Below are 219,302 nucleotides of genomic sequence, written 5' to 3' on the forward strand. Positions count from 1 at the left end.
GCATATCTCTCTATCAGTGTTATAAAGGGTGAACAATGTATGAGTTTACCCTGTACAAGCTTTATACAGGGTAAAACGGATTTATTTGGGGTTTGGACCCCATTGGGAGTTGAGCATCTGAATGTTAAAGAAAGGAACACTTCTTAAGCTGCTTTCAATTAAGTCTGCAGCTTTGGGTCACGTGGTTCAGGCCCCGGGTCTGTGTTGGAGCAGGCTGGTGTGTCTGGCTCAACAAGACAGGGTGCTGGAGTCCCAAGCTGGCAGGGAAAGCAGGGGCAGAAGTCTTGGCACATGAGTTGGCAGCCCCAAGGGGGTTTCTGTGATCCAACCTGTCAAGTAACATTGTTTGTGTTTTGTTTTTGTTTTTTACCATTAAATTTCCTAGCTTTTTGAACAGGGAAAGATATGTTGCTGGTGGGAGTTAGTAGAAATTTAGGCAGTTGTACGTGTCATGTCCTGTAACTTGCACACTGAGCCAATTAGCCTTCCCCTCCCATCAGCTGGGTCCCACCAGCCCTGGTTTGGCCCCACCTCAGAAGCCAGGTCCCTGAGCTATTCACTGTGTTCCCTACTTCAACCTGGCTCCCTCCCCCAATACTGTACCCAGGGCCCTCCACTGTAATCATCTCCATGGTGTCCTCACTCCCTGGTATACAAATATTTCTATTGCTGTTACTTCCCCCCTCCCATAACCCAACTCACAAGCAGTTCCTGGAGCGAAGAGCAGCTATGTTACAGTGGAGTGGTGTTCCTGGTCATGTATCACAATGGTTGGCAGGTGAAGTTTGTCACATAGCCAGCGAGAGAAATCACAAACAGGGTTTCTGTTCCAAAGTACAGTTTTATGCTTGAGAGAGAGATCCTTTGACCCCTGTCCAATAGCTGCACCCCAGCTCAGAGAAACAGTGAGGTGTTTTGAACCAAACTACCATAACCCTTTGAAACTTTGTAGGTGAGCCAAAGTCCCACTATGTTTTGTGTTCGTAATTCTTTGTCTTAAAGATCATCTTAGGTTCAACCTAAACTGACCCTAGTGCTTTGTGTTAAACTAATACAGGTTGAACCTTTCTAGTTCGGTACCCTCAGGACCTGACCAGTGCCGAACCACAGAATTTGCCAAACCACAGGAAGTTAATACTATAGCGAGGGGGTCTCTTTAAATTTTTATCTCACCAAGGCAAATAAACAGAACAAAACTTGCAATGCCACCTAGCCAAGGCTTACCGATTCTCTTCATAGCAAAGTGTTAGTGTTGTTGCACAATGTTACTGTATTGGCACAAGAAAATAAGTATATAAAGTGTAAAAAACATAAAATAATATGAAAAAGAAATAGATGATAATACACGTAAATCTATAATTTACTCATCTAAAATGATGCCTGAATTCCACTTCCAAAGTGATGTGACAAGAACTGCTAACATTCGAGTTACATCTGGCGTCTCTGCTGTAGGTATACCCAGGGTAGATGAAGTGGAGACAACATGATTTTCGACTGTAGAATGCTGCTTACCACTCCTCTTCACTACCTTTAACCAATCTTCCAGCTTGGCTTGTCTCATGTATTTTGGTTTTTCTTTAATGAGTTTTTCTCTTATCATGTAGAGAGACATGATTTCTTGCTCAGAAATTAAATGTCTTTGCTCCAGTCCTTCTATTACATTTGTTGCCAACTGAATGCATTTGTCGATAGAAATTTTTTCTTCGACATCCTCATCACCATCACTGTGTTCTTCGTTATCTTTGTTTTTTCCCTGCTGTACCATTTGCACAATTTCTTCAACTGTCATTTGACTAGCAATTGGTGCATCTTTGTCAGCTTCCACCCAGTCTAGTAAATTTTCCTCTGCCAAATCCTTGGCTAGCTCAAGCACTACAGGGTGGGACATACCACTGGCATACTCCATTAACTCACTAACAGTTTTTTGGTTTTCAGACACTTGAAATCCAGTGAACTCAGACTCGTCATTGACATCAGGACTGTCCTAAAACATTAGGGCTGGCCACAATTTGTGCCATCCATTCTTCAGAGTAGATGGAGTTACTCTTTCCCAGTCTCTAGCTAGTGTCCAAATCATATCCTTGAGGTTAAATTCTTTCCTAAATGTTCTCAAACTCTTCCCATCATTAAGCAGTACTAGCAATTGGTGCATAAACTTGGACCTGTACATACCCTTCAGGGATCACAAGGCTGAATCAGCGAGGTACAGTTTGGGGGTAAATACAGTCCCACCACATTATCTTTGAGCAATGGGCTCTTGCCTCCGGTACAAAATATTTCTCAAACCACTTGAGACATAGATTAATCGTTATCCATCCCTTTTTCTTGCCACAGTATATTACTGGGAATATTTTCACCTCTTTGAATGCCCTTGGGTTTACACATTTTCCAGTAACCATGAGCTTGCATTTGTGCATGCCTGCTGTGTTGCTACAACCAAGGACAGTTACCCTGTCCTTCGACTACTTCGTACCAGATGGTGGCCCCTCCGCATCAGAAGCCAACCTTTTTTTAGGCATACAACACCAGTAGAGAGCAGTTTCATCGGCATTCTATACCTGCTCTGGGAATAACGTCTCATTTGCAAGTAACTCTGCAAATTTGTCAATGTACTTAGCGGCAGCTTCCATATCTGCACTTCTTTTTTCACTGCACACACCATGTAGATGAATGCCATCCCTGTTTTTAAATTTCTGAATCCATCCTTGCAAATAGTCACACTCATGCTGCAGGTTAAGTTCTTTGTGGAATATTTTTGTTTGTGCCACCATCATCTCACCTGAAATTCTAACACCTTCGTTCTACAAAGCTTGAACCAATGTATAAGCGTACTATCTAAATCACTGTTTTTCCCCTCCTTCAATGTCTTATGAACACTCATACTTCTTTTTACTGTCACGTTCGGCAAAAAACTTAAGGATTTGATTCTTTTGCTTCTTCAAATCATACACTGTAAATGACCCTACATTGTAAAACTCTCACAAGGCACGTACCGATGTGCCCTTTTCCAATTTCTGCAGCACTTCCACCTTTTGCTGTGTGGATATTGACACATGCTTACGCTTAGCAGCATTACCAACACTTCCACTGCTTGCTGGACATATTTAGGGGTAAATCAGAGCTAAATAACAGCACAGAACACTGACAGCCAGGACTGGCGGGACTTCGCTGGACCATGGGAATCTTGGCCCCACCCATGATAAGCGCACATTCGGCTAACTAAAACCATGCTGGACCACGGATGTTGCCGGACTAGAGAAGTTCAACCTGTAGTCAGGAAAAGGTCTGTAACCAATCAGTAGGATTGTACTTAATCATCCACTTTGATTTTACTCTGACTTAGCTGACTTAGTCCCAATACCCCAAAAGGGACCACTTGTAATTAATATGGGGAAAATGTTTTCTGTGATTAATAAAACAATAATCTATCAGAAGATGCTTTTAGATTATCAATCATAGAAACCAGATACCAATCTGCCTGAAGCGTCAGGTGATCAGACTGAGGCCGCAGGACCAATAGGGGAGGAGATGAAGGAGCACACCAAGTAACTAAGTTTTAAAGCTTTATTAATAAAATAACAGCGGTGAGCGCTGGGGGCTCCCCACATCATTCGGGGAAGAAAGAAAGCATTAGTGCCCACGCCCTAACCACTTTCATACTCTCACATGCACAACCCAAGGCTGGCCAAGCCTGGGTGTAATGTCATAAGAAAATGGGGAAGGGTGGACGAGAGTTCTGTCCTGTACACAGGCCGTCCAGGGTCCGCTGTTTGATCTCAAATTTGCTTCAGCTCTCAGGAAGGTTTTAAGTCCTGGGGTCTTTTGGGGGTGTTTCGTTCAGGGACCTCTGTCCCCCGTGCTCATTGTACCAGTCCAAACCGGCTTTCTGTGGCTTCCTCAGCTTTTCCAAAACACACCAGCTTCAGGGACACACTTCTGTTATTTTCCCACTCACTGGCCTTCGCTGTCTCACTGGCTTTTGCAGCCCCTGCAGTTCTATTCAGCTGAATCCTCCTTTCTCACAGCTGGACTGGGTTGGAATCCAGGCTCCTGTCTTTCTTGGCAGGCAGCCGAGAGTTGGTTGTGTGCTGTGGCCTTGGGCTGGAGTCAGCATCTTATCTTCGAACCTATCTGGAGTGTCGAATTTACCTGTTCCTTTCTCCCTTCCTCCCCCTTCGGCCTCTAGCAACCTGCAAAGAAATCTTTCACTCCACACTCACACCTTCAACCCCTCCCAAGATCCTTTCCAATGCGTATAAAAGTATTAGCAATTTACAATGCTGGTGCTTACCCAGGGGACCCCCTGGGTAATTTTACCGTGACAATAGGCCCTGGGAATTGGTGGGGGTGGATGTAATATGGCCATTACCAACAACAAACAAGGGATACCAGTAAATCTTGGCAGTCACGGATTATCTTACAAAATGGGTGGCATAAGTCAGCACATGAAGTGGCAAAGAAAATCGATAAAATTATAAATTGATTTGGATATCTATAGTGGATACTGACAAATCTTGGTTCTGGATTCAGTAATGAGGTAATGATTTATTTTTGAGATTTTTTTCACTATTTCTTCAACCACACTATTGGATCATGGATATTTGACACTGACTATGGGCTTCATTGTCTTCATTATTATATATATTTTTTTACTTTAAATTGTTGCTGACAGGTTTTTCTGTCTACTTATTCACCAATTTTTTTTATAACAAACTGATTGCAAACCTATTTTTCCATGTAGTCATTCTAAAAGATAGAATAGGAAACCACAGTAATTACACGTAAAATCAGTTAAATAGGAAGGAATATGTTCCTTCTCCAGAAAATAGGAGAAGGAACATACATGCAGACATTTCCAAAGGAAACTTTATGGCATTTTTTTTCTTTCACTTTAACCTGGCCCTTTGTGGGGAAAAATGGGGGTATAACATAGCTTCATCAGCTCATATCTCCCACAAACCAATGGACTGGATGAAAACACCAACAAATCCATCAAATTTTAGAGGGGAAAATTTCAATACTAAACACAAGTAGCATGCACCAGACCATAAGCTACATATTGGTAATACCTCTTCAAGGTCAATTTATTACATTGCAAGTCTTTTTATTGTATTACATGTGAAATGAAAAATAATCGAAGCCATGCACTGTGATGTTCTCCTCCTTAGACCTTCTTGATTCCATATAATCTATCTCAATCAAGACATCGTGTTTACTATTTATTTTCACAAACTAATCAATCACCATTTCTTACAGAGCACTGCAGAAGTTGGTTGATACCACTGGGAGTAATTGGGATGAATTTTTTGATAACCTTTTATTTTCTTTGAAATCTAAACAGCAGATGAGAACAAAAATGTCACGCTTTCAACTGTAGTATGGCTTTGAAGCAACATTCCGTACAAGGGCTCAGAATTATACAGTAAGTGTATTTAAGTACCATCAGTACTTAAGTACTAAGTAGTAGCGCAAACGGTGCTATATAGAGGAATGAGTAAATATGGTAAGCATGTACTGAAATTGGGAAATACAGCTGTAGCCAATTAGTTCATTTTATCATTTATTTATCATTGTAATGTGGTGTTCTGGCCCATTCATATGCTATTTCATACATAATAAATGCTAAATAGATTTAAGTTACTAGGCCATAGGTTTAAGCATGCTTGACATGAGTGGGTGATTTAGAATAACGCTACATCAGTAAGGTCTTGAGATTACTGCAAAAGATGTGCCAAAAGGTAATGTTATGAAAAAATAGATTTAAATAAACTGCAAGCTATTGTCCAAGATCACGAGACCCCTGATTGTATCATCATGAAAAGTCCTGTTCTGACTGCAGGGTATATGTTATGCATAGATGCTAATGAGAATAAGAGGAACAAAGACCAACCTATGAAAAATGAGGCACCCCAATATTCCTGGGGTGTGGAAGTACAGATAAGGAAAAGAGGGTTTTCCTTAGGATAGCTTTGAGGATGTGAGTATGACTAAATTCGTAGTCATTGCATGCATTTTTGTAGGATTTACATATGCATGGGTAATTGTAACTTTACTTATTGCTTTAATAAAACTTGTAGTACAGATAAAACTTGTGAGTATGTCTGTAGTCAATATCCTTGGACTTTGTGCGTTTCTAAAGTCTCCAAATTTGAGAAAAGCACCAGAGATAATGTTCACTTTGAGCTTGAAACTGTAGCAACAGGAGCTGAAGCCATGATAGTGTAATACAAAATTACTAAATTAAATTTAAATAAAAAAAGAACTCTACACAGTGTAATCTAGATTGCATGGTTTGCCTAATTGACAAGTATAACTGCATTTTTCTTTTTTTCAAAGAACACAGACTGGAATGCAAAATGATGTATTATTTCTTCTTTACAGTGCATCAGGTCATTTGGGTTATTGCAGTAAGATGTTTTCCATTGTTATATTTTGGGATTGTATCCACTAATGTAGTACTACATAATAGGATTCAAATACAGCTATGATATAATTTCCTGTATTTTGTGGGTTTTCAATAAATTTAATAGATTCAAATGAAAATGGAACTTCAATGTAAGGCTTGAAGTGCTGAAGATTGCAGTTTAAAAAATAAAATGCTAGTCTGAAGAATTTGTTGTTATATTGGTAATGTATATTTAAAAAATACACCAAGAAATTCACAATATGATTTTCTCTTGTGTATTAGTGAGATATTACACCTGAGAGTATCCGCATGCAGTGTTTTGAAAAATCATTATAAAATTGTTGAAATGATCAGATTACCAATAACACACGTATATATTTTAAATTTGCACATAACATTCATGGAATCAAAAGAATTGTTAATAATTGAGCCCTTCTGTGGTGAGACAAGAGATGTGAAAGAACCTTCCTGAGGAATTGGAGGTGATTTTTAGGTACTTATTTTCAGTTTACAGGTAGTGTTAGTGTGAAACTATTTTCAATAAATATGATATAACAACAATGAAGACAATATGATCCTGACAGCTACAAATAAAAATGGAAACAACACATTCTTGTACTTACTCTGTTTAGTACTGGACATTGACTGAACTTGTAGGATTTGAGCATGGACTAACTACTTCATTGAATGTGGACCCAAAATACTAGCCTTTAGCATGAGTGTGAAGGTGGTGTTAGCAACACATGACATAGCAAATCAAATGATGTATAGCATAAGACTCTATACCATAATATGAAACTGAGTGTGTGTGTGATATATATACTATGAGCATGAAGTAATTGCAACCATTCATTAAATAGAAAAATAAAGGATTACTAAACATCTAGAGTACCTGTATGAAAAAAATGAAACCCACTTATAAAGTTGGCTACTTATATGCCTTATACATTTCAGATCGTTCATCTACTGCAAAACTGGAAAATCCATAATGGGACTCTGGAAAATAAAAATTGGGGAACACAGGAGACAAGCAGTTGGACACAACAGTGGGCCACCTCATTCTAAAATTATTCAGTGTCAAATTTTGATTATTTCTTAATGATGTGTTATTATGATGTGTTTTCTAATTAAAAGTATTAGTTTGCAGAAACATATTTAGAGCATAAAGACATCAGTACTATGGAAACCACACAAGAGACTCTAACTATGTATAGAAGAAAAATCACCATTCTTTTAATTAAAGAGTCAGGTAATAACCTTGTTTACAAGTACCTAGTGAGACCAGAGTATATGGGAAGATAACAGGAAGAGTGGAATAATGTCATATCACAAAGTTATCAGTAGGTTATGTCACAGGTTTGGTTCTCTAAGGGTCTCTCTGCATGTCTTTGATTAGTGAAAAATGGGGAGTGCATAGATGGTTGACATTGAAAGAGCAATGAAATCTAATTGGATATAGTTATATCCACCAGCAGTCAACTAAAAGTTTGAGATAAATAGACAAGGGTACCAAATATAATTTAAAATATGACCCCCCAAAAAGAAAAATATTTGCAAATCAGTAACTTAATACTTGATATAATTGACATTCATGAATAAATCAAGATTTCTATTTAGAGTTTTGGTCATAAGGTAATCATCATTTGATTACATTATATTGATTTTACAGAGAGCATGAAGGAGTACTGCACCTTGTCATATGCAAAAATGAAAATTGCATAGTTAACACCATGTTCGAACAGATAAGTAAACAGAATACTGTATGATTGTTTATAGCACATGAACAAAAGTCATGGCCCAAGACCCAGCCAGGTCTAACCTGATGGAATAACTTTGCTAAGGATCAGGATTGTTGTAATAATTCCACGTTAGTAAATATTTCCAGTGTTGCTGACTAACTTTGACTAATGATTATATGTTCAAGGAATATTATTTTTTAATTTTTTGAATTAATTGAAATTATATTTAGCATAATTAGTTCTGTGTCATCATTTTTTCATCTATTACTTATCAAAGGTACAGTTTGAGTCTTGTAAGAGGTGAGCATATGTGCCCTACCTTCCAGAGGGAACCAGTGAAAACATCCTAAGTGATAAGAAAGAGTATGACTGCAGAAAGTGTGTATAGTTGGGATGTTTCCAAAAAATGTATATAGTATGATTATTTTCTTATGGTAAATATTTTGATTTTCTTGGAATTATACTGTTGGAATACAAATGTGTAATAGAGAAGTTCAATTTTAATGTTCATTTGAGTAAAGGAAAATATATGTTAATCACTGTTTCTAAAAATGGGTTTAGATGCTTGATTTTGAAATAATGTTGAAATGTAAAGTAAGCTATTCTTGTTTATATATCTTGTTATAAGAAGTTGTCAACATTTGAAAAATACCTAGATAGTAGCAAATTGTGACAAGGCAGCAACCATCTATCACAATTTGCTACCCCTGGATCAGAGGATGGGAACAGTGGGAGGTGACAAATTGTGGCATGGCAGCAAAACCAAACCACCCATAGATGTCAGTAACTACTACCAGTAGCAAAGTGTGATGACAGCAGTTTTTGACATTACACCAGGCGGGGTCCCTGCTGAGCTGGGCTGAGCTGAGCCATGCTGGGGTGGGGTCTGTTCTAAATTGTGCTGAGCCAGGCTGGATGATGGGGAGGTCCAGTCTTTGCTGTGCTGAGCCAGGTGGGGTGTGTGTGTGCTGAATTGTACTGAGCTGTGTTGGGTGGGGGCCTAGGCTTGGCTGTGCTGAGCCATGCTGGGTTGGGGTCCAAGCTGGGCTGTGCTGAGCCAGGCCGCGGGCCTGTGGTCAGCTCTACTGAGCCAGGATGTGGGCGGGCTGGAGCTGTACTGAGCCATGCTGCGTGGTACAACGTTGTACTAAGCTGGGATGTGCATGGGATACATTCTGGGCTGGACAGGGTTGAGGAGGGGTATGTGCTGAGGGGGATCCATGCTGGACGATGCCGGGTTGTGGTCTGAGTTTGGCTGTGCTGGGGTCTGTCCTGACCCATGCTGGGGGTGGGGTGCTGAGCAGAGCTGGGCAAGGGCTGAGCTGGGCTGGAGTCCAGCCTCTGCTGTGCTGAGCTGAGGAGGATGTATGTGTGTGTCCAGGCTGGACTGTACTGAGCCATGCTGGGTGGGGGCTGGGCTGAGACTGGCAGTGGTCTGTGTTGAGCTGTGCTGGGTGGGGGGGTTGTGGTGGGCTGAGCTGGGTGGGGGATTTGTGTTGGGATCTGTGCTGGCTGGGGGGTTGTGGTGGGCTGAGCTGGGATCTGAGTAGGGATCCGTGTTGTTCTGAGCTGTGTTGGGATCTGTGCTGAGTGGGGAGTTGTGGTGGGCTGAGCTGGGTGGGGGATCTATGTTGGGATCCGTGCTGAATGGGGGGTTTGTGGTGGGCTGAGCTGGGTGGGGGATCTATGTTGGGATCTGTGCTGGGTGGGGGGTTTGTGGTGGGCTGAGCTGGGTGGGGGATCTATGTTGGGATCTGTGCTGGGTGGGGGGTTTGTGGTGGGCTGAGCTGGGTGGGGGATCTGTGCTGGGATCCATGCTGGATGGGGGGTTGTGGTGGGCTGAGCTGGGATCTGAGTAGGGATCCATGTTGTTCTGAGCTGTGTTGGGATCTGTGCTGGGTGGGGGTTGTGGTGGGCGATCTGTTTTGGGATCTGTGCTGGGTGGGGGATCTGTGTTGGGATCTGTGCTGGTGGAGGGTTGTGGTGGGCAGGGCTGGGCTGGGCATGGGTGCATCCCACGCTGTGCTGAGCGGGGCTGGACAGAGTGCTGTCTGTGCTGGGCAGAGTCAGGTGGGAGGCTGCGCTGGGGGCCGAGCTGGAGGTCCATGCTGAGCTCAGCCAAGGTAGGCAGGGGTAAGAGGGCGGGTCTGTCCCATGCTGTGCTGAGCCGGGCTGGTTGGCAGCGAGGGCTATGCAGCGATGGGCTGGAGGCTAGTAGGGTCTGTGCTGGGTTGTGCTAAGGGCTGGGCTGACCCGAGCAGGGCTCCGTGCTGCGCCAGGCTCTCACTATATTCAGCCAAGCTGAGCAAGGGTATGTGTTGTACTGCGCCATGCAGGGTGGGGATGTGGGCGGGGCGGGAGTCCGTGTTGTGACGGGCCGGGAGACCTCCGAGCTGTCAGGGGCTGTCCCCGGCGCTCGCTCCTTGGGCATGGCCGGGTACCGCTAGGGGGCGCTGGCCACCCCCTCCACCCCCCGGGGTTGGGCCTCTGCTGCGGGGAGAGCGGCGGCCGGGCCGCGCATGCGCCGTGCGCGGAGCCAGGCGGCGGTGGCAGCGATGGCTCCGCAGTGACGGTTTGGCTCTAACGGTTGCTATTGACATTGCGGCGCGCAGCGGATCCTGCCGAGGGCCCAGCGGGGGAAACCATCGGCCCCGCGCAGGAGGCCGCCGTAGCGGCGCGGTGATGCGGCGGTGCTGAGGCCCGGTGCATCCGCCCCCTCCCCCGCTGTTGGATCGGGAGCCGCGGCCCGGGCCGCCGCCGCCGCCCTGCGCTGGGCTCGCGGTTCCTCCCCGCCCCGCCCCCCCATGCGGGGCCCCTGCTAAGCCGCAGGCGGGACGGGTGAGGGCGTGTGGCCGACAGGAGCAGGCCCGGCGGGCGGGCGGCCCGGCATGGCCCGCAGCCTGGAATAGCGCCGCCGCCGGGCCCGCTACAGGCGGAGGAGGAGCCTCGCGGCCGCCGGACAAGCCAGGCCCCGGCCCCGTGACACTGCCGGAGAGGGCCGGGCGGGCCCTGCGGGGCGACGAGCGAGCCCGGCGCAGCGCGGCCCTTGGCCCCGCCCAGCCCGCGCCGGGGAGCGCCGCGGCCTCGGCCCCCGGCTCTGGCTGCCGCTCGGCTCCAGGGGCCCCGGACCCCCGCTGACTCTCGGCCGGCGCGGACTAGCCGCCGCCCTTTCTTCTCACCCCGGAGCCGAGGGCGTTGGAGCGGCTGCGATGAACCCGGTGAATGCCACTGCTCTCTACGTGTCAGCGAGCCGCCTGGTGCTCAACTACGACCCCGGCGACCCCCAGGCCTTCTCTGAGGTCACCAAGCTCCTGCCTTACTTCCGACAGTCCCTCTCCTGCTGTGTTTGCGGTGAGGAGCTTTCTATTGTTCGCTGCACAATGAATTCGGGGCCTTGTGCACCTTTGGGAACCAACAGCGCTGAAGCCTGATTATTTTTACACCCACTTAAATGGGAAATAACACAAATCTTACCGTTGTTTAACGCCTTTCCAGGAGAGTGGGGCACATCTATAAGGTGTAACACCTTTTAGGAATCTGTATAGCTTTCAATGAAGTTAGATTTTTTCCCCCCACTCCTATTGCATATTTTCCAACAACTCCAAAATTGCTCACCTTGTGCCTCAACAAATTGGAGAAATGTACAAAACATTCCAAGAATGAGTGTGCTGAGAACAAAATCCCTCTAATTTTTGAGATCTGATAAGATAGCCAATAAAGGATTTACCATGAAAGTTTCCAACTCCACTGGAAAACATGCAGATATAGAAACCTTACTAATTGAGTCCAAATTTTTTAAGTATAGCTTTGTGCAAAAAGAAGCATTCAGTACCTCAGATTATTGTATATAGTAACTTGTAACCTTTGTGTCCTGTTACAGAGAAGCTGAATTAGAACCAAAATGTTTTGGCAACAGGCATGGGAATCAAAACATTTACACGTGGGTGTACTGTATTTCCCTATCTACTTGGTTTGCAAAGCAATAGATGTGGCAGTGCAGTTCATGCAGTGGCTAAGTGCACTGAGTGAGGGGATAGGATGCTGTTGGTGGAAATAGAGCTGTTGGCATTCTTGTTTGGCTAGATTGGGAGCATGTACAAGTTGTTGTGGGTTTGTATTGCTAGCTGGGAATGGAGAGTACAGTTCTCAGCTGCCTTAAAAACTAGTTGCTCTTGATTGTCTTTAAAAGATTTCTGGAAAGTGTGTGGTACTGGTCAAAAACGAAAACAGAACATTGGGATGCATAAAGACACTAATACAGAAAGCATGCTATTATAAAATCAAAGTATACACCTCTCCTGAAATACTGTGGGTCAAGTTATGGTCAGTCTACCTCACAACGGATATAGCTGAAAAAGAGAACACTCAGCAGTGAGTGATAAGAATGATTAGAAGTAGTGGGAAAACTTCCATTGATAGAACAGGAAAAAAAATTGGGACAGTTTTTTAGAAAGCAGATGAACAAGGTGGGGATGTGACAAAAGATACACAAAACACAATGGCATAAAGAAAGCAGACCAGGAAGTTTTATTCTCCTTTTCTCATAATGGAAGAACAAAGGGACAGTCAGTTAAATTAAGAGGCAGCAAATTTAAAACTGACAAAAAATTTCACATAACAAATAATTACCCCATATAGTTCATTGCCATAAGATATCGTTGTGGCCAAGAGCTTAACAGGATTCAAAAAAGGATTGGACATTCATATGGATAACACAGACATATAGCATTACAACAGTAAGGATTAAAATAGACAAAAAAAAATTCGGAAGGGATATAATCCCTCATGCTTTTGGACAGAAATCTAACTCTCACAGATGGGGTTTAGAATAAAATGCTTCATGCAGATAGGTTATTCCATAACTTCCTGCTGTGTGATTTCTTTAAAACATGAGATACTGGCTGTTATTGGAGACATGATACTGGTCTGATTCAGTATGTCAGTTCCTGTGTTTCATTTTATGTTGCTGATTCAGACCTTTATCCTGCAAAGTCGTCTTATGCTTAACTTTATTACCATGAATAGTTCCACTGAGCTACTCCTGGTAGTAAAGGTAAGCACATGAATGGCTAATTCAGTTTGATTTCAGTGAGACTACTCAGGATCAGGACCTTAGCTGTTAAGTCTTCTCAGTTAGTCTCAGATGCTGCTTCCTATATAGGAGCTGCTGGTTGTTCCCGGGAGGGTATGTCTACAATACAGCACAGTTACAGTGCCATAGTGTAGACATTTTGTATATCAACAGAAGGGATTTTTGGTCAATGTGCAGTTAAGCCAGCTCACTGAGAGGTGGTAGTTAGGTTGACAGAAGAATTCTTCTGTTGATCTAGCTGCATCTATAGAGAGGGTTCGGTCAAGCTAACTACATTGCACGTGGCATGAAACATTTCACAGCCCTGAGTAGTATAGCTAGGTCAAACTAATGTTTATAAGTAGACTAGGCCTTAAAATCATATAAATTAGAGGTTAGGTCAGATTTACTACCATCCCTACCCCTGCTTTCAACGCGAAGGTAGGATTGTTTCTTATAGTACAGATACTGCTCCCATCTGACTCAATGTTCTACTTAACCCGAGTCACTAACATAATATGAGTCTTCTCCAGCCCCTCCGCCCGATCGTTTGACTCTGTTCTCTACCTCATTGGTTCTCAACCAGGGGTCTGGGTCCCCTGGGGGGCCGTGAGCAAATTTCAGGGGGTCTGCCAAGTAGGGCTGTAATTAGACTTGCTGGGGCCCAGGGCAGAAATCCAAAGCCGCACTGCATGGGGCTGAAGCCTGGGGCCCAAACCCCGCAACCCGAGGCTGAAGCCAAAGCCTAAGCAACTTAGCTTGGCGGGGCCCCCTGTGGGTGGTGTCCTGGATAATTGCCCTGCTTGCTACCCTCCTAATGCCAGCCCTGGCTTTTATATGCAGAAAAACTGTTGTTGTGGCACAGGTGGGCTGTGAAGTTTTTATAGCATGCTGGGGGGGGCCTCAGAAAGAAAAAGGTTGAGAATCCCTGCTCTACCCCTTGACCTCCCTTAATCCTTCTATCGTCTTTCCTTGCTCATGCTTAATCTCTTTCATCAGGCCCCTTTACTTTTGTCTTCCCATATGCTATTTCTCTTATTTTAAAAAATCCTTCCCTTAATACCTCCTCCTGTCTTTAACTACTGTCCCATCTCCCTCCTGCCCTTCTTAACCAAGCTGCTTCATTTATTTTCATTGCCTTGACTTTCTCTCTGCTAACTTTCTCCTTGGCCCTCTGTAGTCTTGTTTTCATGCTCCACTGAGATTGCTCTTTCTTCGGTCATCAGTGGTGAAGTTCAGGAGCTGTCTTTTCTTTTCCATCTTCTTCCTCCTTGCCTTTTCTGTCTCTTTCACTGTGGTAGACCAGTCCATCCTTTTCTGTTTGCTTTCCTCCATAGATTTGTGCTGTTTTTGCTGCTTTCTTGATGTGTAGGGATGGCCTGAATTCTCGCAATTGCTCCCTGCTCTTCCCACCAAAAAAACCTTATTCTTTTTGTTTTTTATTTTTTAATTTAGAAATATCAGGAATGTCAAGTATGATTTTTCCCTGGTTTTTTTTCTGGAAGACCTCAGAGTGTTTCATGGATGTGGATTGTAAGCTCTCATTTCCTTATTGAAGAAGTAGAGGCAGGGACAGTTAATGAATCTTTAACAAAGGTGTACTTTCTCCAAAATGTTAGTCATTGAAGTTAAATAGGTATTAAAGATGACCTAAAAATAACTTTATAATTGGATTTGTTCCCTTTTTAGGCAATTTTAATGATTTTTAAAGTTTTTATTGGCTTTTTAAATTAGAAATATCAGGAGAGTAAGCCTGGGATGAGAAATAATGAGAAAATATGAGGGCTGTGTTTGAGCTCTTGACTCTAATTAAATGGGCAATGGATGTTGGATCTTTAACAAATGCTTCCTTTATCCAAAATGTTAGTGATTGCAGTTAAACAGGCATTAACAAAAACCAGAGAATTTTAAGCAGTCTGCCTTGTCTACATGCAGAAATTGTTGAACCAGTTTCATTAAAATTAATTTTAAAACCTCATTTAATTTAGTTAAACCTGTGCAAACTCCTGTATGGGCTCTGATGCAGGTTTAAAACTGACTTATGTAGAAATTAACTTATTCCTGATCTTCTGCTCCAGGCACCCTCTCTCCTTTTAAGCCTTCCTCTAAACCCACATTGTTCCACAATCCTTCATTCAACTATTAAAAACAAATTGATCATTTCATTTTAAAAAAATGTAGCTACTAAAATAAGAAATTAGTATGATTCATACTTTATCTCCCAATCTGTTTTGTGGAGTCCATGCTTTTTGTCTGCTTCCTTATCTCCAGTCCCTCTTTTTGCCTCTGTGTTGTTGTTTTTAGATTCTGTGATGAAGTGGAGCTCTGTTCACTTAAGTGGGATTTCAGATGGATCCAATGTCCCCCTGCACAGAATGTGTTGCCAGATTACTGCCTTGTTCATAAAGTCTTAAACGTCAGAATTTATTTTACTGTGTCAGTAAAGTGGTGCACACATTTTGGATGCAGCATACAAAATAAAGAACAGTATATTGTATAGTCTAGTAGTTTTAAAAGTCCCAAGTGATAGGACTTCCCACACTTCCCTGAGGAGATTATTCCACAGCTTAATATATCTCACCATCAGGAGACTTTTCTTGAAATGTAACCTAAGTTTCACCTTTTAAAATTTTGTTCTGTTATGCCTAATTAATCTTCTGATACCACCCTAAAGATATCTCATTTAACATTCTAGGTTCTTCCAAAACAGAAATCTGTAAAAGGGCAAGCATATACAGTGGCTGAAATCAGTTTTGAGGTATAGTAATTCCTTAAAGCAGAAGAAATCTCACATTCTCTTGATAATACTTTTAAAACTGTCTTAGGGCTTGTCTGCAGACTGGTCTATGGAGGTGCGAATTGCAGAGAGCTCTGAAACACCCTGTGTAGACCCTGCTGGCACAACTAAAAGGTATTTAGTGTGCACTAGGTATTGCACACTATACCTTTTAGTTTGTGCCAGCAGGTTCCACACAGGGCGGAGTGCTACATGTTAGAGGGCTGTGTACACCAGTCTTGGCAGAAGTTAGTTGTGGCATGACAATTAAAACTCTAACACAGGCCTGGTTTATTAGGAAAATTTCCAGTGCTGTAAATTTATTGATGAACTTACACCTAATGTAGATATGCTGCACCAATGTAAGTTACTAGAGTAAACTCTGCATCAGTGCATGGCCTCTACACTGTGGGTTTGCTACAGTGTAATTGTACTGATGAAGTTACACTGATGCACATCTGGAGTGTAGACATGACCATACAGTGATATTTACTTTTACAGTGCTGTACGTGTGCGTGATGCTTTTACAGACAAATGCAAGAAGACTCTTCTCCAAAGAGCTGATAATGTAGAAACAAAACACTCTAGGGTTTCTGTGAGGCATTGGTGCATTCCTTAGATGTGTTTGGGGCATAAAAATTAAGCTTACTAATGCACACCCTCAGGTCATCTTGCTGTTAAAGTATGGTTTGTTAATATTACAATTCATTTTAAAAACAAAGTTTTGTAAACATTTATGCAACATATTCTTCCACTATGGAAAAAGTAGTTCCTATTTGAAGGGAAAGGTTATAAGTGCTTTTTCTACTGCTTTAATATATTTTTTTCTCACCTTGTTTCTAGATTCCCTAGATAATTTGGACCCCTTCAGGGCTTGTTCAGAAGTTCAGCTGACTTTTCAGCATCAGCTTGTCACTAACAGACAATTGATAACTCTTACTCTTACAAACACTAAATTTGGAAAGCTGGAACTTTCCCGGTTAAACTTTTATACTAGAAAATGAGTTAGCTTAATGTGGCCACAGACTGCCACAGAAATACTAGCTTAGCACTTTGCAGGGAGAGGCAGTTCTAAAGGTGCACCGTTTGTGGTGTACACTAGATATGGTGGTGGAAGAGTGTTTTGCTTGTTGATGAGGAAATAGAGGGTATATATTGGTAGGTGGCTTAACTGTTTCCTTGCTTTTCTGGGAGGTTTTTTGGTCAGGTGTGTATAGCAACTTTAATGGCATCGCTGAGCATTAATTAAATAATGTATGAACAAATGAAAGAATGCGGTGGAATAGATGAAACAGTCTTTGCTGTTCTATGACACTTACCTACTATATTATGTAGCTATTTTATATCACTGTCTGTTTTAGAATTACCCAGAAAAACTGTCACTGTAGTGCCCTAGAGTATTTGTACTTGTGGGGATCATTATAGGGGGAAAAGTCATTTCATGCAGTGTTTGTCTAAGTCAGTGGCTTTCAACCGTTCCAGACTATTATACCCCTTTCAGGAGTCTGATTTGTCTTGCATATCTCAAGTTTCACCTCACTTTAAAAGTACTTGCTTACAAAATAAGACATAAACATACAAAAGTGTCACAGCGTACTATTACTGAAAAATTGCTTACTTATTTTTACCACATATTTATGAAATAAATAAGTTGGAATATAAATATTGTAGTTACATTTCAGTGTATAGTATATAGAGTAATATAAACATGTCATTGTATGAAATTGTAGTTTGTATTGACTGCTGGTGATTTTTATGTTGCCTGTTGTAAAACTAGGCAAATATCTAGATGAGGTGATGTACCCCCTGGAAGACCTCTGTATATCCCCAGGTGTATGCAAGACCAGTGGTTCTCAACCAGGGGTAAAGTGGATTAAGCTGTGTGTTGAAACTTTTACACATTAGCTAGAATCCCAGATGATGTAGGGCTTAGGGATTATTTCACTAGGACTCAGGCAGCATCTCCATGTTAGTCTGGTACAGGGAATTGCTTTTTTGTGCATTTTTCTCTTGTTTCAGCATCCAGGGCTGAAGCTATCTTTTGGAGGGCAATTCTGCCATCCTTGTTTAGTTAGAACAGCTCAGTTCACCTTTCTAGGTGTACTGCTCACTAAACTCCCACATGTAAAAATATGCAAAGGATATCTTAGAGGAAAGGTTACGTATCACTAACTGGAGTCCTTCAAGAATTGCTTGGAGTTCTGTGTTAACTCACTGAGGTCTAATTTTTAACTGAAAGGATGAAGGCAGTTGGGGCCATACAACCCTTATACGTGCTCGCTTCGGCAGCACATATACTCATAACCTCTGCTCTGAACTGTCAGGGTTGTGAAAAGATGTTTGTGTGGCTTCCAAATAGGTGTTACTTTCTAGAAAGTTCTAAGGCTCTCAGGTGCCTGGAAATGGAAGAGGGAGGTGTCCCACACGTAGGAATAGGCAGAAGCAACACACGCAAAGAACTCCAGTTACTCATGCATAACTTCAATTAGGTGAATACAAATATTGGGCTCTCCCTTATAGTTGTGGATGATTCCTCACAGAATAAAGACAATCCCTATTAAATAAAGGTGGTTAAGTGGAGTTCTAGAACTCTGCATTGAATAGCATTCTTCCTAGGTCAAGTGGAATGAAGGCTGAGTAGTTGATGAACCAGATCCCAGTGTTTCCTTTCGCATTTCAAAAGCAGCCTGGATTGGTTCAGAGCTTGACAAATACTTTTCATTGACATACGTTTTTCTTTTTTTCCCTTCCATCTTCACTGATGGAAAATAGTGTTGTCTGGTTATCAAATACTGGCAGTTTTAAACACATTTAACCATTCCTGCCCTTGAAAATGTACATGAGGAAATATCAAAATACACCTCTTTCAAAGTTTGTGAATAATGTGACGACTTTGGGCAGGTAGACCATCACCAGTGGGATGAACAGGATACCTACACATGGCCCTCCATTGCAATTGCCCTTCCTCCATTCCCCTGATGATCACCAACATAATTTATAAAAATCCCCCCAATGTAGAAATAAGGGAATGTTTAAGTAGTTTTTTTTAAAAGGAGAAAGTTATGATATTGGAAAATGTACATATAGTTGCTATATGTGGGGGTACCTGGGAAAGAGGTGGCAGAGGGGAGATGGGAGAGTTAACTTTTGTAGGGTTTAGCCCCTTTCCAGAGGAACTCTTTTCCATAGAAGACCTTTTGCAGGAATTTTAGCTAAGGTTAGCCCTAGTCATGAAGTATCAGCTCCTGGGCTTTACACCTGGGAAAACTCCTTGTTTGGGGTTGCTTGCTGTATATCGCATAAGTCTTGACTACACAAGAAAGTTATACCAGTTTAGCTTAAATTGGTTCTAAACGAAAAAGTTCTTCCTTTGGCTCAGGATAAGTTGAAAGGTAATCTGGAGGGAGGATTGACCATGCTTTTTCCAGCTAATATAAAATTAAGCATTTCTGCTGAAAAACTGTCTACAACTGGCTGAGGTCTGGTATGGAATTAAAATGAACCTAATATTGATTTGTAGGTTACCCTCTTTCACCCCAGAGATCCTTACCGGGGTTCTCAGGTTCCTCCTTGGGATGCTGAAGACACTGAGGCTGACCATGTTGGCTGACATTCATATCCACACAAGATAATTCTTCTTTTGGATTGACTCAGGAATTAATGCCTGCCATAATAAATGTGTAGCTGTTGTAGGTGGTTGCTGCCTTAATCCATAACTGGCCACATTTTGGTTCCTGTATCTGAGATGAGACTGAAGTTTCATAATGCAGGATTATACCATTGTAATGGACTCACCATTACATTCTACAGTTTGAGATTGAAGTATTTCTGTCCCATGGTAGAGATGGGAACGGAAGAATCTATTTTGAGGAAAGGATTCTTTTTTTTCTAAACAGCTAGAGCATAAACAATTATTTAAATCATACTTGGCCAGATACAGCAAAAGACTTCAGCCACCGTTTTTCTAGTAGTCTCCTTACTTGGTTCATCAGTAAAACCAGAGTAACCTGTGAGTGCAAAGCCAGTTGGGGGTTATCGTATTGATTATCATGGACAGAAGATGAAGCCCCCCACCATTGTAAACCATCAACAACCATCAATCATATTACCCTTTTTAAGATCTATGAAATCTAACCAATTCCATGAGTCTCCTCTGGCAGGTCACCAAAACAGATCATAATCTTCCATCTCCTCTGACTGTGTCATAGCACAGCATAACTTTTCTGGGTAGTGAACTGCCTAGCTAAGCCATGATGTCAACACCTTACAAGTTCTTGGCAATGAATTAATCTTTAAACCCCTCACCTCTAGATTTCATTCTGCACCGTCTTCTTTGTCTATGAGTTCCTGGACATTTTAACCTTCTAGTAATACTGAACTCCATCTCTCTTCTCTCATGCATTTTAGGAGAGAAGTTTATTTATTGTTGTAATATTGTGGAGATAGTTATTTAATTTTGATGGAATCAGAACCCTTTTTGTTTTATGCAGTTTCAGAGTACCCAGATAATGTGGTGCAAACATTGAATGCCTTAGGAGTCCTTTTAAAATATTTAAATCTCAAAAAGTATTTACTTTATAAAACATTCAGAACATGTTCTAGCTATCAGTAGGATAACCATAAACATTCATTGAATGCATTAACTACATATAGTGCTTTGAAATCCATAACAAAAATAAATTAATGTTGCTAATTACAACAAATGTATGAATTTTCAGAGGTTTGATTATACATAAAGAATGAAGGGGTAAACTGCTCTTGAGCAAAAGGGTGACAGACAAGTCAACTCCAGATCAAGAAAGTATTTAATGACTTAAGTCAAAAACCGTTTGAATTTTCAAAATAAATTTCTCTTTTGTTATCAGAGTAAATCTGGCAAATTTTAAACTAATTTTGCCAACCCAAAAATTAGATGTTAAATCAATATTGAATGGCTTTCTAAAACCTAGAGCATGTGAGCTTGTTTGAGGAATCACTGGGTGAAATTCTGTGGTCTGTATTACAAAAGAGGGCAGGTTAGATGACCATAATGATCCCTTCTGGCTTTAAAATCTATGAAAAAAGTTAAAGGAGTGAAAAATTAGGCTTTATATAGTGGCAGCTGATTGCAGTCTTAACTACAGGGACAGATTTACTTTGTTGGCAACAGAGAATATTTCTGCAAAGTATGAAGAGAACCAAATTGTACTTCTGTGATTGTAGTTTGTGACCCAGTGCTGTTCCCACATGGGGTACGAAAACACCAGAATTTTTATACCCCTAAAAAGGAGACAAGCCAGAGACTTCATGAAGTCCATTAGGAACTTTGGTATTGCTAATCAATTTTATTTGGAAGGTGCTCAAATATTGGGTTGTTTTATTATCAAATCTTGAGATAGATTGATATCAGTGGAGGTTTTTTTTGCCATTGACTTCAATGGGAGCAGGCTAGGTTTTGTATTTGAATGACCATATTTCCTGTTTGTTTGCAGCTTAGAAATAACATAGATCCTTCTATAGGTAATAGATATTTCTCTAGATCAAGCTGCATATGTTCGTTATTTTGGAGTGTGGTATGTGTCCTGTCTCTCCAGGTTTGTGAGTAATTGCTCCTCTATAGCTAATGCTTTCATAGGGTCACAGAGTCTGGTCTGTGCCCCAGCCTGTAACCCATCTCCTGGGAGTGACCCCTTTAGTGTGCCAGGCCCCAAGGACCCACATGGTTCCACAGGGGCAAGCATGAGGCCTCCAAGATTCCAAGACTGGACTGTCGGTGTCAGCAATCCCTGTCTCTCTCAATGATTCCCTGCAGAGAATCCAGCCAAGCCAAACCTCTAGCAGGAGGCTTATACTGTGCCCCTTCAGGGCATGTCTACACTTAAAATTCTGCATTGGCGCCATGTAGCGCTTTAATGAAGACACTCTAAGCAGATGGGGGAGAGCTCTCCCATTGGCTTGGTTAATCCACCTCTCTGAGAGGTGGTAGCTATGGCTCTGGGAGAAGCGCCAACATAGCGCTGTCTACGCTGAGTGTTAGGTTACTATAACTACGTCACTCAAGGGTGTGAATTTTTCACATCCTTGAGCAATGTAGTTATACTAATATAGGTCTGTAGCCCAGATCTCAGTGGGTATTTACAGCAACACAGGCAGCCTTTTCAAAACAACATAACCATTTATTAGTCCCTTGGCACACAGGGTCTGAAAGTCCTTAGGTCAGCACAGAGAAATGAAGGTTAAAGCATAATCCGTTCTGGTTAACCCAGAGCTCCAGCCAAGCTGTAGTGAACCACATATTCAGGCTGTCTCTCTGTTTGACCTCTTCAGTTACCAGTGAGACAGCTCCCAGCTTCCTCCAGAAACCAGCACTTTATCCCTCCACTTCACACTTTCCGTTCCTTTGTTTTCGAGCTGGAATCTTTGCTCAGCTTCCCTGCTGAGAGGTAAGGGAAATTCATCTCCCTCTGGGTCGTTGGCTGCAAGGTGTCAATGTCCTGGTGATTGGGTTTCCCATTGTCTGCTCAGATTTTCCATTTATATGGGGTTGGTATTGGCCAGTCCTTTTTAATGATGCATTCAGGCTCAGATGCACACACCTGTAGCTCTTAGCTTGTCCTGAGAGCAAACTAGACCTCTTTTCCCCCACTGGGTAGCCATGCAAAATATAGGGGAAATTGAGGCACACATAAACCCCCATTAGAACACCACAGAAATTTCCCACTTACAAATGCATGCAAGTTTTTATGATTGTCTCTCTGAGAGAAGATGCTGCGAAAGTTTTGAATAAACTGGATAAGAGCTTTTCAAGAATGAAATTCTTGAAACAGCGCCTATTCAAACTTTTTTATAATGTGATTATCTAGTCTGACGTCCTCTATAACATAGGCCATAGAACTTCCCCAGAATAATTCCTAGAGCAGATCTTGTAGAAAAACATGCAATCTCAATTTTAAAAATTCTCAGTGATGGAGAATCCACCACAACCCTTGGTAAATTGTTCCTGTGGTTAATTACTCTCACTGTTAAAAGTTTACGTCGTCTTTCCAGTCTGAATTTATCTAGCTTCAACTTCCAGCTATTGGATCATGTTATATTTCTCTGATAGATTGAGGAGCCCATTATTAAATATTTGTTCCTGTGACGATTTGCCACTTACCTCTCCTCTCATGAGTACCTTCTGTCTGTTGGGTGTGAACCTGCACGGTCTCTCTGCTCCCAGCACCCCCTGTCGGCTGTTAAGCTAGTCAGGTGGGTCGTCAGTGACTCAGCCCTCCGGCTAAGTCACGCATAGTCTAACGCATGAATGAACAAAACCTCTTCTGGGGTGAAAGGTCCAACAGGGCCTGTCCCTGGCCCTTGTTATTGTCTTTAACCCTGTCTCTGGGCTCAGTTTTCAGCCCCTTCCTGTCTAGCTTTCAGTCTGTCCCTGCCTTGTTATAGAGCAGTGCCCCCAGGGCCTTCTCCCTGGAGACTCTGAGTCCTGCCCTTCACTTGGGCCTTTAAACAACACTTCTCCCAGGAACCCTACAAATAGCAGCCACATGCTGCTTCCTTTAATTTTGTTGCTGCTGCTGTTCCTTAGGCCACTTCCCACATAGCCCCTTTCTCTTCATACCCTCATGGCCATTCCTCCGCCTAGGAACATGTCGCCCCTTCCTGGGTGCCATGTGGAGCCAGGTAGGGAGCCTGCCAGCCCCACACCAACCGGACTATAAACCGGACTTTCTATGAAGAGTAGAAATGCCGGTTTATAAAGCTTTCTGGTTGGTACAGGGCCAGATAACACAGCTTTTATTGTATATTGTTGGGTCATAGTTAGGTTGTGATCTGCTGTAACTCCCAGCTCCTTTTCTGCAGTACTCCTTCGTAGGCAGTCTTTTTCCTTTTTGTATTTGCGCAATTGATTATTCCTTTCTAAGTATAGTACTTTGCATTTGTCCTTACTGAATTTCGGCCTGTGTAATTCAGACCATTTCTCTAGTTTGTCAAGATCATGAAGAATTCTAATCCTGTCCTCCAAAGTGCTTTCAGTCCCTCCAAGCTTGGTATCATCTGCAAACTTTATAAGAATACTTGCTGAATCATTATCCAAATCATTTATGAAGATACTGAATAGAACCAGACCCAGGACAGATCCCTGCAGGACCCCACTTGATATGTCCTTCCAGCTTCATTATGAACTAGTGATAATTGCTCTCTGAGTACGGTTTTTGAGCCAACTCTGCACCCACCTAATAGTAGGTTAATTTAGGTAATATTTTATTAGTTTGTTTAGGCTAAGGACATGTGAGACAGTACCAAAAGCCTTACTAAAGTCGAGATGTGTGACATCTACTACTTCATCCGCTATCCACATGACTTGTTACCTTGTTAAAGAAAGATATTAGGTTTTTTGACATAATTTGTTCTTGACAAATCCATGTTGACTATTACTTATGACCTTATCTTCTAGTTGCTTGCAAATTGCTGGTGTGATTATTTGCTCTGTTATCTTACAATTCTCTGGGTTGTCCTTATTTCCTTTTTTTAGATAAGTATTATATTTGCCCTTTTCCAGTTCTCTGGTGTCTCTCCTGTCCTCCACAAGTTCTCAAAGGTAATTGCTAATGGCTCAGAGATCTCTTCTGCTAGTTCCTCAAATATTCTAGGATGTATTTTATCAGGCCTTGCTGACTTGAAGACATCTAACTTATCTGTCATTTTTAACTTGTTCTTTTTTCTATTTTAGCCTCAGATCCTACCACATTTACACTGATGTTTGCTATGTTAGTCGTCCAATCGCTATTAACTTCTTTGGTGAAAACTGAAACAGTTTGGTCAATGTTGCATTTTATGTCATTGTCTTTCCCTCCTCATTTAGTAATGGGCCTATCCTGTCCCTGGTCTTCCTCTTGCTTCAAATGTATTTATAAAATGCTTTCTTTTTACCTTTTAAATACCTGGCTAGTTTAATCTCGTTTTGTGTCTTGGTCTTTCTAATTTTGTTCCTATGTGCTTATGTTGGGTTTTTTTAATATTCATACTTTGTAAATTTGCCTAGTTTCCTCCTCTTGTATGAATTTCTTTTTGAGCTTCACGTAATTGAAGATCTGGTTAAGCCATAGTGACCTTGTCCCATATTTCCTATCTTTCCTATGCATTGGTATAGTTTGCTCTTCTGTCCTTATTAATGTCTCTTTAAAAAAGAATTGACAACTCTCCTGAACTCTTTTTTCCCTTAGACTTGCTTCCCAATTCTGAATTTGCGGAAGTTTGGCTTCTTGATGTCCATTGCCTTTATTCTGCAGTTTTCCCTCCTACCATTCCTTAGAATCATGAACTTTATCATTTCATGATCACTTTCACCCAGGCTGCCTTCCCTCTTCAGCTTCTCAACTATTTCCTCCCTATTTGTCAGAACCAAATCCAAAATAGCCTCATTGCTTTCTCCACCTTCTGTAGTAAAAAGTTGTCTCCAGTGTATTCGAAGGACATGTTTGATGATCTGTGCCACAGTCTGTTATTTTTCCAGCAGATGTCTGGGTAGTTTAAATCCACAGTCACCAGCAAGTCCTGTGTTTTGGATGATTTTGTTGTTTTAAAAAAAAAAAAAATCTCACAGCTGCCTCTTCCTGATTATGTAGTTCATAGACCACTACCATGACATCACCCTTGTGTGTTACCCCTTTTATCCTTACCCAGAGTCTTTCAATAGGTCTGCTTCCCACTTCTATCTTTACCTCAGTGTAAATGTATACATCTTTGATATACAAGACAACGCCATCTCCTTGGAACAATCTGTGTTGGTGTCTTCAGAGCTCCTCAATGTCAACACTAACCGTAGCCATCAGATGCCAGGCTCCTGTTTGGTTCCAGAAGAAATCCCCTTGAATTGGAGAAAAGGGCTAGCTGCATCTTGAGATCTGCCTTATTCTTCTCAGAACCAAGTTGGAACCAGCCACCAATCTTTCTCCATCAGGCCTTGTGGGTCATTGTCATCGTTATCAGAGTTGGAGATTGAGGACCAGACTTGTGTTCTCCCAACCCAAAAATCTCCCTTACATTCTGATCTCCCATGCCCATTAGCTCTATCCCTAATAAATGGAACCATGGACCTGCTTGGCAATGTGGGGTCCTCTGTCTTAGCATGACAGAGACCCATCCCAGACCACCTCAGAGAACCAGGTCATCCCTACCAGTCCGAGCCTTCTGACCACCAGATGAGTATCTAGGAAAGCTATTTTATTTATGATGATCCCCTGCTCTCTCTGCTCCTCATAATGTCTCCTCCAGGTACGGCAGTGGCCCAGAACCCAGCATCCCCATCTGACAGCTTCAAGGCATTCCAGGAACTTTTGGCCAGTGTAACTGAGACCCTCAGTGCAGAGCTGACAGAAGTGCAGGAAAAGTTTTATAAACTATTCCGCATGCTCTTTTTCCCATAGCAAGGGAGCCTAGCCATGCCAATAAATGAGGGTATCCTTGAATGAATCAAGGACCTGTGGTTCACCGCAATTTCCTTCCCCCCAACAAAGAAAGGGGAATACTGATACTGTCAAGTGTTTCAGACGTTGTTTAAATTGTGGAGGCTTTTTTCTGCAGGAAAAACTACTGCACCAGTGTTCTGGAAACGAGCGTGGTCCTATTAGTACTAATACCTGGTATTCTAAAAGTGGACTTGATTCAAATGGGTGGTCAGGCCGCCATGTTTTATATAAACAAGTAAAGTGGTTTTGCATTGTACTTGCAGTCAGTCAGCCCTGAAGGTTTGGCAGTGACTTGGCCACAAACTTTCCTGCTTTCATACCTGGCAGGGTAGGGAAAAAAATACCTCAGTTGGTTTATGCAAGGTCCTCACAAGTAGACCTTTGATCTGTTATTGATCTATCAAATCTTTCTCCAATGGGCGATGCCAGCAATTTATTTATTTGCTACCAACCTGAGTAGGTATCTGCCAACCATCAGCTCTTCACGCTGAAAAAATACCAAGTTAGTAAGGAATGCCTTCTCCATACATGTTGATGACTCCTGTAGCTTCTATTCACGGGTATTTCTGATTGCAAAATTTCTGTTTTAACTCAGTAGCACAAACTCCCTTCCTCCTTAGAGCGTTTTTTCCCCTCTCCCCCCAGGTTGTCCCTTACTTGAGTTAGCTGAGTTCTTGAGATTTTGATTGGTTTAAGCATCGTATTTCAGGAGGTATTCTTATTCCTCCTGTATGTGCGTTTTTAAATGTCTCAAATTGTCTAATATATTTAAAAAACAACCTGTTGTGCATTGGCCTTATTTATTACTGCCTATAGTAGTATTTTTGTCTTGCTTGTTTTATTTTGAAACCTCATGTGAGGTACTTGGTCTCCAGGACTGACACAGAGGAGAACATACTCTCATCCATAAAGTTATCTTTAACTCTGCTTCTCTGAAGAGGTAATGCAGAACTGGTAGTTGCCAGTGTGTATTCCCTAATTGTGTGGAGAAAAGTTTGAGGTGTTGCAGGGTGGATTTGATTTAAATCATGATTTAAATCACTAGTCAGAAAGACTTGATTTAATCACGGATTTCTACATAAAAGTGCATTCTTGTTGGTTGTTATAATCTTAATACATATTCTTCACAACTCAGAGATAGATGTAGGTTTCATTTTTAGACGGTACATACTATACATTTAAGTGATTTATTTTGAAAACTTTTCAGAGTAGTTTTACAGCTATATCAGAAAATGAATGATTTTTTGGTTATTTCATTTACCAGAGGTAATTGAAGCAGATATTTATGAAGTCATTGGGAGGTGAACTATCTCCAATTCAATAGGTTAATCATTAATATTTGGAGGATTTTCTTGCCATGTTGTATTAGGAGGAGAACGTCACCAGGCAGACACACAAATTGTTTTATTCAACTTGAACAACAATGTTATGTATTCTGGATTTTTTTCTTCAACAGCAAACATAGTATTTTAACAAAACAAGCATATGAATTTTTGAATTTAGTTAAACATTCAAGTTTTTTAAAATCAGGTTTGTTTTTGTTAAAATTGTTTTTAACCAATATAGTTAAATTAAATATTTTTGTTTTGTTTTTAAAAATTAAATCGACTATGTCAGCCAGGTCAACATAAGAATCTTGAAATATTTGGTTCTGCATCTAACCCAGTTGTCTTCACCTTCATTTTCTTGTTTGTTCATAATCTCGAAAAGAAAAACAAGCTTTCCTGCTTTTTCAGGTCCCAAACGATTTCTCAATTTGGAATGAATTAGTCCAAAGGAAGAAAATATTCTTTCTACAACGGCAGAAGAAGCTACTGCTGTTAAAAGTGAGATCATCACTTCAACAGTCTCTGAATCCAAGTGCTTAAGTGACTTCCACCACTTCACTGGTGTGACTTTCTTTAAAACATCAGCAAACATATATTTCTTGAATGGTTCACCCTTAACTCTGAAGTTTATTATAGTTGGCGTTATGGAGGGATGATTGTTGGTTGTCCATGTCATAGCCAACTCCTCTTCTTCAGCAGTTAAGGTTTGACCCTGGTACCGAGTATTGAGAATCTTTGCAAGAAAAAGAGCTGGACATCGTGCTTGTCCCATTCGTTTTTTTAATGCTTGTGATTTAACTCTGTCATTGCATATTTCTCTTTTTAAGATCTCACTCAGTTCGTTCCAGATTTCAACAGTGTCAGCAATAAAACAGGTATTTCCCTGCATTTTGGTCAAGGCTACAGAAATAGGCTTCAGGGTACTCAGCATGTGTTCAACATTTCTCTTAAGCCCAATGTTGAGAATTTTGGCTGTGATGGTGCCATCTTTTTTTTCACAATTTTGTTCACAAACTGTCATCAGATTAGGCCAGTTCTTGATACAGTGCTTAAAACAGTCCACTACTGAGTTCCATCACACATCTTATGGGAGAGTTAGCTTGGTTCCTCCCACTTTTTTCAGAGCAGCTGCAGAGCAGTGGTTGTTACGGAAGTATTTTGCAATTTTCAACAACATTAGCCTTTATTACTGGAACACTGAAGTCTTTGGCTAGAAGGTGCATCAAATGAGCACTGCAACCATATGTTGTTAGCTTGGGACACTCTTCACTCTCTTCTAAATAATTTCTTCTCATCTTGGATACATTTGCAGCATTGTCTGTGACCAAGCTGCATAGCAGATGTTTGAATTTTTTTTCCACAGTTTGTTATAGTTTTTACTGCTACTTCTTGTAAGTATTCTGCTGTGTGTGCATTTCCTGATACATCAATTGTTTCTGTAAGGAAGACATTCCTTTCTTCTGTTGTCACATGAGCACATACAACAGGATCATTGTGGACGTTGCTCCACACATCAATACTCGGGTTAACAATTTCACCCTCTAGATCAGAGGTGGGCAAACTGTGACCCGCAGGACCCTCCTGCCTGGCCCCTGAGCTCCTGGCCTGGGAGGCTAGCTCGCAGCCCCTTCCCTGCTGTTCCTGCTCCCCCACAGCCTCAGCTCACTGCACCACCGGCACAATGCTCTGGGCGGCGGGGCTGCAGACCCATGGCCTGACCCGGTGCTCTGTGCTGCGTGGTGGTGTGGCTGGCTCCAGCCGGGCGGTGTGGCTGTAGCGCGACCAGTGCTCCAGGCAGCGCAGTAAAGGGGCAGGGAGCGAGGGCGGGGGGGTTGGATAGAGGGCAAGGGAGTTCGGAGTGGTGGTCAAGGGGTGTGGATGGGGTCAGGGAGGTCAGAGGGCAGGGAACAGGGGGGTTGAATGGGGCAGGGGTCCCAGGGGGGCAGTCAGGAAGGAGAGGAGGGGTTGGATGAGGTGGCGGGGGGGCAATCGGCGCAGGGGTTCCGGGGGCGGTCAGGGAGAATGGGTGGTTGGATGGGGCAAGGGTCCCGGGAGGGCAGTCAGGAATGAGAGGAGGCGTTGGATGGGGTGGCGGGGGGCAGTCGGGTGGGGGGTATGGGGGCGGTCAGGAGACAGGGAGGGGTAGATGGGGCAGGGTCCTGGGGACAGTGAACGAGGGGGTTGGATGGGGCTGGAGTCCCCAGGGGGCCGACGGGGGGGGGGGGGGGGTATCTGATAGGGGTTGGGGGCCAGGCCATGCGTGCCTGTTTGGGGAGGCACAGCCTTCCCTAACCGGCTCTCCATACAATTTCAGAAACCCGATGTGGCCCTCAGGCCAAAAAGTTTGCCCGCCTCTTCTCCAGACCTTTTGCACACTACTCAATTTCTCTTTCATACACTTTATCCAGCAATTTGCTCTTTATCCAGCAATAACTGCTCTGTTGGGTGAACTGTATCTTGGTCTTAATGACTGAGCTATGTTAATGAAGTGTGGGTTCTCAATCATATGGAAAGGAGAGTTCGTTGCATAAACAAACTGGGCAATTTTTTCATCAATTACCTCTTCTTGTAATCTGCTGGTTCTTATCACAAACTTATCTGTGGTTGTTTCTGGATGATGGAGTTTTTTTTTCTTTTTGCTACAGGTGATATACTGTGGCCATGTGACAAACATGATGTGACTGACACAATATCATTGGCAGATAACTCTGAAACTATAGAAAATGATGGTGATCTTGAAGGTGGATAGTCTTCTGAATCCTGTATATTGAGGATGGAGTCTCCTAAACAAAATAAGTCAATGCAAATATTTAATTATTATTACCATACTGCTCATTTAGTATTACTCATTGTATTCACCGACACCCAGTACTTCTTTAAAGTTGAAATTGTAAAAGGAAGATCTGCTTATTTCAGCTATTTATTTTTTATCACAACTGTATCTAAAATGATAGTACAGTACCATAGAGTAACAACTATAGTTTTTGCTTAAACATGAGAATTCAAGAATAGTCCAGAAGGAAGACAGGCAGTCCTTAAGCAAGAAGTATGAAATAAAAATGTTTACCAACCTGAAAATCCTGCATGTTCAGACATGTTCCTTTCACCATCTTCAAGGCAGCTTCCTCCTGAGAAGAAATACTTCTCATGATGATGTTTCGTTTGGGTAACCAGGCCTTGCATTTCTTTGTTGCACTGTTTGCATTTTGCACGCATGCCCGTCTTACCCACAGGTAGAGGAACTTCATTAAAATATTCCCAAACTGGGTCTCTTTTATGGCCTGCTGCCATTACAGGGTTTTCCTTCTAGTGAGAGAATGGTATGGTAGATCTCAAATCAATGAAGGCTACACTGAGAGAGACCTCAAGACTTCTGGAATATGCTACTCAAACAGTTTCACTTTTGTTTCTACTGCCTTTCCCTCCCTTCTCACATTTATCTCCAGACTTCTTCTCCTTGTCCAGATCTATTCCGCCCCCAACAATCTTCTATTCATTGAACTTTTTGAAACTTTGCACTTCTAGAGAGAGGTAAGGGATTGACTCTGTGTACACAAATTTGCAAAGGGACAATAGGGTTGAGGTCTGTTATTTCTCACCTCTCTATATATTATTTATTTATTTTAAAGTATTTTTGCTGTTAACAAGCATGTTATCTCAGGAGGCACAAATCCACAGTTTGAGAACTGCAAATCTAAGCATCTCTGATAGTATCTTCTAGACTGAGCACTGAGTCCCATTGGGTGGATAGAAAGATTAACCTAAGTAATCTGTACAGAAGGCCCTAGAACCCCATAAAATTGGGTCCCTAATCCATGAACTATTGGAACTTATTTACAAAACTTTTCTTAAATGTTACATTAATATATTTTTATGCTATAGAATTAGAATTTATAATCCCTATTCCATGATGAGATATCTTTGAGCTATAATGTATCTTAATTAAAACTGTCTTTAGATAGGTTTTTTCCTCAACAAGCATGTTATCCAAAAAAATCTGATTTAAATTTAAAAAATCCAATTTTTTTATTTGATTTTTTTTAAAAAAAAAAATCATTGATTTTTATCCACCTTGGATTTAGGTCAGGTATTAGGAAAAACTTTCTAACTCTAAGGGTAGTTAAGTACTGAAAGAGGTTACCAAGAGAGGTTGTGAAATCTCCATCCCTGGAGGTTTTTAAGAACAGGTTATACAAACACCCCTCAGGGATGGTCTAGTGTACTTGGTCCTGCCTCAGCGTGGGGGGATGGACTAGAGACCTCTCGAGGTCCCTTCCAGTCCTACGTTTCTATGATTCTGTGTTTACAAAGTAATTGTATCATCTGACTCCCTATAGTGCATTGTGTACTGCTGCTTGTTTTACATTTATTAACAAAGTAAGGCCCCGATCCTGTTTTGTGTAGTAGACCAACCAATGCTCTCATGTAGCGCCGCAGTGAAGTGTATGGAGCTCTCCATGGGTGCAGCACTATATCTGCATGCTGCCTGATGGAGGATTGAGGCTACAAACTTGTACCTTTTTTATATAACCTGAACTTTTCATTCTGTAGAATGTGCATGTGCCATGTGGGCTGCAAATACATCAAGTAGGCAGCATGTTGGACAATTCTGACTTGAGTAATTTACAGGTCTTTAAACTCATATACATACTTTCTGAGATGTGTTTAACTGAGAGGAAAGTCATCATTTGGTAAAAGAAAATATATCTATTAAAATTCTTTTTTTCTTTAAGTGGAACTGGTGTGTAGACAGATTCTTCAGTTCTGCTTAACATTTCACAGTGGTTGACCTTTTGAAGTAGAAACTTCAAGGTTAGTTCAATATAGTTTTTAATTCAAATGGGGTACATGTGATGTTTCAGTGTTGTTGTGGCTTTCCTTAAGGATTTAATAGAGTATTAATAATTATCTTTGACAAGTCTGAAATGTTATCATTAGGAGGGTTCATCAATAGCCTGCTGATGGTTCAGCTCTGTTTCTCATCCACACATAGCTTGTGGAAAGTGACATGGTGTCAGTGCTAAGGAGGCCAATTCAATTAAGGTGGAAGTGGCCTATTCTCAACAGTTGACAAGAAGGTGTGAGTATCAGCAGAGGGAAAATTACTTTTTGTAGTGACCCATCCACTCCCAGTCTTCATTAATTAATTTGCAAACTGGACACCATCAAATTAGGCTTGAATAAACACTGGGAGTGGATGGGTCACTACAAAAAGTAATTTTCCCTTTGCTGAGACTCACACCTTCTTGTCAACTGTTGAGAATAGGCCACTTCCACCTTAACTGAATTGACCTCATTAGTACTGACCCCCCACTTGGTAAGGCAACTCCCATCTTTTCATATGCTGTAATATATATACTGCTTAGTGTATATTTTCACTCCATGCATCTGATGAAGTGGGTTTTAGCCCACGAAAGCTTATGCCCAAATACATTTGTTAGTCTCTAAGGTGCCCAAAGGACTCCTCGTTGTTTTTACAGGTATGTCAGGGGCCTTAGAATGCTATGTCCCTTTCCAGCCATGGTTCACAAAGGAACTTCTCTTGGGAGCAGCTGCCTAACAATAGCTCTATAGCCCTTGATGCTTATTCTACTTCAATTAATTACATTTTCATTGATTTTGTTTGTCTGAGTCCTGTGGTTTGGATGATTTTGTTACTCTTTTTCTGGGTTAGGTAGTCTATAGTAGACCCCTACCATGATATCACCCTTGTTTTTTACCTCTTTTGTCTTTACCCAGAGACTTTCAACAAATTTTTCTCCTGTTTCCATCTCAGCCCCAGTGCAAGAGTATACATCTTTGATATACAAGGCAACACTGTGACACTGCACCCCATAGTCTTCACAGTGATATTATGATAGGATTATGGCAAAATTATGATGCATTTTGTACAAGATAAGTCATGCGAAGTGGAGTTTGGGAAAAGTTATGGTTTGCTGAATATGATTATTCTATTTGTATGCATGTATCATTTTTGCATCTAAAGTTATAAATACTGATTATGTATCTATACTTCAAATATAGTTACACTTAGGTAACACCCACTAGACAAGATGCTTTCAATCTAAACAGCTGGTTGTAAAGGGCCTATTCAGGTTAATGGGCCATTAGAAAGAACAATAGGCCTTAGGAGAAGCTTATCTCTAAGGCTGCCTGTCTGTCATGGATTCCGTGACCTCCATGACTTCTGCAACAGTCGTTGTGGCTGGCTCCAGGCTACCCCTGGGCTGGTTGCCGCTGGGGCGATCCTGGGCTACCGCGACCTCTCTCCCCGCAGCAGCAGTAGTTTGGGTGTGCAAGGGGGCTCAGAGCTGGGGCAGAGGGTTGGGGTGCAGGCTGGTGCTTACCTTGGTGGGGACTCCCCAGAAGCGGCTGGCATGTCCCTGCAGCTCCTAGGCACAGGGAGTGGGGGCTCTGCGCGCTGACCCTGCTTGCCTCGGTTCCCGGCCAATGAGAGCTGAGGAGCGTGGGCAGTGTGCGGAGCTCCCCTGGCCTTCCCTCCTGCTAAGAGCTGCAGGGACATACTAGCCACTTCTGGGGAGCCACGTGGAGCTGGGTAGGGAGCCTGCCAACCCTCTCCACCCCCCAGCACCAGCGGGGGTCCCAGGCCGTGTGCCACAGCCTGCCCCTCCCAGCGCCCCAGCCCAAGTTTTAGTTAGGGGTGTATAGAACAAGTCATGGACAGATCACAGTCCATGAATTTTTGTTTACTGCCCATGAGCTGTCCATGACTTTTACTAAAAATACCCGTGACTAAAACGTAGCCTGGTGAGCCTTCCTGAGAACGCTACAGACAGCCTGTGAGTGATGGCTGCTGTTACTCTACAAGAACGTGTGACCAGGCCACGTGATGCTGGACTCCATCTTGGGATGTCAGTATTTTTCCACAGACTGGTCTGGGAACCAAGCTTTGGAACAAAGGGTTCCCGCCACATGCAAAAGCTATAAAAGGCAGGGAATGTCGTCTTCTGTGATTCTTCACTCCCTGCACAAGACGACTCCGGGAAACACTGGAGGAACAAATACTGAACTGTGGGAAGTGCTGGACCCAGGCTAAAGGGATTTCTAGCCTGTGTATGAAACACCTGGGGATTCCAGGCTGCAAAGCCAAGTGTAGTTTGTGCCTTAAGAATCTACGAGTCTGCCTGTACCATCAGTTAGGGTGAGAGACTGGATATGAATAGCAGATTATCTAGTATATTAATCTTAGGTTGCATTTTTGTTTATTTGCTAGGTAATCTGCTTTAATCTGTTTGCTAGCACTTATGATCACTTAAAAGCTATCGTTTGTAGTTAACTTTGGTTTGTTCTAATCTAAACCAGCTTTGACTGGAGTGCTTGGGAGAAATCTCTGCTTGGTTACCACAAGTATACATTGCTCTCTTCACATTGAGGGAGAGGCAGACCAGGCATTATACCTATATTTGGCCAGGGCAGGATGGTACTGCTCCAGGGTCCCAGACTAGGAACCTGGTGGTTAGAGAGCCGTGTGTAACTGCAGTTGGGTGTATCCCTACCTGTATGAATGCTGGTGAAAGTGCAGGCTGAAGGGCTTTGCAGCTTGTCACAACAGTACAGTGTGAGAGGGAACCCAGGCTGGTGGGCTAGGGGGCTCAGTGTTACCCCACTTCCAGGTGGCACCCCTGGGGGAACCTGTCACAGTGGCGTAGTTGTACAGGATCATATGCACAGCTTGTTGCTCTGAGTGAGATTTGCACTTTATACACTGGTGGCGATTTTAAGTGAGATTTAAGTGTGGTGGCTGGAGAACAGTCAGAAGTTACCAGTTTGTCATTTTCTGTTTTCTTATTTTGGGCAAGGGAAGTCGGGACAGAAAGGCAGGAAAATGGGTGAGTGAAACTAGTAAGAAGTTGGAGCTGTGCAGATTGCAGGTAGAAGAGAAGGAAAAAGGACACATGAGACTTATGGAATTAAAACAGCTGGAAATTGAGACCGAGAATACCAGACAAGAAGCTGCACACCAAAGAGCCATGGAAACGGAGGATGCTAAGCAAAAAGCTGCACACCAGAGAATTTTGGAGCTGAAACAAAATGAGGCTGACAAAGAAATGGAGATCCAGAAATTAGCCATGGAGGAAAAAGAAAAAGAGAAGAAGCACCAACAGGACTTTACAGAGAACCAGAACCCCCCCACACCAGTGAGTCCCACCTCTCCAAAAATCCACAAATGGGAATGGTTATGTTCTGCATAGACGGAAACGGGATATTGCTGAATATTGTATCACCTTCAAGAGGCTGTGTGTATTTCATGAGATTCGTGAGGACCAAAATATGCACACTTCAGTTGCAAAGTTGTCTGGGATTGCTCTGGATATATTCAATAAGATACCAATTAGAGATGCTTCAGATTATGGTAAATTCAAGGAAATGGTTTTAAAACAGTTTCAGATTACACCTGAAACATGTAGAGTAAAATGTAGAAGCCTTGAGAGGGGTGCTGGGATGAGTAATGTGGCCTGTGTAAACCATATGAAAGATTTGATGGAAAAGTGGGTAAAGGGAAAAACTGTTACAGGTTTTGAAGGAATGGGTGATTTTGTTGCTCAGGAACATTCCCTGACTATATGTAGAGATGATGTGAAACCGTGTTTATGGGATAAAAAGGTGAAAACTGTTGCACTGTCTACTCTAGCTGATCAATTTGAGCAAACTCAAGTATCTTTTGCAAACAAACCACAGAAAGAGGAGTTTAAACCTGGTGGGAAACAGAGTTCCCATTACCCTCCTGGGAAGAAGGAGGGTGGAGGGGAGTCTGGGTGCTCACTTCCCCAAATCCATTCCTCAAGTCCTCATCCCAAATCTCTTGCAAAAACAGAGGAGCCCAGAAGTGCTATCACTGTAATTCCACTGAGCACCTGAGGAATAAATGCCCTGTGCTGGGTGGTAACAGGCTGCAAGCAACTCATGGAAATGCTGCTATCCTGAGCACAGAGTTACCTCAGGCAATTGCCACTTTTCATACAGATTTCAGAGTAGCAGCCGTGTTAGTCTGTATCCGCAAAAAGAAAAGGAGGACTTGTGGCACCTTAAAGACTAACAAATTTATTTGAGCATAAGCTTCCGTGAGCTACAGCTCACTTCATCGGATGCATTCAATGATGAATGCATCCGATGAAGTGAGCTGTAGCTCACGGAAGCTTATGCTCAAATAAATTTGTTAGTCTTTAAGGTGCCACAAGTCCTCCTTTTCTTTTTATCATACAGAGTTTGTTAAAAGTAGCCTCTGTCCAGCCAGGCATCAAGCACATAAAGGCTGTCAGGATTAATGGCAGAGAACACCTGGGGTGGAAAGTCACTGGGCAGAAATTTCTGTGGTTAGGAGGAAAATTGTGCAGGAAAGTTACTGCCAGGGCAGATGGCAGAGCTTTTATTAATGGGAGGTTACAAAATCCTTGTGCCTTTGGCTAAAGTGCATATAGAACCTGAGGATTTGGAAGCTGTATTGGCTGTGGTAAACGATAACCCGATTGGTTTGTTGCTGGGCAATGATTTCTTCAATGTAGCTTGGGATGTCAAGGAGAAATTTTATGCTGGAACTTCAGAGGTAAAGAGCGAAGTCTCCGGAACTGCTGGAGGAATGGGAGAGTGTCTCTCTAATTCCTCTGCAGCAGTGGAAAACTGTATGCTTCCATGGGTGGGTGTGGTTGAGGCCAGCTCCTGCACCTGGTAACAAAAGGCAGGGTCTCTTTCGGGGGGAACCTGTCACAAACGCCTCTCCTTTTTCCCCCCCCGCCTGTCCTTCCTGAGCAAGATGTTCCCTTCTGTAGCAATATTCCAGTCATGTGTATTATCCCGCCAAGTCTCTGTGATGCCAGCTATGTCATAGTTGTGATTATTCACTAGTATTTATAGTTCTTCCTATTTATTTCTCATATTTTTTGCATTAGTATACAGATATCTAAGATACTTATTTGATTTCCACACTGCTCCCTCTTGTTTCTCCTTTGTCCTTGCTATAATTGCCACATGCTCCCTTCAGATTCAGACCCTTCACCCATGTCTTCATGTTTTTGACTTACCTGTGAGCTTTTGTCTCCTGACCCCGTTGAATTTAGCTTAAAGCCTTCTTCACTAGCTTAGCCAGGGTGGAACAAGGAAATGGGAATAGAAGATTGTTGCAATACCAGTATCTCCTTTCATTCACTGAGAGAAGAGGCAACAGGAACTATGTTAAGAACTTCCGTCTTCTGCTAAAGAGGTTTCCAGGATTCCCAGCATAACTGGATGGCACCATTGCCACAGTTCTCTCTTCCCTATTGGGAGGGTGAACTCTGGGTAAATAGAAGTTTTGTCATTTCATAAAAAGTTACTTTCAAGGGCCATATTGCCTCCTTAAGAGGAGAAGAATACTCAACTTTTTTTGACATTGTCTGAAGGTGTAGGAATTTTTCAATTCTGGTAATTTTGTGGAGGTATCCATGGGGACATTTAGGTCAGATTTGTGTATTTTCAGTAGATATTGCTGCTATGTTTTCCAAAAGAGCTTGTTTGGAGGCCTAGCTTACCAGCACAAGTGTGCAGTACATTTATTTGCCCTATAGGGTAATTTGTCTGTCTGATCAGTAAACACACTTTTGAAGTCCAGAGGCCAACTGAGATGGACTTTTGTATTGATGCAGTACTTGGGGTTCATGAAGTATTATCTATAACAGTCAGGCTGCAGACACCTCAAAGGGAAATCAGAAATTTAACACCTTAAAAATGAGCAGTTGATTTAACTGATTGCGTACTGTGTTGTTGTACTATAAAACTATGTTGAGTAACATCTTTTTTGAAAGCTTCTGATGTTCTGAACTTGATGGTCATTATGAGATGTATGCAGACTATGGTTATTAATTTATGTATTTGTGTATATAGAAAACTATGCTCATAATCTATGGGGCAGCTTCCGCTGTATCTCACAGTAGAGTGGTGAAGCAGTCAGATAGGGAGGGGCACCTTCCAAACCAGTTGTTTTCACAAAACCAACTTAAAGTACCCATATATTGTCCAGCTCAGGAAAAGAAAATGATGGACCATTAGAGTTAATGGGGAGACATTGAGACATCCTGGCTAGAATTTACCTCACTCTGAATAATTATGAGTTATCATGCCAGGTGAGAGAGAGAGAGTTTAAAAAAAAGGGGGGGGGGTGCTGGGGGGGCATCCTTTTTAAAAGGAAGCTTGAAACTGAAGTTGTCATCCAGAAACTGAGGGACAGCCTCTAGGAGGGAAGCTGTCCATGAATGTGGGATCCCCCATATAGCTAGGGGTATGCTGAGAAATTGTTGAAAGGCAATAAATAACTTTATCTTCAGGTACCTATGCAGGGAGAAGGTATCTGATAGTAGAGGGCTCCATAATCTAGCAGACAGAAACATAACAAGATCCAATGGCTGGAAGTTGAAGCCAGACAAATTCAAACTGCAATATTTTCCAGTCTGTGTCCTTGTGGTTCTTCCCTGAACTCTTTCTGTTCTTCTTTGAGTGGTTGCAGATGTATTCCATTCGTGTGCGGGCACCCAGCACACACAAGCCAGAGAACTTTGCCTAGGAGTACCTGTAGAGGTGGCACTTAACATAAGAACGGCCATACTGGGTCAGACCAAAGGTCCATCCAGCCCAGTATCCTGTCTTCCAACGGTGGCCAATGCCAGGTGCCCCAGAGGGAATGAACAGAACAGATAATCATCAAGTGATCCATCCCTGTCACCCATCCCCAGCTTCTGACAAACAGAGGCTAGGGACACCATCCCTGCCTATCCTGGATAATAGCCATTGATGGACATGTCTTCCATGAATTTATCGAGTTCTTTTTTGAACCCTGTTTTAGATTTGGCCTTCACAACATCCTCTGGCAAAGAGTTCCACAGGTTGGCTGTGTGTTGTGTGAAGAAATACTTCCTTTTGTTTTAAACCTGCTGCCTATTAAATTCATTTGGTGACCCCCTAGTTCTTGAGTAGTTTTGAATCATCCACAAATTTGGCACCTTACAGTTTATCCCTTTTTCCAGATCATTTATGAATATGTTTAATTGTACTGGTCCCAGTACAGACTCTTGGGGGATGCCACTATTTACCTCTCTCCATTCTGAAAACTGACCTTTTATTCCTACCCTTTGTTTCCTATCTTTTAACCAGTTTCTGATCCATGAGGGGACCTTCCCTTTTATCCCATGACAGCTTACTTTGCTTAAGAGCCCTTGGTGATGGATCTTGCCAAAGGCTTTCTGAAAATCTAAGTACACTGTATCGACTGAATCTCTCTTGTCCACATTCTAGTTGACCCCCTCAAAAAATTCTAATAGTTTGGAGAGGCATGATTTCCCTTTATAAAAATCATGTTGACTCTTCCACAACAAATTATCTTCCTTATACCCCCTTCATGTTTTCATTTGTCAGTGCTACTTCCCTCTGTACTGTTTCCATTTTGACTTCCCTAATTTTAACCTTTGATTTTCAATTTCTGTTTTAACCCTTCCCACTTTGTACAGATGTAGCTCTCTTGGTTAGTGCATTAGGGACATTGCATCGTGTGTCACCATATTGAGATGAATGTGGTGTTTAAGGGGCAATGCTGATATTGTTTTGCTTGACACTGTTTTCTAAAGGCTGGGTTAATGGGCATCAGCAGATCAGATTATGTTGAAATTTTTCTCTGCAATATAGAAAAGTTTTAAACACAACATTGTTTTAGAACTGTGAGTACAGCAATTGTAATGAGTCTAAAATCTCAGTTCATACTGTTTGCATACCTATGATTTTTCTCATGACCTCGTTCATCACTGAACACTCTACAGGCAATTCATACCGCTGTAAATAGGAAGTCCCTCTTATGTTACCCTGACAGCCTATGCCAGTTGGTCTGCTCTAATAACCTTCTTTTCTTTTTCCTCTTAGGAAATTTGCTACAGGATCCTATTGCTCCCACCAACTCCACATGTCAGCATTATGTCTGCAAAACTTGTAAAGGCAAGAAGATGATGATGAAACCATCATGTAGTTGGTGCAAAGACTATGAACAGTTTGAGGAAAATAAACAGCTGAGCATTCTAGTGAACTGCTACAAAAAGCTGTGTGAATACATAACACAGACTCCATTGGCACGAGATATAATACAAGCAGTTGACTGTTCTGCAGATCTTTTGGCTTTGCTCAAAGATGGATCACCACTCCGTGAAGACACAGAAAAAACTTCTGATGCAGCCATGCCTTTGTGTTTGACACATTCTCCATTACCTTCAACCTCAGAACATGCTAATGATCCTCAAGCTAGTTTTTCTTCAATGCCTGAAAGCACACATAATATTGATATTAGAGGTTCTGTTATCAATGGGTTGCCCAATTGTAATGGGCTTTCAGTGGATAAACTTGGAGTAAATATTCCTTCCCCTGAACATGCAAATACAATTGATGTGTGTAGTACTGGAGAGTACATAAAAACTGAGGATATCTCTAGCAGTCTTCAGCCTGTGTGTGACACAGTTTCTACTAGTGACTTGTGTACATCAGGCCTTGACATCTGCAGTTTCAACGAAGATATAAAACCTGGCTCACTATTGCTTAGTGTTGAGGAAGTTCTCCGAAGCTTAGAAACTGTTTCAAGCACTGAAGTCTGTAGTTCTGATTTGCAGCCCAGCTTGGAAGCCACCGTATCCAATGGTCCTTTCCTGCAGCTTTCTCCCCCACCTCTTAGCCATAATGTTTTCATGTCCACAGGTGCTTCTCCTCATGGGATCTCATGCACAGCAGCAACACCTAAGGTAGTTAAGTTAAACCGAAAGCGATCTCGATCAGAAAGTGACAGCGAAAAGGTTCAGCCACTACCCATTTCCAGCATCATCTGTGGCCCAACGTTGGGAGCATCAGCTCCAGTAACAGTGAAACAGGAAAATAAGATGTCTTTGCAGCCTGTAGCAACTGTACCCAATGGAGGCAGTACTCCTAAAATAAGTAAAACTGTACTCCTGCCTAATAAAAGCATGAAAAAGAATCTAGAACATGCCCCCAAGAAATCTCACCCGAAAGCCAAACCAGGAATACTGAAAACAAAAGACAAAGCAAAGGAAAAGGTTGCTAGCAGCAATGTTATGCCAGGAAGTCCGACAAAAACTGCATACAAAAAGCCACAAGAAAAGAAAGGGTGTAAATGTGGTCGCGCCACCCAAAATCCAAGTGTTCTTACATGCCGTGGCCAACGCTGCCCTTGCTACTCTAACCGTAAAGCCTGCTTAGACTGTATATGCCGTGGCTGCCAAAACTCATATATGGCTAATGGGGAGAAGAAGCTGGAAGCATTTGCAGTGCCAGAAAAGGCCTTGGAACAGACTAGGCTTACTTTGGGCATTAATGTGACAAGCATTGTGCGCAGTGCCAGCACAAGTACCAGTGTAATTAATATGACAGCATCACCAGTAACTACATTTTTAGCTGCCAGTACACACGATGATAAAAGTTTGGATGAAGCTATAGACATGAGATATGACTGTTAAATCATTTTTTTGTCTCTTCCCTGCCCTTAGTAGGGGAACTGCTACAGTTTTAAGGCAGCTATGGTTCTGTTTAACTTGCCGAAGCTCCTGCCTATAGATCACTTGTATCAAGTGTTTTTCATTGCTATGTTATGTGTGTTAGTGTCTGGGAAATAGTTTGCAGATAATGGAGGAGTTACCCTAAAACTGTCTTTAGATCTCACAGCACCTCATAGTTTGAGATCAGATGCTGATGTAAATGGTTTTAATACAAGATGACCTTTGGCAAGGAACATATTAACCTCATTGTACCAGTTAATGCTTTGTACTCAATTAAAGCTTCCGATTAAATGTAAGGAAGTGGTATCTAGTCAGTCCATCAAAGTTGTGCTAGTTTATGATGTGTGAAAATAACTACCAATTACACTGCCATAGGAGTCAGTGTTGCTAGCAAATCACATCCCATTCCTGTTGAAAGTACAGTATTAGCTGAGGAATGTAGTCTTTTAATGACACTTCTTTTTTGATCATGAGTGTTGGTTATCTAGAGCATGGAACAGTTACAAATCAATTTCATGGAAAGAGAAGTTGTCCCTCATTGAAATTGGCTAAGAAGTAACTGCAATTAGCTGGAGTCAATTGTAAGGTGGCTTTCCCTCCAGATCCTGCTCAAGTCTCTCTGTAATCACTTCATTCACTTTTTCTAAAAAGCGTGCAGGTAGGTGTGTGTCTGGTATATTTTATGCCCTGTGGCACTAACTTCATTCATCTTTGGCATGTTGCTGTTCACTTCATCCTGAGAGGGGGAACAACTAATAAACAAAGAAGGGCCAAACACCACATATGTAAACTGATTGATTTCAGTGGGAGTTGTTGCATGTAGTATCTGAGAAGAATTTGACCCTAGGTTACAAATATAAAAAATAAATCTGGGCTGGGTTAAAATCTTTGTCCATTGGTTCCCCCCTCCCGCGCCCCCCCAAAATCGTGGTTTATACAGCCTTTACCCACCATTGGTTTCTCTTTTCTTCACTTAAAGATATAAATGAGGTTAACCCTGTATTGTGATGCACTTGGGATCTATTTACCCTAGGAATATGGCCCATTGTTACTTGCTTCCCCTCAGTCAGGAAAGAGAACGGATGGGTAAACAGGATCAAGTTATTCTCAGTACTCATTAGGTAAAGTATGCTACACAGCTTATTCCACCAAGTGTTCAGCTCACTCTTCTACATTCGATATGCCCAACTGGTTGGTTTCCAGTTAATCCCTGAAAATAAGGAAATAGTTCAAAGAAGGCTTTTTGCATTTTGCACAACATTACAGCAGTTTTAAGATTTTTTTTATGCCATTCCAAAGAAGTCAGACTTCCTCATGATGCAGAGATATCTCATCTTTAAATGGTACAGCACAAATAAAAGATGGTATGACTAGTATACAAAGCATTATCCTTCTAATTTAAAAGACAGTTGCTATTATAACAGCATGTCTAAAGAGAAACAGTGCTAAAATTTTTCAAATTCCATTTTTGGCAGCCATATTCTTATTAATTAAATGAAATCTCCAGTGAATTATGACATAATGTTGGATATATTTTGATTGTGCACAAAGCATGTACAATGATGGTTACCTGTCTAAGAAATAAGCAAAAACTTTTTGGACACAAATCAAATGACACCACCTTTTGTTTTTGTAGTGTACTTCGGTGTCATTTTCTGTGAATGTGGTCAGATAATTTTTTTCGTTTTGTTTTGTATTCCCCCCCCGTCTTTTTTGTGGGGTCGGGTAGGGTGGGGTGTTAAAGCCATAGGATGAAAAATGTGATGTATGTGTCCAGTCTGTACTATTTTGTTTTTGTTTTGCAAGAAGAGTTGAAAAATATTTTTGATAACGAGAGTAAATGGTGGAAAATGCTTCTTAGTATTCTTGTCTTTATTTGCCAATCCAAGTACCTGAATTCTCTGTTTTTTAACCCTCATGAGGTTTAATGATGTCCTATTAAAACATATTTAGTTAAATTTGTATGTGATTTTGTGTGTTGACCAAGAGGATCCTACTATTTTCTACTTTGGTGGTTTGACTTTGACCTACTCATGTAAATCTGTGTTTATTATTCCACTACATGTAAGTAAAGTAATCAAGTGACAAACAGATTTTAGTGGAGTTTGAGTAACATGGGTAGTAGCTTCTGAACACTTCCGCAAAGCTGTTAAGTTTTGCTGAGATTGTTGTTAGTACATTTATTTGTACTCTAAACTATATACTTCAGTACACATTCCTCAATGTAGGAGTAGTTTGGAATTATTTATTTTTTACTGTTTCATTAAGTGAAGTTCCAGTTGTTGGCGATTTAGGTGAAGTGTTTTTTGGAACCATTGATAGGAGACCCCTGATCATTAATGTAACATTGCTAAATGGTAAATTCAGGTTGTTTTAAAACCAAGTTTCCTTTTATGCTACCACGTTCTTGAAATGTGTATTAAAATGTAAATTGATTAATAAATGTTAGTTTTCTAATTCTATTTTGTAACTGCTGAGGGCATCAGTGTGGCATGTATGAATGCTTTTTAATTTTCAGAAGAAAATTATTTGTTTCTTCATAATTTAAAATTAGCTTTTGTTTCTTTTCATTTTCTGCCTCCCCTGTATGTTGAGGAGTAAATTAAGCAGTGGAAAAGGATTATGAGTTTGGAGGCGAGAACTTCAGTGAAATAATTGCATTGGTCCTGTCTCTTTAGGACCATTTAAAGCAACCTAAATACTAGTTTAAATGGTCTTTACCTTCATGCTGGCTGTTTTTTGCCTGTCTACACTAGTGAGTACCACAATTGCTATTACAAGCGGCGCTGCCCCCATGGAGTGGTGCAATAATGGGAAACCTTGAAGGCTGTGCTAGTGTAAATAAGACCACTTGGGGCTACCCTGCATTTGGTAAGTGTGTGCTCTTTCTCTCTCGCCTCAGAGTTTCTGCAGTAATGCATTACTCTTGCAAACTTTCTTCAAATTCTCTAATTTTAGAACTGCATCAGCAACAAAATGTAGCTGGTGAAGGATCACTATCTTCAAAGATATTTCTGATGTAAGCTGCTTCTTAGCTGAGAGCATGCTGCACAAATTGGAAGATCAAAAACTTTTTTTCAAAAATTGGATCAGTAACTTGTCTGTCCTTTTCTGGGATGTGTAATATTTCTCTTGGAAAGGTGCAGTTCATGTGATACAAAATGAATGTGGTGTTCACATCCATACCATCTGAATACAAGAGAGAATCCTTTGTCAAGGAATAGACACATTAAAACATTTTCCATGCATCAAACTACTATTTATATATAAACAAATTTGTCAAAGTTGCAAGTGCATCTAGTTTGGCTAGACTTTCAATTTATTATTTTTACGGTAACAAAAGTATGCTTCATGTACACTTCAAAAGTATGTTTAAAGAAACCTAAAGAAAAAAGACCGCAGTGGTCTTACATTTATCTAATTGTAGAAAGGCACCAAGAGGGAGAGAGACAAATAGGGTAGATGAAGTAATAAGTTGATATGCACACTTGCAGTTTGGGCATTTGCAGGTCATGAAATTCTGTTACGTATAAATAACTTCTGAGTGTTTTTTCACCTTGTAGCTGATATGGCAAAAGTGAGTTTTAAGAGGGATTAAAATGAGGCAAGGATGGCGGCTTGATAAGTGGACATTGTGAATATGTTCCACGCTGGAAGGACAGTGTGTGGAAAAGAATGTGTGGGATTAGGAGAAAGAAACTAAGATAGATGTTGAACTGAGCTTGAATTGCAGGGGGAAGAAGGGGCTGGGTCTCATTATTTTTAGGGACTACCCAGATTTTGATTTATTCAAAGAGTTGGGGGGGGGGATTTGGCCGCCTTCTCCCTTTGTGGCCAGCAGCAGGGTCAGGAGCTACTGGGAGAACAGCAGCAGCAGGTGCTGCCACCCCATGGTAGGGGGAGCTGGAGTGCAATAAGGGAAGAGTCCACAATCACAACTGGTCCTCTTATCCAGACTTGGTACTTCACTGATGTATCCCAGGCTCCGACACCCCACTCTGGAGAAGCCCCTGCATCCTGGCAAGAAGTGATAGGTGCTGTCTAGTGCCTTGGCCAGCTGCTTGACAGAGATCAGTTCCCACCGTTCCTCCAGCAACGGGGCTGAGGGGAAGAGAAGGGAAAGGGGGTGAGAAATTGGGCGAGCTGGTGCCAGAGGGGTGGTTGTAGACTGGTTGAATTGGGAGGAGAGGGGACCTGGCATCCACAAGGGGGAAATTGGACAGAGAACTGGTAGTTGCAGGTAGAAGGGGTGCTGTGGTAGGTGCACAAGTGGAAGTTACATGAGGGGAGCAGGCAGGGCAGAGGGCAGTGGGTAATGGGTAGGGGAGTTGGGGGTGTTAGAGGTAGGGGCAGAAGGTGGGGGATTATGCAGTAAGGATAGGCAGGGAGAGGGCTGGAGAGGAGGAGGGTCAGTAAGTGGCAGTTAACAGGTAAAGGAAAAGGGGGCAGTTTAGGGTAGGGAGGCATTGGGGCAGAGAGGAGAAGGCAGTCTCAGTGCAGCTGAGTTCGGCTTTGCAGCATCAAAGTGCTAGCACAGGAGTCTGCCATGGGATACTCTGGCACCTCAGTCCTGCTGGCTCCAGGGCCATCCGTATTCATTAAGGGCCCCATTCATTATGGCCAACCCCTACTTTTCCCCCCAGAATTTGATCATTGGTGTTGAGGCTGATGACATTTTGACATTTGTGGATCAGTCAATGGTGGGGCAATGCCCCGGCAGACTGAGTCACGGATACAGATCAGGTTTCAAATGAGCAAGGTCCCTAAACATGTGAATGAGAAGTTTGACCTTGATGACCAGGGTAATGGGAAGAGTTGCAGGCTTAAAAGATGTGGGCAATGTGATCTGAATGACATTGAGGGAAAGGATTTTTGGACAACACGAGGGGAACGTGATCAATAATCCCCATGCTATGACCCCTCAGTAGAATGAATTACTTTTAATTTGAAAAACAAACCAATGCAAAGTAAAACAGCAAAGGTAAAACCATGCTAGCACAAGTGATCTCCACGCTACCTCTTTGATGAATTTCAGAACCTTTGCTATTAAGTCTCTAATTCCTGCAATCATCATCTAATTATACATAAAAAGCAGGTTAAAATACATACAGATTAAATTGCAAGCATTGTTTAAATGTATAGTTCTTAAAGTAGTTTGTTCTTTATTGAAGCTCACTTTGATTGCATGGATTTAAGATACTGTGATTTTAAAAACAGCATACTTTTCAAGTTGCCTGTACAAGTGGTACCCTTGGTATCGAGCAAGCATTGGAGACTGACATCTACAATGCTTGCAGTGAGCCTACCACCATGGTACCACTGACTCCAGCTATGATGACCTCAGCTATGACATTGGTACCAGCGTCCTTTCCAGCACAGTAGGAGTTCCTGTACTTGAGGGACATCTTGGTGTTGGAAGAGCCAGAGTCCCCCTTATCAGGTACCAAGCATCTTTTGGTACTGAAACCTCAGTCTCTGAGTAGCCATTCCATGTCACAGGACTTTCCTCCAATCTCCTTGGCTGCCCTCATGTGGAGGAAGAGGACTGCCAATCAGTCTCCTCGATTTCTGAGGTGTTCTTCTACATACCCCTTTGGGACTCCGCCTTTGTGCAGGAAGGACTTTGCACGTCATCAACGATGGTGGAACCAACCTTGTATGCCACCCTTGCTTCCTTATGGACCCCACAGTGGCCATATTGGGACCCATTGGCTGCCTATCAACAGCAATTTAACAGACCACCAGTACCATCCCTCAAAGAGACCGGGGTTTCACATTCTTCCTCTACCCATCCATGACAGGAGGAGACATTTCAAGAGCAGGAGGCTAGGGCATATGAGGAAGTCATTTCTGAGACTCCCATTTCATCATCACCAGACGAAGCAGTTATTTCTTCCACGGCCAACAACTTCAGGCAGTTTCAGAACCTTATTAGAAGGCTACCTGACATCCTACAGATCCCTCTGGAGGAGGTCAAAAATCTGCGGCACAAGTTGCTAGATATTTTGAAGTCAGCAACACTCTCCAGAGTGTTGCTATCTATTAATGAGGATCTCCTGGATCCAGCTAAGACGGTATGGTAGATGCCAGTCACTGTTCCACCAATGTGCAAAAGGGCAAATAAGTGTTACATGCTCCTTAAGGATTCTGACTTTTTATTTTCCTGTCCCCCACCTAACTCCATAGTCGTGAATGAACAGGGTAGGCAGCACATTTTGAGAACTACTCCCTATGACAAGGACCAAAAGCCACTGAATGTCTTTGGATGAAAATGTTACTAGTTCGGAACTGTGCAATTCCAGATCATGATCAGGCTGTCATAGCCAAATATAAATTGTTGATCCCAAGTCTACACTACCACTTAGTTCCCCATATCTTATGTCTGTGAATAAGCACCCCCCCACACACACACACCGCCATAGCAACATATGTTTCACCAACCTAAGTACTGGTGTGGACAGTGCTGTGCCCACCGACATAGCTACCACCTCTTGTGGAGGTGGATTTATTATGCCAACGGGAGAGCTTTCTCCCATCAGCATAGAGCATCTTCACCAATGGTGCGGCTGCACTGATGTTGGGCTTCTAGTGTAGACTAGTTGTAATTGCAATAATCTCATGGCTTTTATGGAACAGCAGCCACACAACTGCAGGAAGCAATTCCAATACATAGTTGCGGAGGGTCAGCTATTGGCCAGAACATCTCTCCAGACATCCCTAACAGCTGTGGACACTGCTTCCAGATCCATCTCCCTGGTGGTAGCTGTGCTCTGGACATCTTGGCTTCAACTTTCAGGGTTTCTGAGAGAGAGATTCAGAACACTGTAGAGGACTTCCCCTTTGGTCTAAGCTTTTCTCAGAGACCATGAATGACTCCCTTCACACCCTGAAGGACTCCAGGGCTACCTTACGTTCCTTGGGCATTTACACACCTGTGAACAAGAAATGTTTCAGCAGGTCACAGACTGCCCAGAGATCACACCTTGCTCAGTTCTTGGAGTACCACAGACGTGCAGAAACCCCTGCAGAGAGAGACCAGTTTCAAAGGAAGAGAGCCACTCAACCACCCTCCATGACCACCCCTAAACAGCAGTTTTGATAGGTTGGTTGAGGCTGTGAATCCTCCGACTCCTCTGACTTTACAATTGCATCCTTTAGCCTATCTCCCACCCTTTGGGGACTGCCTTGTCCATTTCCACCAGGCTTGAGAGCAGATCACCATGGACCAATGGGTCTTAAAGGTCATAACATCGGACTATACCATCCAGTTTATGTCACTCCCTCCCTTCCACCCTTGTCTCTCTTCAGGCACTCCTCTCACGAGCTTCTACTAAGAGAAGAGATGGACTCTCTCTTCCTTGTAAGAGCAATAGAACTGGTTCCTTCCTCTTACAGGGATGGGGTTCTACTCAAAATACCTCCTAGTGCCAAAGGAGGATGGAAGTTGGAGGGTGATTTTTAGATCTAAGAGAGCTGAACAAGTTTGTGAAGCCTCAAAAGTTCAAGATGGTGACTCTAGCAATGATAATTCCTTCACTAGAGGAAAGGGATTGGTTTTCATCCCTCAATCTACATGACTCCTATTTCTATAATATTATACATGCATCACACAGGAAATACTAGTTCACCATAGGCCAAGATCTTTTCCAGTGACGAGTGCTTTTCTTTGGTCTATCTTGGCCCAAAGAGTGTTTTCAAAGGTGCTAGGAGTAGTGGCGGCTTACCAGCTGCAGGAAGTTATTCCTGTCCTTTCCACAGTTCAGCTGTTCCTTTTGAGACAATATTATCAACCTAGAAGACCCTAGCTCTCTTCCAAGAGTTGGGCATACAGCTGAATGTAAAGAAATCCACACTTGTACTAGTACAAAGGATATGGGTTATAACTGTGTATTTGGACACAGTGACACCCAGAGCATGTGTCCCTTTAGACATATTTGTGACCCCATGAGGACTGGTTGGAACAATTCAGGGAAGCCCTTGGACCACAATAAAGAACTGTCCTCAACTTCTTGGCCATACGGCAGCTTGCACTTTTGTGACCAGTCATGCAAGGTTACACTTTTGCTGTTCCCAAGGTTGGTTGAAAACTGCCTATTCTCTGACCAGGGACACCTGGGACAGGTAGGTGGGAGTCCCCTTGCACATAAAGAACTCTCTCAACTGGTGGAAGGAGCAATTCCATGTCTGTGTGGGTGTCCCTTTCTGTCACCCAACCCCATCAGTGACTCTAACAACTGCCACATCCCTTTTAGGGTAGAGAGCCCACTTCAACACCCTGACAGTTCAGGTCAGGTCAGATGGACAGCTCATGAAACCAGTCTTCACATCAACCTGTTGGAGCTCAGGGCAATAAGGAACGCTTGCCTCAATTTCTTGCCTCTCATCAGGGACAAGATGATTAGCATCATGATGGATGACGTCCTGCATGTTTTACATCAACAAGCAGGGAGGAGCAAGATCCCCCTCCTTGTGCACCAAAGCAATGAAACTCTGGAACTGGTGTATAGCCCCCCACATCCAGATTTCAGCAGTCTACTTCCCAGGCATCTGGAACACCACTGCCAATGCCCTCAGCAGACACTTCGTCCACAACTGACATTCAAGTCCTCCAAAACATATTCCAGAGATTGATCTTTTTGCCACCTCTGAGAACAGCAAGACCCCTCTCTTCTGTTCAATGGGAGCCTGGGTCACTGCTCCCTTGGAGATGCTTTCCTTCTACTGTGGAAGAGTCTGTTCTATGCCTTTCCTCCAATGCCCATAATTCGAAGAGCAATGAAAAAGCAAAGTAGAGCCGCTGCAGGGCTCTACTGTGTGCCACTTAGCATGAAGTAAAAAATCTTGCCTCTCAGTCTCACCGGTGTCCTGTTCTTTGTTGGGTCATGCATGGCTACTCTGTTCCTTTCATGTTTCTGATAATCATAGAATCATAGAATATCAGGGTTGGAAGGGACCTCAGGGGTCATCTAGTCCGACCCCCTGCTCAAAGCAGGACCAATCCCCAATTTTTGCCGCAGATCACTAAATGGCCTCCCTCAAGGATTGAACTCACAACGCTGGGTTTAGCAGGCCAATGCTCAAACCACTGAGCTATCCCTCCCCCCGAATGAAGCCCGTTAGTCGCTCGTGCGCAAGCGGAGCCTGACGGCAACTGGGCAGAAAAGGGCGTTTCATCAGCCACAAGCTACGGGTCTCTCGCCTCCGGAGCGCTCTGCCGCCACTGCGGAAGAAGCGGGCGGAGAAACCCTGCCAGGGCCCCGAGTCTCACACGTGGCAGATGTGTTGCCAGCATCATGGGGTTCTTCTTGGAGGCAGGAGGTGGTTACTATGCTTATACAAATAGAAGGGAAAATAGTGGCCAGCCTAGTGGATTTGGGATGTGCCTAGCTATGGCTGCAGGAAACGTGGTGGGATTTGAGTGCCTTTGCCTCTGCAGAGAGGACTTCTGCATGATAGCTCCCCTGTGAGTGGGAAATTGGGCTGACTCATTGACCAGACCCATTTTTGTGCAGTGAAACTGGGTTTCTCCTGAGGGCACCTAGGAGAATCAGCCAGGTGCATGGCTTCAAAAAAGGAGATTCTGGAAATGCCATGTGGGTCTTGGGGAGCTGAAAGGGTTGCACAGAGAGAAGGCAACAAACAGCATGTCCTGGACATGGTTCTCTGCCAGGCTGGTACATACTTTCCCAATGTGCACCTGAAAGTCCCCTCACCCTTTTTGCAAGTTTTGAGCCTGCTGGGAAATGCTTGCTGCCTTCTTGAGGCATGTGATGATGTCCCACCTGCTCATAAGGGTGGTGGGAATGGCTCTCTGAGCTCACAAAGGAACCCTGGGAAAAGCCACACCCAGGAAGGTTGGAGGTGAAATTTGTTCTTGCTCCATTGGTTATCTGCATTATGGTAGCAACCAAGGGACCCCCATTTAGGGATCAAGGCTCTTCTGCGCTAGGCTAAGTCAATCCCCCAAGAATTGTGCAGTTGTGGACTCTACATGGCATATGGACTGTGCTTTCAGAACAGCTTGGAAAGGTGGCTGCTTACTGAGGGTTGTCTGACTTCAGCTTTGTTAAACTCCCATACTTGTGAACATGTTTTCACAAGTTGTCAAGGTTCCTCCCCCACTCTGAACTCTAGGGTACAGATGTGGGGACCTGCATGAAAACCTCCTAAGCTTACTTTTACCAGCTTAGGTTAAAACTTCCCCAAGGTACAAATTAATTTTACCCTTTGCCCTTGGAATTTCCACTGCCACCACCAAACTTTAACTGGGTTTACTGGGAAACGTAGTTTGGACACGTCTTTTCCCCCCAAAATCCTCCCAACCCTTGCACCCCACTTCCTGGGGAAGGTTTGGTAAAAATCCTCACCAATTTGCATAGGTGACCACAGACCCAAACCCTTGGATCTTAGAACAATGAAAAAGCATTCAGTTTTCTTACAAGAAGACTTTTAATAGAAGTAAAGGAATCACCTCTGTAAAATCAGGATGGTAGATACCTTACAGGGTAATTAGATTCAAAACATAGAGAATCCCTCTAGGCAAAACCTTTAAGTTACAAAAAAGACACACAGACAGGGATAGTCATTCTATTCAGCACAGTTCTTTTCTCAGCCATTTAAAGAAATCATAATCTAACACATACCTAGCTAGATTACTTACTAAAAGTTCTAAGACTCCATTCCTGTTCTGTCCCCAGCAAAAGCAGCATACAGACAGACACAGACCCTTTGTTTCTCTCCCTCCTCCCAGCTTTTGAAAGTATCTTGTCTCCTCATTGGTCATTTTGGTCAGGTGCCAGCGAGGTTACCTTTAGTTTCTTAACCCTTTACAGGTGAGAGGATTTTTCCTCTGGCCAGGAGGGATTTTAAAGGGGTTTACCCTTCCCTTCATATTTATGACACAAGTGCACTGGTAATACTTCAAATGTTGATCCTTCTTCACTTTACCTTCTATGAAAGGCAGGCTATTTTAGAGGGGATATTAGATTTTTTTCTGTTGTTTGAGCCTCAATGTTGCAAGTCAAGTAAGCTTTGTAATTTTTTTCTTGCCTTGTAATTTTTTCAGTAAGTTGGAGAGAGAAACTCCAAACACTACTATCTATGTGTTGTTGGGAAAGCCCAAAGCAGCTGTTGAAGGAATTCCGCATCTTCGGACTTAGGTTTTCATGTAGCAATATTTCACATTAAATGAAATATTAAGTGAAGCAGATGAAAGTTCAGCCGCTAGCTACTGTGCATTTTCTAGGAAAGACTGGTGCTTGACTGATGAAAAAGTTCTACACCAGCTTCCCTGTTGGCACTTGATAAATGTTAACAACAGCCCATTGTTTTGTTTCATTAGTGTTTTAAAACATTATTTCAATTTAAAATGTGTCTTCCCCTTCAACCAGAGGAAGGGGAAAACATGACAGAAGCAGTAAGCTGAAAATTAACTAGTGCATGTCTTCCCATCACTAAAGAGACATTGAGTCTAATGGTTGGAAACACAGGGCTGGGAACTGGGAATTTTAATCTAGGTCCTGATACTGATGTAAGCAGGGTCTGAATGAGTTCTCCCCTGACAGCTAGTGGAGGAGGGGAAAAGGCTTCAGGACCACACTGTATTTACCTGAACACACCCACGCTGCCTAGTTATCCAGCAGACAGAGCTGTGTTGCCAAAGTGATCAACTTTGGCTGGTGTTGGGTTACAAATCACTTTAGTGCTGAATGCAGGGGTAATGAAATGTTATCCTTACTGTCTGAGTAAAGGGCAGCTGAACTGTGCTTAGCTGGTCCTGATGGAGGGAGTCACCCTCGGATGCCACATCCCTGTGAAGGATAAGAGGGGGTGGGGACAGGTGTCCCTGCCGGGAGGTGGGGCTCTACCTAAGAGTCCTAAGCATGGTTTAACCTGCCCCTCCCCACTGTTCAAAGATAGAGCTAATTAAGGCTCCATTAGGAGTGTTTTGTTTTGTTAAGTGATCACTAGACCAGAAATCACTTGTTGTGGGACAGCATTTCTGGACAGCCTGCTTCAGCAATGAAGTTCCCCAACTACGAGCTGAGTGGCACCTCAGCATCTGTGAAAGCAAACCCCAAAAACAACAACAATATGTGTTGGTGGTGAGAGTGAAACTAACTAGCCAACTGCTGCTTGCAATGGTACTCTTGGTGGCCATGCTAGCTTTCAGTTTATTCATATAGTGCTGTAATTTCTGTGTGTTCAGCATTCATTGCTTTGGCCCTGTGGAAGGTAACAGAGCAAAGGAGCAGGAAACTTTAGAAACCAAAAGTAAACGGAAAAATGTGTGAGATTGAAATGGCTAGAGGAAGTGAATTCAGGGCTGGTAACTTGCATGCACGTGTCATTTGTAGGTTTGCAGGTGAGCCATTCATGAAATTAGTGCTTATTTCTGGTTCCCTACTTGTTTTCAGTCAGGGAACAGGGTGAAATTGGCTAATTGCTTGGAAAGTAGAGCTCTGAAAATCCATGGATATCCACAGCCCATTTTTGTGGATTGTGGATGGAGACGGACCCAAATTTTAACCTCAAGAGACCGACCTGCAGAGGTTACAGTAGAGAAGCAGAAGGTGACAGAATGCAGCAGAGTGGCTGGCAGGAAGCCAGCGGAGTGGAACAGTGGCCAATGGGCCGGCCGGCAGGTGGGGCAGCTGGCGGGCGGCTGGCAGGGCGGCCCATGGAGCAATGGATGGCTGGCGAGGTGGCAACACCCCAGAGCAAGTGCTTAGATGGTGGATTAAGCAAGGTGCTTTCTCTCTCTCTCCCTCCCTCTCCCCCGGGCGGGAGGTGAACTCACACAGATGCACCTCTGAATTCTGGGTCTTCACTGACCAAGGACAAGCACTGTGAGTGGAATGTGGTGAGGGAGCAGAGAGGGACACAGTAAAGGAACTTTTGGTTGTAGAACTCAAGAACCTGAGGTGAAAGACACTGTCCAGCGTTCTCTGGGGTGGGTGTTTTGCTCATGGTTTTGTGTTTATGAATCCTGCTAGCGGCATTTTCCCGAATTAATATCAGGTGACGTCCCTCCTTTCATTAAGTTTCTTTTCTACACTCAGACTCTGTGCTTGCGAGGGGGGAAGTATTGCCTCTTACAGGCGCCCACAGATAGTGTGTAATTTTCCCAGGTTACTAGGTGGGGGCTTGAGCCAGTTCTGTGTTGTATTGTTGAAAGGGAACCTCTTAATATTGAACCCGGCCCTGGTTGCTGCTGACTCCACCTGGCAGAAGAATTACATTAATTTCATTGAGGGCCTTGACCAAGTTATTTAACCTGTCTGCTGCTGTTTCCCCTTCTGTAAAGTGGAGACAACTGCATAGGGAGGTTCTGAGGATTAGCTGCTGCTTGTGAAGGGGTGTAAATGCAAAAAACACTACAGAAAAGCCAAATATTACTATAATTAGGTGTGATCATGGGACTTGAAGAAAAAATAATCACTACTGTTTCCTTAGCTGAAATCTACCAGAAATAGAAATTAAGATCCATGTTTATCTGTATACTGTCCACGGATGTTTCCCCTACCCATGTAATAATTTGAGAATCAGTAGTACTGTGCATTACAAGCTTCTCTCACTCAAGGTACAAAATCTTAATAGCAGTGGCAATTAAATTTAATTAAATTAATTAAATTAAATAAATAAATTAATTAAATTAAATAAAAATTAAATTCATAAATTTTTGAACAGCTCAGACAGTGCATGTCAGTATATCACTGTTTATTATAGAGGTGAAAGTCATGACTCCATAGTGAAGGCTGAGTGGAATTTTGTACTTAAAGCAAGGATTCAATTTTGTGTGTGTAAAAAGTGTGTAAGCAAAGAGTTTGAATGAGCTCTCCCTTGACATCTAGTGATGAGCTGTTGAAGAGGACTACAGGAGTTGATCTCACTTGCATGGGCACACCCACCCTGCCTAGGTGCTCAGCATGAAGGGATTGCTTGCCCAAATGGCCACCTTGGCTGGTGTTGGATTCCCAGTCTCCTTGTTATAGGGGAGGAGTAATAAAGGGTTGTCATCCTTGTAGTGTGCATCCAGGATAGCAGAACTGTACTTGGCATTTCCTGATTGAGGGACTCACCCTCAACTAAACAGTACTCGCTAGACAGGGGACCTGGGTTCCAAAGCCCAGTGAGTTGAGAGAGGGTGGGGACAGGTACTGGTGGTTTGGGCTTTACCTAAGGGCCCCAGACACCATTTGACCCATCCTCTCTCCACTGTGTAATAGAGCTAATTTAGATTCAACTGAGAGTCTTGTTACATACCACGGAGCTGCAATTACTAATACCCAGGTCTAAGGGCATTCTACACTACGAAATTAGGTTGATTTTATAGAAGTCTATCTTTAGCAACTGATTTTATACAGTCAATCATGCATGTCCCCACTAAGCGCATTAGGTTGGTGGAGTGCATCCTCAAAACCGTGGCTAGCATCGACTCACAGAGTGGTGCACTGTTGGTAGCTATCCCATAGTCCCTGCTGTCCATTGGAATTCTGGGTTAAGCTCCCAATGCCTGATGGGGCAAAAACATTGTCATGGGTGGTTTTGGGTACATATCATTAGTCTCCCCTTCTCCCTCCCTCCTTGGAAGCAAGGGCAAACAATCGTTTCACGCCTTTTTTCCTGGGTTATCCATGCAGACGTCATAGCACAGCAAGTATGGAGCCCGCTCAGCTGTACACTGCTTTTGTGAGCATTGCAAACACCTCACACATTATCCTGTAGTATGTGCAGAGCCTAGCTAGGAGCCGCCAGCATAAGGAAGATTGTGAGGAGGACATGGACAGACATTCCTGAAAGCATGGGATGTAGCAATTGGGATATCATTGGGGCATGTTGATACAGTGGAACACCAATTCTGGGCCTGGCAAACAAGCACAGACTGGTAGGACCGCATAGTGTTGCAGGTATGGGATGATTCCCAGTTGCTGCAAAACTTTCGCATGTGTAAGGCCACTTTCATGGAACTTTGTGAGTTGCTTTCCCCTGCCCTGAAGCGCAGGAATAACAAGTTGAGACCTGCCTTGACAGTTGAGAAGCGAGTGGCGATAGCCCTGTGGAAGCTTGCGATGCCTGACTGCTACTGGTCAGTCGGGAATCAATTTGGAGTGGGCAAATCTACCACGGGGGCTGCTGTGATCCAGTAGCAAGGGCAATCAATACCCTTCAGCTAAGAAGGGTAGTGGTTCTGGGAAATGTGCAGGGCATAGTGGATGGCTTTGCTGCAATGGGGTTCCCTAACTATGGTGGGGCGATAGACGGAATCTATCTATCTCTATCTTAGCACCAGACTACCTTGCCAAAGAGTACATAAACAGCAAAGGGTACTTGTCAATGGTGTTGCAAGCACTGGTGGATCACAAGGGCCGTTTCACCAACATCAGCGTGGGATGGTCGGGAAAGGTGCATGATGCTCGCATCTTTCGGAATGCCGGGCTGTTCAGAAAGCATCGGAGAGGCTTTGAAAAACAATTTCATGACTGACCAGGCTACGGTGTGACAGTTGTATGTGTTTGTGCTTGATGCAAAGCTGCCCCCTTTGGTGAATGTACTTCCTTGTAAGTCAATCTCCCTCCCACCTTCGACCACAGCTGGCACAGGAAATAAAATCCCTATTGTTCTGAAGCCATTCACTGTTTATTTATTAAAAAAAACCTTGAGATCACTGGCAATGCTGACTAGTAAAAGGAGGCCTGGGTGTCAAAAGTGTTTCATAACAGAGTGGGGTGGGGGAGGAGGGAAGGACAAGGCCACTTTGCTTATTGTAGCCACACTACAAATCAAAGCTGTTTGAATGACAGCCTTCTGTTGCTTGGGCCATCCCCTGGAGTTGAGTGGCAGGGTGCCCGGAGACTCCCCACCCTGTATTCTTGGGCATCTGGGTGAGGAGGATATGGAACTTGGCGAGGAGGGCAGGCGGTTCAACAGTGGCTGCAGCAGGAGTCTGTAGTCTAGTTGCCTTTCCTGCAGCTCCACCAGACGCCTCATCATGTCCGTTTGCTCCCCCATTAGCCTCAGCATCTCCTCCTGCATGTTATGATCACGGTCACTGTATGCTTTCCTGGCCTCTGCCACTGAATGCCTCCATGCATTCAGCTGTGCCCTATCAGTGCGGGAGGACTGCATGAGCTCTGAAAACATATCATCAGGAGTGTGTTTTTTTCGCCTTCTGATCTGTGGTAACCTCACGGACGGAGTTGATGTGGGGAGCATAGAAACATTTGCAGCTGCAGGGGGAAAAAAAGGAAGAGTTCACTTTACAGAAGATATATTTCTGAGAACAAAAGGGAGACTTTTCACAGTGAATCAAACAATTCACAGTAGACAGCACATGTGTTTTAGGTACAAGGTCGCATTTTGTCTTTTATATTGAGCGCCTGCCAGTATGGTGACACATCACACACAGCTGGGCAACAGAATTCAGTTTGTAGGCAGCCATGGTAAGCAAAAGGGTATGCGGGGTTGGCTTCTTGCGTGTTCATAACATGTGGGAATGGTTTCGAACTGCAGTGCCCTCCTTTCCCATACCAACCAATGCTGGTTGTGTTTGCCATTTAAAAGGAAGGGCTGCGTTTAAAAAGAGGGGCTGCGGTTGCCATTTAAAAGGGCGGCTGCGGCTTTGGGGTGGATGTGCCGCACACCCCTGCCTCCAGCATGGCTATTCTCCAGGATGATCCCTTTTAGCCAAGTGCAAACAGCCCAGTATTTCCAGGGTCTAATGTGTCAGGGATCACCAAACAGAGGGGATTACAGTTCCTTTACAAAACTTCCCCTATTTCAACCAGGTGACCATGAATGATATCACTCTCCTGAGGCTGACACAGAAAGATAAAGACCAAATGTTGCATGAATGTGACCAAAACCCAGGACCATTCGCTGCTGTGCTTTGTGCTGCAATGATTCCAGACCACTTGCTACTGGCTTGGCGCGGTAAAGTGTCCTACAGTGGAGGACGAAATAAAACAGCCCTCCCCAGAAACCTTCTGCAAAGGCTTTCAAAGTACCTCCAGGAGAGCTTCATGGAGATGTCCCTGGAGGAGTCCTGCTCCATCCCCAGACACATAAACAGACTTTTCCATTAAAGCTGTACTGGCTGCAAATGCATCCCAATCGTTCAGGGCAAATCCAACATTAAACACAATTGCTTTTAACCCCTGAAGTGCTGTTACCAATGTGCACTCACCAGAGGTGCCTTCTCCGTCATCAGGGTCCAGGAACAATAGGCCCTGGCAGAGTATTGGCTCCAAGGTGAGGAAAAGGTCCTGGCTGCTGGGGAGAACAGCTTCTCCACTTGTCTGCTGTGCATTCTCTTCCTCAGCCACCAAAATCTTTGTCCGTGTTGCGTGAGGCTGCCACCTTGCAGGTGAGGCTGAAATCACTGAGAGCTGTGTTAAGTGGAGGGTCCTGAAGACGTCTTGGCAAGTGGCCAGCAGGGTGACTGGGGGAGAGTGCCAGAGCAGAGCGCCACAGAGAGGGGTGGCAAGTGAGTGCCTGAGCAACGGAGTGAGTAAGGTGCCGCCTTACCCCTCCCCCCCCCCATCCAGGGTGGGAGGTGAATTCTGCAGATACACCTCTGAACACTGGTCTGCACTGTCCAAGGACAGCAACTGTGAGTAGGGTGCCTAGGAGGGATGGTCACATTAAAGGGACTTTTGGGTTGCTGGACTTAAGAACCTAATAGGAAGAGGCCACTGCCCAACTTACTTGGTGGTGGGTCTTTTGCTCATGGTTTATTTTTATAAACCCTGTTTGTGGTGTTTTCCCCAAATTAATCCTGTGTTATTTCCCTCCTTTTATTAATTTTTTTTTTTCTATGCTCAGACTCTGTGCTTGTGAGAGGGGAAGTATTGCCTCTTAGAGGTGCCCAGGGGGTGGTGTGTAATTGTCCCAGATCACTGAATGGTGGCTCAAGTTGGTTTTGTGTCATATTGTTGAAAAGGAACCCCTAGATACTGAACGTGGCCCTTGTTACTGCCAACTCTGAGTGGCAGAAGGGTTACAATTGCAATGTGTATATCCTCCCCCAGAATTACAGGATTTACTTTTGTGGCATCAAATGAATTTTCAGAGAACTGACAAATAAGCCATTTATTAGTATGAGTTGAAAGACCCCTTTTTAATTAAGAAATTTAGCACCCTGTGCCAGATCTCTCTTTTGTCCCTGATAATCTCCGCACAGGCATTATCTGCACAGAAATTGGCAGAGAGGTAAATTCCGTGTAGCTCTTGTGCAAAGGGCTGTTTTTGAAAACAGATATTCAGGATTAACCATAATTTTTTTCTGTTTTTCTTCACAGCTGAAAGTTTCTCCTTCAGCCATCTCCTTTTGTTAGTGTCTGTGATCCCAAATTATTGATTTTTAAGGACACTAGATTTTTAAAAATATTTCCCCCCTCATGTTACAGGGCAGAGTTAAGACTGTTTGGGTGCCTTTACGGTGTAGGCCCATTCCTTAATAGGGTTGGATTTATTTTTAAATTCAAATTTTCTCCAAATTTCAAGTTTACAACATTTATTTTGGGCTAATTATAACATCCCTTTACTTTAACTTAGCAGAGTATGTACTTAACCTGAACTCCATTTAATGCATTTGTTTGTCTGGGAATTCCCTTAAAAAAAAAGTCTTACATAAATGGTAAAAAAAGGAACAGAAAGAGAATGGTTCCATTTATTATCTTTAAGGCTGAGTGTGTGTCATGGAAGTCACGGATTCCGTGATCTGCCTGACTTTTGCAGTGGCCAGTGCGACTGGCTCAGGGGCTGCCCCTACGCCAGTCACACCAGCCGCTGCTAGGGTAGACTCGGGCCAACCCCTCTCACCCTACCAGCAGCAGAGTTTGGGTGTGGGAGGGGGTGGGGGAGGGGCACAAGATGGAGGTGGGCTTTGAGCAGTGCTTATCTAGGGGGCTCCCCAGAAGCGGCAACATATCCCCTTGCTCAGCTCCTAGGCAGAGGCGTGGCCAGGCAGCTCTGTGTGCTGCCTCTGCCTGCAGGCACTGCCCCTGCAGATCCCATTGACCGCAGTTCTCGGACACTGGGAGCTGCGAAGCCGCCGCTCTGGGCGGAGCAGCACTCAGAGCTGCCTGGCCTTGCTTCCCACTAGGAGCTGAGTGAAGGGGATGTCGCTGATTTCAGGGAGACCCCCAGGGAAGCATTGACCAGAGCCCACCTCACCCTGTCCTGTGCTCCAACCCCCTGCCCCCTCCCACACCCAAACTTTGCTGCAGCTGGAGAGGGGGACATGCGGAGCCAGGGAGGGAGACTGCCAGTCCTGTCAACCTTCCCCCCCCCCCTCCCAGCAGGGTACCTAGGCGATGCGCTGCCGTCTGCACCCCCTCCAGCACCTGGGCTGCCCTTCCCCAGTGCCCACAGCACCCCTGGGCAGTCCTCCCCCCCCTGCAAGATTTAGTCAGGGGTATATAGTAAAAGTCACGGACAGGTCATGGGCTGTGAATTTTTGTTTACTGCCTGTGACCTGTCCATGACTTTTATTAAAAATACCCATGACTAAAACGTAGCCTTAATTATCATCAAATAGTTCCAAGTGATTTGAAGATATGCAGTATCAATCTTTTCTAACTTACCAGGGCTTCATTGGAACACTGTGGCTGCTTCATGCTGCTGTGGACCAGTTCAAAGCACCCAGGGCATTCTGGCATTAGCTGACAGCAGCTTTGTATCATCTCAGCAGCACAAAGCAGCCAGAGTGTACACCCCAGTATTCCCCTCCCATCTGTGCTTCACATGCTCCCCCTACCCACACCTAGTTTTCCATCCTGCCCTATCCCTTTTGCGCAGATTTTCCTTCTTCCTTACCTCCCAACGTTCCTCTGTGTACACACAGCCTCATTTCTCTCTCCCTCCTTTTGCCCTGTTGAATAGGTCTGGTAAAAGAGGCAATTTTTGAAAATAACTATTCAGGATTAAGGCTAAGTTTTTTTTTTAACCATAATTCTGCATAACTGAGATTTTTTTCTTCAGCAGTGATTGGTGTATCAAATCTTCTTACCTGGAAAGACTGTCAAGCAGTGCTTAATTTGTGCCAGGGCTAAGCCCGGCAGTTCATGGCCCTGTCACCTCTGGGCTTCCCATGTCAGTTTTGAAAATAAAAAAAATTGCTTGAGCCCCAGCTCGTAACTGCTTGAGCCCTGGCATCTCTTTCATTACAAGTTAAGCACAGCTCTCAAGAAGTTTCCCTCTTCTCAAATGGCCACCATTCCCCATTGCTCCCAATGGGACTGAGGCCACAGGCTGTCCTTAGCAGAGATGGCTACTGTCTTCTGTTTGTCCCAGTAGGAATGAAGGCAAATTGTCCGTAGGAAATATGGTGTCCCTATGCTATCAGGAGGTAGAGAGGAGCCGATGAACGAAGATGATGGTAATCTTTGGTAAGGGGAGATGTGGCCTCAGTCCCATGAGAAGATACGTTACTAATAAATTCATGATTGTTGCACAGTATCGCTAGAGGGCAGAGTTAAGGTTGTTTAGGTACCTTTACTGTACATTTCCATACCTTAACATGTTTGGATATTTTGAGGTTATCCTTAACTCTGAATTTCTTCAGGTTGTAATGCATGCTCTGGGGATCATTAGCACAGCTCTGCAATGGTTTAACCTAAATTACTCATGTACACTCAATCTTATTATTATTTATTTATTAATTAATTATAGGCATTGCAGTAGTACCTAAAGGCCTGGGCCTCATTGAGCTAGACACTTGAAGGGCAGTGACAGATTTTGCCATATGTCTGTAGTTTACAATATAAGTCTAAGATTATAGATGACACTTGAATAAAACAGATGGGGGGAGCATTAGGAAATGGAGATAATTTATGTCAGCATGAGAAGCAGCACTCCATAGCACATCACTCCCTAATCATTGTTGAGTTTTTTATAGGCATCACAGCAGAGAAGAGTTTCAAGGAGGACAGTACAGTAGCATTGTCGGTATTTGCAGGGAGTTGCTCCTATCCATGAGAGAAAGTGCAAAGATAGGTGCTAAACCTGAATTCTGTCTTCATGTGGGTTTTTTTGTCTGAGGACATTGCCCTGTACAGTGAGTAAAATATGCTTAACAAATAAGTGTTTGAAGAGCTTACAGTGTAAAGCACAAGAGGGCACCTTAATTTGTGTGTTGTGTTTGGGGATATTTTCTGTTTCCAGAATGAACAGGACATTTTGACACTTTAAAAAAGAGAGAACTTAGTAGATGAGGCTTGATGGAACTCTTTAGATGTTCGTTTCAGCTGAGTTAATTTGTCAGCCTGGTAAAGTTAAGGGGTACAGAATAACTAATACAGAAATGACTGCCTTGAATTAATCTGGTAATGACTACTGTGCAAGTTGCATGCAGTTTTATTATGTTTAAGCATTAGATGTTAGACCATTATTGCACATGGAGACTTCACAGAATTTGTATGGCAAGACAAGAAGGAAACAAAGTGCAGTCACCATATTTAATGAGCATGCACAATAACAATTTGCAAAAAGCCTTTTTATAGAAATTACCTTCTTGCAGTTACACATATGAAGAAAAAAAGGATCTTGAATTACAGTGTATAAAATAAAGCACTTTGCTTCAAGGAAGGATTTTTAAAAAAATCCCTAAGTGTCTAAGAACCGACCACTCGCCACTTAAATATTGACAGATACTAGTTACATGTCTTCCATTTTTCTATGATGAAAGGTCTGAGATAACCAGTTTGTCCAACTTGTCTCCAGTTTCAGGGGGAGTTAAAAGTTCGTCTGTTTCATAGTCCTCTTCAAATGATCTGCAATGAGAGAACAATGATACTGTCAAAAAATGTTTCTACATGTTTACTTTGGTTGTAAAAATCTAATGTTTTCAGATACAAAAGTATCTGAACTTTTACGCTGCATTTTAATTGCTATCTGCAGTTCTATTACTTAAACTTTTACAGTTGATACTGTTGATTTTTGCAATCCCACCCACCAAGAGATCAAAATTGTAAAATAAAGATGCAATAGCACAGAGGGATGTTTGGGGAAGACTTAAATATGAACCCATTTTTCTTGTTAAAATCAAGTGATGTCCTTTAAATTGCAGCACAGGAAAATTGTGACTATGGTTCTCCTGTGTGTGTCTCTACACAGAGCACTGCTGTCAGTTATGTGCCTGTGGTCAGAGAATCTTATTTTTTTAGTGGTAATAGTTGGGGACATGTGCCTGACATTCCACTCCTTTTCACCCTGGAGCCAAGTTTAGGAATAATCTCACCCTCTCTAGCAGTCCCCAGCTCCTCTCTCTGCTGAAGCAGTGAGGAACCCCTCCTCCGTGTGAAGATTTCTATTTTGTGAAATAGAGTTTAGTTTTAGGATTTTTATTCAATTAAAAACACTTCTGTTCTAATGTAGTTACTTTTTCAGTGCTCCCATTCTGGTTTCAACAGGTGTGCTCCTCTTAGCACGGATGGTGATAGGGTTCACCTGCCTTCAGGTTATAGGGAAATTTATCTGGCCGTGTAAGACTATCTGGCCAGGCTGCGGACCCTTCTTATGGAGGAAGTCTTGGCTTTGACTCGCTCAGAAACTCCCCCGAGCCTCAGGAGAGTCTTGGCTTAAGTGATGCTTTGAGGCCCACTAAAATGCTGAGATCTGAGACAATTCTCTCAACCAATCACACCATCATGTCCCATTCTCAAACAGTTGGAAGCCTCAGCATCCAGCTCCTAGTATTAGAGCTCAGTGGCTCTGAAAAGTCCCTTAGCTCTAAAAGGAGGCACTATGGTAGACCTGCTTTATGGTCCAGCTGGTCGATATCACGGTTAGCAGGGGGAGCGCCATCAGACCTTCCTAGTCCTACCCATAAGGAGACTCCTTTGGGTCCTTGGAGGTTCTGCCTGAAGTTTCTGCATCCTCTTTAAAACAGCCCAGGGTGCCATGCAGTGTAAATTCTCCCCATGATCGTGGATCTCTTCAGTGACAGAAGCAATCCCTGACACCAAGGAAATTTTAGAACAGAGATCTTTTGGCAGCAACCACATGGCTGCCTGCGTGTTGTTCCACACTGTGTATAGCACCACCAGATAGTGCCTTCGTGTCAAGCTTGATGGCATGGAACTAAGAGGATGGCATTCAGCACTTCCTACGCTGATCACCCCATTAGTAACTCAGCCAGCACAGGAACCCCATGGGAGTCACATGCACCTGTCAGCCTCTCACAGCTACCAGACTGCCCCATGTGCCTTCACTGGGGTTACTGGTCCTATCTCACACTTGGCTGAATTGTCTGCAAAGGATAGGAAAAAGAGTAAGATCTCCAAGGGGAACATCCAAAAACACAACAAGGGAAAGCGCCTGCTAAGTACTTTGGCCTTCCTTTCTGGATTCCCCAGTTTCCCCTGCACTTGCTGGGAGAGGGATGAAGGGGATGGAAAAACTTCAATCCCTGCCCTTCTCCGAGCTCACAAAAGCCTAGCCTCTTTTCCTTCCCTTGCATGTTTTGGGAGATAATCATCAGGAGGGCAACATGCTAGGCTGCCCTCCCAAAAATGTCTCCTAAGCTCTGCTGTCTGAGAAATTCAAAAGATCAGAGCTGTCCTTCCAGTATGTGAGGGCTCACTGGAGCCTGCCTTGGTTGTGTCTTTCCCTCAGGAGCCAGATGCTTTGTATCAGGGACCTAGGGAGGGACTCAATCTCTTCTGCCAGCTCCCCTTCTGAGTTCCAAGGTAGGTAGCGTCCACTTCCTCTTCATCTGCCTGGCAGAATCAAGAAACCTTGATGCCATAGGGCTGTCTGCTCTGGATGAAAGTCCTATCATTCACAGTTCATTTCAGAAGCTAAAATGTTTAAGGAAGGGCTAGCAACACTCACTCAAGGCATTCTTTGAAATCTGGCATGCTGAGGTGAGAGCTCTCGCCTTTGCTGCTTCCCTGGGTGGACTGGGCTGGCTATGCCATTCTGGAATTTCTGCTGAAGCCCAGGCCAAGGCTCTGGCTGGCCCCTGTAAGGGGTCTGACCTTTTTAATTCACAAGCAGATGAGGTATTCGAGGAGCTGATTGTGGCGCACACAACAACTTAGGCTGCTTGCTCTAGGCCCATCATCTACTGAGAAACAGCCCCGCTTCATGTTGGCCCTCAGCCATCCTCTGAGTGAGATGTGGATTGAGATAGGAAGTCGAGTCATCCGGGAAATAACGTAGATCTCAGCAGAGTTCTTCCTCCAGTTTAGCTGCTTTGACCTCTGGAGGAAAGCCTCAAACAGCAACACTGGAAGCTACGCCGTCTCAAACCGTGTGTGCCGCCATTTCCAAGCATGGCAGGCTCTCTTCTTGGTCCAGTGGGTTATAGTGATTTCCAAACTGTTCTATGCTCTGCAGTTCGGGGCCAAGACAAAACCCAATCTCCCTTCTACCTCCCCTTTTTCAGGGATCTTTCTTAGGGAGATTGGTGAAAGGGGAGGTTTGACTTTACCAGAACTACCTGTGCAGCTGTCTAAACCCCAAGAAAAATGCTGGCCCACACCCCACTCCGGATCTCTACAAATGAAACATAATCACAAAAGTGTAAAATTGTGCATGGAGTCCCTAAGGGATGTATTTTTCACTCTAAACCATTGGGCCTGGTTCACAGCACTTACCCTGTGAGATACACACTGCCACATCTTGACCAGGCAGAAGCACAGGAAGTACCTCAAGTTCATACTGGACAGCAACCATCCCCGTACAAGATGCTGTCCCCGGGGTTCAAGTTATTATTATTATTTAGCATTTAGGAGCCCCAGTCATGGACCAGGAGCCCCAGTGTGCGAGACGCTGTAAAAACACAGAGCACAAAGACAGTCCCTGCCCCAAAGAGCTTACAAGCTAACAACATGGCAGTGGTTATAGCTCGCTTGCTTTATCCTTGCCTACACATCTCACTGCGCCTCATCTTCAGAGGAGGCAATGCACACCCTCCAACAGACATCTGACCTCCTCTTCCAAACTCTGGTTGAGAATCAGCAAAGAGAAATCTACTCTCTAGTCTATGTATGTCTTAACGCTGATAGAATGGCTGGCACCTTTTGGGAGCTGGTTTCTGTCTCTCAAAAGACAGGAGGATAGTCCTTAGTCCAGGGATGGGCAAACTACGGCCTGCAGGCCACATCTGGCCCACCAGCCATTTTAATCCGGCCCTCAAGCTCCAGCTGGGGAGCGGGGTCTGGGGCTTGCCCTGCTCTGGCGCTCCAGCCAGGGAGCTGGGTTGGGGGCTGCTCTGTGCGGCTCCCAGAAGCAGCAGCATGGTCCCCCTCCTCTGGCTCCACTCTGCATGATGCCCCCGCCCCAAGTACTGCCCTTGCAGCTCCCATTGGCCAGGACTGTGGCCAATGGGAGCTGAAGGGGCAGCACCTGTGGCCAGGGCAGTGTGCAGAGATGCCTGGCCACACCTCTGTGTAGGAGCCAGAGGGAGGATGTGCTGCTGCTTCCAGGAGCTGCTTGAGGTAAGCACTGCCCAGAGCCTGCACCCCAAACCTCTCATCCCCAGCCCCCTCCTGCACCCTGAACTCCTCATTTCTGGCCCCACCTGGAGCCTGCACCCCATGCCAGAGCCCTCTCCTGCACCCCAACCCCAATTTCGTCAGCATTCATGGTCTGCCATACAATTTCTATACCCAGATGTGGCCCTCAGGCCAAAAAGTTTGCCCACCCCTGCCTTAGTCAGTGTTTCTTGCTACGTAGAAAGAACTGGCCAAGGAATGCCCTTTCTCAGGGGTCTGGGGTTAATAGCAACATGTTCTTTTGTCACGCCTTAAACAAAGCTCAGGAGGAGACCCTGTCAGAGTTAATGGGATCATGTGTATAACCAGTCTGAGATTCTCTGGGCATGCTAGTGTGACCTCCACTAGACATCTGTGGAGTGTGACTTTACTTGAGGTCTGCAGGGCAACTACATGGAGCTAGGTCTCTACTTTTAGTCACTACTTTCTAGAGCAGTGGTTCCCAAACTAGGGATGCTGCTTGTTCAGGGAAAGCCCCTGGCGGGCCAGGCTGGTTTGTTTACCTGCTGCGTCCGCAGGTTCAGCTGATCGCAGCTCCCACTGGCTGTGGTTCGCCGCCCTCAGCCAACGGGAGCCGCAGGAAGCGGCGCGGAACGTGCTGGCCGCCGCTTCCCACAGCCCTGGAGCGGTGAACCGAAGCCACTGGGAGCTGCGATCGGCCAAACCTACAGATGCGGCAGGTAAACAAACCGGCCCGGCCCGCCAGGGGCTTTCCCTGAACAAGCGGCGCCCCTAGTTTGGGAACCCCTGTTCTAGAGTGAGCTGAGTTTGGGCAATTTGATGTTCTAAACATTTATATAACACAGTTCCTCACCCATCCTGCTTTTGGAAAGCATTACCGGCTAGTCTGCTACAGTGGGGCTCCATGGAGGCATTCTCATGAAGGAAAAAAAGGGGGCAGGTTACTTTTTACCACTTCTATTCTCCAAATGTTGGGCAGCTACATCTTCTATCTACAGCAGAGGTGGGTAAACTACGGCCCGCGGGCCACATCCGGCCTGGCCCAGGAGGCTAGCCCCAGGCCCCTCCCCCTCAGCACACTGCGCTGCCAGTACAATGCTCTGGGCGGCCGGGCAGCGCAGCTGTAGCGCCGCCAGCCACCGGTGCTCCAGGCAGTGAGGTAAGGGGGCCGGGGGGGTTGGATAGAGGGCAAGGGAGTTTGAGGGTGGGGGCGGGAGTGTGAATAGGGTTCAGGGCAGTCAGAGGGCAGGGGTCCCGGGGGGCAGTCAGGGGACAGGGAGAAGGGGTGGTTGGATGGGGCAGTCAGGAATGAGGGGGGGGTTGGATGGGACAGCAGGGGCCAGTCAGGCGTGGGGGGTCTGGGGGTGGTCAGGGACAGGGAGCAGGGGATGGTGGATGGGGCAAGAGTCCTGGGGGGGGGGGGGGCATCAGGGAACAGGGGGGTTGGATGGGGCAGGAGTCCTGGGGGAGCCATCAGAGGGCGAGAAGCGGGGGTTGTATGGGGGCTGGACTATGCCTGGCTGTTTGCAGGGAGACAGCCTCCCCTAACCAGCACTCCATACAATTTTGGAAACCCGATATGGCCCTCTGGCCAAGAAGTTTGCCTGCCCCTGATCTACAGCATTGGTTTGAGCTGAGATCACATTAGTAAGGATGACCTTTCAGAGCCTAGAAATAATGGAGTAGGTGATATATGGTAGTGTGCCCCACCCTGCCAATGACTGCATGAGTTGGTCTCTGTTCTGATGATTCAGTGACAGATAGCAATATTTCACCTCAAGGGTACTAGTTCCAGTTGCAGGAGCTGTTAGGACAGATGGCTGGATCTAGGAGTAACCACTCTCATAGATGTCTAAGACTGAATTCTCTAGCAGTCTAAGCAGAATTTCCCTCCAGTTGACGAAGAACTTGACCTGGCTTGACTCTGGAATCAATCCCTTTGTTCTGGTGTTGAGGGGATATGAAAGCAGCCATAAAACAAACAAAAAATCACCTCACAACCACCTTACACACACAACAAATGGAAAAATGAGGAAGCTGATAGCAGTGAATGTAAATCAGAAAGTAGGAATTGTAGAAAATTGATAAGGGAAGCAAAAGGACACTATGGAGAGCAGAGTTCAGGACAAAAAGTATTTCAAGTATATAAGGAACAAAATTGGTCCATTACTAGATGAAAATGGTAGAATTGTCACTAAAAATGTAGAAAAGACTGAAGTGTTCAATAAATATTTCTGTTCTATATTTGGGAAAAAAACTGATGATGAAATACTTACCAAGTCCAAAAGTAACTCAATAGGATGTTAAACAGCGGTTATTAAAGATAGCTATTTTTAAATTAGCAGGTCCATACAACTTGCATAAAGAGTTTTAAAGAGCTGTCCAATGCACACTTGGCATTATTATATTGCTTTTCAATACATCTTGGAACACTGGAGAAGTTCCAGAGGACTGGAAGAAAGCTAATGTACCATAATTTAAAAAGGGTAGATGGGATGACCCAGATAATGATAGGCCTGTCAGCATGATCTGTACCTGGGCAAGATGCTGACTTGGTATCACGTGACAATTTGATTAAAAAATTAGATGGCTATAAAATGAATAGGGCACACATTAAATGGATTAAAAACTGGCTAACTGACAGGTCTCGAAATGTAATCATAAAAGAAGAATCATCATCGAGCATGTGTGTTTCTAGTGGAGTCCCACAGGGATTGGTTCTTGGCCCTATACTATTTAATATTTTTTATCAATGACCTGGAAGAAAACACAATCATCACTGATAAAGTCGGCAGATGAGAGACAGATGGTGGGAGTGGTAAATAATGAAAAGGACAGGTCACTGATACAGAACGAGCTGGATTATTTGGAAAACTTCTGGTCTATAAGGTTCCATTGTTGAAGGTGATCACAGTATCCAGGAAGTTGATGCTAGTGTGGGAGTGCTCCAGAGAGTTTAATGGATGGCTGGTGGTTGCTGAAGTTGTGGTAGAAATCTATGAGGGAGTTTAAGCCATGTGTCAAGAGGATGAAAATATCATCTAAGTATCACAGGTATATCACTGATTTTGTGGTGCATTTGTCCAGAAATTCTTCCTCAAGGTGGCCAAGGAAGAGTTAGGCATAATTGGGGAGCCATCCTAGTACCCATGGCTATTCCCATGGTTTGGACAAAGTATTTGTTGTTGAGTGTTAAATTGTTATGGGTGAGGATGAAATGGATGAGTATACAATGTATTTGAGGTGGATATCTGAGTGCTGTCCATTGTCTTGTCGATATTTGAGGCAAGCAGCTATGCCATCGTGGTGAAGCATGTTGGTGTACAGGGAAGTGACATCCATGGTGGGAAGGATAATGATCTGAAAGAGTTATTAATGTTGCAGAGTTTCTGGATAAAGTCAGTTGTCCTAGAGGAAGCTGGCCCTGTGTGTGGTGAGTGATTTGAGGATGATTTCTCTAAGACCTGATATTCTTTCAATAAGTGTGCCATGGCCAGATATAAGTCTGCCTAGGTTTCCTTGTTTGTATATCTTGGGAAGCATGTAGCAGGTCCCTGGGGTGGGTTCTTCGGGGATGCGGTTGTAGTGTTTCCCTTGAAGTTGTTTGCAGAAGGATTTGATGATATCCTTACATTTCTGGGTGTGAGGTCTTCTTTGAATTCTTTACAGTAAGCAGTGTTGGCGAGTTTTCAGTTGGCCTCATTAATGTAGTTGTCACAGCTAAGCACTATGATGGCACCCACTTTGTTTGTTTGATCACTATCTGGTGGTTAGGTATCAGGAACTGTATAGCTGTCCTCTCGGCAGTGGAGCGCTTGTGGTGGATGTGGTGATTAAGGATTTCACAGTCAATATTTTCCCCCAAAGCAATCAATGCAATGATCAAGTCTGTGATTTCATCCACTGTGGGGTCTCCAGTCATATGGTTCTTTTTTCTTATGACAGACAGTGATAGTTGTGGGGGGTGATGTTATTATTGTGAAAATTCTTTGTCCTCATCCTTAAAGGAAAACTGCACAACACCTTCAAAAGATGAGCCTGGGAGCTTAAATTCATAACTTTGCTAGACACTAAAAATCATGGTCTTAATAAAGACACTGGATTTATGGTTTATTATAACAGTCTGTAACCCACTAACCCCCCTTTTTGTCCTATGACTACAGAGGTGTTAATTGGCTACTTCACCTTGAATGGGTCTCTTACAACAGTGGTTCTCAACCAGCGGCACATGGAGGTCTTCTGTGGGGATGGGTACATCAACTAATCCAGATATTTGCCTAGTTTTACAACAGGCTACATAAAAAGTGAAGTCAGTACAAACTAAAATTTCATACAGTGACTTGTTTATATACTATATGCTGAAATGTAGTACACTATTTATATTCCAATTGATCTTTTTTATAATTATATATTAAAAGGAGAGAGTAAGCCATTTTTCAGTAAGTGTGCTGTGACACTTTTGTATTCTTATGTCTGATTTTGCAAGCAAGTAGTTTGTAGGTGAGCTAAAACTTGGGGGTACGCAAGACAAATCAGACTCCTGAAAGAGATACAGTAGCCTGGAAAGGTTGAGAGCCAATGTCTTATAATATATATTAACTATGTATGCTAAACAATCTGTTCCACCTTGTATTTAGCTGTGACACTTGAGAGTACATTTCCCAGGCCTGAAGAAGAGCTCTTTGGAAGCTCAAAAGCTTGTCTCTTTCACCTACAGAAGTTGGTCCAATAAAATATATTCCCTCACCCACCCTGTCACTCATCTAGACTGACATTCCAATTTTGACAATCATCCTGCTGGTTTTGATTATGCCCTTTAGATCACAACTGCCATCTTCTAGTAATACTCCAAGGTCCCATGTTCTATCTGCCTTGCATTTCTATACTAGCACTGTAATACATATATACTCTTATTCTAAAACAAACAATGAAGATTATCTACATTTTTTTACCTTCTAGCATTTGCTGTAAGTATCTGCCTGTTGATCTGAAGTAGACAAATGCTCCCCTTCTCTCCCTCTGTGCCTAGTTTAAGGCAGTTTTTTTATATAAAAAATGTGTGGGATTACTGCATGTAAGATAGCTGCACCAATGTCAACACCTACCCTTCTTGTAGCTGCTCATTTCCAGATTCTTCAGCAACAAGAAGCTCGTACTCCTCTGCAGCGTATCTGTCCCAGTCAGAGGGCTCCGGTCCATCATTTTCAACATCCTAAACACATCAGAAAAGCAAATTAAATAGAATGTCCTTACTGATCTACAAACTTGTTTTGCAAAAGCTTCTCACCTATCTACAACCATGTGCATTTCTGCAACACTTACTGTTGGGGTTTGAAAATGCCTTAAGGAAAACAACTCAATCCAAGATTAGTCTCTTAAAGAAAAAACGTTTAAATTACGGCCTGGTCAAGTTCTTTAAACAAAGGCCCGAGTAAGCAAATATGTTTTCCATTAGGCTTTACAACTCGGACACAGGTGGAATACTTTGCCAATCATCTTGAATAATGACATTCCAAAAATGTCAAGCAAGAATAACTGCAAATCTGAACTGCTCTGGCAGGACATACTGTAAGAGCAAGGGAAATCTGCCAGGTGGCTGGTTCTCAGACAATTGCAGGACACCCCTTTGAATTGCACCCACAACCAAGCATGCAGGTTTTGCAGAGCTTGGTGCACAGGGGCAATATGCTCAGAGAACTCCTTTCCATGTATGAGTTGGGTCATGCCTTTCACCCCAGCTGAGCTTTTCAAGAAACATACAATGCTAGCCCCAAGTAGCAATGCAGCAGTGGGCCCTGGAAGTAACAAAGTCCTGGGTCACTATGGCACAATTCCTCTCCCTCCTGGGTATGCACGGCCTTCAGATGTTGTGCGAGCTGCTGTGCAAACACACAACAAGAGACAACACAGATGGGAAAGAATTCAGACAGTCTTACAGGTAAGGACGTGCCCAAAACAGACACTTGCATTAGATTAGAGGAAGGCTCAGCTCTATCATAGTTAAGGTTAGAAAGCCCTTTCTGTTTATAGGACAACTCTAAGTGACCTAAACTCTGCACAGCTACTTGGCTTGCCTTGACAGTTGGAGTGCACCTAGGGTGTATGTGATGGGGTTATTACTAGGACTGTCAAACAATTAAAAAAAAAATTGCAATTAATTAGAAGATTAAAAAAATTAGTTGCAAATAATCACAGTTTTAATCGCACTGTTACAATATTAGAATACCAATTTAAATGTATTTATAAATATTTTTGGATGTTTTGTTTTTGATTATAACAATACAACGTGTACAGTGCTCACTTTATATTTTTTATTACAAATATTTGCATTGTAAAAAAGTAAACAAAAGAAATAGTATTTTTCAATTCACAACATACAAGTACTGTAGTGCAATCTCTTTATGGTGAAAGTGCAACTTACAAATGTAGAATTAATATTTTTGTTACATAACTACACAAAAAGAAAAGAATGTAAAACTTTAGAGCCTACAAGTCCGCTCAGTCCTATTTCTTGTTCAGTCAATCGCTAAGACAAACAAGTTTGTTTATATTTATGGGAGGGAATCCTGCCTGCTTCTTATTTACAATGTCACCTGAAAGTGAGAGGAGGTGTTCACATGGCACTGTTGTACTAAGTGTACAGGACTCACTTGATAGTATTCTGTTGTTGTAATTGAGATCAATATATTTGAAAAAGTAGAAAAACATCCAAAAACATCTATAATTTAAAGTGCTATTCTATTATTATTTAAGACTGATTAATCATGACTATTTTTAAAATCTAGTTCATTAGTTTTCCGTTAATCGCTTGAGTTAACAGCGATTAATTGACAAACCTAGTTTTTATGGATCCAAATTTAGGGTTATTTGACCAATGGGTTACTGAGCTACAAGACTCCCTCCTATCTCCCCTCCAAAAACATTTTTTCTTAAGGTTGACATGATGATCTACACCAAGCCACTGTAAATCGAAACCCAACCTGGGGCAGAAATCTGAAAATGAACTGTGTAGGCATCTTGCTACAATCTGCCTGTCAAAGGGTTGGGTTTTTTTTTATTTTGGGGAAATGTAACCTGAGTATAGCAGAAAATTCAGAAGGTGCTGATACTGAGCATTCTTAAAAGACAAGTGGACAGCGGAGACAATGAATGCAGGGAAGGGCAGGGCTACCTGCTCGCCTGTCAGCCCAGCAAACCAATTCTCTCCCAGCAATGGGCAGGGCAAACGCTTGGAACCTGGCCCTTATACCCAAACCCTGTACATCAGTGGTCTCCAAACTTTTTATGCCCAAGATCACTTTTTGAATTTAAGGGCAACCCAGGATCTACCCTGCCCTTCGAGGCCCTGCCCCTTCCCCAACGCCCTGCCCCACTCATTCCATTTTCCCCTCTCTCTCTTGGTCACTCTTCCCCAACCCTCAGTCACTTTCACCACGCTTGGGCAGGGGGTTGGGAGGTGGTAAGGGGTGCAAGCTCTGGGAGGGTGTTTGGGTGCAGGAGGGGGCTTGGCTGCAGCACAAGAGGGGGTCCTGGCTCTGGGAACAGGGGCAGGGTGTTGGGGTGCGGGGAGGGGGCTTGGCTAGGGTACATCGGGGGTATGGAGTGCTGGTTCTGGGGGGCCAGGGGGTTGTGGTGCAGGGTGCTGGCTCTGGGAGGGAAGGTCAGGGCTGGGGCAGGGGCTTGGGGTGCTGGCTCTGGAAGGGTGCTCAGGGCTAAGGGTGCGGCCTCTGGCTGGGCAGTACTTACCCCAGGCGGCGCAGTGAGGTTAAGGCAGGAACTTAACCTTACATGCTGCTCCCTGCCTGCCTTGGCCCCACTCTGCTCCTGGAAGGGGCCAATGCACCTCTGCAGCCCCTGAAAGAGGGGCATGTGGCTCTGCATACTACCCCTTTCTCAGGCATCACCCACAACGTTCCCACTAGCCACAGTTCCCCACCAATGGGAGCTGTGGGGGCGGTGCTTGCAGGCAGAAGCAGCATGCGGAGACCCCTGCCCCTCCCCCCGGGGCCATGCTGGCTGCTTTCGGGAGCAGCGTGGGGCCGCAGCAGGGAGCCTGCCTTAGCAGCAGCCCCGCTACACCACCGGAGATTGCAACTGACTGGGAGAGGCCGAGGATCAACCAGCTGATCGCGATTGACAGTTGGTGACCACTGCTGTACATGAATGAGCTACATTTGTCTCTGTTGCCAGAGAATGGGTGCGGTGGATGAAGCTGCATCGAACATGTCTGTCTTCAAGGCCCTAGAGCAGCAGTTCCCAGCCTACTGCTGAGGTCAGGGGTCGGCAAACTTTTTGGGCCTAGGGCCACATCGGGTACAGAAATTGTATGGAGGGCCAGGTAGGGAAGGCTGGGGGAGGCTATGCCTCCCCAAACAGCGAGGCGTGGCCTGGCCCCTGCCCCCATCCAGCCCACTGGAACCCCCCACCATCCAACACCCCCCCACCCCCGCTCTCTGTCCCCTGACCATCCCCCCAGGTCGCCTGTCCCTGATCCAATGCCCCCTACCCCCCACCCCCTGACCACCCCGAGGACCCCTGCCCCTATCCAATCTCCTCTGCTCCCCACCCCCTTGGGCCCCCCCATCCAACCCTCCCTGCTCTCCCTGCCCCACATTACCTGTGGGGTGAGGGAAAGTGGGGGCTCAGTCCTTTCTCCATGTGTTTCTCCTGCTCGTTTGGCTGCTCTCCCTGGCAGTCGCGTAGGGCTCACTCCCTGTCAGGGCTTGGCTGCTGGGGGTAGAGGGGGGCCCTGGCTTGCTCTGCCCCGTCCCCTCCCGCCTGCCCGGAACCGCCCCTGACTGACCGCCATGGAGCACCAGGTCTGGCAGCGCTATAGCCGTGCCGCCCAGCCGGAGCTGCAACCACGCTGCCCAGGCACTGGGGGAACTGTGACTGGGAGGGAGGGGAGGGGCCAGGGGCTAGCCTCCGCCCCGCTCACCACGCTGCAGGGCTGGCTCCTCTGCAAGCCTGTCCTGACCCCGCTCCCTGGCAGGAGCTCAGGGGCCAGAAGGAAGGGTCCTGCGGGCCGAATGTGGTCCGTAGTTTGCCCCCCTCTGGCTTAGGGGATACACTGCCAGATGGGAATGTGAATTGGTCCTGTGAGCCAGACCCAGCCCATGGCTGGATACTATTGTGCTTGTTCATGCCCACATAGCACTTGTTTCAGTTCTCCACCCCACCCCTTATCTGCTGCTTTTCTCTACAACAAGCCAAACTTCACTGTCTCTAAAAATAGTTTTGGGGCAGCAACGTTTGGAGACCCTGCTTTATACCTTCTGAATTGCAAAGGGATCCCGCTGTTCATTGTCCAGGTACTTTTCTAAGTTAAAGAAGGTGTTGTAGAATACGTGAGCCATTCTGCATCTCTTCAAGTCTCGCAGTGTCACCCTTCCTGCAGAAAGAGCACGCGTTATTTTAGTAGCACATTCTTAATTAGTGAGTGGTAGGACCCATTTAGCACAGGTCTTTTCTAATTTAGGATAATACCACTAGGGTGTGTGTTTTTTCATGCTGCCAATGCCCATTTATTAGCCAAGCAAATAGATCTGTGTCTAGCTTGTACCAAGGATGAGGAGGCAGCTCATCTGGCTTCCGTGGTTGTTTTGCATTCTGCTTCCTATATGCAGATTTCACACAGCATTCATGCCTGTCTAAAAGAGCACATCTTGGACTGTGTTCTTACGTTACTCAATAGCCAGACAGGTGCTATGTAATAAACGGTTAGTACTACAGTCCTCGTACTGCATGACACACTGGCCATTGTAGAGCATGCCAGCATGTGCAGCAACTTAATTTCATTGGTCCTAATATGGTTTTATGATTAGAGGTATCTGGGTTCTTCCAGTAGAATTATTGCCTCAGGCTGTTGTAAGATTGGGCTATTTTTGCGTTTCCTGTGGGCGCTTATCAGATAGTGTCGGTAATGGGTAGTACTTGAATCATATTTATTGGCAAGCTATTGCTGTAAACAGCTCCTTACCAGGCCTATATTTTCCATTTACTGACTTTTGCAATTCCAGGATAATTTGCTGAAGTTCAGATGGTGCTTTGTAGTCTGGTTTTTGTGCTATGGCTTCCTACAGGTTCTACCTTCACCAATTTTTGCTCATACAGATACTCATGAAACTCATCCCAACCAAAAACAATGCCCAGCATTGCTTTTTCAATCTAAGCACAGTTCTGCTGTGTTTCAGTCAGTGCTTTAGAAACACGTGTTGCTGGGCAATCATCTTGCAGAAGGACATTATCCAGTCCCCTTAATGTATGTGGCTTCTGCACTGCTGTTTGGTGTAAGGTTCTTTTCTTTGGCATGGTCCAAAATGTTACACATTGTTCCTCTCATTGTGTTGATTAAAATCAGGAGATCATCATGGTTACCTCATCCAGATCCCTGCATTGCAGGACAAGCTGCTGAGGGAAACCTGAACAGAAGCTACTTCAACTGTAAAGATGATTTGAAGGTGTAGTTTTGCAGTGAACCTCTCAATACAGGCTATACTTTGATCTCCATCTTAACCTACAACAAAGCTTTTTAATTCACCCTCCATCCCGCCGTTAAGCAAGACTGAATCTAAATAATATTTGAAATATATATTACAACCACCAGATAATCCATCATTTAATTGGATGTGGGGGGGGGAGGGGAATTCTCCATTACTTGAAATCTTTAAATGAAGATTAAATGCCTCTTTCTAAAAGAGAGAACATCCAGCTGAGCTAGAGTCCAGGAGCCTGGTGACATGTCATGGCCCATGCAATGCAGGAAGTCAGATTTGATGATCATAATGTTCCCTTCAGGCCATAAAACCTATGAACTCAAGAATTTACACCAGGTCTTGGATTGTAGTGCTGTACCTAAACTTTCTCTTGGGGTGTGTTTTTGCTCATCACCCAGGCCTACAGTAGCACAAGTCATCCATGAGGTCAGCAAGTTAACCCATTTGCTAATGGGTTAATGGAGATTGGTAGGGAGCTAGTGAAGGCCAGTTCACCACCTACAGCGCTTAGCAAATGGGTTAAACTGCTTCTGTTGAACTCATGGCTGACTTTTCCATGCCTCCCAGAGAGAGGTTTTGCACACAGGCAATTTGTGAGACTTTTTAGGTAGGCTAAGGAAAAGGAGAGATTACTCACCTCATACAGTAACTGGAATTGTTTGAGATGTTTTGTCTCTATGGGTGCTCCATGTTAGATGGCTGCAGACCAGTTTGCCTTTTATTGGAAACTTTTCTTCAGCTGTGTCTGCAGGTCTAGACCAAGGGTCTATAGGGTGGGGCAGACCTGCTGCCGGTCAAGTTCCTTCTCAACAATGATGTACAAAGTACTCTGAGGTGGAGGGGAAAGAAGGCGGGTAATGGAGCACCCAGAGAAGGACGTATCTTGAAGAACTCCAGTTACTGTACAAAGTTAGTTACCTCCCCTTCTTTGTGTTTTTGCTCCTATGGGTGCTCCACGTTAGGTGACTCCGAAGCAGTATCTTGATTACGGAGAAGAGTGCTGAGGAGATGAGTTCAGAGAACAGCCTCACCTAAGACTGTATTTGAGCTGGAGATATGAATGACATGGAAAAGTGTGCACAGAAGACCAAGTGGCAGCTTTACAAATGTCTGTAATGGGTATATTTTTTAAGCAGTACTACTGAAATGGATTTAGCTCTGGTGGAATGGGCCAGTGCCCTAGGATGAGGGTGCACACCAGAAGCCTTGTAACATGCTAGGATGCATCCTGAGACCCATTTTAGATAGTCAGTGTGTATGGAGAGAGAAAATCCCTTCATTCTTTTGTCTGTCTCTCAGAGATGGGGGCTTGAAATTGGTCCTTCTGGTCCTGTGGCAGATGGTCAATAAATTATGCAAATTTGGTGTAATTGGTGTAATAGTACTTTGTCAACAAGGCGCGATAGTTGGTGACACTGAACTGTCTTGCAGCCAAGAAATAGCTCTTGCTGCCAAGAAGATCAATGCACTTGAGCTCTTTATCATGAGAAGCTGATCTTGCCTGGTGGTGTCCGCTCCTTTCATTGACCAGATGTCAACCACAAGAAATGGGTGGTGGGGTAAGAAGAAAGGATGTTCAGAGCCCTTGGCCGGAACATAGTATTTTTTGTGAGCCCTGTTGCACCTGGGTGGGATGGTGACAGGTGTCACCAGGCCATAACATGTGGCAGACAAGAGGGTGTCATGAATAGACAGCATTAGTGTGCCTCGAGATGTGGTGTGGAGAGTATCCACCAGAGAGTGTTAGAGCTCTTGTATCTCTTCCAGGGTAATCTATAGTCTTGGCCACCCGCTTCATCACATCCTGGAACAATCTAAAATAATCCACATAGGATGGTGGAGGGGGCATAACTGCTTCATACAGAAATGATGAGGATTATTTGTTGGAAGGAGGTACTTCCTCCTCTGCTCTTAACTCCTGGTCCTCCTCGAAGTCTCCCTGAGGATGTTTGGGATGCTTCATAGCGAAGGGGCTCCCTAGGTACTGAAGGCTGCTCCTGCTCATGGGTCCTTGTATCTTAGGGCATGCTGTCAAACTGGAGAAGGCCCAAGGATTCCAGAAAGCCCATTGTGGTTGGGGTATGGAAAGGGAGTGGGACTCCAAGCATGCTCCTGCAAAGGCTGGCGGGGCTAGTTTCCAGAACATCATCACCAGGGTACACTGCCAGGGAGGGACGCTGGAAAGAGAAGGTGGCTGAATCTTGGATGGAGATGTCCTATTCTGAAGATGTACCAACCCCCCAGTCCAATAGACAGGCTAGGGATGTCGGTACCGGCATCTGAGTAGGTGCTGGTATCCGAGTCAGTACCAGTGGCCGAGCTTTTGTGGGAGGATGCACCGATACTGACTGGTAGGTTGTACAGGCGGATAGATTAATACTGACAGAGACATCCTCCCCATACCTCTTAGCCCTGGTCTACACTACGAGTTTAGGTCGAATTTAGCAGCGTTAGATCGATCTAACCCTGCACCCGTCCACACGACGAAGCCATTTTTGTTGACTTAGAGGGCTCTTAAAATCTATTTCTGTGCTCCTCCCCGACGAGGGGATTAGCGCTGAAATCAACATCGCCGGGTCGAATTTGGGGTAGTGTGGACGCAATTCGACGGTATTGGCCTCCGGGAGCTATCCCAGAGTGCTCCATTGTGACTGCTCTGGACAGCACTTTGAACTCAGATGCACTAGCCAGGTACACAGGAAAAGCATCAGGAACTTTTTAATTTCATTTCCTGTTTGGCCAGCATGGCGAACACAGCAGCACAGGTGACCATGCAGTCCCCCCAGAATCATAGAGCGTAGAATGTTTCTACGCTCCCCCTATCATCTCCATCCCTGAGGTTATCACAGATTAGAAGGTGAAAAAACGCACTCGCGATGACATGTTTTCTGAGCTCATGCAGTCTTCCTGCACTGATAGGGCACAGCTTAATGCATGGAGGCATTCAGTGGCAGAAGCCAGGAAAGAATTGCTGTGTTTGCTTAACAGCAAAAGTATCATAGATTCATAGTTACTAAGGTCAGAAGGGACCATCATGATCATCTAGTCTGACCTCCTGCACAACGCAGGCCACAGAATCTCACCTACCCACTCCTGCGAAAAACCTCTCACCTATGTCTGAGCTATTGAAGTCCTCAAATCATGGTTTAAAGACTTCAAGGAGCAGAGAATCCTCCAGCAAGTGACCCATGCCCCATGCTACAGAGGAAGGCGAAAAACCTCCAGGGCCTCTTCCAATCTGCCCTGGAGGAAAATTCCTTCCTGACCCCAAATATGGCGATCAGCTAAACCCTGAGCATATGGGCAAGATTCACCAGCCAGATACTCAGGAAAGAATTTTCTGTAGTAACTCAGATCCTACCCCATCTAACATCCCATCACAGGCCATTTGGCCTATTTACCATGAATATTTAAAGATCAATTAATTACCAAAATCATATTATCCCATCATACCATCTCCTCCATAAACTTATCGAGTTTAATCTTAAAGCCAGATAGGTATTTTGCCCCCACTGCTTCCCTTGGAAGGCTATTCCAAAACTTCACTCCTCTGATGGTTAGAAACCTTCGTCTAATTTCATGCCTCGCTAGTGATCCTGCCTGAGCCAGGTCACTGTGTCACATGCACTCCACGCTGTGGCAGCCTTGGGCGGGGGCATGACCACTTTGTGAACAGGAAGGTTGTAGTGTAGTGGTTGTCACATTCACCTAACATGTGAAAGGTCCCTGGTTCGAAACAGGTCACTGTTCCTTTTTCTGACTCCCTTCCTGCATTTTTAGTCTTAAAACAGACCACACTGTGAAATTTTACTTTGAATTATATCAATTATGAGTTAAATAATATGGAAGCTCTCTCTAAGTTATAGTCCCGGGTTCCTTACCCTTTCAGCTGCTCTGATAAATTCACATTTTTGTTAGGGGCGGGAGAAAATTTTCATGAAGCCTTTTATAGGGACTAAATGCTATCTAGGACTCTGAAATAATCTTAACGTGGCCCATAGAGTGCAATCCTTCGTTCTGGATTTGTCATTCCACAAGTTGAACTGCTCCTTACTATTGTCCAGGCTTCAAGAGCCATGGGAGCAAGGGGTAGGCTGGGGTAGGTGTGATCGCGTGGTGCTGCCGGCTGGGAGAGCAGCCTGAGGCAGAAGCCTCCAGCTCGCATGATATTCCAGGCAGGACTCAATCTCCATGAGATGAAACTTAAAGAAGAGAATGACCTGGAGTCACTCCCATTCGGTGCTCTAAGAGGAGAATAGCCATGTCTGTCCAGGCACCCCGATCAACCTCACCGAGGTCTGCCAGGAGCACCCAGAGACGTTCAACAGCTATCAGTCCTACTGCACTGTCTGCTGCGAAGGCAAGGAGCTGCTGCTGTGTAGCAATGCAGTACCACGTCTGCCAGCAGCACCCAGGAGACGTATGGTGACAGTGAGCTGAGCGGGCTCCATGCTTGCTGTGATATGGCAAGCATGGCAGCGAGCTGAGCGGGGCCGGCGGCCAGGACCCCGGCTGGCAGGAGCCGGCGGCCGGAGCCCCAGACCAGCAGTGGCCTGAGCTGCTCAGCCCGCTGCTGGTCTGGGGCTCCGTCTGCCAGCCCCACTCAGCCCGCTGCCTGTCTGGGGTTCTGATCATCCAGGCAGGCAGCGGGCTGAGCGGGGTTGGAGGACGGGACCCCGGAAAAAAGGCGCGAAATGATTGTCTGCCGTTGCTTTCACGGAGGGAGGGAGGGGGCCTGACGACATGTACCCAAAACCACCCGCAACAAAGTTTTTGCCCCAACAGGCATTGGGAGCTTAACCCAGAATTCCAATGGGCAGCGGAGACTGCAGGAACTGTGGGATAGCTACCCACAGTGCACTGCTCTGTATGGCAACGCTAGCCATGGTAGTGAGGACGCACTCCTCACCTTGGTACCACTTGACTCACCAGGGCACTCCGCCGACTTAATGCGCTTAGTGTGGACATACGCAATCAACTGTATAAAATCAAATTCTAGAAATCGACATCTATAAAATCAACCTAATTTCATAGTGTAGATATACCCAATTAGTAGAGGGGATTCATGCTCCTCTGTCACACAGACGTCTTTGTGAGACGAAAGAGGATAGAACCGGTGATCCAGGGCAGTAGTCCTTGAGTCAAGTGGTACCAGAGACCACATGGATGTGTGGTCCACATGCTCCTTATGGCTATTTCCCACAGAGGATGCCAAAGTTGGGGCCAGTGCTTTGAGGAGTCCCTGTGTTCGGAGGGCTCTAAAGCTACAGAGGCCAGTGCTGAGTGGGGTTGCTTGCCAAGAGACTTCTCGGTATGTGAGGTGCTTGGTAGACCTTTCTGATGGAGCCAGAAGAAGCAGAAGCCGTAGCAGTACCCGGAGGGGGATGTGAGATCTTCTTAGTACCTGGTCTCTGGGGTGAATTTCCCTGTGCTTAGACTGGTTATCAGGAGACTGAGATCTCTTCTGCTTAGAATGTCTGGAGGCTTCAGAAGTTGTCCCTTGGTCTTTGATCGCTGGAACTGAAGTTGTCACCGGAGCACTGAGAGGCTGAGGCCTATGTATGGGGGGAATCAGACCCCATGGTCTCAGGGAACACTCCATAAGGAACAGTTTAAGTCTGTCCTCCTTCAGCTTCTTTGATCTGCTCTTTAATCTGAAGCAAACCTTACAGTTTGACGGGACATGGAACTCTCTGAGGCAGTAGAGGCAGCTGGAACGCCTTTGCTGAGGGGGAAAGACCTGTGAAAGGTCTGGAAGGGTTTGAAGCCCAGGGTTCTGGGCACAACCTGCAGAAGGGAGGCTATGGGCAAAAAGGCCGAGGGTAGCATAGGCCCTACCACTGCCAATGAAGAAAAGGAAGGGGTGGAGCCCAAGGCAGTTCCAGGCAGTGCCATGTCTGAGTGGTGACAGAGTGAGACTGTGCAGGCAGTGTGCACCACATGCAGAGCTCGTAGCTCAGCTCTGCACAGGCCCTTTGTGTGGGTGAGGATAGTGCCAGAAGAGCCTGTGGGTGGGGGATGGCACTAGTGCTGCATAGTAGCCCAGAATGGCTCCACAGGTGCCCTCCAGCCTGGCTGGGGCGATCCCCTCTCTGTAGAGCCAGGTGCACAGGTCCTGCCCAGAACCTGGCCTTTGGCAGGAGCTGTAGACACTCAACCACCAGGCCTGACTCATTTAGTACAAAGCTTATGAAATGTCAGCATTGCCCTTCTACCTCTCCTACGTAATGGACTATTTCATTGCAGGGTTAATGGGCTGCCATACTACTCTAGCAGTGTCAGAGAAGAATTTCTGTTGGGCAAAGTGTTTTTTTTCTTCTCTCTATTATGTGTTTGCCCTAATCTATGATACGTGGAATGGTATGACATAAGCAGGCTGTAGCCTATCTCCTCCTTGTTATAAATCAGAAATTAAAATAGTAGCGGCGTTAATCTAGCAAGAATTAGTCACCATAAACCCCTTACTTCTTGGGGCTTGATTGTTACTACTTGTGCACGGATGTGCAAGCAACCTCCTCCTCCCCCATGTCCAACCACTTAGCACGGACATGGGCCACGTAAGCGTAGTGGAGAGAGAACCCAAATGAGCTCTTAAAATAAAAACAGAGTGAGCATAGGTGGGAACTTGGCCTCACTAAACACCTCCAACAGGCTGGGGTTTACAGCAGCTCTTACCATCCCCATCTGGCTTCACCAGGTCGAGCATTTGGCACAGTAAGTCATGGAATGGCAATGGCTCAATGCCCATCGCTTCCATCCTCTCACACTGTTCCTCGTAAAAATACTCCAGTTCATACATAGACAGCACACCATCTCCATCAGAATCCAGGCAGCGGAACCAGTATTCGATACTAAGGAAGAAGAAGAGAATTAGTCTTTTCATGTTGGCAGCAGTGCAGAAACCAGGAATATTATCTTATCCACCAGAGATCGGAGCAGTGCAAGGTCCTCTGGTCCTGTACCACATCCACCATGACTGACAGCTAGAATTGCAGAGTAAAAGCAGAGTCTGACAATACCCTCAATTACTCAAGGGTAGGAATTTCCCTATTCTACAACTGGCCTTCAGTGCTGATGATGGGAGGGGGCTGGAGCAGCTTCTAGGGGTTTGGGCAGCACTAACCAAGCACCAGTTAAAGTAACCTCTCTGTATAAGTCAGCTAGAGGCAGATCCTGCTGCTTCTGCCCTGAGCACTACAGGGGTCAGTTTACTCAGTAGCTTTGCTGTCTGCACAATGGAGGGGAAGCACAGTAACTGGTATTAATGAATGTACTTGGGCCTATGTTTCCCAGCAAAGGCCCAGTATTCTGTGTTTGCTGTGTCCTGGGGTATGGGAACTGCGCCCTCGTCGAAGGTGGGGTTGCCCAAACAGGCTAATTGGCTGCAGTTATCCCTACACTTAGGCTATTGAGTATCTCTGGGAAACCCCTGGCAGGAGCTAAAGCAGGCCTGGGATGTCTAAAATAGTTCCCTGTGCTCTTTTATGCAAAAGGCAAAGCTCTCAAATAACTGCTGTGGCTTTAGCTATGGCCAGGCCAGGGGCAGGACTGATGGGACTCCAGTTTTCATTCTCCCTCGCCAGTCACTGTCCTAAACAACTCAAGTGATTCTGTGTGAGTGGCAGGCCATTGGAGAGGGGAATGCAAGGAGAGGCTGCGTAGTATTCTCCCACACCCACTAGTTCACACATCTGCTAAGTAAATGGAATCAATGGACCACTGGATTGCAATTTTTGTCATGCTCCCCCCAGCCATTCACCACAGTACGTAATCCCAGTTCTGAAAGGCATGTCCCATACCCTCATTGATTCTATAACTGAGTCAGTACTAGGCAAGTATCTGGCAGGAGGGCAGTGGAGTGGCGGCAGTCAGGGGAACTGTTCTGTTCTAGCAGCATCCTACTGAGTCTCCCTCTTTGTTACCACCTCCTTCCCAGTCACCCAAGTCACTGATCTATACTAACAGTGCACAGATCACTGCAGGAAACACCACTCTGATAAGCAGCATCCCTACAAAATCAACATACTTCAGAACCCCAAAAGTCAGGGTCCTCTGCTCAGGGGAAAATCACTGAGACAGCAACAATGTTCCTTAGATTAGGGCAGGTCTTTAACACCACGTTGACAATGTTCGCATAACAATCTGGGATGGAGCTATGCCCCATTCTCAGCCTGTGCTTTCCTGCCACCACCTCTTCCCTGGGGTGTGGCAAGAACAGGAGCAGCACTCGATCCCGCGAAAGAGGCAGATGCATTATTGGACGAGGGTGTCTGGAACACACTGGTTGCCAAAGCCCTCAAGCTCATTCACTTCACAGCCAGAGGGATGGATTGTGGTTGGCAGCCCCCTGGGAGGGCAAAGTGGCCTCCTGCCAGGCACTGCTGCCACCAGCTGGATGCTGACCTGGCAGCAGAAGGCTGGCATCCAGAGCAAGCTGTGATCGTTATACGACATCAGGAGGGGGCTCTAGTGAGAGGGGCTTTCCTGGGGTGATACAGGCATGTAGGGGCTTGACAGTCATGTGGGGGAGCAAAATGGTTTGCTGTTGCCCAGGTCCTCCACCCCATCCTGCGCAGCGGCCTCCATGCCAGAGAGAGCTCTGCCTGCCTCCCTGCAACTTGGGGGCTCCCTGATGGCTGGAGGCCCCATGCCTGCTGGCAGCGTTTGCACATAGTCCTCCATGCAAGCAAGGTGAGGAAGGGCCCTGGTGACAAAGGTGAAACAGGAGGCACTGAATGGGGCAGCTGGGGTTAAACCCACAGCCACTTGGGCCTAAACCTTGCCGGGGGTGGGGCGGGCCCTTCGGTAGGCAGTTGGGAGCATCCACTGCTGTTATGGCTCAGATAGCGGCCTTCCCTTACCCTTGGAGGGGTGCTAGGACATAAGTCATGCTGAGGCCAGCAGCAGGGCCTGCCTGCTGGTGGTGGTGATGGCATGGAGCAAACAAATGAAAGCTTCTCCCACCTCCTCAGCCCTGCTCCCTGCATGTATCCTTAGGCAAACATGGGACAAGGGACAGAGTGGGGTGTGATGGGAAGTTTTGTGACCACCGATAAAATCCAGGGGCTAGAGAAAAGGTTACTTTAAAAGCAAAGTTTGTTTATCTGGTTTTCCATTGGCAAAGGCAAGTTATCTGTGTAGGGTGATCCAGTAAGTCAATGCCTCACCTCCCACTGCAAGCCAGGCTCATCCTGGTTCACAGGCCTTTGCACTAACTAGCAGGTCCCAGTCTCCTGTAATCCCATGAGCTTTCTGCATGTGTCTCTCCACACCCTTCCTAGAAGTCCTACCTTGTAGGGCTCCTTTTGTCTTCCTCAGCAATGAGGAGCCACACGAAATCTGCATAGCTCAGCCGTCCCTCCTTCTGTGCTTCGTTGCCTCTGAAAGACCCAAAGCACCTTCTAAATTATAACATGAACACACAGCCAAAAGCACACTCAAAACACCTTCTGGGGAGCGAGTTGGGAATTTTCATACACCTGGAAAACACCCATGCTTGTTCTTTTAGGCCAGAAGGAGTGTGTTAGTATTGGTCGGCCCCTCCCATACTGAACTTGCTCAGGAAGGAGAAGTGCTCCTGAAAGCAGATACCGCATTCGCAGCCCTACTGTCACTGCAAAGATGAAGTTGCTTTTGAAGTACTCCCCACCCCCACAGACAGTGAGGAGCTTTTATTTTAAAGGAGCTTTTGCAATTGTGCCCTCCAGCTGCCTGACACTGTCACTGCTGTAGGACTAGGACACACATACATACATGAAGTGTACGCACCTGTCCCCTCTCCTGTGGCCCACAGCGATGCATTTGGGAACTGTGCTAATTTGACAGGGTTTTATTTATTTTTAAAATCACCCACCGGTCCCTCTCTTCCTTTTCAGACTGGCCCTAGCCTGTGATGGAAACGCTAGCACCTTGCCCCCTCAGTGGGATGGGGAATGTATGAGAATACCTTGCATTTCTACTTAAGGCTGACAGGATTCCTGTTCTAGTTTTTGCTTCCTTCCAGTTCTCCATTTAATTCTCCAGCCAGAGTGCTATACCTTACCTCACCACTGCTCCACTGAATATCCTCTCAATAATCCTGGTTGATAAAGCTGGAAATGAAGAAAATGAAGCATCAATACATAGGCACAGTTAGCCTCATGGTCTATCAGAGCTCTGTGTGTGTGTGGTCAATCTGTATGAAGTCATTATCCCACAGCTAAAAGGACAGGCAACGAACACGGCCTGCATGGCCATTTTAGTACAGCCCAAACTTTAATAGCTTTGCAAACAGTAGCAATTAACCTTCCAAGTCTCTTTCACTCTCTGTCACTTCCTGTGCCTAGCCTGGCAACAAAACTATTGTCCCCCTAGAATGTGGCAGCTCCAGATTATCCAGCTATAAGACCTTGGAAACATGTCCTATTAGTGCTAATAGTGCCACTGGGACTTGTCCCATGATCAAGGGCTGCCAGAGTGGGGTGAGCACTTGTGGCATGAGGGCACAAAGGATAGCTCAGCATGTTTAGCTCAACAAAAGAAACTCAGCGTCTTTACCACTATTGTGGAACATTGAAACCCTGCACCCCCATAACGAGAGCTGTGTGAATACTGGTGTTTTTGGTTTGCTGGCAATGCTGAATAATTGGAAAAATATTTCATTTTGGATGGAAATTTTCAGAGAATCGAAAAGTCTGAGCTGGGTCAAAACACACTATGCAGCCATTTCTAAAACATGTCAATTTTTGTCAGTTCAATGAAACACTTCAGTGAACTCAACATAAATTTGCAAATAGGGTTGGGTCACCTGAAACTACATTCTTCCCCCAGCAAATTCATTATTTGCTGAAAAAAAGATCACCGAGCTCCAGGCACAGCCATGCCAGGGACTGGCTGTCTCTCCCCACTGTCCTGCCACAATTTAACAGTAGCGGCTGTCGGGATTTACCAGGTTACTGTGATTATTTTTACACTTACTGCAGAACACTTTCTAGCACATAGTGAAGTACTTGCCTAAATAACTGGCCCTCACCTACAGCTCTCACAGTATGCCAGCACAGTCCATTAGGGGCAGTAGTATCCTATATTCACGTGGGGTGGCTTCAGAACATGCAGAAGACTGCTGAAGGTCTAGCACCACTTAGACAGCCCAGCTGTCTCTTGGCTACTGCCATAAGGTGGCAGGGCCTGAAAAGCAGGCTGGTTGCAGAGAGGAGTGCAGGCTGCAGCCTATGGGTAGCTGGTATAAGCGCTTTGGGGAGGCTAAGAAATGCTGGAGTTGGCACACCTCCCTTTGGAGGCACGCTGGCCCGTTGTCAGAAGCTCCCGAGAAGTATGTGTGTGGGACTTAGATTTTCAGAAAACCTTTGACAAGGTCCCTCACCAAAGGCTCTTAAGCAAAGTATGCTATCATGGGCTAAAAGGGAAGTTCCTTTCATGGATCAGTAACTGGTTAAAAGATAGGAAACAAAGGGTAGAAATAAATGGTCAGTTTTCAGAATGGAGAGAGGTAAATAGTGGTGTCCCCCAGAGGTCTGTACTGGGACAATTCCTATTCAACATATTCATATATGATCTCGAAAAAGGGGTAAACAGTGAGGTGGCAAATTTTTCAGACGATACAAAACTACTCAAGATAGTTAACTCCCAAGCAGACTGTGAAGACCTACAAAAGAATCTCACAAAACTGGGTGACTGGGCAACAGAATGGCAGATGAAATTCAATGTTGATAAATGCAAAATAATTCCCACTGGAAAACATAATCCCAACTACACATATAAAAATGATGGGGTCTAAATTAGCTGTTACCACTCAAGAAAGAGATCTTGGAATCATAGTGGATAGTTCTCTGAAAACATCCACTCAACATGCAGCTAGAGTCAAAAAAGCAAACAGAACGCTGGGAATGATTAAGAAAGGGATAGATAATGAACAGAAAATATCATATTGCCTCTATATAACTCCATCTTGCATACTGCATGCAGATGTGGTCGCCCCATCTCAAAAACGATATATTGGAATTGGAAAAGGTTCTGAAAAGGGCAACAAAAATGATTAGGTAGGACTGGGACTTTTCAGCTTGGAAAAGAGATGTCTAAGGTGAGATATGATAAAGGTCAATAAAATAATGACTGGTGTGGAGAAAGTAAATAAGGAAGAACTAGGGGCCACCAAATGAAATTAATAGGCAGCAGGTTTAAAACAAACAAAAGGAAGTATTTTTTCACACAACGCACAGTCAACTTGTGGAACTCTTGCCAGAGGATGTTGTGAAGGCCAAGACCATAACAGGGTTAAAAAAAGAACTAGATAAGTTCATGGAGGATAAGGCCAACAATGGCTATTAGCCAGGATGGGCAGGGATGGTGTGCCTAGCCACTTGATGATTACTGTTCATTCCCTCTGGGGAACCTGGCATTGGCCATTGTTGGAAGACAGGATATTAGGCAAGATGGATATCTGGTCTGACCCAGTATGGCCGTTCTTATGTTCTTAATGAGCCAGGGGAGGCAGGGAGTGCTCCCACCAGTCCTAGTTAAATTACAGGCTTCACAGCCTTACACACTGAAAAGCTGTAGTAGTGGAGAAGGGGAAGTGCAGGCCGGACAAGGCCCCTCGGTCACAAAACCAGATGGGATTCCTCCTCTGGAGCCACAAAGCCCATAACAGTCTTTCCCCTCTTCCAGCCAAGAGAGAACGTGCCTCAGTGCACCTTCCCAGAATAGGCCTGGACCCCAGGCAGGCACCTGGGCTAGCATTGGAGACAGCTCAGGGAAAGGAGCCAAGGAGTGAGGCTAGAGGTCACTGGCTGAATGAATAAGGGAGGTGGGCGACTAGTGCACTACTGGAAGGGTCAAAAGCTGAGGATTAAATGCATTTAAAATGTGAATGTGCGGCGAGGTAAAGAAAGGGTTGGGCAGGATTTGGAGGGGATGGGTTATGTACACAGATATTTAAACTGGCTCCTTCTGCTGGGGCCATAGGCTACACAGCTTCCCACTGGGAGATGCCTTCGGCATGGGAACTAAGGCCCACTCCTGGCTCCACATCGCTGGGGGAGAAGGCTCCTCCCACCCCTAGACTGAGTGCTTGGCTCCTGAATCTTGTGTTCAGCCTGAGCTTTCTTACGGGCGCCTTTCCTTTGGGTCTACTTGTAAGCTGGTGTTGTTTCCACAAGCGGAGAGGCAAGACGGGGCACCTGTTGCTTTGTCCAGAACACTGCCCCCACACTTTAGTGCTCCCGCTGGGTATATGGAAGATGTGTGGGTTGCAGCTGGTGCTATTGTTGGGTTTATGGAGGACCACCAAGGAGACTGGGATCCTGAGCTTGCATAAGAAAATGTAGCAGCTCCCACGCCAACTGCCCCCACTCCTGCAGCTGGGACATGGCTGAGTTGCCCTCACCCCAGGGACCTCCATAAGCTCTTGGGAACCTCTTTCCAGGTACAAAGCTTCTTCAGGGCCTTTTCCAACTCCCCACTCTCAACTATCACTTGAGTCTCTCACCTCACGCTCCACAGCAAAGTATAGAATCAGCTTCTTGTCCCCCTTGCTATTTTCTAAGCTGTACCTCCTCTGCTGAACAGTATTGTCCACCTGTGGCCAGAGGGCAGTTGAGCTGGAGGCAGCCAGTCGATGGCTGCAAGGGGATTTAGCATCATTACAGATCCCATTATGTAGAAGCCCTTATTGTCTATTGCAGCTCCCCTTCCCCCAGCCCTAAAAATGACTCTGTCAATTAGCACTAAGTGAAGTCCAGCACTGCCCCCAGTTACATTGCTGTGGCACCAAATTTTCCATTTAAAATATAACTTCCCAGCAAGGCAAGGCTTACCTTTTCCCGCAACTTTTACAGTTTTCTGTTACCACCATCCTCAGCACATGTCCCAGCCTGGGGGATCAACTCACCTTGATCATTGTATCTAGCCAGATCCTTCTGGCTGATGTAGAGGTCATGGTCAGTGTCCAGCTCCCAGAATTTACAGTAGATGACATAGAAGTGCTCATAGGAGAAGTAGTCTGTGATTTGGTTTATGTCATCCTCTTCCTCCAAGAGAGCAAGAGTCTGAAATGGCACAAGTTGGATGGAAAGTTAATTCTAGACTAGATAGGGAGATGCTTCAGCAATTGTCTGGGTACCAAGGCGCTGGCACGGAGGCGAATTACACATTGTGAACTAATCCGCCTCTGAAATGTAACCCTTTTCCATTTGCCAACTGTCATATGCAAATACGTTCATCATTTATCAAGGGAATGAGCAAGGAGGCACAGTGAATGACAGATACCCTTTTTCAGAAATGGATCTCCTGGCATGTGAGTACGGATGTCTGCATAAACAATGCTCATCCCCAGAGCATCCTATAAACACCACCACTTTCACGTGAGAATTCAGGAATAATGAACAGAAGCAGGGCAGGGAAGAGGGGACACCAAACAGCCATCTAGAATTGGCCCCAATGTCTGCATAGGCCGCCTTCGATCAGCCTGTGACACTCAGTGACATTCACCACCATAAGGTCTCAAATCTCAGTAGGAACTGGGGCACATCCCGTGTCAAAAAACAATGCACTCTGGAGCAACGTCATCCTGGTATAGTACACTTTTGTTCCCCATCCCATTCCTGTCTCTCTTCCTTCCCTTCTCACCAATCACCTTTCTCCCTCTCCTCTCAAGGCTTTGTGGTCTCAGCACCTCCCAACATTTGCATGTTGGGATCACACCAGGGCTTTACCAATTTAGCTTCCTAGCTTCCCATCCCTGGTTTCAGTGCCAGTAAGAGGCAAGATGGCCACTTCAGTCTGATAAAGTATGGCCTTAAAGAAAATGAAAAGGCCAGGGGATCTAGGGACTGCTTTTCTCTTTCTTTCTTGCCACCCCTATACCCCTTGGAGCTTAAGAGTTTTAGATTCTCTAAAATGGAGTCTGAGAATCTGGGGGAGTCAGGAGTTTGTGTTTCTAGACAGTTTCTTGACACAGTAGACAGTTGGCCTGGGAGGCCTCCTCAGCTTCAGAGTCAAATGCAAGTTACTCCAAGCTCAGCACACAGGCCATTTCAGAAATCCAGAGTTATTCCCTTTATTCAGAGGAACCCAACTGAGTTGCACGTTACTTAGACAAAGGACTCTAAAAGCTGGGAGCAGTCTCTCTCCTGCCATGGCCTCCCTAGTCCGTGCATTTCCACCATCCCTCTCCCTCAGTCATTCGATGCCTCCCAGACTTCTGAGGAGTCTTTTGAACAGTTAAACTTTTGATTGTGCCCCACCTAAGAGTAATTCATCCTGCCCCTTCCCTGCTGCCCAGGACCATGGACACCATGTGCATGGAAGGAAAAGTTATTTACCTTGTACAAGTTTCAGAGTGTTAGTCTGTATCAGCAAAAAGAACAAGGAGTACTTGTTTGTTAGTCTCTAAGGTGTCACAAGTACTCCTCGTTCTTTTTACCTTGTACAGTCACTGGAGCTCTTCAGGATGTTTCTCCCTATGGGGCTCCACTTTAGGTGCGCATGTGCCCCATGTGTCTTCAACCAGACGTTTGGAAGCAGTGCCTGTTTAGTCCACACATGTGTCCTAGCAAACCTGGTGCCTAAAACTGAGGGTACATAGGCCATGTCAGACAAACCGCCTTCAGCTCCTTCTCTGCCACAAAGGCAAAGACTCCAAGGCAGAGAAGAAGGAGGGTGGTTAATGGAGGAACTATACCATTATATACCCCTATACCCTGTACTGTATAGGGAAAGTAACCTTTCCTTCTTCTTCGAGTAGTGACCCTCTGGGTGCACCATTTCAGGTGACTTCCTGCTACAGGAAGTGGGTGCTTCGGACCCCGGTCTCAGACTGTAGGAAGAATAGCAGTACCAAAAGTAGTGTTTGCTCTATCGGTGTTCGCTAGTGTGCAATGTTTCAGAAAGGTGTGAACTGAAACACACAAAGCAGCTTTGAAGATTTTTGCATTGGGAACTTTCTTCAACAGAGCTACATTCGTAGATTGGGCTATAACACAAGGAGGAGGCTGAATATTAGCGGCCTCAAGGAAGAGGGCATGCAACCAGAAAGCCACTTGGTGAGTCTTTGGGTTGGGATAGGGTTGGGATAGGGGCCCCTTTAACTTTGTGTGCAAAAGAGACAAACAATTTGGGGAAGGCCCTAGGGGGTTTAGTTCTGTCCAAGTAGAAAACCAACACTCTCCCGACAACCAAGGTGAGAGGGGAGGCTTCTTCTCAAGTCTGGTGAGGTTTAGAGTAAAAAAATGGAAATTGAATGTCCTGATTGATTTGAAAGTCTGAGGTTACCTTGGGCAAAAACCAAAGGTGTGGTCAGAGAGATACTTTCTTCCTCTAAAAATGGTATGGGGGGTTCAGCTATCAGAACCCCTAACTTGCCAATCCCTCTAGCTGAGGTGACAGCAACTAAAATGCAGTCTGCATGGACAAGAGAAGCAGGAAACATTTAGCCAGTAGCTCACAGGGAGATGGCTTCATCAGCAAATTGAGGATGAGATTCAGGTCCCATCCTGGGGCAGATTGCCTGATATGTGGGAAGAGATTCAATAAACGTTTAATGAATCAATATGTGGTGGGGTGAGCAAACACCGAAAACCCCTCAACAGGGAAATGGATGCTGTGATAGCTGCTAAATTGACTTTAACAGAACTCAGAGGCAGTTCTTCAGGACTAAAAGGTAAACCAGAATGTGAGCTGGGGAAAATCAATATGGGACAGACCCTGTTGGGTACACCACTGGTGGAATCTCTCCCATTTCTGTTGGTATGTTTTCCTCATGGATGCTTTTCTACATGCAGTAACACCTCTTGCACCTCTTTCAAACAGTCCATCTGGGGAGACAGCTAGCAGTCAAGCCCTGAGATGCAGTGCTCCAAGGTTGGGGTGAAGAACCTTCCTTGAGTCCTGGATCAGTAGGTCTGGTACACAGCACCTGGTAACCGTAGAGCAGGACAAGAGGAGGGGCGAACCAAGTATGAGAATCATATTTGTCATGGCCAAGCCTGTGCAATTAGAATGACTCTGGCTTTAGCCTGATTGATTTTGTTCAGGCCTCTGAGAAGCAATAGCATCAGGGGATAGAAATAGAGGATGGATTTCTTCTCCAACAAAAAATGAGGAAGGCATGTCCCAGAGAATGACAATCCAGACCTCCTCTTAAGCAGAATGTCCAGCATTTTCTGTTGGTGACAGTAGCAAAGACATCTACTTCCAGAGCCCTCCAGCGAAGGAATATCTCCTTGAGAATCGCTGAGCTCCCACTCAAGATCCTGGCAGAAGTGCCTGCTAAGGTTGCCGGCTAAGGTGTTCTAGGGACCTGGTAAGTATGTGGCTGAGATGAAGATCTGATGGAACAGGCAACAGTCCCACAGCTTCAGTGCTTCTGCACAAAGGGAGGGAGACCTCACTCCTCCCTGGTTATATATATAGGACATGCTGGCCTGGCTGTCCATCCTGACTCTGGTGGATTGGTCTTTGATCATAGTCATTCGGACCACTCTGAGCTCCAGCAGGCTGGTGTGGAGAATCGATTCTTGAGCAGCCCATTTGCCTCGAATGGTTTGACTTTGAAGATAAGCTCCCCACCCTGCTAGAGATATGTCTGTTTCTATTGTTGCAGAGTGAAGGGGATTCCTGTACACATTTGTCAAGGTCTTTCCACCAATTGAGTTAGTTCAGAACCTCTCAAGAAGCTGACACTAACTTGCCCAGACTGTGTTTGTTGGGAGTGTAAATGGTTTTCAAGCTAGCTTGGTAGCAGCAAAGATTTGACCTGGCATGTAGTGTCAGAAAGGTGCAGGCAGCCATAACCCAAGCCTTGTAAACAAATCCTGGTCATTGTCTCCGGGTTCATTTGAGCCTGAGAAATTAGGCTTGTCAGTGTGATAAATCTGTCTACAGGTAGGTAATCTCTGGACATTGTGGTGTCCAAGGTGGCTCCTATATTCGCTGTTCAATGAATTGGTGTCAAAGTGGACATTTCTCTGTTGAGCTGAAGTCCCAGCACATCAAATGGGCTTATGGTCTTTGTGACTGCAGAGTGAACTTGACTGTAAGAGTGGCCCTTGAGGAGCCACCTGCTGAGCTGGGGGAAGATGACCATTATGACTGTGCTGCCACCACTGCCTGAACCTTCATAAAGACCCCGGGGGCAGCAGAGAGTCCAAAGGGGAGCACTCAGTATGGAAAGTGAATGGCAGGAATTGCTTGTGAGCCAGGCGTATCACAATAAGAAAGTACACATCCTAGAAGCTGAGGGCTGCAAATCAGTCCTCCAGATCTAAAGATGGTTTTATTGCTGCCAGTGTCACCATCCTGAGTTTCTGTCCCCGGGTGAAATTCTTCAACACTCTGAGACCAAAGATTGGTCTCTACCTGCCCTTCTTTTTGGGAACCAGAGAATACTTGAAGTAGAACTCCTTTCCTCTGCTGGCTCGAATGGCTCCTATGTGAAGAAGGGATTGAACTTCTTGTCTCAGAAGACATTTATGAGATGGGTCCCTGAAAAGGGAGGGGAAAGGGAGAAGGAATGGAGATGAAATTGATGGGAGTAGCCCGAGATTACAAACTCCAACACCATCTGTTCCCAAGATCTTTGAAAATGGAAGAGACGATTCCCAAAGGTTGCGCAGGGGGAGGTTAGAACATTATAGCCATAGATCTGAGGGATAGGGTGGTTCCCAACCCATGACCAAGACACTGAAATGGATGCTTGCCTGCTAAGCAGGACTATGGTGTTATCACGGCAGAGGTTAAGCTCTTCTCTTTTGAAACCTAGTTTTTTTCTCAGGTGGTTCTGATGGTCAACGGTACACCAGGAACTGAACGGGATGAGACCTCTGTACTCAGATTCATAGACTTTAAGATCAGAAAGAACCATCATGATCATCTGGTCTGATCTCCTGCAAATTGCAGGCCACAGAACCTCACCCCCACTCCTGTGATAGACCCCCGAATCTCTGAGTGAGTTACTGAAGTTCTCAAATCATGATTTAAAGACTTCAAGTTACAGAGAATCCACCATTTACACTAGTTTAAATCTGCAAGTGGCCCATTCCCCATGCTGCAGAGGAAGGTGAACCCTCCCCCACCCCCGATCTCTGCCAATCTGACCCAGGGGAAAATTCCTTCCTGATCCCAAATATTGCAATCAGTTAGACCCTGAGCATGTGGGCAAGACCCACCAGCCAGACACCTGGGAAAGAATTCACACTAGTAACTCAGAGTCCTCCCCATCTAGTGTCCGATCTCTGGCCACTGGTGATATTTGCTGCTAGCAATTGCAGATCGGCTACATGCCATTGTAGGCAGTCTTATCATACGATTCCCTGCATAAACTTATCAAGTTCAGTTTTGAAGCCAGTTAGGTTTTTTCCCCCCACTGCTCCCCTTGGAAGGCTGTTCCAGAACTTCACTCCTTTGATGGTTAGAAACGTTTACCTAATTTCAAGCCTAAACTTGTTGATGGTCAGTTTATATCCATTTGTTCTTCTGTCCACATTAATGCTTAATCTAAATAACTCCTCTCCCTCCCTGATATTTATCCCTCTGCTGTATTTATAGAGAGCAATCATATCTCCCCTCCGCCTTCTTTTGGTTAGACTCCTCTCCTAAGGAAAGTTTTCCATTCCTCGGATCATCCTAGTAACCTTCTCCGCACCTGTTCCAGTTTGAATTCATCTTTCTTGAGCATGGGAGACCAGAACTGCACACAACAGCATTACAGGTAAGGTCTCACCAGTGCCTTGCATAATGGTACTAACATTTCCCTGCCTCTACTGGAAATACCTCACCTGATGTATCCTAGGACTGCATTGGCTTTTTTCACAGCTGGATCATATTGGTGGCTCATAGTCATCATGTGATCAATCAATACACTCAGGTCTTTCTCCTCCTCTGTCACTTCCAACTGATACGTCCCCAGATTATAGCAAAAATTCTTGTTGTTAGTCCCTAAATGTATGACCTTGCACTTTGCACTATTAAATTTCATCCCATTTCTATTACTCCAGTTTACAAGGTTGTCCAGATCTTCTTGTATGATATTCCAGTCCCGCTCCATCTTGGTAATACTTCCCAACTTTGTGTCATCCACAAATTTTATTAGCACACTCCCATTTTTTGTGCCAAGATCAGTTAAAAAAAAAAAAAGTTAAATAAGATTGGTCCCAAGACCAATCTCTGAGGAACTCAACTAGTAACCTCCCTCCAACCTGACAGTTCACCTTTCAGTATGACCCATTGTAGTCTCCCCTTTAACCAGTTCCTTATCCCCTTTCAAATCTCATATTAATCCCCATCTTCTCCAATTTAACTAACAATATCCCATGTAGAACTGTATCAAATGCCTTACTGAAAGCCAGGTAGATTAGATCTACTGCATTTCCTTTGTCTAAAAAATCTCAAAGAAGGAGATTAGTTGGTCTGGCACGATCTACCTTTTGTAAAACCATGTTGTATTTTATCCCAATTATCATTAACCTTTATGTCCTTAACTACTTTCTCTTTCAAAATTTGTTCTAAGACCTTGCATACAACTGAGGTCAAACTAACAAGCCTGTAGTTTCTCGGTTCACTTTTTTTCCTTTTCTTAAAAATAGGAACTTTATTAGCAATTCTCCTGTCATAGGATACGACCCCCAAGTTTACAGATTCATTAAAAATCCTTGCTATTGGACTTGCAATTTCATGTGCCAGTTCCTTTAATATTCTTGGATGGAAATTATCTGGGCCCACTTATTTCGTCCCACTAGGCTGTTTGAGTTTGACTTCCACCTCAGATGTGGTAACTTCTACCTCCATATCCTCATTCCCATTAGCCACCCTGCCAGTACCCCTAAGCTCTTCATTAGCCTTATTATTAAGAATTTAGGCAAAGTATTTGTTTAGGTGTTGGGCCATGCCTAGATTATCTTTAATTTCCACTCCTCAGTGCTTAGCGGTCCCACTTCTTTGCTTGTTTTCTTTTTATTTATATGGCTATAGAACCTTTTACTATTGGTTTTAATTCCCTTTGCAAGGTCCAATTCTGCATGGCTTTTGGAAGTTCTCACTTTATCCTTATACTTTCTGACCTCCAAGAGGTAATTTTCTTTGCTGATCCCTCTCATCTTCCATTCCTTGTAGGCTTTCTGCTTTCTCTTAATCACCTGAGATGTTTGCTCATCCATTTTGGTTGGCAATCCCTCCCTATGATTTTTCCCCTTGCTTGGGATGCAGGCTTCAGATTGTTTCTGCAACTTTGACTTAAAGTAATTCCAAGCCTCCTCCACATTCACAGCCTTAAGTTCTTCAGTCCAGTCCACTTCCCTAACTAATTCCCTTCATTTTTTTAAGTTAGCTCTTTTGAAATCAAGGACCCTTTTTGCAGATCTAGTTTTGTTTAGCCTGCCATTTAGTTTAAACTGAATTAGCTCACAATCACTTGAACCATGGTTGTCCCTTACAATCAGTTCTTCTATGAGGTCCTCAGTACTCACCAATACCAAATCTAAAATGACATCACTACTTGTTGGTTCAGTGACTATTTGATGAAGAACTCTGTTAGCTACCACATGCAGGAAAATGTAGGCCCTACTATTATTTAGCAGCACTTGTCCTCCAATCTATATCTGGGAAGTTAAAGTCTCCTGTAATCACACAATCTCCAGTAGTATTTATTTCATTAAAAACATTAAAGAGGTTTCTATCCATATCCAAATTGGATCCTGGGGGTCTGTAGCACACCCCAAGCACTAGCTTTCTTTCCTAAAGTGATTTTGGCCCAAACAGACTCTGTCTCATCCATTCCATAACTTCTAATTTCTTTACAGTCTACCTCATCATTAAAGCTGTGACCTGCTGAATTTTTTTTTATTTGCATGATGTATATACTGACAGAGCAGAGGGTAGCTCTTGAATCCTTCAAAGAATGTAAGGACTTGTCAGCTGACTTGGTGAACAGGTTCAAATGATATAATGGGAGATACTCAGTGGTGCTCTGGACCTCTCTCAGGATCCCTGATGATTACAATCAAAATGCATGGTGCATAACAATCGCTGTAGATATAGAGTGAGCCATCATGTCAGCTGCACCAGGAAGGCTTGCAATGATGTCCTAGCTAGCAATTGTATCTCTGTGATTGCTCTCACTGTTCTTAAGGTAGCTGGTCAACGAAGGCATTTCTCTTCCCAAAATTGGTGTAATTATGTTTCATGAATTGATAACTCTAAATTGTAACAAATAGATGTAGATGAATAACTTTTGCCGCTGAACAAGTGTAATTGTCATTGATCATTAACATGTGAAGTGGATCTAAAGGGGTGTTGCCTGTTCCCCTTGTTCACAGCACCGCTAGTGAGTTCAGGGCTGGGTGCATGAACATGAACTCAGAACCCTTAGCAGGAACATAATACTTCTTGTCTGCCCTGGTGGGGATATAGTAGCAAATTGTTTTAGGCAATGGAGGAGGCAGCATGGAGAATGTCTCTTAGTGTCCGTTAGGTCTCATGGATCTCTTCCAAAGGGATTTAGAGGGAATATCAGGAATTCTTTTAATGAGTTCCTGGAATTGCTTGAAGTCATCCGCATACACAGAGGAAGAGGCATGACAGCCTCCTCAGGTGAGGAGAAAGAGCTGTTGGTCTGAAACCTAAACTTCTTAATCAACCTTCTTCTCCCCTTCTCCTCAGAGGATTCCTCCTGAGGAGAGGACTGAAGTGGAGGGTCTGAAGGAATGGAAAGTTTTCTTCTCTGATTCTCCTTGAAAGCGTAACTGGAGGCCCTAGAGAACTGCTCCCTAGCGGCTGCTTACAGATCAACACGATCACTGAGGAGGGGACTCAGTGTTCCTCTTTTTCAAAGGTTTAGAGGTACCTTTTGAGAAGACCTTCTGGATGAGTGAATGGCAGTGGCTGAAGTCGACGGCACACTCTGCATATCAGAGCCCCAGTGCACAGGGAGATGTCATAGCCTGGGTCTGACGAAGCCTGCAAGGAGCACTCCATAAGGCGTAGTCGGAGTTCAATCTCCCTGTTCTTTCTTGACCTACTCTCAAAGTCAATGCAGACTGTACACCTGAAAAGGATGTGGGTGTCCCGAAGGCAGCAAAGGCAGCTAGGATGCCATCACTAATGGGGATAGCACTGGCAAGTTAGGCAGGGATTTAAACCCAAGAGATCTTAGCATATCCTGAGAAAATAAACAAACAGAACTTCTACAGAGAGAAGTCCCCTCAGAAACGGGGTGGGGAATGAGGCAGTCTCACAATAAAGAACTGCCAACTATGTATCAGTTACAAAATACTATAACTAACTGCTAAACTAACTATTAAACTGTAACAACACTAAATATTTATAGAAGACCTAAAATTAAACTAAGGCACTGCAAGTCATGTTCGGACTCAGGCCAAGGGCAGTTCAGAAGGAACTGAAAGCGGTTCATCCGACACTGCCTTATACACCCTTGGTAAAGGACAGGAGTTTAGCTAGGACATACATGTGAACTGAACAGGCACTGCTCCCAAAGGTCCATGGAGGCCATGCACATGGAAGTACAGTGCTCAAAGGGACATTACTCAACAAATGAATAAATGGGTTCCCAGGAACAATTTATAATCCCTAAATATAGCCTCCATCACTGAAGAAGGTGAAGGCAGAGTGGGGTTAGCACGGTTGTGTTGGTGATAGGTGCACCTGAGCAGCCTTAACTAGTTTTCAACCTAGTACTTTGCTGTGTTGAATATAGAAAGAAGTAGGCTTATCCTTTCAGAAAGAAGCAAGATCTAAATCTTTGTCCTCAATGCAGTGCTAGTGAAGATGTGTTACAGGGATCCTACCCAGGGCTAGGCCCTCACTAACCTCCTGCAGTCTCTCTCCAGAACTGGAGTCTCTAGAGGGGCTATAGGCACACATCTATTTTAGAATATATACTCTTTTTATATAAAGCCAAGAAAATGACATACTTGCAAAAAGTTGCTTTTCCTCATCTCCATTAGGGTGATTTTCCCAGACCAGGATCTATTGACCATGTAGAATATTCTCTGTATAACCTACAAAAAGCAACCAAATGAATAATTATCTTCAAGACATGCACTGCCTAAATTATACCAGTTTGTAAATCTCAAGTGAACTTATTCATTTGGTTTAGTCAATGATTAAAAGAAAATTTTAATTTACAATTTTGATTTACAAGACAACGGACAACCCTCAGATATCCACCCCAAATGCATCGCCAAACTCATCCACTTCATCCTCACCCATAACAACAACAAACACTTTGTCCAAACCATGGGAACAGCCTTGGATACTAGGATGGCTCCCCAAAATGCCATCTTCTTCATGGGCCACCTTGAAAAAAGAATTTTTGGACAAATGCACCAAAAAAACCAATGATATAGCTGAGATACATTGATGATATTTTCATCTTCTGGACAGACAACTTAAACTTCCTCATAGATCACCACCACAACTTCAACATTCAACTCTCTCTGGAACACTCTGACACTAGCATCGATTTTATGGACACCACAATCAGCTTCAACAATGAAACCCTACAGATCATTACACCTACCTTCATAGATCCAGTAACCACCTCAAATAGACCAAGAAATCTGTTATCTACAGCCAGGCACTCAGATACTACAGAATATGCTCCAAGGAGAAAGTCCAGGATGTACACCTTAATACACTCAAAGCAACCTTCAAACAAGGACACTTACTCAGAGAACCTGCTTTAATACAAAAATAAGCCCCCCTCTGACCATGCACCCCTATTTGTCACCTTTCACCCCACACTGGAACTCATAGGGGGGTTATCACCAAACAACTACAACTCATACTGGATGCGGACCACATACTGAAATAATTTTTTCCTGAATCCCCTCTTCCGGCCTTCTAACAACCACCCAACCTCTCCAAGCTCATCAACAGAAGCAAGCTCCCGACAGGCCTTTTGATAATAAACTGCTGATGCACAGCAAGCAGGGGTGCCCAAGTGAAAAGCATTATTCTGGGTACACCATATCATATGTTAACAATGGACATAACAGAGACAGATTATCTGGCTGGATTTGGCATAGGCCATTGGTCATCTGTATATGTCATTCAGTCCCCACTCTGACCTCTAGTAATCTGGAGGATGAATGACATGGAGGAGGACAGAAATACCTGTTAAATGAGTGCAAACAAGAGGTAGTACTTAGATAGTATGGTGCTGAGGTCATGTAAACACCCATCCTATTCTCACTCCCTTCAGCATGAAATAGCCATTTTACTAAAACTTCACATGGTGATGAGAACTATTGCCAAAATGTGATTAACGGGACACAAGGCCAAGCTTAATAACAGTAGAAACAAGAGCAGAGAGAGACAATTAATAAGTCTGTTCCTAGAAGTTATAGAAGATTACTATTGTGTACAAACCTATTGAACAGGGTGGACGAGCTGTTCCAAATATTCTCTGGTCCTACCAAGACAAACAGCTCAAAACAATAGTAGATTGGGGGCTCTCTAACCCAGCCAAACACTGGGTCTTTACAGAACAAGAAAATGGCGGCAGTGTCAATGGTGCTGGCGTAATAAAAAATCATGCCCTCCAGAAACATATACACATCCTTCAGCAAAGGCTACTGTATGGGTTTGGGATAGAACCAGAAATAAAATAAAATGTTTTACTTTGCAAATAATCCAGATTTTAACCCAAATCACAAACCGAAGAGGTTTAAAGATTGGGGGAGCCATGGAATACATATGGTTGGCCAGCTCCTCAGTAAAGAAACTTTTTTAACTTATTTGGAAATAAAAAACTAGCTTTAGTTGGACCACTCTCCTGTGTACCAATACCTTCAAGTTAGGCACTATGTTTCTTAACTTTTTGGAAAAGCTGTTTTAAGATAACTTTAGGAGAAGTGATGGAGTCTGGGCAATCAGGAAACAAACAAAAAAAGTTAATTTATATCAATCTTTGCAGACAACTTTCCTAAAAAGAAAAAAAAAGGTCCATATATGACACACTGGGAAAGGAGTTGCATACACAAATGATTTTAGAGAAATGGGATTTAATCTGGAAAAGAGGACCAGCAACCTCAATCTGTAGCATGATAAAAAAAAGTTTATTTAAGATACTGCTTCAATGGTATTTCACACCAGTGGGGTTGAGAGAGAGAAAGAGAGATTGAATAGGGAGGAAGGTGGAGAAATTGTAGTGAAAGAGGAGTGTGATGGGGTAAAACCCCATTCTGGGCAGGAAAGGGCTAAAGTCCACATAGGCACATTCACTCCACCTAAATGGTAATTATATAATTACTTGTCAGCTAGAGAGGGTGAGACTAAAGAAGGATTAGGTGATAACACAGCAGACATTTGAGCCTTATAAATAGGCTGAGAGAGAAGTCATTCTGGGGCAAGAAGCTATAAGGACCAGACAGGCCCTATATCCTATCTTCTGAGAGCAGCCAGTGCTAGATGCTTCCGAGGGAATGAACAAAATAGGGTAATTTTGAGTGATCCATCACCTGCCATCCAGTTCCCTCTTCTGGCAGTTGAAGGTTTAGGGACTCCCTGGCGCATTCGGTTGCAAACCTGAACATTTAATTGCCGTTGATGGCCCTATCCTTCAAGAACTTATCTAATTCTTTTTTGAATCCATTTGTACTTTTGGCCTTCATATTATCCCCCAGCAATGAGTTCCATAGGTTGACTGCACTGTGTGAAGATATACTTCCTTATATTTATTTTAAACCTGCTGTCTTCTAATTTCAGCAGGTGACCCCTAGTATTTGTGTTACATAAATGGTTAACACCACTTCCTCATTCACATTCTCCACACCATTCATGATTTTATAGACCTCTATCATATTGCCCCTTAGTTGTCTCTTTTCTAAGCAGAATGGTCCCACTCATTTACATTTTTCCTTGTTTGGATGCTGTTCCATATCCCTAAACATTTTTGTTGCCCGTCGCTGTAGCTTTTCCCATTCTAATATATCTTTTTTGAGATGGGGCAACCAGAACTGCACACAGTATTCAGGGTAGGGTGTTCCATAGATCTATATAGTGGTATTATGGTATTTTCTATCTTATTATCTATCCCTTTCCTAATGGTTCCTAACATTCTGCTAGCTTTTTTGACAACTGCTGCACATTGAACAGACGTTTTCAGAGTCATTCACAATGACTTCAAGGTCTGTTTCTTGAGTGGTAACAGATGATTTAGATCCCATCATTTTTGTGTGTGGTTGGAATTATTTTTTCCAATGTGCATTACTTTGCACTTATCAACATTGAACTTTATCTGCCACTTTGTTGCCAAATCACCCAGTCTGGTGAGATTCCTTTGTATCTGTTAACAGTCAGCTTTGGCCTTTGCTATTTTGGGTAATTTTGTATCATTTGCAATTATTCTGTTAAAACTGTTGGTGAAGCATGATTTATTTCTCTTTACAAAAGCAGTGTTGACTCTTCCCCAACATGCTGGGTTTATCTGCGTGGCCGTGCCTATGCATCTATGTATTTATCTATGTTATCCAGATCCTGTGCTCCACTTAGGACTAAATCAAGAATTGGCTCTCCCTTTGTAGGTTCCAGGACTAGCTGCTCCAAGCCACAGTCATGTATGATGTCTAGAAATTTTCTCTCTTCATCCCTCCCTGAGGGGACATATACCCAGTCAATATGAAGTCAGTAGAAATCCCTCATTATTATTGTGTTTTGCGCCTTTATAATCTCTCTGAGTGTTTCACAATCACCATCTTGGTCAGGAGGTTGGTAATATATTCCTACTGCTATACTCTATTATTCAAGCATGGAATTTCTATCCATAGAGATCTAGTGTACACCTTGATTCATTTAAGATTTTGACTTCATTTGACTCTGTGCTTTTTTTCAGATAGAGTGCCACCCCTGTCAGCGTGATCTACTCTGTCATTCCTTTATGTTTTGTATCCTGTGTAACGGAATATAGCCCTGTATTCACATCCTACAAACTACTGTAAAAATCTCTGTACAAAGTACACCTTGTAAGATATCATTTGGAAACTGATAATTTGCTTGTCAATATTGTCCCAATAAAATATGTGTGGCAACATTGTAAGTAAAGTTATAAGATTGCCCTGTATCGTGTTATTAACACATGTTGCAAACCTCACAGCCCTGCCTAGGCAGAAGTCTGCAAACAGGTCTGTTGTAAACAGAGGAATGTGTGCTTGCCTTAATTTGCATTTAAGCGTAAACAGAGTCATCAGCCAGGAAGGGAAAACAAAGGAAGCTCAAACAGGTGAAAAAAACCCAGCAGAGAACATCCTTCCACATAGACACTTTGTCTCTCAGCTGGAAATATTTTTCAAGGAGGGGCAGAGGAAAAGACTGAAACTATAAAAAGGATGGGCAAATCACCCCAAAGCACACACAACCCTCTCTCTCCCTGGCCATTGCATTCACTGCACCTGAAAAAACAAAAGAAACAGCCATTGGACTCTGGGAGAGGGGTCCTGACCTGAAGAGTTTGGTCAATAATCTTGCTAGAAGCACGTGTTAAGAAACTTTGCTTGAATCTAATATAGTCTGTTAAGTTAAGCACTAGAAAGCATTTTATCTTTTATCTTTTTTTATCTTTATTTTTCTTGCAACCATTTCTGACTTTTATACCTCATTACTTGCTCTTACTTAAAGTCTCTCTTTCTTTGTAGTAGATGGTATGGTATATTATTCCCTTAAAGGAATAACAGATTTAATATATTTGGACTGTCCAAGGGAAGGCTGGGAAGTACAAGACATACATTTCTGGGGGAAAATCTGGGACTGGGAATTCATTGGGGTCACCATGCAATGTAACCAAGGCTGGTTACAGCCAGGGTGTGATTAGCAGGCTGCAGTTACACAAACACGCCTGGGAATGACCTGCATGCTGGTGGCTAGTTGTGAGCAGTCCAGGTTGGAGGCTACAGCAGCAAGGCCTTGCAAGGTACCCCAGGTAACAGGGCAGGGGTGATACAGCCTCCAGCTGGTCTGGATTGTATGGTCGGTATGTCACAGCCTGCTATTACCATGTCCCATTGATTATCCTCATTCCACTAAGTTTCCGCAATGCCTATCATATCGATATCCTCATTTATTGACAGGCACTCTAGTTCACCCATCTTAGTATTTAGACTTCTAATATTTATATATAAGCACTTTTGTTAATATTCAGTTTCTTGCCTTCATGTGTTATATTAATTGGGGCTCTTTTACATTTGACTGTTTCTCACTAGTGCGGAGCTGTACTTTACCAACTTCTTTCCTTTCCTCTTTACTAAGATATAGAGTTCCCTCTTTAATAAATTAATCCCTAAGGAATGTGTCCACCCAAACCATGTGCTCTGCCACACCTGTCGGCTTTCTCCTAGCCCTTAATTTAACACATTCTCTACTTTTCTAATTTTCACATGCCAGCAATCTGATTTTGTTTTGGTTTAGGTGGAGCCCATCATTCTTGTACAGGCTTCTCCTTTCCCAAAATTTTCCCCAGTTCCTAATAAACCTAAACCCCTCCTCCCTACGCTATCATCTCATCCACGCACTTAGCCCCTGCAGGTCTGCCTGCCCTTCTGGCCCTGGGCTTTCTACTCCTGGCTCTGCTACGTGTCTGCTGGATGACTTTGGGCATGAGGTACTAGGCCAAAGAGCGTGGGAATGACTCTGTGGTCCAGTGGTTAGGGCAGCATATGGGAGACCGAGAGTCCAGGTCCCTTGCTCCAGTCACTCTAAGTATGTACATAAAGTGGAACAGCTTCAACTGGACAGAGTGAGACAGGCACCTGCCCCCACATTAGAATATCCCATAGCTCAGTGGTTAGAGGACTTCTCTGAGAGGTGAGAGACCCCTGTTCAAATCCTTTCACCCCGTGACAGAGACAGGGAAACTGAACCCAGGTCTCACCCATCTGACTGCTCTAACTGCTGGGCTAAAAGTTCACCCCATCCACTCTTGCTGTGTAGAGTGATGCACAGTACAATCAGTGGCTGGAAGTTAAAGCTAGACAAATTCAAAATGGAAATAACGTGCACATTTTAAAGACTGATGGTGATCAGCCATTGGCCCAGCACAGTAAGAGATGCAATGGACTCTCCATCACTTGAAATATTTAAATCAAGAAGGGATGTCTTTGTAAAGTTACGTTTCAGCTCAGATACAAGATGCTGTGTTTGATGCTCCTGACAGACAGTGTCATCCTGGTCTACATTTTCGCTAGTAATAGTGACATTGACCCTCGCTTCCAGTTTGCAAAGCTGCTCTAAACTTAAGGTTTTATTAACTACCATAGGGTTTCCCAGTCTGTCTCGCATGCTTGGATTGCACCAGTTGGCCTTACAGAAAAGGCCATTATCAAACTTGCCAACTCTACAGGGTTTCAGACTATAGGTCTCAGTCCCTCCAGCAATCTACAGGAAAAAAACCTTTTGACTGGCTGCCTTCTCCATTCCCTGATCTCCTGGGCAGCCAATCAAAGCCACTGAAACATGTCACCAATCAGCATATGTAGCAGCCAGCACTGCATTCCTCCCCGCCCCCACCCCTGCTAAAGAGGAACATCTTCTCCATGCTCCCTCTCTTCCCCCGCTGTAAAACTGAGGGATACGGAAGGAAAGCATGAAAGGCTGGGATTTCTCTCCATTTCCATTCTCTTTCCCTCCCTCAGTCACTCTAGATCTATTCAAATTTATGCAAATCTGCAGTTTACCCAATTCTGCTTTGAAGGATAGTTGCCCATGTGCTTTACCCTGCAAACTTCCTCTCCTTCCTTTGTTCCAGGTTATAAAACCAATCAGAAGCAGGGGGTGCACGAGTGGTGCCTGAGCTGTAGTGCAGCTCGAAGCATTTGGGCCCTGGCCCCACTCCCCATTCTTACTGTGCAGTCACTCCCAGTAGCATCCCTGCCATCATGTCCCTCAGAGAGGGCTTCAGTAGCAAAACTGCACTTGCACTCTCAGTTTAGGAATACTGTGAACTGCTGCCAGGACTAATCCTGCTGTAAACACCTCTAAGGAGCTTTTGGTTTCTGTCTCTTGCTGATCCTGAAAGCCACACCTCTTCCTATTGTCTCCTTGGCTCAGTTTTCTGCAGCACTGCGGATTATCAGCTTTGAACTTTGTATGCAAATTCTGTAATGAGAGGCCACTGCCTGGGTCCCTTCCCATGCCCCATGCCTCTCCATAAGGCCCAGCTCTAGCTCTAGGACACTGGCAGGACAGTTCCAGGCCCTCTTCCCACCCTTTCCTTGGAACAACTCACACAACTTCACTTCTGGAAAAACAAAGTTTTATTAAGGCAATTGGGCTTCCCTCCCTGCATTCTCCCCTTCACATCACCAGAATTGCTCAGTTTTTTCCATCCACACCTGGCAGCACCTCATAACCCAACATCCTTTTCAACAGACAGTATATTTTGCCAGCAGGGTCTTTTACTGGTGCTTCCTTGGCTTAGATTTTTGCTATCACTGCAGAGCACTAGCTCTGGGAGGATAAGCCACACTGTGGAATGGTTTTCCTGGTAAGTGATTCCCCATGTGATGTGCTACACCATCATTTCTGGACTTAGGGCTGGGGACCTGTTGAAAGAAATATAAAGAGTTTAGTATACCAACATCATACAATGGGTCAGAGATACTGATAGGTCAAATGCAGTCTGCAGAGTCCTATTGTATCTCTAAGGGAGACAGAGGGAGACAGGGGGCATTAAAAATGTGCATATATAGCTTAGTTATCCTAGACTGTTAACTTACTCTATGGACATCTTCTCCCCACTGGTACCACATTCAGCAATGAACACAGCAGCTGCTGTCGCCTTAGAGTCAACATCTGCAATGCAAAAATAATATGTGGGTTCATGCACACGCAGTATGTACAGCACATTGTGTTTCTGAAGTGTACGTAGGACACTCTACCTTGGAGGGATTGATGGGATCCAGGTTCTCAACAGCCAAGGACGGACATGGCCATCTCCTTTGTTATTATCTCCTGATGGAAATAACGTGCTTCATAATACTAAAGGAAAAAAATCCAACTCAACAGCACATAAAAGGAGATGTAAAAACTACATCAGTCCATGCAAAGTTAAAACCAGCCTTACGCTACTGAGCGAGGAAACCAGAATGTCCACTGCCTGCCTGCAATTGCAAGGCGATCACAGCCCCTGAGCTGACCCTCCACACAGCTGGCCCTGCACAAGAGTCATCTGCCCTGCTGGAATCACTGATTAATGGGAGTCTTGGCTCTGTCCCACCCAGCACTCCAGCCATGCCAACCAGCCCTGAGAGTGGGGAGCAACACAGCCTGCTGCAGTCTCAGCCGGCAATCAGAAGTGCACTGCCCCACAAAGCTCTGCAGGGCTGGGGCAGCTGCAGAGTCAACCTCCACAACCTGCCTTATGCGACATGAGGAGCATGGAGAAGATAGAGCTGACTAGGAGTCTCAGCTTCACCCCATTCAGCTTAGCCACCAATAAAACCAGTGACTGGCCTCCTGGGGCAGCAGCAGCCTAAAGTGGACTCTACTTCCTGCAGAACTGTGAGCAAAGTGACGCAAGTGGCTCAAGATGAAGTACAATAGAAGACAGAGGGGATATAGTGAAGGGGAGCAAAGAGCAGCATCCAGCACACATTAACACAGTGTCCTCACTAGCTAGAATCACAGACAGTGAGTTGCAAAAGGAAAAGGGCCCCCTCTTTGCAGTAACATCTAGAAGAACTGAAGTTACCCTTTCTCCTCCTTTGAGTGACTGTCTCTATGTGCAGTGCACTTCAGATGATTCACAAGCCATGCTTATTTAAAGGAGGTGGGTGCCTGGAGTCCTATGACACAAAGAGACTGCAGAGCTGTCCTGCCTAGAGAGGTATCAGAAGCAGCTGTTTGCACCAGTGCTTCGTGTCTAATGCAGGTGTGAATGGAACTCCAAGTTGCTGCCCTGCAGGTGTCAGTAACAGGGATGTGACTCAGGGAAGTTATTGAAGCGGCTTCAGCTCTAGTTGACTGTACTCTCACGCTGCCTTCAAGAGAGACGTTCATCTTGTAGCAAAGTAGGACGTACCAAAAGATCCACTTTGGCAGTCTCTGGGAGGAGATGGCCTCTCCTTTCATAAGTTTTGTGAATGGTACAAAAAGTCTAGGAGACCTTCAAAACGGTTTTGCCTCTGCAGGTAAAAGACAAGAACCCAACACACATCCAGTGAGTGCCACAACACCTCTGCCCTGCTAGAGTGAGGGTTAGGGTAAAACACAGGTAATGTGAAAATCTGACACCACCTTAGGAATGGAATCTTTGTCCTTATGGAAAACTGGGGGTGGGAGGAGGCTCAGCCATAAGAGCCCCCAGCTTCCTGACTCTTCTGGATGACATAATAGCAACCAAAAATGCTACCTTCACAGAGAGATGTAGTAGAGAGCAGGATGCCAGGGGCCTGAACAATAACTTACTAAGGGTTGATAAAACAAGGTTTGAATCCCAGGATGATACAGATTTTGCCATTGGATGGAAGACTTAAATCACACTCCTCATGAAGCGATTCACTCTAATACATTGATGTGAAGCAGAGACTCCTGAGAAGACCATCTTCCTTGAGCAACCTGTCCCTTCATGTATGCTCCCCAACCTAAAAGAGATTAAAGTATTGTTATAGTCTTTGTTGGAAGTGGAGAGTTGAACGGCACCCCCACACATATCTTTCCTCTGTCTCCACACCAAGTAACAGAGACTAAGACCCTTTGAGGAACCATGACTGGCATGTTGAGACTGTGCTTGCCCAGTATGTACACAGTCTACAACCAGACTTGTAGACATTGGAGATGAAGCCTTGGGAATGGGGTCATATAAAGTACTTGTGGATGAGTGGAAAGAGGCTAATGTAGTGCCCATCTTTAAAAAAGGGAAGAAAGAGGATCTGGGTAACTACAGGCCAGTCAGCCTCACTTCAGTCCCTAGAAAAATCATGGAGCAGGTCCTCAAGGAATCAATTCTGAATCACTGAGAGGAGAGGAAAGTGATCAGGAACAGTCAGCATGGATTCACCAAGGGCAAGTCATGCCTGACTAAGCTAACTGCCTTCTATGACAAGATAACTGGCTCTGTGGATGAAGGGAAAGCAGTAGATGTGTTATTCCTTGACTTTAGCAAAGCTTTTGATACGGTCTCCCACAGTATTCTTGCCAGCAAGTTAAAGAAGTATGGGCTGGATGAATTGACTATAAGGTGGAGAGAAAGCTGGCTAGAATATTGGGCTCAACAGGTAGTGATCAATGGCTCCATGTCTAGCTGGCAGCCGGTATCAAGCGGAGTGCCCCAAGGGTTGGTCCTGAGGCCGGTTTTGTTCAATATCTTCATTAATGATCTGAAGGATGGCGTGGATTACACCCTCAGCAAGTTTGCAGATGACACTAAACTGGGAGGAGTGGTAGATACGCTGGAGGGTAGGGATAGGATAGAGAGGGACCTAGACAAATTAGAGGATTGGGTCAAAAGAAATCTGATGAGGCTCAACAAGGACAAATGCAGAGTCCTAAACTTAGGACAGAAGAATCCCATGCACGGCTACAGACTAGGGACTGAGTGGCTAAGCAGCAGTTCTGCACAAAAGGACCTAGGGGTTACAGCGGACGAGAAGCTGAATGAGTCAACAGTGTGCCCTTGTTGCCAAGAAGGCTAACAGCATTTTGGGCTGTATAAGTAGGAGCATTGCCAGCAGATCGAGGGACGTGATCGTTCCCCTCTATTTGACATTGGTGAGGCCTCATCTGGAGTACTGTGTCCAGTTTTGGGCCCCATGCTACAAGAAGGATGTGGAAAAATTGGAAAGAGTCCAGCAGAGGGCAACAAAAATGATTAGGGGACTGGAGCACATGATTTATGAGGAGAGGCTGAGGGAACTGGGATTATTTAGTCTGCAGAAGAGAAGAATGAGGGGGGATTTGACAGCTGCTTTCAACTACCTGAAAGGGGGTTCCAAAGAGGATGGATCTAGACTGTTCTCACTGGTAGGAGATGACAGAACAAGGAGTAATGGTCTCAAGTTGTAGTGGGGGAGGTTTAGGTTGGATATCAGGAAAAACTTTTTCACTAGGAGGGTGGTGAAGCACTGGAATGTGTTACCTAGGAAGGTGGTGGAATCTCCGTCCTTAGAGGTTTTTAAGGTCAGGCTTGACAAAGCCCTGGCTGGGATGATTTAGTTGGGGATTGGTCCTGCTTTGAGCAGGGGGTTGGACTAGATGACCTCCTGAGGTCCCTTCCAACCCTGAGATTCTGTGATTCTACGATTCTATGATACCTGCTCATCACCATGGGCCACCACAGCACTGCCACCAGCCTGGCCCTGGGCTGGATGAGATCAGCTCATGAAGGACAACAGCTGGCTGAAGCTGAACCCGAGCAAGGCAGAGTGAATGCCGCTGGGCAGAGGAAAGTACTTGGAGGACTTTGCAGCTGTAGGGCAGTCTCCTTTGGCTGAAGGGTCACACCCACAACTGGTCAATACAGTCCATGATCTAGGAGTGCTCCTGGTTCCCTTGCTGATGCTGAGCTCTCACATGGCAGCACGCATGAGTAACGCTTTCTACTAGCTCCGGTTGGCTAGGAGATTCCATCCCATCCTGGCAGACAAAGAGCTGGCCTCAGTTACTCATGCCTTCATCACTTCCCGTCTGGCATATGGCAATGGGATATACCTGGGCATGAGGCCTTCAGCACTTAGGAAATTCCAACTAGTATGGCCCGTTATAGTGTGTCTCCTCAACAACACAAGCTACTAGGAGCACATCAAACCTGTTCTCTGCTCCCCACATCGGCTTCCCAAAGAATAGAGTCAATTTCCAGGTCTCAGTCCTTATCTTCAAGGGACTCCATAGCTTGGGCCCAGGGTACCTAAAAGTGTCTAGTGATCTGGGATGTAGACTAATCAACAACTCCACTCCTTACTCTTTTGTGCCATATGGGTAGAGCTCACCTCTGCCAAAGACAGACTTTCCCAGGGTCCAGTCCCATACTGTGGGACGAACTCTCCCATGGGAGTAAGGACCATCCCAAACTTCCCCACTTGCCCCTCCAAGGGCAAGGAGCACTCCTTTGTCCTGCCTTCTCTAATACAAACCCAGCAGCATGGACATAACACAAAACAAACAAACACCCTACCAAACCAAAACCCTCCTCTGCACAACAGGTCTCCCCGAGGGGAGGGTGAGAGAGAGAAAACAAACCACACATGACAGATGTTAAGACACTTTGTTAATGCTCATATACTATGGTGAGGAGTGTGGTATAAGAACCGCTATAGAACAGGCCCCCAGCCTCCCTTCAGCACTAGCGCCCCCCTACCTTCCAGCACTCACGCCTCTGCCTACCCCAGACACCCTAGTACCCCCCCAACACCCAGACATCTACACACCATAGACACCTTCCGGCACCCCGACACTCATGCACCCTAGCAGCTCCCCAGACTCTCTCCCATCTAATCCCAGTCACAGCTACCATGTTTCGTGCAGTTCCACATCCTGCTGCCCATGGCACGGTGTGTTGCCCACAAGCTGGAGTTTATGGTCACATGCAAATGATTTGCAAATATGCAAAATCATTTGCATATAATATCACCCGTGGAACTTAAAACTTGGCAGCTACGTAACTTGGGAACTTAACTTAGGCAGAAAACCACAGCAGCCTGGAAAAATTTCTGTTCAGCCTAGACAAAGATTTCTCCTGACAATGGGAGTTGCATTGTTAAGAAGTTGCAGTAACTTACATTTATTTCATTTTACAAGGCTTAAAAGGATGTCTCTTTTCCCTATATTTTTAATGCCCCTGAGTTGTTTCTGTCTCATTCCCCTTACAGTACCCAAGTCTATGACCCAAAGTTCACAAGCGTTGGCACAGTGTGTGACAACATCCCACCATGAGCAAAATACAGCAGTGTTCTCTGCACCAGCTCCCAAGTTGGCTTGTGAATGGAGTTGAAGGTGTCGGTTTTGAGCTATGAAGCCCTAAATGACGTGGGACCAACCTACCTGGGTCACTCTGCTCTCCTCATGCCACACTGCCACAGCTGCAGTCAGCAGAAATGCCTGAACTGGAGCCCCTATGTAGAGTCTCCAAGGAGAGAGGATGCAGCTGGCAAGGGCATTCTCTGTGAAGGCTCCTAGACTTTGGTTTTTGCTCCCCTAACCTTGGTCTGAAATTACCCAACCTAATTGACTACAAAGCCCATCTACTTTCCCTGAATTTTGGGGGAAGAGCAGAGAGGGTGGTGTGGTTTAATGTTAGTCTTTTTTTCTCTTGCTTGTGGGAGTTGTTAATTATAATAACTGAATATTTAAAAGTTGTCAAGGGCATTCTTTCACATATTGTTATGATTTTGTAGTGAGATATTAAGGTTGTATCGTAAGTTTCTGTTTTACAGGGTCTGTACGTTAGTGTCTCACCTTTCTTCTGAACCCTTTTTGGCAAACATGCCATGGGAAATTGGAACCAAATTTCAGCTACTAATTAATGTGCGTGTGGAATGATCTCCAATGTGTATTTTGCGTTTATATGTTTTGGGTTTTTTTTGTTTTTGTTTTTTTTTTTTAGGAAAGTTGGGTAACCGGAACAGCAGAAGAGTTTGAATTTTCCACACAACATGCATTTGCTGCTCCTGGCTGCTGCCTGAGCAGTAACACTATGTTATCAGAGATAATCAGACACTCAGCATATATGCCCTCTAGTTCATTAGCATATGTGTGGAAGTGACTAGTGCCCTTGGTTGTCATGGCAACAGATGCCTTTGATAATTGATTGACCTCAGACAACTGTAACGTTATTCCAGAGCAGGGTCCCAGGAGGAACGGCAAAGACAGCAGACTGGGTTTGGACAAGTTCCTGCAGTAGTCCTTTAGGCTTCAGGTAAGTTACACTGTTTCTTTTCACAGGGGAATTGTTTGTTCCTTTCCTCAGAAAGGGTTACATGAAAATAAGACACAAAATTACTGTAACGATGTCGGAATTAGAACACGGGTCAGCAGAGCCTGGGGCAGCTGACATTCCCACAGTGACACCAGCAACACGCCGGAGAATAGGTGCCACAGGAAGTACCACTCAAGAGATCCAGAATGACAGTACCCTGCATCCCTCTGACTGACGAGCCACCCTATTTAACCCTGAACGGCACCCCGGGAAGTTGTCTGGGCAGCCACACAGACTTCAAGTGTGCTGCAATTCCGGACCTTGATCTCCGGTCTCCAATCCCAGCCTGAGTCTGACCCTGACTCTTGTCCTCCTGCCTTCAGCCTCTGATCTCTGGCCTCCGACTCCGACTCTTGCTTATTGAACCGGGCTGTAGCACAGGGGTCTCAAGTCCTGGCCTGTGGGCCATCTGTGACCTGAGAACCTCCCCACTGCGGCCCGCGAAGGAGAGACGCATGCAGCCACGCTGCCGGCAATGTCTGCTGCAGACGCCACCCCCGGCAGTTCCCATTGGCTGGAGGAGAGGGACAGAGATATCATCACTAGTCTCCAGGCAGAGTCAGCCACACAGGCAGCATCATTAGTTGCTGGGCAGCGTCAGCCATGGAGGCAGCATCACTTTTTTCCACAATGAATATAAACAAGTCAAAATACTGAACACAACTATCTGATGCACACCTTGCTGCAAAACTGAAGGTTTCAACTGCTCAGTCACTGAGGCCAAACATCAACAAACTGACAGAACTGAAGCGTTGCCAGGTGCCTGGCAAACACTAAACCACCTTGATTGCACTTGCCTCATTAGCACTACAAAAGTGATTTTTCCCTCCCTTGGTATTCACCCCTTCTTGTCAACTGTTGAGAATATGCCACTTCCATCTTAACTGAATTGGCTCATTAGCACTGACCCCCACTTGGTAAGGCAACTCCAATCTTTTCATGTGCTGTGTATTTAGACCTGCCTACTGTATTTTCCACTCCATGCATCTGATGAAGTGGGTTTTAGCCCATGAAAGCTTATGCCCAAATAAATGTGTTAGTCTCTAAGGTGCCACAAGGACTCCTCGTTTTTGCTGATACAGACTAACACGGCTACCGCTCTGAAATTAAAAACTCTCTGGCAGGCAAAGACTGTATAAAGTTGTATGACAGTTTTATTATTTCTAAGAAATTCGAAATAAAAAAATACAATATAAATGTTTTCTTTTCTGAACACCAGCTTCAGTGACATTATTGGCCTGCTGGGAGGATTTGAGGACTGGCACTGGCCCTAAGGTAAACTGAGTTTGAGACCCTTGCTCTAGCGATTCCTTCAATCCATGCTCACAAATATCAACCCTGACGTGTGGACCCCAGCTCTGCTGTAACCAGCAGGCCAGAATGCCTATGCACCTGTCCCTTATAATTACAGATCCTCTCCCGTAGATTCTCTGCTTCTTACAAATTGGAGGCTAGGAGTTTAAAAGGCAAATATTCACAGAGAAAGTGGGAAATTATAGATGTGTGAGTCCCAGGTCAGTTTTCTGTTACACAATTTTAAAAAAATGTCATGTAGAATCATAAGCTGAAGTAAAACTGAAGTTATATTAAAAAAGAAACATGTTTTGTTTGCATACAGTTTAATTTAATTACTTTCAGTATATCGGTCAACATGGCACTGAGTGGTGAAACATGGAGCTTCACAAAGATAACAATGGCCATAAACTATATATTGAACACAACAAATGATTTATGTATTAAGCATGTTATTATTTAAATAGAAAATCTTTTAAATATGCGCCATTAAAAACTAAGGAAATTCGCACACACAAAAACCTTTTGTTTAATGTTAGTTAAGATTGCTTACATCAGTAAACTAAACCACAAAAAAATAGGAAATGCAAAGCTAAGGATTAAAAAGTAGCAATATTCAAGCACTCTCAAATTAGGACACTCCAGAATGAACGTTGCCTATTCAGCACCTCTTCCGCCTATGCATTATGATATAGTCTTTAAGTAGATGCAGAAGTGACTGCCTGCAAAAAATTTGGAGTAAGTGCTTGCGCAGCATCACATAGGGACCTCGGATTCTATCCCTGCCTCAGCCACCGAGTTTTTAAGCGATGCTGGCCAAGTCATTTACACCAAACTTTTCAGAGGTGGTCACTTGTGCGTGCAATTAAAGACCGTATCATAAAGCATATCCACTAGAGGAGTGAAAAGAGACTGTATGGCTATTCTGGCATTTCTTAACTTGAGAGCGCTTGACTTTGCTACCTTTTAAGCCTTAATTTTGTATTTCCTGTTTGTTATGGTTAAGTTTATTGATGAGAGCAATCTTAATTCATGTTAAATGATGTTTTTTTGTTTGTGAATATAAATCAATAGTACAGCCGCCGCACAGGTTTGGAAGCCACACAATGCAATGGGCCGGAAAGGGTATGGAATGCGGACATGCTGAACAGGGTTATATTAACAAGGACGGATATGATGTCAGATATTATAGGCATTTGTCTGTGTTATTCATTTACCATTGAAATAGTGCAGCCTCTAGCTCATGAGCCTTAAGAGCAGGGGTGGGCAAACTTTTTGGCCTGAGGGCCACATCGGGGTTGCGAAACTCTATGGAGGGTCGGGAAGGGAAGGCTGTGCCTCCCCAAACAGCCTGGCCCCCTGCCCCATCTGCCCCCTCCCACTTCACGCCCCCTGACTGCCCCCCTCAGAACTCCCGACCCATCCAACCCCCACTGCTCCTTGTCCCCTGACCGCCCCCTCCCGGGAGCCCAGCCCCTAATCGACCCCCAGGGGACCCCACCCCCTATCCAATCCCCCCTGCTCCTTGTCCCCTGACCGCCCCGTCCTGGGATTCCCCGCCCCTAACCACCACCCTGGTGCCCCATCCCCTATCCCACCCCCCTGTAGCCCCATCCCCTATCCAACCCTCCCTGCTCCCTGTCCCCTGACTGCCCCGACCTATCCACACCCCCACCCCCTGACAGGTCCCCAGGACTCTCACACGTATCCAACGTCCAACGCCCTGTTCCACGTCCCCTGACCACCCTCCCCCCCAGAACCTCTGCCCCGTCCAATTGCTCCCTGCTCTCCTAATTGTCCCCTAACTGCCCCCTGGACCCCGCTCCTGCCCCTTATCCAACCTCCCTACCCCACTTACCATGCCACTCAAGAGTGACAGGACTGGAAGCCATGCCGCCCGGTCGGAGCCAGCTGCGCTGCCAGCGTGGCTGCAGGGGCGGGGGGACAGCAGGGGAGGGGCCGGGGGCTAGCCTCCCCGGCTGAGAACTCATGGCCGGGCAGGATGGGCCGCGGGCCATAGTTTGCCCACATCTGCTTAAGAGAGATCAACAGGAGTCTTTCCAAAGATCATCCCTGCTGTATGTCAGCTGCCCATCTGTATTATGGGAAATCTAGTGGCTATGGGAAATCCACAGCTACCATGATGCCTATTGTCAGGAGAGACGCCAAAAAAATCCAACTTGCAGCACAATTAAATGTCAAAATGGTACAATAAAATAGCTCACCATTATTAGCCTGGGTAAAACACACACTTTTCCAAATAACTCAAAACACTTGCTCACGTGAATAGTGACAAATTGTGTAAGAGGGACTTAGAATGTCAGGATTATGTGGAGACTCCTGGAGTCAGCCTACCGTAGTAATGTAGCGGGAATGGAATTCTGGAGCATCCTTCAAGAATGTCAGGCCAGGATGCGTTTCAACCACATCCTGAAAGACAAAACCAAGTGAAACTGGAACAAGAGTTTTTTTCCCTTTTAATTAGAGTTTAAAAATGACTGAGTTTACAAAGTGATGCTCTGTGGCACTTTCCAAACTGCAACTGCAGCATTTAAAAAGCTAAATTACAATATTTTAAAATGAACCTTGTAAAAGAACAGGCATTTTCTGGGCAATACGCACCTGCTGGGCCATTTTGATTTACTTAAAGACAGAAAAACAAAGGAAGAATTAGTGAGCAGATGAAAACTCATTTTTACTGATAGAGAAATAAATGTTAGCTACGTGGACCATATGACTCTTTTCTCCCCAAATCCCCTTTTAATTCCTTGCAGATATTAATATTTGTCATACTGATACATCAGAAATAAGTGTTCTTCTGAAAGACTTTAAAAACAGCCCTTTGTGTCTTTCCAAAGCAATATACAACAACAGGAGAAAAGCTGCTTTTTTAAAATCTTCTTTCACAAAGATACACACAGCTGCAGTCCATACCTTTTCCATACTAACTTGACTATTTTGGAATTTCTCTTTCTCTCAGAATAGGTATTTTTTAGTGCCAAATCCTGGCCTAGTGGTATGGAATTCAGCCAGAGCTGCATGGCTGTGACATGTTCCCGGCTGCGGAAGACCTGCTCATATCGTGAATGTAAGAAGCCTCCATCAGGATGGCTGCATAAGCACTACATGCCTGCACTACAAGCATCTCCAGTGGCAAGGGGGAAGCATCATGGCTGTGCTCCATCTATAAGAAGATTCTGGGGAGGCCCTGAGCATATACATGGTCTCCTTGAGGGCCAGTGGTGGTGAATAGCCACTGACTGACTGACAGGCAGCCAAGGAAACATTAAAATGTTTAATTATTTTGGGGATATTCTCTGGCCTATGCTATACAGAAGGTCAAACTAGATGATCACAGGGGTCCAATTCTGGCCTTGGAATCTATAAATCCACAAAAAAGATTATACAGCTCTTAGATTGCACTAGCAGCTGCAAAATGGAGCTGCTGTCAATCAGGAGAGGCAACATGCCCTGGGGGGAAAATATGAAAAGTGCCACCAAGGAGCGTGAGAAAAATCCATCCCAAAACTCTTATCCACAACCCCATAATGGTACCAGTTTTTTTTGTGGGAAGGCAACCACCACCTCAGAGATCCAATCTTGCCCCTCAAGGCATCTCCATGGTTGCGTACAGTGGGCACCACAATATCAGAAATGTATTAACACTGGAAGGAGCTCAGAGAAGGGCTGGAGCCAATGATCAGAAGAGCTGGAGGGACTAATTCATGAAAGGAAGATTAAAAGAGCTATGTACATATACAGCTTAGCAAGCAAAGACTAAGGAGGGTCATGAATAAATTGCCTAGGGAGGTTGTGGAATCTCCATCATTGGAGATTTTTAAGAGCAGGTTAGACAAACTCCTGCCAGTGATGGTCTAGATAATACTTAGTCCTGCCATGAGAGCAGGGGACTGGACTAGATGACCTCTCAAGGTCCCTTCCAGGCCTATGATTCTATGATACGTGGCCATAAATATCTGAAGGAACTAGACACCAAGAATGGAGAGGGATGTTTGTTTTTTATAGTGCATAAGGGTAAAAGAAAAAGCAAAGGGATGAAATTAAAACAAGTATAACTTAGGCTGAATACAAAGAAAAACTTTTTGTAGAGTGGAATATAAATATGTAACAGGCGAGGTGACATATACAATGCTTTAGTTTAATAATTCTTTGCAAATATTTCAGTGGTAGATTGCATTTGGTAGTCTGGAAGAAGTGTTATTAGGAAAATTAAATAACTGTTAACTGCACTCAACGCGCAAAGGTTTTATATGTTAGTCTAATATCTATCTATCGATCTCACAGTGCTTTGTATGGTCTCCTATCCTGAGGTTTGAGATTTGTAGATACAACCACATGGAGAAGCTGGGAGGATTCAGTTTAGCTACCTGTTAATTCCAAATGGTTACCCCAACTGGAGACTGTGGGTCAAGTTAAAGTTTTGCAATAAATGGGCACAATTTTCAATTACTTCAGCAGGAGCTGCCGCTGCTCAAGTCCTTCAAAAATAAGCACCTCCCTTACATTATTATTTAAATTTAAGTCTAAAAAGCTCCATCCCAACTAGAGCTCATTCAAAGCTCTGTATGCCCTTTACATACACTGAAGAAGTTACAAACAAATATCCCAAATTAGCAATACCCTTCCCAATGCTCACCCAACCAGGTACTGCTGAGCAAGGTTTATGTACCTGAAGTAGTGGGATGAAATCCTCCTGCTCTAGGTAGTTGCAGTTGGGTTTTGCTAGAAGGTAAAGAAATTTGGCTGCGTCATCATGGCAGCTCTGTAGTAATCTATGAGAGAGAGAAATAAGGTTATAAATTACTCAAACTAATTCATACTCTCAGAGGACACAGCAATCAGAAGCCACAGTTTGACTGTTAGGCTCCTTATTTAAAGTGCCAAAGTTCAGCCAGAAGTTATGCAAAGTTATGCAATTTATGCAAAGTTATGCAATTTATGCAAAGTTGTGACCATGTAAGTTATGCACACCTGACATCAGAAGGGTAACACCTTATTCTCTTCCTTGATACCTTGAAACAACGGCCAAGTGTTTCTTGGAGGAGGTGAATATTGCTTCTCCCTAATATTACTGTGAGAAATACGGGTGTGCTCTTTGGTGACAGCTAATATGGTGTCTGGATCTATCAACACCAAGGTGTCACTGTCTCATAAAAGGGGATGGATATTTTACCCTAAGGGTCTGTCTGGGTAGCCGCACCAGCCTGCCCACCTAGGGAAAGAGAGAGTAGGCCCTTTCCAATAGTCACCTATCAACATAAATGGGAGAGTCACTAAGAGACTTTCCAAGAGCCAGTAAACTTAATAGGACTAGCCCATGCTCTGGGGAAGTGTCCAAGCCAGTTTGAACAGGTTGGGTCAGACAGAGTCACATAGATACATAGCAGGATCTGGGCTGGCTAGTAGAACGTACGTTGGTTGTGTTCTGTGTCTGCAGCTGAAGAGGAAAGTGCATCTAACTGGGCTTGCAGGGCAGCGTAACGTTAGATAAGACAACGTAAGTAGGCTGTTATTTTTTAAATCCTTTTTTTGTTTTTTGGTTTGTTCCAACTGCTAAATAAAACACCTTTGTTTGAAGGAGGCTGTTGGTCAATATCACAGGACCCCAAAGGGAGGAAACGAAGGCGTCTGAACCCAGTCGGCCCTGCAGGGTTACAAGTAATTGGTACATGAGGCCGTGTGCTCAGGGTCTGGCCAAAGAGTGGAAGAATCACAAGATTCCACCTTGAGACAGCTAAGGGGAAAGAGGTCACGCGCCTGAGGGGGGCACTGGCACAGCTAGCTCCATAACTGTGACAACTGTCAAATAGCAATGATTGCCTTGAAGAAGAAGAAAAAGTCCTCTGAAGGCAATGGTTATGGTACTTCTTATCACTGTGTTCTACTGTTCATGGTAGGGAATCATCATTACAGTTACTTGCCGACCTACGCAGTGCAGTGTGTCAAATGTTTACATCAAATGTTTATTTAAATTCTGAGACTTGAAGAAAATAATCTCTGTGCTTATTTGCTAAAAATGTAGAGTTTTGTTCTCTTTACTCTTCCCATACGAAGGTATCTTAGACCAGCGTTCCCATTTTATAGAGCCACAGGTGTTCAGGCCAGATGGTATCATTAGGATCATAGCATCTGACCTCTTGCGTAACAGACCAGAGAATTTCACCCAGCGATTCCTGCATTAAGCCTAGAACTTCTGGTTGAGCTAGAGCAGATTTCCTAGAAAGGGACATCCAGGCTTGCCTTAAAACACTTAAAGAGGTGGAAAACTATAGGTCAGTTGTTCCAGTGGTTAATTAATTATTATTATTTCTAATTTGAATTTGTCTGGCTTCAGCTACCAGCCACTGGATCTTATGCTTTTGTCTGCTAGGTAAGAGAACTCTATACTATCAGAAATCTCTTCTCCATGTACGTACTTACAGACCATGATCAAGTCAATTCTTAATCTTCTCTAGGATAAACTAATCTAGAATTGAGTTTCCCTCATCTCTTTCTATACAAGGCATGTTTTCCAGACTGCATACCATTCTTGCAGCTCTTTCCTAAACCTTCCAGTTTTTTGAAGTGTTGATATCAGACCTGGTCACAGTATTCAGTAATAGCCTCACTAATGCCATTTACAGCGGTAATATCACCTCTCTACTGCCACTTGATAATCTCCTGCTTGGCTAATGCCTTTAAAACTCTTGGTTGCAAGTTATTTGGTCCTGCAGTTTTAAAAAAAATGTTTGGCTTTAGCAGTTTTCTGTTTAACATTCTGCCTAGTTACTGCTGGAACAGAAAGTATTTAATTAACTGTGTAAGACAAAACTAAGTCATCCAGCTGCTTTTCAAATGCAGAATAGAAATATTTATTGAAGAACCTTTTCTGCACCATGATTGATAATTTTGCTATACCCATCTAATACTGGACCTATACCATTGTTAGGATGATTGCATTTGTTTCAGATTTATTTTAAAAATTCATTCTTATTGTTCTTAACTCCACTGGCCACAGATTTTTTTCATTGATACTTTTAGCTTTCCTTATCAATTGGAAAGATTCATGTCTTCTCATTGTCTGAAAACTACATTTTTAGTACATGACTCTGCCTCTCTTACTCTGAATGGGTGAAATGTACCTTTCTGCAAAGAAAAAGCGCAAGGCCTATATACCACCTGAATCCCATTTAGGCCCTACCTTGAGGGTTTAAGGAAGTATGTGGCACAATAGGGTTTTTGCTAGTTGTCTGCAAAAGGGAGAATTTCACCCTGTGTGTGTAAGAGAGGCAGAACTGGCCCGTAGAAATCAATATTCATAGAATCGATGAAAGGTAGGGCTGGAAGGGACCTCGAGAAGTCACCAAATTCAGCCCCCTGCGCTGAGTAAAGTAAACCTATACCACCCCTGTTTTTAAAAACCTCCAGTGATGGGGATTTCACAACCTCCCTTGGAAGCCTATTCCAGAGCTTAACTACCCTTATGATTAGTATCATGTGCAAATTTTAGAAGCATACTCTCCACTCCATTATCTAAGTCATTAATGAAAATATTGAATGGCATCAGACCCAGGACTGACCCCTGCGGGACCCCATTAGATACACCTCCCACTTTGACAGTGAACAGTTGATAACTACTCTGAGAGTATGGTCTTTCAACCAGCTGTGAACTCACCTTATAGTAATTTCATCTAGACCACATTTCCCTGCTTATGAGAATGTCATGTGGGACTGTCAAAACTCTTACTAAAATTAAGTCATATATTGCTAATATCCATTTCTTATGTAGTTCTGATCTAACTTTTAACATAGAAAAAAAATTTAACATTTAGCATCTATTAAAGATGGATCCAGTGAGATGCCATAATAGAATCTCTCCCTGATAATTTAATCTTTTTCCAAGACTGACGTATTTGAAGATGCTGCCAAACTCTACTGACAAAATTCCCTAGCATACAAATCACCCCAAAGAGGCAAACAATGGCTTCTTTTGTCAAGTGTGTGTGTGGGAAGTGGAGAAGGTTGGGGAGGGAGGCTGTAGAGGGGAATCTGCTTCAACTATAAAAATTGCTAGCAGGGTGTGGTGCTTTACTGAATGGAAATATCCTCTATAGGATGATATCTTCTGTCTGTGACCCAGAGGAGTGAGTACTTCAGAAGAGTGGAACGTTACTCCAATCTTTGCTATTTCCTACTGCATAATTTTGTCAGTCAAGATTAACACATTTATCCGAATAACTGGTGTCTATTGAACCGAAACACACACACAAAAATGAGGCCTTCCCAAGCTTTCACCAAGCCCTTACTGAAAAATAATCGTAACGGACTGAGAAACAATGTAGAAAGTATCAGGCTCCAGAGCTTTCACCAGTTATTGTGATGGAAATAGTAAGTTACTCAAAGAAAAATTACTCAGTAATTTCAAGAACTGCAAAAATTAAAACACATTATTTATTTGTTATTTACTAGTGATTACTCATCATGAATAAGAATTAGTTATTAGACACTTGCACTCAGTCTTATGGGCATTTTCACATGTGAGTAGCTTTATGCATGTGCATAGTCTCATTCAACTCACTGGGACTCCCCACATACATAAAGTTATGGACACATTTAAGTACTTGCTGGACTGAGGCGTTAGAGGCTTGAAAACATGAAATTGTAGGAAATGGTTAGATAAACAAATGCACAGCATTTAGCCATAATGCTGCACTGGGAGTTCACGTTCAGTGGGTTTCCAGAAGGTCCCACTCCTCAGCCAGGTCTGCTATAAATCTGGGGTGCACGTAATCTGGTCTGATTTAGACGTTTAACTTTAGTAGATGCTGGAATATAAAGGATTTCCTCACGAATACATCACCCATTACCAAATACAGAATATGCAACATACTTAAAGTGCCATGTCTGAAAATAGGGGTAAATATAATGGCCCCCCTAGAGGAATGTGTTAGCACTGGCTACGTAAAGGTTACGAGCAGAGAGTTCTTAGGGTGTCTCTGAAGTGAGAGCAGTGGGCCCGGCATGCAAGCCCCATGGACAAGGCACCGGAGGCCCAGCCTGCTAAGGGACAGGTTACAAAGTATGCTCAGGCACCGTATTTTTCCTCCATCAGCTTAACGGACGGAGCATCATGCCCAGTTTTTAACAACAACTCTCTACATTTTTGGTTATTTCTGCCCTTTAAATTGCCTTTTCCATAGACCAGTGTGAAAATCTAATGTGAAGATAATTTTTAGGAGTAGTAACGAAACACTGAAGCAAAAGTTTGGGCAAACTTTCAATAACCTTAAAACAGAGTGAGTTTTAATCACTCTTTGCAGAAACATGCTGCTGCGCTGCAGAGTAAATCTGACAATTTTCGGGCTAAACCAACTTTCAAACCCAAAGCTACAGGGAAACTAACATAGGGCTTTGCCATGAGAGTTGCAAGTTTAACACTGGAGAGGCTGTTGTGACAGTGAACGGCAAATTAGACATGAATGAGCAGTTTGATTGCTGCAGAAAGAGAGGGAGGCTTTGGGCTGCATATGCAAACGCATCTGTCACCAAAAAGAGAGGCACTAGACTCTGGCTGAGGTATTTTAAAATGGGAGCCAAAAGTTGGGCTCCCAAGGCCATATTAAAATAAGTGGACTGATTTTCAAAACTTCCACAAACGAAGTAGCTCCCCCTGACCTCAAATGAGATTTGTGGGTGCTTAGCGCTTTTGAAAAATAAGGCCACTTATTTAGGTGCTAAAATGGACTTGGGTGTTTAAAGTTAGGCATCCGTGTTTTAAAATGAAGGCCTGTTTCCATATGGCTATGGTTAAGGGGTGACTCGATGACAGTCTGTAAGTACCCAATATTTGGGGAAACAAATATTTAATAATGGCCTCTTAGCAGAGAAAGATCTAACATGATCCAATAACTGGAAGTTGAAGCTAGACAAATCCAGACTGGAAATAAGGTGTACATTTTTAATGGTGAGAGTAATTAACCATTAGAACAATTTACCAAGGATCACGGTGGATTCTCCACTACTGACAATGTTTAAATCAAGATTGGGTGTTTTTCTACAAGATCTGCTCTAGGAATTATTGTGGGAAAGTTCTAGGAGATTCTGGGTTCTACAGGGGGTCAGATTCAAGAATCACAATGGTCCCTTCTGGCCTTGGAATCTATGAAAACTGAAAGGTCTTCATAGAAGAACAATAAAAATTATCAGGGGCCTGGAGAAACTGATCTCTGAGGAAAGATTAAAACAGCAAAAAATAGTTTGGCAAGGAAAAGACCAAGTAGGGGCATGATACCAGTCTACAGATATTTGAAGGCTGTGACAATGAAGAAGGGATAAGAACTATTTAGTTTGATGCAAGAGAGATTAATTAGGACTAAGTGGAGGAACCTATGATACAACGTATGTATCAACAAAAACAATCTGACTGTGACTATCCTTATACATTTTACAGTTTTACTTTGGTAACTAGATGCTGTTATTCCAACAGTTTTTATATTTAGCTCAGGAAATACCTAGGGAGCACAGCTCCGAAGGCAGTTTGAAGGATTTGAAGGGTGCCCACTGAACTGGGCTGTGGAAGAGATGGAAATCACTCTCCTTGGGACTTTAAAAATTAAACTAAGTGATATTGCAGACATGTCCTATGGGCACAAAGAATGGGTAAGATAACAGGGCTGTTTCATCTCACACCATCTGTGATTCCAAGCCTCCTAGCCAGAGCTCTCAATAGCCACAGGAGAGAATTCAGAAAGGAGCCTTGACAATGGCATGCTCCAGAGACAGTGAAACTCCTCTTACAGAGCCAAGTCCTTACTCAGGCATTTGGTAACAAATAAAAAACAAGTAAAGCCCTCAGGATCTGACCCACTGTGTCACGTCACCCCCCCACCCATATCTCAGCAACCTCCAGTTTACCCTCTACTTTACCCCACACCTTCACAATGACAGCAGAGCCCCAGTCCTGCTTCCCTCACAACAACAACATAACACCCTCTTTGCCCCCTGCACTTGGGATGCCCATCTACTTCTCCTCCATCACACCCTTCAATCTCCTCATTTAAATACTTCCTTAGACTACTCTCCTGACTGAGCTTCCATTCTGCGAGCGGGACTAATCCCAGCAACAACGTGACTGGTCACTGTAAGCCTCCTCCTCTCTTTCCCCATTTCCCTACTGCTTGTTACACACACACACACACACACACACAGAGGCTGCATCATCAGTCGTGAGAGACTGTCAGCTCTCCAGAGACCATGTCTTTCTACCTGTGTGAGGTATAGAGCTAACCTCAGGGGATGTAAAATAATGAGCAGTAATAAATACTCATGGCTGACAGGGCCATGATTCAGGAAAGCATATAATCATGAAGTCTGCAGGACTTAAGCACTTTCCTGAATCTGTGCCAGGGAGAAGAATGGTTCACTGGAGTGAGGGAACAGGATGCAGAGAGCCGGAGCCAGGGGTGCACTTCCACTGCATGCTGCAGAGCTGTGCTCCACTTTGGCAGGGAGGGGTCTTTGGAGACAGGCCAGGGAGGTGCAAGGGTAGGTACACTTAAAGTGCCCAAGCACGAAGTGTGCCAAAGAGAGGATCTGCAGCTGGAAGAAGGCTGCATGGCGCTCCCTCCCTCCACTCCTCCCAAATGGGCCAGATTCAAAAGCAATCCTGTGGAACTGTGCCTCCAACAGGGGTTGCCAAACAATCTACAGCATTAAAAGACTTTACTCTCCATCCCAGAGTAGGACCCACTGTTCTAGGGAATGATACTATCTTCTGACTGACACAGTGTCCATGTCACTGTACCTCATACATACATTTGCAGATATGGGCTATTCCTAGTCAATGGATGCAGACCCTATTAAAGCAGTGGGGGAAACAAACATTCAGTACATTATGGGGAAGATAACTGAAACCAGTGTCAATTTTAAAATATGGATTTATTTGGACAGAAGGAGGAAGGGTTTGAAGAGTCTGGTGGGCGAGTAGGAAAGAAGGACTGAAGAAGTGTTAGGGCTGCCGGTTGGGTGGCTGGCCTTTTCCTTTTCCGAGGAAGAACGTTCTTATATGCTGTACTCACTGTCTCCACATAGCTACGAACGAATGTACAGATACAAATCCCGTCCTTTCTCCCCCTGCTGCATTGAACATGGGGGCTTTCCAGTACAGAGGGCAGCCACATACCTGCAAATGAAACACACAGATACATGGTAGATGAGAAGGCTGGGATGTTAATACAGTCACAGAAAGGGCTTATTCATTTATGAACTGTATATTCTGTCAACAAACAACCTAATTAGGCTCTCACACCACAATACAAAACCCATTGGGCCTTACACCTCATCAGGCCAACACAAGAAGTCAACAGGGTCAAGCAGCCTCCACCAAGAATACCCTGCTCCCTGGTCCTCCCTATGTTACATATAGGCAAGAGCATCCCATTTGTCCTGATGGTGCATATAGAGAGAGGCAGTCTCCACCACCTAGGACTCATATCCCATAAGAAATTTAGATCAGCATCTGCACTGGCTTTTACTTCTGGATGCAATTCCAAGTGCTGGCCTAGGAAAACCAGTGCATTATGATCTCCATGGTGCTTCAGAGAAGCAAACCTGCCAAATTCCTTGAAAAATGCAGCAGTCAATCCAATCATCAAGAAGCCAATGCTTGACCCTGCAGCTCTCCCCAGCCACCATCGTGACTCCAACCTCCTACTCCTGGACAATTTAACTGAGGAAGCAGTCACATACTGGAGCCTGCTGGTCACATCAGCCAACCTCCTAGACACCTTGCAATCTGTGTACAGACCAGAGTACAGCACAGAGACTGCCCTACTGGAACTAAAAAGATGAGCTCTTCATGGCCATAGACACAGAAAAGATCCCCCTGCTCCAGTGTTTAATTTGTAATGAAAGAGGTGCTGGAGCTCAAGCAATTTTTTTCACATTAATAACTGATGCAGCAAGCCCAGAGGTGCCGGAGCTGTGACCTGCCAGACCCAGAGGTGCCGGGGCTGTGACCTGCCAGGCCCGTGACCTGCCAGGCCCAGAGGTGCTGGGGCTCTGAACTGCCAAGCCCAGAGGTGCCAGGGTTCTGACTAGGGTTGCCAACCCTCAGAGATTGGGCAGGAGTCTAGCAGAATCGGATTCAATCTCCTGGTGGCTATTGAAAGCAATCCTGGAGATTTTAATAGGCCGCTAAAAGTCCAGTCGGCAGTGTAGTGGGGCGAAGGCAGGCTCCCTACCTGTCCTGGCTCTGCATGGCTCCCGGAAGCAGCCAGCATGTCCATCTCCTAGGCGCAGGGGCAGGTAGTGGGTCTCTGTATGCTGCCCCCATGCCTGAGCGCCAACTCCACAGCTCCCATCGGCCAGAAACCGTGGCCAATGGGAGCTGTGAGGGCAGTGCCTTCAGGCAGGGGCAGCGCACAGAGCTGCATGGCTGCCCCTGAGCCTAGGAGCTGGACATGCCGGCTGCTTTCAGGAGCCGCTGGGGTAAGCGTCGCCTGGCTGGAGCCCACACCCCAAAGCTGCTCCCACACCCCAATGCCTGAGCCCCCTCCTCTACCCAAACTGCCTCTCAGGGGCCGCACCCCAAACCTCGTCCCACATCCCATCCCCTGCCCCAGCCCTGAGCCCCCTCCCGCATCCTGAATCCCTCTGCGTCAGCCCAGAGCCCCCTCCTGAACCCCAAACTCCTTATCCCCAGCCGGAGTCCTCACTCCCTTCCACACCCCAGCCCCTGCCCCAGCCCCAGCCCTGAGCCCCCTCCTGTACGCCAAACCCCTCAACCCCAGCCCGGAGCCCCCTCCTGTACCCCAAACCCCTCAACCCCAGCCCATAGCCCCCTCCTGTACCCCAAACCCTCAACCCCAGCCGGAGCCCCCTCCTGTACCCCAAACCCCTCGCCCCCAGCCGGAGCCCTCACCATCTCTTGCACCCCAATCCTCTGCCCCAGCCAGGTGAAAGTGAGTGAGGGTGGGGGAGAACGAGCGACGGAGAGAAGGGGGATGGAGCGAGTGGGGGCAGGGCCTCAGAGAAGGGGTGGGGCAAGGATGTTCAGGTTTGTGCGATTAGAAAGTTGGCAACCCTGCTCTGACCTGCCAAGCCCAGAGGTGCCAGGGCCGTAAACTTCCAGGCCTAGAGGTGCCGGGGGCTCTGACCTGCCAGGTCCAGAGGTGCCGGGGGCTCTGACCTGCCAGGCCCAGAGGTGCCGGGCTCAGCACTGGCACAAATTAAGCATTACCCCGCTCATAGTTCTGGCCCTCCCTGCAGCCTTTGACAAGTGCACCACAAGGCCCTGCTAAGATGCCTATGTGACATAGCAGGAGTAGATAGCCCAGCTCTGTTGTAGCTCCAGCCCCTATCATTCCTCTCCAGAGAGTGAGATGGGTAACTGGTCATCCTCTCTGAAGGCCCTTGTGGAGTCACACTATCCCCGCTTCTCCTCAAAATCTCCATGAGACCACGGGGGACCACAGGCTCCGCTGGCAACAGCATGCCAATAACACTCAACTCTCTCTCTCATTCTCAACTGATGCAACCACCACCAAGAGGTCAGAATACCTACAAGAGATCGGCTCTTGGATAAGGAGCAGCTGGCTCAAGCTGAATCCAGGCACGACCAAAGTGATTCTGGTTGGAAAGGGGAAACGCTAGGAAGCACTAATTGAGATACAAGCCCCACCTTCCACTGAAAGCCTCTCTCACAGCCTCTCTTTTTTTATGTTGAACAAAGTTCTCTCCTTGGCACCCTCCCCTAACTTCTTCCTGTGGTTGTCCCTCTTCCTACCAGAACACCAGCCAGCTGAATAACTACTTTTGGATCTGACCATCATGATTTCGGTCCACTGTACATGAGCCAGGACTAGGTACGCGGCGAGAAAGGACGGAGACTCATGTTGTGCTGTTTTATTTATAAAGGCTGCAAGTTCTATTGCACTTGCTTCAAAACTCTGAATCTAGAGTCGTATCAGTCCTACTGTATTGCAGCAGTGGACCTCGACACAGCTTGACGTCATCAGATAATGTGCTGACCCAGCGATGTCTCAGCGTATCACTGATTGAAGCACTCGTCTCCTCTGCACAGCCGTGCTGCTTTTTCTGCTTTGAGTCTGGCAAGGGCCCAGACAGACACCTTTGCTGCCCTTGCATGACACATAATATGAGTCATTGAACTTTTTTGTCCCACGCTTGATGGTTTCCTGGGCATCTTCTCAGAGGGTGTGTTCTGACAGCTGCTGTCATATTTATTACAAAGCCAGTCTCTACCTTCACAAAATTTTTGCTCATGAAACTAGAATGCCCCTCCTGGATGGAGCGTCACTGTTCCAGCATCAATGAACAATATACTCTGAATAAATGAGAATTTATGTTATGGTTGCTAGTGCATTAACAGCGTGAGGAGAGTACATGCTTGAAACATGGAAAAATAGGGTAACGTGGCAAATTGTACCTGAACCAGGGGTTCTGTTCCCCAGATCTAGGCTCTCATTTGCAGACTGTTAGGACTCTAAAGCTGCTGAACTCCTATGTCTGCATTATACAAACTGAGCATCCAAGGATCAGTGCAACATGGGGTTTAGCTGGCCACATCCCTCTGCTAATCATGTGCTAAAAGAGACTGGTTTCAGAGTAGCAGCCGTGTTAGTCTGTATTCGCAAAAAGAAAAGGAGTACTTGTGGCACCTTAGAGACTAACCAATTTATTTGAGCATAAGCTTTCGTGAGCTACAGCTGTTGTGCTAGAGGTGGTGTTACCAGTGTCCCCTACTACAAACCTGCCTGTACCCCTTGGGTATGTACTTGGCATGACGAGCCTATGCCGCTGCTCACCATTGTCCATGCTACCCTGGGTACACTACTATTTTTAGCATGCCAGCTTGATGACAGCTGGTGTAAGTACATCTACACACGCTGGGAATCACAGCCCTAGCATCAAGTGAAATCATAGCCATAGAGTAGGCCTGCTTCGTGCCATCTCAGGATCACAGTGGCAGAGAGCTGATCTCAAATAAGGCAACTGGTAACGTCTGCAGTTGAAGTATACCAGCACTCCTGCCTAGTGGCACAGACTAGCACCAATGCATCTGCGGACCTGGGTCTGTGATAGGTTTCCAATCAAAACTAACCAATAGCGTGAATTCCTAGTTTCAGATCCTGAATGCTCATAATGAAGCACTCATTAAAAATATAAAGGCTAAAAATTATAGAAGTTTGGTGAATAATTTCAAATTACAAATAAAGTTGAGAAAATCTGAACCTGTTTATGGACAATTAGTGAACAGAAAAACAGGCAAAGGATCAGTTCCTGATCTCACACCAGTCTAATCCTGGTATAAACCCATTTATTCCAACAGTTAGGCCGGATTTGCACCAGCATAAGTGAGGTCAGAATTTAGCTCTATATGCCCTGGACAAATTATTTGCAACCGTGCTGTATGTAACAGTTGTGACTGTGTTCTCTGCTAAACTCCTTTGCATTTCTAAGGGGTCTGCCTGTTGGCCAGGGAAGCTGCCATTTTGTGAGTCAGATTTGACTCAGCGTATATCAGAGGTGACACACTTCATCCTTCTCCCATGGAAACTTTAATTGTGTTCATTCTTGTTTTGTTGTTTCCTTAATCTAACATAAGTGATTCAAACTGTAAGTACATTTGCTCATTGTGAACTGAAAAATATAAAACTGCAACTAGAATTGAGCAAATAGTTGATAAATTTAATTAATGTTTCACTGTCTCCCAAACTGTGAGTGACCCAGTAAATGGTTACATTTACCTTGGCAATTTTCCCCATTTCATAAATGTTTGCTTTCTCATCTTCAAACTCTGTAAAGGATGCTTCGATCCTGGCAATGGTCTCCTCATGATTGTTGCAGACACTTGGAAGCCCTTTGGGGAAGTAGAAACGTGGAATGTTTATGGACACAGGGGCATTGATAATGACTTTATTCACAGTCACAAGAGGTCGTGGGCTGATTGCTGACTTCAAAGGGGCTGGGGATGGAGTCCCAGGCTTCTTCTCTTGTTTATTTTGAACCTGAAAAGATAATGCAAGAAATAAATACTTTTCCTACTATATAAAATTTACAAAAAAAAAAAAAAAAAAAAAAGGGGTGGGGGTGGACCCTCCTGTTCCAAATGCACAAGATATTAATGAGCATCAAAAATACTTAGTAATTCAGGTGTGTGTATTACGTGATACAAAAGTCCCATGTTAAAATTATTATTAAGGTTGCAAAGTCAAACATCCAAAAGCTAGGAAATGCAAGATTAAAGCTGTCTGTACAACCTTAGCTCCGTCCATCAGTATATGTACATTATGATACAAATTTCAATCACATATTACTTTTTCCACAAGACCTCTGCCTCATTCAGTGCACACGATGGTTGGTGTTCAGGGAGTGAAGTCCTGTTCAATATTTCTTTTCATCCTCATCATTCAGTGTGTGGCCTCCATGCCTGGTTAACTGCACAGCAGCCAACTCTTGCACTGAATGAGTTGTTGCACTTTTTTTTTTTAATTTCTTCATGGAAATAGAAGCTTATTTCTATGGGGTTCATCACTACAGTTCCTGAGGGCCTGAATTCACCCTCACAACAGCCACAACAGCAGGGCAGTATTATTATCCCCTTTTCCAGATAGAAGAACTGAGGCCCAAAGAGATTAAAGCCAAGATTTGCAAGAGTGTCTCTCTTCTGGAAGCCTTAGTGACTGGGTGCCCAAAACTGAGATGCCCAAGACCTGATTTTTCAGAGATGATGAGCACTGGCAGCTGCCATGGACTTCAGCTGGAATTGTGAGCCGTTAGCACTTTTGAAAATTGTTCTCAAGGAGAGCACCCAGGAGAGAAGGAACACAAAATTAGTAGTCACATCTGAAAAGTCTGGCTTAAGGTCCCAGTTCAGAAGAGTATTTCTTTGTAGGAAAGGCATTTAAGCAGATAGCTAAGGACAAGACTTGAGCAGGTGCTTAAGTGCTTTCCTGAATCTGGGCCTAGGTTATTTGCCTAACACCAAACAGGAAATCTGTGGCAGAACCAGAGATAGAAGCTGGTAGTCCTGTGTCCCAGTCCACAAGAGCATCCTTTCTCTCCCTGTAGACCCCTGCCTCATTCACTATGCAATCTCATCCCATTCACCATTCTGCCTATAATGGATGTACAGTTGCTAGGGAGGCACACTAGGCCATCCCTTTAATGAACCTCTGTAGTCTTTTAGTTCTGTTCACTTTAATATTTTTTGGAGAAAAGTAATGAAAATTATAAGCCTGAGCATATTCTAATTTTAAGTACTTTTGAAATAACTAAATTATGAGGTTGTAAATTTAGAATTTTTTAAAAAACTTTTTTTTTTTAAAAAGATATTACATGGGGATCTTTGTTCTGGGGCTTTTTTGAACACTTTAAATGTGAAATAGAAAATAGTCATCAAAACTACACATTGATAAATAATACCTTATTTTTGTTGGAAAAAGACAAAGTTATTAACAATTAACTAGCTTACTCAACTAGTTTACAGTAACACAGCAGAAAAAGAGGGCTGATGAGCCCACCTGTGATGTCAACATTCCCCTGGCACCGAACAGTTTCTTGTCCAGTCTCCTAACTACAGAACCAAAGGGTGGCCATTTTTCCTGGGAGACGCCTGGCTTCAGTTCCATTGTGAACAATGGAAAATAGCAAGACAACTTTACTAGGGACAGTGTCATTGACACATGCAACATGAGAGAAAGTTTCATGGAGGCTAATTGGATAACCATATATTATTTTTTAAAAATAAATTTTAAGCTTCCTGTCTATGTTTTTTCAATGTCTTTATTTGAAACATTTGTAAAAGACAAGGAACTTCAAACAAAAAACACTTTGTGTAAATCAGTTAAGGTTGCCAAGAGACAACAATGCCAAAGTCAAAACCCAAGAAATATAGAATAAAGCTGTGTGCACATATCCATTACCTTCTTCCACATTCTCACCCAAAGATATGCTCACAGTCAAATCCTCTAGCAAATCAGCCCTACTGAACAATAGTCACCAAGCTGACACCAAAACAACCTTAACTCTGCCCTCTGAGGAATGCATAAAAAACACAGTGCAAGTCTGTCTCATGGGTAGGATACATAGTAGCCCACAAATCAAAGTTCACACACCCATACTGCTAAAAATATGTAGCCAAAAGAACTCGTGTCATAACCATAGGGGTAGCCTAAATTCCTCCTTACCTGTAAGGGGTTAAGAAGCTCAAGTAACCTGGTTGGCACCTGACCAAAGGAACCAATGGGGACAGAAGATACTTTCAAATCTTGCAGGGGAAGGTTTTGTTTTGGGTTCTTTGTTTTTGTGGTCATTCGCTCTTGGGACTAAGAGGGACCGGACATCAATTCATGTTCTCCAAATCTTCCTGAACAAGTCTCTCATATTTCAAACTTGTAAGTAACAGGCAGGCAAGGCGTATTAGTTTACCTTTGTTTTCTCAACTTGTGAATTTTCCCTTTGCTAGAGGGAGGTTTGTCCCTGTTTTGTTGTAACTTTGAAACTAAGGCTAGAGGGGGTTCCTCTGTGCTCTTTGAATTTTCTGCTACTCTGTAAGGTTAACTACCAGCCTGAATTTACAGAGGTGATTCTTTTACCTTTTTCTCTTTAAATAAAATCCTGATTTTTCCATTGTTCCAAGACCCAGGGGTTTGGGTCTTTGATCATTTTGTAACCAATTGGTTAGGATATTATTCTCAAGCCTCCCCAGGAAAGGGGGTGTATAGGCTTGGGGGAATATTTCGGGGGAATAGGACTCCAAGTGGTCCTTTCCCTGATTGTTTGTTAAATTACTTGGTGGTGGTAGCGATCCCAAAGCAAGAAGGGAGTCTGTGCCTTGGGGAAGTTTTAACCTAACCTTGTAAGAATAAGCTTAGGGGGTCTTTCATGCAGGTCCCCACATCTGTACCCCAGAGTTCAGAGTGGGGAAGGAACCCTGACAACCCATGATGGGAAAAAATACTAGCATCATTATACTATTGTTCACAATTCTAGTATTACACAGACATTTGTTACAAGAGGTGTCAATGTTCCTAAGAAGAAACACCACCAGGCTCAGCTCTCCTTGACATAGGGCCTGTGGGCTCAATCCTTTCCCGACAGCAGGGTTCTAGAATAGGGCAGGTGGCCCTGGGAAGATCGAACTCAATGAGAGGAGGAAGCAGAAGGCCTTTTTTGTATGGCGGAGGGAGATGAAGACAATCCCCTTCCAGGCAGGGACCTTCTGTGTTAATATGCCTCCTTGCCCTCCGGCAACTACTGCTGCCCAAGGGCAGTCACCTCACTTAGAGTTTGGGAACCTCTTCCTTCTGGAAGTCATCCCAGTACCCTGAAGTGATGTAGGCAGGCTCTCTTCCTGTCCTGTCCATCTGCTGCCCTCTTATGGCTCTTCCTCCTCCTCTGCACCCAGGTATCAGGAGGTATGATGGGAGGAAGTCATATTTATTTACTCTTCCGTGGTTTCACTTAAGGTATTTTTTTTAAAGGAGCTGGTAAGTAAATGTTCAAATAGTTTTGGTTACTGTTTGCTAAAATTATTCCAAATATTTCAAAAGAAAAATTTTAATGAAGAAGGAACCTTGTTTAATCTAATTAAATAGAAGCAGAATTTATGGGTGGCTAATGAGGTAGTCATTCGTCTTTGCTGCTTTTGGTATTTTCTAGGAACATGGAGCCTTTTTCCTAACACATTTTAAACACTTTAACTTGCCAGGAAATTATTTTTAAAAAGTGAAAGCAATGCAATTGCTGGAGCCTCTCTGATTGCAATTCTCCATTCAGTTTGCTGGCACACCGTTCTGTCTGTCCCACAGGGTCCTGTAAAGCTAGCCTCTCAGAGATGGTAGGGGGCAGGGGAGGATTTCTCATCTGCTAACTCTCTCTTCACTTTTCCCCCCGTAAGCAGAGAGGACTTCTTCCCTCCACAGGATTCCCTCTCATCACAGAGTGGGAGTGTGTGCGTACATGTACACTTGCTAACCACAGCATAGTAACACACAAGCTCAATATGGGACTGGATTAGACCCAAGAGCTCAAAGGCCAGGTTCCTGAGCCTCTCCAATTCTCTTCTCCGCCCCCACAACACAGAAGCAGCAGGAGACCTGCACCAGCTTTCAGTAACTTCCAATTCACTCAGTACCCGTTTTCAAAGGTGAGGCAGTGTGGTTAGTGAATCAGGCCTTAGATCTGGACCCAGGACACCTGGAAAGGGGTTCTGGAACAATTTGTACAGTGGGGGCGCTGAGAGCCGTTTAACCAAACTGTAAACCCTGTATATAATGGAAACCACTTCAAGCCAGGGGGTGTGGCAGCAGCCCTACTTCTAGTACTCATCCACCTGGGTTCTACTCCCAGCTCTGCACTGACCTGCTGGGTGACCTCAGGCAAGCCATTCCCCTCCCTGAGTCTCTGGTTCCCCTGATCTGTCCTTCCTATCTGGGAAGAGTTTTTCTGGAAGCACCAGTCTCTTACTATATGTCAGTACAGTGCTCAGTGCAATGGGAAATCTCAGCAGGGGCCTCTAACATGCTACATTAGTGCAAATAATCATAACTGAAACAGAGGCTGTGACAATCCCAACATTGCCAACTCTTGTGGTTTTATTGTGAGCCTCACAATAACTGATATTTTACGTAAAACATTTAAGTAAGTAGGAAAATAAGTAGATATTTTACTTATTTATTTTAACATGACTCCAGCTCCTGGAGTCATGTTACTATATGCAAATTTCAGCTTCCACTGAAAAAAAGAAGTGACATTTCTAGCCCTCATGGCTGTGCAGAAATATAGAAAAACACGATCCATGTGCCCACAATGGCCCAGAAACCAGAAAGGTAAGAAAAAGAACCCAAAGCATCTTGTTTTAAAGGGGTCTGACTGTTCTTTTTAACATTTGGGGTTTGTGATACTGCTTTCTATCCAGCCCCAGCCCCCATAACCACAGGACCAAAGATATCACTTCCATCAGGAACAAGATTTCTCTAGGGAGCCGAAACATTCCTGACTCAACCCAGAACCCTCTGGTCCTGGACCATCACAACACAGGGTTGCCCCCTTCTCTTCTCTCCCCTACTCTCCATTATAGGCATAGACTCACATCATTCACAAAATTCCTTTACACAGCATGGTGGCACAAGACTTCATCAACTCTGCCCTCCCAGTGGTGAATAAGAAAATTGGCTTAAAAGTAGGGCTGTCAATTAATCAGAGTTAACTCACGCGATTAACTCAAAAAATTAATCATGATTAAAAAAATTATTCACAATTAATTGCAGTTTTAATCACACAGTTAAATAGAATACAAAGTGAAATTTATTAAATATTTTGGATGTTCAACATTTTCAAATATATTAATTTCAATTACAACACAGAATACACAGTAGAGAGTGCTCACTTTATAGCATTTTTATTACAAATATTTGCACTGTAAAAATGGCAAACACAAGAAATATTTTTCAATTCACCTCATACAAGAACTGTACGCAATCTCTTTATCGTGAAAGTGCAACTTACAAATGTAGATTTTTTGTTAAATAACTGCACTCAAAAATAAAACAATGTTAAACTTTAGACGCTACAAGTCCACTCAGTCCTACTTCTTGTTCAGCCAACCGCTAAGACTAACATGTTTGTTTACATTTATGGGAGATAATGCTGCCTGCTTCTTATTTACAACGTCACCAGAAAATGAGAACAGGCGTTCGCATGGCACTTTTGTAGCCGGCACTGCAAGGTATTTACGTGCCAGAAATGCTAAACATTAGTATGCCCCTTCACGCTTCAGCCACCATTCCAGAGGACATGCTTCCATGCTGATGATGCTCTTTAAAACAATAATGCATTAATTAAATTTGTGGCTGAACTCCTTGGGGGAGAACTATATATCTCCTGCTCTGTTTTATCCACATTCTGCCATATATTTCATGTTACAGCAGTCTTGGATGATGACCCAATGCGTGTTGTTCGTTTTAAGAACGCTTTCACTGCAGATTTGACAAAACACAGAGAAGGTACCAATGTGAGATTTCTAAAGATACCTACATCACTCGACCCCAGGTTTAAGAATCTGAAGTTCCTTCCAAAATCTCAGAGGAATGCGGTGTGGCGCATGCTTTCAGAAGTCTTAAAAGAGCAACACTCAGATGCAGAAACTACAGAACCTGAACCATCAAAAAAGAAAATCAACCTGCTGGTGGCATCTCACTCAGATGATGAAAATGAACATGTGTCGGTCCGCACTGCTTTGAATGGTTATCAAGCAGAAGCTATCATCATCCTTTGGAATGATGGCTGAAGTATGAAGGGACATATGAATCTTAAGTGCATCTGGCACATAAATATCTTGCAATGCCAGCTACAACAATGCCATGCGAATGCCTGTTCTCACTTTCAGGTGATATTGTAAACAAGAAGTGGGTAGCATTATCTCCTGCAAATGTAAACAAACTTGTTTATCTGAGTGATAAGCTGGACAAGAAGTAGGACTGAGTGGACTTGCAGACTAACGTTTTACATTGTTTTATTTTTGAATTTAGTAAATTTTTGTACTTCTATATTTGTAAGTTCAACTTTCATGATAAAGAGATTGCACTACAGTACTTGTATTAGATTAATTGAAAAATACTATTTCTTTTGTTTTTTATGGTGCAAAGATTTGTAATAAAAAATAAATATAAAGTGAGCACTGTACACTTTGTATTCTGTGTTGTAACTGAAATCAATATATTTGAAAATATAGAAAATTTCAAAAACTATTTAAATAAATGGTATTCTATTATTGTTTCACAGCAATTAATTTTTTAATTGCTTGACAGCCTACTTAGAAGTAATGAGATTTAAAAATTATACATGTTGGGTTCTCTTCTTTGCCTTCTGTTTTCTCAGCTTTCGTACACAATCACTTCACCTTTTCAAGCTTCTTCCAAAACCATGAGGGCTAGAAACTGAACCTTTTTTTTAAAATGAAAGCTGAGATTTTCGTGTAATCTACTGTAGTGAGCAGCTGAGACATGTCTCTCGGTGGTGCCTTAGAAATGGCTGAGAGACTCTGGACTTTGGAGTTTGATCAGTCCCGCAGTTTGAAGTCTCAGAGTGGTTAATGGTTCCCTGGTGGTGAGGGGAGGGGCTGACCTGATCTAAGCAGGGAGACTTGATGTAAAAAGTCACTTGCCAGGCAAGCTTGAGAGCCATGAACAGAGGCAGCTAACAGGGAAGTTTCAGAGGGGGTCTGGAGCGGGAGCAAGAGAGGCTTTCCTTTCAGGTTCAGGTCTATGTGCAATTTCAAGGTGACCAGCAATGGAACAGTGGGGGTGACCTGTGATGGATGTGCCATGTTTTCTTTTCTGCCTGAAGCCAGAAGGGACTTCTGTGCATAAAGTACAAGTTTAGTGCCTGTGCTGGAGGGAAAGATTCTTGGATTGGAGAGTCAAGAAGAGACGCTCCTGAGAATCAGAGACACTGAGGTGTTCCTAGACAGCCAGGCTCAGGAAACATTGGCCCCCACAGGTTTAAGAAAGAATGGAGCTGACCACCAAAATGTCACAGAGAGAAGAAGTCAGAGAGGAGACCTGGCAGTTTATAACCAGGGGAAAGAGGTCATGGCGACATTCTACAAAGCTGGAAACAGAGGAGGATGGACAGGCTGTGGCTGTCAGAGAGAAGTAGTCCAGGAGGAATTTCACACAGCTAGAATTTTCCAATCGATACCAAGTCTTCAACATGGAAACTGTGGAAGACACCTCTCAAGATCCAGCTGGTCCAAGGGAACAGAGAGATGTATGGGACATATATGTAGATAGCAGCTTGGCCCAACCTATATGAAAAACAGGCTTGCCTGTACAGAATTCTCCAACAGTCTAAGGAAGACTAACAATCCTTGTTTGGGATTCAGGACTCAGAAGAATCTAAAACATTTTGCAAAGGACAAGCGGACAACAGGACAGTGTGCTGCCATCCCAATGCCAAGACAAAAGCCGTCACTCCAAGATTGGATAGGCTTTGGAAATTAACAGGCAAGGATCAACTGGTGATGGTTCATATTGGCACTAATGACACTGCCTTTCAGGCTATCTCCCAGAGAATAGGGAATTTAGAAGCGTGCTAAAGAAGAATGTCCAACCAATCTTCTCTGGGATTCTTCCTGTTATGCAAGCAAAGGAAGACAGAGGGCAGAAGATTCTGGAAGTGAACCTCTGGCTAGGTAAGTGGTTTAGGGTGGAAGGTTTTGGTTCTGTGGAACATTGCTCCACCTTCTAAGCAGTACAGTTTTGATGCTTTCCATGTGAGCAGAATCTCCTTGGGAACTAGGTAGCTAGGGTAGTCAGGAGGGCATTAAACCAATAACAAAGGGGGAAGAATAAAGACAGAATATGTGAGCACTAATTTAGCCCAGAATAAAGATGCTGAAAGCAAAAATTAATCAAGGAACCAAAGGACATGAGGAGAAGAAATTATTTAATTGCCTGTATACCAATGTTAGGTTCCTGGGTAACAAACAAGGAATTGGAATTGCTCATTCATGAGCATAAATTTGACCTCACTGGTATTATTGAAACCTGGTGGGATGATTTGCACAATTGGAATGTTAAAATCTATTGTCATAATCTAGGAAAGATCAAGAGGGCAAAGAGGGAGCGGGAGAGGCTCTCTGCATCAAAACTGACATTACCTGTTTCCAAGTGTCTGATAACTCAGAAGAAAATGACCCTGAATGCTTATGGATCAAGGTCCTAACAGATAAAGCATAACATGGGGTATTAGTTGGTGTCTGCTACATACCACCAAACCACACTACAAAACAGGATGAGAGGTTCCTACACACCTATCTACAATGTGTAGGGGAAAAACGCTGTTTGATCTTACAGGACTTCAATCTGAGTGACACATGCTGAAGGTCTCCTGCTGCTAGTACTAAAACATCCTTGGAATTTCAAAAATTATAGATAATAATTTCCTAACTGAAAACCAGGGGGATTCCAATATTAGACCTAGTCTTAACAGATAAAGAGGAACTGATCACAGAACTAAAAATGATCGGTAGCTTCGGTAAAAGTAATCATGACTTGATTACATTTATAATGTGCAAACAGAACAAAGTCCAGATCAGTAATACACACACACACACACCTGTAGTCTGGGAGCCACCTCCTGAGCACGCCCTTGGGGCCGGAGGTCACTCTGCACTGGCCTACCTCGGTTTCCCTCTCAGTGAGGTAACAATGAGTTCACTTTAAAAGCCCACAAAGAGAAGCCAAACACTCTATTCTACATTAATCTCTCTCTCTCTAGTGGAGACTTCTAGAAAAGTGTTTGAACAACAGTTTACTTGCTCTTACTTCAGAGCCCAGGCAAAACTTTAAAAGTCCCAAAACAAAAAGTCTCCAGCAGCAGCTCCTTCTGTAAGGCCTCAGGCTTGCTCAGTCTCTCCCAGATGGAGAGCTTTGTAATTCCTTCTTTCTATTTCTTCAAAGTCTCTCTTAGACCTTCCTGCCTAGAAAGCTCTGTAGTCCCCTCTTTCTCCAGTTGGAACTCCTAGCTGCTCTTTAATAGGGGAATCAGATCCCTCTCAGGTGTGTCTACTTAGTAACCAGGGTTAGCTGACTCCAGACCTCTAGGCCATAAAGGTGGAAGCCACATGGTCACGGTGCTTTGAAAAGGGCCAGTTTCAAAAAGCTGAAAACAACTATGAGCCAAATCAGCTAGCAGGAAGTATATAATCAGAAAAATATGAATGATAATTGGGAATTGTTTAAGAATACCTTACACTAGATACCCAAAAAGCCACAATCCCACAATGGAGGAAGAAAGCCAAACTGGCAGCTATAATTAAAAATTAAATATAAAAAATGGAAGAAAGGGCAAGTTGATAGCAATGAATATAATTCAGAAGCTAGGAATTGTAGAAAATTGATAAGGGAAGACAAGGGACACAAGGAGAAATCTATGGCGAGCAGAGTTAAGGTCAATAAGGAGTTATTTAAGGATATTAGAAACAAAATGAATCCTGACAACGATACTGGTCCAATGGTAGAATTATTAATAACAATGCAGAAAAGGCAGAAGTGTTCAATAAATATTTCTGTTCTATAGTGTGTGTGTACGGAGGAGAATGATATAGTTATATCATATGATAACAAGCTTTCCATTCCACTAGTATCTTAAGAGGTTGTTCAACTGCAGTTACTACAGTTAGATATTTTTTAAGTTAGCAAGTCTGGATAATTTGCATCCAAGAGTTTTAAAAGAGCTGGCTACGGACCTTTTTGGACTATTAATGTTGTTTTTTAATAGATCTTGGAACTCTGGGAAAGTTCCAGAAGACTGCAAGAAAGCTAATGTTGTGCCAATATTTGAAAAGCGTAAATGGGATGACATACATAGTTACAGACCTGTCAGTATTGCCCAGACCCCTGGCAAGATAATGGAGAGGCTGATACGGAACTCTATTAATACAGAATTAAAGAAGGGTAATATAATTAATGTCAATCAAAACAGGTTTATGGAAAATATATCCTGTCAAGCTAACTTGATTTCTTTTTTTGATGAGATTTCAAGTTTGGTTGATAAAGGTAACAGTGTAGATGTAATATACTTAAGTCTTCTGTAAGGCATTTGAATTGGTACTGCACAACATTTTGATTAAAAAACCAAAGCAATATTAAATTAACACGGCACATATTAAAAGCTGTCTAACTGATAGGTTTTAAAAGGTAATTGTAAATGAGGAATCATTATCAAGCGGATATGTTTCTAGTGTGATCCCTCATGGATTTGTTCTTGGCACTACACTACACTACTTACCATTTTTATCTATGACCTGGAAGAAAACAAAATCATCATTGATAACGACACAACAATGGGGGAGCAGTAAATAATGAAAAGGATAGGTCATTTACACAGAGTGATCTGGATCACTTGGTAAGCTGAGCACAAGCAAACAATACGCATTTTAATACAGCTAAATGTGTGCATCTAAGAACAAGGAATATAGGCCATACTTACACGATGGAGAACTTTATCCTGGAAAGCAGTAATGCTGAGAGAGATTTGGAGGTCATAGTGGATAATCAGCTGAACATAAACTCCCAGATTAATGTTGTACCCAAAAGGGTTAATGCGATCCTTGGATATATAAACAGGGGAATCTTGAGAAGGAGTAGAGGGGATAATTTTACCTCTGCATTTGGAACTGATGCAACCACTGCTGTAATAGTGTGTCCACAATTTAAGAAGGAGGATAAAAATTGGAGAGGGTTCAGAAAAGAGTCAAGAGAATGACTAAAAGATTAGAAAACATGCCTTTTGGTGATAGACTCAAGGAGCTCAATCTATTTATCTTAACAAAGAGATGGGGTTCAGTCTATATAAGATTACAGTCTACAAGTACATACATGGGGAACAAATATTTGAAAATCGGCTCTTCAATCTAGCAGAGAAAGGAATAACATGATCCAATGGCTGGAGGTTGAAGCTAGACATATTCACACTGGAAATAAGATGTAAATTTTAAATAGTGAAAGTAATTAACCATTAGAACAATTTACAAAGGATGGTGGGGGATTCTCCACCATGGACAATTTTTAAATCAAGATTGAATGTTTTTCTAAAAGATATGCCATAGGAATTATTTCAGGGAAGTTCTCTGGCCTGTGTTATACAGGAGATCAGACTAGATGATCACAATGGTCCCTTCTGGCCTTGGGATATATGAGTCTCAATCTTCCTTTATCCCACTGCTGCTGTGGTAGCACGGCATCCTGACTCACTGGTGAAGCCACAGACCAGTTCCCCAGGCCACAGCCCTACTAACCAGATAACTCATGAAACAAGAGACACCAAGCTAGGTTACTTCACCTCTCACAGGTATCACGACACATAAAAATGCCACATTTTGCATTTGCAACACAAAATTAAATGTGTAATTTGCTAATCAGCCCTCCAAAAATCATTCTTTTTCCTGAAGTCAGAAAGGATCTTAGGACAGAAACAAATTACATGTAGATCCTTAGATTTTGAGGCCAGAAGGGGTCTCCTGCATAGCACAGGCCACACAACTTCACCGAGGTTTCTCTGCATCAAACCCATACATTCCAGTTGAGCAAGAGCATGGTCCTTAGAAAGAGACATATAATCTCAATTTAAATATTTCCCGTGACAGAGAATCCACCACATCCTATGAAAGTTATTCCCAGTGGTCAATTACCCTGACTATTAAAAATATCAACCTTATTTCGAGGCTGAATTTGTCTAGCTTCAGCTTCCAGCCTTTGGAATCTTGGATTTTGTTCTGGCTTTGTCTGTAAAATTAAAGAGCTTTCTGCTATCAGAATTCTTCTTCCATGTAGGGACATGTAGACCATGACCTAGTCGCCTCTTAGCCATCTCTTGAATAAACTAAGTAGATTGAGCGTCTTTAGTCTCTCACTGTCAGGCTGGTTTTCCAGACCTTGAATCATCTGTAGCTCTTCTCCAAACCCTCTATAATTTTTCAACATCTTTGAAGTGAGGACACCTCAACATCTTTTTTGAAGTGAGGACACCTGGAGTGGACACAGTACCCCAGGAATGATCTCACTAAGGTCATATACAATGGTAAACACCTCCCTGCTTCAACTTGATATTCTCCTGCTCATACATCCAAGGATTGCATTTACTCACTTAACCACCACATTAAACTGGGAGCTGATGTCCAGTTAGTTACCCACCATGACTGCTAAGTCCATTTCAGAGTCATTGTTTTCCAAAATCCAGTCTCACTCTATATAAGCATGATCTAAATGCTGGGTTTCTAGACCTATAACCCTGCATTTAGCTGTTTGAAAATGAATGTCGTTCAAGGCTTACCATGCAATCTAGATTGCTCTGTAGAACTGACTTGTCCTTATCATTTACCACTCCACCAATTTGGGTATCATCTGAAAACTTTACCAGCAATGATTTGGTATTCTTACAGATCACTGATAAAGATATTGAATAGCACTGGGCCTAGAGCAGACCCCTGTGCAGGCCCCCCCACCAAAAAACATCCCCATTAGAGGATGATTCCCCAGTTACATATCAGGCTATGCCCACACTGCTCAGTAATTGACAGAAGGAGCACTACAATCTATAACAAATTATAAATGCAAATTCAAGTGTCATACACACAGCTTAGTGACAAATGGATCTACAAACATGCCAAATGTGAGGAAGATTTTGACACAAAGTGATAATGAAATAAATCTATAATTTGTTACATATAGCTGGAGTGGTCACTTGATGCGCCTTTTAGCTAAAGACAGATACTCCAGGAATAAAGGAAAATATAGTTGAAACTGTAAAATACTTCCATAATAACTACTTTTCATAAGTTGTGCTTAAAAGAGCAAACCAGATCATAGCTTATTCTACCTCAAGATGCCTAATGGCATTCAGAAGCTAATTGTTTTGAGTAGTTTGTTAAGAACTAGCATAACTGGATGATAATTTGTGCAGATAACTGTGACAAAACAGATGGTGTTGTCACCGCCTATGTAGTAAACATAGGGATGAAGAGAAATTTAGAAGAACAGACTGAATATTTCCATTGGCTTGGACAAAGTGCAAATGGATGGCTGTAACATTATTAATGCTGTCGAGACATTTGGAAGGTACTTCAGGAAACACCACAGAGAAATATTTAAGGACAAACTTACATTACAGGCAGTGAAGAAACAGATGAAGCAAGCACTTGCTCCACTTCATTTTATTATCTATGTTCTCAACCCAAAGCTCCAGGGTAGATGTCTAAGTACAAATAAGGTGCATGCTGCTATGACATGGTCATTGGTTAATCAACCAACAAAACAGATTTCAGGGACGAAGAAGAATCAGTCCAAACACATTTGCTGCTGACCCTATCAATAAAGTTGAATCACTGAAGTCCCTGGTGATCCATATAGATGTAGAGTTTATAAAAGGCACAAGACAGCTTTGGAGGTGGCGCAGAGGAGCACCCTCTGCTGATGTGATCCTCCCAAGACCAGCTATGCTGGCTTCAGGGCAGATTTGTGTCAACAGAGCAGCACAAAGCCTCCACAACAGAGCAGTGGTTTGGATCACTGAGCATGGCATGTAAAGCAAAATACTAACCATCCAGGCACTCAGGGCAGCCCGATGGGACACCCACCCACCAATGGTGCTTCTCTTAAAAACAGTGCAACGAAGTTTTCATCCTCTTTATCTATTTCTCCCTATACCTTGTGGTCCTCGTCCTTAAAAAAAAAAACAACAAAAAAAACCGCTGTTTCCCCTTGTTTACGAATAAGACATTTTAACTCTAAGCCTGGATGGTCTATTTATAAACCTGTTAGTATCTGGCTGCAAATAACTTTCTGCAAATAGACAAGCCTAGAGGGAACGCAGTCACATTCCCTGATCCAATAAAAAGACACAAAGTAATACAAAAATAAAAAGAAACCCAAGACTTCAAACCTGGGCCTGTTGGAATGACTTCTGCCTCTTTTTGATCCGAGATGGAAGAACAAAATCACAGCCCCTTGCAAGGAAAGCAAGCTCTCCTCTTAAGTCTGGGTCTCTTCGCAGAGAGGTTTCCTTGATCATCATCTTGTTAAGTTCCTGAGCAACCTTTTCGCTTTCCAGCTGTGGTACAGAGTCTTTGTAGGAGATCACGTCAGCCCCAATGGATCACTTTCTTATTTTTGCTTTTCACAGGCAAGGAGTTGCAACTGATTTCATGTAGAAACATACTAACTCTTCTCTTTCCTCACAGGGAAAGTGTCCTAGCATAGTATCTGAATCCTGAAGCCAAAGCCCCCTGGCACACACTTTTTTTTCTGACATTTAAACTATCCCTCAGCACTACCAGTATCTCATGATGCCTTCTTGCAATACTTTATCGAGAAACATGATCTACAACAGAATCTATTCCCCTGTTGGCTACATGACAGAAAATCTGTCCTTGGCTTGTAATAGGCCAGGGGTATTGTGGGAAAGGAGGTACCCACCACCACTACCAAGAGTGCTAAAGTTAGACACACTGCAAAAGTAGCTAAATATATCACCTTCCCCAATAGTTCTTATTTTAAGAGCTTCAAAGCTGAAATGTGATGTGTAAACCTGCATCAGTCAGCCCCTGCTGGGCTAAAAACATATGCTCTAAGCACAGGCCAATGTGGAAATGGTGTTAAGAGGTTTATGATGCCTCTGCCTTGTGAGCTGATGAAGCAGTGGAGCAAGACTAATTCTAATTCAAATTGTAGACTATTATTTTTAGAAAAGCTTAACTTTTATTCCTTATTTGGAAAAAGCAAATCACCTTGTTTCTCGCCATCTAAAAGAAGTATGGTAGGGTGACCTTAGGTAATAAACTCAGGCATTTTGGAGCAGCTATTACAAAAATGGTTTTATAAAGAGACCTTAATGAGTCATCCTTTTTATTTACTTTTTCCACAGCTCTCACTTTGTTGTCTCTGGCATGAGGAGCAGCCAGTGTCTAACTATGTTACTTTGAAGAGACTCACACAGATGATTCTGGTTTATGACATCGGGGTGCTGGCTTGATTCTCTGAAAAGTATAATTTATAATAGTACTGATCATGTGCCTGGCAATGGGGACCTACGTCCAATTCCTGCTCCACAGGATGAGCAAACATCATTTCTCTGGTTTTTCTTTCCTAGCTAATCCACTTCCACAGTCTACCATCCCCATTGGGTTTAGATGGTCCCAGCTACTTTGCCAGGAGCTTACTTTCTGTGTTTGGTAACACACAACAGCTGATACACCTATTTTTATTATAATCCTGCTTTTGAGAATAATTTTACAAACATCCCTACAATGTCCAGTCATCCACCAAATTAAGGACATATTGGACCACATTCTCTGTGTTGGTCCCTTGCTCTCAGTAGGACCCCTGTAGGGGCTCCAGAAGCTCACAGGGTTTTATCCCGTACAATAGTTTAAAAGAAAAATTCTGTAGATGATTGTGGGATCTCTTGGACTGCAAACAACAAATCTGGGAGTAACCTGTCCCACTTACAGGCTTTGGTGGTCACGAATTTGTACAGCATTCTCTTAAGAGTCTTATTCAAACAAATGGCTTAAATAAGCATTCGACGATGACAGACTGATGTTGTATCAGATCCTTGGCTGGTGCACATTGGCGTTACTTCAATGATTTTACCGTAGCCTATGGAAATATGGGAACATATCCCAGCTGAGGATCTGGACCTTAAAATTCTGGAGGGAGCACATTGCTTGTAGCTGCTGGGACATAAAGCTAGTGCCATTATCTGTTAACATTATCTTGGGTATCCACTTAATAGAACACCTGGTGACAAATTGTGCTGCGAAGGAGTACAAAGAAATGGCCTCTGCATATTATGTCGCAGAGTCAACTCTGACCAACATATAGCCACACCTGTTGGTGCTCCAGGTACGTCTACACTGCAATTAAAAACCTACAGCTGACCCATGCCAGCTAACTCAGGATTGTGGGGCTCAGATTAAAGGGCTGTTTAACTGCAACGTAGACATTTGGGATCAGGCTGGAACCTGGGCTCCGGGACCTTGCGTGGCGGGAGGGTCCCAGAGCTCAGGCTGCAGCCCAAGCCCGAATGTCAACACTTCAATTAAACAGCCCCATAACCCAACCTCCGTGAGCCCACGTCAGCTAGCATAGGTGCGTGTCTAATTGCAGTGTATTTCTAAAGGTCCTATCACATCAAGCCCAATCCAACTGAATTGAATATCCACTGAATGAAGAGGGAGAAGAGTATGTTTGGGAGCCACCAGCTGGCATACATGGCACAAACTACAGTATTCTTTGATTTCTTTATAGATCTGTGGCCAGAAAATCCAAGACAATTTTCTCTCCTGGGTCTCCTATACTCCCAAGCAGTCAGACCAGGGTACAGCATGGGCTATGTGTCATATTTCTCTACAAAAGGACTTTAGAATGAGAAAGTTGTGTAAGTCCAATCCTTTAGTGTTCATTTAAACTCCTTTACTTCTGCTTATAATTGTAAGGATACGTGCATTGTTTCTGTAAGTCCATAGCAGAAATGGGGCTGGGGAAAGTTCTAGGAAGGCACTCTCCAGAGAAGCACAAAGACAGACAAGAGTTTTAGGAAGAATTCTAATTTCTTTATTTTAATGAATTATAAATATTGTGGTAGCACCTAGATGCCCAGCCAGGACTCAGGGCTCCACATTGCTGTGATTCGTTACCGCAGTCACATGGCAGGGAAGAATACCACAGTCACATGGCAGGGTACCAGATGTCGATTTATTTTGAACCAGCAGTAACAGGGTGTATGTTCCTCATCTTTCACTGAAATGTACTGAACGTCCAGAAAGATACCAAAAGACCTCTTGTACCCACAGGTTTAGCAACAGTCTTTAAAATAAATTCCCCAGACCTGTGTGAAAAACGGGACATAGCTATCCGGAAGCCACTGACTATTTTTTAGAATGGCAGACATTTACTTTTCATGCCCAGGTGAACAGGTCATAAAAGATCTAAGAGGTTTCTTTTCTTGCTTTGACATTCCAGAAAAATGTAGTTGACAATGGGACCTAGTTTGACAAATCTGAATTCCCAGCTTTGGAGGTATATTAGATGTCAAGCACATTACTTCCAGTACCCAGAAAGGAACTAATAGAACTATGCAGCAGAGAGACCCCTTATTAGCTCTGCTGAGCTACAGGGCAAAGCCCACATCAGCCACTAGAATAAACCCTGCTCATCAAATTTTTCTGAGTGAACAGATCAGAATACATTTCCATCCTTTGATACAACTCTTCACTGTAAGTGGTCCTGCTTAAAGGATGAGTTGAGAGATGTCAAATGTAACAGATCTCTTATTTACCCATCAGAATGCAGACAAACTTTCACTCACACCTAAACCTGGAGGCCCAATCCTGATGGAGGTGGATGAATGAAGCTGTTGTCACTGGATACAGCTGCAACCCAATTCCTACGTGGCTGGGGCTAATCGAAGCATTCCATACAGATGAAATGGGCAGCAGCTTAGTTACGCTGGTTCCAAACTCAAGTGAACTGCCACAACACCTTAACAGCACTGGTATTCCCATTAGCAGTCGCAGCCTTAGAGGTTTCAGGTGCCAGGTGTTTCATCCCATTGAGCGTGAGTGTTCTGGGTTATTTCTCTACAATGTATTACATTCTAATTTTCTGAAACTAATTGCATTTTATTTTTTTTTCTATCACCTATGGATTGCTGGGGAGATTTATATATTATTGTAATTACTTGACAAGAGGCTGTTGAAGAGTAGGAGGGTGTCACCCTGGGAGTGGTGACCGAGGTCTCCCCTTTAGTAGTATGTCTTGCATTCGCTGATCATCTTTGAAGTGAACAGGTCTCTGGTCGGAGTCCCTCATTGGGTGAAGATGTCGTGTACTACCAAATCGTGAAATTCCCGTTCATGGTTGATCACAAAATGTCTGCTGAGCGAGTCCATGATGACATTACGTGTCCCGGGACGATAGGCTACAGACAAGAGGATCTGGTGATTGATGCACCAATTCCAGAGATTAACCACCTCTGCGCACAGCACGGCCCATTTCGTTCCTCCCATTTGTTGACATAGAAGACATGTTCGCCAAATGGAGGACCCCGACCAGAGACCTATTTGCTTCACAGGTGTCTGACATGATGAGAACATGAGGGGACCGTGCAAACAGAAGAAAGGATTGGCAAGCCTCTCTCACAACTCAGAGTTCCAGGGTGTTTATGTGCATCCTGAATTCTCAGGGAGTCCATATTCCTTGAGTCATGAGGTTACCCAGGTGGGCTCCCCAGCCCACCAGGGATGCATCAGTGATGATTGTCTTGTCTGGGAGGAGGGAAGAAAAGGAACCCACACACATACACAATGTGGGTCTGTCCAGCACTGGAGGGATGACAGTACTTTGGTGGAGACTGTCAGCATGAAGTCTGTGAAATGGCAGTTTGGCAAGTAAATGGACTGGAGCCACGTCGGGAGGCAGCGAAGGCGTGGGGTCATGTAGGTACATGAAGCTATGTGGCCAAGGAGGGACAGGCAAGTTGTTCACTATTATGTTATGATGCCGCTCATTGTGTGGAATCTGTTTATGGGCAAGTAAGCTCATGCTATCACCAAACTGGTTGAAGCCCTGATGAAGTCCTGAGACTGTGTGGGGTCAAGCATTGATTATCTGACATTGACACTGATTCTGAGAGAGAAAAGGAGGTTGAGTAACATTGAGGTTGACGTGGGGGCTTCTTGTCTGGATCTCATGGCTAGGAGCCAATCACTGACATATGGAAATACAAGGATGCTGTAACTCCTGACACAGGCTGCTACGACAGAAAATACTTTGGTGAAGACTCTGGGAGCGGCAGCTAACCCAAAAGGGAGGACTCTATCGGAAATGTTGGGAACCCACTGTAAATCTCAGGAAATGTCTGTGGGCAGGATGAATATCGGTGTGAAAGTAAGTGCCCTTCATATTGAGAGCCATAAACTACATGCCTTTCTCTAAGGATGGAATTATGGCTGCCAGCGTGACCGTAAAAAACTTGAGTTTGTGGATAAATGATTGAGGTGCCAGAGACTGAGAACTGATATCCACCAACCTTTCTTCTTGGGATGAGGGTGTTGGTTGAGTAGAATCCTGTTCCCTGATATTCCGGAGGAACACGTTCTATTGCTCCCTGTTATAACAAGAAGTTCACCTCTTGGGTGAGAATACTGTCATGAGAGTGGTCCCTGAAGGGGGGCATGGAGGGGGTTTTGGAGGGGGTACTGTCACAAATTTGATCGTATAGTCATGGTGAATGATGTTTGACACCCATCTGTCCATTGTTATTGCACTTCAAGTGTAGGAAAAGAGTGCTAAATGACCACCAAAGGGAGTAGGAATCGTGAGGTGGTAGGCATAGTAGTTGGCAACTCTCGGGCTTGCATCAGGAATACCTCATGGCTGGAGGCTGTATCTGTGATGTTGAAGCCTGCGAGGGGGGCACTGGAAAGTGAGACCTCTGTGCCTTTTGACATTTCCTTGGATGCTCAAAAGGTCTCTGTGAATATACTTGATAAGACCTGTAGTGTCAGGGGGATGACTGGAACTGGAATGTTCATTTCAGGGCAGGAGTGTAGATGCCCAATGAGCGAAGAGTGGCCCTGGAATCCTTTAGCGTATGCAGTGATTCATCTGTCCTCTGGTTAAAAAGATGGAATTTGTCGAAAGGGAGGTCTTCAATAGTGTTCTGTGTCTTCCTAGGAAAACCAGAAGAACGGTGCCAAGACTCCCTGTGCATGACTGTGGCTGTAGCCATGGCCCTGAAGGAGGTATCGCTGCATCTACTGCAGATTGGAGGGCCGTTCTGACCACAAACTTCCCTTCTTCAATAAGTGCCTGAAAATGAGCACTACTGTGTTGTGGATGGCTATCCGTAAATTCCTCTAATTTACTGTAATTCAGGAAGTCATATTTGTCTAGTAATGCCGGATAATTCACAATCATGAATTGCAGGCTAGATGATGAAAATACTTTACGTCCTAGAAGGTGACTCCAGACCTTCCCCATTTTATCAAACAGTGTAGATCGGGGGTGTTGCTGTTTGACCCATTCTGTCACAGCCTGGACGATTAGGGAATTTGGAGGTGGATGGAAAAAAGAAACTCAAAACCTTTGGCAGGAACATTTCTGCTCTCTTGGGGATATCTGTGTATGTAGCAGGGGTGTGCCACAGTATCCTGGCAGGCTCCAGAATGGCTTTATTAATTAGTAACACAATTCTCGCTGACCCCAAAGTGTGGAGGAATATCCAGCAGCGTATGCTGGCAGTCTTGGATTTTTTCTGAAGAAATTTGGAGTTTCCCACGCAACTTACCATAACAGCTCCTGAAATTGTCTGAAATCATCCCGTGTGGGAGGGGATGCTGTAGTCACCTCCTCAACTGGAGATGAGGAAGGGAATATTGCCAGTTCTAGTGGAACTGCTGGGACCAGGCTAAAAAGTTCTTCCTCCACCACTGGATCTGCTTGCCTACCGGTGGGCACCCTCAAAGGGGAGGCAGGTGATGGTTCCCTCATGGCCCGGGCAGATTCCAAGGGATAATATTGTGTCCAGGGTCCCAAATATGGCCAATAAGCTGGATCCGATGGAGGTTGTGGGAGTCCCCACAGAATGGGGTATCAATGGATCTGTGGTCACTGAGGGGTAGATGTCACCAGGGATGTGATGGTCTCTGTGATGGCGCATACGAATGGTATGATAAAGGTGGCTCTTCCAGTTCCAATTCATTGGAAGAGGAGAAGGTGAATTCTGGTTCCAATGGCGGTACCGTCGGAGCTGGTGGAAGAGTGTAGCTTATCCGTGTAGGGGGTGAGGGATCCCATATCAGAGGCCTTGGAGATACGATCTCTCTAGAAGTGGAGGGACCCTATGGAGGGGGTGACTCTGGATCTGGAAGGCAAATACATCCTGAGGCTCAATCACTGTTCTGGATCACCCTGGTGTGAGAGGCACTCTCTCTTTCCCAGGTATTGGTACCAGCGCTGGGGTCTTTCCTGGTATGGGAGGGTCACGTGTTTTGTGGGCTCCAACAGATGGTGGTACCAATGTATCAGTGCCTGGAATCACTGGATCCCATTGCTTATGGGTCTTTTTCTCGTGCCTATCAGACTTAGAGCATACGCCGTCCCCTTGGGACAAGCGGGTAGAAGGAGCATCCATCTTCTTTGATTTGGAGGAAGGCTTAGTCCTGGTGCTTAATTTGTGCCAGGGTTGAGCCTGGCACCTCTAGGCTTGGCAGTTCATAGCCCTGGCACCTCTGGGCCTGCCAACTCAGTTATGAAAGTAAAAAAATTGCTTGAGCCCTGGCACCTAATTGCTTGACCTCTGGCACCTCTTTCATTACAAATTAAACACTCCTTAGTCCCTGCTTATGGGTGTGCTTCCTTACCTCTTGACTAGGCCCCACCATGGGGTCTGTGGGGATGGTACTGCTGGCACCGGAGTCAGATGTGGTAGTGGGAGGCGAGCTCTTCACTGAATCAGGACGATGTATGGGGGAGTTCCCCGGCCTGAGTCCAAGTGAGGTCTCATGGCGAGCTCCATGAGATGCTTCCAGAGGTGAAGTGCCCGGTCTTCTAGGGTGCGGTGGTGGAAGGACTGGCAAATACTAGACATGGCCACAATGTGGGCTTCCCCCAGGCAGCAGAGGCAGTATTATTGGTTGTTCCTAACCAAGAAGAATCGCAAGCAGGAGGCTCAGACTTTGAGGCCTGGAGTCCTTCACGTAGTCCAGTACCCGCAAGTAGGTATGGGGGAGGAGGAGTGAAAACCCCAAAGTCTATCTAAAAACAAGCACTAAAACTATTAACTATCAGAACTAAAATAATAATAAAACTGGTAAATCTACTATAAAACTCATAAGACTATGTACAACTAACTTTTTCAGAAGTGCATCAGAAATGAGGACATTGAAAGTTCTGACCCGGACCACGTGGAGGTGAGGAGAAACTGGAGATGCAGTCAGTCTGTTTTGTCCTTTCTCACCTCAGACGTGAACATGAGATGAGGCAGGGCACATGCATGGGCCAACAGACACTACTTTCAAATTCTCCAACTCTGGGAGCATGGTGCAAATGCATAACCGTCAGTGAAATACAATAGTGAATACAATCATTTGAAGAAAAAGCTGGTATTACCTAATTGTTGAGTGCTTGACTTTGCAACCTTAATGATCTTTTAACATTCTGCAATTGTGTAGGTTTTAAAAAAAGCAAACTGAAAAAACAGAAATTCCATCATGTGACATCATATTAACACCCACGTGGGACATCAGCAGAGTTGCAACCATTAGATTCCCTCCCCCCCCCCCCCGCCACCCAGAACTAATGGAGTAACTGATAGCAGTAGTAGGTTGTTACCTTCTATGTGGACCGGCATTAGAGAGGCCAAGGACACTTTGCCAGTGGGCCTCATAGATATTTGTAACAGCAGACTCAGGAACCTTGGGTTCCATTTCATGCTCTGGAGGGGAGCATTCTCTAGTGAGCAGAGACTCTTCTGCCCTATCATCTACAACCTCTTCCTCTCCCTGTCCCAGTCCTGTCTCTTCCCCACTTCTAGCTCCTCATCCTAGTCCTATTCTCCTCACCGAACCAGTTCCACTCTCCACTTCTTGAGTTTCTCATCCCAGTCCCAGTTTCCTTGCCCAGCCATTCCCAGTCTACCCCTCGCACCACAATCTCTATCTCCTGCCCCATTCTCCAGTCAACCCCTGCCTCGACATTCCTCATTTCCACTGGCTCCCAGTTTCAGTCTCCCTCTCCAGGCTTCTTAACCAATCTCAGTGCACCCCACATCTGCCATTGGCACTCTGTCCCAGTCTCTTTATCCAGACAATCCCATTTCTCATCCCCAACTCCAGCTCCTTGTCTGATATCTCCTTTCCCCCCTCCCCACCTCCTTACCCTCACTTCACTGGTTCTGTCATCTTGCCTAGCTAGCTAGACCTGTCTCCCTCACAGCTCCTCATCCAATTTCAGTATTCCCCACATCCACACCTGATTTCCCTCCCTGGCTCCCTGTTCCAGTCTTCTTGCCTAGCCAGTTCCAGGATCCCCATGAATTTCCAGTCCCAGCGTCCCTCTCTCCCCCTCCACCAGCCTTCAATCTCAGTCACCCCCACCCAGGCTCCTTGTCCCAATCTATTTCATGCACCCTTCCATTCAGCCCCCCTAGGTCTGCTTCCTGGCCCCTCTCCATTCAATTCAGGCAGCTGCTCCTCCACACTACCTGAGCCCAGCAGGGATGTCACTGAGAGCACAGGAGAAACAGCCTCCCTGCTCTAAGACCCAGTTCTGGTGTTGGACCCATCCTGGCCTGGAGCAGCAATTACAGGGAAAGTCCTACTTTGCCCCTGTAGCCTGGGGTTGGAGCATATTCTGTGGCGATGGCACATGTACACTCTGGTCACACGTAGAAGCTGTGCTCCGTGAGGATGGAATTTTAAGAGATTTAACTCTTAAAATCAAACAAGTCTCTGCTGAGCGTGTGCAAACTGAGATTTTTCAAAGTTGTATAATTTATCCTAGTGAAAATTCACCAAAATGTGGCTAGCAAAAGGTACATCCCTAACTCAAAGGCCATCCCTTGCCAACTTTCAGGGGCCTACTCCGGAGCATAGGGGCAGGGCCAGCTCTAGGATTTTTAGCCGCCCCCACATTTTTTTCATGCCCCCCCTTGCCCCCGGCTCTGCCCCAACTCTGCCCCTTCCCAACCCCTTCCCCAAATCCCCGGCCCCGCCTCCTCCCCCAGGCATGCCGCATTTCTCCCCCGCATTGCTTCCTGCAGCTCCCCCACCGCAATCCCCTGCCCTAGCTCACCTCTGCTCCGCCTGCTCCCCTGAACACGCCGCTGCTCCGCTTCTCCCGCCTCCCTCTCAGGCGAGGGAGTGGCAGCACATTCAGGGGAGGAGGCGGCGGAGTGGAGGGGAGCACAGGAAGTAACGGGGGAGGGGGGTTAAGGAACCACTTCCCGCCCCAGCTCGCCTCCGCTCCACCACTGCCACCTCCCCCCAGCGTGCTGCTGCTCAGCGTCTCCTCCCTCCCAGGCTTGCCGCGCGAAAAAGCCGGGAGGGAGGGAAGGAGGGGGGAGAAGCGGAGCGGTGGCGGTGGAGGTGCACTCAGGGGAGCAGGTGGAGGCAGAGTGGAGGCGAGCTGGGGGCACATTTCTAGGGGCGGCATGGTCAGTGCCAGAATGCTGCCCCTAGAAATGTGCCGCCCCAAGCACCTGCTTGTTTTGCTGGTGCCTAGAGCTGGCCCTGCATAGGGGCACAAGAACTTTGCAAAGAAAATGTCAGAATTTTTTTAACATTGTAAAATATGTATTTGTCCCTAACCTCATTCTCGGAAACAGCTGAACCATTTGAGCTGAAATTTTCCTAAAACATTCAAGCTAAGGCAGACATCCCGCACAGAACATTTCAGCCAAAACAGTTAACATTTGGCAAAGTTATAAATCAAATTGAAAACAGGGTTTTATAATGGGAAGTGTTGTGCAGACTTAATAAGACTGAGTGATACCAGCCCTGCCTATAATAAGTATAATGTGAGTTTGTTACATACACAGTGTAAGATTGATGAAGCCCTTAACTGTTCATTTCCTTGTTTTTAAATACTGTAACCTTAACTGTTTTCTTAAACAATTGGCCAGCTCTTCAGCTGGCATTAACCAGCATAGAATTCAATGAAGCTACACTAGTTCATGCCAGCTGAGGGTCTGGTACAAAGTGATTGGAGTTTTTGGAATTTCTCAGCACTTGAGGGGTTTTGTTCATTGTTTACATCTTTCAGTTCTGAATTTGTGTAGGTGAGTGAAGGCAGTTTTTAAAGTCATACAGAAGTGGGGTATATTGGTTTCCAGACTATTCAATAAAAGGAGGGAGTAGTGCTAAGCAAATGAATAAGGGTTCCTATGGAGTCCAACCTTTGTTCAATGGATATCTGAAAAGATACATATGTTCCGGAGATACTGTTACTAAACTGGCCAGCTGCAAGTGGGCACACCCTGTTTTAACTCAGATTATGGGTAAAAAGCGCTTGACTCCATAGCCACAACCTAATAAAGTGCTTGGCTCCATAGCCACAGTGCCTCCCAGCCAATTCACTAAACCTTGCGGTGCCAGTCACCCCATCGGAAAGATGTGGTTCTTAGCTTTGCAGTTACCTAGCGCTTTTTCATCTGAAGATCTCAAAGCACTTTAGAGAAGTGAGTAAACATGGTTATCCCCATTTTACAGTTGCCTCACTTAATACAACAAGGGCTTCCCTGAAACAGTCTCCTTTGTCTTCAGATGAAATCTGGCAATTGTCAGCTAAACAAAATGTTCCAAACCAAAGTCATGCGGGGGAGGGGCTAAAATAGAGCTCTATTACGGAAACTGGGGTTGCAACATTTACTGCCTCCCCATAGTTAGTTAAAATATCACCATGTATGACAGGACAACTCCAAAGCAACAACCACAAAATTGTGTTGTTTACTGCTCTCGTCATGATGTAGAAACACAGCATCCACGTTTTAGCACTGCGCTTTCTGTTTCTGCAATACCAAGTCCTGACATCCTTTTTTTTCCTGGAGGACTTCAGAAATCTTTGGAAAATAGGAAGGTGACATCCTTGAAGGGTGAAACTAATTCTTCAGCTCTCCCAGGCTCAAATGAGGAGGTGGCATGTTCACCCTGACTGGGAGCGGAGAGAGCAGTGGCTCAGGTTTTAGACTCTGGCAACAGCCGCGTTCCAGCTTTCCAAAGACTGCCACAGTCCCCCATGAAAAGAGGGAAGTCCAGGACACATATTCCTCAGGCTGGAAAAAACAAAACAAAAAACACCAGAAAATTTTCCTTCAAACAAACAAATAAAAAAGTTGTTGCCATCTCTGTTCACATCAGCAAGGAGCAATAAAGATTTTGTTTGAAATTCATAATTGAAGAGCAACTAGACTCTTTCCACTGCCCTTGCATTGTAAATAAACAAACAAGGGTACGACCAACATTTATTTCAGAGAGTTTGGGCCCTGACTGATTCTTCTCTCTCTTGCAGGAAGGAGTCTCTCTCCCTTGCTAGTGATACCAGACGAGGTTCTGCTTGTAGCCCGCTATTAGCGGAGCTGCCTGAAGAAATATGAAAAAAAAAAAAAAAAAAAAAAAGACGGCGGGTCTGAGGTCTAAAAAAGATTTCAGCACTCACAGCCAGAGTCAGAAGAGCTCCCTGCCCCTGTCAGCACCCCAGCAGATAGCTACATGCTATAAAAAAAAAAAAAAAAAGGCACAGAGCCTTGGGGGTCAATTTGGATGCAGAGCTTTTCTTAAAAAAAAAAAAAAAAAAAAAAAAAAAAAGCTGTTCATAAGCTCCCATTGGCACTACTGGGCACTGCTGGAAACGTGGCCCTTACTTGGGTGCCTAAATGGGAGCTGGACTCTGGAAAGTCTGGCCCTGCCTGTGTATCCTGGGTGCTTTTGAAAATTCAGCCCTAATGCAAAGGCAAGGCCACAAAGCTTGTTCAAGCAACTGAGGCCCCTCCTTCTCTGCCAACAGGTTCCAAGCCATCACCATCTCCTGGGCAGATCCACACTTGGCTTCACAGCACAGCACAGCGAAACTGGCTACCAGTGTGTTGGATTCCCTGCTCCCGAACCCCCACTGCAAAAAATGCCAGACTCCACGCTGGCTCCTCGTGCTTGGAAGAGAGAGTAAAAGAAACTGCCTCTCGCCAGCTTCTGCCCCCTTTTCCAGGGGTGGTCGTGGTGCTGGCTCTCCTGCTCTGGGGGAATGGAGAAAAGCAGGGTAAGGCAGGCCTGTGGGCTTTGAATTGAGGCAAGGGGTACACCAGCACTCAGAACTAGTAAGGGAGGCTACTCTGGCTCATCCAGGCCCAGGGCAAGGTTTTGTAGGTGCTCATTTCTTGTTTCCATGGGTAATCTGTTGAGCAATGAAGTTTCCTTTCCTTACCCCCCGGGTATAAAGGGCCCACTTACAGGACACTGCAAGCAGAACCAACCCCAGAACAACCATCAAGGAGAAAGGCTCTTCCTGCAGCAAGGAAGAGATGATCTCAGATTAAAACTGCGATACATTTATTTTTTTTCAAAGCCACTGTTCAATCCATGTCCACATCGTATTCAGTAAATCAGATATGTCCTTTCACGTTAGTACACACATTCATTCAACACTCACATGTTGTTCATAATTTCCAGTGTCCCTTTCACTCATTATTCAACCATAGGCTTTGATGTCTTACCTTGATCACCTCTGGGGCCTGCTGAATCAATGTGGGAACAGTGTCTTTGGTAGTAGCACCCATACTTCTCTGTACAGCTGGGAAGGACTGTGAGGGAGTGGTTAAGGTTTCCTGAAGAATTTGCATCATTTCCTTCTCTTTGGATAAACTTCCTTTGCCCATGTGGCATTCCACCAGTTCCTGGGCAAAATCCTCGATACTTCCCAGGATACGTAGTAGAAGGGCTTTGTCGTCTTCCTCCATTTTGTGGCCATTGGTTTCCACGGTCTTTGACAAAGGGGAAGTAGAGTTTTTGTCAGGAAATAAACAGACTTTATTTTTGGTTTCAAGAGCTAGCGGTAGGACCTTCGCACCCTCTTGGCCAAAGTCCTTCAGACATCCAGGATCGTTCTCCTTCATGGTGGGCTCCTTCAGCGCGCTCTCCATTTTCTGTGAAAAGTGCTCCAAGTCCAACAGCAGCTTATCTATCTCATCCTGGTTGTTTTCCCTTGATTCTCTTTGTTCTCCTGAAGAAGTGCTAGCCCTGGAATCACTCACAAGAGAATCTGAGACTGGTTTTATAAAGGTGATTTTCTCAGAGGTCTGGGCAACAGCTTCAGCATGAACTCTGGCAGGTGCCTCTTTAAGGACTACAGTAAGATCTGGGCTTCCAGTTTTCTGTTGACTGCTCTCTAAACTCTCCCAGCTACCTTTATGTTCTGCCCTCTTTCCCTTGCCTAGTACTATCTCCCCATCTGACTCCTCTTCAATGTATAGCATTTCTATGGAAGACACACAATTGGAAGGGCTTACAGTTAGTAACTGAGGTACAGTAGAAGCATTTTTTACAGTTCTTGAGTTGTTCTGCTGGGTGCTGCTGTGCAAGGAGTCTGAGGTAAAGCCCCCAGTGTTAGTTTGGATAGGTTTTGGCGGGCTAGTTGTGCCAATCTCATGCTGGCCATCTTGCAGTTCTACAGTAAGAGAGGGTCTTGTTATGGCGGATGGCAAATGCACAATATCCTCATATCTAGGAGGTTGCTCATTGCCAAATATTGGGGAAAAGGGAGCCTGCTGCAACCCATGCAAACTCGTAACCAGTTCTGCCAAGTCACCGAGTTCCACGTGACTGGGCTGCTTTAGTTCAATGGGGAGCTTTTTCAGGTAGGAAGAAAACCTAGTCATCAAATTCCTATAGATCATCTCAGAGCTGGCCAGGGCGTCATTATCATTTCCCCCACTGATATCACCTGAAGATTTCTTTTTGATGCAGTGCTTGATGATATCTGTACATTTTTTCAGGTCCTCAGAGCATTTGAGCAGAATGTCCAAACACACTTTAATATCTCCACCAGAAGAGCTGTCCAGCTTGTGCTTTTCCAAAATCTGGGAGATAAAGCTCTCTTCAGAGAAGGCCTGGGTGGAGAGGGAAGCGGCAGTATTCACATTTCCCTCTGAAGAATTGCAGCTCTCCTGCCATTTCTCCCCAGCTGAGGGAGTCTGCAACAAGCCAAAGGGAGGGCAGTTCTCATCATTGTTGAAGTGTCCATAAATCAAATCAAAATCAAGTGACCGTCTGCTGAACGATTCTGACCTCACTTTCCTTCCTTTTCTGTAGGTCACATGGCTGGAAGAGTTTTTGAGCCTTTCAAAGGAGAATTCCTTTATTTTACCACTGGCAAGATTTATAGCTTCCCCGGTGATATCTTTTAGACTGCAGGTGGCTTGCACTGAAGATCCCTTTTTGAGCCTTGGATTACTTGGGAGGATCTGCTGATAGTCTTCATTCCCAGCCAAAGTTAGCCCATTTTCAGGAGTTGGAAGTCTCTGGTCTAGATCTGCACCTCTGACATTAGATGCAGGGACTCGAAGTAGCTCTGCACAAATACTGTGATGGGCCACTATGCACGCAACTCCTTGCTTGAACACCTGACAGGTTCCAGTGCAGTAATGCACAGTGTGCTGAAAGTGACAGTCTATCACGACACTGCTGTAACAGTTCACAGTAGTGACTACAAGCTGATAGGTTGCTGCCATAGCATGAATTCCCCTTAGCAGCGAGGCTCTGAAATTCACCACAAACTCAGAAGGTCCAACCGCCTCTTCAAACCCAGGCTGGGTTTAATGAAAACATTCCTATTTCAGTCTCATCCCATTAATTAAGAAAATAATTTTTAACTACAGAGAAAACTCTGAACTATAAAGTCTATAATCCTGGGGAGGTCTGGGGCAGTATCTGCAGTAAAGGTGCAACTGCCACTGAGCACATATAAGGTTTGACTTATATGTTTGATTAGCAGCACATATAAGGTTTGATTATATAACATTGCTTAAAATTGTACTCCAAGCAGAGATTACTTTGTTGACCACAAAAACAGCATCCATTGCTTCCCTTCTCATAGTCCAGGGCAGGTTCAGTAAGAGACATTACAGAACACATACTAGCTCCCAGACTAAAGAAATGGCAAAACAACTGTTTTTTCCCTTATATTTGTTCTCCTTCTTCAGGCCTGGGGTGTTAGAGAGGGATGCTCTGTTACTAATCAGCTGCAACATAACAATGAGGAATCCACAGCAAGCTGGAATAATCTGTTTCTGCCAACTGGTAAGAGAGACACCTGCAATAAAAACAAATACAAGAGTCAATATCATTACTAGAGAGAATATGTAACCTTAACTAATACTGTACCAAACATAAGACACCAGATCTAATTCCCAGTACATGACCTTGTATTGGGCAATGGCACCATGAGAATCAGTGGGCCAAACATGGTAATGCAGTTGAAATGCCTGCCTATGTTTAAAATAAGGCTGCCCATGCATTTCCATTCTAGAGACTCTTTCTCAGCTCCTTGTAACATTCCAAAATTACTTCCTCAGGGCTGCTCAAGGAGATTGTTTTTTCTTAAAATTTAGCATAAATGTTTTGACCATTTCTGAGAATGAGGATGGGTGTTAGGGTGGGTGAGGAAGAAAAACACTGCACGCTGCCCAGATTGCACACTGTGATCACATAATTAAAGTCAAATATATTCTGAAGACCAGCAGGGGGCTGCAGTAATATGGCTGCCTGAGCTCTGAGGCAAAGTAATCTGCCTCCATTGACCCCTAAACATAGTAAACTCCCCCCAGCCCCCAAAATCAGAGCTGCAAAGAATGGATTCTTAAAAAAAAAAAAGAGAGTTACTTCTTACTAAGAAGAGTGTTTGTGGTTCACAATCTGGAGAGCCCTTTCAGGCTCTAACTGGGATGCTGGGTCGGGGGCTGCACCACGCAGTTTGGCCCCGCTCCGGCTCCTAAGTGCTCCAGTGGGAGCTGCAGGGGTGGTGCCTGTGGGTGGGGCAGTGTGCAGAGCCGCCTGGACACGCCTCCGCGTAGGAGCCGGAGAAGGGACATTCCACTGCTTCCGGGAGCCACTTGAGGTAAGTGCCACTCGGAGCCAGCACCCCCAACCCCCTGCCCCAGCCCTGATCCCCCTCCCACTCTCCAAATCCCTTGATCCCAACCCGGAGCACCCTCCTGTACCCCAAACCTCTCATCCCCAGCCCCACCCCAGAGCCCACATCCCTAAGCAGAAGCTGCACCCCTTCCCACACCCCTGCCCCAGACCTGATCTCCCTCCTACTGTCCGAAGCCCCCAGTCCCAGCCCAAAGCACCCTCCTACACCCCAAACTCCTGATCCCCAACCCCACCCCAGAGCCCACACCCCCAGCCAGAGACCTCACTCCCTCCCGCACCGCAACCCCAATTTTGTGAGCATTCATGGCCTGCCATACAATTTCTATTCCCTGATGTGGCCCTCAGGCCAAAAAGTTTGCCTACCCCTGGACTAGAGAGTGAGAGATGAAGCTTAAATTGGATGAAAAAAAAACAGAGCAAGACAGAACAATCTCAGAATTAATGTGCTGCCTGAAAATGCTGAAGGAGGAAAAACTTTAGTTGTGGAGTTGTTAAATCTGAGCTCTCTGGGAGAGGTAAATGTAGAGAGAGCACACAGGGCACTGTTCCTCCGCCTGGGCATTGAGATGGACCCAGAGATCTCATTCTGAAATTCCATGATTATCAGCAGAAAAATATCACTATGAAAAAAAACCATAGAACATTCAGAGCTCATACTCAAAGGCCACTAGCTGCAATTTTTCCACGAACTCTCTGCCCTAACCTTAATAAAGAGAAGAGAGTTGTGAGAAATTACAGCAGCTTTCAGGGGGGGCAGATATGGATTGCCGTTTAAACTCTAATTCAGCTTCCAAAATCAGTATTATGTAGTAAGAGACTTAAACTGAGGAAAAAATATACTCCTGTCAGAAATCCAAAGCTCAGCCATACCAGAGGATATTACTCCAGAGGTAGTAACCAAGAATAAGCTTCTGAAAAAACCTTGTCAGACAGTGAAGGAAAAGAAAAAACAAATGACACTAGAGACCGCACTAGCAATGACAGAATTGAAGCTGAAAAAGAGAACTCTGATACCTGAGGAATAACCTAAAGATTAACCAGAAGGGACTTCTTGCAGGTCACCAAGAATTAACAGCTGAATAGTAGCTATGTTAATATTATATAGGATGGGGAGGAGCCATTAGGGATTGTGTGTAAATCCTCCCCATGTAACTCAAGTGATCAGACGATAATCTGTCCCGAAGGATGAGGGTTAAAATCCCATAGGCAGACAATGCACCACCTCTGGATTGCAAGAGAAGCAGTGAAAGTGTTCACAGGAAGAGTATGGGGGGTTGGGTTTCAGCAAATCATATTCGTCATTTTTGGACCAAAGGCTCTTAAGGAAACTAAGCAGTCATCTACTAACACAGAAGGTCCTCTCATGGATCAGTAACTGGTTAAAAGATAGGAAACAAAGGGTAGGAATAAATGGTCAATTTGCCCAGTGGTGAAAAGTAAACAAAGTATGCAGATGATGCAAAATTACTCAAGATAGTCAAGTCCAAAGGTGACTGCAAAGAGTTACAGGGGGACCTCAAGAAACTACATGATTGGATGACAAAATGGCAGATGAAATTCAACACTGAGGAGCGCAAAGTGATGCACATTGGAAAAAACAGTCCCAACTACACATATCTAATGATGGGTTCTAAATTAACTGTTACCACACAAGAACAATCTTGGAGTCATTGTGGATAATTCTCTGAAAACTTCAACTCAATGCACAGCAGAGGTCAAAAAGGCTAACAGAATGTTACATAAGCATAGCCATGCTGAAACAGACCAATAGCCTGTTATCCTGTCTTCCAACAGTGGCCAGTGCCAGCTTTTTCAGAAGAAATTAATAGAACAGGGCAATTAATGAGTGATCCATCCCCTGTCATACAGGCCCAGCTTCAGGCAGGCTGACTGCGTTGTGTGAAGAAGTACTTCCTTATGTTCATTTACAATCTGCTGCCTATTAATTTCATCGGGTGACCCCTGGTTCTTATATAATTGGAAAGGGTAAAAACACTTCCTTATTCACTTTCTCCACACCATTCATGATTTTATAGATCTCTATCATATCCCTCCTTAGTCATCTCTTTTATAAATTGAACAGTCCACTCTTTTTACTCTCTCCTCATATGAAAGCTGTCCATATTCCTAATCATTTTTGTTGCCCTTCTCTGTACCTTTTCCAATTCTAATGTACCTTTTCAGAGCTGGCACAACCAGAACTATACGCAGTATTCAAGGTGTGGGTGTACCATGGATTTATATTGTGGCATTATGATATTTTCTGTCATTAGCTATCCCTTTCCTATTAGTTCCCTAACATTGTTTGTTTTTTGACTGGTGCTGTAGGTTGAGTGGATGTTTTCAGAGAACTATCCACAATGACTCCAAGATCTCTTTCTTGAGTGGAAAAAGCTAATTTCATAGAATCATAGAATATCAGGGTTAGAAGGGACCTCAGGAGGTCATCTAGTCCAACCCCCTGCTCCAAGCAGGACCAATCCCCAATTTTTAGGCCAGATCCCTAAATGGCCCCCTCAAGAGTTGAGCTCACAACCCTAGGTTTAGCAGGCCAATGCTCAAACCACTGAGCTATCCTTCCCCTGCCTAATTATACTTTTACACTTGACTTGCCAGAGTTTATGCTCCTTTCTATTTTCCCCTGCAGGATTTGACTACCATTTTTTAAACGATGCCTTTTTGCTGCTAACCTCCTCTTTTATTCTGATGTTTAGCCATGGTGGCACTTTTTTGGTGCTCTTAATGTTTGTTTCTTTTAATTTGTGGTGTATGTTTAGTTTGAGCCTCTATTATGGTGGATTTTTAATAATTTCCATGCAGCTTACAGACTTTTCACCCTTGTAACTGTTCTTTTTAATTTCCATTTAACTAGCTTCTTCATTTTTGTCTAGTTTTTCTTTTTGAAGTTAAATGCTACTGGGGTGGGTTTCTTTGAACATCCTTGAGGAGGGAAAACGCCAATTTAATTACATTATGGTTGCTGTTACCAAGCGGTTCAGCTGTATTCACCATTTGTAACACATCCGGTGCACCACTTAGGACTAAATCAAGAATTGCCTCTCCCTTTGTGGGTTCCAGGACTGGCAGCTCCAAGAAGCAGTCATTAATGGTGTCTAGAAATTTCATCTCTGCATCCTGTCCTGAGATGACCCAGTCAATAAGGGGATAGTTGAAATCCCCATTATTACTGCATTTTCTCTTTTTGTAACCCCTCTAATCTCCCTGAGCATTTCACAGTTACTGTCACCATCCTAGTCAGGTAGAGGCAATATATGCCTACAACTATACTCTTATTCTTGAAGCATGGAATTTCTATCCATAGAGATTCTATGGTACAGTCTGATTCATTTAAGATTTTTACTACATTTCACTCTATGCTTTCTTTCACATACAGTGCCACTCCCTCACCAGTGCAATCTACTTTGTCATTCCTATTGCAGACAGGATATTGAGTTAGATGGACCATTGCTCTGACCCACTATGGCAATTCTTATACTGTTATAACTGGTTTATATGCTATGTTGGTGTTTTAGTTTTTTTTATTTAAACTAAGGGGAGTTCAGGGGAGGGGAGGGAACAGGGTAGGCAGAGGAGGAATTATTACAAGAAATAGGTAGGGAAGTTCACAAACGGAAGCTATATTCAGGCACACAACTGTGAATATAACACAATTAGAAACAAGAGAGACATTGGCCACACAAGAGTTCATGCCATCAAACAGCTAAAGAATCACAATAATTTCAAGTTTTTCAATAAGCTAAATAGTTATTCTGAATGGTTTTTCCTTTTAAAGTAATATATTTGAACATCAAAGGACTAAATAATGTCATTATAAGGAACAAAGCTGTGACAGAACTTTAAAACCCTCACTCTCAGATTATTTATTTCAAGAAACTCATGTCCATAATTTGCCTCTCCTGAAAATGAAAGGTAATTGGTTTCAGCAGACATTTTTTGCTTTAGCCAAAGAAAAGAAAAGAGGAGTGGTCATAATATTTGCTTAACACATACCTTTTCAGATTAAAGATCAATTTAAGGATAAGGAGGAATGGTTTATTTTACTGAAGGGCACAATTGCTGGGTTATAACAACAAATGGACTCAATGTATCATCCAACCAAAAGCAAAAAACTTTAAGGGCTTCTTTAAAATACAGCAACGCTTTGAGGAAAGGACAATTATACTTGGAGAAGACTTCAGTTGTATACCAAGTCCTTACTGGGACAGATCAGAATTAAAAACCCAAGGTGGACAGGGAAGCAGGTACAGTATTGACTTCTCTGTGACAACAATTCACTTTCTCAGATTGCTGGACAGAAATGCACCCAGGGGAATCGGATTACACATTTTATTCACCCCCCCATCAGTTAACATACTACAATAGATCTAATATTTGGTAGTAATATTTGATAGCCGAGATGGGTCCAAAAGATCACTTGTTTGGAAAATGAACTGGCTGCTTGTTCAAGACAAAGCAATTAAAGAGGACATTGTGAAACAGTGGAATGCGTTACCTAGGGAGGTGGTGGAATCTCCTTCCTTAGAAGTTTTTAAGGTCAGGCTTGACAAAGCCCTGGCTGGGATGATTTAATTGGGGATTGGTCCTGCTTTGAGCAGGGGGTTGGACTAGATGACCTCCTGAGGTCCCTTCCAACCCTGATATTCTATGATTCCATGATTCAGTACTTTCAAATAAATTATACAGACAATAAACAAAGAGGCAGGTAAAGTGGTATTGAGGGGCCAGCTGATAAGTAGAGGCTCTCAGAAAAAAGAGAGTGCTAAAGAAGACAAAACAGAACTAGAAAAGGGGATAAAAAGGTTACAAGACATTCATAAAAACTCAAGTTCAAAAGAAGTATATAAACAATTAACTAATATTAGGGGAAAACTGAATATATTGATGACATATCCCAGTGGTTCTCAACCTTTCCAGACTACTCTACTCCATTCAGGAGTTTGATTTATCTTGCGTACCCCAAGTTTCACCTCACTTAAAAACTACTTGCTTACAAAATCAGACATAAAAACACAAAAGTATCAAGCACACTGTTACTGAAAAACTGCTTACTTTCTCATTTTGTCTGTATAAAATTTTAGTTTCATAATTTGACTTCACTAGTGCTTTTTATGTAGCCTGTTGTAAAACTACACAAATATCTAGATGACTTGATATACCCCCAGAAGACCTCTGTGTGTCCCTGGTTGAGTACCACTGACATATGCCCCAGAAAAGGCCCTTAGGTATTCAAAGCAGATATTTTATGAAAAAGGAAATCAGTGTGATAAGATGGTGGCTGAAAAGTTCAAGGAGATTCAAGAGCAATGTATTATTCCACCAATTAAAAACAATCAGCAAAGGACAGTTATATACTTTTGCTCCTTTGTCCTCATTATAAAAACCTCTATACCTCAGCTACTCCAAGCTCTGAAATTATTCAAAAATATCTGGCAGTAGCAGGCTTGTCAAATATAAGCAAAACTGAAAAAGAAACTTTAGATAAAGAAACAACAGAAGAAGAAATCCTAGGGGCAATAGCAAATATGAAAAGTAGTAAAACTCCAGGACCCCGATGGCTTTCCAGCTACTGTGGCTGTTCTCCCTAAAACTGGAAAAGATCTTACCATATGCAGCTCTTATAGACCCATATCACTGCAGACTCGTGACAAAGATTTTAACAAAAATACTAGTATGGATTGCAGTCCATATATTCAGTTTATATAAACTCAGGTCAAACTGCATTCCTTAAGACTAGACAAATGTCAGCCAGTATTTGGAGAGTACTTGAAATCATCCATAATTCCATATTAAAAAAAAAAAAAGATCAATTTTTTTTAATCACTTGATGCAGAGAAAGCTTTTGATAGAATAGAGTGGAACTTTTTGTTTCAAGTCCTGTCCCATACAGACATTGACCCAAAGTTCCTTAAATGGACAACTGATCTCTATACCAGTCCAAAAGCAGCTGTGTCATTGAATGGGATTACATCTCCTCTGTTTGAATTACACAGCGGGACTAGGCAGGGATGTCCATTGGCTCCTTTACTTTTTGCACTGGCCCTGGAGCTTTTTGCACAGAGGATGAGGAACAATTAATCCAAAACAGGAATAAGACTTGCAGGAACACATCAGAAAATAGCTTTATATGCAGGTAATGTAACACTCTTTTTATCTAAACCAAATATTTCCCTAAAATTAGTATCTGAAAATATCCATGGCTTTGGGAAAGCATCTGGATTTAAAATAAATTAAGCCAAATCCAAATGCTAGCTATAAATTTGCCAGCCTTTGAGAAGTCATTCCTTCAGAAAACATTTGGGTACAAATGGGTAACAAATCCTACAGCATACCTAGGAATTCCAAACTCAAACAACATAGAAAAGCTGTGTTATTTAAATGCCAAACCATTATTTCAGCAAACATCAAAAGATCTAGAGTGCCAGGGGAAGCATGCAATTTCTTGGTTGGGAAGAATAGCCACAGTCATAATGAACATTTTGCCAAGGATATCTTTCTTGTTTCAAAATCTTCCTGTAATTTTCCCAGATAAAGCCCTAGCAGGAATACAGATGACGATGTTAGAATTTACGATATATGGAATAAGAGAAGACCAAGAGTGAGTGCACATACTTTGTTAAGACCCACTAAACAGGGTGGACTAGCTGTTCCAAATATTTTATGGTTCTATCAAGCCAGCCAGCTCAAAGCAGTAGTGGATTGGGAGTGCTCTAACCCAGCCCAACACTGGGTCTTTACCAGAGAGGTAGCCGTGTTAGTCTGGATCTGTAAAAGTGGCAAAGCGTCAAGAAGTGTGTATTCACCCACAAAAGCTTATGCTCCAATACATCTGTTAGTCTATAAGGTGCCACAGGATTTTGCCGCTTTCACTGGGTCTTTAGTGAACCGAAAATTGTGGCAGTATAAACACTGCTAGGCTACCATGGATTAATAAAAAACAATTACACCCTCCAGAAATTTATATATATTCTTTAGCGAAGACTACTCTATGTCTTTGGGATAGTACTAAAAATAAAATAAGTTACTTTCCCCACCAATGACAACTTTTGCAAACAATCCAGACCTCAACCTAAATCATGAACCAGAGAGTTTAAAGAGTGGAAAGCCATGGAATACACATGGCTAGCCAGCTATTCATCAAAGAAACTTTTCTAACTTATTTAGAGATCAAAACTGACTTTAACTGGCCTACTCTTCCTGGTACCAATACTTTCAAATCAGAGATTATGTTTTTCAACTGTCTAGAAAAGCTAACTTTAACAGAAGCAACGGTGTCTGGTTAATTAAGAAACAAAAAAATAACTAGATTTATATCAATCTTTACAGACAACTTTCCTTGGAAAAAAAAGGGCCTATTTGACACTCGAAAAAAGAACCTGGACAGACAAGTTACCCCAACACAGGGTTTGATCTGGACCAAGACCAGCAATTTCAGTCTGTAGTACAATAATATAAAGTTTCTTTACACTACGCCTTCAGTGGTACCTCACACCAGTCAGGTTAAAGTATATATCTAGATTGAATGATGATTAATGTTGGAGAAATTGCGGTGAAAGAGCAAATTTTATGCATATATGAACATATCCAGTCATTAAAGAATACTGGGGTGCAATTTGTAGCCAAATATCACAAAATATTGGAATAATTATTACCAAATGATCCTTTGGTAATAGTCCTAGGGCTTCCTAGTGAAAAAGGTCACTCAATAGGAAATGTATCATTAATCTCATCTGCTAGTAGCTGCAAGACTCCCAATAGCCTCTCACTAGAAAAAGAAAAATAGTCCAGCTCTAGAAGGGTGGTTCAAAAATATGGAAAGTGGTTGTTATGGAAAAATGAAAGCCCCAATCAGCCAAACAAAGGACAAATTGATATTTAGATATTGTTACCATTTATTCAATACTTAGACAAAGTACATTCACCTACCCCCAAAAAAACCCCAACCCAGCATATCTATCCAATTATTTTGAATATTAATATTTGATAGGCATGCCCGGGTTGTTAAATATGTGCAATCAGCAAATTCACACCATTTAATAAAATTACTAGAAACAACATTGTTGTTTCATAGAATCATAGAATATCAGGGTTGGAAGGGACCTCAGGAGGTCATCTAGTCCAACCCCCTGCTCAAAGCAGGGCCAATCCCCAATTTTTGCCCCAGATCCCAAATGGCCCCCTCAAGGATTGAACTCACGACCCTGGGTTTAGCAGGCCAATGCTCAAACCACTGAGCTATGTGTCCCCCCATGGAAGTTTGCAAGGACAGTTCAGACAAACAGCTGTCAGGGATGGTCTATGTATATTCTGTCCTGTTCAGTGTAGGTGGGTGAAACAGATGACCTCTTCAGGTCCCTTCCAGCCCTACACTTCTATGAATCTGTGGTTGGGACACTGTTCATATTCATTCTCAGGACTGTGTAAAACATCACAATGATTACACACTTGAAATCCACATCTCCAAACCACCTACCTTGTAATGTCAATGTCTGTAACATGTAGGCACCTGTCTGCTGAACATTCCATCCTGCACCTACTAACTGCCAGGCACAGCTGGGCAGGGCTGCAAAGGAGTCAGATGCAGCTCCCCTGTTCTGGTGCCAATTCTATACCCGTCCTCGGCTGCTATAATCTATGCCATCTGGCAATGGCCCCCAAGTACCCAGGGGCTTGGGAGGGGCACTTAGGGGGATGCTCACAGGTATGGGGTGTGTCATCAGTCACAGCAATGATTTAGGATGCCCTGGGATAAAGATAAGTCATTTTTGAAACCTCAGGGTGCTCTCCACACCAACAGAAACACTCCAAATTACATTGAATGCAATTCCCCAATTCAGCAAAGCTCTGAATGTTAAGCATGGGACTCACTGCCATTGATGCGTATGTTTCAGTGCTTTGCTGAAGCTGGGCCACAGTGAGCAAAGTCTCCAAAGTCATCTTTTTAAGAATTACGACTTTTTTTCCAAAGGAAAACACATACTTGTATGTCTCCACCAGGTCTAAGTATCCCTGGTCCTTGGGGTTGCATGTCATCTCCAGCACTGATTGAGGTGGGACAGGCTATGCTATATAGGGCCCAAAACTCTTTCCATTCCCAGCACGTGCTGCAAAAAGGAAGTTAGTAGCCAGTTCTCCTCTCCCTCTGTCTCTCTGTGGGACAGACATGCTCCACGCCTGGGATTCTCTCTTGAATAGGGCATTGCACACCTAACTTTTAGGCAGCTAGAAAATCCCAGGAACAACACTATGATCCACAAAGCCGGAGTTAGGTCCCTGGGCTCCCTATGCAATGAAAGGGGAAACATAGGAGCCTTAGAATGCAATCCACATTCAAAAAGCCAGCACAACAGGCAGAGAGCCCCCTAAGCTAACGAGGTAGGCTCCTAAGTCTGGGCCCTGGAGGGAGGTGCTTCTCTCTGCTTGCAACTCACGACTGGGAACCCTCTCCTGGAGTCAGCTGACTTGGACGCCCAACACGTTTCTTGCAGGAACGAGTTAGGTGCCTGCCTCACATCACGCAAAACTGCTAGAGGAGGAGGAAGTGGCAGCACCCACTTTATACCTTTTAGCCCTGTGGTTAGCACACCGGCCTGGGACGTGGGAGACTCAGGTTCAATTCCTCAGGCAGAAGCGGGGGGAGAATTTTAACAGGGATCTCCTGCACCTCTCGGAAGAGTGCTCTAACCACACAGCTATGGGATAGCTTGATTTGGGGGAGGAGGGGCTCCCTTAGTCTCTCCTGCTGCTTTTGTTCCACTGTGAATAAATACTTAGCTATTGGGCCAGAACAGAGTGAGAGAGAATGGCTCAGCAGTCCAGTGTTTAGGGGACACACCTGGGATGTGGGAGACCCTGGGTCCAGTCCCCTTCCCAAGTAATTATTTAATTATTTCTCCACAGCAGAACAGCTTCAACAGGAGAAACTGAGGGAGCCCCACCTAAGAATATCCCATAGCTCAGTGGTTAGAGCCTTGTCTGAGAGGTGGGAAACTCCTGTTCAAATCCTTCCTATCCCTCAGACAAGGAGGGGGGATTGAACCAGGGTCTCCCACATCCCAGGTGAGTACTCTAATCACTGGCTAAATGTTATAAGGTTGGTACTGGCACCACCACCAGCTCCTCTAGCAGCCAGATTCTGAAGGGGATCTGATCCAGTAGATGGCTTCTGAGCTCCCAACCAACTTGGTCCCCACCCACGAGTTAGGCAGACGAATGCCTATCTCCCCCAGCTTTGTGCCTGGGGCTTAGGCAGAGAGAGACACCTAGAGAAACACATGCATGCCCCAAAGCAAAAACAAAGGCACCAAGGGAACTGCTACCCTGACAATCCAGGTGCTGAGTCAGTTCCGGTGCCTCTAAGGTTTGGTGGAATTCTGTGGATCGCAGTGGAGCCAAAACTAGCACTTAGGAGCACATCCTAGGATAGTGACTATTGTTCTTTTTTGATCTGGCTTCTGAGAGTTAACTCTCCTCGTGTGTGTTCCCCCACTGGTAACACATTCGGTCCCCTTCCAATCTAATTTTAAATGTCCCAAGCAATGGAGCTTTCACCACTGCCCTAGAAATACTAGTCCACATTCTAAGGCAGCTTAGTGTCAACACATTTTTCCTAATATTCAGCCTAAATTTTATCTTTTCAATTTTACCCCTCTTGTCCCAAATTATGGCCTGGTACCAACCTAAATAGCTGTTCCCCATCCTCACTTTTTACACCCATCCAATTTAAAAAAATTATTAAAAGCTAATGTTAAAATTATATAATACACAGGTTGAGAAAAGAATGTCTGTACATCTGGGTATAGTGCTTGGATTATCATCAAATACAAAGTTTGTTTTTAAAAGTCATATGGTACATAATCAGCAATAACCCAAATTTAGGTGAATAAATTTAAGAATATAGTTTAGATATTAGCATCCAAGTATTTGGGTACTTCACTCATGAAAAGTTGTACAGAGAGTTGGTTGTGGAAAGCAAAATATATCAATGATTGAAGACTCAGTAATTGAGAATTAGGGTAGGTTGTCCATTTAGAAAATACAATCAATCAGGGAAGTATTTCAGTTACTTTCCTTACTGCGCTTCTCATCAGTACTAAAGGATGATTACGTCCATCCTGAGGGCTTGTCTACATTTACAACTCTGCAGCAAAGACACTACCTGTGCCCACGGGAGAGCTTCTCCCATCAGAGTAGATACTCCACCACCCCGAGAGGAATTTTCCACACCCCTGTGCGACGTACTTATTCCAACGCTCTTTTTGTTTCAATATAAGCCAGTTCCCCCTGGCCCTGTTTGTTGCTTTTCTCTGAACTCTTTCCAAATTGTCAATATCTTTCTGGTACTAACATGTTCAGGAATCAACACAGTCCAGATACAGATTCATTAGAGCTGATAAGAGGAAGATTATTGCCTCCTGATTCCATGATAGGACGTCTCTGCTCAGGAAGCCCAAAAGCACATTGCCTCCTTTGCTGCCATATCAAAGAATTCCTGACATCTTTTTAATTGTACTAACATGCTGCACCTTGCCAGTTACTAATTCTTACTGTTTACTTATTTTACTGCATCTGAAAATGTGCTAGACTCTTCAAGAATTGTCAAGTAAAGGAGTACTTGGGGCTTGCCACCAATTACAAAAATAAGTAACTTTTAAAGTTACTGCAGAAAGTCCTTTCCTCACTGCTGCCACCGCCCACCTCCCCATACCCCTTGGCTTTAACTTGGCTACTTAGTATATGCTACACCAGTGGCTCTCAACTTTTCCAGACTACTGTACCTCTTTCAGGAGTCTGATTTGTCTTGTGTACCCCCAAGTTTCACCTCACTTAAAAACTACTTGCTTACAAAATCAGACATAAAAATGCAAAAGTGTCACAGCACACTGTTACTGAAAAATTGCTTACTTTCTCATTTTTACTATGTAATTATAAAATACATCAATTGAAATAGAAATATTGTACTTACATTTCAGTGTATAGTTTATACTGCTCTATATACATGTCATTGTTTGTATGAAATTTTAGTTTGTACTAACTTTGCTAGTGCTTTTTCTGTAGCCTGTTGTAAACCTAGACAAATATCTAGACGAGTTGATGTACCCCATGGAAGACCTCTGCGTACCCCCAGGGGTATGTGTCCCCCTGGTTGAGAACCACTGTGCTACACTACAGCTTGCCTTGTCATGACTACAGTTTTAGAATGTGTTAGACTGAGCTAGAGAACATGATCTAACATCACACTTTAAATCCTAATCAATATGAGGCCTAAAAGGGGAGTCTTTCTATTATCAGATCTGGGAATCTGGTCTCCAACTTAGCTTGAACAGGCTCTTCTTGTGATTAGAGGCTGGTGACTAACACCCACTATATATGAATAGTAACACTGGAAAGATTGAGCACTCCCAGAAGAAACATACTTATTTCACTCTTTCAAGCCTGAAGTTTTGTTCTAATTGTGCCCCTATCACAACCCACAGTTCAGACGTACTAAGACAGACTTTGGATAATGGCTGCCATGAAATCAACTCCGACCCAGAAGATAAAGAGTTAGTTTCGCAGCATAAAATGTGAATGAATAGGGCTTCTTGTGTGATTACAGAATAAAGCTTTATATCTTTTCTATCTGCAACAAGGCATGAATCACTTTTGAAGGGAAAAAATAGTTGTGGATATTAACGATATAAAAGGTTATTCTGTAAAACACACTGGCAGCTCTATTCACATAAAGATTATGCTGGAGGGAAATAACTGAACAATAGCAATCTGTTAGTGTAATGGCTGTCAGTTGAATATTCAATTTACTTGCATCCTGTGCTCCTAAGAAGTGTAGGATAGAAGAAGTCTCTAAGGACTTGTCTACACTAAAAAGAATTCTACTCATACTTCCAGCAAGGAGGCAACTGCACCAATGCTAGCAGTGGTGTATTTGCTACAAAGGCAAAGGGAACTTTAAATCACTTGTGTCACACAGTGGTAAAAACACCTGAGCCCTGACTATGCTACAGTATTTTACACATTTCTATTGTAGCTGTGACTTACAAAACAGCACTAAGTGTTAGGCGAGTATCAGATTTTGAAATACTAATAGCTGTATAAAACAATAGGTTTTACAGCAGCCTTGAGCTATCTACAAGGCAGCTGTCTGCAAGGCAATTCCTTCTAAACAAACTGCAGTCAAGAGAGGAGGGAATAATACATTTTTATGTGAGCATTCTTGCCTGAACGTGTCTGTCTTTAAGACTGAGGAAACAGAGTTTAATGGATGTCAGGGAAGTTCAGAGTTTCTGTAATGTACATACAGAGGGTTATCCATGTTGATGCTGGGAATAACTCTAGGGAAGAGCAAAGAATATGAGAGAGCCTGATGGGTGTGTGGTGACATCTTCAGCAATTTGTGATTCTCTCAGGATATGTCGCAGGTTAGAGTAATTTTCCCAGCCCTAGTAAACAGATTCACACAAGCGGGGCTTCAGCTGGCACACTAGAAATAGCAATATGGATGCTCCAGCTCATGTTTTCAAGCCCACCTGACCCCCTAGGCTACAGAGGTCAAGCTCCAGCCCAAGCCTGAATGACCACGCTGCTATTTTTCGAACAGTAGTTCAAGCTCCACTAACGTGAACATGTCTTCACAGGCTGGGAGGCTTGCTCCCAACTACAGTGTAGAAATACTCTAGGCTTTGGCACCTGGAACCTGGTTGGCTCACAGGATAATCTGTTCAAAATTTCATTTTGAATTAGTCTTTGAGTGAGCTATATAGTATGTTTTTTCATGGTGACATCTTTGCAGTAAGGTGCCAAACTCTTCATTCCACTTAGAGAAGGAAGGACAGAGGGGAGAGTCATATCTAGCATCCAGCTATTTGTAACACTGACCAACAAAGTTCTGCCTTTCAGAAGAAATAGACTGAATGGAGAAGAGGAGCCCAATCTTCAGCATCTCCTGGGTAATTATATAAAGAACTATTCCAATATTGGATTTTTTTTTTGGAAGTGGAGGGGGGAAGGGGAGTTTCTGTGTATAATGCTGGCATGCTGATACGAGACTGTACTTAACTGAGTACTCTACTACATCACGACATGGGGCCAAGGTTACAGGGTGCCATCACATTACAGGATTGTTTCCATTAATTCCAGTCCCTTTCTTTTTGGAAAATGACTACATATAAAACATATCAATTAACAGTCAGGACACCATGTACCCTCCAGCAAGCCTGATCCACAGCTGCAGCAAGACCCACTGTTTTGGTGTGTTCTGGTGCAGCACATAAGAAATTCTAGACCCGAATCCAGTTTATTAAACCCTAGTATTTTTTAATGAAGAACATATGAAAATATATAACACAGTAAGCTACTATATTCCTTCTGCTATTAATTTTGATAGTAAATGCATTGTATTTATACCACCCCTACATTTTCACAATGATACAGAATTTTGTACTCAGAAATGCATAGTGTAGAAGTTGTCAGAAAGAAGTTGAAGATTTTGGCATCTGACTAGGGAACAGCTGAGGTTTATAGCACCAGGAAAGTCATGAGAGGTATTTGAAATGTAGAATAGGCTCATTAGTTTGATATTTCTGCAAAAATAATCAGCAATGAAATCATGTTGACTGTCACCACGAGGTTTCAGAGTTAATGAACAGAGGGCAATTCACATCTCAGAGCTATTACTTAAAGTTGGCAGCAGACTCAGGAAAACAATACAGCCTCTTTTTACACTCTCTCCTCCTTTGGAAATACTTGATTTTATGGCGAGGGTGGATTCAGAAACAAATTCTATGGTCACAGAATATACAGGGTCCTATCAACAGTGTCCATCTACAAATGATAACACACAAAAACTGTTTCCTACATAAAAAAAGATTTAGCCACTCTAAAACACAAAACTGCTCTCACACTTTCTAACATAACCAACGTGGGCCCTTCTAGAATTTGGGGAAAACAATAACATCTCATGTTTCAGCAGAATAGGAGATTCTTAGAATGGAAAAGCTCATGTATGGTCTTAAGGAGAGAGGGTTTCTTATAGATCTCGCTACATTTTCTAGAATATAAAAAAAGACAAGACCTAGGAAAATGTTGTCCTGTAAAACTTTCACCGTCTTCAATCTCTGGTGTAATAATTTGTGGAATTAATGAAAATGATGGATATTCATCTTCTACTTTTAAATCAGCTGTAGCTCCAAAAATCACCACAGTGCTGTACTACAGTTTGAAATGTAAGAAGGACTGTCCCTTTTATCTAGCTGAAGCCTGCAAAATATAAAGAAACAAACAGGTAACGAAACCATGCACAACTGGAGACCCTGAGGATGGAACTCAAGGTACGCTACCTGAGCCACCCAGTGAGATGAGAGGATTGTTAGCATCTTCTAGAATAGATCCTATAACCACTCTCCGTGTACCACCTCAAGAGGTTTCCAATCACATGGCCACTTCTTCTCAAAGCAGTCACTTCCTTAGGGGCCTGTTTAGTCAACTAGTAGATAAGTCACCTGGTACCTGTGTTTTCTGCTCTGGGTGCTTTTTGCCATCAGTTACTGGTGGGTGGGTTACTTTTATTCAAACAAGAGCACTGACAGGAGCAATCTGAATATCCTCAAATACACAGCCTCCGGAATGTCCTCCTTGGTTTTGCTTAGATGTCCTCTATTCCTCCTGTAGCACTGATCTTTGGGCGTGGCTACACTGTATGGCATTTTGTGATGGTTATAGCTGTTACCTTGGCAGTTCGCCAACCATTATTTGGACTCTAACATTTGCTCCAACTTGCAAAGGTAGTAACTGTTAATGTTTATCTTCTGTTCTGAGTTAGAAATGTTTTGTGGCTACTTCACGATTGTCTTTACCACAAGAAGCTTTTCAGCTGTGGGCAGAAAAGCTTTTCTCTTCTGCTCAAAAAATCTCTGAACAGGTGATCCTAATAAAGCCGTGTGAAGTGTATTCCTATATTTTAAGAATGCAGAATATAACTCCCTTAAATCCTACAGCGCTCCCTCCCAGTGCTTTGCTATCTGTCCTGAATTTCACGCTAGCCCCTTTGACTGTGCATAATAGTGAGAACGTGACATGGTGTGCTTGGTCTTCTGCAGATAGAAAACTACATCACACAACTAATCTCAGTCAGTGCTTTAAAAGCCTTTCTGCTAAGCAATTGTTCCTCTTCAGTCCCATTCAAAGCACATATTTCTCTGTACTTTAGCCTCTGCATCAGCCATTGCCACCATTAGAGGCTATGCAAGACAATGTATGAAGTCCAACCGAGTCGCACCGTTTGCAGTAGTATAATCAGTATTTGTTTCCGTTGCTTTTACCTTTTTAATGCAATACATTACATGCATTCTTGTTGTAGCACTCTATGTACTACTCAACATTGTATGCATGGGCGTCTCTTGGGTCAATGCACTCACTTTATTTTCCATGCAACAGTCTCACTAACAGTGACTGATTCCTACAGTTTCTCACCTGTCTCACATGTGGAAACTGTGCTTAATGGATACCTTCAGGCTTACCTCAAAAGAAGTGTGTGCTCTCGAAATACATGCCATGGTCCTAGCATAATGTGAATCTCAACCACAGTTGGCACTTGTCCCGGCATCTTTTTTTCATGATGCTCAATGTACTTCCTCTCCCTCTGCCAAATTCAATTTATGGGTACACTTCTTATAGCATGTAAGGTGCCACCAAATGTTGTGTTTAACCAGGTCCTCTGCAGTGGTATTCTCCAAAGATTCAGCTACTAGTTCAGGTACGGGCAAACTACAGCCAGGGGCCGCAAGTGGCCCTCCAGACGTTTTAATCCAGCCCTCAAGCTCTCGCCAGGGAGTGGGGTCAGGGGTTTGCCCTGCTCCGGTGCTCCAGCCAGGGAGCGGGTCAGGGGCTTGCCCCACTCCGCGTGACTCCTGGAAGCGGTGGCATGCCCCCCTCCAGCTCCTACACGTAGGGGCAGCCAGGGGGCTCTGCGTACTGCCTCTTCCCCAAGGGCTACCCCCGCTACTGGCCAATGGGAGCTACGGGGCAACGCCTGCAGACAGGGCAGCGCGCAGAGTCGCCTGGCCACGCCTCCGCATAGGAGCCAGAGTGGGAACATGCCACTGCTTCTGGGAGCTGCTTGAGATAAGCACTGCACGGAGCCTGCACCCCTGACTCCCCACTGCACCCCAACCTCCTGCCCCAGCCCTGATTCCCTTCCCACCCTCCAAACCCCTCAGTCCCAGCCTGAAGCACCCTCCTGCACCCCCAACCCCTCATCCCCAGCCCCCACCCCAGAGCTCGCAGCCAGAGCCCTCACCCCCCAGTTGGCACCCCAACCCCCTGCCCCAATCCAGAGCCCCCTCCCGCACCCTGAACTCCTCATTTCTGGCCCCACCCCAGAGCCTTCACCCCTAGCCAGAGCCCCCACTCCCTCCCGCACCCCAACCCTCAATTTTGTGAGCATTCATGGCCCATCATACAATTTCCATACCCAGATGTGGCCCTCAGGCCAAAAAGTTTGCCCAACCTCTGTACTAGTTGGTACTTTTTGTCTCCACAATGATGCCTAAAAATGATCAAGACCAATGTAAAAAAAAAAAGATTTTGTAATAAATTACTTCGGGATTGTAATTAATTATATTATGTAATGAATGTTGTATAACAATGTGTATAATATTTGCAGATCAATTCCAGTAATTTCTGTCTGGATGCGGATGTGTTAGCAAGTGCCTCATTACAACTTTTTTGGCATAATAAACAAAGCTGATAATCAATACCACTGAACTGCTTCTTTTTCTGCCACTGGCAGATCAGCTTGAAACACTCCTTACATTTACAGTAATCTGTAACACTAAAAAAAAAAAAAAAAAGTATCATGTAGATACTTACAGACCATGATCAAGTCACCACTTAACCTTCTCTTTGTTAAGCTAAATAGATTGAGCTCTTTGAGTCTACCCTATAAGGCAGGTTTGCTAATTCTTTAATTATTCTTGTGGCTGAACCCTCTTCAATTTATCAACATCCTTCTTGAATCAGAAGCACCACAACTGGACACACTATTCCAACAGTGCCAAATACAGAGGTAAAATAACCTCTCTATTCCTCCTTGAGATTCTCCTGTTTATGCATCCCAGTATTGCATTAGTGATGGGGTGTCCTTGCCACACTTGCCCTGAAGGGGTTAAGGTAGAGCAGAGGGGCCAATTAACCTATTAGGCAGCAAACTGGGGGGAATCAAGGCTGAGAAAAGAGCCTTAATTAGAAGAAGCTCACCTGTGAAGGAACAGGCAGGGCTTCCATAAAGCCAGGGAGCATACAGCAGAAGGAGGCTGCAGGGAAGTAGGTTGCAGTCCCTTCCTCAGGGAAGGGTGGTGTGTTGGGGCTACAGAGGCAAGTGGTATACAGTTACTCCCTGGGAGGAGGGAATTTTGAGGATGGCAAACCGAGAGGAGGAGGGGAGAGCCAGAAGTTTAGGAAAGGGTTCAGGGATACACAGCAAGGTCTGGAATGGAACAGACCTTGATTGCTGACTTGGGTCCCTGAGCCAGAACCTAGAATAGAGGGCAGGCCTGGGTTTCCCAACCATAACACTGCAAAAGGGCATTGGCGGGACCGTGAATAGGGACTGCCTGAGCCTGTTGAAGGGAAGCAACTTTCCAACCCCAGAAAGGGAAACCACCCACTCGGTGACCTGGCCAGCAGACCAAGTCATGAAGAGGACACTGAGGTTTCTGGAGTGAGAGAGGGGCTGCAGGCTGAGAGTGGTGGAGGGTAATGACTGGAAGTGGCATCAGCCTGGCAGAGCTAATCTCCCAAATGGGCAGGAGGAAGTGCCATCCTGCATGGAGTAGAGGCCCCTGTCACAGCATCACACTGGGCGCTCACATTCAGCCGATTCACCACCATTACCCCCACATCTTTTTTCAGTGTCACTGTTTTCCAAGACTGAGTCCCCCATCTTGTAACTATGGCCTGCGTTCTTTATTCTTGTGTATATGTTTTGATTTAGCCATATTAAAAACACATATTGTTTGCCTGTGCTTAGTTTTCCAAGTGGTCCAGATCCCTCTGAGTCAGTGACCTGACCTCTTCATAATTTACCACTCCCTCAATTATTGTGTCATCTGCAAACTTCATCAGTGATTATTTTATCTTTTCTTCTAGGTCACTGATAAAAAATGTCATATAGTGTAGGAAGAAGAACCAATCACTGCAGAACCTCACTGTAAATAGACTCGCTTGATGATTACTCCCCATTTACAATTACATTTTGATACCTCTGTTAGCTAGTTTTCAATCCATTTAACATGTGCCACATTAATGTTGTATCATTCTCATTTTTTAATCAAAATGTCATGCAGTACCAAGTCAAATGCCTCACAGAAGTCTAAGTACATTATGTTAACACTATTACCTTTATCAATCAAACTTGTAATCTCATCAAAAACAGAGATCAAGTTAGTTTGACAGGATCAACTTTCAACAAACCCATGTTGATTTGCATTACTTACATCATGCTCCTTTAATTCTTTATTTATCAAGTCCTGTATCAATTGCTCCATCATCTTGCCATTAGGACTGATGTCAGGCTGACAGGCTTATAATTTACCCTTTTTAAAAAAATTGACACAACAGTAGCTTTCTTACAGTCTTCTAGAACGTCCCCTGTGCTCTAAGACTTATTCAGAATCAAAGGTCATGGCCCAGCTAGCTACGCAACCAGGTCTTTTAAAACAAACTCTTGGATGCAAGTTATCTGGACCTGCTGATTTTAAAATGTATAACTTTAGTAGTTTCTGTTAAACATCCTCCAGAAACTATATCATTTTTTTTTCCCCAAATACAGAACAGAATGCTGCACTGATGTTGATAATTCTATCATTCCCATCTAGTAATGGACCATAGCCCTCCTCCTCATTGTCCTGAACTCTGTTGGACATAGACGTGTCCTTCTGTCCCTTTGCTTCCCTTACCACTTTTCAATAATTCCTAACTTCTGAATTCTATTCATTATTATTAACTTCTTCTTTCTTCCATTTGTTTTATATATATTTTTTTTATAGCTGCTTTTACTTCCCTGCTAAACCATGTCAGTTTTTTAACCAGTCTGGCCTTCTTCCTCAATTGTGACTTTTTGGCAGCTAGTAAAGTGTTCTTGAATGATTCCCAATTATCATTCACATTTATTTGATTAAATTTTTTCTCTCAGCTGATTCTAGCTTTGTGAAACTGGCCCTATCAAAGCTCTGTCAAGAATTCTCCCGGGGTTGGCTGCATCACCTTTTAGTTAGGAAAATATCGTCTATAATATTTAAAAATTCCAAGGATGTTTTTAGTACTGGCAGCAGGAGACCTCCAGTACATGTCACTCAGATTGAAATCCCCCCATGATCATGCAGCTTTTTCCTATACATTATGGATAGGTGTATAAGGAGGCAGTCATTCTGTTCCCTAGTGATTGGGTAGTTTGTAGTGGACACTAACTAACACTTGTTCTTGTGTTTTATATGATAAAACATTGATCCATAAACATTCAAGATCATTTTCTTTGTGTTATCAATGACCTGGAAACAAATAATACCATTTTTGACATAGAGAGCCACCCCCCTCCATTTTTGCCTACTAAGTCCTTTCTAAATAGGTCAGAACCATTGATTTTAACATTCCAATTGTGTGAATCAACCCAGCAAGTTTCAGTAATACCAAATAGATCAAAATTATGCTCATCAGTGAGTAATTCCAATTCCTCTTGTTTGTGACCCAGGCTCCTAGCATGGGTGTACAGGCAATTAAAGAATTTATCTTCATGTCCTTTGGTTCTTTTGTTCTCAATGTCTCAATTTTGTGCTGAGTGCTCATAACTTCCAAGCTACACAGCCCCAGTCCCTATAGAAAGTGGACCAATGTTCCACAAAATCAACGCCCTCTACCCTGCACCACTTACCTATCCAGTGGCTCACTTCCAGAATCTTCTGCCTTTCTTTGCTCACAGGACAGGAAGGATCTCAGAGAAGGTCACTTGTATTGAGTTCAACTTGCCAAAACATTTGGCTTGCATCCAAGATGGGAAATATTCTTTCTACAGCTGGTCAAAGCCTACAAATGGGTTTTTCACTCCATGGAAAAATTCAACTTTTTGGCAAAAAAATCTAAAACCAATTTTTTTTTTTTTGCTAAAACGCAAAACTTTCTATTGGAAATGCTGCTACATTGCCTTATGAAAGTTCTGGTTCAGGCACCTCACGCTCCATTCTCCTCTAAAGACTGGGATTCCTGGCTGCACTACATCTCCCAGGTGGCACCAGAGTTTCCTCAGTTCCTGAGCTCTTGCTGTGCATATTTGGAGACATTGTCAGGCCGGGGAGTCCAGCCAATAGAGCAGATTGGGGGCACAAGGCACCTGAACTGCAACTCCCATGAGGTAGTGTGATGGCACTTCCAAAATCAAAATTTTCAAATTTCATCCAAAAGACTTTCAGTAGTTAGACAAAAATGTTCAGTTTTTGTGTATGTTTGGGGGGTGTCTTTGTTCTCTTATTTCACAAAATGTTGACATTTTCCATAGGAAGCAGTCTTTTTTCATGAAAAATTAATATTTGTCTAAACCAGTCTTCCATAAAAAATAGTTAAGAGAAAATCTCCAGTGTCCTCATTCTTTCATTTCAAAGTCTAGATATGACCTCCTCAACTGTTTTCAGTGACTAGTGCTTGCGTTTGATTATCTTCTTCAAATCTTTTGGACCTATGTAAATCCTTAACTTACTAGTTTTATTACAGTGACCCAAGTGGTTGGTGTCTGTATTTGCTTACTACAACTATTTCACTCTAAAGCCAAGTGCAACTTTGACATCTTTTCTCAGTGCAAACAAGACCGTGTGGGGAATGTACATTTGGTGGCACATTGAGATCAATATAATGTGATTTTATCATGCATCCCACTCCATTAAACTCTCAACATTTTTAAATCTTGTGTATCTTGTTCTGTAGACAAATTACGTATCCATTTGCTCATCTGCACTTGCAGAATGCTCTACAGGGCTCCTTTCTCCTGGCAGTCCATCCCAGCCCCTCTGGCTGTTGTACTCATTGTGGGGTGCTGTGGCTCCAACCAACAAGTTCCACAGGTTGACTATACATGGTATGAAGAAGTACTTCCTGTTATTCGTTTTAAACCTGCTGCCTATTAATTGCATTAGGTGACCCCAGTTTGTGTGTTATGTGAAGGAGTAAACAACACTTCTCCCTTCACTTTTTCCAACACATTCATGACTTTATAGACCTCTATCATATTCCCCCTTAGTCAACTCTTTTCCAAACAGAAAAATCCCACTCTTCTTAATCTCTCCTCCTACAGAAGCTGTTCCATAGCCCTAATCATTTTTGTTGCCCTTCTCTGTACCTTTTCCAATTCTAATATATCTTTTTATAGATGGGGTGACCAGAACTGCATGCACTAGTCACGGTATGGGCATACCATGGATTTATACAATGGCATGATATTTTCTGCCTCATTATCTATCCCTTTCCTAATGGTTCCTAACATTCTGTTTGCTTTTTTGACTGCTGGTGCATGCTAAGCAGATGTTTCCAGAGAACTATCCACACTCCAAGATCTCTTTCTTGAGTGTTAAGAGCTAAATTTAGATCCCATTATTTTGTATGTATAGTTGGGATTATGTTTTCCAATGTGCATTACTTTGCATTTATCAACATTGAATTTCACCTGCCATTTTGTTGCCCAGCCACCCAGTTTTGTGAGATCATTTGTAACTCTTCAGAGTCTCCTTTAGACTTAACTATCTTGAGTAATTTTGTATTGTCTGCAAATTTTCCCACCTGTTTACCCCTGTTTCCAGATCATTTATGAATAAGACTAAGATTTTGTCACACATCTTTTTAGTAAAAATCACAGACAAGTCATGGGCAATAAAGAAAAATTCATGAAAGCCCACGACTTTTACTAAATATATGCATGACAAAATGGGAAGCTGCAGGGTCTCCCACACCACCGCTGGTGGCCTGCCTGGGAGCTGCAGGGCACCTCCACAGGATCTGGGAGCTCTGGGGCACCCCGGCTGCCCGCGGTGGCTCCAAGCTCCCAAGGGCCCCACTGCCTGTTGCAGCCAGGGATTGCGGGGCCCCACAGCGGCTCGAAGCTCCCAGGGGGGCCCTGGCCAGGAGCTCCTGGGGCCCTCCCTTCCCCACCCGCAGCGGGTAGGAGCTCAGAGCCCCGCAGCTCCCAGCCATCACAGGCGATAGCGGGACCCTGCAGTTCCCGCACATGGTGAGCTCAAGTCACAGAGGTCTCTGGATTCCGTAACTTCCGTGACCTCTGTGACAAAATTGTAGCCCTATTTATGAATATGTTGAATAACACTGGTCACAGAACAGGACACCACTACTTACCTCTCTCCACTGTGAAAACTGACCATTCATTCTTACCCTTTGTTTCCTGTCTTTTAACCAGTTACTCAGCCAAGGACCCTCCCTCTTATCCCATGACTGCTTACTTTACTTAAGAGCCTTTGGAAAGGCACCTTGTCAAAGGTTTTTTGAAAGTCCAAGTACACTATAGCCACCGGACCACCCTTCTCCATGTTTGTTGACCCCCCTCAAAGGATTCTAATAGATTGGTGAGGAATGATTACCCTTTACAAAAACCATGTTGACTCTTCTCCAACAAATCACGTTCATCTGTGTCTGATAATTCTGTTCTTTACTATAGTTTCAACCAATTTGCCTGGTACTGAAGTTAGGCTTAGCTGCCTGTGATTGCCGGGATCACCTCTGGAGCCTTTTTTAAAAATTGGTGTCACATTAGCTATCCTGTCTGCCCCTGCTCTCCAACTCCCAGATGCTCTGAATCTTAATTCCTGCTCCCAAACCCTATTTTGCCTCCTTCCTGACTTTAAATCTGCAGAATATGCTAAATAACTCAGTGCCTGCAGTAGGCTGCTTGTTAATGCTGACCACGTGGACTTCAGAATGTCTGCTAGGAGGCAAAGGGGAAGGGTGGAGCCTGGGCAAATAGAAAAGAGCTGGCATGCAGAGGTTAGGTAGGTAGGAACCATGCTGAGTTTGTAAGTTCCAGAAAGTTCCCTGCTCCCTAGAACCCAGTGTGATCTAGAACTCCCTGTTCCCTAGCTTCCCCAGCCCTTGAGAGTTTAAGAGTGCCATAGGTATCTTTCACTCTGTCTCCCAACACATACCAAAGATTTCAATTACATTAAAAAAAAAAAACCTAATGAAATTACCAAGCAAAAATAAACTTTTTTATCCTGAGTTAAGGCTGCACACATCGAACAGTAGGAGGTGAAAAAATGTACAAGAACTTTTTAAACAGAGAAACCATCATTACAAACTCAGGAATTTCAGTAATAAGATAAGAATTGTTTTAAAATTTTAATAGTTTAATACTTTTTGTTTGTTTGTGAATATGTTTATTATAAGATATTTAAAATAGTTTCTTTAAATCTTAAGTTAAGTTGATTTGTGCAACTGGGAACTTTACCTTCATCTTTTCCTGGGAATATATAAAATCATTAAGATTAGTCATTTATAATTGCACAAAAGCAACAAATTTAGAGTACCCGGGGTGCCTTATAAAAACATGCAACAAACAAAGCTACAAACAGCTGAAAAGTGGACTGCTCCAAGTAAAATACACCTTCACTGGATACTCCTTTTCCTTCATTTAGTGTTAACTTAAACAACAAAACATAAAGCTCAATCTTAAGCAAAGAAAAGCTTTTTTCTTTTTTTCTTTTTTTTTTTTAGCTTGTTCCTAGATCCCCCTACCTCAGAGAGAGGCTCCAATCCCCTTATTTCTTCAGCTAAATCCAACAGAATAATAGCTCTTATGCAGGGTTATGGGCACCTGGCAATAGAGTGACTCAGAAGAAAATAATCCACCACCCTATTGCAAAGGGTTATAACGATACGGCTTCGGTGATCTCAGCTACAGCTATCTCAACAAGTATAATAAAACTAAACACTCATTCTTAGAGATGATGGTTTGAGGCACATTGGAAAGCTTGTATTGCCACTAGGTCTGCTCTATCTGTTGTATGGCTAAATAGAAGGGGACAAATTCATTGTTGCACTATGTCCCCATGTGCTAATGAGGCTGACACAAAGGAGTCATAGGCCCAGAGTAAACTCTCCCTCAAGGAATATCCCCAAGCACAAAGGGCCCTTGCATAGCCTCTGCAAGACCCGAAGTGCTCACAGTGACCCATAGGAGGCCATTGTAGCAGAAGCACAAGTTAAGGCATGTCTCAGGTTAGGCATAACCTGGAGGAGTCATGTTAAACAACATGGTGTTAAAACATGACTTTACAGCCAGTGTAGATTGGGACAAGTACTGTTTAATAGCATGTCAGATGATCATGGGTAAACCCTGGTTATAGTAGGTTTACCCACAATTAGCTGACACAATGTTAAACACAACCAGTCTATGTCTACACTTACTGCAAAGACACATTTAGAACCGTATCAGTTAATACAGCTCCTCAAGGTCACGTCCTAACACTTCCTAATTTTCTATTGAAGGCAAGCACCATGTGAACTCCAATACATAAGGTCTGTTAGTACCAGAATACCTGAAATGTGCTCTGTAGAGCCTGCCTTTGGGCCTCACTGATGTGGGACACTTAGCATGATAAAGGAGAATCTTAACCTTATGGGTCTTTTTAAAAGTAGATTTCTAGCTGATTGCCTTGTGGCACTAGCCTTGAAAATATAAACCAATTAAAAGTGACTGTAGGAATGTATGGAAGAAGCAGCTGGACTCCACTTCTGCAGTAGGAGGCTGAAGAGAACCCAAAAATCACACAAACTTTTTATGGAAAATGAGGATGTTAAGTTTAGAGAATATCCCAAAGAACTTTCTCACTAACCCTCCCCCAGCAGTTTTGCTCTTTCATATGCATAGTGACAGGACAGTGGTGGAAATATTAAGTGAAGGCAGGTAGGAAATGATCTGCAGGTCCACCCAAAGCTAGATGTGATGCTCCATACTTGAGGAGTCATCTTCTCTGATACATAATTAATAAGTGACATGAGGATGAGAATTCATTCTTACTAGTCATGCCTTCCATGAGTTCATTCATCTTTTTTGCTAGTTGTATCTTGTCCTCTGAGGAGTTGCAGCTGTTGAAATGTAATAAATTATTCCAAAAGGTGCAGCATGTTCTAGTGCTCAGAAAAGTCTGGCATTTTTACAACTTGTGATTTTGGCTGAACCACACTGGAATCTCACTGGGCAAATATGATCCATGCAAAAGATTTTTTCAGCTCTCCTTTAAAAAGCCCCATGTATTTATCTTATGCTTTTTTTCTACTGAACATACTTACTTGATCATAAACTACTGAGAACTAGAAATGATGAGGACCTGAGAGAGAAAACATGGACCTGAAAAACTGAGGTGATCCTAACGTTTCACTGAACAGTGCTCACTGAATTAGCAGCTATTCAATATTTTGTTTTAGCCACATTGTTAAAATTGGCTCCAGGCCTTACTTCCATTATTCAAACCCTGCCCTGAAGACAGAATTAATAATTTCCTCATGGGCCTTTCTACTGCACTCATCACTTGAGTATCTGAGAGCTTCACAAACATTAATGAATTTATTTTCACAACACTGCTGTGAGGTGAGGGGGTATTATTATCACCATTGAGCAGATGGGGAACTGAGCCACAGAGAGATTAAGGTCAAAAGTATCCACTGATTTTGGTTGCCCAATCTGAGACACCTAGGACTTGATTTTTCAGAGTACTCGACGTTGTGTAGTACTTTATATGTCCAGAGCACAGCTCCCATTGACTTCAGTTGCAGTGTGAGTGCTCAGCACTTCTGCAAATCAGACCTCAAGGCCTGTGAATCTGTGTAGCTCGAAAGCGTGTCTCTCTCCCACACACAGGTTGGTCTAATAAAAGATATTACCTCACCCACCTTCTCTCTTTAAGCAGCTGAGGAACACACAGTTAGTGACCGCCTATGAAAAGTCTGGTTAAAGTGACTTGACTAGCATCTCATAGGAACTCTGTGGCAGAGGCAGGGATAGAATCTAGTTCTACAGAGCAGCATTCAACTGTTTTAACAGTGAGACCACCCCTTCTCTTCTGGCAATTCCCTGCCTCCACACCTTCCAACTTCTGCAACAAATGAGATGTGGAGCATACAGACAAAAGCCTCATTCATTACACAACCACAATTCATCCCCAGAGCAAGTCCATCCTGTGCACTAAATCAGGGGTTCTGTGGAAAAAGTAGTATATGATCATGTAATTAAATACTGCATCATAATCCATACACACAAGAGGGCTGAATTAAAGGTTCCACAGACAATCTTAATTCTGGCATTTCCTAACGTTGAGTGCTTGATTTGTAACTTTAATGTTCTTTTAATGCAGTTTTGTGTGTGTAATTTCCTAGGTATTTTTTAAAGCAAGTTAAATAAACCAAAATTTCACCATGTGAAACCATACTGACATCCACATTATTCATCAGCAAGGTTGGAACATTTAGATCCACCACATAGACTTCTGCCGCTGGAGCTAATAGAGTAACTGAAAGCAGTAGTAAGTTGTCCTCTAGGTCAGGGGTTCTCAACCTTTTTCTTTCTGAGCACCCCCCACTGTCCCCAACGTGCTATAAAAACTCCACAGCCCAGCTGTGACAACAACTGTTTTTCTGCATATAAAAGCAAGCACCAGCTTTAGGGGGTAGCAAGGAGGGCAACTGCCTGGAGCCCCACACCACAGGGGGCACCACGAAGCTAAGTTGCTCAGGCTTCGGCTTCAACCCTGGGTAGTGGGGCTCAGGGCCCCAGGCTGCAGTCCCATGAGGCAGGACTTCGGCTTTCTGCCTGGGGCCTAGCAAGTCTAACGCCAGCCATGCTTGGTGGACTCCCCGATACCTGCTTGTGGCCCTCAAAACAGCCCCAAACTCCTGGTTGAGAACCACTGCTCTAAATGGACAAAAAGAAAAAGGAGATGAGACACCCACTTGGCAAATACCTATGAAACCAATTTGCAAACAGCAGAGAAATGTTGAAACTCAAGAATCTTGGATTCCAACTAGGCTCTGGAGGGGAGTGTTCTCGAGTGGGCAGACTCTTCTGCCTCAGTTTTCTTCAGCTTCTCTCAGTCCTGTCTCTTACTACCACTTCCTGTGTTCCTCATCCCAGTCATCTCTCCAACCTAATGGCTCTTTGTCTCTGTCTCAGGGCATTTCTACTCTGCACATTTACTTATAGCAGCATAATACATACATAAGAACATCAGAATGGCCATACTGCATCAGACCAATTATCTACCTAGCCCAGTATCTTGTCTTGCAACAGTGGCCAGTGCCAGGTGCTTCAAAGGGAATGAACAGAACAGGGCAATTATTGAGTGATCCATCCAGTCATCTAGTTCCAGCTTTGGGAAGTCAAAAGTTTAGGCACACCAAGAGCACGGACTAGCATCCTTGACCACCTTGGTTAATAGCCATTGATGGACCTATCCTCCATTAACTTATCTAGTTCTTTTTTGAACTGAGTTATACTTTTGGCCTTCACAACATCCCCTGGCAAAAAGTTCCACAGGTTGACTATGCGTCACGTGAAAAAATACTTCCTTATGTTTGTTTAAAACCATTAATTTCATCAGGTGACCCCTAGTTCTTGTGTTATGTGAAGCTGTAAATAATACTTCCCTACTCACTTTCTCCACATCATTCATGATTTTATAGACCTCCATCTTGTCATCTCTTCTCTAAGCTGAACAGACACCGTCTTTTTACTCTCTCCTCATATGGAAGCTGTTCCATATGCCTAATCATTTTTGTTTTCCTTCACTGTTCTTTTTTCCGACTCTAATATATATATTTTGTGATGGGGTGGCCAGAACTGCATACATTGTTCAAGGTGTGGGTGTACCATGGATTAATATAGTGGCATTATGATCTTTTCTGTCTTATATATCCCCTTCCTAATGGTTCCTAACATTGTTAGCTTTTTTCAAAGCTGCTGTACATTGAACAGATGTTTTCAAAGAACTATCCACAATGATTCCAAGATCTCTTTCTTGAATGGTAACAGCTAATTTAGACCCCATTCGTTTTATGTATAGTTGGGATGTTTTCCCATGTGCATTACACTGCACTTATCAACATTGAGTTTCATCTGCCATTTTGTTGCCATTCACCCAATTTAGTGAGATCTCTTTGTAACTCTTCGCAGACAGCTTTGGACTTACCTACCTTGAGTAATTTTGTATCATCTGCAAATTTTGCTACCTCATTGTTTACCCCTTTTTCCAGATCATTTATGAACAACACAGGTCTCAGTACAGGTCCTGGGAAGGTGGGGGGAGGGGGTTGAGCCCTCTATTTACCTCTCTCCATTTTGAAAACTGACTATTTATTCCTACCCTTTGTTTCCTATTTTCTAATCAGTCACTGATCCATGAGAGGACCTTCCCTCTTATCCCAGGACTGCTTATTTTGCTTAAGAGCCTTTGGTGGGGTCTAGGTGAAAGGCTTTCTGAAAGCCCAGATCCACTGGATCACCCTTGTCCACATGTTTGTTGACCCCCTCAAAGAATTCTAATAGATTGGTGAGGCATGATTTCCCTTTACAAAAAACATGTTGACTCTTCCTCAAGATATCATGTATATCTGTGTCTGATAATTCTGTTGTTTACTATTGTTTCAACCAATTTGCCTGGTACTAAAGTTAGGCTTACCAACCTGTAATTGCAGGATCACCTCTAGAGCCTTTTTCCTTTTAAAATCAGTATTACATTAGCTACCCTCCAGTCATCTGGTATAGAGGCTGATATAACTGATAGGTTACATTACTAACCACCACAGTTAGTAATTCCGCAATTTCATATTTGAGTTCTTTTAGAACTCGAGTGAATATTATCTGGTCCTGGTGACTTACTACTGTTATGTTAACAATTTGTTCCAAAACCTTTTCTACTGATGCCTCAGTTCCTCAGATTTGTCACCTAAAAGGAATGGCTTGGGTGTAGGGATCTCCCTCACATCCTCTGCAGTGAAGACTGATGCAAAGAATTCATGCTTCTCTGCAATGGCCTTGTCTTCCTCAAGTGGTCCTTTAGCACCTCAATGGTCCACTGGCCCCACTGACTGTTTAACACAGGGGTGGGCAAACTTTTTGGCCCATGGGCCACATCTGGGTATGGAAATTGTATGGTGAGCCATGAATGCTCAGAAAATTGAGGTTGGGAGCAGGAGGGGGGTGAGGGCTCTGGTTGAGGGTGCAGGCGCCAGGGTGGGGCCAGAAATGAGGAGTTCAGGGTGCGGGAGGGGGCTGGGGTGGGGGAGTGAGGGCTCCAACTTGGGATGTGGGCTCTGGGGTGGGGCTGGGGGTGATGAGTTTGGGGTGTAGGAGGGTGCTCCAGGCTGGGATCAAGGGGTTCAGAGGGCAGGAGGGGGGATCAGAGCTGGGGCAGGGAGCTGGGGTGTGAACAGTGGAGTAGCCAGGTGGAAAAAATGAGGAGTGGAGATAAAGAAAGGTGCCACCCGCTAGTACTCACCCGGCGGCGCTCCAGGTCTTCAGCAGCACTTCGGCGTCGGGTCCTTCACTCACTCCGGTCTTCAGCACTGAAGGACCACCCCCGACCCCGCAATGCCGCCGAAGACCGGAGCGAGTGAAGGACCCGACGCCGAAGTGCTGCTGAAGGCCCGGAGCATCACCCCAGACCCTGTTCCCCAGTGGGACCTTGAGGGCCAGCTTAAAACGACTTGCAGGCCAGATCTGTCCTTTAGTTTGCCCATCCTTGGTTTAATAGGTTTCCTACTTCTGATGTACTTAAAGGCTTTTTTCTGTTAAGTTTTGCGTCTTTAAAGAGCTGCTCATTGAAGTCTTTCATGGCTTGTTTTATTATATTTTACACTTGACTTTATGCTCCTTTCTATTTTCCTCACTAGGATTTGACTTCCCATTTTTAAAGGATGTCTTTTTGCCTCTAACTGCCTCATTTACTCTGCTGGTTTAGCCATGATGGCATTATTTTTGTTCCTCTTACCGTCTATAATTCTTTTCTTCTTCTTCTTTGGGATATTCATTTAGTTTGAGCCTCTGTTATGGTGTTTTCAAACAATCTCCACGCAGCTTGCAAGCATTTCACTCTTGTCACTGTTCCTTTTAATTTTCAGGTAACTAGCTTCCTCATTTTTGTGTAGTTCCCCTTTTTTAAGTTAAATGCTACTGTGGTGGGTTTCCTTGGTATTTTCCCTCCTATAATTATATTAAATGTAATTACATTGTAGTATCTATTATTGAGCAGTTCAGCTATATTCACCTCTTGGACCAGATCCTGTGCTCCACTTATGACTAAAACAAGAATTGCCTCTCCCTTTGTGGGTTCCAGGACTACCTGCTCCAAGAGGCTGTCATTCATGGTGTCTAGAAATTTCATCTCTGCATCCCTTCCTGATGTGACAGGTACCCAGTCAATATGGGGATAGTTGAAATCCCCCATTATTATTGCATTTTTCACCTTTGTAGCCTCTCCAATTTCTCTGAACAATTCACAATCACCATGACCATCCTGTTTAGGTGGTCAGTAGTATATTCCTGGTGCTATACTCCTATTTTTCAAGAATGAAGTTTCTTTCCATAGAGATTCTAGGGTGCACTTTGATTCATTTAAGATTTTCTCTTTATTTGACTGTGCTTTCTTTTACATATAGTGCCACTCCCCCACCCACACAACCTACTCTGTAATCCTATACATTTTGTATCCTGGTAATACTGTGTCTCATTGATTATCCTCATTCCACCATATTTCTGCGATGCCTATTATATGAATATCCTCATTTAATGCCATATACTCTAGTTCACCCATCTTACTATTTAGACTTCTAGCATTTAAAAAAAATACACAAGACAAAACCAAACTAAAATGACCTGGAAAATTTAGAGTAGGCAACAGGGGAGATTCTGTAACACATGTAGAATCCCACAGACACAGAAAGCAAATAAAGAGCACAGATTTAAAAACAAAAACAAAACAAGAGTACAGAAACAAACAGCTGCACCTATTGCATTAAGCCATTTTTTTTCCTTTGTATGTCTTATAGTTGCAATAGAGAAGCTGTGGAACATGGAGTGGGAGGCTGGAAGAGGAGATGCCCATAAGCAGGGTTTGAGCTAAAGCATTAGCCTATAACATGGCCTCAGCTACACTTCCAAAATTTAGAAAAATATTCTCACCAGTTCAGCTGGATCAGTGGTAGCACTGGGGGAGGCCACAGATAGAGAAGACTCTTGTGGTTGACCTGTTTTAACCAACATTTTGAGTAAACTTGCTTCCAGATAGAGCTCCCGCTCATGCCACCATTGATTCAGCTGAAAGACACAATTCCTCGGGACAGAGACTATCATTGGCAGGAGACTGGACAGTCATTCTCAGAGACATGAGGCAATATATGTATAAGTGTCCACATAAGTTATATCAGGATATTCAATTGGGCGGGGACAAAACACAACTTAGAAATATTGTGTATTGACCAAGCATGTTTTGAGACACAAAACAACTTGGAGAAGAATACTGACAGTGTCAGGAATGAGTAAAAGCAATTAGAAAGAACCAAGCTCACCAAAATGCTGATCTATCTTGGTACAAGATAGCTGTAGATGTTTATATTTGTTCCTAGAAGAGTATCCAAAAGTCCTATGTATGCCAGAGGCATATGGTTACTGCACTGATTTCCAAACTAAGAACTGTGTTTGCAAGATACAGGATCCCTAAAGAACTAGCAAACGACAATATTCCATTTGTAAGAAGACAAATGTGCAACTGCAGCATTGTAGGAACTGCAATTCATTCCAGTCTGACATCTACAATCTAACAAAATGGATGAAAGAACCAATCACACAACTAAGTAACTTTCACAAAATTTCTGCCTCGGTCAAAATCCCACCTCTAACTTTGCCGGACCAGCCCAGTGTAGCCTGCAGCCCAGGAATGGGCATGGTGGCCAGAACAGTTCTAATCCATGGCGATGCCACAACCCAGCAAACAGTAATACCCACAGCTGAGAGGGACACAAGCAACAGAAGATACCTCTTACCTGTTCATCTAGTAACCTAACGCAGACACACCAGCCAGCTGTCAAGAATAGGTGACACTATCAGAAGATATACTGTTATCAGAATCAGAACCTGTCAATTTTGAAACACCGGTGAAATCCTAGTCTTACTGAAATAGGAATTTTGCTCCCCAAGGGCATGTTAGGCACATCATATCCCACACTGGGCAAATTTTTAACTGGGCACGTTTTAACATCAGAAGTGCATGCCATTCAAAGCAGAGAATCGTTTGAAAACTAAACACTAAATCAGCAGTACACGCTGATCTCTAATTAAGTCAGTGCTAGGAACCTGTGACTCATAAGAACATAATGCAGAAAGCAGTCACCACCACTCATAAGAGATTTTCATGTTTTAAGTCTGGTGACAAAGACATCATTTGCTATTATGTTAATTGCATGTGGGATCTTAAAGTGCAGAAAGGTGAAATCTATTGTAAACTGACACTTTAACATGCAAGTGTGACCAGCACAGGAGCACTTCCCCCTCCTTCCACACTCCAGTTGCAGAGCCTGCACACAAAGAGCTATGTTCCAGCTGAGCTGCAGAGCAGATGTATTGCTCCAGCTCTAGCCAATAAAGTGTTTACAGTTTAATTTTCTCATCTGGGTGCTCAGGACAGGAGTGCGGGGCAGGAGAGGCCCATGGCCAGGTTCTCCTTACAACTGCTGAGCAAGAGCAAAGCTGACCACTTGCAAAATGTTGTCATTAACTCAATACCCCCGGACACTGGGTATTCATGTGGGCAGGCAGATTCAGCTACAGAGGTGCACTAGGTGGGCATTTACTTCTATTTTAAAAGACATAAATGTGCACCCTGGGTTTAGCCCTCAGGCTCCTGGGAACGGTGCCTTCAGTCAGCAAGGCTGGAAACCAATGACTTGCTCAAACCCCAGCGCCTGGGCGGGCTCCAGGGAGCCTGTAGCGAGGCTGTCTCCAGCCAAAGCAAGCAGCGCCCGGCCGGGCCGTGTCACATCGCGCGGGTGCCGTGCGGTTCGGGGTCAGGCAACCCTGCGCCCTCCATTCAGCCCGCCCGCAGCCGCGGGGCTGCACACACCGGCCAGGAGTGGGGCCCCATGCCCAGCCGGGCAGTGGCTCCCTCCTCCCCCGCCAGCAGCCCGAGCCGCGTTCCGCCCCGGCCGAGAGGAAGCGCCGCTGGGCCCGGGGCGGCGCAGTGCGACACCTACCCGCCGGGCAGCGCCCTGCCCAGTGCAGCGCTGGGGTGCAGCGTCTCGGCTCCTGCTCGGCCCCTTCCCCGTCTCTTCCGCACGGCCGGGGGGCGCCGCCCGCAGCCTGCGAGCCGAGCCCGGCAGAGGCGCGGCTCTGGGGAGCGGGCAGCGCCTGCGGGCCGTGGCGCCAGGCGAAGCAGAGCAGCGGGAGGCCAGGGGGCCGCACGCCAAGGGAGAGCCGGGGGGCCAACGCGGCTGCCGCGAGCGGCCGGGACAGGCACAGCCCTGCGCTGGCCGCCCCTCCCCGCGTGTCACTTACCTCCGTGCGCCGCAGGGGTCCGCCTCTGCCCCAGCCCTACCCCCGGCCGCGGGCCCCCAGCGGGGGGAGGAGGAGTCCGATGCTGCAGCTGGGCCTGACGTCGGCCCAGACAGCTCAGCTCAGCCGCGCTGCTGGCCGTGTCGGGTACCCTCGCCTCCCTCCGCCGTTTCCCCTCTCCTTCGCCCCGTCTGGCTCGCGCCTCCCAGAACCGCTTGGGTTGCACCGGCCTCCCCGCCTTCTCCGCCCGGCACTCCCGCTGGCGCGCACGCCTTGCCAGCTGTAGGGATTTGTCCCCCAGCCGCAGAGAGTCTCCTCCGAACGTGTAAGAAGCGCCTAGCGGCCCCAAGGCTGCCGCTCTCCCAGAGCCCTCGGGGGACACCTCAAGCGGGTGGGCGATAGCCTTGCCACAAGCTCTGCACTTGCCCCCAGCCTCCGGGGCCAGAAGGGAGTGAGGACGGAGGCAGGCTCAGCCCTTCTGGCCTTCAGGAGACCAAACACTTTGGAGCAACACCTGACTGGCCGCCAGGCAAAAAAGGATTTGGGAGAAAGGGAACCCATAGAAGGAAAGGGGGGAGTGAGAGAGGCTCGGGCCGTGGAAGGGCGGGGGGGCCTCGAAGCCTTGGGAAGGGCCTGTGGAGGGAGGGGAGCAGGGGAAGGCTGAGGGCTGCCCCGGCATTTCACCGAGATTTTCCACTGTACAAATATTTTAAAACTCCCAAAGGCAGGACAAATTGTTACAACAAGGAAGGGGTCAGCGTGAAAAGGAACAGCTACAAAAAGGGCAGTGAGTGCATGCTACACAAAACTCTAGTTCTCACCAAATCGCTCCTCTTCCGGAATTGAAGCACTGGTCCCTGACTCCCCCACAACCTCTGCTTCCCCCCTGTGCTTCGAGTCTCCCACCCACTCTGCTCCCCTGTGTCTCGACACCCCCACCCCTCCTACCTTGCTCCCTGACTCCCCCACCACCTCTGCTCTCCCCTGTGCCTTGAGACTCCCACCCAACTCCCTCACCCCTGCCCACTCTACTCCCCTGTGCCTCAACACCCCCACCTCTCCTACTTTGCTCCCTGACTCCCCCACCTCCCCTGCACCTTGACACCATGTCAAGGCACCCCTCTGCTGCCCTGTGCCTTGACATCCCCGCACCCTGCTCCTCCACTCCCGCACCCCTCGCTGAGATGGGGTGTACAAGCCCCACACTGGTGAGGTGAGGGTTAAGGAGCAGCTCTGGGCCCAGAAGGCACTGCCCAGCCACCTGTGCTGGGCATGCTCCTAGTAGAGGCTGAGCACAAAAGGGAGCAGCTCAGCTCAGTCTGGGTGGATGGAGAAGAAGAGCAGTTGTGTGGTGCAGGCTCCTGCTGGGAAAGTGCCAAGGCCCCACACTGTTGGGCTCAGGACCTGCTCCCAAACCACCACAGGAACACAGCCTAGGAAGACCCCAGGACTTGGAAGCAAACCAGTGGCACCAACGGACGAACTGAAGCTGGGGTAGGGAGTAGTCCAGGGAGCAGGGGTAGGGGGCACCTACCCCGTAGGCTGCACATTTTGAACTACTACTTATTGGGCCCTGGGTCAGGGGCTTGGTGGAGCAGGAAGGGTCTGACTTCCCCTACTCCTGGCTAGGGGCTCTCACTGCTGGGCAATGCAGCTAACCACAGACACCAAACCCCCCAAGCCATAATTGAGAATCTGGGCAATGCCCATGTCCTGTTAAGAAGATCACTGGCATATTGGTTGAACTGACCCAAAAGAGGCTATAGAAATTGAAAAGCTGCTGAAATGGATGCTGGGTAACCCGCAACTACAGGTAGCCCAGCACCAACAGACAGGGCTGGCCTTAGGGGAAATGGCACCCTGGGTGAACTTGTATTTTGCCCTCCCACCCACCCCCATATGATCCCCGGGTCCCTGTGGGCTCCCCCCCAGTGCTTAATTTGTATTGAAAGAGCCTGGTACCAGACCTTAGCCCCAGCACATATTAAGTACTGTCAGGGTGGCCGCAGCTCTGAAGGTAACACCACCGCCAGCAGCAGAACAGAAGTAAGCATGGTATATGGTGTATTGGCACCCTCACTTCTGCGCTGCTGCTGCGGCTCGTGGTGCCTAGTGCTTGGCCTGCAGCTCAAGACAGGCTTCGTGCTGTCACCCAGGAGCTGCATCTTCCTAGAGTTCACTGCCCTCCCGTAGCCCTTTGGCCATTGCTTGTTCACCACGGGCGCCATTTCAGATTTTGGGGTCAGGGAGAACTTTAACTGTGATTCCAAGGGCTACTGAAAACTCTAGGGTTTTTTTTTTTTTTTTTGCAGATAATAACTTGGAATTAGCTGATACAGTGTTCCTATCTAATTCCTATATAAAGGAAAATTATAATTTTATATATATATATATTCACACCCCCACCAATTAAAGCCATATTTTAAGGTTATATGTAAATTTAGAACAATTAGGAGATAATACAGCAAGATAATCCCAAACATTCAGGTATCAGTTCTGGAGCTTTAACACAGATATCAGAAACACAAGTTTGATACTTTGTACACTATCTTTAGTAGATAAAAATAAATGAAATTTGTTTACTTTCTATAACAGACACTCTATGTTAATGCCATTATTTACTCTAGTGAACTGTTTTTCACTCCACTAAAAATGTATTTACTTAATTTAAAAAATGGTTACTCACCTTCTCATAACTGTTGTTCTTCGAGATGTGTTGCTCATATCCATTCTAATTAGGTGTGCATGTGCCACGTGCACAGTCATCGGAAAGTTTTTCCACTAACAGCACCCGTCGGGTCGGTTGTAGAGCCCCCTGGAGTGGTGCCTTCATGACGCTCAATATATGACCCTGCTGACCAGGCGCCGCCTCAATTCCTTCTTACCAATTACTCTGACAGAGGGGAAGGTGGGCGGGTTTGGAATTGATATGAGCAACAGTTATGAGAAGATGAGTAACTTTTTTTTTCTTCTTTGAGTGATTGCTCATATCGACTCCAATTAGATGACTCCCAAGCCTTACCTAGGCAGTGGGGTCGGAGTTACAGAATCGCTGATTGGAGCACCGCTCTGCCGAAAGCTGCATCATCTCTGGCATGCCGGATGATGGTGTAGTGAGAGATGAACGTATGTACTGAGGACCAAGTTGCTGCCCTGCAGATTTTCTGTATCGGGACCTGGGCCAGGAATGCTGCTGACAAGGCCTGGGCCTTTGTGGAGTGTGCCATAAGAGCCTAGGCTGGTATTTTGGCCAGCTCATAGCACGTGCGGATGCAGGACATGATCCAGGAGGATATTCTTTGAGATGAGACCAGGAGTCCTTTCATCTGGTCTGCCACCACTATGAACAACTGGTTTCACTTTTTGAATGGCTTAGTGCTCTCAGTGTAGAAGGCTAGTGCTCGCCAAACATCAAGGGAGTGCAGCCTCTGCTCACGGCTACTGGCATGAGGCTTAGGGTAAAAAACAGGCAGGAAAATTTCCTGACTAGTGTGGAAGTGTGACACCACCTTGGGAAGAAAGGCCAGGTGAGGCCTGAGTTGCACCTTATCCCTGTGGAAAACCGTATTAGGTGGGTCGGAGGTAAGGGCCTTTAACTCAGACACCCTCCTTGCAGATGTAATGGCGACCAGAAAGGCTACCTTCCACAACAGATATAGAAGGGAGCAAGTCGCCAGCGGTTCAAATGGGGGCCCCATTAACCTGGAGAGGACCAGATTAAGGTCCCCCATGGGGACAGGCTGTCTGATCTGGGGATGTAGGCAGTCCAGACCCTTGAGGAAGCGACCAACCATAGGGTTGGTGAAAATGGAGTGACCAGATGCTCTTGGGAGGAAGGCCGAGATAGTAGCAAGGTGTTCCCTTATGGAGGATGCTGCCAGGCCTTGCTGCTTCAGGTGCAGTAGGTACTCTAGGGTGAGAGGTACAGGTGCCCGGAGAGGGGTATACAACGTTGGTCACACCAACAGGTAAATCTCTTCCACTTCGCCAGATATGTGGCTCTAGTGGAGGGCTTCCTGCTGCCGAGGAGGACCTCCCTTACTTGTTCTGAGCACAGAAGCTCTATGGGGTTCAGCCATGAAGCTTCCAAGCCGTGAGGTTGGGGGACTGCAAGTCGGGATGATGAAGGAAAGCATGGTCTTGAGTGATCAAGTCGGGGAGGAGAGGCAATGTGACAGGGGCGTCCACTGACAGTTCCAGGAGCGTGATGTACCAATGTTGTCAAGGCCACGCTGGAGCCATCAGAATTATCTCTGCCCCATCCTTGCAGACCTTCAGTATGACCTGGTGCACGAGAGGAAATGTGTGTGTGTGGGGGGAAAGCATAGAGAAGGCGACCTCTGCAGGGTAGCAAGAATACATCCGTGATTGATCCTGGGCTGTGTCCCTGGAAGGACCAGAACATTGGGCACTTCCTGTTGCTGTGTGTGGCAAAAAGGTCGACCTGGGGAAACCCCCACCTTTGGAAGATGAGGTGTATGACATCTGGCCGGATGGACCACTTGTGTGTGCGGAAGGACCTGCAGAGGCAGTCTACCAGCACATTCTGAACTCCTGGTAGAAAGGATGCTTCCAGGTGAATGGAGCGGGCTATGTAGAACTCCCACAGCTGGAGGGCTTCCTGACATAGGGGAGAGGACCAGGCTCCACTCTGCTTGTTGATATAAAACATGGCCGTGGTGTTGTCTGTTACAACTGCCACGCGCTGGCCTTGTAGTTGGGCCTGAAAGGTGTGGCATGCTAGGCACACCACCCTCAGCTCCTTGATGTTGATATGGAGAGAGAGCTCATCCTGCGACCAAAGGCCCTGTGTTTGGAGGTCTTCCAAATGCGCACCCCACCCCAGAGCTGACACATTCGTTACCAGCGACAAGGAAGGCTGATGGCTGTTGAAGGGGACTCCTTCACACACTGCCCAAGGGTCGAGCCACCATTGAAGGGACTCGAGCACCTGCCCCAGCACTGTGACCACTGAATTAAAGCTGTTGCGTCCCGGGCAGTAGGCTGAAGCAAGCCATGCCTATAGAGGCCTGAGCCTCAGTCTGGTGTGCCGGGTCACGTAAGTGCAGGCAGCCATGTGGCCGAGGAGACTCAGGCACCCCCTTGCTGTAGTAGTCGGGTATTGCCAGAGGCCTTGAATGATGCCTGTGATGGCTTGGAATCGGGTCTCTGGCAAAAGTGCTCTTGCCTTGAAATGAGTCTAACACCGCCCCGATTAATTCTATTCTTTGGGTCAGCTCCAAGGTTGACGTCAAGTTGAGGAGGAGACCCAGTTGCTCGAATGTATGTCTGACTAATCAGATTTGAGACTCCACCTGCCCCCTGGTGTGGCCCCTGAGCAGCCAGTTGTTGAGGTAGGGGTATACCTGTACCTGCCTCTGACGGAGGAAAGCAGCCATGACCGACATGCACTTGGTGAACACTTGCTCCTTGTTCTTTCATCTGCCACCACTGAGCTTCATCCTTTTTGGAACTCCCCTTCAGGTAGTTGAAGGCTGCTTTCAAATCCCCCCTCACCCTTCTCTTCTGCAGACTAAACAAGCCCCGTTCCCTCAGCCTCTCCTCGTAAGTCATGTGCCCCAGCTCCTTGATCAGCCCTCCGCTGGACTCTCTCCAATTTATCCACATCCTTTCTGTAGTGGGGTGTCCCAGAACTGGATGCAGTACTCCAGATTGGCCTCCCCAGTGCCGAATAGAGGGGAATAATTACTTCTCTCGATCTGCTGGAAATGCTCCTACTAATGCAGCCCAATATGCCATTAGCCTTCTTGGCAACAAGGGCACACTGCTGACTCATATCCAGCTTGTCATCCACTGTAATCCCCATGTCCATTTCTGCAGAACTGCAGAATCCCTTGCCCCTTAGCTCCTGAGGAACCTCCTCCACCGCTCCCATGGTGAGGAGCACCTGAACCTCATGGATAAACAGTTGCTCGTGAGCGGGGTCCCTGAAGAGGGAAGGGGGGGGAGGGCAGGCAGGAGCAGAACTGGAGAGAATATCCCACTTCCACCATACAGAGGACCCAGCAGTCCAAAGTTATTTGGGACCAAGCATGGTGAAGTGGGACAGACAATTCAAAGAAGGTGGGGAAGGATCCGGAAGTGAGGCTGGTGCACCGTCCTCGGGCGCCCCTTCAAAAGGCCTGCTTGGAACCCTATGATGGTTTAGTCGGGCCCTGGCCCTGCCCGGATGGGGGTTTGGAAGGCTTTCGTCTTCCATTCCTACCCCTTCTCCTATAAAAGTCCTGCCTCAGCCGAGAAGGATAGGAGCGCTGCTGCTGAGGCTTGAAATGTTTACGTTGGGTTGCCGGGGTGTGCATACCCAAGGATTTCATGGTAGCCATTGAGTCCTTTAGGCTATGAAGCCTAGAGTCAGTTTGCTCCACAACAGACCTGCCCCATCAAAAGGCAGGTCCTGCATGGTCTGTTGAAGCTCGGGCAGGAGTCCTGCGGCCTGCAGCCATGAGCTACGGCTCATGGTCATACCAGAGGACAAGGCGCACGCCACCAAGTCCACAGCATTCAGTGATGCCTGTACAGAGGTCTGTGCCATCACCTTGACCTCCTCCACTATAGCTCCAAACTCCTCCCAGAACTCAACTGGCACCAGCTCCTTAAACTTGAACATTGAGTTCCAGAAGTTGAAGCTGTACCTACTCAGAATTGCCTGCTGGTTGACAATCCTGAGTTGCAACATTTCCCCTCCCCCCCCACCCCCTCCCGTAGAGTATACTTTGTGTCCAAATAAGTCCGGGTGCTTGGTGTCCTTGGACTTAGGTGCTGGGGCTTGTTGTCCCAGCCTTTCCTTCTCGTTTACCGCAGCCACCACCACCAAGGAACGCTGCAGGTGCGTGAAAAGGTATTCATACCCCTTAGATGGAACGAAATACTTCCTCGCCATGCCCTTCATGGTAGGAGGGATGGAGACCAGGATCTGCCAAATGGTCTTAGCATTGGCCTGAATGGTCTTAATGAGGGGTAGAGCCACACTTGATGGACCTTCGGGGGCCAGGATGTTGACCATCGGGTCCTCTGACTCCACCACCTCCTCGGCCTGCAAGCCTATGTTTCGCGCCACCCTGCAAAGGAGGTCCTGGTGGGCATGGCTGTCTATGGGGGCTTTGGATGAAGCCCAAAGACTAGGGCTGGATTTATGGGAGGTGACCCAAGCAACCATCTGAGGTGCTGGGCTTGGCGGGGCTCCAAGCTCAGGGCGCTCTTTTTGTTAGTGACAGAAAGGAAAATAGAATGTTTGAAGTAACATGTTTCAGGTATTCCATACGTGGATTCTAGCAGGTCAGTGAAAAATGAATCTTCTGGACCTTTGTAGAATTTCATGGAACCTTCCAGGCTTTCTGAGAACTACATTTTCCTCACACCTCTTAGAATGTTGTCAGCCATGCCCCCGCAGGTATATAAGGGGCAGGATGTCACCAATCAGTCAGTGAGCATAAGAACGAAGTGAAGTGATATGAGAGTCCTGGTGCAATATTGTGACCCTTCTTTTATTATGTAATCGTGAAAGTGTACTTGTTTTTTAAGATTTGGAGCGTAAACAGCAACTAATAAAGGACATATTTAATGAGATGCCAGAGATATCTATCAATCCCCTATCTATGCAACAATATAAAATAAATACTGCTACTTCTTTTGTCATGCTTAACATATAATATAAAAAGAGCAGCTACGACTGCAATAAAAAATAAGGTATTCAAAAGTTTAACAAATTGTGGGGAGGGGGGTGTGCAGAGGCGCCAAAGACAGTTCTCCCTGGGATGCCATTTGGTCTAGGGTCAGCCTTGCCAAAGACCATAGAGTAATCCAGTCTCACCATTGTAAACTTAAAAATGCAGTAGAGTATGGTCACAATTCTTAATATTGAAAGAGAAACTTTTATGTAATATTTGCAACTACAGTGGAATAAAGTGCTCAGCTCAGTGATTATAGGGTGAGTGGTAACAAATTAAGGTTTAACAATGTTGTTGCAGTTTTCCCCAACTCAAAAAACCCACCACAGTTATATAATAAAAAAGTGGAAAGAGCTCAAAAGGTTTTATGAAGTGACATGCAAACCACATTCTGTGCAATCCACTTCATAAGCATAGTTACTCTATGTCCAAAATGGAAGCTTGAAATTAAATAAAACATACAGAGAATAAATGAGCTCCCATCCAGTGTAAAATAAGTTAGGCTTGCCTGCCACTCTTGTCTTTATGTTAATTTTGATAAAATAAATAAGCCCAGAGAATTAACGTGATCCTGTCACTGTACAACACTACACAGTCAAACATGCTGTGGAGTTTTGGGTACAGCGACCTTGGCCTGCTTAGTCCCATGCAACAAGTATTAGATTTTTTTTTTAACCTTTTTGAAGATACAGAAAAAGAATTAAAAACAAAGCATCTGAAATATAAAGTATAGGTTGGGCTTTCATTTTAATATTCTTTATTCCCTTTAGCTGTAAAGTGTTTTCTACAGGGAAAGCCCCCTATCCGACAGTCTTTTAGATGGTATTAAAAATGGTAATGGTTGTCCATTTTTAGGGGAAAAAAAGTTAAAGTGGACTGTGTGACACTCTGTACCTCGGGGGAACACCCTGCACCCCCATGTTCATCCTTATAATATGATTGGGTGGTTTCCAATGCAAAGTTGGGCAGGTGTCTTTGGAAGGCTCATGATGCACTGAGCATTGTTATAGTAATGTTACAGGTTATAATTTCATGTATATAGTTATGAGGCTGAAATGTGTCCTCATGGCTTAAAACAAGCCCAGGCAAAACCCTCCAGGAGTAGAGGGGCAGTTTATACCTCATTAGGGCATGTATGGGACAAACCCAGCCCAGCCTCACAGGAACAAGACACTGGCCTAGGCAGCAACAAAGGATCTGTTGGACTCTTGAGTGAGTCACCTTCATTCCCAGAGTCAGTTTTGGATTATGATGAGGCAATGCTCATGTCATAAATATAAAGGGAAGGGTAAACCCCTTTAAAAATCCCTCCTGGCCAGAGGAAAAATCCTCTCACCTGTAAAGGGTTAAGAAGCTAAAGGTAACCTCGCTGGCACCTGACCAAAATGACCAATGAGGAGACAAGATACTTTCAAAAGCCAGAGGAGGGAGAGAAACAAAGCGTCTGTGTCTGTCGGTACGCTGCTTTTGCCGCGGATAGAACAGGAATGGAGTCTTAGAACTTTTAGTAAGTAATCTAGCTAGGTATGTGTTAGATTATGATTTCTTTAAATGGCTGAGAAAAGAATTGTGCTGAATAGAATGACTATTTCTGTCTGTGTGTCTTTTTTGTAACTTAAGGTTTTGCCTAGAGGGATTCTCTATGTTTTGAATCTAATTCCCCTAAGGTATCTACCATCCTGATTTTACAGAGGTGATTCCTTTACTTCTATTTCTATTAAAAGTCTTCTTGTAAGAAAACTGAATGCTTTTTCATTGTTCTCAGATCCAAGGGTTTGGGTCTGTGGTCACCTATGCAAATTGGTGAGGATTTTTACCAAACCTTTCCCAGGAAGTGGGGTGCAAGGGTTGGGAGGATTTTGGGGGGGAAAGACGTGTCCAAACTATGTTTCCCAGTAAACCCAGTTAGAGTTTGATGGTGGCAGTGGATATTCCAAGGACAAAGGATAAAATTAATTTGTACCTTGGGGAAGTTTTAACCTAAGCTGGTAAAAGTAAGCTTAGGAGGTTTTCATGCAGGTCCCCACATCTGTACCCTAGAGTTCAGAGTGGGGGAGGAACCTTGACAGCTCACCTGACTCTGAAAGGGTGGGGGCAAAGCCAAGAAGGAAGAAAGAACATGATAAAAGGGAGAGACGTTTGCCAGGCGCTCTCTCTTCCACTTCCATCTACAGACACCACCACCAAGCAACTGAAGCGCTGATCAAAGGGGAGAGCCTGGCTGAAGGGCAACCAGCCAGTCTATAGTGAGAAGCATCTAAGTTTGTAAGGGCACTGAAAATGTTAAGATCAGCTTAGAATGCGTTTTGCTTTTATTTCATTTGAACAAATCTGACTTGTTGTGTTTTGACTTATAAACACTTAAAATCTCTATCTTTTGCAATTAATAAATTTGTTTGTTCTACCTGAAGCAGTGTGTTTGGTGTGAAGCATGTCAGAGACTCCCCTTGGGATAACAAGCCTGATACATATCAATTTCTTTGTTAAACTGATGAACTCATATAAGCTTGCAGCGTCCAGCGGGCATAATTGGACACTGCAAGATGGAGGTTCCTAGGGTTGTGTCTGGGACCGGAGATATTGGCTAGTGTCCTACTTCCTTGGTAAATAATTATGATGACAGGTCACTACTACAGAGTGATCTCGATAACTTGGTAAGCTAGGCACGAGCAACCAATATGCATTTTAATATGGGTAAATATATACATCTAGGAACAAAGAATGAAGACCACACTTACAAGATGAACTCTATCTGCCATGACCTCCAAATTTTTTTTCAGAGTCACTGCTTCCCAGAATAATCTACTAAACATGAGCTCCCATTGTGATGCTGTGACCAAAAAAGTCTAGTGCAATCCTTGAATACGTAAACAAGGGAATCTGAAGTAGGAGTAGAGAGGTTATTTTACCTGTATTCTTGGCACTGGTATGACCGCTGCTAGAATACTGTGTCCTGTTGTGATGTCAACAATTCAAGAAGTAGAGGGTTCAGAGAAGAGCCACAGGAATGACTGAAACATTAGAAAACATGCTTTATTGTGATAGGCTCAAAAAGCTGAATCTATGTAGGCTAATAAAGAGATAATTAAGGTGTGATGAAGTGGGAATTTGAGGCACATATAGGCTTCATACAAATATTACAGCAGTTTCCCTCATGCTACATTGTTACCTAGTGGATGCAAAGGTACAGTTTGCTATCAGAGCAGGCTAAAACACAGGTGTGAATGGTGCCTAGCTGTCTGGGGCCTTAGGTCCTGTATCAGTGGAGCTCTTGAGAATATAATGGCAGATCCAATTGTCTGGACATGGACACCTAGCAACCAATGAGATATGAGAGATATGAACTTCCCTGCCTCTTGGCATGTGGGGGGCAGAGTTGTATCTCCCCAGCTCAGGGAACAAAGGACTGGGGGAAGTTGACTGGGCAGCAGGAAGTGGTCAGGGGCACATGTGGGAGTTTGACAAAGGAGATCAGATGATCAGGGAGACAGAGACTGACCAATGGATTCACTACAGCTTGGTTGGGGACTGGCCACCTGGAATGGACTATTTAACCTTCATTTCTCAGTGTTAACCAATGATCTCCTATGCTATGTTCCAGTCAACTAATAAACCCTACTGTTTGACCACACTGGCAGAGTGTCACTGCAGATGCTTGCGGAGGAGCGTTGCTCCTTAAAATCGTACAAGTCTCCCTCAGGGGTCTGTCTCAGTGGGATTAACTGACCAGAGCTCATGGTGTGAAGCAGGGGTGCTGAAAGCCCAGAGATCCAGTCTAAGGAGGGGGTAAAGCTGTGTGGCTTACCCTGGAGGAAGAGAGAGACCCTTAGGGGAGTCTGGCACACTGAAAGGATTCCTCTTGGAGACTGGTCCAAAGCTGGGGTCACAGCACAGATCCTGTACATCCATGACATAGGGGTTGACTTGATGACAGTCTGTAAGTACCTACTTGAAGAACAAATATTTAATAATGGGCTCTTCTGTCTAGCAGAGAAACATCTAACATGATCCAATGGCTGGAAATTGAAGCTAGACAAATTCAGACAGGAACTAAGGCATTAATTTGTAATGGTGAGAGCATAGGCGCCGACTTCCTCACTTTCCTCTGGGTGCTTGACCCGCCCCCTCTGCCCCCGGCCCTGCCCCCACTCCAGCTCTTCCATGCGGTCCCACCCCTGCCCCGCCTCTTCCTACCCCCTCTCTGCCACTATTCCCACCCCTTCCCCAAATCCCCAGCCCTGCCTCTTCCCTGCTTCCTCCCCTGAGAGCACCACGTTCCCACTCCTCCCCCTCCCTCCCAACACGCCACCAAACAGCTGCTTGGCAGCAGCCGGGGAGAAGCGCTGGGAGGCAGGTGGAGGAGCGGGGATGTGGCACGCTCGGGTAGGGGAGAGGAGGAGGTAGGACAGGGGATGAGGGGAGCTTGGCTGCCAGTGGATGCAGAGCACCCACTAATTTTTCCCTGTGGGTGCTCCAGTCCCGGAGCACCCACAGAGTCGGTGCCTATGGGTGAGAGTGCTTAACCATTGGAACAATTTGCCAAGGTAGGTGGTGGATTCTCCATCACTGACCATTTTTATATCAAGATTGGATGTTTTTCCGAAAATACATGCTCTAGGAATTATTTTGGTGAAGTTCTATGGCCTGTGCTACACGGGGGTTAGACTAGATGATCACAGTGGTCCCTTCTGGCCTTGGAATCTAGCACTATGAAATACAGAAGAATCGTGCATCCTGTATTTGCAATACTCATGAGAATTGTGCTGAGCTTTGCAAGCTTCATGCTTCTATCAGAGAGATGACAGAGACTGGAAAGTGTCACATGAGACTATGGGAACTTTAAACAATGGCACAAAATTATGGGAAGTGGAACATAGGAGACAGAGAAAGTGGCATGTTGGGAACTTAACCCCTATCTCTCAGAAGTCAATGGATGAATTGTTACTATCCCACACAGCACTGCAAAAATGTCCCAAAAGACAGTGTGTTGTATGGCATCATAGAGCCTACTGGGGATACTTATCTGTAGTGCACTGCACTTCATGTCAACACAAGCATTCCTGGTGAGTACACACAGCACCAACACAAGCAGCCAAGTGTGCATGTACCTCAGCAATATACAACCTTTGGTGCCTGTAGGCTAATGTAACTTGTGCAGACATGGCCAAAATCTGGGCTTAGTGTATGGGGAAGGGGCTCTGCATGCCAATCAGCAGTACAGAAGGTTCACAGAGGTGTGAAGTAACCCATTTATCTCAGTAGGATGCTCTCAACTGAAGGAGAATATCCCATGGCAATGAAGCCTGAAACAATAGGTCAGAGATGTGAACTGCTCTGCTCATCTCACTGGATGTTCTTTTCCCTCTTCCTGCAGCCTCAGCACTATTTATCTGTACCATGCATCGAGCATGCCTGTTCTCAAATCCCCCCCATCTCGGTACTGTGTATTTACTGCATGCACCAAGCACAGTTTGTTCCTAGTTCCTGGCCTAGAAATGGTCTATCCTGCCCACTAGGAGTTCAGTAAGCCTCTCCTGGCTGGGAATCTTGCACGGGCCTCTCTAGTGGAATTTTCAACATGGCAACTAGTGCAGTAACTTGAAATATTTCTAAACTGGTCCTTTGCACAGTTCCTCAGCTGAATTTAGGGGCAGTTCACAGATAAAGATCTTGAGGTCCAGACATTTATATTTTTCCTTAGCTCTCCATCAAAACAATTTGAAAGTTTTCACAGGCTTACCACCACTCGTTTTGGGGTGGGGCTGTACTTCAGGACACCTCCATTTGCATCATAAACTGTATGCCTGGTGCAGCATGCCAGTTTTTAAGAACTTCTTCCTATGCATGTAGATGTTAGAGCACTTAGAAAATTAAAAGCAGCTCATCTTTGGGGGGCTGAACACCAGGAACCCCTTGACCAATTGACAAAATCTGCATCTCTAGTTCTATCCTCACCCCTGTTTTGGCAGTATTTTTTGAATCTCTCCCTATGCACATGGGTTTTACAGCCCTTTAAACGTTAAAATCAGCTACTTATTGGGGGAACTGTATCCGAGGAAATCAATGATCAAGGGACCGAAAACTCACATCACTAACTCTACCCTTGGGCCTGATGAGGCACAGCAATTTTCAAAACTATCTGAGTCTATGTGTGGATTTTGGAGCAATTTGAAATTACCAGCTTTTAGCAGGGTCCAGACCCAGATCCACCTTTGCGATGAGGTGTGGCACTACAGTCACTCTGCTTCAGTTTCCCCACACCTGCAATAGTTCTCTCAGCCTTTTGGTTGCTGTGGTAACTCATCCCTCCAGCTAAGTCACAAAAGTCCTCACTTTCACAGTAACCAAAGTCTAAAGGAAAACACCACCAACAATCTTCTGCCCCAGACCTGTGCCAAGCACAGTCCTTCCTCCAAAGAGCTGTTCTGTTTCACACAACAGCTTTCAGCCCTTCATTTCCTGGGCTCAAGTTCCTGCCCTCCAGTCAGTCCCTTTCCCTTCCCTTTAGTAGCAGAGGTTGCCTCCCTCAGAGGTTGGCCACATAGGGGCTTCCCATGCCCACTTTTGTACAATAGGTTCCCTCAGACCCATAAACTACTGGTCAGTTTGCTCCATAACTCAAACTCAGTCTATCCCCACCTTCCAAGGTCTGGCCTCGCTAGAGACTCTGAGCCTGAAGTGGGCTACAAAGATCTGAGAGCAAACACTTCTTTCCCCTTGGGACAGGATCTCCATCTCCCTCCTCCCATGGGGCTATCCTGTAATTCTTGCAGGCTTCCCCAGACCACCAGGATTGAGGTTCAACCCCAGGGAGCCTCCCTGCAGGTCTCTTCTGATTCTAGGCTCCCTTGACTGACCCAGAGCAGGCCTTTCTAAGGTTCAGGAGGTAGTCACCTTCCCTCATTCCCAACCTACTCCTCTGATCTTTCCTGGAATGCCTATTTTTAAAAGGGGCCCTGCCATGGAACAAGGTTGTCTGATCCTGGGCCCACTACCCTTAAAGGGAACAATCTACCCCATTTCATACGGAAACAGTCAGCAATTCTATCTGCCATAGCTCCAGTTCTCTTTCCAGCTGGAAAACCTCTGAGACCAGCTAATCTGTTTCCCAGAGCGTTCCCTACATGCTCTGTACCTCTAGGCAAAGTCCCTCTGTCATTATCCAGTGTCTCTCTAGAATTCTAATCCTCTATTTTCCTCAGCTAGTTCATTCCTTTCTCTCAGGGTCTGCTGCCTAGCTTCTTGCAGAAATTCTTGCCAATTTCTCCTGGTACTTCTTAACCAAGAAGACAAGGGATTTTATGCAGGTTTGGCAATTTCCAGGAAAAGCTAGTTTCTTTTTAGGACAGGACTCTGGTAAATACAGATTTAAACTGGGAGAAATAAAATTATTATTAGAATTTACTAATTAAAATGGCTGAGAAATACTTAGCAATTGGATAATACTTTTGCCATAATATGGACTGTTTAATTTTAATTAAAGGAAATAAAATAAAACAAAAAAGACCCTCAATCTGAAGCTGTACCTCCTGGATACTTTACCTAGGGACAATCTGGCAAGGTGTTTCATCTCATGAAAAAAGGATCAGAGCCATACTTGGCTGAAAAACATTGAAAGGACTTTGGTGTGAGCTTTGCTCTACAAGACAGGAGAGTATATAGTTAAGTCTAGATTCTAGAATGTGTGTTATAATTTTATATGTAACCATTTGTTTCCAATATGTCTGCTTGCTATCATTTGAATCTTGTATCTTTGTTAAGCAAACTTTTGCATGTTTTCTCTATAAATATGTCTAAATAAGTGTGTTAAATTGAGTGGCGATCTGGGGTGTAACTGGTAAGCTGCACTGCATTGCTTCTTTGGGAGCAGTGAATCTGTGAATACTGTGAATGTCCAGTGGAACAGGAGCTGGACACTCCAGGGAGATGCTCGGGGATTGGAATGTGCCTAATGCTAACCTGCAGAGGGACGGCGTGGAGCCTGCATAAACTGGGAAAGGAGTGCTTGTGTTGGCTGTGGCCAGTGGAGTCATGGAGCTGACCACAAAGCTTCATCATAGGAAGGTGCTATCAAGGTGTCTCATGGCCCTGGTTACTCCCAAGAAGCATCATACTGGGCTATCTCCCGTTACTCTAACTCAAGCTCACTTTCTCTTCCCTCTTCCCTTTCAGGGCCTCTTCCTATGTACCAGCCTGGCCTCTTTGGAGAGTCTTGCCCTCAGGTCTTTCTAGCCCCAATCCTGGGCTCTAACTTTTTCCCCTTACACAGAGCTCTTCTTCAGATCTGTGTAATATCGACAGCTGGTCTCTCTCACCAACAGAAGTTGGTCCAATAAAAGATATTGCATCTTTTGTCTCTAATATCCTGGGACTGACACAGATACTGCACTGCATACGATAGGCAAATATGCCTTTATCACATGTTTACCTCCTTCTCCATCCACTAAGCCCCCTCACAGTTTTGGGGTAGCACTCAGGCCGGTGTCAGAGCACTGAGATGCACTTAAACAGACCTCTTTACAGACCCTTGGGGGCAGCTGACTGATCACATGCACTGAGGCTCTACCATCTAACCCAGCTATACTGATTTCAGCCTTGTTTAGTGGCTGAGTAGTAAAGGCCTTACCAGAGTTCATTCAGCTCTGCTGCTTACTTCTGCAGCTTCAGTGAAGAACACTCTCAGTATTCCACTCTCTGGAGGCACAAAGTACTCCCTGTCACAAAGCAGGAACACTTGTCTCCTCTCTCAGTTCAGTTCCATTACCTGACCAATTCTGAGTTTGTATACAGTTAAAGTATATCACCACAGGAAGTCTGGGTAGAAAGCTCAAACAATTCCCCCTGTTTACTAACAAATGGGAAAAGAGCGCTCCTTATCTTCAAGAGTGGCAGGTCATAGGGCTTACAAGTGCAATGGTCTGAGTTCCATGTGTGCATCATAAAAAGTTATAAGAACTGGAAAAAAATTCTCTCTGGTTCTTTTTTTTCAAGGCACTTTATTGTGGGAAACCCTTGTTCAAATAACTCCAAAATTGCACCATTATATCTAGCTCAGATGTTCAGGAGACCCACCAATATTCAATGCAATCTGAGTATATTGTAGATTTTAGAGCACTTATAAAGGTTGACTGTTATACAGTAAGCTCAACCCAATGTTCATAGATTCATAGATATTTAGGTCAGAAGGGACCATTATGATCATCTAGTCTGACCTCCTGCACAACGCAGGCCACAGAATTTCACCCACCACTCCTACAAAAAAAAACCTCACACCTATATCTGTGCTATTGAAGTCCTCAAATCGTAGTTTAAAGACTTCAAGGAGCAGAGAATTAATTATAATGGTGCTACCACTACTCCTGGGGGAATTCTGCGCCACTGCACAATCCATAATTTGCACAGAATTAATATTCTGTGCAGAATTTCCTTTTTTCTCTGCAAAATGGGCACTGCCAGGGGAAGTGGGAGGAGAAGGTGGAGGATTCCCAGCAGCTACAGTTCCTGGCATGCCCTGAGGGGAGAAGGCAGAGTACAGGAAACTCCATACAAGCCCAGGATCCAGCAATGAGCATTAGGATGTTTCTCCCTCTGAATCCCTGGGCTCTGGGGTGGATGAGGTATGGGGGCCTGGCCTCGAGGGGATGGGGCAGAGAAACAGGAACTGGGTTGTTGTAGGGGTTTCTTTAACTCTACTGTGGAAATTTTTTGTTGTTTTCTGTATTGTTACAGACGTAGTTGCTGACAGGGTATTTTGAAATAAATTACCAAAATAATTGAAACTGGCATGATTATATAGTGTTATGTTGACAAATAAAATATGCAGAATTTTAACATATTGTGTGCAGAATATTTTAATTTTTTGGCACAGAATTTTAATTTTTTGGCGCAGAATTCCCAGGAGTATACCACCCTGGATAACAAAGCAAGTTACGCTTTGAAATACTGAGAAATATTTAAGCTATGTCTATGCTGCACTTTTGTCATTAAAACTTTTGTTGGTCAGGGGTGTGAAAAAACCACACCCCTGGCTGACAAAAGTTGTCATGACAAAAAATGCAGGTGTGGACAGCGCTTTGTCAATGGGAGACACTCTCCTGCCGCAAAGTTACCGCACCTTATTGGGGGTAATTTTATTTTGCTGGCAGGAGAGCTCTCTTCTGCCAGCAAAGAGTGGCTACGCTGCGTACCTTACAGCAGCACGGCTGTAGTGACACAGCTGTGCCAGTGTAAGATACACAGTGTAAACATATCCCCAGATGGCACAGCACTGACTTCTCTTCTAACAGGAAGATGACCTGCAATGCCCCAGAATTTTGCTACTGCTCAGCAAATGGGCAATACTGGTGTCAGAAGAAGGGACAATAGTATCAATATTTTGGGCAGCCTGGAGAATACAGGGTGTCACAGTTCAGGGCAATTGCACCTGTATTTCCCCCTCATGGTCCAGCAAGGACTCCCAGCTCCTCAGCCCTCACCTCTCTTGGCTGGAAATCTGACTGGAGTTTTTCCAGGCTGCACAGTTCCCTGCCTGCACTGTGATATCTCCAGTAGGCCAGATTTCCAAAACAGTCCAGCATCTGCATTTTGACTTCTCCTCAGAGGCTATGAACAGTTGTACTTGCCCACAGTTATAAGTTACTTATAAGTGGCCTTTTCTAAGCAAGCACATTTATTCTTAAGATAAAAGCATTACAGAGAAAACATATTAAAAACAATAAAGAACTTACAGTCATGCTAATAAGCTTACCAGAGATCACCACCAACTCCAGCAAGGCTCTAGTAGGAGTCAGTTCTTCAAACCACAAAGGGGTTTTTCTGTGCTTATAAGTTCATAACTGCCTGGGCTCAGAACAAACACACCCATGAATCTGTGAGTCTTTCCCTTTGATAGCTTGGTCCTTTGATCTTGGTACTCCAGGAACAGGTAATCAGCAGACAATTGTCCTCTTCTCAGGGTGTAGATTCAAAAGGTTGGGGTTTTGCATAGCCAGAGGTGGGATGGGGAAAAGAAATGTATTCACCTCCCACTAAATATTTCTCAGGAAATCCACTTCACACATATTGCCCCCAAAAGTCCATTCTGTCTGGCATATTGTTCACTATAGACCTTTGATCATCCAGGCCCACAATAATACATAAATCATTCATTTAATACAAAGGACCCCAATATTGAATATTGTAACTTATGTAAACTTATTCAATAAGGTCTCTCTTGCCCTTTCCTGTGTCCAGCTGGTACATGCACAGCTCACAGCCCCACCACCTTCCTACTTTCCCATGACCCCCCTAAATTTACCACTCCAGGGACACAGAGTGGCAAGGAGG

The 219,302-nt window shown here is 44.5% G+C and overlaps 2 protein-coding genes and 2 long non-coding RNA genes across 13 annotated transcripts; 2 read left to right on the forward strand and 2 right to left on the reverse strand.

Annotated features, from left to right (window-relative positions):
* Nucleotides 1–255: 255 nt before the first annotated feature.
* LOC119567105 lies at nt 256–8,697 on the forward strand. The gene is made up of 2 exons (XR_006283606.1): nt 256–6,389; nt 7,361–8,697. It is a non-coding gene; the product is annotated as an uncharacterized LOC119567105 (long non-coding RNA).
* Nucleotides 8,698–10,629: 1,932 nt separating this feature from the next.
* On the forward strand, nt 10,630–44,149 carry MSL2 (MSL complex subunit 2). 4 transcript variants are annotated; one of them, XM_037908715.2, is made up of 3 exons: nt 10,630–11,496; nt 30,411–30,506; nt 40,666–44,149. In XM_037908715.2, exons 1-3 carry the CDS (start codon nt 11,355–11,357, stop codon nt 42,255–42,257), a joined length of 1,830 nt encoding a protein of 609 aa, XP_037764643.1. In that variant the 5' UTR covers nt 10,630–11,354; the 3' UTR covers nt 42,258–44,149. The 4 variants fall into 4 exon arrangements, with proteins under 4 accessions (XP_037764643.1, XP_007052665.1, XP_037764645.1 ...); XM_037908717.2 differs by lacking the exon at nt 30,411–30,506 and adding an exon at nt 15,912–15,974 and having other exon boundaries at nt 11,360–11,496; XM_007052603.3 differs by lacking the exon at nt 30,411–30,506 and having other exon boundaries at nt 10,638–11,496.
* A 19,011-nt stretch (nt 44,150–63,160) lies between these two features.
* On the reverse strand, nt 63,161–200,784 carry PPP2R3A (protein phosphatase 2 regulatory subunit B''alpha). 7 transcript variants are annotated; one of them, XR_005226719.2, is made up of 15 exons: nt 199,992–200,267; nt 162,257–164,850; nt 134,230–134,490; nt 129,538–129,641; nt 122,151–122,253; nt 119,816–119,890; nt 102,177–102,263; nt 92,144–92,300; nt 88,298–88,346; nt 87,546–87,635; nt 84,931–85,106; nt 77,032–77,150; nt 72,865–72,971; nt 71,945–72,052; nt 63,161–64,069 (listed from the first exon to the last, which is right to left on the reverse strand). XR_005226719.2 is itself a non-coding variant. In XM_043521998.1 (15 exons), exons 3-15 carry the CDS (start codon nt 164,267–164,269, stop codon nt 63,973–63,975), a joined length of 3,438 nt encoding a protein of 1,145 aa, XP_043377933.1. In that variant the 5' UTR covers nt 164,270–164,850; nt 198,786–198,823; nt 200,293–200,784; the 3' UTR covers nt 63,171–63,972. The 7 variants fall into 7 exon arrangements, 6 of the variants coding, with proteins under 6 accessions (XP_043377934.1, XP_037764502.1, XP_043377933.1 ...); XM_043521998.1 differs by lacking the exons at nt 71,945–72,052; nt 199,992–200,267 and adding exons at nt 198,786–198,823; nt 200,293–200,784 and having other exon boundaries at nt 63,171–64,069; XM_043521997.1 differs by lacking the exon at nt 71,945–72,052 and adding an exon at nt 198,786–198,823 and having other exon boundaries at nt 63,171–64,069; nt 199,992–200,266.
* Nucleotides 105,161–112,169, reverse strand: LOC114019233. Its single transcript, XR_003564352.3, has 3 exons — nt 110,136–112,169; nt 109,974–110,049; nt 105,161–109,799 (listed from the first exon to the last, which is right to left on the reverse strand). It is a non-coding gene; the product is annotated as an uncharacterized LOC114019233 (long non-coding RNA).
* Nucleotides 200,785–219,302: the final 18,518 nt, after the last annotated feature.

The sequence above is a fragment of the Chelonia mydas genome, chromosome 9, assembly GCF_015237465.2.
Source record: "Chelonia mydas isolate rCheMyd1 chromosome 9, rCheMyd1.pri.v2, whole genome shotgun sequence".
NCBI classification, from domain to species: domain Eukaryota; kingdom Metazoa; phylum Chordata; order Testudines; family Cheloniidae; genus Chelonia; species Chelonia mydas.

Coding starts and splice junctions, on each gene's coding strand:
- MSL2 (XM_037908715.2), top strand. CDS start 11,355: ATGAACCCGGTGAATGCCACTGCTCTCTACGTGTCAGCGAGCCGCCTG. Junction 11,497..30,410: donor CCTCTCCTGCTGTGTTTGCG/GTGAGGAGCTTT, acceptor TTTTTGCTACAG/GTGATATACTGTGGCCATGT. Junction 30,507..40,665: donor AAATGATGGTGATCTTGAAG/GTGGATAGTCTT, acceptor TTTTCCTCTTAG/GAAATTTGCTACAGGATCCT.
- PPP2R3A (XM_037908572.2), bottom strand. CDS start 164,269: ATGGCAGCAACCTATCAGCTTGTAGTCACTACTGTGAACTGTTACAGC. Junction 87,636..88,297: donor TTCAGTGGAGCAGTGGTGAG/GTAAGGTATAGC, acceptor TGGGTCTTTCAG/AGGCAACGAAGCACAGAAGG. Junction 72,972..77,031: donor ATCCCTTTGCAATTCAGAAG/GTATAAAGCAGG, acceptor TGATGTGTTTAG/GATGTTGAAAATGATGGACC.